General features: G+C 41.4%; 2 protein-coding genes across 3 annotated transcripts in view; one reads left to right on the top strand and one right to left on the bottom strand.

The window, feature by feature from the left end:
• The first annotated feature begins 93,546 nt into the window (after nt 1-93,546).
• lrrtm4l1 (leucine rich repeat transmembrane neuronal 4 like 1) lies at nt 93,547-215,375 on the top strand. 2 transcript variants are annotated; one of them, XR_009783500.1, is made up of 3 exons: nt 93,547-94,204; nt 136,722-138,416; nt 213,798-215,375. XR_009783500.1 is itself a non-coding variant. In XM_061734440.1 (3 exons), exons 1-3 carry the CDS (start codon nt 94,201-94,203, stop codon nt 213,861-213,863), a joined length of 1,701 nt encoding a protein of 566 aa, XP_061590424.1. In that variant the 5' UTR covers nt 93,547-94,200; the 3' UTR covers nt 213,864-215,375. The 2 variants fall into 2 exon arrangements, 1 of the variants encoding a protein (XP_061590424.1); XM_061734440.1 differs by having other exon boundaries at nt 136,722-138,352.
• Nucleotides 215,376-272,882: 57,507 nt separating this feature from the next.
• si:ch211-127i16.2 (probable flavin-containing monoamine oxidase A) overlaps nt 272,883-288,358 on the bottom strand; it is a 77,636-nt gene continuing 62,160 nt past the window's right edge. The window contains exons 11-12 of the mRNA XM_061734439.1: nt 287,438-287,538; nt 272,883-273,416 (exon numbers count right to left, since the gene is read on the bottom strand). Of these exons, the coding sequence (XP_061590423.1) occupies nt 273,077-273,416; nt 287,438-287,538 (441 nt within the window). The 3' untranslated portion in view covers nt 272,883-273,076. The remainder of the gene's footprint in view (nt 273,417-287,437; nt 287,539-288,358) is intronic.

The following is a 288,358-nucleotide window of genomic DNA, read 5'->3' as shown; positions in this document are numbered from 1 at the left end:
GTGTCATGTTGCCACGACAACAAAATAAGTAAAAAACAAAGGAATGGAAGGAGTGAAAGGAAGACAGGGGAGAAAAAAGGAGTGAAGAGTGTTAGGGGAAAAATGAACAGAAATGGAAATCACAAAAATTGGTGGAGAGACAGGAGATGCAAAAAGGTTGAGAATAAAGGACTGAAAACCAGAACAGTAAAGGACAACTGAGGTTCCAGCCAGGGTCACAGGTAGCCTGCGATAAGGAAATAAGGTGCTTTATATAATACAAATATGAAAAGTGGAAAGAGGAAAAAAAAAGTTGCAGTGCAGTGGCAGAATAAAGGAAAGTTAGACTTAACCCAGAGTTAAAATTTTGTACAAAAATTAAGATTGTTAAAAGTTCAATTTAGAATACCGTATTTACCGTATCAGTGTATTATGAAAAGGCGCAGTCTCATTTATGTGTGCCATTACTGTATTTAACACACACATACGGCGCACCGTACAAAAAGGCTCTGTCTACACACACATATGGTGCGCCGCCTTACAACAAGACACACACAAGCATACATCATTTTTAAATAATTAAATAATTTAAATAATTCAGTAAAAGACAGCTGTAAACAAATATGTTTTTAACTTTCATTTAAAAGGAACTAAGAGTTTCAGTCTACCTTCAGTTTTCTGGAAGTTCTAGTGAGTGTAAAAGCTAAATGCTGCTTCTCCATGTTTGGTTCTGATTCTGGGGACAAAGAGCAGACCTGAACCAGAAGGCCTGAGAGGGCTGGATGGTTGATATGGCAGCAACAAGTATTTGATGTATTTTGGTCCTAAACCATTCAGCGATTTATAAACTAATAAAAGTGTTTTAAACTCTATTCTCTGAGGCACAGGGAGCCAGTGTAAAGATGTCAGAACTGGAGTGATGTGATCCATTTTATTAGTTCTGGTGAGAACTCGGGCAGCAGCATTCTGGATTGGTGTTACAACCCTGAGGGCGTGCAACATACCAACAACCAAGGAATGAATACAACATGATATTAAGATGATTAAATTATATTTATTGACTGGTTTGGAATAAAGTATATTAACTGCTTTTACCTGTGGGGGAGAAAGGGACAAATGGTTGTACCAAAAAAATGAACTAAATATAACAAAACAAAGCTTAACTTCCCACTAACTACAAATAGTCAAATCAAATAAAACAAAAATCATCCCTTGCTTTGTTGAGTTGACACGATATGCATGCTACTTCATCGGCTGTGCTTTAGTCAAAGGCATGTCATGGGACACAACAGTAGTCTGTGATGGAACATTTCGATTCAGTTCAATTTTATTTATATAGCGTCTATTACAACAGAAGTTGTCTCTAGGCACTTTGCAGAGACCCATAACATGACCTCTGAGCAATTATTACAAAAACATAACATAAACAATAGCAGGTAAAAACTCCCCCAGTGGGAAAAAAACCTTAAGCCAAACAGTGGCAAGGAAAAACTCCGCTTTAGGAGGTAAGAAATCTTGAGCATTGCAAGGATGACTATATGAACAGATGTAGACAGCAGACACTGAGGTGGTCAGAGGGCGAGACTACAGGTCAGGATGTCAGCATGCATTTACCAGACATCCATACAGACAGGTGGAAGTGTGGCACCCCTGAGAGGGAATGGCCACATTAATATTATTTTGTATAAAACTTACGTGTGTATGAGACACATTTCATTAATATATTTATTTATTTTCATTTATTTTATTTAAAAATGGATGAACACTATGAAAGGGGTTATTTTATGTTGAAAAGCAGTGGGGCGGAACGTTGTGGTTGCTCCAGGTGTTCGGGGGGTACGGTAAAAGAGCCCGATCTCATGATGATGATGGTGGTGATGGTGATGGTGGTGATGAGGATGATGGTGATGGTGATGATGATGATGAAGGTGATGATGAAGGTGATGGTGAAGGTGATGGTGATGATGGTGATGATGATGATGAGGATGATGATGGTGATGATGATGAGGATCACATATCGGCCAATCAGCTACTAGTATCACTTCCTGTTTAGTGTTGAAGTTTGATGCGGTGCCACGGCCACGCCATTTCACGAAAAATCTCGATTTTGATAACTTTTCATGGTTAACGTCTTTTGTGTCTCCTGAGCAAGTTTTATGTAGAACGGACGATCCTGCTAGGAGGAGTTCGTTAAAGACACGTGAAAATGGCATAAATTGCGCCAAAATTACACGATTAGTTCAAAATGGCCGACTTCCTGTTCGGTTTCGGCCATGGCGCCAAGAGACTTTTTTTTAAGTTGCGACATGATACAAGTGTGTACCGATTTTCGTGCATCTACGTCAAACCGTATCGTGGGGCTTGAGGCACAAAGTTTTCTAGGGGGCGCTGTTGAGCCATTAGGCCACGCCCCCTTTTGACACTATTAGAATACGTAATTTTTCGCCACATGGGATGTGCGTGCCAAGTTTCACAACTTTCCGAGTAAGTTATGCGCCTCAAAAATGCAATTGTTTTCGGATAAAATAATAAGTCTTAATATTATTGCTTACACTGCACCCCTCCAAAATAAAACCACCACATACACTAAACGATCTGGCGAGTTGTCAAGCCAGAGATAATTCATTACCAAAAAAAAGGTTGACATTGTCCAGTGTCCAATATATTCTAAGGAACATATATGTATGGATAATTATTCATAGGTTGCATTTACGCAGCATAAAATTAATTAATTTAGTGATTGCCTTGTCAAATAAAAGGTATAATAAAAAAACAACATGCTTTTTTTTGGAGCGAGCAATAATTTCCGAGTTGTCTCACAAAAACACGGGGGTGCTGAAATTCAAAGAAGAAATGTGTGACCCTGGGGACACTAAAAGCCGTTTCATGTTGTTCTATGTTGAAATAATATCATCTAAAGTTATACAAAATATAATATCTTAACAGTTCACACAACTACCTAATATTAAAAGTAATTAAAATATCATATAAGCCACTTGGTTTCTGTGTTGTATGGATTACTGTGTAGGAACTCCATTACCCAGCATGCCCTAGGTGCTTAGCACATGCGCAGTAGCTTCAGCAGAGCGCCAGCTCAAAGCGTCAGTTGTTGTTGCCATCCAGGACATTTTCCAGGACATGTTAATTAAGGGTGCTCCTTTCCCTGTGGTCTCTGTGAGGATTTCACTTTGTTGACAATTACTTTTACTGGAAATTAATCGGGTTAAGTATACATGAAAAATCATTAATCTCTCTAGTTTCTTCTCCCATCTATCTGTGCACATACACAGTATTTTACAAAGGTTTTTTCCCACTTACTTTCTATTATCAGACAATAAAAAAGTGTGAAATACTCAATAAAGTGCAGCCCATTGAAGATTACCTGTTAACTGTAATTATCTCCCAGTCTGCTGAAATCAGAGTTGCCTCCACTGCACTCACCTCAGTAAACAACCCACCCAATACAGCTCTCCTCTGCCTGTCAGTCAACACAGCACAGGGAGGAGCTTGTGGCTTTGGGATATAAAAACCTCACATGTTGTCATCTGACAACACATTTCAACTTTCAGTCGCTAGTTTTGTCTCTAAGCGTTCAGTCCATAATGGCGTGTGAAAATTGGCTAAATCTAGCTACAGTCAAGTACAAGCATTGGGTTGGACCACCGTTCTAAGCAGAAGAGGAAGCAGACCCGGCCCTAACCAATTTGGCACCCTAGGCAAGATTTTAGGTGGCGCCCCTCTTGCATCGCAGTAAATTCCACTGTTGGTGTATATACTCACGAGAAACTGAATAGCTTTATCTTGGACATTCTTTTATTTAAAGAAAGCAATTGCTCAATCAAAATACTTTTAGAATTGTTGTAGACAGAGAACTGAGGCACTCATGAGGGTAAGATTAATAAAATGCCTTTATCGTTGCATGGCTAATCTATTAAAAGCGTGTCTACGCGTTTCAGCCAAACTGGCCTTCGTCAGGACAGAAGTGAAATGTTTGTCAGACAGCTCAATTCACAATTAAATAGGTAATTTCAAACAGCTGCTCAGTGGGAGCAGGTAGGAGGTCACATGACCTGAACAGCAAGACCTGCCAATGACAAGCAGAGGGTGAGAGACTCTGTACTGAAAGAAAAAAAAACAAAATCACAGTCAATAAATCAACATTGCCCATTTAAACATTGCCTATAGTCAATTCAATAAATCAAAAATGCATACAAAATAAGTATTGAGCCTAACAAGAGACTAAGGAACCGTCAGAGTCAATCTTAAAGGACAACAGAACACACTAATAGTCAAAGAATACAAAATACACTCACAGAAAAGGAGAAAAGTCAAGTTCTCCATTCAACCCTGGGTAATAAGTGGCCTTTAATGTGTATATCCAGAATGACTCTCTTTGCAGGAGTCTTTTGAGTCTATCTCCTCCCCTGATAGAGTCTTCAATATGCCGGATATTTTTAAGGAGTCACAACTACCGTGACTTACATCTTTGTAATGGACAGCCATGGGGTACTGTGGATTACCACTTCTAATGGCATGCTTATGTTCTGCCAATCTTGCCTTCAATGTATGCTTTGTTCTCCCAATGTAGAAGCGTCTACAAGGGCACTCAAGTCTGTAAACAACATAAGAGGTATTGCAATTAATAAATGTATTCATGTCAAATGTATGACCAGATGTCACATCAATAAAATAATTGGCATTTATCATATTGCTACAGTGATTGCATGTCCACGCCTGTGATTACCTTTTAAGGTTGAAAGCCAAGTTTTCTGTGATACAGGAGGGAGATGACTCTTAACAAGTTTGTCTTTCAGAGTAGGAGCTCTTATGAAGCTAATAGTCGGATAATCTGGAAGAGCTTCTCTAAGAAGACTATCACTTTTCAAAATGTCCCAATTGCTTTTGACAATTTGTTTAATTGCATTTGCATGATCACTGTATTGTATCACAAAATATACCTGATCAGAATTCTGTTGTTCTTTCTGTTTAGGGGCTAACAGTTGTTCTCTGTACTTTTAGAATTAGAAAGAAATACAAAAAAATATTAAATTAATATATGAAAAATACAATATAAATAGCTTACATAAAGTATAAGATTTAAATACCCACAAAATAAAGTGTAAACAAGTGACATAAAATAAAATATAAATACAATAAACAAATAAATAATATAATAAATAAATAAATAAGGCACTCCCACAAAAAGATATTAAAGAAACCAGTATTGTCAAAAAATTACAAGTATTTAAATAAAAAGGTGAAAAAAGGGGATCTTAGCAACCTCTTGTGGTGCTTTTTGGTCCTGCATTAACTTGAATGACTACACCACCACCTCCTCAACCTCACATCACCTGCTACAGCCTTACTCTCCTGGTCTTTCCTGCAGCAAAGTCATCTACAACATCATCATATGACAACTGATTTGAGACCACATGGTTTATGCTTATAATGGCAAGTCCACTGAGACGTTCTTGCATCATAGTAGATCTCAAGTAAGTTTTAATCAGTTTGAGCTTAGAGAAGCTTCTTTCAGCAGCAACCACTGTAACAGGAAGAGTGGCAGAGATTCTCAAAGCAACCCACATGTTGGGGTAAATTTCTGCCAGCTTCTTCTCATGCAGGAAGGTCAAGAGTTCCATGTTTGTTTCATTCATTGATGGCAATGGTGGAAAATTCTGCATTTCCTTTGCAAGTTCTGTGCCATAAATGTCCGGCTGGCTGTCATGGGTTAGAGCAGTACTAAGGGTTTGACACTGCTGTAGCAGGACTTCTTCTTCCAAGTTGGATATATTAAGGAGTACACCAAACTTGTTATTCACCTCTCAAAGATTCTGAAATATCTCATCAAGTGAAGAGATGGCAGTATCCACAACCACATTAAAAAATGTGGTTTTCATTTTTTGCAGTGCATCTTTTGCAGTGTATCGGCTCATCTGGGGACTCATAGCCAAAGTGCCTTTTTGTGGTTCTCAACCGCTTTTGTTTGAGTCCACATTCATCTCATCACACATCTTTCCCGTTGTCTGTGCATCAGAGAATCCAGTGTTTCTGTAACTGGTGAGGGAATCTCTGGTTTTCTTCAGCAGGTCGACAGCCACATCAAGCTGCATGGAAGGTGACTGCATCAGTTTACTGACATACTGGATCTTGCTGAGAATGTCATACCATATGGCTGTACAAATGCAGAAGCGATATGATCCAATCTCCTCAGCCAAAGACTGGGCTTCAACTTTCACCACAGGGTCTACAGTCGTTTCCCTCACCTCCAGAAGAGCCTCTCTGACTTGCCCAGCCTGAAACCTTACTGCCTCAATGCTTTTTATCCTGCTTTCCCATCTTGTCTCAGCCCATGATTTCAGACTGATTCTGACATATTTCAGGAGGACATCCCACCTATGGGTGGAGGCTGAGAAGAGCTTGAATAACTTTGTTAAATGCCCAAAGTAGCCAAGAGCATCTGGTGAGCTTTTTGCAGCATCAGCTACTACCAGATTTAAACTGTGGGCACCATACGGGACAAAAAAAGCTCTTGAGTTCAGCTGAAGCAACCTTGCCTGAACGTCTTTATTTTTTCCCTTCATGTTGGCACCGTTGTCATAGGACTGGCCTCTGCAGTCCTCAAATGGGATGTTAAGTTCCTCTAGCCTTTTTAGGATTAGAGATGATAAATGTTCTCCTGTTGACTCCTCTGCAACAACAAAAGCCCAATAAATGCTCTTTAACTTAAGGTATGTGACACCATTCTGACTATGACAGAGAGCTGTTCCTTATGACTCAGATCAGGGGTGCAATCTAAAATGATGGACAAATACTTAGATATTTTGATCTCTTTCACAATGTGTTCTATTGTTTTAGAACTGATGGAGTCTATCAGTTCATTTTGGATTGTTTTGCCAAGATAATGTACGTGACTGCCAGCTCCACTTTCCACCCTACTGACATGCTGCTTCATCACTGGATCAAATTTGGCCATAAGCTCCACCTCTTTCAGAAAATTTCCATTGTCTGGTTTATTTAATGTGTCTGTGGACCCCCGTAAAAGCCATGTTTCTTTCAGCTAAGGACTGAATTATTGCCACCAATCGATGTAGAACATCACGCCACCTTTTTCTCTCAGCCTCAGTGAGTGCCATCTCTTGTTTGTCTATTGTGAGCCCTTTCGCAAAACGGACTTCCAAGTCCTTCCATGTTGACATGTTAGCATTATGCTCCTCGCTATCCTCATGGACCTTGAGCAAGTGACCTTCCCTATTAGTCCTTCCCTATTCAGTTTATGATCTCTTTTGGAAAAGATTGTGCAGCAGAAGCAGTGCAAGCTGTCATTTTTTACAGAGTACATAAGCCAGCTTCTTCTGACTTTTTCTCCATTAACTAAGAGTCTGTTAAAATACTCATGTTGACACCTTTGACCGTCCTTTTGTTTAGGGAATGTGAAGCTGTTTTCAATTTGAAATGGACCTCTGTGAACCAACTCTGTTCGTACCTTATCAGCTAGAGGAGATGGCCAGTCAGCAGGGTCTATTGAAGCAGCAGAAGGAGCGCTTGATGCTGCTGCATCACTGGTGGGTTGTGCTGCTGAGGTGGAGGCGACAGGAGGAGCGCTTGGTTGTGCTGCTGAGGTGGAGGCGACAGGAGGAGCGCTTGGTTGTGCTGCTGAGGTGGAGGCGACAGGAGGAGCGCTTGGTTGTGCTGCAGGAATATATGCAGGTTGTGCTGCAGGAATATATGACACCAGTCTAATAATAAATATATGATACATAACATGATTTCAAGATTAAAATGAAATGAAATAATATAAATGAAAAATCTAAGAGATACATGCATGATGTTCACTATACTGTACATGTATAATATACAATGTACTTTTTCTGATATGCAAATTATATAAGATTCAATTTTATTGTCATTACAACGAAATGCTGATTAGCAGAATGCAAAGAAGTAGTAAACTGCAGTATAATACAGAATGTGGGAATGCTAATGCACGAAAATCGGTACACACCTGTATCATGTCACAACTTAAAGAAAAGTCTTTTGGCGCCATGGCCGAAACCGAACAAGAAGTCGGCCATTTTGAACATTTTGAATTAATTGTGTAATTTTGGCGCAATTTACGCCATGTCATTCGGCCGTTAATACCACCCGAACCGTAACGTCCACCTAGGTGTGCTATACATCAAAATGTGCGTGAACATGATACAGGTGTGTACCGATTTTCGTGCATGTACGTCAAACCATATTGTGGGGCTTGAGGCACAAAGTTTTCTAGGGGGCACTGTTGAGCCATTTTGCCACGACCATTAATGCAAACGATGAAATATCAAATTTTTCGCCAGGCCTGGCTTGCATGCAAAATTTGGTGATTTTTGGGGCACGTTTAGGGGAGGCAAAAAGGCCCTCCTTTTGTCAGAAGAAAGAGGAAAGAATTAAAAAAAAAAAAAATTCCTACAGATACAATAGGGCCTTCGCACTGTAAGTGCTCGGGCCCTAATAATAATGATGATACTTTCCTTTTGCCTTTGGTTTTTACCGGCATGGTATCAATCATTAATATGTGTGCAGACAAGGAAAAAAAAAGAAAAAGAATAGTGGAAGTTAATTTGTGGCGCCCCCTGGATGGACGGCGCCCTTAGCATTTGCCTATACTGCGTATGCCTCGGGCTGGCTCTGAGAGGAAGTTTGATTGGATGCGTCACGTGGGGAGCTGCGCCAGCTAGAAGCAGAGAAGCACTGTGCCTTCTACTCCATGGCGCAGCCTTTAGGGGCAAATAAACTTGCTGGTCAGAATGCGTACGCAAAAGCATCATGGCCATCACACATATCCTGCATTAATTTCGCACATCGGCATGCACATCTTCAAAAACACTGAACGCTTATGCGACCTGCAGTTCTCGCTTTGCCCGTGAGTGGCGCTGGTTGGAAATTTGTGGACTGTTTTGAAGAGAGGCTGGCTGAACAGGAGGTGTTATCCTCACATTTATGACAGCATGTGTCAAAACAGCGGGCTGTAAATCAACACAGTCCTGGGTGCAGATACAGAGTTGTGCTCGTTATGTCCGTGCTCGTCGGAAGATTCAGGGCAAACACAGCAGTGATAGTAGGCTGTTTTGTCCACCTATCTTCAAACGTCTGAGCTGGATACAGAGATTTGTCATCGCTCGACCGTCACCGACTTTGCTCCAGATATTTCAGTAAATTAATCTACTGACAACATGCGTGTGCACGCTCCAAGCATGTAGCTGGCTGCTACAGCTCAATAGCTCGTCCCCGTTGCCACGTAGTGCAGGATGACAGCCAGTCGCTCTGCTGCAGACACACCGTAAGTGGTCTTGTGCTGAATTAGTGGGACAATCTGATGTAACAAGTCGTCAAACAAAGCATGGGGCATTGGGAAATATTTCTGCCGCTTCTCATCATCAATTGACTGCATCGGCAAGACGAACGAGCTCTTCAGTCTCCCGACGACTTTGTCTGGATGGCCTGACAAACCAACTCTGATGGCGTTGTTTTCTTTACCGAGATCACAAGAAAAGCAATGTAGTGATCTCTTCTTCATCCCGTGTTGCTGTCTTGTTTATTTATCCGTTGTTTTACCAGCTCATTTATTATAATCCTACTAAATATTTTATTACTTTTTTAACTCTGGCTCTGCATAGTGCCCCCAAAAGGTTACCTCCGGTACGACACGCTCTTATCCCATGCTACGCGAGCGAGGTACGCTTACAACGCCACTGGTTGTGAACACAAACGGACGTGAACGCAGGCTCAAACAGCAAGTATATTTGCCACTTTAATGTTGCTGTGATAGGGTGACAACAGATCTATATACGCAAAACTTTTAACCCGGTTACATTGACTAACAAGGCAGGGGGGATATAATTTTCCAGGACATTTTACCTTTTTTTCCCATTTTCCATATGTTTTCCAGGACTGGAAAATTAGCCAATAATTTTCCAGGTTTTCAAGGATGCATGGGAACCCTGACTCACTATTACCAATTTAAGTAATACCAATCTAATAATGTATACTTCAAATTAAAAACATCAGTTATCTCATGACAAGTTTCCTATGGAGAGGAAATAGAGCTATACTCTTATTAAAATAAAATGAAATTAGAACTTCACAAACCTGAAACAGCACTTGGTTGTGGTGGTTCACTGCCTGATGCTACTGAAGATGGCCCAATGTCTGTACTGCAGGATGGCTGACCTACATTTCAAAATATACATTCTGTACACACCTACACACACACACACACACACACACACAGGCACACACATCGGCTCGTTCACCTGCATGCTCCCTCCGCAGTTTTGGGGGTTAGATAGTCGCTGTAACCTAGCCTAGCTGTGATTGGGTCCCGGTACCTGGGATAGTTGCTGCTCGTGTCTCTGCCTGTTCTTGTGTCTGTGTTTTTTTGTTTTTTTTTGTCTTGCAGATTTCCAGTGCTCGATGTGCACTTCCACGTGTGTTTTCGCGCCTTGGATTAGCAGCGGATGTCACCCCTCACCCCCCCCCATATATATATAGGTGTATATGAACCGAACTGAACTTACATTCTGCTAGAATTGTGTCACCGCGCGGCAAATATGATGGCGACAAGATGGCGGTAATTATGACGTCAGTCAAGGTTCATTCAATATATTCGGGGTTCATTCAATATATTCGGGATTTCATTCAATATATTCAAGGTTCATTCAATATATTCAGAGTTTCATTCAATATATTCAAGGTCCATTCAATATATTCGGGATTTCATTCAATATATTCAAGGTTCATTCAATATATTCGGAGTTCCATTCAATATATTCAAGGTTCATTAAATATATTTGGAGTTTCATTCAGTATATTCAAGGTTAATTCAATATATTCGGGGTTTCATTCAATATATTCAGGGTTTCATTCAATATATTCACGGTTGTTTCAATATATTCAGAGTTTCATTCAAGATATTCAAGGTTCAATCAATATATACGGCATGCCATATGTATGTGTGTGTGTGTATGTATATATATATATATATATATATATATATATATATATATATATATATATATTAGGGGTGTAACAATATACGTGTCGTGGAAGTGACAACCTGTATCGCGATATTGGGTTATTACAGTTTTTCTCAATTGGTTTGGTACATTTCTCACATCAGAATTGAAATTCTCAAAAGTTCTTGTTCAGTTTTCACATCATCATGCCATTTGTGCAGATGAAAAAGGCAGTTTCTCATTGCATTGAACAAATTGCAAATGCTTTTGTCCATCCATGCAAATGATTGTGTACAATTCTCAGTTTTTTCGTACATTATCAATTGCTTTTGTCATGCTAATCAAAATGCTTTGTTATAGGAATCTATCAAATAGTCTCTTTCCCCAAAACATTTAGGCCATAGTTCATCATATAAGTCTTCACATGCAAAATGATTTACCAAGCCATCATAACATGTCAAGCATATATACATTTCCATAAGACATTTGTCTGTAAATATGATCTAAATTGGTAAATTCCTCCCAGGTGAATCTAGACTTTCTCTAATGAAAAGAGTTGATCAACCAATGATCGACAGTTTTCTGAATGAGCTCAAGGAAGCATCTCATGAACAATCTACTGGGGAGTATATAGGTAACCAGAGCACAATAGAAAGTTACAATGTCTGACAATGGAAGGACAACTGCCAAGAAGAAGGAGAGGAAGAGGGGTGAGGCTGCGTGGTGGAGGAGTAGGAAGAGGAAGAGGCAGAAGAGGCGGACACATGCGTGTTCCTGATGAAATCAGAGCAACACTTGTAGACCATGTTTTGAATCATGGGCTGACTATGGCTGAAGCGGGGAGAAGGGTGCAGCCAAATGTTGGCAGAACAACTGTGTCCTCAATTATTCAAACTTTCCGCAGAGAGAACAGGTGTGTAATCTAACAGTATGTGCTGAATTACATGGAGTTTACTGTATTTACTTGTCAATACAGTAATGCCCCATACAAAATTACAGTAGCCTATTCCACTGATGCTCTATACAATGCCATTGTGTCTTCCTCAAATTTGTTTTGGTTTACATTTCTATTTCCCACATAGGACTGCAAGACAAGTACACAGGGGTGGTAGAGGGCGGATTTTCACACCACACCAGGAGATGGCTATCTGCAACATTGTTGTTGAAAACAACGCCATTACACTGAGAGAGATACAGACTACTATTTTGCAGGACAATGACACATTTGTAAACATCCAAACAGTCAGTATCTCTACCATTGACAGAGTGCTAAAAAAACAACACATGCGCATGAAACAGCTATACACTGTCCCATTTGAAAGAAATGGTGAGAGGGTGAAGGAGCTGCGCTACCACTTTGTCCAGGTACAACTTTTATTCCAAAACCATATATAGATATGTCCTCGTTTGTAAGTCTCTTTGGGTTTACAGTAAAAGGTGTCTGCCAAATGCAATGTAATGTAAAGATGTACACTACACTACTGTAAGTGTGGCATTTGCACATATGCTATGGCTGTAGAAAAGAAGATGCAATATGTCATATACGTTTGATCTAACTTCTTTTGCAAATGCATGTAATGCAGTAATTCCAAAAATAACATTTTGTCTTCTGTATTTAGCGCATGATGGAACTGGAAGCTAGTGATCCACCCTGTCACTTCATTTACATGGACGAGGCTGGCTTCAATCTGACAAAGCGCAGAAGACGGGGTCGAAACCTTATTGGACATCGGGCCACCATTGATGTGCCAGGCCAAAGGGGTGGCAACATAACTATGTGTGCCGCAATATCAGATAACGGTGTGCTGACACACATTCCACTGATGGGTCCATACAACTCTGAACGTCTAATAGCATTCCTAGACACTTTGTACAGGGATCATATCCTAGGTGGCCCAGCCGAGAATATGGCCCAGCCCAAATATGCCATAATATGGGACAATGTAAGCTTCCACAAGTCAAACCTAGTAAGGCAGTGGTACGCAAACCATAACAGAATGGTGATGGAGTTCTTACCACCATACTCCCCATTCCTCACCCCATTGAGGAATTTTTCTCAGCCTGGAGATGGAAGGTGTATGACCGAGAGCCACACACACAAGTGACCCTTCTGGCTGCAATGGATGCAGCATGCCAAGACATTACTGCAGATTCCTCTAGAGCATGGATTAGGCATGCAAGAAGATACTATCCACGCTGCCTTGCACGGGAGGACATCAGGTGTGACGTGGATGAGAATTTGTGGCCTAACAGACAGGAACGGGAAGAAGCTGAAGACCAGGATTGAGATTAGAATTTGGGGAGTTGTTCATATTTTTTTGTTTACCTACTGTATGACCTATGTTTATATTTTTGACCTATGTTTACACTTACGTATTGTATTTCACCTTTGTTATGTGCAGTGCTGTCTTTTTTTTTCTTTACGGACTGCAATGTCAATGTTTGCCAATGAAGAAGTCATTCTGTAAATGTGAATCTTGTCTTTTCCAATCAATCTTACACGTATACATTATATGAGGTCAAATGTACAACACTTGTCATCACACCTAAACCACATTTTACATCAACATGTCCCTTCAAAGTGCCTTCAATTGCCAACATGACTAATGAATTTGACTGTCTTATCTGTACACAATGACACAATGATTAAACATTCTGATGGCACTGACAAGTATATTGACACAAAAACTTGCTTTTGAGGGATGAACTAAGGATTTTGAGCAAGAGACTGGCTTTTGCAGGTGATCCACAGTGTTTTGCTATTTGTTCAAACTGTTTTGAGAAATGCACTTGATCTTCTGCAAATTGCAAGAATGATTGGAAAAATGTACCAAAGTGATTGGGAAAAACTGTAATATTAATCTATTGTGTTGACTAGTAACGCACATCCGACCGCGACCGCGGCTGCGGACCAAAATCTTACTCCGCTCAGAAGAAAGTAGTCCCGTTTTGCGGTCCTGTTTTGAGCTCTGAACCTTTACTTATTTAAGTCTGGTGTAGAGTTAAGCCTTACCTTATTAAATTAAACCTTTTTGGGGTCGTGAGTAGGATAAACACGGGACAACTTCTGCGTGAGTTTGCGTGTACTTCAATGTCCGCTCAACAGCGTAGGATTTCAGAACATCAACACAGCACCTAGTGCTGTATCACTCCGCCCCGCCATCTAAAACATACTAACAACTGATATACTGACTAGTGTAATTATAGTCCCTGATTTACAGAATATAAAGAATATATTTATAAAATAATGAACCCTGAATTACCAACCTACCTTCTTAACCTTCTTAACAAAAATAAATCTCCTCTTACACTTATAAGGTGAGCATGAATCAATCTGTTTTATGATGTAAAATTGTATGTATTTATTTACTTTTATTTATTTATTCAATTTTAGTTGTTAAATTTCTGGAAAAGAAAAAAAGTAAAATCATACATGAGAGAAACTATTCAGTTTGTGGGTAAATATTTTTACTTGTATGAAACTGAAGATGCATATTGCAAACCTGACATTTACTTTTAGTTCAGTTTGTGGAAAATGGTTGGCCTGGCTTTCTCTTTAAAACTTAAACAGTTATAAAGCATTACAAACTGTAACAATAGGGCAAACACACAGCATTGTTTTGTATTTTGTATCTTTCAAATAAAATACATTTTTTTCCAGTCATATGTTCCTCATTCAAGGTTGTTAAAAAAATACTGCTATAATATCGTATCGTTATCGTGACCTCAATATCGTGTATCGTACCGTATCGTGATATTAGTGTATCGTTACACCCCTAATATATATATATATTAATAAAATAAATATCACATGTATTTTATATCAAAAATGCACATGCTTTAGGTTCTTACCAACATGGTATTAACCATTAATATATGTGCAGACAAGGGAGAAAGGGAGAAAAAAAGGAAAGGTAAACGAGACACAGGTGCAGACGATCAGGGCAGATGGGAAACAGGAGGGCCAAGACAGAACTCCAACACAAAGACATGGGCTTTCAAAATAAACAAGAAAATAAGGGGGAGAGGGGGTTAGATAGATAGATAGATAGATAGATAGATAGATAGATAGATAGATAGATAGATAGATAGATAGATAGATAGATAGATAGATAGATAGATAGATAGATAGATAGATAGATAGATAGATACTTTATTGATTCTAGGATAACGTGAATGAATCATTTTCTGTATAGTCACCCATTGTTGCTGAAACAGTTTTGTCTACTTTTTTTTAAGTCATTGTTTCAGTTTTAGGTAGGTTTGTGAACATTTATTTCAGCAAAACTCTCTTGAGGTGCTGCAACCGTATTTGGCTGGGGTCCAGACTTGAATCTCTTCTTTTCAGCTTTTCATTTATAGATGTTTTTCATTTTCTAGGGATGAATGTCCTGTTCTACTTCTGCAAAGCGTTTTCATACAGATGGAATATAAAGGAGAGAGTTCAGTGTCGACTCACTTTTTTTGTGGAATGCAAGTTGTGAAGGTCCTGTGCCTACAAAATAATACAAATAATCCCAGGTCCGTCACTGCAGTTTGTTTATGGTTGTTAAAATAGACTGTTGGGGTTTTTTGTTAAACATGGATGTGTGACAATCAATCTAGTTGTTTTTTTCTATCTGAAAGACTTTTATCTTTTTTGAAATCCTTTGTTCAACTGCTCCTGGGAAAACCTTGGCCATCCTCATGCAACACAGCTCAACAAGCCATGTTGTACAATATTTTCTTCTTCTGTCGTGCATATTCTTCTTTCTGTGGTTTTATTCCTTTTAACATCAAGTACACAATTTGAAACAACTTTAAAGCAAAGGAGATGACCTATTCACAGAATATTTGATAATAAGAAGTAAACTACTTTTGCCATCTTCTTTCCACTCTATTGTATTTAAAAAAAAGATACATTTTCAAGTTTAAATTTTTTATTTATTTAACAAGTACAATAAGAAAATGTGTAAACATACTAGTCCTGGTTTAAATCAAACACTACCACCACACAGTTTGTATTTCATTGGCGCATCCTCCCTGTGCTCTAGAGAACATGAAATCATACAAAATGCAGTTTTGCACCATCTTGCCCCATAAGAGCTGGAAAAAACTTCACCTTGCCATGTTCCTGCAGGGATTGAGGGGGGCAACGAGCACACCAGCCCTGGAAATCTGTAAGAGAAAAAACAAACAGACACGAGAACAGGCAGAGACACAAGCAGCAACTGTCCCAGGTCCCCGGGACCCAATCAAAGCTAGGCTAGGATACAGCGACTATCTGACCCCCAAAACTGCGGAGCGAACATGCAGGTGAACGAGCAGATGTGTATGTCTGTGTAGCTGTGTGTGTGTGTGTGTGTGTGTGTGTGTGTGTGTGTGTGTGTGTGTGTGTGTGTGTGTGTGTGTGTGCGTGTGTGTGTGTGTCCAATCGATGCTCCACCTGAACTGTAACTTGGGTGGAGGAGAGAGGGTGTAACCCCGCCACCCGAGAGACCAGAGGCCGACAAAGAAGAACCCGGAACCCAGGCCACCAGCAACCCCACAGAGGGCGAGAAGAGGGCGGGAGGAAACCCACCGCCAGCGAGGCCCCCCCCAACCCCCAGGGGCAGCCGAGGGGACCCGCAGACGGGGCCCCTCGGCCCCATGACCACGGGAGGATGCAGCCAGGGATCCCACGGCGGCGGACCAGGACCCAGGCGAACTCCGACCACCCGGCATGGGCCGAACATGCGGCCAGGTGGCCCTCACCCCCCAGGCCAACGACCCCCACCCCACGAGAGGCCAGCCCGCCCAGAGAGACGGGGCCACCCCGACCGCCGACGCAGCGAAAGCGGCCCTCCAGGACCAAAGGTTGTATTTGCTAAGTACCAAGACCCACTGAGATCAGATGATTTCTATTATGTCATCACAAAAAAAGTAGATTAAAAGAAAGCCTTCTAATTTTTGAACATAATTGTATTTTGACATGTGAATGTAATAATAAACAAACTTTTATAATAATCTCTATGAAAGTAGATCTTTAAAATTGTGTTTATTCATCACAATTATCTTAAAAACCCTTTCTGCCTTTTTGACAACCTCTCAGAGTAGGCAAAACATAAAAATATCTTGTCCTTTTAGGTTTTTTGAATGCGTTAATAGAGCTGCAAAAAAAAAAAAAAACAGAAAAAAAAAAAAAATAAACCTTTTGGAATGCAAAAAAAGGTTTTTTGCTTGATTTGGAGATGGAAAATGCCTCATTAATTATCTTTGGTTCGTGATGAAAACAAAGAGAAAAAGACAGAGAACAGAAAAGAAAAGAAAAGAAAGGAGAACAACGAGAACAGAGCTCTGCTCTTAAAGCGATCATTCCACAGTCGCTGTGTCCACGGTTGTTTTGATTTAATGTTTCTAGGTTTTACAAAGCAGCAGAAATCTTTGGACCAGAATCAAAACAATGGATAGAAAAGACCCAGAGGGGCCACCAGGAAAAACAAAATAAAAAGATAAATAAAATAAGCAAAGGTTGAAACACAAGCACACAGGAAACAAACAAACAAAAACAAAACAACAAAATGTTAATTCCCAGCTGGTATTTTTAAAATCAAAAATATGAAACATGCCTTTGCATATATTAGTGTCAGCTGTGAAACAATAGTTCAACTAAATAAATTATTTACAAGGGACTGTAGCATCTCCCAGAGAGAACAGGAAATTAATATATGATGCAGATTCAACTCAAAACAGTATGGCTACACTTCTATTTGCATGTAGCCCGCTATAATCTATTACTTAACATACTGTACCACTTATGGTGAAGTCTTGAAGCTGTGAGTGATGTCTTTAAAAATAATTAGATGAAACTATGTGCTTTAAATAGCATTTTTTCATGTGTCTTTGTTCACAACACTAAATGTACCGGTATACTGCATATGTATCTGCAATGAAGGATTGTTAAATTGAGAGTTGTAAATTCATACGCTCTTAGTTTTAAAAACCTCACTTTGAAGTCTCAATAATCAATGTATCATTAAGTGCTTGCACTTAGACTTTCCACAGGTTTACTGCATCACAGTTTGATGTGAAAGACACTGGTGCTTGAAATGGAAATAGAGCAGTGCCTTAACCCACCAACAGCTCATGCCAACATGAAAATGGTAGAATAGTGTGTATACCCATTACGTTTGCCACACACAGCTTATAAAAGTGGGCCTCCTTGAGGTGCAAGGTTGCATAGTTGCAGTAACAGTAACAAATATAAATGTGCAAGTTTACAGAGATCTGGTTATGGATGCAAATCTATGTTCTAATATATCTTTAATTTTCATACCACAAAATGAAAAGTCCAGATGTAATACAGATGTTATAAATGATCCAGAGGGGACATGAAGTTGTGCAACAAATATCAAAGCAATCCATTCAACACTTTTTTTCAGTCTAATAAAAATATTAAACACACACATACACACAAACGTGTGCAGCATGGTAAACAAGGAGAATCAACACCAAACTATAAGAGAAAACGAACTGGTGGTTTGAAAAACAGTATGGTGAAAATTGACTAATGAAAATCAGACATACTGAAACTGGCCTGGACAAATTATTTAGTATTCCTAAAGAAGATAATTGGTCCATAGTGACATGTTAACTAAAATAAAAACTTAACTAAAACTACACTTGCCAGTTATCAATTTCTTGTTGATGCCAATTTATACTTAGCCAATCATGTTCAAACAATTAAATATATTTTAGCATGTAGGAATGGTTGCAAGGACTTCCTTTCAGTTTATCTTGGATCTCTTTGGAAATTGTGTTTGGATACCATTCGTTTCATCCGTCTCCTCTATTTGCCATCAATTTTCCTCTTGTGGCCACATACAGGAAGGCTAATTCACTGTATAAATAGTGGGACTGACTGAAGATTGAATACATTTGTGATGCTACAAGAAGCATTTTAGTTTTACCATGTCATCATGGTCAAATTATCTCTTTTAGGGTGGCCAACTAATTTTTACAGGCCAGTTTCAAGTTTTTTTTTTTTTTTTTTTTTATGATTCAGTTGAACCACAGTTCAAAAGCAATTTCTAATTTTCATCAGTGTTAAGTGGTCATCAGTCAGTTTTCACTAGTGATTGGAATTGATAGCATTTTTATAATTCCAATTCCATTTTCGATTCTGCTTAAGGAATCGGTTATTTATTGATTCCCTTATTGATTCTCAATTGGAAAAAGGGTTAGGGCTGCATGTTGTGTGAACAAATGTTTTTGCATGTTGCATGTAGTATTTCCTCCATTTGACGAAAATATCCACTTGGCAAGTATTGCAAGTAGCCCTTTTGTCGACTTTAGAGCGTTTGTATCACTCGGGCCCCATGATTACTATTTGACTGCTAGGCAACGTAAGCTACGCAACATGCGTCACAGTTTTGTTATTTTGGATTTTGTTTTTTGAACTCCTGACTCCTGGGGCCTTATGTACTAAGAGTGCGGCGCACAAAAAACGTGTGTTTGCCACTTTCAACGCTCACGGTTGGATGTACAAAGAATGACGTGAACGTAGAAAGCTGCGGTCCTTCATTCACACATCAAGGCTGTTGTACGCACTTTTCTGAGGTTTTGTCCGTTGGCGACACTCACTGGTGATGCAGTGAAGTGCAGAATATGAGGAAACTTAACGTCAACAATAAGTTCACGACCACGTGAAGGACACGACAGTCCCGACATCACCAGATAAGACACACAAGAGTGGAGCTGCAACAATCTCACAATCAACCACATGATCTGAACAAACAACTAAAGGAGCTCAACGATGGAACCAGCAAATCCTGATGGAGCTTTGGCTCCGTTAGAGGAACCTGCTGATGGCGGGATCAGGAGCGAGTCTTCAGGGACCAGACTGACCTGCTGGTCCAGGACTAAGACTGGACCATCAGCTGGTTTAGGTTCCAAGAGGATCCTCCTGGATCTCTGCCCTGAACTGGACCAGCTGCTCCGGTTCAGACCAACATGATGCTTTCAGCTGGAGCTGCTGACAGGTCGGACATCTCTGTCACCATGACGACCGTATGGGACGAGGACTGGAGATAAAAGCCAGATCCTAAAACATCCCATAACTGTGTCTGGACAGAAAAACATTAAAATGCATTTTGCAGTGAAAAACCCGGTTCTGTAAAGTTGTATTTAAAATAAAACTAAGATGTAACGGAAAGGTTGGTTGGTAGGAACTGATGTGACTCAGCAGTGATGAATAAAGTTTTTATTGAATGTTTAGGCAACTTTCATAGTCTGATATCGAGTCGGCTGCAGGTGCTGCAGGATCCAGAAAGAGTTTCTCCGGTGAAGGTGTCGTGCCAAAAAGTGATTGCCTGCCAGAATCTGATTTCTTCTGATTTCTGGCCGCGGGAGCGCGCACAGCAGCCCGTTGAACGACAGTGCTGAAACGTCAGATTTTCAGATTATGAAGCTCAAGATTGAGATCAAGTCATATTTAGGCAGAAACAACTTTTCATTAACTGTATTTGGCCTTCAATCAATTTTTGGCAGGTAAAACGACCCATTTTCAGGGGAGAAATCAGATTCTGGCAGGCAATCACTTTTTGGTACGACACCTTCACCGGTTTTAAATATGTTTTAAATATAAATGTATATTGTTCACATTTTTATACTTATGAGAGAGCTGATCGCGGACATCCACAATGTGTAAGACTCAATAAACGTGTAGATTTGTCTTAATCCGTCAGCATGACAATAAAGCGGAACGATGAGCCGTTTTTCATCCACAAACTTAAAGCAGCACAACGTAACTTTCAGCTTTTCTGAGTTTGGCGGCATCTTTTGGACAAAAGCGGTAGTGTTTTACCAGAAAGAACACTACGTTTCCCATGAGCACCAGCGCGTACTGCCGGAAAGATCCTGTCCCGTCGCTGCATTTGTTTTGAGAGAAGACGGGACGCTTTTCTGTTTCACCAAGTGAACAGATAGAACGCAAAAAAAAAGATGTTAAACTGCTGGAAAGGAACTGGAATTTACCGGGATACCTTAAACAAGGAAGCCAGGGAGCGGTATATGGAGAAAATAATGATTATTAATTATAATAATAATTAATCCCTACTGAAGAGCCATGTGTTTCAATAAATTTGTATAATAGTACAACATACAGTACATGTTTTGTATCCCTCTTACATCTCTTTTCTTTTTTTTTGACTGCTATATTATGCTGAAGAGGCTCCGAGGCGTGAGCAATATTTTTGTTTTCCTCGTGAGATTATTTTTTTCCTCTGCAGCTACAAATAAGAGTTAATATTTTTTCCCCAACAAACTAGTTTTATCTGAAGATTGGGGTTAATTGCACCGCAGAGAGCTGGCCAGCAACTGCGTTTAGCAGGAGAAGTGGGGAATAAAACCCGTGTTTTGATCCGACCCGGTCTGTGTGAGTGTTTGTGGTTTAAGGCTGATTTATGGTTCTGCGTTAAATCGACGCAGAGCCTACGGCGTAGGGTACGCGGCGACACGCACCGTACGTTGCGTGTCGCCACGTACCCTACGCCGTAGGTCTGCGTCGATTTAACGCAGAACCATAATTCAGGCTTTACTGTGTGGAAGCCGGTGTTTGGTCGTTACAGCCGCGATCCAAAGTGAGCCGACGACTCTTTCACTCTTTTACTTTGTTATATCAGATACTTGGCCTCCGTGGTTCTGCCTCCGAGCAGGAAACCGTTGAAAAGTGAAACCATTAGGATCTTTTCCCCACGTCTGTTGTGTGGAGCTGCTGCAGCAGCAACGGGTTACCAGCTTCTGCTGAGCTCTGCGCTCCACGCCCCGCCCATTTTCGTCTCGACTGCGAATCGGGAAGGAGGGGGAAGTGACGTATGCCGTAAAGCAGTCAAAGTCGTAACGATTTGTAGTTTTTTAGTGTGGCAGGGTTCCTACCATGCTCCTCAAAGTTACATAGTGCCAGTGAAGGTGATACAGACTCCCTCAGACCATGACAGAGGTTTCATTAAACCTGTTGGAAGTTGATGTACCATCACAATGACTCTGGAAATATTATATTAAGGTGGAAAAGTTACGTAGTGTCGCTTTAAGTTCTGGTGTCGGTTCTTAAATTACAAACAAGAAAAGCAGAGTGTAATTATGCACTAATGCTGCCCATAAACATTCACAAACCCGTACAATCATAATAAAACCAAAACTCTTCACGGAACGCAAAGCAAAGAACAGCATTACCCATAATGCAATGCGGCTTATATCGGGAGAAATGCCCCAAATTAATTATTTATTCCAGCTCAGAGCCGATGTTTTTTTTTAGTTGTTTTACCTGTTTTTGCACATTTCTTGTTAGGATGAGCGTTTTTTAATGGATAATTATCTTCATTATCATATTCAAACATGTATTTGAGGGAGGAGACAGGGCGGAGTGTTGTGCTCCCGCATGTGCGCTCAAATCCACCCTGATCAGGATGTACAGAGAAACCTGCGTGGATTTGGGAGAACGCACAGTTTTGTACATCTGAATTTTTGCGTTCTTGTTAATTCCACGCACGGATTCACGTTGAAATCCACGCACTCTTAGTACATAAGGCCCCTGGTCTCTTGCATCTGGGTCCTGTCCTCCACATCCATTGACAACATGTGTAAATTACGCAACGTGCATGATGATGTCATCCATGCCCAACACGGTTGGGCACGGAACAGGTTCTTGTTCAGAACCGGTTCTTGATTCTATCCCTAGTTTTCACTTTTTTTTTTTTTTCATTTTGTCAGTTTTCAAGTTATTTCAGTGACCACTGTTGATTTATCTTTCTTTAATGGGACAAAAGTGTTATAGGATTAAGGCAGGGGTAGGTACAGCCCAACCAGGTGTATGGAAATTATGCCATAAGGCCTTGAGTCTGCTATTCACAGAGCAGGTCTTAACAGCAGTTCATCCTGTCGGTAAATGCTGTGCAAGTCTGTCAGGGATTCTTTTAACCCAAACACCATAGATGGGTGAGAACATCTGAGATGAGAAATTTACATACCATCAAAAACAAATACAAATTCAGAATAAAGCTGCAAGAAGCGATGAACGGGCCCTTGCGCATGCAATTTCCACCAATAAAATTCAAGGACTCAAAACGAAGTCCGATGACACCACCCATGACTCTTTATGTCAAACCATTCAAAAGTTATTGCAGAAAATAGGAACTATCACATATCGACCACTCCGAAGAAGGGGCGGGGCTAATTCAGTCCAATGAAGGTCAAGTACCCAAAACCGAGTCAGATGACACCACCCACGACTCTTTATGTCAAACCATTCAAAAGTTATGGCAGATAGTAGGAACTATCAAATATGGACCAATCAGATGAAGGGGGGGCGCGCTTTTTGGCATCTATCGTCGCCACAGTAACGCTTTTGACTGAGAAAAGTGATGCCCATCGTCACAGGATCAAGACGCACATTTTGATGTATAACACACCTGGGTGCACGTTACGGTTCGGGACGCATTAATGGTCGAAAAAATGGCATAAATTGCGCCCAAATTACACGATTAACTAAAAATGGCCGACTTCCTGTTCGGTTTTGGCAGTGGCGCCAAGAGACTTTTCTTTAAGTTGCGACATGATACAGGTGTGTACCGATTTTCGTCCATGTATGTCAAACCGTATTGTGGGACTTGAGGCACGAAGTTTTGTAGGGGGCGCTGTTGAGCCATTAGGCCACGCCCATTAATGCAAACCATTAAATATCAAATTTTTCGCCAGGCCTGGCTTGCGTGCAAAATTTGGTGAATTTTGGGGCACGTTTAGGGGGGCAAAAAGGCCCTCATTTCGTCCTAAAGATACAATAGGGTCTTCGCACTGTCAGTGCTCGGGCCCTAATAAAACATCACAATGACAATAAAATACATTCAGTCTTTGTGTTGGTGCAGTGTAATCTCAACCTCACGAATATTCAATAACAAATACATATGAAGTGTATCCCATACCTGTAGTGACAATCTTCATAATAGGTATCAACAAATGCGTCCATGTCTTTTACACCCAACCAGCCCTACAGTTTACAGAGAATGGTCTAAAAAAGACATTTTCAATCAGTGTTTGTTCTCTGAGTGGCTATTTGATCACAGAGTTCAAAGTAGAATGACAAATCTGCTTTAGAATGATAGACAGGTGAACACAAACAAGTCTTTGGAAGCACAGCATGTCAAACCTTGAAGCATATGTGCTACAGCCAAAGACCTCACTGATTTACACAGTTTTTCTAAAATTGGACATAAAAGACAAAAAAGAAATTGTCTGGTCTGAGTCCTGAATTCTGCTGCTACAAAAGGGGAGTTTTGTGCAGACAACACAGAATTACAGTGTGGTGGACATTTTCTTGCCACGCTTTAGCTTCTTTAGTCATGTTTGAGCATGTTTAAATGCTACCATCTGCATGTATGTTCTTGTTGTACCAGTCTTCTGCTTGTTATTTCCAGCTTTAATAACTTACCTTGTCATTAAGATCAAATCATCCTAAATGAGGCATCTGTACTCAAAATTGTGTTCACAGTCACCAAATGTCAATAAAAAAAAGAAATAATCGATTGGCCTATGGTGGCTGGTGCTTGGCTGGGTCCTGGTCCGTCACCGTGGGTTTCCTGGCTGCTTCCTCCCTTGGTCTTGGGGGCTTTCCTCTGTCAACTGCTGGGAGGGGGGTTTCCTCCTGTCCCTCTTCTGCTCCTTCATGGGGCTACTTAGGACCTGGGTTCAGGTTTCTTCCTAGTCGGCTTCTTGTCTCTCAGAGAATGATTTTCCATGTCTTTGTCAGTGGGTGTATGTGTGTAAGGGTGTCCTGCGATGGAAGATGCACCAAACTTTGGGCCTCCATCAGCAGAAAGTCAAAATTAAAAAAAGAAAAATCATGGCATAGATTCTAACAGACCCCTGTGACCCGCTAAAGGAAGAAACGGATGGATGGATGGATGGATGGATGGATGGATGGATGGATGGATGGATGGATGGATGGATATATGGATGAATGGGTGTCCGTTGTCTAAGCCTGGGTCTGGGGCCATCTGCTGCCGGGCCTATCCGGGTGGCTCCATGTCGGGTGGTTCCCCGTGCTCCGTGCTCCCCCCCGCTGCCCTTGCAGCTGCGCGCGCCTTTGGCTGTGGGGTTCCCTCTTTCGTCAGGGCGGGTGCTGGTCTGCTGGCTTCGACGGTTGAGGTGGCCCCGTCCCTCCAGGCAGGCTGGCCCCTCGCCGGGTGGGGGTTGTGGGCCTGGAGAGTGTGGACCTCCTGGCTGCATGATTGGCCCATGCTGGGTGGCTGGTGCTCGGCTGGGTTCTGGTCCATCACCGTGGGTTTCCTGGCTGCCTCCTCCCATGGTCATGGCCCGCTGTCGCCTGCGGGGAGGGGGCGGGGCTTCCTGGCGGGGGGGTTTCCTCCCGCCCTCTTCTGGTCCTCCGTGGGGCTGTGGGTGGCCTGGGTTCAGGTTTCTTCCTTGTCAGCTTCTGGTCTCTCGGGTGGCGGGGTTGTGCCCTCCCTCCTCCACTATAGTTGCAGTTCAGGTAAAGCCTTGTTTTCACCTCGCACACACATTTACACAGACATACACACCTGCTCACTCACCTACATGCTCACCCCACAGTTTCAGGGACAAATAATCGCAGTAGACTAGTACTGATTTAGTTTTAGAGACCTGGGGCCTCATGTACAAAGCGTGCAGCGCACAAAAATATACGTACGCCACTTTACACTTTCTATTTCTAGTAATTAACATGAACACGGAACTGGATCTAAAAGATTTCTTGAAGGTTGATGTGTTGTTGTTCTCTAACATTATCCGTCATGTCTTTGTTCCCGTGAGGATCAACACTAAATGTGATTGTTATTCAAAGGGTCTGAAAAACAATTTCTTCTCACTGATTCGAGTGCCAGTCGTGGCTGTAGAGCTCTACCAATATTGTATATGTTGAAATTGAATTGTAGGCTTAAATACAGTGTGAATATTGTAACAAAAACAAAAAGTCTACAGAAAAAAAGAAGTTATGAGGGGTGAGGCATAAAATGTGTTATTCCAACTGAAAAGGAGAACCGGAGCAAATTCTGTTTCTAGTTCAGGAGTCACCGATTTTCACTGAATGAAGAGTCACCCACTGATGCCGTACGGCATCATAGCATTTTTCAAAAACAACTCATATTTATCTTGTATTCCTCTGCACTGCTCTGGTGACAGACACAAGAGAAATCTGTGAGGGAACCTGAAATAAACTTCAGCAAATGTCATTTATGATTGATAGATGCACACAGATGCACTATCCTGGAAATATGTCAAATGTTTCTGGATCTTCTACAGGTGTTGTTGAGCTCTCAGTTTTAGGTTTGTTTGTTTTTCAATTACATATTCTCCCTCAATGTACTGCCATTGCTTCAAGTTGTTCTTGCTTTGCTTTCCTTCCAGCCCTGTTGCCAGCCTGTTTTAGGACTTTATTCTTGGATTTCCTGTCATGCCCTCATCAATATCTTCTCAGCATTCACTGTCAGCTACATACTAATTACCTGCAGACTTGAATCACCTCCACCTCCTTCAGCTGCAGTCTTCCCTCTCTAAACCCTCTTTCCCCACTGTGTTGTACTGCAACTGGTATACGTTCATGACTTTACATTAAAGATACTTAAAAATATATCTTTTTTATGAACAAGGCTGATATTTTGCTTGTATTATTAACAACATAGGGATAATACAAATATAGTCAGTTGCAGGAACACTGAGGTTTGCTGGTTGCAGGTTGAGAAGTTTTCTTTTCTAATTTCCCCCTTCAGTTCTTCATAAATTCAGTCCCATTCTACAATGTTGTTGGGCCACAGTCCTATGTGAACAGGGGAGCCTTAATTTCAACTTTATGGCCCAGCTCTGAGGCCTCACACCGAGACCAGCCTCGATTTTATTACAGCATGGTTTTGGAACAATGCTGGTTGGAACAAAGGAATTAAGGAAAGACTCCAAAGCCCAGCGGGTATTTGTAGTTCATTGCCGGAGAGACCGACGGCCGTTACGTTTGTGTAACGTGTTCCCTCACTACCGAAGCGGTTCGTGCTCCTGTTTCCCGTCAAAAGCTTAGAGCGAGGGTGGTGGGTTCAACCCCAAATACTAGCTCAATAGTGGGAAACAGCAGAACAATAAAGGTACCGGTGGTGAGAGATCACGCCAGTTTCAAAAGTGGTTGGCGTGATTATGTCAGCATCGTGGGTTTTGCGTATTCCTGTGTAACGTGCCGACGGTCTCTGACCGGTGTTCGTTATGTGTGTATTATATTGTGAGCGTTTTCCTTCCCTTCTTACTAACCAACATGGACAAGTTAGTACCCCGACCATCAGGCCTCCGATACTTTCAGTATGTGGGTGGAGAAACCTTCCCCGTAGTTTTGAAAAGCGCGCGACTCAGCCACCAAGTGACTTTGTCAGCCATCTTTCCTTTTGCCTCACCACGTGTATGAACAGTCATCATGACGTTGTCCGCCATTTTGTTGTAGGTCCACGTGACGTGACGTTGTTTGTCATTTTGTTTTGATCCACGTGACATGACGTTGTTCTGACACACGCACACACACACACACACACACATACACATACGTGCTGACACCCACACACACGTAGATGATCTGAAGTTTGTCTTTAATGTTTAGTTAGTTGTTGTTCATGTGTAGTTTAGGCATCAGAATTTATGCTAAGTCTTGTTTTATTATGTTTTAACACTTGTGTAAATAAATTCTGATTAATTTGAATGAGAGAAGTTGTTTGTGTTTATTTTATACATATTTGTCACGGCTGCTAGTTGCAAAGGTCTGGTCTCGGACTTCTTCCTTCACCGTTATTCTGTATAAATAAATAAAAAAAATCTTGCGGGGCGGCAGGGGCCCGGGCCGGGGGGAGTAACGCCCCCCCTGTCCCCCTTGAAGCCCCGCGCATGGCTCCGCAATATTTGCAAGACCTGATAGTACCATATAATAATAATAATAATAATTCATTTTATTTAACGGCGCCTTTCATGTCACCCAAGGTCACCTTACAGAATATGTTCCTAACAGAGTTCTCCGTTCTCAGAGTGCAGGTTTACTCGTAGTTCCTAGAGTATCCAAATGTAGATTTGGAGGGCAGGCATTCTGCAATCAGGCACCGTTACTATGGATCCAATCTGGGTTAAGCACGCTGACACCACCTCCAAACCAAACTTAAAATGTTTCTGTTTAGTAAAGCCTATAGTTAGTGTTCAGTAAACCTCTAGTTAGTGTTAGTAAACCTCTAGTTAGTGTAAACTCTAGTGTGTTAGAGCCAATAGTCATAGGTACAGCTATAGAACAAGACTATAATAGTTAGTCTCTAACATAGCTTTGTTTTAGATATGCTGCTATAGGCCTATGCTGCAGGGGGGCACCGATATGATCCACTGGGCGGTGCCTCTCACCGTTCTCTTATCCTCTTCCATTTCTTATTAATTATAAGTATCCCACAGCCATCATTGTTGTCCATCGTTCTTGTAGTTTGTTGTGTTGGTCTGCAGTCACAGGCTGAACCGGAAAAAAGCAAACCAGAATTGTCCGAGAAAGACTGCCTTCATATCTGGGTAAACATTAAAATCACAAGATGTTGTTAAGCTTTCCAGACCCCAGGTATGCTAGAGACATTCTTGTTGTTTTTCCTGTATTTACTGTATATCCTGAATACCTACAATTTCAGTTGGGTGATTATACTTTTTGTGTGGTGTTATTTAAACAATGTATCATTTCAAAAAGAAGCAGCAACTTATTTCAGCTCTTCCAGTTGTGGGCCCTGTTGGGTCGGATCACTGTGTTCTGCATATTGATTTGGCATGTCCTTATTGACAAACAAGCAATATGTCACTTTGGGATGTTGCCTCTTCTGCCTGGCTATGCGCCTTTTCGTTTTAACCAGAAGAAAAAGCTAAACAGAAAAAAACAGGGCGATGAGAACATCCAGTGTTGCATTGTTTCTCTTCCTCTCCTTGGCAGACCCCCAGGCCTACACATGTCAGTACACATCGACTGCTCAATCAGCCAGCGCAGAGGTGGGCAACATTTCTTTTCCACACTGTGATATACAAGTAGACATAATAGCCAAAGGTTCACAAAATAACCGAGACACGGACATAGTTTGCCAGCTGCCTCTATCACAGAGCCTGTTATTCAGCTGCTCTCGCATCTAGGTAGATTGCTCGGGTAAGTATACTGATATTGGCCTTCTGTTGATATATAGTATCAGATACTAGAATCAGATTGTACCAATCAGCGTTTCCCAGTCTGCACCACGGGGAGGTTTCTATGTTAGTCCCACCTGCTGGACTGTTACGATGTCCCCCAATGCGGCTGGAACCGACCCCAACAGTAGTGACCTGAGCCTGAGTCAGAACGACATCTGAGATTGCAACGGACTGGAAAAGAATAAGAAGCTGCTCTGTAACACAAGTTTGTACAATAGTTATATCTTGCTGCAAATTTATAGAACCTTGATTACTTTCTAAAAATATTTTGCATGGAAATTAAGTTTATAGATTTTTCACAGCTTTTTCTTTCTTAAAAATAGTTACAGATGTTCTATGGTTAGCATACTTGTTAAAACATCATTAAGTACAGTACTTCTGGAACACAGCAAAACTCCTTCGTCAATATTAATGACAAAATAGGGAAAATATGGTACATATGTGACATTGAATCAATATTTGTTCTTTTTTGAAACATGTATTTAATTACTGATCCATTACTAGCAAAGAACATTTTTATTCCAACAGAGCAGCTTCAGTTTGTTTGCCTTCTTGATTGCACATTTGCACATGCCTGTTCAGTGCCGCCTTTAATTTTTTTTTTTTTTACTTTCTATTGAATTGGGGTCGGAGCTTTGTGATGACCAGTCCAACATGTGTCGTTCGGCCCCTGCCATATTGCAACTTATAACTTCTGTTCTTCTTTTTCCTGTCCTCTCATACCCCAACCAGTCGAGGCAGATTGCCGCTCTTCTTGAGTCTGGTTCTGTTAGAGCTTTTTTCCTGTTAAAAAGGGAGTTTTCCCTTTCCACAGTTGCCAATGCTTCCTCAGGATGGAGCATTGTATCAAAGAAAACATGAGCAGCTGGGAGAGGAAAATGTTTCCCTTTTTCCTCAAAAAATAACTATGATCACTATTGCCACAAAATTATATTCTGGTCTAGTCACATCGTCAAACATTTGTCTTTGTACCCATGTGCATCTGCAAATGACTGGCTTTGCCCTAATAGACTTAAGAACATACTGTAAGTGACAAATATGCAAGCGCCCCTCAGATAGGACTCCCTCAAGAGGTGAATTTAAATTTTACAACATATGCTGCCAATTTTTTTTTCATCCATTGTTGAATAATAGAATCAAAAAACGACCTCCTATTCATATTACAAAGACATAATTCTTCAATTATGAGAGTACTACTAGACTGGCCTGCCTGCAGACCTCATCTGTCACCAATAGAGAATGTGTGGAGAGTTTTGAAACAAATCCAAGTAATGCAGCAACCGCTGTTCACCTTAAGTGTATTTGAAGGAAGAATAAGACAAATCACACCTTAAATCATTTAAATGAATTATTATAAAACGTAGAGGAGGTTGTCCAGTTGTCCATGTGTTTCAGTTCAGTGTGAGTTGTGCCTCCCTGTCTGCCATTGCCATTGTGTTGTGTCTGGGTGGTGGATTGAGGGCGGTGGTCGTCTTAGCCCTTCAATTGGGAAGCTGCTGCTTCCACCTGCCTGCTGTGTGCTGCTGACGTTCCTGACTCCCCCAGTCTGGCCTTCGGCAGGAGGGTCCCCCCTTATGAGCCTGGTCCTGCCCAAGGTTTCTTCCCTCCTAAAGGGGAGTTTTTCCTTGCCACTGTTTGGCTTAAGGCTTTTCTCCCACTATGGGAGTTTTTACCTGCCATTGTTTATATAATAATTGCTCGGGGGTTTATGTTTATGTTTATGTTTATGTTCATGTTCTGGATCTCTGGAAAGCGTCTAGAGACAACATCTGTTGTATTAGACGCTATATAAATAAAATTGAATTGAATTGAATTGAATTGTTGATTACACCGTTCTGAGTGTTCATTCCTCCCTTCAGTCTTTCCTTGCCATTTTCTTCCCCTTTGTCTGATTGGCAACCGATGGGCGGCAGGAATGGCTACTGCCAGGCTGCTTTGGCGGGTTGTTTGCTCTTTGCGGTGCCATTGCTCTGAATGGGGGCGCGTTGGAGCTGGGCTGGAGGTGTGGCAGCTTTGTCACAATCCTGGTCTCCTGGGTTCTGCCCCAGGCTTCCGGTAGGTGTGGGTATGTCTTTTGTGGGGTTGGTGACCCCGGAGTTACAGATGCCTCCATTTAGTCCTGGTTGGTGGGGATGCAGCTGATGCTAACGTGTCTGTTCAATTAAGCTTAATTTATATAGCGCCAAATTATGACAAATGTCATCTCAAGGCAAATTTGAATGTAAGTTGCAGGCCTGATTTGCCCAAGGCTTACATTTATCAAAATAAATGAAGCAAAACATAAAACAGTGCCCAAACTCCTCTCATTCAGCCATGCCTTATAATATCTACATGAAGTTGTTTGGCTTTGTCTATCAGAAAAAAAGCATCGGCATGTATAGCAGCTGCAGCCTTTAAAAGCTAGAATAACATCTCAATGCTAGAACATCTTTTGTGGAACATGTCCTCAGAATAAATTGAAACATTAGCAAAAAATAAAAATAAAAAAGCAGAAAAGAAAAGATAATCATGCACTCATTGGTGTGCAAATCTTGCGAAAATACATTGTCAAAAACCTAATAGAGAGCTATTTAAATGTGGATAATTAACTAAAGTACTATCAGGGATGCTGTCATGGTTGATTATAACATGTAAACAATCATAGTAAGACAAACACATTTTTTTAAATACATCTAACATGCAATGGAAAATTAATTGTTCTTACAACAGCTTGTCACATCAGAGTCCAAAACACTTTCTGCTTTTGCGGACTGGTATGACACTCGTGTCATCTTCTTTCACCAACTAAGCTGCTCCATGTACACAGTTTAACCTCAACTTTAACAGCACTTGTCAAACAACACAAAGAGTAAACTACTAAATCATACAGATGTTCTTCAGAATTTCTGTATTTCATATCAGTGAAAGCATTCTGCTAATTAAAGGAGCATGAGGCAGGATTGAGGCAGGATTTATGAAAAAAATTCGTATACTTTTTAAGTTTTCTAGTAATAATGTCAGATGAAGGGTTCCAAACCAAAAAGAATGAGCCCTCTACCGTATCTCTCCGTTGCCTTGAACATGCTGTGTGCTGCAAAATGTGCTGCAATTGTGGGGCCGAATTTCACACGCTGTCCTGCGGATGTGACGTCAAATGACGCTGTATGCGCGTTCTCCCCGTTCTCCCGTGCCGGCTTCGCTGTTGGCTGCAGTACCCCCGACGGCCGTCGTGGCGAAGGGTGGCGCTAGAGAGTCTCATTTCTTAAAAGGAGCTCATGCTCCTTTAAGCATGTATTAAGGCTCAATCAGTGATAAAAGCTTAATCTGTTTATTAATTTGGCACAGGAGCAGAGCCACAGAGTTGTCCATAAATAATAATGGGGAGAAAAAGTAACTCACTGTTCACAGAAATATATTGATGAACTGCTGTGTTTTGTGAGGGTTGTTTTGTAAGATTAAGGCTGAAGAACCACAAAGGATGTAGTGTATAATGGGAATTAGAAACGGCAAAAGCCCAAAATATATCTGATACAGAAAAATAATTTTAAATAACAAAGCTGTTTAAGAGCTATGGGCTGTTGTTCAGATTGAATAATTAGCATAACAGAAGATAATAATCTTCAGAATATCAAAATGATAAAAAATCCTTGCTGTTTGCCGACACACTCAGGAATTGCAGTAAGCGAAAGTACACAGGGCTTGTTCTTATCAATATTCAGCAAGGCAGCAGTTAGAGATAAGATTTCTCAGAAAAAAATGTTCATGCCATGATGCAAATCTTTTTTCACCTATTCTTGTTAAAATGGATTATAAAAACAGTTCATAATGCTTGATTTGAAATTAGGGCTGTACTCCTACAGCATTTTATCAAGATATATGTAATTACAGGAGGCTGGTGTGCCCTCAGATCCTGTAATAGAAATCCATTTTGATTATATATGTGACAATGCGGCTAACACAGTCAATCATCAAGTCAGAACATCGCAACTAAACAAACTCAGAACTAAACGCTGCCAAGAAGCAGCATGCTCAGTTAAATGCTGGATCCTAAATGGCATATCTGCTGAAAAGCCAATCTGCCAGCGGCACAAATATTCCTAAGTGGCCTGGTAAATACATCAACCATATAACCAAGATTCAGCAATGGAGGCAGCTCAACTACAACATTTAATTAGAAGGCAGACCACTGCTTTTTATTTTCTTTTTCACTGCTTTTTATAATGTGTTTAAACCCAAAGGCGATCATCTGAATTCCATTAGCATTCGAGTTTTTATCTCACTCGGCTCACAGTGGAAGGGTCAGAAATTACAGATTATTTAGTACAGGAACAGTCATTATCACAATACTATTCTGATCATAGACCCCAGTTTTACATAAAACTAAAGGAGAAAAGGTAAACTGGAAATGCAAGTAATCATGTTGTTCATATGAGGAATATGAGGGAATATATTAATAATGATAACTGTAACTTGTAACCTATAATAATCTGGATCATTAACACCATAAATAAATATGTTAAATGTCATATTTATTATTCAAGGTCATGGAAAAAAGAATAGATGTGACTCAAGTGTACAAAAGCCCTATTCTTAAAAAAATGTCTTTGCACAATAAAAGCTGCAAGTCAAGACAAATTTGTTACAGTCTGAAAGATAACTTTGGCAAAAAATCTGTCATCTAAAACAGGAAGAAGTAAAAGACTTTTACAGCATCATTGTCAGGTTTTCTAGGTCAAAGAAAATATATCCTCAGACTGCCTGCATGCTCCAAAGGTTGTTTATTTACACTCTGTAACAGGCGAGCTGCTTGGTTGGGAAGCAGAGGGAACACTATCAGATAAATGCCATTCTTGGAATTTAAGCACATTGAGTCAAGAGATGTTTCAGCATTCCAGTTGGTTTTCCACTTTTACTTGAAACTACCCTGTTACTGACATAACAAGAAGTCCCAGCGGCAGATTTCTTAGAAAAGTCGTTTCATTCTCTCTTCTGTGACTTGCACAGTTTGAGAAGCATTGATGCAGGAATTTCATGATGGCTGCAGGCTCAAGTAAATTATGAAGCATGACATAGCGAAAGTGAAAAAAACATGGGTTTTTCAGCGAGGAAAGCTTACACACTGGAAATTATTTTCCTGAATAAAAGGAGGGATTTTCAGAGAACATTTATCAAGTAATGTATACATTAATCGATATCCCAGCATCCTCATTGAAAATCCTTTCCTGAGACACTCCACTATGATTTGTCTCTGCTTTGACTTTAACTGGTGTACCTGACTTCCTCAAGAAGAAAGCCCTGCATCCAGTCTATCCTCAACTGACAAATTCAGACTTCTGAGAAATTGTGGGACCAACCAGAATATTTAGTTGTACAGAAAAGTGCTTTTACTAACAGCCAACTGACTGATTGGGCTTAAATTGTACTTTTCTTCATAGCCTCGAGAGGCAGAGCAATTTTCCACTGAAAAAGAGAATTCATTAAGAATTATTACTGAATTTATTTGAAGATACAGAATAAATGTTCTGATTTCTGAGATCACAGCACCACCCACATAATCAAAAAAGTACCTGTAAACAATAAAAAAAGATTCTAAGTATTTCTTATAAACTACAGCAAATATCCTGCACACTTAAACTGTCAATGGCCCTTTTCTCAGAACCAGTATGTTCTGCCTTTGTATATCTGCTGTGTTAATGACACAGGGAGTGGAGCTTACCGCCTTGGGAGGTAGTGACAGAGGCATAACAGGGGAGTGTAAAATAAGTGCTGTGGAATTAGTATGCAGAAGTGGTGTGTGAATGTCAGTTTTTTTATTATCAGAGTTAAGACTGACTTTTAGGCTGTCAGCAACATTGCACTGCAACCGCAGGTCAGACAAGAGGAACCCAAAGCCAGGTTGCAAACCACAGTGCTGAGGGATCCACCGTTGCTGAAGAAAGGCAGGCAGAGGACGCAGGAGGGCCCTTGGTGGACACCATTGCCTCGGAGAGTGGCGCTGACTAAGACACACACGGAACACATAGCAACCCCAACATACAGGAGCAAAGCCGGAGAATAGGGAGGAAAGAACAGGGAAGGAGGCAACTGATCAAATGGCCTAAAGCAAACACAGTTGCAGTCTGGCAGAAGCTCGACAAGGACCTCAGCCTTATCCTGGAGCATTCACTGCATGGCCAGGTGGAAACCAAGCTGAACCGCTTTGGAGACATCCTGTATGCTGAATGCAGAGGCAGATTTGGAGAAACTGTTGGAATGCGGAAATCTCGCCAATGCAGAAGGGAAGGAGAGAGAGAGAGATCGAGCAGTTGGTGAAGAGGCGGTGTCAACTCCGAAAACAGTGGAGGAAGGCAAGCAAGGAGGAGAAGGAGGGCCTGAAGCCCTGTGGGATGAGGTGAGGAAAAATCTTGCCGGCCTACGGAGGGCAGAGCGCATTCGCAAAACGCAGAAGGCAGAAGGAGAAGGAGAGGAGTAATTTCTTCAAAAACCCCTTCAAGCATGCGAGACAGCTGCTAGAGGACAAGAGGAGCGGAAAACTGGACATTACCAAACCTGAGCTGGAGAACTACATCAAGGAGCAGTACAGTGACCCAGCGAAGTCAACTCCGCTGGGATCCCCTGCTTATGTTCCTCGCCCAGCTCCCCCAGCCGTCCTTTTTGATGCTGCCCTCCCAAAACTCAGTGAGATAGCAGAAGTGGTTCGGAAGGCAAGAGCAGCCTCAGCCCCAGGCCCCAATAGGATACCATACAAGCTGTACAAGTACTGCCCAGAGGTCCTGAGACACCTATGGAACCTGCTGAGAGTGGCTCTGAAGAACCAAGTCATCCCTTCAGAGTGGCAAAGAGCTGTCCCAGTGTTCATCCCGAAAGAGCCTCCTTGAACGGCTACCATGTCGTGGTGAAGGAGTTTGTGGGTCCGAATGATCCTTGGAGCTTTGTTTTCAGTGGCATTATGCCCCTGGTAGGGTAGGGTAGGGTCTTCCTGGTAGGGTCTTCCATGGCAAGCAGGTCCTAAGTGATAGGCCCGACTAAGAACAGTCCATAAGCCAATAATAAATAGTAAGCCAATAATAAATAGTAAAACCCAACAAGGACCTCTATGTCACCTGGATTGGCGTCACCAGGGCCCCACCCTGGAGCTAGGTCTGGGGTTGGGGCTTTGCCCATGAGACCTGGCCGGGATCAGCCCAAAACAGCTGGCTCACCACTTGCAGGAAGGGCCATGAGGGGCCGGTGCAATGTGGTTTGAGTGGGAGTCGTGGCACAGTGCCTCAATGACCCAATCCCTGGACTAAAACTATGTCAATAGGGACATGGAGTGTCTGGGGCAGAAGGAGCCAGAGCTTGTGCAAGACGTTGAGAGGTACCGTCTAAAGATATTCAGGCTCATCTCCACACATAGCTTGGGCTATGGAACTCAGCTCCTTGAGTGGACCTGGACCTACCACCACTCTTGCCCAGGGCGAGCAGGGGCGAGCTGGTGTGGGCTTGCTCATAGCTCCCCAGCTCAGCCAACATGTATTGGAGGTTACTCCGGTGACTGAGAGGGTTGCTTCCTAGTGTCTTCGGGTCGGAGAAAGGTCTCTTACTGGTGTTTATGCCTACAGCCTGAACAGCAATACAGAGTACCCAGCCTTCTTGGAGTCCCTGGGATAAGTACTTGATAGTGCTCTGTCTGGGGACTCCATTGTTCTACTGGGGCAATTCTATGCTCACAACAGTGATACTTGGAAGGGTGTGATTGTGAGAAAGGGCCTCCCCGATCTGAACCCAGATGGTGCTCTGTTGTTGGACTTCTGTGCTAGTCACAGCGTGTCCATAAAAAACACCATGTTCGAGCAAACATTTGTACATGGCACCAGGAGACCCTAGGCTGGAGGTTGATGATCGACTTTGTTGTTGTTTCATCTGATCTCTGGCCGTATGTCTTGGATTTATGCGGGTAAAGAGAGGGGCAGTGCTGTCAAATGATCACCAGTTGGTGGTGAACTGGATACGCTGGCAGAGGAGAAAGTTGGACAGACTGGGCAGACCAAAACGCATTGTGAGGGTCTGATAGGAATATCTGGCTGAGCCCTTTGTTAGGGAGGTTTTCAACCACATCTGGGAGAACTTGTCCCAGATTCCGAGGGAGGCTGGAGACATTGAGTCCGTGAGGATCATGCTCTCTGCTCTGATGTGTACCCGGTAGGACAGGCACTCAGTTTTATCAAGTTTCACACTTGAGAAAGCCGAAAGGTTTATCAACACACTGAAACAAGATTCATGACTCGTTTGCTTGGTTAACAATCTTTTTTTTTTTACCACGCTTAGCTCTTCTCGGCTTAGAGTGAGTCATGTTCACATACAGTCACGTTTGGATCACATTCAGTAAAATCAACACAATCCTACGGCTAGTGCACAAACAAGTCGTGAGCACAGGTACCAAAAAACTGGTGTTAAAAACACAGGTATTGAAAACTCGAACTACATAAATGGGCTTAGTAACCATGGGGGTTACATACCTTTAACAAAATATAAAGAACATATATCTAAAACAGAATTGTCTTTATAAGAGAATCGGTCTCCATGACAAGGACCTTCAGCATATATTTCAGCATATATTGGAAACTTTTTTATGTAATGTTTTCTTTAAACAGTGTATTTGTTTCCTTGTTGTCATTTTTTATTTTATTTTTTAATTTTTAATTCTGTGAAAGCTATTTTGATGTTTGTCTTATTAGGGCCCGAGCACTTGCAGTGCGAAGGCCCTATTGTATTTGCAGGAATTTTTATTATTATTAGGGCCCGAGCACTTGCAGTGCGAAGGCCCTATTGTATTTGCAGGAATTTTTATTATTATTTTTCTTCTGACAAAGTGATGGCCTTTTTGCCCCCCTTAACATGCCCAAAAAGTCACCAAATTTTGCACCCAAGTCAGGCCTGGCGAAAAATTTGATATTTCATGGTTTGCATTAATGGGCGTGGAAAAATGGCTCAACAGCGCCCCCTTGAAAACTTTGTGCCTCAAGCCCCACGATACGGTTTGACGTACATGCACGAAAATCGGTACACACCTGTATCATGGGACAACTTAAAGAAAAATCTCTTGGCGTCATGCCCGAAACCGGACAGGATGTCGGCCATTTTGAATTAGTCGTGTCATTTTGGCAAAATTTATGCCATTCCTTCGAAAGTTAATTCAGCCCGAACCGTAACGTGCACCCAGGTGTGTTATATATCAAAATGTGCGTCTCCATCCTGCGACAACACGCATTACTTTTCTCTTTCAAAAGCGTTACCGTGGCGGCGCTAGACGCCAAAAAGCGCGCCCACCCTTCATCTGATTGGTTCGACAGAAAAAACTTTGCGCCTCAAGCCCCATAATACGGTTTGACGTACTTGAACGAAAATCGGCACACACCTTTATCATGTCGCAACTTAAAGAAAAGTTTCTTGGCGCCATGGCCGAAACCGAACAGGAAGTCGGCCATTTTGAACATTCTGAATTAATCGCGTAATTTTGGAGCAATATATGCCATTCCTTCGAGAGTTAATTCAGCCCGAACCGTATCGTGAACCCAGATGTGTTATACATCAAAATGTGCGTCTCCATCCTGCGACTACACGCATTACTTTTCTCTTTCAAAAGTGTTACCGTGGCGACGCTAGACGCCAACAAGCGCACCCCCCCTTCATCTGATTGGTCCATATTTGATAGTTCCCCAAAAGTCACCAAATTTTGCATGCAAGCCAGGCATGGCGATAAATTTGATATTTCATGGTTTGCATTAATGGGCGTGGCAAAATGTCTCAACAGCGCCCCCCGGAAAACTTTGTGCCTCAAGCCCCACGATACGGTTTGACGTACATGCACGAAAATCGGTACACACCTGTATCATGGGACAACTTAAAGAAAAATCTCTTGGCGTCATGCCCGAAACCGGACAGGATGTCGGCCATTTTGAATTAGTCGTGTCATTTTGGCAAAATTTATGCCATTCCTTCGAAAGTTAATTCAGCCCGAACCGTAACGTGCACCCAGGTGTGTTATATATCAAAATGTGCGTCTCCATCCTGCGACAACACGCATTACTTTTCTCTTTCAAAAGCGTTACCGTGGCGGCGCTAGACGCCAAAAAGCGCGCCCACCCTTCATCTGATTGGTTCGACAGAAAAAACTTTGCGCCTCAAGCCCCATAATACGGTTTGACGTACTTGAACGAAAATCGGCACACACCTTTATCATGTCGCAACTTAAAGAAAAGTCTCTTGGCGCCATGGCCGAAACCGAACAGGAAGTCGGCCATTTTGAACATTCTGAATTAATCGCGTAATTTTGGAGCAATATATGCCATTCCTTCGAGAGTTAATTCAGCCCGAACCGTATCGTGAACCCAGATGTGTTATACATCAAAATGTGCGTCTCCATCCTGCGACTACACGCATTACTTTTCTCTTTCAAAAGTGTTACCGTGGCGACGCTAGACGCCAACAAGCGCACCCCCCCTTCATCTGATTGGTCCATATTTGATAGTTCCCCAAAAGTCACCAAATTTTGCATGCAAGCCAGGCATGGCGATAAATTTGATATTTCATGGTTTGCATTAATGGGCGTGGCAAAATGTCTCAACAGCGCCCCCCGGAAAACTTTGTGCCTCAAGCCCCACAATACGGTTTGACGTACATGCACGAAAATCGCTACACACCTGTATCATGGCACAACTTAAAGAAAAGTCTCTTGGAGCCATGGCCGAAACCGAACAGGATGTCGGCCATTTTGAATAAATTGTGTCATTTTGGCGAAATTTATGCCATTCCTTCGGCAGTTAATTCAGCCCGAACCGTAACGTTCACCCAGGTGTGTTATACATCAAAATGTGCGTCTTCATCCTGCGACACCACGCATTACTTTTCTCTTTCAAAAGTGTTACCGTGGCGACGCTAGACGCCAGAAGGCGCGCCCCCCCTTCATGTGATTGGTCCATATTTGATAGTTCTCCAAAAGTCACCAAATTTTGCATGCAAGCCAGGCCTGGTTATAAATTTGATATTTCATGGTTTGCATTAATGGGCGTGGCCTAACGGCTCAACAGCGCCCCCTAGAATACTTTTCTCTGCCATAACTTTTGAATGGTTTGACATAGAGTCGTGGGTGGTGTCATCAGATTCTTTATGGAGTCCTTGACCTTCATTGGCCTGAATTAGCCCCGCCCCTTCTTCGGATTGGTTGTCCCGATTTTCTGCTATAACTTTTGAATGGTTTGACATAGAGAGTCGTGGGTGGTGTCATCAGATTCTGTATGGAGCCCTTGACCTTCATTGGCCTGAATTAGCCCTGCCCCTTCTTCTGATTGGTTGTCCCTTTTTTCTGCTATATCTTTTGAATGGTTTGACATAGGAAGTCGTGGGTGGTGTCATTTCTGATATGCTTATGGGGGCTGTGGCCGTGAGTGCGAGGGCCCGTTCATCGCTGCTTGCAGCTTTAATTATTATTATTATTATTATTTTCCTGACAAAGTGAAGGCCTTTTTGCCCCCCTTAACATGCCCAAAAAGTCACCAAATTTTGCATGCAAGCCAGGCCTGGCGAAAAATTTGATATTTAATGGTTTGCATTAATGGGCGTGGCAAAATGGCTCAACAGCGCCCCCTTGAAAACTTTGTGCCTCAAGCCCCACGATACGGTTTGACGTACATGCACGAAAGTCGGTACACACCTGTATCATGGGACAACTTAAAGAAAAGTCTCTTGGCGTCATGCCCGAAACCGAACAGGAAGTCGGCCATTTTGAATTAGTCGTGTCATTTTGGCAAAATTTATGCCATTCCTTCGAAAGTTAATTCAGCCCGAACCGTAACGTGCACCCAGGTGTGTTATACATCAAAATGTGCGTCTCCCTCCTGCGACCACCCGCATTACTTTTCTCTTTCAAAAGCGTTACCGTGGCGACGCTAGACGCCAAAAAGCGCACCCACCCTTCATCTGGTTGGTTCAGACAGAAAAAACTTTGCACCTCAAGCCCCATAATACGGTTTGACGTACATGAACGAAAGTTGGCACACTCCTGTATCATGTCGCAACTAAAAGAAAAGTCTCTTGGCGCCATGGCCGAAACCGAACAGGAAGTCGGCCATTATGAACATTCTGAATTAATTGCGTAATTTTGGAGCAATATATGCCATTCCTTCGAGAGTTAATTCAGCTCGAACCGTATCGTGAACCCAGATGTGTTATACATCAAAATGTGCGTCTCCATCCTGCGACTACACGCATTACTTTTCTCTTTCCAAAGTGTTACCGTGGCGACGCTAGACGCCAACAAGCGCACCCCCCCTTCATCTGATTGGTCCATATTTGATAGTTCCCCAAAAGGCACCAAATTTTGCACCCAAGCCAGGCCTGGTGAAAAATTTGGTATTTAATGGTTTGCATTAATGGGCGTGGAAAAATGGCTCAACAGCGCCCCCTTGAAAACTTTGTGCCTCAAGCCCCACAATACGGTTTGACGTACATGCACGAAAATCGCTACACACCTGTATCATGGCACAACTTAAAGAAAAGTCTCTTGGCGCCATGGCCGAAACCGAACAGGAAGTCGGCCATTTTGAACATTCTGAATTAATTGCGTAATTTTGGAGCAATATATGCCATTCCTTCGAGAGTTAATTCAGCCCGAACCGTATCGTGAACCCAGATGTGTTATACATCAAAATGTGCGTCTCCATCCTGCGACTACACGCATTACTTTTCTCTTTCGAAAGTGTTACCGTGGCGATGCTAGACGCCAACAAGCGCACCCCCCCTTCATCTGATTGGTCCATATTTGATAGTTCCCCAAAAGGCACCAAATTTGGCATGCAAGCCAGGCCTGGCGATAAATTTGATATTTCATGGTTTGCATTAATGGGCGTGGCAAAATGGCTCAACAGCGCCCCCCGGAAAACTTTGTGCCTCAAGCCCCACAATACGGTTTGACGTACATGTACGAAAATCGGTACACACCTGTATCATGTCGCAACTTAAAGAAAAGTCTCTTGGAGCCATGGCCGAAACCGAACAGGAAGTCAGCCATTTTGAATTAATTGTGTAATTTTGGCACAATTTATGCCATTCCTTCGGCAGTTAATTCAGCCCGAACCGTAACGTGCACCCAGGTGTGTTATACACCAAAATGTGCGTCTCCATCGTGCGACACCACGCATTACTTTTCTCTTTCAAAAGTGTTACCGTGGCAACGCTAGACGCGAAAAAGCGCACCCACCCTTCATCTGATTGGTCCATATTTGATAGTTCTCCAAAAGTCACCAAAATTTGCATGCAAGCCAGGCCTAGCGATAAATGTGATATTTCATGGTTTGCATTAATGGGCGTGGCCTAACGGCTCAACAGCGCCCCCTAGAATACTTTTCTCTGCCATAACTTTTGAATGGTTTCACATAGAGAGTCGTGGGTGGTGTCATGGGACTCTGTAATGAGTCCTTAAGCTTCGTTGGCCTTAATTAGCCCCGCCCCTTCTTCTGATTGGTTGTCCCGATTTTCTGCTATAACTTTTGAATGGTTTGACATAGAGAGTCGTGGGTGGTGTCATCAGATTCTTTATGGAGTCCTTGAACTTCATTGGCCTGAATTAGCCCCGCCCCTTCTTCTGATTGGTTGTCCTTTTTTTATAATAAAATTGCCGCGAGCCGCCAGTCGCTCTCGCGCTGACTCCCGCTTCCTGATTCAAACGTCTGCCGGCCCCGCCCCCTGACCAATCAGTGGCGAGTAGGGTGATGGCGGCCCCGCCCCCCGACCAATCAGTGGCGAGTAGGGTGATGACGGCCCCGCCCCCCGACCAATCAGTGGCGAGTAGGGTGATGACGGCCCCGCCCCCCGACCAATCAGCTCCCTGTAATGTGGTGACTTCAGAAATATTCCCGGCTCAGCCCGGTTACAACCTTGGCAGAATGGTTACAGAAAAAGTAATAATTTAAATAGTAGGGTTTTACTAATATTTATAACTTACAAATATTTAAAAAATTAGGAAAAAAAAGTTCCAGACATTTTATCGCTATGTTGGTCTGTCCTAAGCCAGTAGGTCAAATAAGAGGAATAGCTGAGACTTAGCTCAGCCAGATTATTGCGGTCTTTGCTGCCAGAGGTCGAGAGTTCAAGCCTGGCTTGATATGCCAAAATTTTTGTCAGCAATTTTTGTGTTTTTTTTACATCAAAATGTTCGTCTCTGTCCTGTGACGACGCACATTACTTTTCTCTTTCCCCTTCTTCTGATTGGTTGTCCCGATTTTCTGCCATAACTTTTGAATTTGAGTGGAGTTTGCGCGCGCAGCTCCCGCGGGGGGAGGGGCTGATGTTCAGCGCGGCCGCCATCTTGGTCGAGGCGCCGCATTGACTGCCTGAGAACGTCGGGCGTGGCCGCCATCTTGGATCGGTATCGCTTTAACTCTAGAGCGTTCACTTCTATTGTGGAAGGAGGTGTCTGCATAAGTAAAATAACTATAACTCACTTGATTTTCAACCGATTTTCACGCGGTTTGCTTTGTTACAAACGGCAGACATGTAGCTATGATACAGGATGCTTGATGTACGTTAAATATGCAAGCTTTCATGCTAAAATACGTTCTGCAGGTAGTCACACTTCAGGTATACACACACACACACACACACACACATATATATATATATATATATATATATATATATATATATATATATATATATATATATATATATATATATATATGTATATATATATATATACACACACACACACACACACACACACACACACACACACACACACACACACACACACACACACACACAGACACAATATACACAATACAAAATACAGTATAGCATATTAATGAATGTATTAATATATTTGAATAACAGACATAACAAGCTTAAAAACAAAAAACATAACGGATGACAGCATAGAATTGTCATAATGGAGAAAAAAAAGAAACATTTGGAAGGAGTGTGTGTGTGAGGAATTGTATATTAGTGTTATAAATTGAAATTATATAATAATGCAATCGCTATGATATATAATTTTACAATATAATACAGTCAAAAATATATGAAATGAAGCAACATACAATGCAATAATACAATATGCTATATTACTGGGTACGCTAATATGAAATAACAACATGTAATATAATATGGTATAATAGATTAATATAATATCATACATTCTGGACCATGAGATACAGCTGTACTGTATGATCGTCGTTCATTTGAGTGATCTGATTTTTTTTTTCATGGTTTGCATTAATGGGCGTGTCCTCACGGCTCAACAGCGCCCCCTAGAATACTTTTTTCTGCCATAACTTTTGAAAGGTTTGACATAGAGAGTCGTGGGTGGTGTCATGGGACTCGGCATTGAGTCCTTGACCATAATTGGTGACAATTAGCCCAGTCCCTTTTTCTGATTGGTTGTCCCTATTTTCTGCTATAACTTTTGAATGTTTTGACATAGAGAGTCGTGGGTGGTGTCATGGGACTCTGTAATGAGTCCTTGATCTTCTTTGCCCTGAATTAGCCCCGCCCCTTCTTCTGACTGGTCGTCCCTTTTTTCTGCTATAACTTTTGAAGGGTTTGACATAGGAAGTCGTGGGTGGTGTCATTTCTGATATGCTTATGGGGGGCGGTTGACGTGAGTGCGAGGGCCCGTTCATTGCTGCTTGCAGCTTTAATTTTTTTTTTTATTTTTAACATTGGACAAAAATGTTAAATGAGACACTGCTCTGACATTGGAGTGGACTGTAAGATTAAGATTAGATTTTCTTTTACCAGAGGCCTCAGCACAGCTTGCTTGAAAATATAAATACTGATAATTTAAAGTGATACGTGGGGAAGCTGAGAGTTTATGCTGTGTCTGGAAAAAATATCAATCTAACTGTGCAGGGTGTGAAGCCATTATGGGGTTATTCTGGTGAGACAACAGCAACATTATTGTTGATTTTGTGAGTGTGCAAAAATCGCCTTTAGGAAAACATGAATGAATCTCATTTAGGATAATGCTATGGGGCAAAGCAACTTTAGGTGATGGCAGAATGTTGATCTGTTGTAACAGTGTTAAGTGAAACCATGTGTAATAGGAATTAACTGGGATTTCACAGCTGCACTATTTACCAGCCACTCACACAAAAGTAGGAACATTTAGAATAATGAGCATCATCTATGCACGCTGTCTTCCCTCTGGTTATAATCAGAAAGTCACTCGTGCCCCCTTCCACACAGAATATGATTTCAGTGAAGCATGAACTCTCAGTGTTTCACACAATTAACATCAGTGGTATCTGGACAACATCTCTGTAACCTTTGTGTTGTTTATCACCTTGCAGCACTTGTGTCTTTGTTTCATAAAGTAGTTCATTTTTATATACATAATATTAAAGATCTGAAGAGATGGTTTCAAAGATGACAATGAAGAAGTACAGGACTGTCTCAGAAAATTAGAATATTATAATAACGTTCTTTATTTTCTGTAATGCAATTAAAAAAACTAAAATGTTATACATTCTGGATTCATTACAAATCAACTGAAATATTGCAAGCCTTTTATTATTTTAATATTGCTGATTATGACTTACAGTTTAAGATTAAGATTCCCAGAATATTCTAATTTTCTGAGATAGGATATTTGAGTTTTCTTAAGCTGTAAGCCATGATCAGCAATATTAAAATAATAAAAGGCTTGCAATATTTCAGTTGATTTGTAATGAATCCAGAATGTATGACATTTTTGTTCTTGTAATTTTGTAAGTCCTGTATGCTTTGAAGAGGTTACAAGACATTAAAAGTCCAAGACAAAGTCAAATTCATCTTCAGTTCAGCTTCCTGACGGCTTGGGGATGAAGCTGTTCATCAGTTTAGTGGTGCTGGCTCAGAGGCTCCGGTATCGTCCCCCGAAGGCAAGGAGGCTGGAGAGTCCCTGTGATGGGTGGGTGGGGTCCCACACAACTCTAGATGCTTTGTGGGTGAGGTGGGTGTTGTAGACGTCCGTGAGGGAGGGGAGTGGGATGCCAATGATTTTCCCAGATGTGTTTACTATGAGTTGCAGGGTCTTGCAGTTGTGTGCGGTGCAGTTCCTGTACCACATAGTGATGCAGCCGTTCAGGCGCTCTCAGTAGTGCCCCGGAGAGGTCCTTGCTGATGTGCACCCCCAGAGATTTAGTGCTACTCACTCTCTCCACAGCAAAGCTATGGAGCTAGAACAGTCTCATAATTGACAAATGCACATGACAAGATTTACAAATGCACAGACCGATTTGCAAATACACACACCGTTTCACACGTGCACAGGACAAGTTTTACAAATACACAGACCGATTTGCAAATACACACACAGTTTCACACATGCACAGAACAATTCACACGTGCGTAGGACAAGATATACAAATGTATTTTTGATGCACACACAAATATAACCTGATTTACAAACGTTTTTTTGTCTGTGAGCTGCGCTGGATTTGTGTGTGACTTTTGAGACTCCTCTGACGTGACTCGATCCACAAATACGTTTTTTTTTAACACGGGACGATTTACCTGTAAACCAATCAGATTAAAGGGGCGGATACACCTGCTGTTTGAACTGCGTTAGCGCCGTTCGCTTAGAAAAGTGATTAGTATTTTGAGTTGGTGGAGTAAAGATAAATAAACAGCAACAGGAGATAAAAGATAAATAAACAGGATGGAGAGGAGATCACTGTTCTGATTTTCTTGTGATCTTGGTAAAGAAAACAGCGCGATCGGAGATGGTTTGTCGGGCTGTTCAACCAGAGCCGTCAGGAGACTGCACTCCAAGTCCTGCCGATGCAGCAACTGATGATGAAAAACAGCGGAGATTTTTCTGTATTTGAATTACAGGTGTCTTTCAGGAGAACGAGCCTGTTGACGCGTCAAATGACGGGGGTGAATATTGCTGCAGTCGCGTTCTGGCTCTGGCCGCGAGTGGCGCTGGTCCCGGTCAGACACCAGCTGACCACAGTGACCAGACGTGGAGGTCAGAAACAAGCAGCTGTTATCCTCACATTCATGATGTGACATTGCCACCACACATAGACAAACATGTGTCAAAACAGCGGCGGCAGATCAACACATTCCCGGCGCAGATAGAGTTGTGCTCATGGGAAGATGCAGATTCTGCTCCTGTCGTTACGTAACGACAGGAGCGATTTCCATAGGTCGGCCTCCGCTGCGTGAAACCACGCCCACAACTAACTCCGCCAGAGCGTCCGCCATTATTTGGAAGCGGTGGCTGTTTCAACAACGAGGGACAGTAAAAATTAGGTTTTGCATTGACACTTACCCTCATAAAAGGATCAGTGCCCACAGTACGGACCACGAGTCAGCGGTAAGTGACGTTATTTTTTTATGTTATTTATATTTATCTACAAGTAGGCTATGATCTTTGCACGGACTAAGTATTTAGCTTAGCTCCGCAGCACCGGGGGCACTCACCGGACCGGACCGGTGAGTGGCCCCGGTCGCTCCAGTGTTACCTAACGGAGTGTAGGTAACACCGGAGCTCTATTTGTAATACATTTTTCTTCTGTTTATGGTTTCAGATCTTCCAAGCAATGCACCTGAAGCTGTTCAACGACATCTTCAGAAGAAATGCACGGTCCTTCCTTGAGCCAGCAATCGTGCATACATGTTATTTATATACAACTTATGTTCTTTTATTTTTTTAATAATAAAGTTGTCAATTGTGAACATTCAGTGTTGTGATTTCTTTACAGTTAACATGATTCATTTGTCTTGTAACATAAGAAATGAAATGATGTTTCCTTGGAATCGGAGTAAATAACTGTGGTGTACCTTCCTGTGTGAAGATGAGGTGACCTTCAGGGAACTAAAGGCTGATTTATGGTTCTGCGTTACACCAACGCAGAGCCTACGGCGTAGGGTACGCGTCGATTTAACGCAGAACCGTAATTCAGTCGAGCTGCGTGACATCGGACGCTCTCTGTCCACACTGAAACTCGCGGCCAGTTAGGACAGTCCAATAGAAAATAAAGCAATGGAATTTATTTTGTCGCAGAAGCTCGCTCGCATGGGACACGCTTTGTGTACGCAGCTGCTGCTCTTCTGGCCGGAGCGAGGCTTTGTTCCCTCCCCTGCTACACGTCATTCAGGCAGCCAATCAGCACAGAGCCTCATTATCATATATCCTCCCCTCCCCTCAGAATCCCTCACAGTTAATGAGGTTAGAAGCGGTAAAACTAGAGACATGGCCCACAGGCTGAATTTCTGTTTTATGTAGAAAAAACAAGCTTTAGATTGTTTTTAAGATATTCAAGGCCTGTTTAAAATATACATTAAATGCCATAATAGGTCCCCTTTAAGGCAGGCCATGAGGTAGCAGGACCCTCTCTAACAGAATTGGGTGTCAAAGTGAATTTATTTGGGTCATGCTGGGGGGTGAGTCAGGAGAGGTTAGAGGCTATGAAGTTGATAAAGTTTGATGTGAGTTTCCTGGTTCCCTTATCGTTTGGGTGTTGTGTCAGATTTATAGAGATAATTTTAGTCCAGAATGAATCAAAATTACTGATAAAACCATAGCCTGTTGCTGTGCAGAAATACCACTGATGGAGGCCAAAGAGATGGCTGAAGCGCTCAGATCCAGGCGATAATGGGTGGGGGGCCAGATAGAATGCAGCGTTTTCCCAAACTCTCAATAGTTAAAGCCAGGGATTCAATGTCATGCTGCAGCTTGATTGATTGTCTGGAGGACATGACATCATTCACCCCGCAATGCAATACAACTGTATGGACCGAGGGGTGGAGGTCAATCAGTATTGGGGAGAGCTCAATTAAATCAGACGCTTTTCCACCAGAAAGACAGTAGGTAACAGCGCAAGGAAGTTTAACATATCTGACAATAGAGTCGCCTAAAACCAAGACTTCTGCTGTGTCAGTATATTCGGTGCTACTGTATTTGGCGAGCTTAGGAGGGAGCTGGCGATTAACCGGGCTAGCTGTGTTAGCTACGTTAGCACTGCGGGAGGAGGCGGCTTCACAGTCAGACAGAGGGGCGTTGGCTGTATCAGCGCAAACAGGTGCACAAGTGTTGTTTACCCTGGGACTACTGCACGCAGATACTGGAGCTAAAAGTCGGGGACGTTTAACAGTGGGAGAGCTATCTCGGGAATTGCAACTGAGAGGCGGCGTTTGGATGGAAGTTAAACTTTAGCATGAGGAAGAGAGGACGTTAAGTCGTCAGAGAGTTCAGCGAGAGGAGCTTGTTTTCATCTTCATTGGGATTGTAGAGGGGGAGAGAAAGCCTCCTTCTTCTTTTCACCACCGTTGACCAGGATGAGCAGCCGGGAGCGGAGGAGTCACAGTCCGGCGGTTCCAGCCTGGCCAACTGAGAGGAAAGCTCCTCTTGTCGGTGGAGAAGATCTCTGACGAGAAGTTCAATAGTTTGTGGCTCAGTTCTTATGTTTATGATAGCTGATGCCGATGTCACCGCCACCGCCATTCTTCAGTAGGATTATGGAGCATTGAGGAGACAGGATCGTGAAAGCAGGTAAGATGATTTCTTCAATATGTCCTTCTTGGCACGACAGCGTCACTGGGTCAGGCTGGTGGGATGATCCAAGCGAGGCCACCAACAGGCCCACGGGTAGGAGGACAGCAGTGCGGGTGGTAGGATGGTGGGCGCGAGGACTCCAGATGGAGTCCAAAGTGTTGAGATGGTAAAGACAACAGGTCAGACCCTATTACCCACTCATCAAAAGTCCAACCATCAGGTCACAAGTTTGAGGCAGTCTGTAGCTAGGCAAACATTGCCTCCCGAATGAAGGTTGACGGGTGCCTTTTATTTCCTGGGTCTGTGGATCTGGAGCGGTGACTGGATGGGCTGCAACCAATCTCCTCCAAGCAGTTGCAATCAGGGTGTCATCAAGGGAAACAAGAAGACAGCTGGGGTTATTAGAGGCACACATACAATTATTTAATCTTATTGTTTTATTCATTTAGTTTTTAGTTTTACATGCAGCCTTGAAAATGCCATTCAATAAATAGTTTGTAACAGTAAATTCTAAAGACAACTCATTTCTTTACACTGCAATGAGAGCCTGACCTCGCTGCTGAAAAAAATCCTAGAGGATACACTGTACTGATATGCAAATTTCGGAATAAGGATTGCACCAATTCAAGGATACGTACAATCTGATGCATGATTGTATATATAAAATGCTGGGTTGCCCTTTTTACAAAGAATGGATGAAAAAAGGTTTTTATAGATTGGATCCCGCTAATATCGCTCGATGATGAAGGGGTAACACGGGTGGGAAATATAAACGCAAGGCATGTTATTTGTCAGCTCGGGCCCGAAGATGAGTTGAGGGGAGGGAAGGCGAGTCGGGAGGCGTTAAACCGCAAAACAAAACGTAACCTATGTCGGCGTGTAGAATGATGTATTAACCCCACATCAGCAAGACTACAGGTGTAATTTTCAAAACGAGGATGGATGATTATCGGGATGAGCGTTTTTTTGGATAGGTTTTGCTTCTTTCAAGCCCCAGTTTGTCATTTTTGTGTCCACTTGTTCAAACAATGTACCATCCTTTGTGATTCTGGACATACGCCAGCTTATGGCGTCCTCGTCTCCGAGGCTGAGTAGCTTGCAGATCTTCTTGTCTCCCCAGTTACTCATCTTGCAAATAAAGGCCCTACCCATAACGTCCTGCTGCTGCTGTTACTCTCATCATCCTTATCTTATAAAATAATGATAAATAAATACATTTGAAAAAACTTCCCTGGTGGGTTGTACTCAGGTTACGTGATCACAAATCCCTCCCACGACCCGCCACCCCGCATTAGTACTGTTTACTGTTTAGACCTGACCTGCGGTCAAGACTACCCTCTGAGGAGAGTTATTCACGCGGCAGCTCGACACGCCACGCCGCATCGGTCAATGTAAAATGGGCACAAGACGCGCTAGAACCACGCGATAAACATGGGGTATTCGTCACTCTTAAAGGGACTTTAGATTTTGGGCATACAATTAACAAAATTAACCACAGAATTAAAACCAGATGTCTAAATTGTGTATTTTTCCCTTTGCTACCTAAACAATTCCAACCTGATGGAATACAAGAGCTGTTGGATTTGCTGCCACTTTATCCTATGTACCATGGCGATTGTGTAGTGAGTTGCAAGTTTACATTTCATTTTAAAGCTTTGGTGCTAACTTTAAGGTTTTTGCATTGCTTCACTTTGTTTCAGACCTGTTAGAGTCCTACTCTTTTTGTCAAACCCTCAAGTGATCGAGTCAGAGTCTGTCACACCCAGTCTATAACTTGGGATGATTATTTTAAAGAAGTAGCACCTCACTTTTTTAAGAGCTGAATACTTTTTTTTCAGTCATTTACTTAGTGAGGGTTTTTTTTGTAATGTTTTTTATGTCTTTTTATGCTTTGATCTTGCCTCTTATTTTATTGCTAAGCGCTTTGTGATTTTTATATAGATCTACTTTACTTCATCAGACTTGAAATTAGTTTTTAAATGTTAACTGAATCTTTATGCCACACAAAAGAAAACAGCTGTAAAAGAATAGAAAATATATTTAGAGGAAAGAAGGAAATACAATGAGAAATTCAAACTGCAAGCAGCGATGAACGGGCCCTCGCACCCTTGTGCACGTTCAAGCGTGTTGCAGTGGAAGCATTGTATGACTTGCATGTAGATGTCTTCAGGCCTGGACATTTAGCGGATGACTGTACCCACGACTCTCTATGTAAAACCTTCAAAAGTTATGGCAGAAAGTAGGAACTATCAGATATCGACCAATCAGATGAAGGGGCGGGGCTAATTTGTAGCAATTATGTTCAAGGACTCAAAACTCTTTAGACAAAGACAAAGTCTTTATGTCAAAGCATTCAAAAGTTATTGCAGAAAATCTGAACTATCACATATCGACCAATCAGAAGAAGGGGCGGGGCTAATTTGCACCAATTAAGGTGAATGAGTCAAAACAAGTCTGAGTCAAAGTCAGATGACACCACCCACGACTCCGTATGTCATACCATCCAAAGGTTATGGCAGAAAATAGGATCTATGAAATATCGACAAATCATAAAAAGGGGCGGGGCTAATTCATGCCAATGAAGGTCAAATACTCAAAACCGAGTTTGATGACACCACCCACGACTCTCTATGTCAAACCATTCAAAAGTTATAGTAGAAAATAGGGACTATCAAATATTGACCAATCAGAAGAATGGGCGGGGCTAATTAAGGCCAATGAAGGTCAAGTACTCAATACCGAGTCTGATGACACCACCCACAAATCTTTATTTCAAACCATTCAAAAGTTATGGCAGAGAATAGGGACTATCAAATATTGACCAATCAGAAGAAGCAGCGGGGCTAATTCGCACCAATTATGTTCAAGGACTCAAAACCAAGTCCGATGACACCACCCACCACTCTTTATATCACACCATTCAAAAGTTATGGCAGAAAGTAGGAACTATCAAATATGGACCAACCAGATGAAGGGGGTTGTGCTTTTTGGCATCTATTGTCACCACGGTAACGCTTTTGACTGAGAAAAGTAATGCGCATTGTCGCAAGATCAAGACGCACATTTTGATGTATAACACACCTGGGTGCACGTTACGGTTCGGGCCGCATTAACTGTTAAAGGAAGGGCATAAATTTCGCCAAAATTACACGATTAATTGAAAATGGCCGACTTCCTGTTCGGTTTTGGCCATGGCGCCAAGAGACTTGAGCCATTTTGCCACGCCCATTTATGCAAACCATGAAATATCAAATTTATCGCCAGGCCTGGCTTGCGTGCAAAATTTGGTGACTTTTGGAGAACTATCAAATATGGACCAATCAGATGAAGAGGGGGGGGGGGTGCGCTTTTTGGCATCTAGCGTCGCCACGGTAACGCTTTTGAAAGAGAAAAGTAATGTGCGTTGTCGTAGGATGGAGACGCATATTTTGATGTATAACACACCTGGGTGCATGTAACGGTTCGGGCCGTATTAACTGCCGAAGGAATGGCATAAATTGCGCCAAAATCACGCGATTAAGTCAAAATGTTCAAAATGGCCAACTTCCTGTTTAGTTTCGGCCATGGTGCCAAGAGACTTTTATTTAAGTTGCCGCATGATACAGGTGTGTAGCGATTTTCGTGCATGTACGTCAAACCGTATTGCTTGAGGCACAAAGTTTTTTCTACACTGAGCTCTGGGGTTCGTTTCACAAAGCAGGTTCAACAAACTCTGAGTCTAATCCTGAACTCTTAGTTGATCTACTCTGAGATCGGAAACTCTGAGTTTTCGGTTCCAGAACAGCGGTTTAGAGTTAATTTACTCAACTCTAAGTAGTTTCACCTGGAGTTAAGCGCGTGCACCACAATTATAAAAAGCCAGCATCAATGGAGCCCCGATTCGACGATTCACCATGACAACCGGTGACAACAAAAGAAACATTAGTTTGCATCTGAAGATCCACATACTTCACGCCAATGGAGTTAGAAGTGTTAATACGTGCGTATGGCGAGTATGAGAGCATATTTCACAAAAAAAAAAAACACAGCTGCAGCAGCAAAGGAGAGACAATTGGCGTGGGAGAAATTTGCTGCAGTCAATGTGTAAGTTTTTTTTTTTTTTTTACCTTGTCTGCACACATATTATTGATTGATACCATGACGGTAGAAATCAAAAGTGTATATGTGTGCATTATTACTATATTTAATATATATACATATATATACGCACACATATGCGTACACATACATAAATATACACATACAAACCCAGTGTTTTTTTTTTTTTTTTTTTTTTTTTGGGGGGGGGGGGGGGGGTGACGACCTCCACTGCCAATCCAGGAAGCAGGAACACACGGAGACACACGTCAAGCACTGGAAACCTGCAACAAAAAACCACAAACAAAGCACGAAACCGGCACGGAGCCAACCAAAACAATAACAGCAATCGACCTAAATCTTGAGATCTGATCGCAGTCTGAGCTAAGCTATCGCTACCGCTACCTAAACCCAAAAACTAGAGAGCCAGCATGCAGGTGAACAAGCCAGTGTGTATATCTATGTGTGTGTGTGTGTATGTATATGATCATGCGTGTGTGTGTGTGTGTGTGTGTGTGTGTGTGTGTGTGTGTGTGTGTGTGTGTAAATGCATGTGACTAAGTGACTATATGTGTGTGTGTGTGTGTGTATGTGTGTATGTGTGTGTGTGTGTGTGTGTGTGTGTGTGTGTGTGTGTAATACACCAAACAAAGCTCCACCTGAAGTGTATCTATAGTGGGGGAGGGGGGGGAGCAACCCCGCCACCCGCGAGACCAGAGGCCGACACGGAAGAGCCCGGAACCCAGGCCACCGGCAACCCCACAGAGGGGAGAAGTAGGAGGAGGCAACCCACCGCCTGCGAGGCCCCCCCCCCCCGGCGGCGGCCGAGGGGGCCCGCGGGCGGGGCCCCCACGGCGCGGGAAGAAGCAGCCAGGGATCCCGCGGCGGCGGACCGCGACCCAGGCAATCCCCGGCCACCCGGTCCGGGCCGGACCAGGAGGCCCTCACCCTTCAGGCCAACGACCCCCACCCGGCAGGGGGCCAGCCTGCCCGGAGAGACAGAGCCGCCCCGGCCGCCGACGCGGGCAGGCGCACCCGTCCCCCACGAAAGTGGCCCTCCAAGACCAGAGGGGCGCCCCAATGTGTAAGTTTGAATGCAGTATTCATATAACATTTAAGCACACTCTCTTATAATATTACAGATGAAAACAGTGGTGGAATGGTATTGAATTAAATTTTATTGTCATTTAGATCAGGGTCGTCAATTAGTACGGCAGCCGCCACACCTCAGCTTCAGGGGAAAATGTAAATGTTTTTTTTGTAAATACATTCATGGAATTACTCTGTGTCTATTTGTATTGATTAATTCTATTACTTAATACATATAAAATAACTACACATGCATATCAGAACAACATGATGGATTTCACTAGGTATTATCTTTCCCAACACTTGTACCCCCCCTCATATCTTGAAATGTGATGATGTCCCAGCGTCCCTGACGACAGTGGTCGCTATCAATCTCGTTTTTAGCGCGCTCTGCAGTGTTACTAACTTACAAAAATGAAAAGGAAGCAGACAACCACGCAATTTAAAAAAAAAAAAAAAAAGAAAGAAGGCAAGTGATGGGTCCAATGTTGCCCCAGCAGCAGAAAATATTAACGAGGCTGTTAGCCACTGGTGGATTAATTAAGCAAGTTCATCTTAAGGTAAGATATCAAATCACCCTACCCTCTTATAAATCTGAAATATAAATAATAATAAATATTTGACTTTTTTTTACTCTCTCTCTTTCTCTCTTCTGCTCCTCCCTTTCCTTTTTGCATTTGGACATCAACTGTTGAAGTTAAACTCGGATGTCCCTGTGATATTGTTGCACTGACATAGTGAATAAAGTGAACCGAATGAGTTCAATTGCGTTTGTCAGATACGCTTTTTCTGCTCTCTAACTCTGCCGCTTGCTGTCCGTGGTGCAGAAAACGGATGCGTATTGCGTAAAGGCCCATTGGCTTAATTGACGCCACTGAGGGAGGAGACAGAGAGAAACTCAGGGTTTATTGAAGAAAACCTGCTAGCGAGCAGGTTAGGTTCAGAGAGTCTGTTACTACGGTAACTGACTGAGAGCTTAAGTTATCTCTCTTTGTGAAACTCTGGTTTGAGTTACCTCCCTTTGTGAAACGGAAATCTCAGAGTTTCCCTCATTTCAGGGTTAACGGACTCAGAGTTTTCACTAAACCTGCTTTGTGAAACGGACCCCAGGTCTCCTTCTTAAGCTGAGGAGTGACGGACCGCTTCTTTTCACCAGACAGGGTGGGGCTTCTCTGGCCGGACGTAGTGCATGGAAGGATCACGTTATTCCGGCCAAATCCTCCCCACCCCATGTGGCGCCCCGGCTGGCCAGAGGGGCATGTACTGTATAGCCCAGGACTGTGTGCATGTTTTTGTGAGGGTACACAGGGAGAACATGCAAACTCCACACAGAAAGGCCCTTTCGCCTTCTAAAGAGAGGTTTTTGTCAATGAGGTGTTGTCAAATTACAATAGGATATTACGTCTGACTATGAGGTATCCTCCTCCAATGAGAATGAGACCCTCAGTTCTAATCCTCCAGTGTTCTTTCGAATATCAGCACACACAATACAGTACCTGCCTAAAATGTACAACTGTACTTTTTCTATTGTTTTTTTGTCATGTGTTCTTTCATAATGTTCTGGGGCCTCATTTATAAAAGAGTGCGCAGGATTCATACTAAAAGTGCACGTAAAGCCAAAAGCCGAAAATGGCGGGCGCAAATAAAAAATCTGGATTTATAAAATCACAGTCTGGAAGGTTGCGCAGGTGAATTCGCTTCATATCCCGTCCTCTACACGCCCACTTCATACCATAAATGGGCAATGCAAAGTAGTATTTGCATAGGAATGAGCCTGCTGAGCATGCGCAGTGGCTTCCTGCAGCCTGTTTGGGCATGAATGAGACGTGTCGAGCAACCGTGCCACTAAATTTCACGGAGACTGAGATCGAGATGTTGTGGATGAGGTGGAAGACAGGAAAACCACATTATTTGGTGGTCACAGTAAAAGTAGAAAAAGTATATACAGTGGGGAGAACAAGTATTTGATACACTGCCGATTTTGCAGGTTTTCCCACTTGAAAAGCATGTAGAAGTCTGTAATTTTAATCATAGGTACTTCAACTGTGAGTGATGGAATCTAAAAACAAATCCAGAAAAATCACATTGTATGATTTTTAAGTAATTAATTTGCATTTTATTGCATGACATAAGTATTAGATACATCAGAAAAACAGAACTTAATATTTGGTACAGAAACCTTTGTTTGCAATTACAGAGATCAGATGTTTCCTGTAGTTCTTGACCAGGTTTGCACACACTGCAGCAGGGATTTTGGCCCACTCCTCCATACAGATCTTCTCCAGATCCTTCAGGTTTCGGGGCTGTCGCTGGGCAATACGGACTTTCAGTTCCCTCCAAAGATTTTCTATTGGGTTCAGGTCTGGAGACTGGCTAGGCCACTCCAGGACCTTGAAATGCTTCTTACGGAGCCACTCCTTAGTTGCCCTGGCTGTGTGTTTCGGGTCGTTGTCATGCTGGAAGACCTAGCCACGACCCATCTTCAATGCTCTTACTGAGGGAAGGAAGTTGTTGGCCAAGATCTCGCGATACATGGCCCCATCCATCCTCCCCTCAATACGGTGCAGTCGTCCTGTCCCCTTTAAAGAAAAGCATCCCCAAAGAATGATGTTTCCACCTCCATGCTTCACGGTTGGGATGGTGTTCTTGGGGTTGTACTCATCCTTCTTCTTCCTCCAAACACGGCGAATGGAGTTTAGACCAAAAAGCTCTATTTTAGTCTCATCAGACCACATGACCTTCTCCCATTCCTCCTCTGGATCATCCAGATGGTCATTGGCAAACTTCAGACGGGCCTTGACATGCACTGGCTTGAGCAGGGGGACCTTGCGTGCGCTGCATGATTTTAATCCATGACGGCGTAGTGTGTTACTAATGGTTTTCTTTGAGACTGTGGTCCCAGCTCTCTTCAGGTCATTGACCAGGTCCTGCCATGTAGTTCTGGGCTGATCCCTCACCTTCCTCATGATCATTGATGCCCCACGAGGTGAGATTTTGCATGGAGCCCCAGACCGAGGGAGATTGACCGTCATCTCGAACTTCTTCCATTTTCTAATAATTGCGCCAACAGTTGTTGCCTTCTCACCAAGCTGCTTGCCTATTGTCCTGTAGCCCATCCCAGCCTTGTGCAGGTCTACAATTTTATCCCTGATGTCCTTACACAGCTCTCTGGTCTTGGCCATTGTGGAGAGGTTGGAGTTTGTTTGATTGAGTGTGTGGACAGGTGTCTTTTATACAGGTAACGAGTTCAAGCAGGTGCAGTTAATACAGGTAATGAGTGGAGAACAGGAGGGCTTCTTAAAGAAGAACTAACAGGTCTGTGAGAGCCGGAAGTCTTACTAGTTGACAGGTGATCAAATACTTATGTCATGTAATAAAATGCTAATTAATTACTTAAAAATCATACAATGTGATTTTCTGGATTTTTTTTTTAGATTCCATCACTCACAGTTGAAGAGTACCTACAGTAGGATAAAAATGACAGACTTCTACATGCTTTTCAAGTGGGAAAACCTGCAAAATCGGCAGTGTATCAAATACTTCTCCCCACTGTAAATAGTATAAAACAAAGCGAGTGAGTGGCAGCACGCCGTTGCTGCCCGTGAGTGCCAAAGCGCACTGGGGACAGGGGACATGTCCCCCCCACTTTTTTTAAAATCATGTATTTGTCTCCCCCACTTTTTACAGTTTAAAAACTAACGGTAGGCTCAGCCTGTAATTGCAAATCATCAAGACACCCTGTGCAAAGGCGATGCGAAAACGGCACAGAGCCCCGCTCCCCCTCCTCCCCTCCCCTCTCCCCTCAGTGCTGCTCAAGGCTGATTTATGGTTCCGCGTCACACCAACGCAGATCCTACGGCGTAGGTGCGCGTAGAAGGTGGCTTGCGCATCTTTCAAGCCCTGTTTTGTGCGCAAGCAAGCTTTATAAATGAGGCCCCTGGTGATTATTATTTTAGTTTTATTTAAAATGCTATTTAGTTTGTCACCAAACACACATAAAGTATTCAATTGACATATTAACCTGGGCAAACATTTTACTTGTGATAATTTTCTGGAGGTTAAAATTGATGGGGTCAAGTTGACTCCAAGGTTAAAGGATGTTCATAAATTTTAGCTAACAAGAGGGCTAAAAACATGTTTTAGTCACTCTAATGAGCACTAGGGACTGTCTCCCAAAACAAGTTAGTCTTTATTGAATCACTCAGTATGTTTACATGCACAGAGAGTCGAATTGTTGCCTTAATCCAACCGATATTGAATTTTTAAAAGCCATGTATACGTCTTAGCTGGGCTGTAGTTGAACCGAACTGAAGCTATTGAGATCAAGCTATCACTGCCAGATAATGCGGTTTCCGATTACGGAAGTGACGACACAGTGAAAGCCAGAATATCAACACAGTAGGAGAAGAAGACGAAACAACAAAGAACTAACCGGAAGAACACCAACGCAAAAGTGCATGTGGCGCCACCTAGCACCGCGGAGTCAAATATCGTCTATGATATATATATATATATATATACATATATATATATATATATATATATACACATATAATATTGTGAAAAATGTGGGAGCACATTTCTGGTTTTGCACATTCACAGTTTTACACATGAAATTATAAAGTTGCATCTGACCAAATCAACTTTGTTTTTGCTCTCCGGGCTCTGTCTATGGACGGGTCTGTACCATGGTACAAAATACACATCATCATCATTATGCACATCATAATCAACTAAAAAAGAAAAAAAACGATGTAATGAGACTGAGATGTCGCAAAGAAGGAAAAGCATACAGAAAGCAAATAACCAACTAAAATACAGGTGTGACAAATGTATACAGCGGGTATAAAATGAGCTGTTGTACCAACAACTAGAGCTGCAGCGACCTAAAATAACTCCATGAACAGTTGTCACTTGCAAAAAACTGAAAAACAGATGGGGAGTGCTCCAAATTTGACATTGAGGGTATCAAGGGAAATCATTGTCTCTGTGACAACTAAGAAGATATGAACCTCTTCCATGATCTGGCTATACAATTTTGCCCATAAAGTAAACCTTCATATTTAATATAATCAAACCAGAATTTTCGTGAATCAGTGTCCTTTGGACAATATTGAACCCCACATATGCCCATTAATGTGTGATTGTACAGATAAAAGCATTTACACATTGATTGCATATACTAATTAAAATAAATTTGTGATGAAAATAGTGTTAAAGCAAGACACTAAAGTGCGAAAAAAGGTGGGGATACTTACCATTATGTTAATGCAGAAGCAGAGGATATTGTGAAGGGGTTCACAAAATTTTAGAAGTTTCTTTTTAAACATGAAAACTGCATTTTTTTTTATAGGAACAAAAACAACTGATGCAGGAGGTTCACTTCACTTTTCTTTGATTGACACTTAAGGAGTTGCTTACTTCTGCTAAAAGGAACACAGCATGCGCTGTGGTTTAATGCACTCTCCTGTTAAAAGCACCAGTACGTTTCTTTACAAATGTTGTAATACCTGGTCAAATTGAAGTTTTCACAGTCAAATTATGTGGTAAAAGTAGATCACACAAAATGGACATGCAATGAGAATGTAACTAAAACTGAAAATGTTGTTTGATTCACCAGAAGGCAGTCCATTCATCCGCTTATTATCTATTCTATCCATACCGCAATCCATTATCTATACCTGCTTGCTCCTATTCAGGATGACAGAAGTCTGCTGGAGTCCATCCCAGTTTACATGGAAGTCCATACTTGTGGATTAAAGATGTTACATCTTTTAGCATTGTTTGATGCATGCTTTGACTCTTGGGAAAACTAAGATACTTAATATTAATCCAGATGAATGTCTGTTCTCTATTATACTGTGTTCTTTTTTTTTCAAATGCATCTGGAGCTTTTCCATTAGTTGGGGGTTCCAGATAGTTTTTCAGAGGCCGAATTCTTGATGCCGTCTCCATTACCAGGAAAAGAGGCCTTCAGGAACCTTTGGGGGGTTACAAATGTTCCTGTAGTACAGGTATTCAACTCAGCTTGGAGAAACTACTTGATGTAAGGTCTTTGCTGATTGGGCATTCCAAAGTACTTTCAGCCCTTTCATTAAACATAGTGTCTTCAGTCAGATGTTTCTTCTGAAACAACAACAACTGCAACCGCTAGAGAAGATCCTTCCTGCCCACAACAATAAACTTCCAATGACTCTTTAAAGAGACTTAAATGAAACATTTAATTTCCCTTTGGGGATAAATAAAGTACTTTTGTACTGGAATTTAAACAACTTAGGTTAGACACATTTTGTGCTGAGTTCATTTGATAAAGATAAAGATTACAAGAAAAAAGCAATCCGTGGACCAATGAGGAAGTTCAGGCCTTGTTTGCATATTGATCTCAAATGGTTTATGTTAAAAAACCGAAATCCAAGAAAAATCCCCTATATGTTTACTAGATTTTGCTGCATTCCTCTTCTTACATCTTCTTTTAGGCTGTTGGCAGTTTGCAAACAGCATAAAAAAAGTGCATTACCACCATCACATGGTCAGCAGTGTTATTTTTTCGGTCAGCGGTTCTTGTGTGGCACTACAGTGTAAAGGAGATACGCTGACCGAACGGGCTGAGGAGGGGGTCAGCCCTGATAGAGGTTCCTGTTTAGTGGGTTTACACAGGACTCCCGCTAATGGAAACGCATCTTTGATTCAAAATAAAACCACTTGTTTGTTTAAAAAACAGTAAATAAAAAGAAATCTGTTTTTTTTTGTTATGTTTACACTGACCTCTTAACACTGAACTGACCAAAAGACATAACAGAAAAGTAAAAAGGTCACAACTTGATAGCACAGATGGTGTGTTTGGAAAGAGTCTAAGACTCACTGTTAGAGTTTTTAATATTATCACATGAGCACAAGCTGTACTTTTCCACTTTTGCTTGTTAATCACACAGCCACGACCTTGACATTGAGCTGCACAAAGCTATCTCTGCAGAAAAAACCACAACCAGTTTGGATGCCATGGTGCAAACTATTTGCTTGCACAAAATCCCGTGTAACAACCCTGTCCTCGTATGAAATAAAACTAAGCTGCTGCAGAGGGACTTCAGAGTTGTCTGGTGCATTTTGAGCAGAGACACTCTCTTTTTGCAAAAGCTGAAAAAGGTAAAACTGTCTCACGTGTGGTTTTTTATTTTAAGGTAGAGGTTAAGTAACAAAAACCCTATCACTCACCTTTCCAAGAGGTCTCTGTGTACTTGTTTGCAGCACAGCGAGCTTTAGCTGTGGTTATGTGTGCTGCACCAACAAAGCAAACACAATTGAGTTTACTTCAATTGAACCAAACATGCTGAGTGTGACTTGTAATGGTCTCATTGCTTACAAATACCCATATCAATATATTGCTGATGAAAATACTGATTCAGAAATGTGCTTGTATGTAACATAAATGTGGCTCTAACCTATAGTTTGTTTCAACTACATGGATAATAATTAAATAATAGTGTTTGTATTGGGAAAAAAGAATACATCTCAACAAGTCTAGATACATATATTTGTATAAATCCTTTTGTTAGCTGTACACATTTTTTATAATGTTTTCACTGGTGGAAGGATTAATTCGACTCATTCAGCCTCTTTCATGCATCCTTTACTGTGTTTTATCTGTCCTGCACTCACTTAATCCTCAGCATAGTTGGCAAAACAGCTATACAGTTTGGTCAATAGCATTGTTTCGTTTAATGGGGGAGACAGGATGGTGACAGAGCCTGCTGCAGGAGGACAAAGTATGCAATTTTTGCTTGTTTTAACAATAGAAATAGTCTTTGAAGTATGCTGAAATGAGCAGCTACATTCGAGGAACAACCCAGATTGTTTCCTCCACATGGAGCACATGGTGGCCAAACACCTCATTTAAGCATTGTCTGATGGCCTGTTCTTACAGCTCTTATGTGACAGCATTGTTGTGCAATTTTCACAACCAGATATACCCATGGGGGGAAAAATATATCCTAAATCAGATTACTCTGAGTTCATGTTATTGTCAGTGGAGTGCAGCAATTGGCTGTCTGAGATACAAGATGTGAAAAGACCTGACATCTAACTAGGCAATGACAAAACATTGTTTGTATGTGAAACATATCCATTTAAAGATGTGAATAGTCAATTAAAAAAATCATAGTTGCTCAGCCTCTGGAAAAGCACAGCAGGAATTAACTGATCAATGAAATATGAAACATAAAAATCTTGCTAACAGTAAACTAGTCACTCGTCTGCTGTTAAATGTTTTGCATGCATAGGTGTAGGACTGTTGTGCCACAAAGGGGGTGCTGGTTCAGTTATCAAAGAGTTATTAATAATTGTCCTTTGATAATTATTAATAATTAATAAAGTAGATTATTTATCAAATTGAATTATCAAAATGAATAAATCAAAACGGGGCACCACCGGACATAATCAGGAAAATTATAACTGTATAACATACAGGTGGTGAGGAAAAAGAAAAGATGCCTGACAAAGTCAGGTGGTGACTGAGTCCCGCGTGATTCAAAATGGCGGACGAGATTTCGTCTTATCCAGTGAAATAAAACTCGGAGGCTATATGGCCAAGATAAGTGTGTGCGTGTGTGGGGGGTTAGTAGTAGAGGATGAGAGGGGAAAAGTAAAACCCAAGACACTAGAATAATTTTTCACTACCAGAAAACCAAGCCCTTCTGATGTTTCCCACACAGAGACGCACCAATGTGAAACTAACCTCACCTGTGCGCTCTGGTCATTCAACTGGGAAATGAGGAAGGGCTTTGTTTTCTGTTGTGGAGGAACATGTCATCAAGATCCAGCAACGTGGATGCAACAGTAGACAAACGATACAATAAACAAACACACTTAAACTAATAAACACAGTTATGACGTGATCAGCGGTCCGGCTCACAACGCAACTAAACTAGTTAAATGTCTTAACTATGTTTCTCTGCCCAGACACAAAACAGCTTGTTATGTGGATCTTTGTAGTTGAAGAAAAAGGTGGTTTGGTCTTGGTCAGCGTTCCTTGGTGAACAGCTGGATGGTTACGCTCCGCCGGTGATCCTGATAAAAAGCGTTTCTCTCTCTCTCCTGCTCTCCTCATCTCAGTGTGGATGAGGATGCAGCATGGGAACTGCGGCTGGGCCTCCTTCAGCTCCAGGTCGGTCCAAAGGCGTTCACGTCGAGGCATGCAAGGGTCCCTTGTTCGGCTCATCTGGGGCTCAGAACATTTGTGGGTCACTCGTTGCAGCGCTCCAGACAGACGCTTCTTCGTTCATGATCATGCAGGAGGCAGGCCCATAACTAGTAGCTCTCCATGCTAAAATAGGAATTGTGGCCTTCTTCTTAGCTCACAGAGAACTGGGACCGTGGACAGGTCCGAGGTAGCAGAGACCTGGAGGAAAAAGAAAAGGAGAAGAGATCGAGAGACCTTTAGGGTCTCTGGAAAGCGCCTAGAAACTAATCTGTATTGTAATAGAAAAAAATAAATAAATAAAATTTACTGTTACTTTCCTTGTATCTTCTCAAATTTTGGGGGTTTCTTTTTAAACCATGGTTTTTGGAAAAAAAATGTCCATGCTGGTTTGGGTTCTGTTCTGCTCGGAGGATAGGGGAAAGTTGTTTACAATCAAAAGATTGAGCTTTCTGAATATCAATTAATAATCAGAAAAAGTCCTAAAGACCTAAAGGCGGATGAGTTGAAGAGGAGAGGTCAAGGATGTACGGCAAAAAGGAAGAAGCTTTGAGATTTGTATTTCTCTTTCTTTTTTTTGCCCTTAAGCATCGTGGGGGGTGTGAGTTTCCTGGGCGATGTGATAGAGGAGCTTGTGAGAGTGGGAGTATCATGTTTTTTTAAGATGTGGTTGCAAGAGCATCTTCTGGACTCCAAAAAACACAACTCAAATTCATTGAGGCTGGTGTCTGGAGATTTCTACCATGTCTTTCCAGCACTTCCTGACCTCAGGCTTATTTCAGTTTGACTCACTTTACTTTTTCATACATTAGTAATTTAAAATACAATGAATTCCCTTTGGAGATTAATAAAGTATTATTCCATTAATTATATCAATACTGGAAGGCAGCAGTGTAAGGACTAAGTGAAAACACTACTGTTTAAATAGATACGAGCAACACATGGGGGTAATTTGCATTAACACCATGCCTTAAGCCTGTTTAATTTAAATGGGGGCAAATTAACTTTTGATGTTTTTGATAAAATAAAGATTTTGTGCAGCAGGACGGCAATAATTCAGTTTTACCTCTAATGTTTAGTTACATCTGAAAATAGTGCAGCATTGAACATTTTGTTTGCTTTTTATCTTTCTTTTTTGTCATTGTTTTGCTTTGTTTTTTCTAATATGAAGTTTATGTAAGTTAATGACATTCAAGTTATTACATGTTAACTACCACCCTTCAATGAAGCATCACATTTGAAAGCTATTACTTTTAACAACATGTACCATTATCATCCTATTTATGCATTGCCTTAAGCCACATATCTCTCCTTTGACTGTTTCTTGAAGAGGTAAACAAAGCTGCAAGCCAGGAATATTTTTGTTTTGTTTTTTTCACCCAAAAAGAGGCAAGAAATCATGCAAGATTCTGGTCGCTACGTGGGGGGGTAATGTAAAAAGGGACAGATTAAGTGAAAATCAGAAAAAGACTTTTAGACACTAACATTTTTTCCACCACTAGCTGATGGAGTAGACATTGGTTAGTTGTACTTAAATTTAAATTATGCATTCAGGATACGCTGAGTGTATTCCATTTACGGTGACAGTTATCACAACATTTTTGCAGAGCACTGCAAAATGGCAATCATGTAGCGGAGAATATGGTAAGTAGGCCAGAGGGGTGATTTCGGACACAGCCTCTGTTGTTGGTTTAATTCAGCATCCCTGAGTCTGCAACGTAGCAAATAAAGTTGGAGCTACTTGTTTCATATTATTGGCTGGACACTCACTTAGAGGCAGACTAAACTAAGCAAATTGAGGAATTGCTTTCTGCTGGGTTCCTTTTTTTACTATAAAAAGGAACAGTCAGAGTGAATGTGATCATGCAGCCTTTTCTTGGAAGTATTTTAACATGTTTAAAGCAGCACAACGTAACTTTCAGCTTTTCTGAGTTTGGCGGCATCTTTTGGACAAAAGCGGTAGTGCTTTACCAGAAAGAACACTACGTTTCCCATGAGCACCAGCGCGTACTGCCGGAAAACTCCTGTCCCGTCGCTGCATTTGTTTTGAGAGAAGACGGGACGCTTTTCTGTTTCACCAAGTGAACAGACAGAACGCAAAAAAAAAGATGTTAAACTGCTGGAAAGGAACTGGAATTTACCGGGATACCTTAAACAAGGAAGCCAGGGAGCGGTATATGGAGAAAATAATGATTATTAATTATTATTAATTATAATAATAATTAATCCCTACTGAAGAGCCATGTGTTTCAATAAATTTGTATAATAGTACAACATACAGTACATGTTTTGTATTACTCTTACTTTTCTTTTCTTTTTTTTGACTGCTATATTATGTTGAAGAGGCTCCGAGGCATGAGCAATATTTTTGTTTTCCTCGTGAGATTATTTTTTTCCTCTGCAGCTACAAATAAGAGTTAATATTTTTTCCTCAACAAACTAGTTTTATCTGAAGATTGGGGTTAATTGCACCGCAGAGAGCTGGCCAGCAACTGCGTTTAGCTGGCGAAGTGGGGAATAAAACCCGTGTTTTGATCCGACCCGTCTGTGTGAGTGTTTGTGGTTTAAGGCTGTTTATGGTTCTGCGTTAAATCGACGCAGAGCCTACGGCCGTAGGGTACGCGGCGACACGCACCGTACGTTGCGTGTCGCAACTTACCCTACGCCGTAGGTCTGCGTCGATCTAACGCAGAACCATAATTCAGGCTTTACTGTGTGGAAGGCGGTGTTTGGTCGTTACAGCCGCGATCCAAAGCGAGCCGACGACTCTTTCACTCTTTTACTTTGTTATGTCAGATACTTGGTCTCCGTGGTTCTGCCTCCGAGCAGGAAACCGTTGAAAAGTTAAACCATTAGGATCTTTTCCCCACGTCTGTTGTGTGGAGCTGCTGCAGCCACAACGCAGCAACAGCTTCTGCTGAGCTCTGAGCTCCACGCCCCGCCCATTTTCGTCTCGACAGCGAATCGGGAAGCAGGGGGAAGTGACGTATGCCGTAAAGCAGTCAAAGTCGTAACGATTTGTAGTTTTTTAGTGTGGCAGGGTTCCTACCATGCTCCTCAAAGTTACATAGTGCCAGTGAAGGCGATACAGACCCCTCAGACCATGACAGAGGTTCATTAAACCTGTTGGAAGTTGATGTACCATCACAATGACTCTGGAAATATGATATTAAGGTGGACAAGTTACGTAGTGTCGCTTTAAATGCTCAGGAACATCCACGCATTTCACTTTTAAAGGAGCATGAGGCAAGAATAAGAAATGAAACTCATTAGCGCCACGACGACCGTCGGGGTTACTGCAGCCAACAGCGAAGCCGGCACGGGAGCGTGCACGGACTCCTTACTTTTTTGCGGCTAACGCTACTTAGCACGTTAGGCCACTCCCACTCCTTGGTAATCTCATGTGATTTTCAAATCAAGCTCTAAATATGACTTACAATGTTATCTTACCTGGTCAGTAGGAAATGAGCCATGTCAGCATCTGTTTTCAGTCCCAATTCAAGTTGAAGCTGCCTCCATGACTCAAACGTGTATCCAATGTTTACTCGTGTGCCTGCCCGTTTTTGCAGTAATTTGTTTTCAACTCGCGACTTGTCTCTGATAAAGGCTTCGTTTTCTTCTTGGTAGCACTTTTTAGTGGGCTTTGAGTGGCGCTGGGTCGTTTGCTGGCTGTGGAAGAATCCATGTCTACCCAAACAGAAGTTTGGATCCACCGCGGTCGTCTTCTTCCTGTATCCAAGCCGAGCGCCGTCGGGAACGTTCATGCAGCGTCATTTGACGTCACATCCGCAGGACAGCGCGGGAAATTCGGGCCCAGAATTGCATCGCATTTTGCAGCACACAGCCTGTTCAAGGCAACGGAGAGATACCCCAGAGCAGGGGTTCTTAACCTTTCTGACCTTGCGTATGTATGTATGTATATATTCAAGTAACCTCATAGTTGTATCAACATCTGCATCTGACTGTAAAAAAAGTACATATTTGCCACTTACATTTTATTTTATTTTTCAAATGCTATTTTATTTTATTTCTCTACCAGCAGTTTGAATTTCCCCTTTTCTTTGTTAATTGTCTCAACACATTTTTATAATAAATGAATATAAACATTGTTGGGCCTGGAACGATATTTAGTTTTAATTATGTTCATTGTGGAGAAAGCTGTCTCACAGCTGTATCTGGACCCAAATATGGGCAGGATGTTTTAAGATGGTCAGTTTATTTTCTGTGACTTCAGTTCAGACTTGAGTGGATATGTTTGATGAAAAACTTTGTGTTTTGTTTCAGTGGCGTTTCCCTTTCGCACTTTGAACGCCACGGTCTCTGAACGTATGAGACACTGTTTTTGTCCTAGTGGGAAGACTGAACAACGATTAATCTGTCCATTCCTGGTTGAACTTTCCTTTCCACCTGTTACGCTTCTCATCTCTGTATATAGAGTCAAGCTAATTACCGTATTTTGACGACCATGCGGCGCCGTGTGGAAAGACGCACCCTCAGTTTTGTGTGTGTCATTTCTGTATTTAAAACACACACGGCGCGCCGTGTGGAAAGGCGCCGTCAACACACACGGAGCGCCGCCTTACAACAACACACACACAAGCATACAAGTGTGCATATTTAAAAATAGAGCGGGAACAAAACTTAGTTTGATTGTACTTTATTTAAGATTTATAATTACATTAATCAGTTGTCAGAGGACTCAGCGCGTCAGGTTTCATCCGAGCCTGATCAGCTGAGACGGGCACGAGCCCGCAACTCTCTGGCTGCGGAGCAGCCGAGTCTTTCCGATATTTTTGCGAAAGCCCGAACAACAGTCCAGTCCAGCAGACACATCAGCCCACGCATCTACATGTACAATCCTTCAGCAGTAACGACGGAGCCCGCAAGCCCGAGCGGCACCGACCTCCCCGGCCGCGGGGACGCGTCAGGATAAATGATCACGCCGCGCTTGCTCGCTCTGGGCGCAGACCCAAGTAATCGATCCCTGATCCTGGCGGATCTAAACCTACTCTGTGCAAAATGAAGGATTTACTCTGTAAATACACACCATTTCTCTTACTATTACACGTACAGCTAGCTGAGTGTCTTCTCCTCATTTGGTCGGGAGTTGCTATGCAGTCTCGCGGCCCCCGCAGCCAACATGTACAAAACTGAATTTTTTTTGCGGCCCACCAGGTGGCGCTCGCGGCCCAAGTGTGGGCCGCAGCCCTATGGTTAAGAATCACTGCGCTAGAGGGCTCATTCTTTTTGGTTTGGAACACTAATAGTAAGGTCATTTTATGGGATATTTGGCAAATCTGGGAACTAAATCGTTACCAAGAAATCTCTTCACCAATGTGTTTCTAAAGGTGTCTAATAACATGTCCTAAAAAGTTGAAATTCAACTCCTGGGGGAAACCTCATAAAAAACTGCACAAAGTCGGGGTACCAATAACCGATTTTCGAAAATTTGAAAATGCTTAATTTGGCCTTAAGTAACTTGCGATGGGTCAAACTAGGGGCTTTTCAATATTCTGAGTTCATTGCAAGTATTTATTTTTCACCAAGACCACTCCCTGGTGGAGAAACGGCCACACCCACTTTCCCAGGTCATCGTTCATCCCGGTGTGGTGCCAAAAAGTGATTGCCTGCCAGAATCTGATTTCTCCCCTGAAAATGGGTCTTTTTACCTGCCAAAAATTGATTGAAGGCCAAATACAGTTAATGAAAGGTTGTTCCTACCTAAATATGATTTGATCTCATTCTTGAGCTTCATAATATAAATACTAGAGCTCACAGGATTGCTTTTAACTCTTTTATAACACAAAATAGGCATTTTCACCTGCCAAAAATTGATTGAAGGCCAAATACAGTTAATGAAAAGTTGTTTCTGCCTAAATATGACTTGATTTCATTCTTGAGCTTCATAATCTGAAAATCTGACGTTTTAGCGCTATCGCTCAACGGGCTGCTGTGCCAGAAATCAGATTCTGGCAGGCAATCACTTTTTGGCACAACACTGGCAATGCCCCCCACTCACACATAGCATATGTAAAAAAAGAAAAAAAGATAATAGTTTATTCTTTATTATTTGGCATGATGAATAGGCCAAGTCAGTGTTTAGTGATGGGTGGGATACACTGAGTCTATAATTCAGAGACACAAAACTACAAATACTGCTACCTTAATGACAGGAACGGAGATGGCAACCCAGCTACATCTGGCACTCTTGATACCATTGTGGAAGAATTTGATGATCAGATCGATGATGAGGTTGCAGTAGATGCAGTAGCCTTGATGATATATCAATATAGATTTAAACATTGTCTCTATTCATGGAAACACTCCCTTTCATTCCATGGATTGGATCAAAGTAACCTCTCCGGCACCACCTTTGCCAGATCCGCGGACAACAGCACCTGTCCACAGGGTAAAATTGAAGGCCCTTGCCAAAGCTAAGCTCCTGAAGCAAGCTGAAGTGAATATTCTTCCATTCATGAACATGAAACAGAAGGGAATTGTAGCACGGCGAGTGCTACGGGGGCCGACTGACAGGACAGAGGACACAGGTTTCAGTGCAGAACTCTTTATTCACCAACCACCAACACGTGCTTCAGCTCCTTCACAGCAGACGAGCCCCTTTCTGCTGTGCAGCCATGCCTTATCAAGCCAGGCAGGGTGGAGAGGTTGATTGGGGCCACCTGTGCCCTAATCAACCTGAGTGGCTGCAGCTCCTCCACCCTGCCACAGGAATAAACTCCATCACGTTTCTTCCCATTGCTGAACTCTCCTCCTCTTTGATACATAGCCAGCCACTCCACACACCGGGTGATGTACTCTGGGCAGCAGGGTGGGTGATCAAAGCTCAGGATCGTGAGGATCCTAATGACCACAACACCATCTTCACCAATCTCAAAGAGTGCATCTGGCTCTCTGCAGGCAAGGTCACTATAGTGACGTTCGATCTTCCAATTTGGCTGAAGGCTGTGGATATTATTAAGCAGGCCAATCTACCAATCATTCCGAGGTTGGGCACGTTTCATCTGCTGAAGTCCTACCTTGGATCCATTGGTAACATCATGAAGGATTATGGTCTACTATAGCTGATCCAGCTGATTTATCCGGGGAGTACGACAGCCAGCCACATCCTGGATGGAGGATGAACCGGAGACTCTACCTCCAACAGAGGGTGCAGCAGCACAGCATTCGCTCCGTGCCTACCTACTGTACAGACTCGGGACTGGCTCCTTCTACAGAGCATGTCTCTGGACCCCAGTGACTATGGATGGACAATAGGTGTTCATGGTTATGAGCCAGTTCCAACTCTAGACCCCATGGCTCCTGAAGAGCTACTCCAGTTCACAAGCTGCAATTGCCATGGAGATTGCAGCAGCCGGCGATGCAGCTGCAAGAAGAATAGCGTCAAGTGCATTTCAGCTTGTGGAGTCTGTCAAGGCATTACCTGCAAGAATGCTATTCATGATGATGGCATTGATGAGGAATACTCAGACATTGCCTCATAAAGCATTCCACAAGGGGGATCACTGTTTGCTCTGACTAATGTGAAACGAATTGTAATAAATGCAATCTTATGTAAATGCAAAAAAAGGGTGTGGCAGTTTTTCCACTAAGGAATGGTTGTAGTGAAAAACAAATGCTATAAATGAACTCAGAATCATAAAAAAACCCTAGTTTGACCCCTCACAAGTTAATTAAGGCCAAATTAAGCATTTTCAATTTTTCAAAAATCGGTTATTGGTACCCCGACTTTGTGCAGTTTTTTACGAGGTTTCCCCCAGGAGTTGAATTTCAACTTTTTAGGACATGTTATTAGACACCTTTAGAAACACATTGGTGAAGAGATTTCTTGGTAACGATTTAGTTCCCAGATTTTCAGACGCTTCCCTTACTATAAGTATCATTTAGCTTTTTCCTCAGAAAGCAAAATATTTAAACGTGTTTTATTGCAGTAGGACAGCTGTTAAAAGCCCCCACTATAGATACACTTCAGGTGGAGCTTTGATAAGACTATTACACACACACACACACACACACACACACACACACACACACACACACACACACACACACACACACACACACACACACACACACACACACACACTCATACCCACACACATACATACACATAGCCACATAGACATATACACACTCACGTATACATATACAGATTCATACATTCATGCATGCACACATACACACATATAGCCACACATATGCATACACACACACAGACACATTTAGCCACACATACATATACACGCTCACACACACACACACACACACACACACACACACACACACACACACACACACACACACACACACACACACACACACACACATATAGCCACTCAGTCACATACGTATACACACACATACACAGCCACACAAACATATACATACACACACACACATACACACACACACAGCCACAAAGACATGTACACAAACACGCACGCATACACACACACACACACACATACACACACGCATGATCATATACATACACGCACACACACACACATAGACACACACACTGGCTTGTTCATCTGCATGCTTGCTCTGTAGTTTTTGCGGTTAGTTAGTGGTAGCTTAGCTCAGACTGTGATTTGGGTTGATTGCTGCTCGTGTTTTGGTCGGCTCCGTGTCGGTTTTGTGTTTTGTTTGTGGTTTTTGTTGCAGATTTCCAGTGCTTGACGTGTGCCTTGGCAGTGGATGTCACCCCCCCCCCCCCCCCCCAAAAAAAAAAAAAAAAAAAACATTGGGTTTGTATGTGTATATTTATGTATGTGTATGCATATGTATGCGTATATATATGTATATATATATTAAATATAGAAATAATGCACATATATATGTCTTTGGTTTTTACCTGCATGGTATCAATCATTAATATGTGTGCAGACAAGGTAATAAAAAAATATGTATATAGTTAATGTTTAGGATGTTAAAAAATATAAATAGTAATGCTTTGTTAAAAAAAATTACATTTGATGAGCGGTTAAAAAAAGGACGTTTATTTACATTTACCTTACCTTACCTTACAACCTTACTACGACTCTGTCTTCATTAACAACGGTTTAACTTGGTGTTTAGTCAGAGTTTCGACACACTGCACAAGAACAATACAGCTGCAGTGGTTAAATCTCCAACTCATGAACTACTTGTCAATTATGTGTTGTTGTTTTTTTAATATATCATCATTTCTGAGTTAATAACTATCACACAGCTGACAAGGTCGTTCCATGTAACTGTCACAGAAATCTGGAATAGATACTTACTTTATTCATCTCCAAGAGAAATTCACATTTGTCTTTGAGAAAAGTGATTGAATGAAAACACAGGAGCATGGGTTCAGGAAAACAAAAATCTTGCATTAAAAGTTATTTTGAGAAATTTAAGGTGTGTTTGTGGTAACTGATGTTATTGTAAATGTTTTGGTTTCTAGCAATATGTTCTGATATGATACTTTTTTTTCCTGAACCGTTTCAGCTATGGTGCCACAGCAGAAGTTTCCTCATGGCTCAGTGAATTCTAATCAGACAATGTTACAACATCACCACACATCAGGCCTGGTGGTCTCTTCAGGACCTGCAGCAGCCAATCCCTCTCAGCAACTGCAGTTTTATCAAAAAACCTATAGACCACATTATTGCACCAAAAGCATAATGTAAGCATAGTTATGAGACAGGTCCTCTTCCACACTTCCATAATCCAACTTTTTTTTAATCAATTTAATGAAATCTAGCTTTGTTGCTAAAAACATGAACAGAAGCTACTAATAGAAAACTGCGTCGTTGTGCTTGAACCACTTCCGAATATCCATCGTTACTTTGTGTTAACGGTGCAGCAGAGAGCAGCGTCTTGCTGGTGCAGGTAACGCGCTGGAATTAGATGAGTGACGTAAACTGGCTGATTTATGGTTCCGCGGTGCACCAACGCAGAGCTTACGGCGTAGGATACGCGGGGACGCGAATGTACGGTGCCCGTCGCCGCGTACCCTACGCCGTAGGCTACACCGTCGATTTAATGCGGAACCATAAATCAGACTTAACGAGTGCGCATTTGTCAGTTTTCTTTTCGTCTTTTCAACTGAGCTTGCAAACACATAAACTGAGGGTGCAATGCATGCTTATGCACCGTCGTAGAACTGGGCCTGGATCAGCCTTCATTAAATTGCAATAAATTCATCTTTAATTGCATAAGAAGAAAAGCGTCCTGACTCTTCCGTCACTGCCGGGGAACGTGGGCAGCAGCAGCCAAAAGCGCGTCGACCAGGTTACTCTAGGTCAAACATTCTCAGTAGCCAAAAAGCATTAGGCTTCAGTCCTGGTGCTAATGGACCTAAATGCTGCTTTCGATACAGTAGATCACCTCACTTTAGTAAATATACTCAGAAACCTGGCAGGCCTCTCTGGTACTATTAAACTGGTTCAGCTCCTACCTCAAAGACCAACAATTTTTTGTAAGTATGGAAGCATGCTCCTCAAGAACCTACAAAATCAAGTGTGGGGTACCCCAAGGTTCGATTTTAGGCCCAATACTTTTTAATTTATAAATGCTTCCGCTTGGAGACGTCATCAGGAGGCACGGCATGAGTTTTCATAGTTATGCTGACAATACACAGCTGTATATTGCCTTGTCTCCTGAAGACACAAAACCAATTGATACCCTTCTTAACTGTATTTTAAATATAAAGTCATGGATGGCAGAGAACTTTCTACAGCTCAACCAGGACAAAACAGAAGTTTTAATTATTGGTCCTGAAGCCAAGAGAGAGAAACTTTTAACAAAACTTCAAGATTATAAACCATCACATTGTGTAAAGAACCTGGGTGTTATTTTTGACTGTGAGCTGAATTGTATTCCTCATATCAAAAACACAACAAAAATAGGTTTTTATCACCTCAAGAACATAGCCAGAGTCCACCCATTTCTCTCTCGGGCAAACACGGAGGTGTTGATGCATGCTTTTATTTCCACTCGTATTGATTATTGTAATGCCATTGCAGCAAGCTCGTTGCCACTGGGGCCGACCGACAGGACAGATGACACAGGGATGACTGGCCATCGGCGTCGGGCCGACCGCCGAGAGGGCCGCTCTCGGGACTGGGCCCAGGGTGGCCTCGGGTCAGACAGCATCCGCGGCCCTGGCCGGGGTGCGCCCAGGACCACCCCCTCCCCGAAGCAGCACTGCTCCAGCAGCTGGTCCACCTCCGGTGCTGGCGCGTCCAGGACTGCCTCGGCGACCTCCGCCACGACACCTCCCCCTCGGCGACCTCCGCCACAGACGCCTCCGCCTCGGCGACCTCCGTCACCGACACCTCTGCTTCGGCGACCTCCGCCACCGACGTCTCCGCCTCGGCGACCTCCGCCTTCAGGACTGCCGTGACTAACCTCAGGCGTGGCGCCGGGGTGGGTCACGCTGCGGGTCCCGCCGTCGCTGGGACCGCCTCAGGAGCCGTCACTTGGCGGCCTGCAGCCTCCGCCTGATGGCCTGTCGGCTGCTGCACCACCAGCGCCTCCAGCGCTGCCGCGGCGAACCTCTGGCGTGGCGAACCTCTGGCGTGGCGTCGGGGTGGGTCACGCTGCGAGTCCCGCCGTCACTGGGGCCGCCTCAGGAGCCGTCGCTTGGCGGCCTGCAGCCTCTGCTTCCCAGCCTGTCGGCTGCTGCGCCACCAGTGCGGTCTCTGCTCCCACTGGCCCTGCAACGGGGCTGCCAGGTCTGCCAGCACCGGTGCAAGGGTCCGCTCCCCGCATCCCTCCCCCATCCTGTCGAGCCACACGTTGGGCGCCAGTGTAGCAAGCTCGTTGCCACTGGGGCCGACCGACAGGACAGAGGACACAGGGTTTAGTGCAGGAACTCCTTTATTCAATCACACCGCCACACGTGCACCAGCAGAACCTTCTCCCAGCAGACCTCTTGCTGGTGTGCAGCCACTTCTTATGTAGCCAGGCAGGGTGGAGAGGTTGATTGGGCACATGTGTGCCCAATCGACTGAGTGGCTGCTCCTCCACCCTGCCACAGCCATGCTTTCTGGTCTTCCAAAAAAAAGCATTTCTCATCTCCAATTACTACAAAACTCAGCTGCATGTGTGCTGATGAAGACCAGAAGGCGGGCTCACATTACCCCAGTTTTAGAATCACTGCATTGGCTCCCCCTGCGCTTCTGGGTCGATTTTAAGGTTCTCTTATTATTTTTTAAATCTAGTAACGTTTCAGGCCTTCTTATCTGTCTGATCTGCTTTTACCCTATAAACCCTGGCGGACTCTGAGGTCCTCCGGCACCGGCCTTTTAATCATTCCCAAAGTTAGACCAATAACCCACGGTGAGGCATCATTTTGTTACTACGGCCCACGTCTGTGGAATAGCCTGCCGGAGAACCTCAGGGTTCAGATGTCAGGGTTTGACACTTCCCCCCAGTGTTTGTAACTTTCAGTTCTGTCTTGCCCCGCCTGTGTCCCATCTGCCCTGATTGTGTCCACACCTGTGTCTCGTCTTGTCTCGTTATCCCCTCAGTATATCTTGTCTTGTCATTCCTTGGTTCCCTGTCGGTCCGTACTGGTTCTTCCCTCCATGTCTCCTCGTCGGTTTTCCCTGTTCCTGGTTTTTGTTTATCCTGCTCTGCAGCGCCTTGTGTTTTGCCTTTTTTGGATTAAATCCTTTTGTTTTTGAGAACTCCTGCCTCTGGCCTCCCTCTCTCTCCCTGCACTTGGGTCCTTTAAAAACCATACCACAACAGAACGGACCGACCAACATGGACCCAGCGGGAGAGTATATTACTCTTTTTGAGTTCTTCCGCAGAGAGGCAGAGAAAAATGGGGACCCCTTTCTGGGAACCTGCCAGGCTCGAGGCGGGCCCGGGGGTTCTCAGCCCCAGGGGAAGCGACGGCGTCAGCGCCAGCCCCAGCCTGTTCCGGTGGGGGCCCTGGACGCACCTCTTCCTGTTCCCGAGGTGGTCCTGGACGCATTCCAGCCTGTTCCCCCCTTCTGGGGAACACGCCTGGCTCGAGGCGGGCCCGGGGGTTCTCAGCCCCAGGGGAAGCGACGGCGCCAGCGCCAGCCCCAGCCTGTTCCTGCTCCAGCGGTGGTCCTGGACGAATCGCCCCCTGTTCCTGCTCCAGCGGTGGTCCTGGACGCATCGCCCCCTGTTCCTGCTCCAGCGGTGGTCCTGGACGCATCGCCCCCTGTTCCTGCTCCAGCGGTGGTCCTGGACGCATCGCCCCCTGTTCCTGCTCCAGCGGTGGTCCTGGATGCATCGCCCCCTGTTCCTGCTCCAGCGGTGGTCCTGGACGCATCGCCCCCTGTTCCTGCTCCAGCGGTGGTCCTGGACGCATCGCTCCCTGTTCCTGCTCTAGCGGTGGTCCTGGACGCATCGCCCCCTGTTCCTGCTCCAGCGGTGGCCCTGGACGCATCGCTCCCTGTTCCTGCTCTAGCGGTGGTCCTGGACGCATCGACCCCTGTTCCTGCTCCAGCTCCGAGGACCCGTGCCCCCCCTCAGCCAGCTCCGAGGACCCGTGCCCCCCCTCAGCCAGCTCCGAGGACCCGTGCCCCCCCTCAGCCAGCTCCGAGGACCCGTGCCCCCCCTCAGCCAGCTCCGAGGACCCGTGCCCCCCCTCAGCCAGCTCCGAGGACCCGTGCCTCCCCTCAGCCAGCTCCGAGGACCCGTGTTCCCCCCCAGCCCGCCCTGGATGTGGACTGTGGGGACATCTGGGATCTGTCCCTGGAGGGGGGGCCAGCGCCCCGGACCCGGGTACCCCCGCAGCCGGCACCTCGGACCCGGGTACCCCCGCAGCCGGCACCTCGGACCCGGGTACCCCCGCAGCCGGCACTTCGGACCCGGGTACCCCCGCAGCCAGCGCCACGGACCCGGGTCCCCACTCTGGCAGCTCCGGGGATCCTCTGCCCCCCGACGCCGGCTCCCCGCATCCTGTCTGCTCCTGTTCCGGTTCCCCGCATCCTGTCTGCTCCTGTTCCGGTTCTCCGCATCCTGTCTGCTCCTGTTCCGGTTCCCCGCATCCTGTCTGCTCCTGTTCCGGTTCCCCGCATCCTGTCTGCTCCTGTTCCGGTTCCCCGCATCCTGTCTGCTCCTGTTCCGGTTCCCCGCATCCTGTCTGCTCCTGTTCCGGTTCCCCGCCTCCTGTCAGCCCCTGTTCCGGTTCCCCGCCTCCTGTCAGCCCCGACTCCGGATCCTGAGGCGGTCCCGCAGCCCTCTGTGCCTGAGGCGGTCCCGCAGCCCTCTGTGCCTGAGGCGGTCCCGCAGCCCTCTGTGCCTGAGGCGGTCCCGCAGCCCTCTGTGCCTGAGGCGGTCCCGCAGCCCTCTGTGCCTGAGGCGGTCCCGCAGCCCTCTGTTCCTGAGGCGGTCCCGCAGCCCTCTGTTCCTGAGGCGGTCCCGCAGCCCTCGGTTCCTGAGGCGGTCCCGCAGCCCTCGGTTCCTGAGGCGGTCCCAGAGCCCCGTCATGTTCCCGAGCCCCGTCAGGTTCCCGAGCCCCGTCAGGTTCCCGAGCCCCGTCAGGTTCCCGAGCCACGCCAAGAATCCCCGTCACGCCCCCCGCCAAGACCCAGGCCTAGGCCTCGGGGACGCCCCCCCGAGCGGTCTCGCTGGTCTGCCCGGTCCCGAGGTCGGCCCCCGGAACTTTGGCCGTGTGTGGCCTGGGCCCTCCTCCAGGCCCCCTCCGCCCACCCTGGGTTAGGACTCTGGGGACATCTGGGATCTGTCCCTTGAGGGGGGGGTACTGTCAGGGTTTGACACTTCCCCCCAGTGTTTGTAACTTTCAGTTCTGTCTTGCCCCGCCTGTGTCCCATCTGCCCTGATTGTGTCCACACCTGTGTCTCGTCTTGTCTCGTTATCCCCTCAGTATATCTTGTCTTGTCATTCCTTGGTTCCCTGTCGGTCCGTACTGGTTCTTCCCTCCATGTCTCCTCGTCGGTTTTCCCTGTTCCTGGTTTTTGTTTATCCTGCTCTGCAGCGCCTTGTGTTTTGCCTTTTTTGGATTAAATCCTTTTGTTTTTGAGAACTCCTGCCTCTGGCCTCCCTCTCTCTCCCTGCACTTGGGTCCTTTAAAAACCATACCACAACATCAGAGACTGTTGATGCTTTTAAAAGCAGGCTCAAGACTCACCTTTTTAAATGGGCTTTTAGCTGATTCCTTTTAGTCTTTCTTGTATAGACCCTTTTTCTGTTTGTAAACAATGATGACGTAGAACGTATGCACGCGCATTTTGGCAACAGAAGATGGCGGAGATGAACAGTTTGTCAAGCTATGCCAGGGGATTATCAACTAAAGATCGCGAATGTTACCTTAACAAGTTGACTTTGACAAATGGTGTCCGACTTCCAGATCCGTGTTCTATTAATGAGTGAGTTGAAGACGTTAGCAAGTGGCCAAATGGGTTGTCGTCCCGGGGCGGTCCCTCCCCCCTCACCGCGGAGCCTTAAACCCGGACTGAGAGGGTCATGAGCGGCGAGCGGATCCCAGAGCTCCCGGAGGATCCGGAGCGGCTCCCGGAGAGCCTGCGGCGGCGGGCGGAGCGGATGTGCGGGGTCGGAGCGGTTGGAGTAGGACCCAGATACAGGAGACCAGAAGGCAGGAGTTCCAAAACCAGTGATTTAATTGTCAAAACAAAAAACAAAGCACTGCTGAGCAGGATAAAAAACCCAGAACATGAACAACAATCAAAAACCTTACGTGGAAAACACGGAGGGAGGAAACAGTACGGACCAGTGGCGTTTTTAGCTATGGGCTTCCGAGGCTGGAGCCCCGAATGTATTTCTTCTAGCCCCGAACCTAAAACACACCCCAAAAAAAAAAAAAAATGTTTTTTTTTTTGTTTTTTTTTTAAAAGGAGGGCTTAGGCGCTCAGGATTTATCATAGGCGGTGGGAAGATCGGCTTAGGCGGCCGCCCAAATTTTCTCCTTTAGCCACAGACCTGAGGAAAAAGACTCTTGATTGACGGTCATCACCCCACACTAAGTTACCCAATCACAGCACCCCAGACAAAGACACACCCACACAATGAACCTGTTACCCCCAATCAGTAACAAACACACCTGGGTTACTACTCCCTAATCAACTAGAGTGATTGCACCTGTATAACATCATGGACAAAGGCACGGCACTGTTGGATAGGGAAAGGTAGATAGACTAGACGGGATGTACCCAAAAAGTGAATGTAAGGAGCATTTATGGACAAGTCGGGAACCGGCCTACTTTACATATTTCAAGGGTGCTGAATCCAAAAAAAACGGTACCCGAGCAAAATTTTGAGTTTTTGACCTTCTAATTTGCATATCAAAATGGCCGCCAAACTGCCTGTCTTGCTCAGTCGTTGGACCATTTTCCCCAAGTTTTTTTGTAATTAGGCATTCAAAGATGATGAATTAAGTGTCTTGTCTAGGGTCAGAGCAAGGATATAGTGGAGGCTCAGTGCCTTTTTATGTATATATATATATATATATATATATATATATATATATATATATATATATATATATATATATATATATATATATATATATATATTTGCAAAATACCAACTTTTAAGGTGAAATTAAGCATTATTTGTGTCATTTTTAAGGCCGACATAAATATTCAGTCAATATCACTCTTAAATGTTCCCAGTGTGTATATGATATGTGATGTATTCCATATTACATAATAATTAAGAAAAACACCATTGCAAGTTGTCTGAGAATTAATTTTTTTTATGCAAACAAAGCATAATGCTCTTAATTCAAACATAGGTATAGGTGGCTGCAGGTGGCTATAGGTGGCTATAAGTGGGCTATAGGTGGCTGCAGGTGGCTACAGGTGGCTATAAGTGGCTATAGGTGGCTGCAGGTGGCTATAGGTGGCTGCAGGTGGCTGTAGGTGGCTGCAGGTGGTTATAGGTGGCTGCAGGTGGCTAGAGGTGGCTACAGTGGGCTGCAGGTGGCTACAGGGGGCTGCAGGTGGCTATAGGTGGCTGCAGGTGGCTATACGTAGCTGCAGGTGGCTATAGGTGGCTGCAGGTGGCTATAGGTGGCTGCAGGTGGCTGCAGGTGGCTATAGGTGGCTGCAGGTGGCTGCAGGTGGCTATAGGTGGCTGCAGGTGGCTGCAGGTGGCTATAGGTGGCTGCAGGTGGCTGCAGGTGGCTATAGGTGGCTGCAGGTGGCTGCAGGTGGCTGCAAGTGGCTATAGATGGCTGCAGGTGGCTATAGGTGGCTGCAGGTGGCTGGAGGTGGCTATAGGTGGCTGCAGGTGGCTATAGGTGGCTGCAGGTGGCTGCAGGTGGCTATAGGTGGCTGCAGGTGGCTGCAGGTGGCTGCAGGTGGCTATAGATGGCTGCAGGTGGCTATAGGTGGCTGCAGGTGGCTGGAGGTGGCTATAGGTGGCTGCAGGTGGCTATAGGTACCAAAGCCTGTGAAACTGTTATGATCCACTTTGCTGTTAATTCACCTCAGGCAAAGGGTCCTCAGCGATGGGACTGACCATGCTATGTACTGATCTAAATATTCAACTTGGTACGTTTCATGGTGGTCTCTTTTTGAATATTTTTTCCTATTTACCTGGGTTTTTAGAGAATTTAGAGAACAAATGCTGCGTTTTTAATCATAAAAAAGAGCAAAAAAATAATAATAATGCAGATGTTTTCAGCCCCTGATCATTTCTCATTAGCCCCTGATGTCTTTGGATCCTAAAAACGCCCCTGGTACGGACCAGCAATGTAATAATTGCTCGGGGGTCATGTTCTGTGTCTCTGCAAACCGCCTAGAGACAACTTCTGTTGTAATAGACGCTATATAAATAACATTGAATTGAATTGAATTGAATTGAATTTTGAAGAAATTAATTTAAGTTACTATTCTAAGCCATTTTATGGGAATCATTGACTCTTTTAAAAAACAGTGAGTGGGCCAACATTTGGTCCTCTGTGAAACAGTGCCTGTCAACACTGCGTGGAAACTGTTTTTTTTATCTTATTGATTTAATAATAACAGTCATTTTGAATGCTAAATTATTCAAAACAAATTTTAAGTGACACTTATAAAAATTACATTTTGAAATATTTTTCATGTAAAAGCAATTGCATCTATGATTTAACGTATTCTTCACTATCAATGTGTGTGTGTGTGTGTGTGTGTTATTATTCTGCAAAGGGCACTCCAATATCGACAGAAAAAATGACTATGGCTGTGAATGCAGTTAACAAGGACTTTAAAATGGGATAGTCTAGTAACTACACTCCAAGGTACTGGAAGTTAACTTTTAAACAGGAAAGTGACTTATCAACATCACTTCTATACTACAGGCCAAATTCACTCATCCACAGATATTCAAACAGCACTCTATTCAAACCTTTACAAAGTACTCTACTCAGTCGACTCAGTGCCCTTCTATCATACATAATAATAACATGCCCGATGAATGCATCAGAAAAAAAAAATTCTTCAAAAAAAGGGGCTGAAAAGTAAAGGAATAGTCAAGTGAATGGCAAAAGTTTTAGCCTTCTAAAATGAATTTTGAAGGATTTAAGTACAGGTCCTTGCATATGAAGGACCTGTGCATGGAAGAGAAGTCAGGAACATGAGCAAGCCAGTTTCAAAGACAGTGAGTTCTTTCTGCTGAAGGCAACAATCCTCCCATGGCTCTTAATCCATAGCATACATGTACGTGATGAAATATCCAAGCAAATATCGCTCCTGGTACCTGGACAAAAACAACACAAGAAATTACTTTAATAAAAAAATTTGGAGGGGGGAAATTTGCACTAAAATACTATTACGCTGGTGGTGTTGGTAATGCTTCTTTGAATTAGATGGGTTTTGGCATATTATGTTAATGTGATCGTATCTGCTTAATCAACCTTCTCTTATAACGTGGAAGAATTGAGTTACATGATAACAAATGATGTCATATTTACCATGCTCCATTTAGTCTCATTTGTAAACATATTAAGCCTTGAGCCTCAACTTTTATGTTCAAACTGATGACACACATGTCAAAACTTTCCAGAGGATTAGACAAAGCTAAATTTGAACACCAACATATTTTTTCTCTCAACCACAAATTGGAAAACGTGATGATGAAAATATACATTAAGAAAAGTAAGACATTGTAGCGAGTCTTTACCCATTTACTTTTTTTTCTTGATAACTTGGTACAGAAAACTGTTTCCATTATAGGTTGAGTTTTTTACACCTTTTCCACTAAACCGTTTCCAGGGCTGGTTCTGGGTCAGTGCTGAGTTTGGAACCGGGTTTTCTGTTCCCACTGACAAAAAGCTTGTTCTGGGCCAGAAAAAACGGTTCCAAGGTAGCACCAACTGGGCTGGGCTAGAGGAAAGAACCGCTTATGTAAGCAGAGGAGGCAGAGTTACTAAGACAAACAGCAATAGCAAGTCTGCGAGATGGCGCCATTTTCAAATAAGCGACAAACAATATGGATGCAGCAAAGCAGCAGTGGTCTGTGGAGGAGACAACCTGTTTCTTGGCGGTATGGTCGACAGAAGATGTCCAGGCAAAACTAATGGCTGCGGGTACAAGTGTACTGCGGAGCAGATATTACGCAAATTAAAGAAGCTAAAAAAGGACTACCGGGACCAAAAAAAAAACCTTGGTCGAAGAAGAAGAATCCATTTTATGACATACTGGACTCGGTCCGCAGCGATAGACCGGCAAATATCACCACTGGAGCATTGAATTCAAAAACGGCGATGTTGAAAATGTTTTTTCTGAAGAGATGTGATGCTTTTATGTTTTCACTAGTGATGTAAAGTTATTTTAACTGTGGAATAATAGTGTAATAAGCATAAGTAAAGCTAAAGAAAGAACTCAACAAGCTACCTTTTATGAGACAGATGTCATTTTATTTACAAAAAAACAAACAAATTACTCGTTAAAGTAGGCCTCTTATGTCAGCCCCTTCTTGACTGCCATGTTCAGGTAAGGCCTGAAGAGGAGACTGGAAGCTGGTATGTTAGGGGAAAAAAAAATAAGTAGAAATTAAAGCTGCAAGCAGCGATGAACAGGCCCTTGCGCTTGCAATTTTCACCAATAAAAGTCAAGGACTCAAGAATAAGTCCGATGACACCACCCATGACTTTATGTCAAACCATTCAAAAGTTATGGCACAAAGTAGGAACTATCAATTATGCACCAATCAGATGAAGGGGGGGCCTGCTTTTTGGCGTCTATCTGCCACGGTAACGCTTTTGACTGAGAAAAGTAATGTACATCATCGCAGGATCGAGACACACATTTTGATGTATAACACACGAAGCGGCCGAAGAAATGGCATAAATTGCGCCAAAATTACACGATTAATTCAAATGGCCGACTTACTGTTCGGTTTTGGCCATGGCGCCAAGAGACTTTTCTTTAAGTTGCGACATAATACAGGTGTGTTCCGTACACACCTGTATCATTTTCTTGCATGTACATCAAACTGTATTGTGGGGCTTGAGGCACAAAGTTTTCTAGGGGGCGCTGTTGAGCCCACGCCCATTAATGCAAACCATTAAATATCAAATTTTTCGCCAGGCCTGGCTTGCGTGCAAAATTTGTTGACTTTTGGGGCACGTTTAGGGGGGCAAAAAGGCCCTCATTTCATCAGAAAAATTTAAAATACTGAGGAAAAAAAAAACAGGGAAAAAAAATTCCTACAGATACAATAGGGCCTTCGCACTGTAAGTGCTCGGGCCCTAATAAGGAACAATTGTGTCCCACCAGTAGTGAGATCTCGGGTGTGCCTACACAACATGTGATCTTCGCCTTGTCATCAGTCCCAAAATTACCTAGATTATATGTAAATAAACATGTTGTGTGGAGTCATCAATACTCAAACAATTTTTATCATGGTATTTAACCCTTGTTCCTCTTTTCAACCTCAAATTAGAGTGGGATGTGCATTGTGAAATAAAGGTGCATGTTTTACACTTACTTGTGAAGATAATGTACAGCACATTTGTCATACTTTACATCTTATAACGTAACTGACGTTCGGAGCGACGTAACTGACGTTTGCAGTGGCGTAACGACGTGGCTCCCCTTAGCACCGGAGCTATGGAAAATCAGATCAGTTCTCAGCTGGTTCGCGAGTTGAACCAGTTGGGAACCAGCACCGCACTGGCCCAGAACCAGCCCTGGAACTGGTTTGGTGGAAAAGGTATTTGATGAGAAAATATTAGCAAATGATCTATACTCTGTCAACAAATACATGAGAACATGCATATTTATCCTTCAACAGTGCATAATATTATTAAAAGTTTGAACAAAGACACAAAAGCAGAAATGAATATAAAAGGAATTTATTTACAAAAGTGGAAGCTGGCTCTGAAAGACTGAAATAAAAGCTCTGCTGGGAAATAGCACGGGGGGGCTTTAGAAGAGCAAGGATGAGAGGTGACCCTCCAGATTATGTCATATTAGTCCAAAATATAGCAAAAAACAAAAGAACGGGATTTGCCTGAATAAGTAATCTTATGGAAACAACCAGAGGTGGCGATGCAGAGTGGCATACAGACAGGTGAGTACTTAAGACTGACTGAAGACTAGACAAATTTCTAATGATCTTCATGAAGAGTACCAAAGGGATAAAAATAATAATCCAGAAAAACAAGCAAACTAAACTAAACCCATGTCCACGGGTAAGCAGATGTGCTGACGCTCACTGGAGAGAAGACCCAGGGTCAATTAATAATAATAATTGGGGACTTCCGGTAAGATGGCGCCGTGAGAGGATCGCAAGTCCGCTGCTCCGATATACCTTTATACTTTTTGCCTTTTAATATATTAGTTCCTTGATAAAGTCACTGCTGCTGTAAGCTTAAGGTACGACTTACGCAGTGGACTCTCAACAATGACGAGTAGCCAATGCCGCCGAAAGAAAACCCCCGTAAGACTGAGTCAAGCTTGGGCCCAGACGCCACTGTTAGCTGTGCTAGCACTGTTAGCGCTGCTAGCGCAAAAGTCACCAAATTTTGCACGCAAGCCAGGCCTGGCGAAAAATTTGATATTTAATGGTTTGCATTAATGGCTCAACAGCGCCCCCTAGAAAACTTTGTTCCTCAAGCCCCACTATACAGTTTGACGTATATGCACGAAAATCCGTACACAAATCTATCATGTCGCAACTTAAAGAAAAGTCTCTTGGCGCCATGGCCGAAACCGAACAGGAATTAATTGAATTAATCATGTAATTTTGGCTCAATTTATGCCATTCCTTCTGAAGTTAATACGGCCTGAACCGTAACGTGCACCCAGGTGTGTTATACATCAAAATGTGCGTCTCCATCCTGCGACGACACTTACTTTTCTCATTCAAAAACGTTACCGTGGCGACGATAGATGCCAAAAAGTGTGCCCCCCCTTCATCTGATTGGTCCATATTTGATAGTTCCTACTTTCTGCCTTTGAATGGTTTGACATAAAGACTTGTGGGTGGTGTCATCGGACATGGTTTTGAGTCCTTGACCATAATTGGTGAAAATTGCACGTGCAAGGGCCCGTTCATCGCTGCTTGCAGCTTTAATTTTATTTTATTTTATTCACCCACACAGCCTTCTTCTCTATGATCCTGTTTTGTTATGACCAGGCCTTTTTACCCCATAGGGGGCTACCACTCCCCTATGTATGTCTAAATATACAAGATCTATCATGGCCATGGACAGTATAGGTGAGAACAACAAACACAAATTCCCACACACATCCATACTAAAGACTCTGGATAATGGACTCTGAAATGACACATGCAATAATGACAAGTCCCTACTTTTTCACACCTTCAACCATGTAAGAAAGCATGGTAAATCGGTGAACTCTTCCTTTTTACAACATCTTTTTATAGTGCCTTGCAGGCCTGAAATCCAAAAATATTGGTATGCTAAAAAGAAAGAAAAAAAGATATGAAATTGATGAGAATGCAAACGTGAAATATTTTAAGAGTCATTTTGCAGCATGGTGTGGGAACAGCCATCTAATCTTGAATGTGAAAAAGACAAAGGGGATACATTATACATTTTAGGAGGACCAAGAATATGCCAAATTTTATTTCCCCCCTGGGAGGATATACAGACTGCTTCAGGAGGTCATTTGTACCCATAGCTATAACCTTTCTCATTGACTCTTTACAGTTGCTTTATAATAATGTCCAACTGAACAATGTTTCTTACTGCAATTAAATCATTTCCCCTGATGATTAATAAAGTATTGTTGAAATAAAGTGAACTAAAATGAATTGAAAAGACTCTGCCATAGCTATTTGAATGTCATGCAGGATAAGAATACATTTTGTCCTGCCGTATTTATAACCATTAGTGCAGTTTATTCACATACTTCTAATGCGCAATCAAAATAACCTCAGAGGTATCTGTGTTATTTGCCAGAAAATTGTTTTGTTTATTTCAGCTGATGAAAGCTGCGGAATCAATGACTGTCAACAGAAGAGACCAAAAATGCGGGAGTAATGAAACAGACTGATGCAGACAGTACTTCTCTTTCTTTTATGGTGGGAGGTTTTCTTTCATTTCTAGCTTTGATTTTGCACTTTGGAATTATCAGCCTAGCAGGACAAAAAAGAATCCGCTTGTGTCTGCATTTCGAGGTTTTAATTGAAAACCACTGGTGTGAAGATCTAACACAGCAGTGTTTTTAAAGACCCAGTGATTATTCAAACTTTGGCATACATCAGCTGCTGAAAATGTAAAATGCAGCCCCACTCATTTGAGAAATTGGAGAGAAAGATATGTAAATTGGGAAAACAGTGACTTAAATGTCATTTAGTTTGTTAACAAGAATCTAACTTCTCTAACATTTTGTAAATGCACTTAATTAATTAATGTGAATTTGATTCATTCCTTTTTGTTTTAACCATGAACCAAATCAGTATCACACACATTATTTCTGTTTGATTAGTCTATACACAAACCACATTGTGAAAGTGATGATTCTATAGGCAGATAGTGGCTCTGACTATTCTTGGCAATTAACTGTTTTTATAAACTTGCTAGAGCCTTATTCCCAGAGTCAGTCATGTTTCCTGTAAATAATTCAGCAATGCGTTAACAAATAAAATAAATATATGAAAATAAAAAAATGAAAATAAAGAAACAGCCAACTGAGGCATTTGTTGATACAAAAAATATGTATAAAATTATTCAATTTTCAAAGCTTAATCAATTACTTTTTTCAATATTGTGACACTACATCCAGTAAACTTCTCACAGAAAACAAGACCAAGTTCAATTTTTTAGAAGACAAAAAAAAACAAAACGGGTGGAGAAAACAATTGCAGTCATTTTGTCAAATGTTATTCATCTATCTTTATCTTCTCCATCAGTTCAATGTTTTATTGCCTTATTTTAAAAATTGGAATAGATCTTTACACCTTTTTGTCTAAAATTACGAATCCTTCTGACTTCTGACTCCACCAGCCTTGAACACAAGAAGGGAAATTGATCTTCCTCAATCAATTCTGCATAATCAGTGCATTTTATTACTTTTCTCCTTACTAAAACAAGTGAAAATGCAAACATAACGTACAGTCGACAAAAAAGTTGGCTTGAAACTAAATTAATCCTGAAATCAGACAGTTATAAGGAAATTTAGACAAAAATGTGTTAATCATAACACACTTACTCACAAGCATACACAAAAGAAAGAAAAACAGAATCAAAGCAAAGGTCTTGTGTCGTTCAACAAAACGTTTTCCCCCAGCACAAATCAAACAGCATAAAAGATGGAAAATTAAATTATGGTATCAAACTATTCACCAGTCAATTCTGAGCTGAGTCCCAGAGATAACCTTTGGATGAAGTTCAAATCGACTGCTGCACAAAAGGACTACAAACTCAAGAGACTGAAGGCATAGCAGTTGAAGATTGGCACAAACAACCAGTAGACAGTCGCAGGAGGCCTTTAATTGGCTGCAACATTTTGAGGCTCTGGATGCTGCCAAATATTGTGCAATCAAATGGGAAAGGGTCTCAATAAATACATTTGTTTCACTTCATAATTATGTTTTTCTTTTGTGTCTTTTTGTCAATTTCTATAATAATGCATATACAGTTCTTACCATTTATACATAAATGATTCTTTGTGCAGGGGTGACAATGATTCTGACAAGAACTGTTTTTTTTCTACTGCATCCACAGCCTCTTATTTCTACTTATACTTCAATTATTGATTTCCAGCATTTTTGCTAGGAACTGCCATGGACTAGCTGTGTTCAATAGAAAGGTGGGAGAGTGGGAATATAAATACACCCAACAAGCCAGCTGGTTGGTGAACATGAAGGCATGGCAGTTATTACACCACATCTGATGGGTGCATGGAACTGTGGGCTCCTGATGCTCTCATCTTTGACTCTTGAACAAAGTATCTGTCCTTCATAGTTATTTAGAAATACATTGTTGGTTATCTGGTTGTAAGAAACTGACACAAAATTTCATGTCTGAACTTTTACTGAGCTGAATTCCTACAAATGGGTACAGTAAAGCTTTGCTAAACTGGACTGACATCATGTCAGCTCATCTACACTTTGTTTTCATTTGCAGTGAGCTTATAAAAATTGCAGTTTACATCACAATCTATTTCTGAGCATATTATCAGTGGTAAAAAATTTAAGTCAGGGTTGTGCATTAAAAATGAAAGTGACTCTTCTGCGTCTCCCCTTTCATAATGTTAATTGTCTCTTGATGATTTTCAGACACTAACAACAGCCAGGTGATGTGATGAAGAAAGATGGCTGCCTAGTTGAGGCATTTAACATTTGTTATTCATAGGGCAACATTTTTTTTTGTCCTAGATATGACAAAAGTTTTTTTACTATAGATTTAAACTTGTGGCTGATTCAACAGCAGAAAATGTGCAAACACTCTTAGCCTAATCACATCAGGAAAAATAGTACACCAGAAAATCTCACGCCATCATCAATCCATCCAGCAGCGACAGTGTTGTGAGAAAGGAAGTATAATCCTCTACCTCTAAGATTCTACATAATGTGGCATTATGCCCTTATTCCCTCATGCCCTGCCCTTAAAATCAGGTAAATAAAACCTGACATGAACAAAAACACATGATACATTACATCCAATCTGCAGGGAAAAAAAACTTAGCATAGCCAATTATTTAAAAGCTGGTAGAGCCTTATTTAGCAGCAGTAACTTGAACTTCCTCTACATTATTTTCTGAAAGTCATTTAGATGTGGAGGATTCATTTTTTCTTAACCATTCTTTAAAATGTTTGAGTTTTATTTAGATTTGCAGACAAGTTTAGTTTCTTAAGATCCTGCCTCAGCATTTTAAATTGGTTGAGGTCTGGAATTAAACTGGATCACTGCAACACACTGACCCCTTTCTTTTTGAGCCACTTAGTTGTAGATTTACATTTGGTTTGCTTTAGGATAGTTTTTGGTGTTGCATGTCTCAGTTTCAGCTTATCAGCTTATTACCTATGAGACAGATGACCTCACATTTGACTCTCTTTCATGTTCGCCACAATTCAGGCATAAAGACCAGGTTTGTATAGCTACAAAATAATCCCATGTCATCTACCCTTTACCAACATGCTTCATCATTGGTTTGAGGTATTTGTGCTGATATGCTTAATTAATTTCTTTCTTTCTTTATTTATTTATTTATTTATGTATTTATTCACTTTCCAACAGTTCCACTTTGGTCTGTTCCATGATAGCAAAATATGAATGAATCGCATTGAAATGTGTTGAGGCAGAAACACTGAATCCAGGTTGAAGCTTGGTCTGCAACAAACAGAATACGTTGATTCAACATTGATTACACATTGGCATTAGAATTGAATGATTGATTGATGGTTTGTCCACCATCAATCATCAACCTTAACCAAAAATCAAACTTTTTGACCATAATTCGACATTGATTCAATATCCTTTGCTATCTAAACTTCTTTTTATAACCCTTTTGACATTGAACTCAATAGCCGTGCTGCTGCACTCTAAGACCCATTCATTTCAGTGACTTGTGCCATGCAATAACAGTTTGTCGCTTGTTAAGTAAAACACACACACACACACAACACTTTCTTCAAAGATTTACCAAAAGGCCGTGGTCAAAGTTCAACGCAGGGGAATACACCCATCTTTCTAATTTCTGTACCTGCTTCAGTTTATTCAGTCATAGTAAAGGCTGAATTATGCTTCTGCGTCAAAATGACGCCGTGCCTACGGCGTGTGGTTTGGATCGACGCAGAGGACACGCCGTCACCTGCGCCGTCACTGACGTGCACCTCCTGAAAATTGTAACTACGCGTCGAGGAGACGCCGTCCACACGCAGACCGAGAGGGCTGTGATTGGTTCGTTTGAAAGCGAAGCATTTCCGGTTTCCGGTTTGAATCAGTAGTGAACTTCCAGGGCTCTTTTCTTCGTTTATGTGTGATTTTTTTTGTTTTTGTTTTTTGCACAATAGTTGTCCTTATCTCTTTGATTTACTGTGACTGGAAAAAGTCGGATAAACCATTCAGAAAAAGATCGCTAACTAGTGGCCTCGGGGGGTACTGCACCGCGACCAAATGAAGAGACGGAGAAGTCCGAAGGGTTCAGCACGGCGTCACGGCTGCGGCGTGTGCTCTGCGTTGGTGTGACGCAGAAGCATATTTCAGCCTTAAGACAAGGGCATATATTAGGTATCAGTGGGTGAGATGTAGATTACACCCTTAACGAGTCACCTCTCCTGTATGTTATGTAATTTTTCAATCTAAGACATATGGATGGCACTATATATATATATATATATATATATATATATATATATATATATATATATATATATATATATATATATATATATATATATATATATATATATATATGGGCAGCTTCTTCTGTGACATCCATCCATAAATGAAGAGTATCTGACTAGCTCACACCAGCCCGCACATTCAAAGGAGTTTTGACCATTAAAGATTACTGCGCTACTGTCAGTTCAGACATACAATGCCAGACTGCTGCAGATGTCTTGCCCCCAGCAGGAAAACAACTAATAAGGTTGGGAAACATGCAGTTTTTATCTCAGTTGATCAGTTTGTATTGAAATAGTTCCAGTTTCTTGTTATATGTCTGCTGCCTTTGAAGATTAGTTTAAAAAATATATAACTCACACAATGATATTTTAAAAACTTTATTCTTTAGAGCAACAACTTTAAGAACATTTGAAGCTCTTTAAGATATAGTTTGCATTTTAAACAGTCTGTCCTCTGGTAAGTAGCCTGTTTGTTGCACGGAAGAAAATGTAATTAAACAGGTACAAATAAAAATGGAAATTTATGGACAAAAACAAGCTGACAACCAAAGCTGTGATCTGATTTCAAAACAATGCTGCTGTGTGAACCCGAGAACTTTCTGTTTTCTTTTCTCAGTGTTACTGTAGTTCACTTTTTCTAAGGAAGATAAAGGAATAGTGCATAAAAAACAGATTTTGAGTCAAAGTTTTTAAAGATAAATCCGAGCCAAGTTCTAATTGTTGTGGAAATGACACATGAACAACATTTGAAACACATGTTTAGAATCTCCATGCATATGGTCTTATTACACTGAAAACTCTTAAACCTAAACAGAATGCAGTCTCAATAATATCATTGCAATCATCTGTTTTGCCTTGTTTCCTAAAAACCTGTGCTTAGGGCATGCTAAATACAAACTTTTGCCTATAGCTTCATTTTATTCTAAATATTATGCATTTTTTATTAGAGTACAAACAGTTATTCCAACAATGATGGCCAACCTTCAATTTGGTCAACCTTTAATATGCTGTAGGCTTTCTTGTGTGTGTGTGTGTGTGTGTGTGTGTGTGTGTGTGTGTGTGTGTGTGTGTGTGTGTGTGTGTGTGTGTGTGTGTGTGTGTGTGTGTGTGTGTGTGTGTGTGTGTGTGCGTACGTGTGTGTACATGTCTTTGTGGCTATGTGTGTGTGTGTGTATGTATATGTTTGTGTGGCTGTGTATGTGTGTGTATATGTATGTGACTGAGTGGCTATGTGTGTGTGTGTGTGTGTGTGTGTGTGTGTGTGTGTGTGTGTGTGTGTGTGTGTGTGTGTGTGTGTGTGTGTGCGTGTCGGATCTTAATAGAGACACTGGAAAAATAGCACTATGGTCATTAAAACTTTCATAACACGACAAGAAGACCAGAAATGCTTAAGACTTGCGTATGTCGCTGCTTGGAATATATCACAATATTATATTTGAATGTGTTCGTAAGAGCATTTTCAGCAGTCTGCTCTAACAAGCACGCTGCAATTGATACCTCCCATCTGCAATAATTATGCAACACGAGGTGGGATCATGCAGGCTTCCCACTCACGCTGTCATGATGACCACATGTAGCCCGCATCCTCCACAACACCTGCATAACAACATGAGCGACATGAGTCGGTGACGGCGGCCGCAGCAGCAGTTAATTTGCGTTGCAGGTGTTAAACATGGAAGAAGGGGAGCAACAAGAACATTTAAGCCAATGCCACATTTGAACATATCTGCCTGCAGTAGTAAAAGCCGCGCGTCGGATCGTGCGTTTTTGCTCTCTTTCTCCCTTTTCTAAACCCCGCACGCACGCACACGTCCCCCGGCTGTGCCAGGCGCGCACACGTCGCAGACCTGCTCGTCAGTGCACGGGATCCCCGACTGTGGCCGTGCCTGTCTCCGCTCCCCGCCTCGATCCCCCGCCGCTCCGCTGGATGTTTGCGCAGAGGACACTGAACCTCCACACACCCCTGCTGAACGCTGCAGCTCTCCTTCACCTCTCACATTGAGCAGTTTGTAATCGGTCCTGTTGATGCCTCTCGGTCAGACAGCATGGGTCTAACAGGCTGAGAGAACCTCGATCAGTCAGGGTGGTGACTTTCAAGTTGGAGCTTTGGTGGTTATTTATCGGCGACAAGGCTGGAAAGTTGCGCTGCGTCATGGGCCATGAGCGCAAACTTTAAAATCTTTTTATTGCGGGGAAACATTTGTCCCCCTCTTCTTTTTCTTTTTTTTTTTTTTTTGTATTTGACAATGAGGGCAGGTGGGTCACTCTTGGCGTGAAAAGCACACGGAGCTCCACGGACCCTCACGCATTGGCAGGAAAAGGCGACAGCGAGGAAGTCGTGATTTGTGCGACTGATTGCGCTGGTGAGGACGGAGGAAAAGGACCGATGAGACAACATGGGTAAGTCATGGAAATACTGTCATTTTGAAAAGATTGCTGCCACTTGAAGGTGTGCTGATGTGTAAAAATGATGTTTTTTTCCACAAATCTTTCTTGGGAAATCCATGCGAAACAAGCTGGCACCAGTTTATCAAAGCAAGAGTAGCCCACACTTTTACATTTTCATTTTTTTTTTTTTAGTTTACAGTTTAAATACGTTTTCCTTATTTGTGTTAAAACCATGACGCTCACATTCACATATGTACAGTACCCATAGCCTACAATTGGTAAAAAGCTGCACTAACAAGTTTATTGACTCTCTCTAAATCTGACCTTTAACGACAGTCAAAATAATTGAAATGTGATTGCTTAATTTGGCTTCACCATAATATCCTCCCTGACTCTTCCTCCAGAGCTCTGACATGTTTTGACTCCATCCCAAACCCCCCACATCCCCCCCCCTTCTCTTCCCCTGACAGCTCTGGGCACCTATCTCATCCCACACTACCGATCACCTCCTCCATTTTACTGACTGTTGGCGCTCCAAAGCTAAACTCACCGTTCAGCCTCACTAACCCACACATCTATTTTTTATTAATTTCTTTTTTCAGTTATTTGATGTTATTTTGTCAGTATCTGATCGGAGGGCTCAGAAGAATTGTGGCTGCTCAGAATCGCCTCTGAACCTGTGCGCTCAAATGATGCCGTCACTTTCAAGCAGCCTCGACTCTGTTCTCATAAAAAAAAAAAAAAAAGTCTCTCTAGACGTTTCTCGTACGCTTTCTGTCAAAGCGATCTTTGTGGTTGAAATTTGCTCTGAACGACTATGATTACGGGCACACAAACGTGGAAACGTCTAAAATAGTATGCGCTGCGCACAGGGGAAGAAACCGTTTGAGGTGTTTCCAATCTGCACCCATGCCACTCATTTTTGGTCCTCTTGATCACTTACTTATTCAATACATTCTGCTCCCCTTTCTTTCCGTCTTTTTTTTTTGTCTAAATCATTATTTCTCCCTATCTCTTGAAGACTGACTAGAAGGATGCATGCAGCCCACACATCTGTGCAGAATTGTGGCGTTTTCCCAAGTAATGAGCAGCTTGCTGCAGATAATGAGCACATGCTATTACAGCTTTAATTATGTGATGTAATTACTGTAACCCCTAATAAGTGGTTGCATTTGTCAGGATATGCACACTTCTGACTGAAGCTCTGAGACATTCATCCCATACACATCCTTGTTCCCCTCAATGGGATGATCAATCATAAGGACAGGTTGTCTAGCCTGAATTCATCAGTTAGATTGACATCATCAAGATTTATCATCTGTACAGTCCACTATCAGAAAAGAGTTCCATTTAGAAAATACAGCTGCCTTATGCATTGACAAATTAATTTAATTTGAGTGTGAATAGCATCTATTAAAAACTCAATTAGCTCAAACACTAATAATAGTAATAAGCAATGCAGCAAGATTATTATTTTTAATCTATAACATGCCAAATATTCACGTGTACTGTATAATCCCGATAGTGATGAATGTAACCACGTATTTGTGTGTTAAGCTGTGGAATTTCTATTCACTCCATCCTCCCACAATAACAAACAGCACAAAGAGCCCACAATTTCAGCTGGACATAAGTAAGAGCATAAATAATAGAGGATCCACAAAATGTTCCCCACTCTGACGGCGGGCACTCCTCTTCAGTAGTAGAGCTGCTCCGGCAAGCACAACAAAGCGATAAGCCATAAAGAAATTTTCAATTTATCAAATAATCCACTGATTTTCTACAGCAGACAGACACTAATTAGGCTGTGGAGACTTTTCCTTTAAACCTGAGCTCCAGTTCTTTCGAATAAGAACAGAAATTACCTGTGGTTATGGTTAGCTTCTCAACATCTCGGACTTATGTGGTCATTATCATACTTAAATTGCAAAGTTAAAGTAAGTTAATTTAATTGGATGTAGTGTATGGGCATCCCTGTAATCAAAGCCTCTATGTTTTACAAATGAAGCATTAGCACAACGTGTTGCTGTAAAGCAGGAACTGAAACCTTGGATGCATCTGCAGCTGCTTAATTTTAAAATAGCTTAACAAGTAAGGGTTATTCTTTCAGCGAGTGGCAGTTTTGTCTCACCCTGAGCATAACTCAAAGTCTCCATCAGCTGTGATTTGATAAAGTTTAATGTTATTTTCACTCTATCACAAACCATGCAATGAAAATGTCAAAAACGTAGCACTTCACTTCAGATTTGTTCTTCATACTGGTGGGTGACTGTAGTGATTCTCTTTTTTTTTTTCCTTTTTTCTTTTGGCCTCAATGGTCCTGTTGGTGTATTTCCCTCGAGGTGTTGAAGTGATAACAGAGCAGTGAATGACTTGCCCAAACAATGCACCCCTCACAGTGAATTCCATGCAGCTGAATATAGGGACTCAGACCTGAGGACAAAGCCTGACAGTAGGTGCTGGGAGCCGAGCTAGCATGACGAAAAGACTGCAACCACACTAAATAATGATATATTGTATACTTGATGTCAGTCAGGCTCACTGGACCCTGTATTTGTTTGCCTTTTCTTTCTTTTTTTGCTTGTCTTTACATTTGAAATAGTTTTGCAGCATTTTCTTCTATCTTAATAAATGAAATATGGATAACTTAGAAGTATTATGAAAATGACATTTCAATTTGGTGCTAATCTGCCATTTCAATTACATGGACGTGATGAAGGCAGAAACATTTTTAGCTTTTACAACAACAATCATTTTTCAGATGGCCACCAGAGGCCACTTATTTAAAAGAAAATTAAAAGGGTTGTATGAGCTACATGAAATTACTCTAATTTCTCTTAAAAAAAATAATTAAAACATATACAAATACACATGAGAAGTTCCCTTTAATTTCAACTGATACATTTAAATTAAAATGTTATGGTGGCCAGATTATATTTTTTTATCAGTGTACTGCGGCAGCAGAGTGGAGAGTCGCAAATACTTTCATATTCAGGTAATAAGTTAATTAATAACCCATTATTTATATAATTGTCCTTCGGGTGTTGGTATTTCTCTATTAAATTGAATAGAACTGAAGTGTTTTTCCAGCACCTACATAAAGCGACTCCTGTCAGCTAATTTAGGCAGACGAGGCGAGCTGCGTCTCAAGCTTGCTCTCAGCGCTCTACGTGGTTCATTCTAATTACTCCATCTTGCTTATATGTCTATTTGAGGAGCAAGGTGTTGTCATCTTTCACATGGCTTCTGATTTCTCTCGTCGGCCAAGCTCTTTCAAATCCTACCCCAAGTTCCACCTGAAGATCCTAGCTTTATGGAGGGACATACGCTATGTTCAGTGTCTCTGTATGCCTCAAAGGTGAGGATTTATTCAATTGAAGCCTATATGGCAAAGCTCATACATTAAGAAAGCCTTTAAAAGTTTTCATTGCAAGACTTTTAAACTCTGTGACTGATTTTACATGATCGTATCCACACTTGCATGTTCAGTAGATATTTTTAGGCACTTTCTTGGATGACGTGATATGAGGCCATATCAACTCCCCTTAGGGCTAAAAATAATTAGACATATGTATTTCTCTGATTTACCACTTCTTCCTGCCTCCAAAAACCTCATAACCCTTGTAGACTGTTGTTGAAATGTCAAACTTTATGGTATAAATAAATGCTTTTATTGCGGTACAATAGTAATGGTTGTGGTATCTCCATAGTATTTACTTTTCCTGTCATACTGAAATTGGGGGTGACTTTTTTGTGGGGTACAAAAAATGTTTTAACGTTCCTTTGCATCTGACTTAGGGAGCGTCAATAACGCTCTCTTCGTCAGGAGTGAAGCTATTTTCTGTCAGAGGAAACGATTCTGAGAGGACTCCTATGCGAGCAGAGTGCTGGTCCGTTCATCTGTCCAGTCTACCAGGTGGCACTGCTGTTTCTTGCATTAGATAAATAAATCCTCTAGTCTTCTCTGTTGTGTTGTGTCATGTTACTTTTGTGGAAGCAGCGCTTCCCTTGTGGTGTGTTTTTCAGCCTGATGTATATCAGTTGAAGCACAAACTTGTCAACCCAAATGAGCCAGATTTGTCTCCTTGAGAAGGAAATAGATGCCTTTGCAATTTGTTGCAAAATTTATAGAAGTAAATTGTCCACAAAGTAGAATCTTTGAAAATGGATTAAAACATTTTTTTGTGGAAAAAAAATCACAGTTCCACAGTTTTCTTTTTAAATGTGTGCACGTCTTTCATTACTCATATTCATTTAGAGGTTGACAGTGGCTGTGGTTGAAAAATGTTTAATTAAATCATCACTTGCACAATGTAATAACCTAAATGCTACATTGTTAAAGACACCGAGGACACTTGTTATTGAATAAATTGTGAAAGACTATTTATACAATACTGTTGGTTTTTTACTTGTCTTTGTTAAGGCATCTGAAAACGTCTGGGAACGCTCACATATATCAACGTCAATCTTTAGACTGACCTGAGTTAGTGGTGCTGCAGAGAGCTCTCACTGGCTGCTGCTGTTGATGCCCCATCTATGTGTTTCATCAGAAAACGTGATGGGGCACAGATCTTCTAAAAAATATCAACATTTTCTGGCAGGAGGACATTGTTAAATCTGCTATTTATCGCTGTAAACATGCTCCTTTGAATAAGAGGAATAGAACAGCATAACTGCAGCAGAAGAAGCCTGAGAAACGGACGGTACAAAAACCTTGATCAAAAATACCAGATTTTTGCAGTATTGTAGTATTGAAATTAGAGGTCAACAGCCTTTTGTTGTTTGTTTTTAGAGAAAAAAACGTTTTACATTTTTGTTTGTTTATTAGTTTATTTGAAATTCTTTTGAAACAAATCAATTAGCCAAAGGCCAATGCAGCACCGTTGAACAATGATAATTGTTATTGAATAAATGAGAATGATATATTAATCAAGCAGCACATTGGCTTAGTGCTTAGTACTGTTGCCTTACAGCAAGAAGGTTCCTGATGTGATTCCTGGCCCTTCAAGAGTCTTTCTGCGTGGACTTTGCGTGTCCTCCCTGTGCTTGCGTGTGTTTTCTCTGGGTACTCCAGCTTCCTCCAACAGTCCAAAAGCATGTATCTAGGTTGATTGATGATTCTAAATTGCTCGTAGGTGTGAGCGTGTATGCTTGACTGTCTATGTGTGGCCCTGTGATGGACTGCTGAACTGTCCAGGGTGTACTCCTGCATAGCCGGGATGGGCTCCAGCAGATCCCAGTGACCCTGTGTAGGATTAAGTGGGTATAGATCATGAATAAATATATAGTAGTCATTATTAGTTATTATTCAATGCATGTGGCATAACTTGAAAAGAGCTCTGAAGAGGTTGAAACAACCATACAGTAGTTGTGAGCTGTTACAACTCAAATGCACAAATCTATCTGGATGGATATCCTAGATTTAATAAACAGTAAATTTAGAATTTGACTGACCCACTTGATATAGAGTCACATAACAGACATTCATCTAGTTGAGGTTGCTCTAAAAGGTTGCACAGCTGGTGACTTTTTAAAGTTTTCTCAACTCTTCTTTTTTTAGAGTCTGATCTAGACAGACTTACATCTTTTTAAATTTCATATGTCCTGAGGGCTGTTTCACAAAAGCAGGATTAAGAAATCGAGGACAAGAGATAAATCCAGGTTTAACATAGTGCGATCAGTTAATCCTGGCTTCATCCGTTTCACAAAGGCCAAACCAGGCTAAGGATGTGCTTTGTCAAGCCTTTGTCAAGCCAGGTCTAAGTAATACAGGTAAATGCATGTCCACAGATTTCTTCAAAAGACCATGAGCTCGATCATAGATTCACTGATTCTACAACGCATAAATTGTGTCCGCCATACTTCTCATCTCATCTCTTTTGATGGAGGCTTATGAAGAAATGAAGCACACACGGAAGAAAGGAAACATTGCCATGGCACTGGCATGGCAAACAATAGTGGATCGCCTGAATGGGTACATAGCCTAAATACCTATACCCATTTCCTGTCCTTAACACCTTTAAAAAAAAAAAAATTCACGTTACTCTTTTTTGTTACACATCTTATCAATATTTATACAGTACAAAAATGACTGGACCACTGACTGTGTTCCCCCCATAGAAACGGCCCCTTTCATACATGGTACATTGTGTACCATGTATTGATGTTTGTGTTTTGATGTTCGTTTTTTCTTTATGTGGTGAAATGCCCACCTGTATTTGTTTTCTTGTCTTTTTTCTTTTTTTTTTTACATGTTCGAAATAAACTAAATAAACTAAACAAAATAAACTAATTCCACTACTGAATATGCAACATATTCACACATTTCTGTAGTATGATATGGACTGACTGACTGTATTATTTAAAGGCATATAGGTTATTGGCCCCTGTCCACACTAGGTTGATATGAATTTGGTTAATGGTGGAATGACTGAAATAAATGAGTCAATTCCAAAAAATGGGTGGGGAAGGTTATGGAGATGTGGACATATTCTTTCAATGCCAAATACACTCTTGTCAAATACACTTTTCTGATGGTGCGGCAAATAGTGGCTTTGCTAAGATTTTCAGCATCCCTGACTGCATGTAGGACCACTTTCAAAATATTTGGTCCACTCCCAACCTAGATCATCTGTGCAACGATGAGAGCGTGGCTCCGCTTGGTGCAGTGCTGAATTTTGGGACCCTGTAGTCTGCACAGGTAGCGGATGGCATCCTTAGAAATGCAGTAGTGCTCATGAAGGTAATTGTCGGGAAAAGCCAGCAGGTACATTAGGACCTATCCGGAAACACTCTTCGTCTGAAAGCCCTTCTCAATATAAGTGCTTCATCATCGACAAGGTCATCCAAAAATGGGCAAAATTTTGACTTTTTTTTTTTTAAGTCCAAAAGAGACAGATAAAAAAAAACGGAATCACAGACAAAACACCTTGGTTTCTTGTTGGCGCGATCGCTGACTGAACAGCTAAGGGACCAGGCTTAACTGAGCCTGGCTGTTAGCCTGGTCTAACAAGCCTGGATATATCGCCATGGTAATTTATGTGCTACTGCTTTTGTGAAACTGAATCCAGGCTTAATTCTGCTAGTATATCAGGAAAATCCCGGCTTAATCCGCTATCCTAGTTTTCTAAAGCATCCCTCTGGTTTGTTGTTGTTTGTTTCTTTGTTTGTTTGTTTTTATCCACTGTATTGCTCTATATAAACCTCTGAACGGTGACATCAGAATTCCCAGTGTGCACCACTCTAGAATGTAAACAAAACCACTGACACATGAGAGAAGCTCTCACTGAAATCCAGTCATGCAGTTGCAGTGGGCTCCAAGCAGAACACCACCCTTATGACCACTACCCATGTCTTCAGATGAAGGTCATTCCTAAAGATGTTTTTAAAAAGGCACCTGCATGATAACTATTAACATAGATATATGAAATTAATGCATGAGGTGGTGCCTTAAAATGAATCCGGCAAAAATCCACGCTAAAATTTGATTCTAATGACCACGCCGAATACATTAGTCTACGCTGACTGTTGGTGTTTTGCCTTTATTTAGCGTCTTTGTTAATTAAAGGAGCTTGAGGCTGCTTTTAAGAAATGAGACTCTCTAGCGCCACCCTTCACCACGACGGCCGTCGGGGGTACTGCAGCCAACAGTGAAGCCGGCACGGGAGAACGGGGAGAACGTGCATGCAACGTCATGTGACGTCACATCCGCAGCCCAGCGCGGGAAATTCGGGACCGAATTGCAGCACATTTTGCAGCACACAGCCTGTTCAAGGCAAAGGAGAGATACACTAGAGGGCTCATTCTTTTGGGTTTGGAACGCTTCATCTGACATTATTACTAGAAAACTTAAAATGTATACGGATTTTTTTCATAAATCTTGCCACAATCCGGCCTCAAGCTCCTTTAAATGAATGAAGTGCCACTTACACTTCCAGTAATGATACAATAATATTTTTGCTGACAGAGTTTGAATGTTGTTCACAAATCCAGGGCATAACGTTCCATTTATACCCCTCCAGACCTTAGTCATTTTTAAGAGAATTTCTGGAGTAGGATGAAGGAAATTTGATCAGAGAGTCGTAGATGTCGGGATATTGGAGGCCTGGCAGCCCCGTTGCAGTTTCAATGCTTTACTCCTGGAGCGTTGTAAGTGTCAGTAATAATGAGTCTTTCAAGTTTAGCAACATAGTTTTCTTTATTTTTTGGGCTTAATTGCGTGGTAAATTCACTCTGAAGTTCAGGATTACGGGGGTCCTGAGCTCTATTGGCTTCTACTAGTCCTTCTTGGTCAAAGTACAGGGCAACCCGATTAAAGGTCATGTATATACTCAACTTTCAGAATCTGTGTGTTAGTCTGACTATAAATTCGATATTATCAAAGTAAATCGGACTTTAGATGTTTACATGCATTTTAAAACTCTTATTTTAGTTTTAACTAACTTTTAAATATTTTTTTGTAAGATCATGTAAATGCACTTAACACCTTAAAAACATACCTATGCAATTGTTGCATAAAACACGAAAAGTCAATAAGAACACCAGTTAGACCAGTGAGCCTGCAGCCTGTTAGCCAAAATCTCATTGGTTTATGCAGATGCGCAGAATGATGGCAAACATCTACAAAAGCCCTCTGATGCCAGCTAAATTAAACGACTGTACAAAAGTAAAGCACTTATTTTGCAAAAAAAACTGGTACTTCCTGGACTAATTCTGTTTTTCTATCCTTTATGAAGAAACATTAGGAGTGTTGCTAGCCAATGATGGGTAGTTCATTTGCAACGTTATGTGCCTCAATAACAAGCCTTACTTTGACATGGTAGCTCTTGCAGACTGTTGCAAAAATTATTTCCAGGACTACTTGAATTTTAATTTGCCAGAGTGATGAGTGGTACCCCCATAGATGCAAAATTAGATTTGAAGGAATACCAAGCAGCTACTCTTAACAAGCATGTCAAATTAGATTTCTCTTCATAAAAAAAACAAGCTTTAAGACTTTCTGAAAGTGTTCTATACCTTGAAATCAGAATACCAGACTGTGCTCTACATTGTCACAACATAATTGGTGGAAAAACCTGTCAGTCAGTTTTACATGAATATCTCAGGTCATGTGAACTGATTCTTAAAGGGGAAGCAGTGCTGCATAACCTGCCAAAATGTAATTTGTCACACAAACATAATATTCCAACTGAACTCTGTTAAAGCAGTGAAGGAGAAGAAATATTGTGTTTCAAATAATTTGACCCTTTGCCAGTGTGTGGGGCAGTTAGTACAGCTATTGTCAGTTTATCTTTAGAATATGCTGCAGCCAAAACTCTAACAGACCCAGCCAGCCTGAATGATTTTGTGTCTATTTCATGTCAATTGAATTTTCACTGCCCCATGGGATTTGATGGATGAGAATAAACATAATGTTTTTCACCAAAAGTTCCAGTGGCAGGCCAATAAGAGGAGAGAACTGGTGCATTCAGAGCCCGGATAGAGACGGGATAATAATGTTAAATGATATGGGAAAAAGCGGCATCACGTGACACCAATGCTCTATGGCTAATGAATCTGAAAGCATCTCCCAGAACAGGAATCGGTGAAACTCAGAATGGCAGACATAAATAAGAATTTCGAGTATGACAAATTGGGCTTCTCCAGGAACAGGGACAACAAACCATATGACTTAAAAACAGAAAAAGGAAAAATAAAACAACTGTTGCCCTTCCTCACACCAAAAATAAACCAGCTGCTAATGGAGAAGACTGAGACGAAGTGGTCAATCAAGGGCTGGGGGCTGTTTTTAGCCGACCCTACCAATACCAACTCCCTACCAATAACCTGCCTCAGCACAACATGGAAGCTTGGAGAGTTGCTATACTACAATGCATCTTTTAAGTTATTGTAGTATTGCAACCAAAAAAATGCAAAGCTCAATACATGGGCAAAGCCCAGAAGGGGATTGGAAAGTAAACCAGAGGAGCCAAAGACCAACTACTGATAAACAAAAGAGCCTCTTGAGACTGTAAGATGAGGCAGACACATCAGGTAAATACTTGGATGCCCATGAATCATTGCTAATCATAGATAATATTGGGAAGTGGCCAACATCGTCAATAATTTACAAACCTTTATCAAACTCTTCACAACGACTCTATAGACCATTTGAAGGCCAGTTCCACAAGTTTCCATTAATTGCATCTGGTGGTCTTTACAAGCCTGAACCCCTTTAGCTTAATCACAGAGTGACTGTGTGATATTTAACCTGTTTAATCGCTTCTTCTCAACCATTGCAACATGAAATAACCCAATATTTTATCCAAATAATCTATTCTTTAGCTTTGAAACACCAGGTAGCTCAACTGGTGGAGCAGGCGTCTGTGTGAAGGCTACAGTTGTCATACAGTCAATTCAAGTCCTTCTGACTCTTCTCTGCATGTTAAAATTGTACCATAAAGTAAGGTTTTATATCACTGCATTAAAACACAAAAGAAATATTTTTCTGACATGATGTTAATCTGTCTAGAATGTTACTCCTAACACTACTTACCAAGGTTTCACCAATCTTAAAAGGGTTTATTACATTCCCTGATAATACTGTATACAGTATGTCAGCAGATTTAACTCTACCCTTTACACATCTGTTGGTATGAAATATTACTGAACAAATGTCACGTTTTCTTGAGGAACACAACTCCTGAAAGGATAATAGGTTGTCCCGGGGTGCTGACGCTTCTCATCATAAAAAAGCAGGATTAGTAAAGACAACATCAAATATTCAAGTGAAGTAAATGATCACAGTTTTCTTAATCTGCATTTTCTAATCTTCAAATGACTATCACTGAGTAGTGCAGTTAAGCCCTTTACACAGACGGTTCAACGAGCCTTAACATGTAGAACACATGTAGAAAAAGCCACTGGCATGATTCCAATTTTGAGCATGGACTGTGGCTCTTCTCCTCACTTTACTGACATGTTTGAGTAAACCCATGAAGAGCATGAATGCAAAAGTGACCAATAACTGGAAGCCTGAATACCATCCCTTCAATCAGAAAAAAGGAATCAGTATTACATGTTATATGTCTTAGACATGCTATGAGATTGCTTCCTTTTCTTTTATTCCATGATGACAAAAGTAAGAACCACTTTAAGTCAAACTGAAATGACAGTGATTATTTATAAATAACAGACTATCCTATGCAACAGATAAGGTTAAGATGATCCTGATCAAGATTTTAATCATTTCATTATTAGCATGTGATAAGAGTTTCTGCTTAACGAAAAATTTTAAGATTTTTTATAGAAATTACCCTGCTATCTTACCCCTACTGTTTGCTGATTACCAACACACAAGCGCATCCTACAATACTGTCATCCCCTCAGAGTTTAGAGCAGACTTGGATCACAGTGGTCGGCTTAAACAGTGCAGTTTGTGTTGATCCTTTGGCATCAGCACGCGTATTGATCAGCATGGCTCCCTGCCTCTCTGCACGCATTTGGAAACCAACTCTTGGTGTGTGTTTTGTGCACAGGAAAGGTGGTGTCTGTACAGTTCCTGCGATCTTTGATATTATGAGCTTGTGAAGATCTTCAGCTGTCACTTTTTGCCAGGTCGAGTCTGGTTGTGACGGGCTCTGTGTGCAGAAGTTGAAAACTTTTGATATGGTAGGCTTGTGTAGCATCGACCTGTATTGGCATGCTACACTATGATTTTGCTTTTGAAGTGGATTCTTTAAGCCAAAATTAAGACAACTATGAAATTTAAATGTTTAAAATATTAACCATTAATCTCGGTGGCTGTAACATTTAGAGCCACATAAAACATGTTTGGTATCAAAATGACATTCAAAATAAAAGATTAGACACTTTAGAATAAAAAGCCACTTTTCTCTGCACACAGGTGACTTATTTATGTATCTGAATTATACTAAATCCCCTCTGAAACAATATTTTTGACATTTCTCTAGTTGAGAAATATATGCTGTCTTGCAAGGAGAACATACTGTATTTCACACGTGGGCTTAGAGATTTAAAACTGTTTTCGTAATTGAAAGGCATTGATAGAAAATTGGCATTGAGCAATGGCTGAACAGCCTCCACCACCTCCTCATCACACACCTCCATCACCATTTTCATGCTAATTTTGTGCAGAAGCTCCTCACATCTAGAGTGTTAATCTTCCAAGCTGAAGATGAGTAGTTGGATCCTCTATGCCCACCACATGGCTTCCAGTCTTCTGTGGGGATAATGTTGGACTGCCATAGTGGCCGGTGAAACGCTTATAGACATGCAATTGTAGACAGAAAGTGCTCCAGCTATGGAGTACATACTTTACATAATAAGATGTGCTGTCTGAGTGTGTGTGAAGAGAAACAGATTGTAAGGCACTTTGTAGAATATAAGGATTTCAGGTCCTGTGTGAGTAACTCTGTTTCAAATCTCAATAAATAAAATATGTTCCTTTAGGTGTTTCTTTTTTGTGCCATTCAGTTTTACAGTAAACTGTTCCCTTTGTCTCAGTTTCCATGAGAAATGTTTCTGCCATAAAATTCTAAATAAGAAAATATTTTTCTATATTTTTTATTTGTTGTGTTTTACAGTTTATTCAGCATCCCAACATTGGAGCATTTGGGTGTAAATTAATAATGGTATTTAAGTTTGTGTATGAACTCAAAATGACAACAATAATTAGTCAAAAAAAGACAATTTTATTTGTCAGTAATCACCATCAGATGTAAACTGTTGGTTGAATTGATGATATAACTCGAAAAGAAATAATCTTAGCAAACATTTTCTCCAAGATGGATTTCCTGTCTCTAATCCGCTGGTAGTCTTATTGGTGTTTACAGATCAGTCGTGAACCAGACTGTATTTTTATAGCGCTCTTCTAGTTTTGTCAACCAAGTGCTATACAGCACATACCGCATTTCACTCGTTCACAAAGCAGTGTCTTAGAGATCCACATCCACATCCTTCTGCTTAGTCTATTCAGTACTATTCATACCACACACCAGAACACTTCAGAGAAAACATGGAGTTCAGTGCCTTGCCCAAGGTCACTTCAGAGTGGCAGACCTGAAAATTGGTCAATAGTTTTATATTAGAGATTGTCTGTGATCAGCTGAAAAAAGGATGTAATATGGAATTCCAAACAGTGTGAGTTGGGAACAAACTGCACAGCTGTGAGCCAATCAAACTACATGGATTGACAGTGATTTCAAAATAGATGTAATAAGTTTACTTCTGCGTGCCCGAGTTGCAGCGGCCCAAGCTTTTCCTTGGTCACCTACTCTAGTCACTCGGTAGGAGTACTGAGTTAAGTGACATATGTATTACTGCCAGCATTTCTTGAGTCTGCTACAGGGCCTCCTCCTGGTTGAACATCCCCGAAACACCTCCCTGGGGCATCCAGGAGCCATCCATACCAGACTCCTATGTGTCTGATGATGTGGAGGAGCAGCAACTATATTCTGAGTCCCTTCCAAATAGTGGAACTTCTCACTTTATCTTATAATAAGGTGTCCATCCTCTCTGCAGAGAAGGCTTATTTCAACCACTTGCATTTATGACCTTGTTCTTTCTGTCACTAGCCATAGTTACACATTAGTGAGGGTCAGGACACATATTGACAGGCAACAGACAGGCAAATGATCCACATTACTGTAGGTTCCACCCTGATCCACCTGTCAATCTCCTGCTCCATTCTTCCCTCACTCGTTAACAAGACAGTTCTCAGGAAAAAAACTAGAACCCAAGACGAATCCCCCATATGTATGTGAAAACATTCTAATTTTGATTCTTATTGAACATAGAACTCTACGTTTACATTTGTCCATCCATCCATCGTCCGCCGCTTATCCGTTCCAGGGTCGCGGCGGCAGCAGTGTCAACAGAGATTACCAGAGTTCCTTCACCCCAGACACTTCCTCCAGCTCTTCCTCCAGCTCTTCCTCCAGCTCTTCCGGGGGGAGTCCGAAGGCGTTCCCAGGCCAGCCGAGAGACATAGTCTCTCCAGCGTGTCCTGGGTCTTCCCCGGGGTCTCCTCCCGGAGGGACATGCCTGGAACACCTCCTTAGGGAGGCGTTCAGGAGGCATCCGGTACAGATGCCCAAGCCACTTCAGCTGACTCCTCTCAATGTGAAGGAGCAGCGGCTCGACTCCGAGCTCCTCCCGGGTGACCGTACTCCTCACCCTATCTCTAAGGGAGCGTCCAGCCACCCTGCGGAGGAAACTCATCTCGGCCGCTTGTATCCGCGATCTTGTCCTTTCGGTCACTACCCAAAGTTCATGACCATAGGTGAGGGTAGGTGCGTAGATTGACCGGTAAATCGAGAGCTTCGCCTTTCGACTCAGTTCCTTCTTCACCACAATGGTCCGGTACATCGACCGCATAACTGCTTACATTTGTATCATAACAATTCTGTCTCTCTTGATTCGGACATCCCTCCTCGTCTTTCATCAATCGCCAGCGAGTGAACGCCGGGCCAATGTTTATTCTTGTCCGGGCATTTTTTTTTTTTGTCCGGGCATTTAGCTTGTTACTCTCCCGCTTTCTTTTTTTTTTAGCCTCCTCTGATAAAACTATTATTTTCTTAGTTGCTTCGGCCATGATACCAGCTTCTGCTGAGCTCTGCGCTCCATGCCCCGCCCAGCTTTCGTCTCGATTATGAATGGGGAAGGAGGGGGAAGTGACGTATGCCGTAAAGCAGTCAAAGCCCTAAAAATGTGTAGTTTTTTATTGTGGAAGGGCTTGGCTTAAAGTTTTAAGCAAGAAAAGATTAAAAAAAATGTAAACTATTTAACATCCTTGAGCAGTGTGAATTATTATAAAAAAAGAACATGCAAAAGAAACCCACATTTCTTTGGACAAATGAACATGGAACTCCCTCTGCTAAGATGTTGGAGAGAGGGTTCACCATTCGATTTGTTCTGAGTTGACTTCCAAACAGAACCTGCATGGAAGAATGATCATTCCTCACCATCATTTTTGCTTTTTGATGCTCAAAACAAACTTACAACATAAATATACATATCTATGTGTGTCACTGCGTGTCTGCAGAGGTTCTGAGACCTTTCCTCATTCTCTTTTGCTTTTGCCTGTGGACATTCAGTTGGTGATGGTTACTACATCTTCCACTATTCCAGACAGAATAACAGAGGTAACAGAATTGACTTCTCATTTAATTTAAATTTTTAATGGATACTGCCCCATTTAAACCGTATTTCACCATTACTACGGCGATTAACCAGCCATGTCCCACTTTTCCCATATTGCTCCTCATGTAGAGCATAGTATGTACTGTACTTAGGACTCCTCCTGGGGGGAATGTGCAACCTTGGTCATAGTAAAATAAGCTTTTATCATAAATCAGATTTTTTATTTATTTATTTTGTACTGCTTTTGCTGTGAAGTAGAATAAAACTGACTCCAATTTGCAAATTAATGGATGGGAAAAAAAATACTTTTTGGTATGTAACAAGGTGTTTCATTTCTATGTTATAATGCCATAGAGGTTGTCCAATTAATCACTACTGCGTGATGACTGGTAATATTTCATGTTCCTATAAGCCCTGGAATTATTTTAGATTTTATATGCCTTAAATTTATGTGAGCACATTCAGTAATCTAATATATTACACTTGCTGTAGTGCCTGAGATTTTTGCTTACCTAAGCTGGATAGCACATAACACACTTATAAAAATCCTTGGGATCTGTATTAGAGAGGAGGGTAGTGATGGAAAAAAAGAGTAATAGGGAGCTGGATTTTAGCAGATGATGTTGGATGTGAAGTTTTATATTTTGTACATTTGCATAACATAAATTTATTCAAAGATTTAAGTTTCCTATAATCTGTTTCTACCAGCCATTTCTCATTTTTGTCAAATTCTCCAGACACTTGATTTCCAACTCTGGGATTAACAGAGTACACCACGTATGTATTTTTATGGAGAAGTGGTTAAATAAAGAAAAAGAAGAGAGGACAGTCATAGATTCACAAACATATAGTACTGTATACACAGTATGTCATGTGTTCGCCTGAGTGAAAAGGAACAAGGGGAGGAGAGACACTAAACCTTACAATCTGAAAAGTACATTTTAGTTTTCTGTGAGTCAATAACCTTTAAAAGCTTCTATGAGGCTTCACACTTTATAACCTGTGGTGCAGTAGCCCATGTTATAAGATATAGGAGGTATATTGTGTTTTCTTTCACACTTTTCATTTCTTTAAAGTGCTCCAGTGGATGGCCTTGGCACCGTTGGCACTGTGGGCCAACTCACTTGCGCACTCTGGGTAATAGCCTTTGCATCAGTGCTCAGAGCACTGTGCATTCAAATGAAATATCAACTTGTCGCATGGCCAAGGAAGATGACAGCTGACTCCACTGGGTCTACCAAAACCCACTCTGTCCTAGGGGGGGAGCAGTCTCACTTTTATGTGATTTCAGAAATTTTCAAAAAGAGATGTAACTGGGGAGAAGATATTTTTCAGGATGTTTGATGTTTGATGTATTTGTGAGTCCTCTTCAGTTGCAATTCCCCTTTTATTTAATGCAAATAAGATTTAAGCATCAATTGCTACACATAGTAAAAGGAAAAGACTCCAGTTTGCTTCAAATTACAACTACAGTCTATGTTTACCTCTTCATTAAGTGTACAGTTTTATTAGTAAAAGTTCCAACTTAAAAGCAGGCTTAAAAGGAAGTTTGGAAAAATGGTATTCATAACATTTTAAAGCAATTGAAGTCATTTCTGATTTTAGCACATGATTTTGATTAGGTTTTGGCCTCAATCCCAAATTTCAAAAACTTCCAACAACATCAGTCAAACGTTCTTTTTTTTGTTAACGTGTCTATTTTGCATTTCAGGATTGCTGCACAATCCAGAAAAATGACTGGAAAATAACGCTCTTACCACTTTTCAATGCTGCAATTTATTTTCTCAACACTCAAAGGTCATTTTAAGATTGAGGGTTCAGTGTGATTCAGTTGTTATTTTGTCCCATTCTTCCTCCAAGCACATCTTTTGTGATTTAGAGTTTGGGGTCTGTGGCAGGGTGTAGGATTGGGCGTGGTCTGCGGGGGTAGTAGCGCACAGGTGGCGTGGGTTTGATCAGCTGATTGGGCACAGGTGTGTCCAATCAATCTCGCTTTCCTGCCTGTGTTTTGGGCTGACCCTGGACCAGTGGCGTAGCCAGAAAAGAGACTTTGGGTGTGCACCAGCAAAGACTGGGTGTGCCACATTTTTTTTCAACAAAACTAGACGTTACACTTCCACAAACATTCAAAAGCATATATATCCAACATTATTAACAGTGCAAAACATATCCATATGTTGTGTGTGCTTTCAATATATAATTATAATAATATAATATAATAATAAGTAATATAATAACCACACTTTATGCATGTCCTAAAAAAAACCATCACAAAAACATAACCACTCACACACATAGCTGCCCAATGAAGCAAACATAGGGAAATATAACACTCATGCACTCAGAGCCATAACGTATCCACATTACGCATGATCAACAAAGCTATTTAACCAGAGGTAGAACACAACTATTTGGCTTAAGGTTGGCCTGATGGTTTTATTATAAAACCATCAGGCCAAATAGTCGCCTCAGTGGCAAGTTTCTTTCTGCAAGGAGCAGTCAATCACTCGATTCTTTCTCTCTCTTCCTCTCTTCTTTTTTTGCTCAAGGGGGCGCGCATTGGAGCTGCAGCTCATACTAGTGTGTGTCGGGGAGGAGAGAGGGGGGCGGGTGAAGGAGCAGAGGGGCGCCTATAATGACGTGCTGCTGTTATTAATCATATTACACACAAACGCTGTTAAATACAGAAAATGCACATTTCAAATATTTTTCAACATGAGCAACGAGAGGCTCCTCAGTCTCTCTGTGAGCGTCGTCGCTCTGACGGCTCTGGTCCTGTTGACGACTAAAAAAGGCTCCACGGAGCAACTTGTAACAGCCAATGCTATCAGAATACGATGCAAACAGTTAATCTTGGATAAAACATCTTTGTCCCAGGAGTCTAAGACTTCAATAATGGACAGGAACTCATGTCCGCCATCCACCTTCCGTTTGATGAGTTGTCTGAAGGCTGATTTATGGTTCCGCGTTACACCGACGCAGAGCCTATGGCGTAGGGTACGCGGCGACGCGCACCGTACGTTGTGCGTCGCCGCGTACCCTACGCCGTCGAATTAACGCAGAACCATAATTTAGGTTTAACAGTCCAGCTGCCGCGACACATCGCCTGACGGCATGTAAAAATAAGATTTTTTATTTTGAATTATTTTGAACATCATGATTACATACTAATAGCCTAGATTTAGAATACAACATGTTAGTAAGACTATACCAAAAAACAAAAAAAAAAAGCATCACATTTTTGGCTGTCTCTGGGTGGCACTGGCACACCCTGGCACACCCGTGGCTACGCCACTGCCCTGGACAGAGGAGGGTGATGACACAGAGCTGCCGGAGACTCTGAGGGCCTGATTTACTAAGTTCCTAAATAAAGAGTACTAAATTGCGTGTGCACTGAAAAAGTTTGCACGTGATTGTTGTGTGTTTTGCGGGTGATCAACTAAGAATGCGTGCGCAATTGATAACAGCCGCAAACCGCAGTATTTAAATGAGGTGTTGCGTGTCTTACGGTTTGCGCCATGGAGAGTCTGGATGGAAAGCAGGAGAAGCAGGAGAAGCAGGATAGTCGCAAGCGCACAATGAAATTTGACGAGTTGGAGTTAGAGATTTTAGTGGAAGAGGCAAATAAACACATTCATGAACTACAGCAAAGAAATTTAAACATTACCAAAAGAAACGCAATATGGGAGAAAATCTGCGATAGAATAAATGCAGTTGATAAGACAAAAAGAACGGCAGATGAGGTTAAAAGAAGGTGGCAAGATATAAGGCGAAGAACTAAAGAAAAAGTGGCCTTTAATAAAACTTCGGCAAACAAGACAGGTGGAGGGCCTGCGGAAGAGATGCCTCTAACCAGCATTGAGCAGCAGGTGCAGCTCACCTTCTGTGAGGAGCAGATAACTGGGATACCGGGGTATGACACGCTAGAGCCAACTGCAGAACAGGCGCACAATAAGAAACACTTTTTTCTCCATGAAAACACGTGATTTATTTATTATCACAAATAAAAAAATGAATGTGCCTCCTGTGGCAACCTTTTGCTGAATAATACTCGATTTAACATTCAAATAAAATATTTCTCCTTTTGCATGTGGAGAATCCTCACCACAAGTTGAGCCATCCCCACCCCAGTCCTCAAATCAGCCCTTAACTCATTCAACAGCTCCAAGATGGAATCGCTAGATAGTCGATATGTTTCAACTATCTGGTTTTCATTCATTCCAAACAAATTTACACGAGTCCGAAAGACTCTCTCTGTGTATTCTTTGATTTTGGCAATGTCGCCTCCTTGCCACAATAACAGCAGCCATCGGTGCGTAATGCTGGGCAGATTAGCACCTTCCTTTCGAACGTATTAAATACAGACGCAATCACAATCCCCGCAATTACTTTTAGGCTTGGTAAATCTCATTGCGTGTGGTAAATGAACCTATTTGCATTTTCCCCTCCCAGTATTTAGCACTTTCTGGCGGGTACGCCCCATATTGATTATTCATCAGGGCAAAAGTACTAAATGAATAGCGTGTGCTATTTTGCTCATTTGAGAGGCGCAGTCCTCTTTGCACGCTGTTAGTAGATCAGCTTGAACATTGGTTTGCGGGTGATGTCAAGTTTGCACACGTTTTTACGCACGCAAACCTTTAGTAAATCAGGCCCTGAGACGACGGCTGCTCCAGTGTGCATGTGTGTTTACGTGTCTGGTCACGAATAAAGGCGACCATTTCTCCGCTAAACCACGTCTCCTCATTCCTGTCTGGTGATCCCGGTAGCACGAGTGGGCTACAGGGTCATTGTGGTATTTCTTTTCTTTTCACATTATCTGTTGAGGACATATTAGGACTGCAGGTGGGCCAGTCTGGTACCTGTACCCTTTTTTTCAGCAATGTGTATGAATACAGAAACTATAAACTCACATTCTGCACACATTACATTGTGTTTTTTTTCACAGAAGTCTGGATTAACCTTTCCTTCACATATCTCGGCTTTTGAATTTGTTGCTGATCACAGTCCGGATGGTCCTTTTTGCTTAATATCCAAAACACAAAGGGCCTATTTCTTCCAAAAGAACAAAACAAAACGATAAGATTAGCCATACTGATTTTTCTGAGCACAATATATACCCAGATGTTTCCAGGACAAGAGATATTGATGCCTCTGTTGACATTGATTTAGGTCGATTTTTATTTTTTACACTTTGATAACCAAAACAATCATTTTGATTCCATTCACATGATGGTTGTTCTGCCTTTCTAGAGGCTTTTAGCCAGGTTTACCAGTGGCTACAAGTGGGGTTCTCAGCTGTGGGTGGGTTGGTAGAAAGGGCACTTATAATAATGGAGTACAAGAGACTGACTCTATTATATATACTATTAATTCACCCAGACTAGCAGGCAGGTCACTGAGCTGTAACATCATTCAAAGCCGATTCAGAGAACAACTAGAGATTTTAGCTTTTATAACTGCTGATGTGAATCTAAAACATGCTCAAATGATTTGAAAAAATTACCACACCTGCAGTTCGTAATTAAGAAACATCTAATCACTTGGATTATATACAGTGGGGCAAAAAAGTATTTAGTCAGACACCAGTTGTGCAAGTTCTCCCACTTAAAAAGATGAGAGGCCTGTCATTTTCATCACAGATATATCTCAACTATGAGAGGAAAAATAAATTAAAAAATCCATAAAAATCACATTGTATGATTTTTAAAGAATGTATTTGCAAATTATAGTGGAAAATAAGTATTTGGTCAATAACAAAAGTTCATCTCAATACTTTGTTATATACCCTTTGTTGGCAATGACAGAGGTCAAACATTTTCTGTAAGTCTTCACAAGGTTTTCACACACTGTTGCTGGTATTTTGGTCCGTTCCTCCATGCAGATCTTCTCTAGAGCGGTGATGTTTTGGGGCTGTCGCTGGGCAACACAGACTTTCAACTCTCACCAAAGATTTTCTATGGGGTTGAGATCTGGAGACTGGCTAGGCCACTCCAGGACCTTGAAATGTTTCTTATGAAGCCACTCATTCGTTGCCCGGGTGATGTGTTTGGGATCATTGAAATGCTGAAAGACCCGGCCACATTTCATCTTCAATGCCCTGATGATGGAAGGAGGTTTTCACTCAAAATCTCACAATACATGGCCCCATTCATTCTTTCCTTACATGGATCAGTCGTTCTGGTCCCTTTGCAAAACATCCCCAAATCCTGATGTTTCCTCCCCCATGCTTCACAGTAGGTATGGTGTTCTTTGGATGCAACTCAGCTTTCTTTCTCCTGCAAACACAAGTTGTGTTTCCACCAAAAAGTTCTATTTTGGTTTCATCTGACCATATATCATTCTCCCAATCATCTTCTGCATCATCCAAATGCTCTCTAGCACAATTCAGACGGGCCTGGACATATACTCGTTTGAGCAGGGGGAACGTCTGGCCCTGCAGGATCTGAGTCCCTGGCGACGTAGTGTGTTACTCATCGTAGCTTTTGTTACTTTGGTCCCAGCTCTCTCCAGGTCATTCACTAGGTCCCCGTGTGGTTGTGGGATTTTTACCCACTGTTCTTGTCATAATTTTTACCCCACGGGGTGAGATCCTGTGTGGAGCCCCAGATGGAGGGAGATTATCAGTGGTCTTGTATTCCATTTTCTAATAATTGCTCCCACAGTTGATTTCTTCACACAGAGCTGCTTACCTATTGCAGATTCAGTCTTGCCAGCCTGGTGCAGGTCTACAATTTTGTTTCTCACGTCCTTTGACAGTTCTTTGGTCTTGGCCATAGTGGAGTTTGGAGTGTGACTGTTTGAGGTTGTAGACAGGTGTCTTTTATACTAATAACCAGTTAAAACAGGTCCATTAATACAGGTAGAGAGTGGAGGACAGAGGAGCCTCTTAAAGAAGAAGTTACAGGTCTGTGAAAGCCAGAAATCTTGCTTGTTTGTAGGTGACCAAATACTTATTTTACCAAGGAATACCAATTGATTCGGTAAAAATCCTACACTATGATTTCCTGGATTCTTTCCCCCCATTCTGTCTCTCATAGTTTTTTTTTTTTTTTTTTCATGTTTCTTCATTGATGTCGATGTAATGCATATTACGGATTTTTGTTCTTCTCTTGGAAAGACCAGGGTCCATTTTGTCTTAGGTTACCTTAATTTTGTTTTATTTGTTTTTCCAGGAACAATATTTATTAAAGACCCTGTAATAGGGCCTATGAATGAAATAGTTATGGTTACTATTACATGTCCAAAAAGTTTAATATAAATTGATGATACCACCAGAAGGACATATAATGTCAGTTCAAGAGATAGTTATCCGCACTAATGACAAACATGTTAAGCAGTTATAGACCGCTAGGGGGTCGCAATCTTTTCCTGAATGGTTTGTCCGACTTTTCCGGTCACAGTGAATCAAAGAGATAAGGAAAACTATTGTGCAAAAAAACAAAAAAAAAATCACACATACGCGAAGAAAAGGGCGCTGAAAGTTCACGACTGCTTCAAACCGTAAATGCGTTGCTACCAAGCGAACCAATCACAGCCTTCTCCGTCTGCGTTTGTGTCAGGGTTTGACATTCCCCCCAGCCTTTCAGTTTCTGTTTTGCCCCGCCTGTGTCCCATCTGCCCTGATTGTGTCTGCACCTGTGTCTCGTCGTGTCTCGTTATCCCCTGTGTATATCTGGTCTTGTCATTCCCTTGTTCCCTGTCGGTCCGTACAGTTTAGTCCTCCATGTTTCCTGCCACGTTTTTCCTCCTCAAGTTTTTTGATCCCTGTTAAGTTTCTTCTGATCCTGCCAAGCAGCGCTTTGTTTTTGGTTTTCTGGAATAAATCCTGGTTTTTGCAACTCCTGCCTCCTGCTCTCCTGCGTTTGGGTCCACACCATACACCAGACGTGACAGTTTGGTCTGCATCGCCTCGACGCGTAGTTAACATTTTTGGGAGGTACGCCTCAGCGACGGCGTCAGCGACGTCAGCTCATGAATCTAAACAACCTCACTAATTAGGGCCCGAGCACAGACAGTGCGAAGGCCCTATTGTATCTATAGAAATTTTTTTTTTCTCGTTCTCGTTTTTCTTTTGACGAAAGGAAGGCCTTTTTGCCCTCCTAAACGTGCCCCAAAAGTCACCAAATTTTGCACGCAAGCCAGGCTTGGCGAAAAATCTGATATTTAATGGTTTGCATTAATGGGCGTGGCCTAATGGCTCAACAGCCCCCCCTAGAAAACTTTGCCCCACAAGCCCCACAATACGGTTTGACATACATGCACGGAAATCGGTACACACCTGTATCATGTTGCAACTTAAAGAAAAGTCTCTTGGCGCCATGGCCGAAACCGAACAGGAAGTCGGCCATTTTGAATCAATCGTGTAATTTTGGCACAATTTATGCCATTTCGTCGGCCGTTAATGCGGCCCGAACCATAACGTGCACCCAGGTGTGTTATACATCAAAATGTGCGTCTAGATCCTGCGACGATGGGTATTACTTTTCTCAGTCAAAAGCGTTACCGTGGCAACGATAGATGCCAAAAAGCGCTTCCCCCTTCATCTGATTGGTCCATATTTGATAGTTCCTACTTTCTGCCATAACCTTTGAAAGGTTTGACATAAAGAGTTTTGGGTGGTGTCATTGGATTTGGTTCAGAGTCCTTAACCTTCATTGGTCTAAATTGGCTCCGCCCTTTCTTGTGATTGGTCAATATTTGATAGTTCCTATTTTCTGCCATAACTTTTGAATGGTTTGACATAGAGAGTCGTGGATGGTGTCATTTCTGATATGCTTATGATGATAAGTGGAGTTTTATGTGAACAGCAAAGGCACTTTTCATAGTATTATTGACCTAGGAATGTGGGGTGAACCCGGGGGGGATAGGGGGTGGGGGGTGTTGGCCAGTGAGTGCGAGGGCCCGTTCATCGCTGCTTGCAGCTTTAATTTAAGTTAAAATATCTTTGAATATGTAAAAATAATTTCACATACTGACTGAGAACCTCAACTCAAACAAACTGCTGTTCATATTAACTTTAATAAGTGCTGAAAATATAATTGACCTTTAAGTAAGTTTACTTTCATGGTAATTGCAGGGATGTAAATATTTTGCTGCTGCTCTCCTCTGCTGCTGTTGTTCAAATCTCTCTTCAAAAGATTTAAGATCTCTGAAAGCTCCAGAACCCTCTGGCTCTGATTGGTCACGCTCTAGTAAGAAGAAGGGGCCAGGTAAACAGATGGGCCTAACTTAACACATGAGATCAAATCTGTTCTGAGGGAGAGGACAAGGGGGGGTGGGGTGCTGCGGCAGATTTGATAGCAACGTCTGACTGTAGTTGCAGAATTTCATTAACTGAGAGGGGTTTAAATCTTTTCCTGCCCGTTCTTGATATTTTTCTCAATATTTTTTTTCCCCACTCATTAATAATGATGTGAAGACCAGGAATCTTTTAATTCAGTTATGAAAAAATCCTTTTTGGTAATTCATTTTATAGGGTAAGCTTTTTTTTTGGCACAGAGTGCATCAATATGAATCTGATTCATGGAAGCAGTTGACAAAACCAAATTATGTTCCCACAACACGGCTTTCAATGATTTGGTAATCAATCTGTGTTGAGTAAATGTCTCCCTTCATTCTGTTCTGCGTCCAATCGGAAACCACTGTGCACATGTATAGTTGTTTCTTATTAGCTGGTCTAAATCCATACAAATCCAGTAAATGCTTATTAAATTTGGTATCATGTCGAGGTGCTTGTGTGCTGGTGGAGTTTCCTACCATCCTGAATCAGAAAATCCGTTGCAATCAGTTTTGTGAGGGTGTATGCATTCAATATCTCAGATGTAATTTTAATAGAATATCATGCTGAGCTTTGCCTAGGGGTTTAGGAAGAATCTATTGAATATTTGAATGTGTGCATCATTTTGGGAATACTGATGCCTGTGTGCAGAGCTGCATACTCTTGGTGTGCTCAGTGTATTTATTGAAGGTGATGGGAGGAGTGGTGAATCTGTTGCTTGGAGGATCTTATAGCACATGTGTTTACATTGTGTTCATCTTTGCCCATTCTCATGTACTTAGTATCACACCTCATTTCAACTCTTAATTCCTGCTCAACCTATTCATGTATGTATACCTGTGAAGAACTTTTGATTAACCTTTTGTTTTGTAAATAGCAGTTAATAATAATAATCAAAAATAATCAAAACTTGTAAAAATGTTCTCTGGACAGTTATGGAAAGATAGTGAAACATAAAAGGTATGTTCGACACAGAGTTCAAATAATCCATCTGGCCCTATTAAACATCTGTCATGATGAGTAACCATGCCAACTGGAGAGCTGTTAGTATTAGAAGCAGCTGATTAATCTGATTAATCGCTCCAAACTCCAAGTAATGTCCAGAATTAGACCCTGGACATGTTGAATGGGATATTGAAATAGAAGAAGAAATAGAAGAAATAGAGGGTTAGGATAGGCGGACTCCTGTCCGGCCCTCTGACCCTCAGTACTGGTGCCCCCCAGGGCTGTGTCCTCTCCCCCTGGCTCTTCTCCATCTACACCAACTTCCTCACATCTCACCACAGGACAGTCTCCATCTATAAGTATGCGGATGACACAACCATAACTGGACTCATCACCAACAACAACGAAACTCATTACAGAGAGCAGGTGGCCCAAGCTGTAACTTGGTGCCAGGACAACAACCTCCAACTTAACACTTCCAAAACCAAAGAACTCATAACAGATTTCAGACGCAAACCACCCCTCAAAACACCCCTCCTCATCTCTGGACAACCTATCACAATCACAGACTCCTACAAGTTCCTGGGCATTCATATCAGCAACACACTCAAATGGGACTATAACACAAGCCATATAATAAAAAAGGCCAACCAAAGACTATTCCACCTCAGGCAGCTCAAGAAATACAAAGTAAAACGCAATCTCCTCCTTCAGTTCTACACAGCCATCCTAGAAAGCATCCTCACAGCTTCCATCTCAGTCTGGTACGGCAGTCTGGACACCCACTAACGCAGCAAACTCCAACGTATCATAAAAAAAGCATCTCTAATTACAAACACCCCCCTCCCATCACTTGATTCACTTTACCATAAACGCACAACTCAAGAGCACATAAAATAATCTCTGATTAAACACACCCAGCTAAACGCCTGTTTCAACTGTTGCCCTCTGGCAGACGCTTTAGGTCCATTTCAATAAAAACAACCCGGTTCAAAAACAGCTTTTTTCCCACTGCCATCAGGCTACTGAACTCCACTCATCTCCATACTCCATTTGTGTTAAATGTATAGTCTGTATGTAAATGTCTGCTTTAATGTCGATGTCTGCTCATGCATGTACCCATATGTTAAATGTATAAACTGATGTCTGTTGCCACACAGTACTATGTGCTGGCACTATGCTGTGCCGAAAGCAAATTCTGCCGACTTGTTGTGCAGTCCTTAATACATGAATTGAATTGAATGTAGTTGCAGGAGCAAAACAGATGAGGAGGACAAACTCTTCTTTCCTCGGTTTATCTGTGGATTGTGTTATTAATTTCACACATAATGAATGAACCTGTCATATGTACAACGGACCTCTTTCTGACACTGACACAACATGTCTACTGGGAATCAATGTTCTCTCTGTGCTACACTTCCAACTTTCCAATACTTTACTGACAGATGTTACCAAATAATTTCCTCACAACCCAGTGTCATCTGCATAGTTATTATATATATATATATATATATATATATATATATATATATATATATATATATATATATATATATATATATATAGTGGGGCAAAAAAGTATAAAAGTATAACTGTGAGAGACAAAATGATAAAAAAAAACATCCAGAGAATCACACTGTCTTATTTTTAAAGAATGTATTTGCAAATTATGTTGGAAATATTTGTATTTAGTATTTGGTCAATAACAAAAAGTTAATCTCAATACTTTGTTATTTACCCATTGTTGACAATGACATTTTCTGAAAGTCTTCACAAGGTTTTCACACACCGTTGCTGGTATTTTGGCCCATTCCTCCATGCAGATCTCCTCTAGAGCAGTGATGTTTTGGGGCTGTTGCTGGGCAACACAGACTTTCTACTCCCTCCAAAGATTTTCTATGGGGTTGAGATCTGGCTAGGCCACTCCAGGACCTTGAAATGTTTTTTACGAAGCCACTCCTTCGTTGCCCGGGCGATGTGTTTGGGATAATTGTCATGCTGAAAGACCGAGCCACGTTTCATCTTCATTGCCCTTGCTGATGGAAGGAGGTTTTCACTCAAAATCTCACGATACATGGCCCCATTCATTCTTTCCCTTACACGGGATCAGTCGTCCTGGTCCCTTTGCAAAACATCCCCAAATCATGATGTTTCCACCCCCATGCTTCACAGTAGGGATGGTGTTCTTTGGATGCAACTCAGCTTTCTTTCTCCTGCAAACACGACAAGTTGTGTTTCTACCAAAAAGTTATATTTTGGTTTTATTTGACCATATAACATTCTCCCAATCCTCTTCTGCATCATCGGAAAGCTCTCTAGCACAATTCAGACGGGCCTGGACATGTACTGGCTTCAGCAGGGGGAACGTCTGGCTCTGCAGGATAGAGTCCCTGGTAGCGTAGTGTGTTACTGATGGTAGCTTTGTTACTTTGGTCCCAGCTCTCTGCAGGTCATTCACTAGGTCCCCGTGTGGTTCTGGGATTTTTAGTCACCGTTCTTGTGATCATTTTTACCCCACGGGGTGAGATCTTGTGTGGAGCCCCAGATGGAGGGAGATTATCAGTGTCTTGTATGTCTTCCATTTTCTAATAATTGCTCCCACAGTTGATTTCTTCACACCAAGCTTCTTACCTATTGCAGATTCAGTCTTCCCAGCCTGGTGCAGGTCTACAATTTTGTTTCTCACGTCCTTTGCCAGCTCTTTGGTCTTGGCCATAGTGGAGTTTGGAGTGTGACTGTTTGAGGTTATGGACAGTTTTATACTGATAACCAGTTAAAACAGGTGTCATTAATACAGGTGGAGGACAGAGGAGCCTCTTAAAGAAGAAGTTACAGGTCTGTGAAAGCCAGAAATGTTCCTTGTTTGTAGGTGACCAAATATTTATTTTACCGAGGAATTTACCAATTCAATCAGTAAAAATCCTACAATTTCCTGGATTCTTTCCCCCCATTCTGTCTCTCATAGTGAAGTTACCTATGATGAAAATTACAGGCCTTTCTCATAATTTAAAGGAGCATGAGGCAGGATTGAGGCAGGATTTATGAAAAAAATGTGTATACGTTTTAAGTTTTCTAGTAATAATGTCAGATGAAGCGTTCCAAACCAAAAAGAATGAGCCCTCTAGCGTATCTCTCCGTTGCCTTGAACAGGCTGTGTGCTGCAAAATGTGCTGCAATTCCGGGCCGGAATTTCCCGCGCTGTCCTGCGGATGTGACGTCAAATGACGCTGCATGTGCGTTCTCCTCGTTCTCCCGTGCCGGCTTCGCTGTTGGCGGTGTGTGTGTGTGTGTGTGTGTGTGTGTGTGTGTGTGTGTGTGTGTGTGTGTGTTTGTGTGTGTATGTATGTATGTATGTACAATTGTTTCTTGAGTAAATTAATGCACAAATATTTTTGACATAATGACATGCGTCAATGTAAACAAAACCAATCCTTGTCACTACTGTCCCCAATGAACGATCAGGTAAAGCCATTTAAAGTTGTAGCTGGTAAGTTTATTTTAGATATATTTGCTTCAATTACCACTATGTTTTGAATTTGAGAAACAAATCGTTTGGAACCAACCGCAGCTTGCAATGCAGTTTAAAAGTTTCCACGGCTCCCGTTGCAGCTTCTCCAATCACAGACAGGGAGCGTGCTGGCCAATTGTGAATCATAAGCTCCAAACAACCCCCATCACCTCGCCTCCAACTCCGTGTTTCATCCAAACATTCACATGCCACAGCTTGAGCAAAGCTAGATGTGAATCAGCTCTCAGAGGTTTATTGAAACATAGTTCCAGATTTCGTCTTTGGCAGTTACTGCTTGGAATGTTACTTTGTGGCAAGGAGGCGACATCCAAAATCAAAGAATACGCAGAGAGAGAGTCTTTATTCTGCTGCATGCTATTTTAAAAATGGTTGCACAAGTTTTATTAAAGGCCACTTTTTCTTTAGTTCTCCGCCTTATATCTTGCCACCTTCTTTTAATGTGCCCCCCTCCACTCGCCCACAAGCAGGCCAAGCCTTTGTGCCAAACTTTGTATTTTATTGATTACTTATCTTATTGAACCTGAAATCATCCTTCATAAATTACATTTAATTAAAACCCGTGCTTATTAATCACAAAACACAGGTTAAACATCATGACCAAATCCGCTCCAACCCGGTGTGTCAGTGATCAGCGCAGACAGACTGCAGCTTCCCCTTAATTATGGTTCTGCGTTAAATCGACGGCGTAGCCGACGGCGTAGTACTTACCGCTGACTCGTGTGCAGTTGCCGGGTCTGTACTGTGGACACTGATCCTTCTATGAGGGTCGATGCAAAACCTCATTTTTACTGTCCCCTCGTTGCTCAAACAGCCACCGCTTCTAAACAATGGCGGAGCTCCAGCCGGCGGAGCTGGTTGGGGGCGTGGTTTCAGCAGCGGAGGCCGACCTATGGAAATCTGCTCCTGTCACGTTACGTAAGGACAGGAGCAGATTCTGAACGGCTCGTAGAAGTCACATGACACTGGAAGATTCAGCCGGGCGGGGGTACAGACCTCGCCGATTTTCATGGGATTTCATCTTTCCTGTGTTGGCAGGGTGAGGAGAGACCACTTTATATATGTTAAAACAAGAAAAAACGTGTTTTTCATAATAGGTCCCCTTTAAGACAATTGTCGTCCCTGAATTATCTCTGTACTCTCCCGGTCCTGTTGATTCAATTCAATTCAATTCAATTCAATTTTATTTATATAGCGTCTAATACAACAGAGTTGTCTCTAGACGCTTTCCAGAGACCCATACCCAGAACATGACCCCCGAGCAGTTATTACATAAACAATGGCAGGTAAAAAACTCCCCTAGTGGGAGAAAAACCTTTAGCCAAACAGTGGCAAGGAAAAACTCCCCTTTAGGAGGGAAGAAACCTTGAGCAGGACCAGGCTCGTAAGGGGGGACCCTCCTGCCGAGGGCCAGACTGGTGGGTCAGGGACGGCAACAGCACAGCAGGCAGGTGGAAGCAGCAACGGGATGACCAGGGGTGGGGACCGCAGGCCAGCACGCAGCTCCCGAAGCTCCGGCCCAATCATCAAGTCCCAGGTTGGGGTGCAGGGTCGGGGAAGGGTTGAAAAGGGGCAGGGCCAGGGAGAGGAGTCTTGACGGACAAACCTTCTCCCCCGCCTGCCCGGGCTGTTACCCTGCCCCCCTCACTCCCACACTGCAGGCTCCGGTGTCCGGCAAAGGATGCTGCAACATGGACAAAAGAGAGAAAAGGGAGGAGAAGGGGGGGCCAGCACAAGAAACTACAGGAGCGACTCTGACACACTAAAGTTTACACTACCTAGAGATTTACCAACACCAGCTAGAGGTTTACTAAACACTAACTATAGGCTTTACTAAACAGAAAGGTTTTAAGTTTAGTTTTAAAGGTGGAGGTGGTGTCAGCCTCCTTAACCCAGATTGGAAGTTGGTTCCATAGTAGTGGTGCCTGATAGCAGAACGCCCGCCCTCCAAATCTACATTTGGATACTCTAGGAACTACGAGTAAACCTGCACTCTGAGAACAGAGAGCTCTGACAGGAACATAAGGCACTATCAGGTCTTGCAAATAATGCGGAGCTAAGCCGTTTTGGGCTTTATACGCAAGTAATAAAATTTTAAATTGGATTCTGAATTTTACGGGTAACCAATGGAGCGACGCTAACACTGGAGAGACGTGGTCTCTCCTGCTGATTCCTGTCAGCACTCGTGCTGCTGCATTCTGGATCAGCTGGAGCCTATTCAGCAAATTACTTGGACATCCTGCTAACAACACATTACAGTAATCTAGTCTAGAAGATACAAACGCATGAACTAGTTTTTCTGCATCACTCTGCGAGAGGATTTTCCTAATCTTTGCAATATTACGGAGATGGAAAAACGCTATTTTACAAACCTGATTAACATATGGTTTAAACGACAAATCCTGATCGAAAACAACACCAAGGTTTCTCACAGTTGCACTGGAAGCCATCGCAACACCATCTAATCCCATCCTAAGATGCTCTGGACCAAGAATGATAACCTCTGTTTTATCTGAATTTAGAAGCAAGAAATTTCTGGACATCCAGTCCTTGATGTCCCTAAGACATGCCTGAAGTTTAACTAACGGTTCTGTTTCATCCGGCTTCATAGACAAGTAGAGCTGCGTATCATCAGCATAACAATGAAAGTGTATGCCGTGATTCTGGATTATACTTCCCAATGGCTGCATGTATAAATTGAACAAGATTGGCCCTAGCACTGAACCCTGCGGAACACCATAACAGACCCTTGACTGTTCTGAAGAAACCTCATGTACATGAACAAACTGGAACCTGTCAGATAGGTATGATTTAAACCAACGTAGAGCTGTCCCTTTAATCCCAACAACATGCTCTAACCTGTGCAGTAAAATGCCATGATCTATAGTGTCAAAAGCAGCACTGAGGTCCAGTAGAACCAGTATGGAAACTAATCCCTTATCTGAGGCCATAAGGAGGTCATTCGTGACTCGAACCAGTGCTGTCTCTGTGCTATGATGCATTCTGAACCCTGACTGAAAGACTTCAAACAGATCATTTCTATACAAATAGTCACATAACTGGCTTGAAACTGCCTTTTCCAGAATTTTAGATACAAATGGAAGGTTGGAAATTGGTCTATAATTAGCTAAGGTGTCTGGGTCAAGAGAAGGTTTTTTAAGTAAAGGTTTAATTACTGCGACTTTGAAAACCTGCGGTACATATCCTAAGTTTAGGGATAGGTTAATTTGGTCCAGTATTGTCGTACCAATAAGAGAATCTCTATCTGCTAACAAGAATATGTTCATCGAAACCCATCAACTCTTAGACTCCAACCCAAAAGGACAAGGAGACTTTTTTTAATCAATATTTCCATATCTGATTAATTTGTCTTTATTGGCAGGTTATATAAGGGACTATTTGTGGGAAAATGACACAATCAAAGACTTTTGGGATGCCAGAAGGACAGAAGTAATATCCAGGCTGTAGTCGAAGGACAGGATTATTAGTTTTGGATGGGTATAGTCAATCTTTGCACACCTGGCAACTGTCTCTGCAATCTGTGATTGATAAATAATTGTCTAATCTGTTGTTGAACACAGCTGATGGTCGCATGGATAGTCCTGGCATCTGCGTTCAATACTGCACACACACACAGTCATGGAAAATGATACCAAATAAGTAATATTAATTGTCAACATTGACAAGCTGAAGACAAGGCGGAGCGCCGTGATCACAGAGAAAGAAGGGTTAATCAGAAGTTTTGACAAACCTCTGTCAGGAGGAAATTCAGGAGGAAACTCACTGGAGTATACCAGATATTTGCTCTCTTCAGTAAGTCTGACAATTATTTGGGCTGTTCAGCTTCTGTAGCTGTGGCTCTAACAACACTTTTGTTTCCATTTCAAACCTCCAGCAGCAACACTGCATACAAAACAATATTTCTGATATCAAAAAGTGGCACATGTGACATGGGTCAAAGGTCCTGACCAAGATCCACACTGTGTTTATAACTACTAAACACTTTGATGTTTGAAAATCTTTATGATGTCTTTGTGACTGTGACATTTAGTATTGTCTTAGTAACTAAGTAAGCCACATTAGAAAGTTCTCTTTTCAGTTTTTTTCTGGGATGAATTTCTCATGTTGGGTTCTGCTTCAGGACATTTGAATTGAATTGTGGCACCAAGTCATGGGAAGTTGTAAAAATGAGTCCCTTGGCTGAGGATTATGACATCTTAATGCTAACTCTAACTCAAAGGGGTCTTGTGATGCAATCCACGTTCATCAAAAATCAGACACTTCCATTCCAGGTATGATTGGAACCAGAAGACATAATAACAGTGAGAAAAAAGCTGGGAGGGTTCTTATTACTGCCTGCACACTGCAGAAACACTGCAGTCCAAGTGCACAGGCCAAACAGTGAACAAAGTGATTCAAGATTGTGGTTGAAATGCAAGTCAGCCTTAGGGCTTAGAAATTGGTGTTATCTTGACCTTGCTGGGTTCTCCCTGGAAACTGATAGGAAGCCACAGCTTGAATAAAAGCTGTTAGTTGTTAGGAGTCTCTAAAACTGGTAGACTGACGTGCCTTGTGTATTTCAGGTGGCAGGAGATAACTGGGGCAGCTGTGAGCTCTACTCAAGTGAAAAACATTGTGTGTGTGTTCTCACAATGAGCTTCATAACATCTTAGAACGGTAATTACCTCAAAGTAAAAGTTGTGTTGCCTTCAAGTTAATCCAAATGCTGACTTTATCATGGTCTATGCCAAAGTGAACTATTTAAACATCATTGCCAATAGCCAAAGAAACACCTACAAAATGTACTTTATTAGAAGTACCGTATTTTCTGGACTATAAGCCGATACTTTTTTCATAGGTTTTGAACCGTGCGGCTTATACAAAGGTTTCTATTCTGTGGATTTTTCTTCCACCGCTCGGGGCGCTCTAGCCGGAATTAGAATCAAAACTAAGACAAAATAAATGCAAAGAGGAATACACTACTTCTTCTTTAGCAGATAGAAGTAGGTAGAAGCAGATTTCAAACAGATAAATAGATAAATAAATACCGGTTATTTTCTCTTGGTTCTGTCCCGTTTTAATCAGCAAAGTTGCTGCCGTGTTAAAAGACACTGATAGGAAAGGATCTATTTAGGTACAAACATGTACATCATTTACAGTTCAAAATCCTTCTGTACATGTAGTAAATATCTAATCTAACAACATAAATATCTGCGGCTTGCATATCTTTTTTGTTTTTAAATAGAGCGGATGCGGCTTGTATATCTTTTTTTAATTATTTTTTAAAAAATAGAGCGGATGCGGCTTATATGCAGGTGCTGTTTATAGTCCAGAAAATACGGTATATAATCTTAGACTATATGTAACTATTTAAAAAGTCTTACATTTCAAGCTGGGAGGAAATGAAGAAAATATGTACAGTGTTTTACAGAACACAAAGTACTTTTGAAGTTTAGGTGACAGCACCTCTGCTCTTCTGGGAATGAAGCCCTTGCACTGTCCACAAGGATCAGGAAAACTGTCCCAACTTGAACCCACACAGCCACTTGGAATAACCACTCTGTGGCCAGGACCTATAGCCCCGCACAACAGCAGCAACAAACTGCCAGCATGCTTCATGTCTAAAGTGTCTGTTGTCTTCTCCGACATCAAGGAGGTCAGACACAGCACGAAGGTTGTTCCAGATTTGTCTATCTATATGCAAGCAGGTAATTGGTGGAGGACCTCAACGATCAGGCTGGAGTCCTGCACTAAAACTTGGTACTGACTAGGTTGTGTGATTATTAAATCTTATGCATTCAAATTTATCTGGCTAAATCCTGGACTTTTGCGAACTTCCAAACTGCAGCTTTAATGTAGACAACACCCTTGGGGTGTGGAACTTTGGTGTAGCGGTATAACAGCCAGCTTTTGAGTTAAGACTTTACCTTAGTTGAAGAGGCCATTGAACATGGGTTATTTTAAAGTTAAACCTTTACTTATGCTGATGCTCCACCCCAAACGTGTCCAAACTCCCTGTTGAATTATTCTGAATAACAATAAATATTTTTTTCCTAATTAAATGATTTTCCATCTATTAATAACAGTTGTCGGTCAAAAAGCTCATGTTACAGCAAAAGCAATGTGAACACAAATATACATAACATTATTTCACTCTCTGAACCTCGTGGGTACAGAAAGAAGCATTATATAATACAATAATCGTCACATCAGACCAACTCTTTTAACTGCACATATGAACAAGAAGCACACTGATTAGGTAATCAGCTAAGAGCAAAAACAACTCACTACATGAACCAGTTTTGTTGCTTTTCAATGCTTTTATTGTTTAATCAGTTGTCTCAAAAAAAATATTTGAAATGTAAATTTAAATAATTTTAATGATTTTAATATGAATACTTATAATGATGGTAATAACCTTAGAAAATGTATGTTTCAGGGGAAATGAGATTAACTTTGGAGGCGGTTGAACAAACCCAAAATGGGTGTCAATTCACCCCTTGCATGGACGACTTAAAAAATAAAAACACTGACTCCATGCTGTGGAAACAATGACCTTGAGCTTTCCTGTGGGATCGTTGCACTGGAGCAAAATAAAAACACAGGCCAAGTTTCTAATCATGCTGAGGACCTGCTGCCATTCTGTCTCCAAGCACAGAGTGGAAAGCTTTGCAGCTGCACAGTGCAGCTGACAAACCAGAAAAAAACCACCCTTCCTCCACAGCCATTTCAGCAGTCAGTGTTTAGTAGTGGTGGCCAATGCAGCATGTACCAACGCTGGTAGCTGTTGCACAAGAGGTTGCATAAGGGTGAAGTGGGGCTAATAATCACCCAAGGAATCAATCTAAACTAATACTGTTCAATTGGATTGCTATCACTGAATATTCTATCATCTGATCAATGGCATACGTACCGTCCCCATGCCAAGGATTTGATGCATTTTTTGAGACAGCAGGGTGAACAGGTCTGGTAAGCTGACGTTTTGTGACCACAGAGTTAAATCATTATGACCATCAATCTTCAAATTAAAGTTGACAGCCACCTTTTTATCCTTAGAGGCTCTTTTGATTCACATACTACATAATGCAGCACAAGCCAACTTGTTAAAAAATACATGGCTGTCCTAACACAGTCTGATGACACTATAAGGAGACAGATGCTGGACTAAGGCCTCTGCACCGACTCAGGACAATCATATCTCAGTGCAGATTGCGTGTGTGTGTATAAAGCACTTTGAATCACCCTGTTATTGAATTCTGCTGCATAAATACATTTGCCTCACCTAAAATACTTTATTACCTTAGTAGTTTCTTATATAACATGGGCTATTGCAGATAGGTCAGTTTTTAATCTCAACCATGGAGAACAGCTTCAACAGTGTCTTAGTAAAAAGTGTTTTCAGGGCTATATGTCTGTTTTCCTGTAAGAAAGATACCACAAAAGCCTGAAATTGGTTGATTGGTGGTGAAAAATAAAAACCTCCTAAGTTTTGATCAGCATCCAGATCACTTTTCCTAAAATGTCACACTAGGGCACATGCTTTGATGAAAAAATAAGCCCTGCTATGTTATACTTCATAATGTTTTTAGGAAATGACCAAATAGAGGTTATCAGGCCCTTGTGCTATCCCCTCTTACAAAGAATGTTTACTTAAGTTTAATTTTAGAATTGTAGTAACTGCACAAGCTTAAGGCTACCGTGCATGTGTTGAGCATATGCAATGAATACATTCACCTAAACATTTGTCATATTTTGTGTAAAAAAATGTCCCCTTGCAAATAATAAATTACCATAAAAGGAGTAATCCTTTACATTGGCATTTTTCTTTATTTATACAAAATTATGATCAAGCTAATTTCTGTTGAGACTGAAATATCTCATAAACTTGTGTTTTCGGGTACAGTTTCTTCCATGTGCATGGGGTCAGTTCATCATACAACAGCCATGTGCAGTGGAATAACAAGAGGGTAGCATTGCCAAGCATTTTATACATAAGAGAGAAAGTTACAAAGATGAGCTCAAAGCCGTTCAACGCCTTTAGCAATCTGCTTGTTGACTGCAACAGCTGAGCCATATTTTAAAGGGAATATAATCTGGAAAAAAAAAGATCTTGCTTTAAAGTCTTTATTTGGGTGTTTGAAGTGACTGCCAACTCAAAAACTCTGAGATAACATAACTCTCTCACTTTGTGTGATGTTGCGTAAGCCTGAAAATCAGACCAACCAGTCATTTAGTGGCAGGGTACTGTGACTTCACAGACCCAATTTAGAGTAGTTATCTAGGTTCACCATTTTTAACTAATTTTACATAATTCTGCATTTGCTGTACCCTAGAAGTGCACAGCACAAAGGTCTACCACCAATTTCATAGGAGACACGTGGTATTGAAGAAAGGATATTTTGACCAAAACATGTCACAAAGATTTTATTAATGTGTACTTTTACTATAATTGTGATTTATTAAATGAGGAACAACATCCTCTTTTTTAAATAAGCTGACACAATTTCCTTACACCAAGTTAAGTCATTAGACAGAAGAAATAAATGTAAGCACACCTGTTGAAGACATTGCCTTTGATTTTCAGAGATTAAACCTTTTTTAAATATCTTAAAAGTGCCTGACATCTCAACAGAAATCACTAAGGTGGCACAGGATCCAAACTAGCATAGAAACAAATAAATCTAACAGAAATGAATGGAAAAATAGTGAGGAAAGTAAAAAAAAAGACAAAACCTGATCAGAGATAATGCAACAGGTTTCCACTTCAAGGTTTTGTTCTACACACAATTACATTGCATTTGCAATGTAGGTTTTTAATCTCTGATTAACTTTAACTTCTACTATAGTTTGTGTTGAGTGAACGTACACAACATGTATCGGATTAATTAAAGAGATTATACTTTAACCTTTTTTTCACTGTCCACACACTCATATTTGGCCAGTGTTGCGCAAGTTCATACTGCTCATGAACTAGTTCAAAGTTCAGTTCACATAGTTTAAAAATCAACAGTTCACGTTCATAGTTCACTTTTTTCACTTTGAACTAGTTCAAATTCAGTTCATTTCAATATTTTTAGGTGAGAAGTACAAATGAAACTCCACCCTATCCTAAAACTGTTCACTGTACAATCATGTTTTGTCCTAGTGGCCTAGAAGGTGCAGCAGTGTGACTGGGATCGTTTGGGGCTGTTGTATCTTCTTGGTCTTTCCTGATGACTTTTTTTGATTGTCAAGGACTCGCAGATATTTTCTCACACTGGACGGATGCTTTAACTCCACATGACGTTTCAAATGTGAAGTTGATGAGGCAGATGCTCGAACTTGTTTTCTCAGCGCAGGTGGACATAATTTGTACAGAAAGGTGAGATTTTTTACCATCGGACTCTTTGGGAGACAAAGACTCCTCTCCCAGGCCCTGCCCCTTCTCAACCTTTCCCCGACCATGAACCTAACCTGGGGTTTGCTGATTGGGCCGGAGCTTCGGGAGCTGCGTGCTGGCCTGCGGTCCCCACCCCCGGTCATCCCGTTGCTGCTTCCACCTGCCTGCTGTGTGCTGTCCCCGACCCCCAGTCTGGCCCTCGGCAGGAGGGCCCCCCCTTATGATCCAGGTCCTGGTCCAGGTTTCGACCCTCCTAAAGGGGAGTTTTTCCTTGCCACTGTTTATGTAATAATTACTCGGGGGTCATGTTCTGGGTCTGTGGAAAGCGTCTGGAGACAACTTTTGTTGTATTAGACGCTATATAAATAAAATTGAATTGAAAATTGAATGTGTAAAGTTCCTGCTAATAATGATAAACGGATCATCATCTGACGGCTCGCTGACGCTGCGTCCACGTCTCTCTCTTCACTGGTCATTCGTAAAGACTGCACCGGGCTCGGGCTGCTGTTGCCATGTGAGCTGGTGCCCGTTGCTATGCTAATGTGCACTGCATTGTGGGTAATGTAGTGTGAAGTTGTTGTCTCGTCGAGTATTTTAAATGTGTGCGCCGCCCGCTGGTGAAATGTATTCCGTAATATTTGGACCCAAACAGTGAAGCTGAAACTCACATAATCTGAACAGTTCAAATTCCAGTTTTTGATCTGCAGAATGAACAAGTTCACATTCAAGTTCTTTATTTGCAAATATGTTGCGTTCAGTTCAACGTTCTCACAGAAATGAACGTGTGCAATGAACGCGTTCATTCAAACTCGTTCATGCACAACTTTGTATTTGGCAGCATGTGTCGTATAGGGCACGTTGTAATCCCAGAGAGAAAGACAAAGGAAAAGAGTTGGAGAGTGACTAAAGACAGAAAGTTGAGAGAAATGATGTTTCACAGACAATGCGCCTGTGAGTTAGATGCCAGGCCATGGCCTCAGCTGTGGAGAGTATGTGCTGTGGGGAACTTGATGCCTTCTGGGTCATGAAGATCATCTTCTCCTGAGCTAACATGCCTGACACTGCACCACGGCTTCAGGGGATGCTATGGCTGTGCTACAAATACAGTAACCTACATGTAGTTCATGCAGGAACATGCCTTTTCCAGGTCAGCAAACTTCTACATTTATGAAACAAAATATTTTATTCATCCTTTTTTTATAATGAAAAGAAAAGGTAAGTGGACCAGAGATAATGAAGTGTATTTCAATGAGAGCCCAGGATATACTGTATTTCAGAGCAGAAGCCACAGCTTTACAATCCTATTTGTCATCTTTTAGGTCGACTTTATTAATCTGAACTTAATAAGTTAATAATATGGTGAATGCATCTTATGTAGTCTCAATGCAACTGAAAAAAGGTACTTAAAAAAAGCATTACAAAAAAAGCTTTTATTATTACCAAAATAAAAAAAATTGAAATATTTTATCCCAAGCAGGGATTGGTATTGAAAGGTAAATTCTGCATTTGTACCGATTCCAAACTGGCCTGTTCTGAACTAACAATAAACTCAGCGACAAGCAAGAAATACTAATTAGGGCTGGGGTGTTGAAAATGATCAAAACCTCATAGTGACATTAATTCCATATTAGAAAACAGAATACATATTTTCTCTCAACTAAGCAAAAGGAAAGAACCCCAACACTTGCAGGCAAAGTGACATAAAGAGGCCCTGAAGGATCTGCAAAGATGGACAAATGCTGGACAACTTTAGGCCTTGTAAGTCACAATGATGGTCTTTCTGGAGATGTAGTGATTGTTCTAAGAAGAAAAAAAATCAGTCACACACAGAAATCCATCCATGCATTATAATGCAGTGTTCATGCTGTGATGGTGTTTTTCATTGGTAGGGCCTGGAAAATTGTTGAGAATTAAAGGAACAAAAGTGGTGATGAAGGGTAAATTTTTGAGGTTAACTTACCATTTAGGATGACAATGATGAAAGCATTACCAATAACCACTGATGAACTCACAATAGCTTGTTCCTGATATTACAGGATTATCCAGAAAACTTGTACGCAGTGCACTTGTATAGTTCGCCTCACCTTCATTGGTTCTACCTGTAATCTCCTTGATGATATTTTGACTGAGATCCCTTTCAAACAGAGGGAGAAATGCCTGCTATGTAGGCTGTGTGCCTCAGAGTGTCTAAAAATGACAAAAAAACTACTACCTGGGAACACTCCTAATATGATAAACAGCAGTGTGTTGGCTGTTTAAATAAGCAGACTGTTTGGTCTGCTGTGATGGTGTGGTTATTTTTTGGAAATGTAAATGATTACAAAATTGTTGTGAGACATATCATTTACACATAGTGCAATAATCATTCAGAGCAGTCATTCAGGAGCACTGCAAATGTGGAAAAAAAAAGACGAAACCGGAATGGCAGCTGAGGACAAAATTTCTCAGCAAATTAGCAATACTTTGCAGGATGCAGTCATGTGCTATACAAAATGTTTCCACGCTCTACATATGAGACATCTGCAGTAGCAAATAAGAAGTAATTAAAAAAATCTAAATTACCAAAAAAAAATTTGACATCAGTGTGATTAACAGTTTCAATATGGGATGAATTCAAGATATAGTTCACATGAAGAGCCAGATGAAGCCAGAATGAAGACGTGACTAAAAGTTCTCAAATATCTTGTTTGCTATAAAGAAGTTTGAATAGTACTTATTTTCAATGGTACTTAAAGGTCTGTCTGAAAAGTCATACTTTTTTATCTCCTGCTGTTTTCCAAACTGGCATATAAATTGGTCTGACAGCAGTGTGAGATGCAGCACGTCTGTGACAACCCTGCAGAAAAAAGATAATGATGAAAGACAGAAAAGAAAATTCAAAATGAAATACTATATAATTTTTTTTTTCCTTTTGGGTAGATTGCAAAGGCCACTAAGAATATTTACCAGCATACATGTTTATTTGCTACTTATTTGGATTCAGATACCTAAAGTAAAATGTAAGTGAAGAATATGGGGCTGGAACTGATCCTACATTTCTGGGGTTGAATTATTCTTTGTTTAAAAAAAAAAAGATTTAACATTAGCTCATTCTTTTTATCCATATCAATACCAGTATGGGTTGTGTCTGAATATTTTCTTAGCCAATTGGATTCCATAACCATGACAAATAAATCACCTGGTTCAACTCTCAGTTTAGAAAATCCTACCATGCTTTTGTGGAAAATAAGGAATTACGTGTTATGTTGAGAAGGTCTGAATGTCTGACATTGTCAAACATCCTCCTGTAGTCATCCTCCAGTAACTACACAGTCAGTTTAAGAGCAGTTAAGCTAACATGAACATGTATTATTTTTTATCATGTAGCTGAAACATTGACTCATCCATTGATTCATTGATTCATTGATTCATTGATTCATTCATTCATTCATTCATTCATTCATTCATTCATTCATTCATTCATTTTCCATTACTTCAATCATCTTGGGGAGACAGGAGAATCTGTATCTCTCTGAAGTCACTGGGGTACATTGTGGACAGGTTGCCAGTCCAGTACAAAGCCACACAGAGGCATACTTACTCTGATATGATTGTTTAGTTACTCTGAAGTTACATGAATATGTGACTCCAAATCTTTGACTGGTGCTGTATGTACAATATTGTGAATTACATTTATCTACCAATTGCATTGAAGACTGAGGATAAATAAGGCTTACTTCTGTGACTCCAAGGGCTCCTGACAGAATCCAATATAATTTTGTTAAGACTGAATCCTCACACTCCAACATGTCACTACTCTAAAAGCTGATTCCAGGAGTCCTCGAGGTCAACCAAATAGTGAATTTCAAACTTGTGTTATGTGTAGTGTGCTTTGAACAGGCATGCATAACCACAAACAACTGAGTTTTATTCATTTTGTTTGCTTGGTTTTAAAGTTACATAAGCAACTGTAAAGTTCTGGCATCTGTCAACCTGCACAAATTTCACAGACTCGATAGCAGTTTTGTTTCTTTTCCTGAGAGGAATATTGTGTACACAGTGTCCTGACAGTGTGCAGTTTATGCAGCCTGCAGAAGCTCAAATGATAAAGGGAATTAAAAAAACTAAAATAAAAACTCACTAAATCACAGCTATTGAGGAAAGGTTCACTCATTTATGTGCCAATTTTTTGTAACCAAAACAAAGTAATCAATTTCTTAATATGTAAGATGATAGGTAAGGTGATATTGACTTTATTTTATTTATATCCCCCTCACAGGTCCGTTGCTGTGTGATGGACGGCTGGCACACCTCCTCTTTCCTCTGCTCCTCCTCTTGCGAGCTCCCCTGTTATTCAGCTTTGGTGAGCGCACATGCCCCAATAACTGTCGCTGTGAGGGAAAAACTGTCCATTGTGACTCATCTGGATTTTTAGATGTGCCAGAAAACATCTCAGTAGGCTGTCAGGGCCTCTCTTTACGCTACAATGAACTGCATACCCTTCTGCCATATCAGTTTGCTCACCTCAGTCAACTTCTTTGGATATATCTGGACCATAATCAGATTTCAGCTGTTGACAGTCGAGCATTCCAGGGAGTCCGCAGGCTGAAAGAGCTGATACTTAGCTCCAACAGGATCACATCCCTCCACAATTCAACATTCCATGGCATTCCCAATCTTCGCAGTTTGGACTTGTCATACAATAAACTGGAAATCCTGCAACCTGGTCAATTTCACGGCTTACGCAAACTACAGAACCTTCACCTTCGCTCAAATGGTCTATCCAACATCCCAATTCGGGCATTTCTAGAATGCAGAAGTCTGGAGTTCCTGGATTTGGGCTACAATCGAATCAAGGCTCTTACCCGCACCACTTTCTTGGGTTTACAGAGGTTGATGGAGTTGCATCTAGAGCACAACCAGTTCTCACGGATCAACTTTTTTCTCTTTCCACGCTTAGCCAATCTGAGATCACTTTATCTGCAATGGAATCGCATTAGAGTGGTCAACCAGGGCCTTCCATGGACTTGGTACACACTACAGAAACTGGATCTGTCTGGAAATGAGATTCAAACAATGGACCCAGCTGTGTTTCACTGCTTACCCAACCTTCAAGTCCTAAACCTGGAATCCAATAAACTGTCTAATGTGTCCCAAGAGGCTGTGTCAGCATGGATCTCACTGACCTCCATAAGCCTTGCTGGCAACATGTGGGACTGTGGACCTGGAATTTGTCCTCTTGTTGCTTGGTTGAGGAACTTTCGTGGGAGTAAAGACACCACAATGATATGCAGCAGCCCAAAGATTCTCCAGGGTGAAAAAATCATGGACGCTACACGGAGCCATGGTATTTGTGAGGAAACTGATTACATTCTGACCGAAACACCGTCACCAATGTCAGAGCTAATTTCTGAAGCCACTGCTGAATCAACCTTTGCCACTACAACTGGCTCTCCTCCTATGCCACCAACCAGTACCTCTCGCCCTCTTCCACCAGTCAGGCCTCGACCTATTCCCCATCCAACCTTTCCGGGGCATATGAGCAAGGACCCAAGAGACTCAGCAGTACGCACTCGACCCACTCACATATCACCCCCAGAGATTGAGCACATGACTCTGCACAAAGTGGTGGTGGGCAGCGTGGCGCTCTTCTTCACCATGTCCCTAATCATGACAATTATCTATGTCCTGTGGAGGCGCTACCCAGGTGCAACCAGGTTGCTGCAGCAGCGATCAATGGTGGGGCGGAAGCGTCGCAAAAAGAGTCCTGAGCCAGAGCAAAACCTCAGCTCCCAGCTCCAAGAGTACTATATGAGTTACAACCCTGCTGCCACACCAGAGGCATTGGAGGTGCTAGGCAATGGCACTGGTTCCTGTACTTGCACAATTTCTGGCTCCAGGGAGTGTGAGGTATGATCCGTCGCATCAGCCTTAAAATAAAAAACTAAAACAAATTACAAGGCTCAACAGAGAGGTAAATACTTTATCAAGTATGATCTATAAAAAGACACATTTAACTTACTCTTAAACACCCTTGACTCCTTGTTCTTTTCACATTGACCTTAAATGTTAGACGTTTCCAATTATTCCAATTTCTACTGTTAAACAGAACTTTTGGAAAGTAGAAAGCTTTTTATGATCCTGAACTCGAGTTCAGACAGTTACTGTCACTATCTTAGCTGGGGCTTAAATATAAGCTGGAATGAAACCTCTACATGACTTAAGAAACAGTTTTTAGTGCATATTGATTTAATTAGCAGCTGAAGGCTATTAGGAAGGTTATGTTCAATTGCTGTTTCTGAAAAACATTCACACCAATAGATTTTGCTTATCTTCATGTTTGCCATGAGCAAATTTAACTAATTTTCTTAATTCTTATTTCATTTATGCCCATGGAGTCAAAAAATTTGCGAAAGGCAAACAGAAATGAAGAAATTCATTTCATGTTGACTCTACTGCATAAGCTAAAAATACAAAAAAGTGTAGAGTATGTTACCAAGCCTAAAGTTGGATTTCGAGTCATAGTTTTTTATTTGGCCATGGCCCTTTAGCCGGAATTAGAAAGCATGAATCAGAGGCATTATCAATTTCTGCGTACTCCGGTTTAGCAAAAGCTTTAATGCAGAACACTTGAACCCATGCTTCTCATAACACTGCAGCCATGTTCAACTTTAAGTATAGCTGCAGGTTAATCTCAAGATTGTTGCTGTTTAATGTAACAGCATTGTGTAGCAGTGCCGCTAAGTAAGCCACAGGCCAATTGACAGTGTTATTGCTTTCCTACAGTGTGTACACATGAATTATACAATCTCTGATTTTTCAATTCAAATTTGAACTTTTGATATTGTCGTTTAGATACTATGAATAATTGGACACTGTCTAACTGATTTGTACACAACCCCGTACAGCATTATGTCTTTTTGTTTGACTTGCGTGTTTCACTGTGTGTGTATTTTGTTGAAGGGTAAGGACTGTCACTTTGATGTCTGCCTCCAATATTTATTCTCTCTGGGAATAAATAGTAATTTCCCTAAATTATAGCAAAACCTTTCAACTTGCTTTCCAATGAAACATGTTTACCTGTAAGACCTTCCACCAGCTAAGTTGTTTGAAAACCTTTCATTTTAGCATTCAATTGCTCACTGCTGGTTTAACATTTGTCAGGGGTTGTCACATCAGTGTCAGTGGTTTGTTACTATACTATGTACTATATTTGATAAGCAAAGCTCACACTTTCCTCACTTAGGGAGACTCATGGTAATCTGCATAAAGGGAACCCAATACAGTCAGCCTATGATATGGCTTAAATCTTGATCTCACTGCTATGACAAGGAGTGTATTTATAATGTAGATTAATAACACTCAACGTCGCGTCATGAATATAACCGTGGTTGACGGTGCACATTCAAAGGTATACAAGTGCTTACTGTTGGTAAATGCTGGTAAATTGGTAAATGCTGCATTTTAAAGACGGTCCCTCATTACCTGAACATTCAAAGAAAAGAAAGGCAAACTGTAGTAACTCACAGAACAAAGGAAAAAATCAGAAAGATGAAGCTAAATTGACAAATGTTTTTATCATTAATTAGAATTTTCCTTGTTTTGTTTTTTTTTGTTTTATTTTTCCGACGAAAGGACGGCCTTTTTGCCCCCCTAAACGTGCCCCAAAAGTCAATTAAATTTTGCACGCAAGCCAGGCCTGGCGAAAAATTTGATATTTTATGGTTTGCATTAATGGGCGTGGCCTAATGGCTCAATGGCGCCCCTTAGAAAACTTTGTGCCTCAAGCCCCACAATACGGTTTGACGTACATGCACGAAAATCAGTACACACCTGTATCATCTCGCAACTTAAAGAAAAGTCTCATGGCACCATGGCCGAAACCGAACAGGAAGTTGGTCGTTTTGAATTAATCGTGTAATTTGGCGCAATTTATGCCACTTCTTTGGCCGTTAGTACGGCCCCAACCGTAACATGCACCCATGTGTGTTATACATCAAAATGTGCGTCTCCATCCTGCGACGACGCACATGACTTTTCTCAGTCAAAAGCGTTACCGTGGCGACGCTAGACGCCAAGAAGCGCGCCCCACCTTCATCTGATTGGTCCATACAGATAAAACTTCGTGCCTCAAGCCCAACTATACGGTTTGATGTACATGCACGAAAATCGGAAGACACCTGTATCATGTCGCAACTTAAAGAAAAGTCTCTTGGCGCCATGGCCGAAACCGAACAGGAAGTCGGCCATTTTGAACATTTTGAATTAATCGTGTAATTCTGGCGCAATTTATGCCATTTCTTCAGCCGTTAATACGGTCCTGCCACGATGCGCATTACTTTTCTCAGTCAAAAGCATTACCGTGGCGATGATAGATGCCAAAAAGCGTGCCCCCCCCTTCCTACTTTCTGCCATAACTTTTCAATGGTTTGACATACAGACTCGTGGGTGGTGTCATCGGACTCGGTTTTGAGTCCTTGAACAAAATTGGTGCGAATTAGCCCCGCCCCCTCTTCTGATTGGTCGATATTCGATAGTCCCTATTTTCTGCGATAACTTTTGAATGGATTGATATAGAGAGTCGTGGGTGGTGTCATCCGCTAAATGTCCAGGCCTGAAGACATCTACATGCAAGTCATACAAGCGCTTCCACTGCAGCACGCCTGAACGTGCACAAGGGTGTGAGGGCCTGTTCATCACTGCTTGCAGCTTTAATTGTGTTTTATACTCAATCACACTTTCACATAAACCAGTTAAGAGGTTTTATGAAGGTCCAAAGAGTTCTTGTGCGCATCTCTGTAGTATATAAACATAGAAACAGGCAATAGAGAGGAGACATAATGACAGCATCATTGCTATGCTTTTGTCTGACTTTCACTGATTTGTGTCTAGGGCGGTGGCTTAGTGGTAGCACTGTTGCCTCACAGCAAGGTTTCCTAGTTCAACTCCCGGGCCCAGCAGGGTCTTTCTGTGTGGAGTTTGCTGTTCTCCCCGTGCTTGCGTGGGTTCCCCCTAGGTACTCCGGCTTCCTCCCTCAGTCCAAAAACATGCATCGTAGGTTAATTGACGTTTCGAAATTGCCCGTAGGTGTGAGTGTGAGGTTGTCTGGTTGTCTGTTTATCTATGTGACCCTGCGATGGACTGGCGACCTGTCCAGGGTGAACCCCTGCCTCTCGCCTATAATTAGCTGGGGTAGGCTCCAGCAGACCCCCGTGACCCTCCAAAGGATAAAGCGGGTATAGAAAATGTATGATTCAATTACTTGTAGAATCATCTTTGCTAGCAATATCTGACGTCAGTGGTTTCTATATGGAAATGCGCTTTGTTAATTCATCTCAGAAGAATGGGCAGCAGCAATTACTCCTCTAAGAATACTGCTGATATTTTTCCTCCATGTAATTGTATTAGCACACCCCTGAATGCTTCATACCAGCACATTGACAACTCTTTTAAGGAGGAGCTCACAGTTAATCAATTACTCAAGAGTAATGATGATCATGATCAGCTTATCACTGCTTCTTATCCTCTTAATTCCCATGGAGCTAGTAAGAGTGTTCTTTGTTTCTCACACACTACGTCTGCATTCTGGTTTCGTTTTTGTTGAATACAAAATGATGCAATTTACAAATTAATATTTTGTTCCGATATGTAAACATTTTGAAGAAGGGAGGAATTTTTTATGCCTCCCTAACAGAAAGTTTACTTTTCCTCCATTGATTAACAAATGTCAGGGCCGTATATGACCTGGCCATATCACCGGAAACATCCTCTTGACACTTACATGAAAGGGGTATAATAGTGAGACTGCTGTGCATAAAGCCCTCATTATACGGACAAATTAAGATTTTAGTTCTTAGTGGTGCATAAACCATAGACACCAGTTGCTGTAATGCAAAATAAAAAGCAATGTGGTCAGCTGAATCATTTGTGAATATATTCCCAATAGAGTACACACATGCTGAGAAAGCTCGACTCCGACAGCGAGGGGATCCCGGAGGTTCTACTATACGTGGTTTAGGTCTACCATGCCAATAGGAGTTACTGTAAAACAACATAAAATTCTTCTTAATGATCACCCTAAACCGATGATAAACATCTTTATGGAAAAGCAAACGTTTTTTTCAAAGAGGGCAATGGTCCAATTAATATGACGTAAAGAGTCGCCGATTCAGTCATTCATTATATGAATCACAATGTCCTTTGGGGCCACCAGCCACTCTCCACCATCAATGTGGCAAAGAGAGCACATTACTGTAATATTACTATTTACACTAACGAGTACCATAGCTAAAGGTGTCAGTAATGTTATTTTTACAACAAAATGAAATAATCCAGCAAAATATTACTTTTGTTAAATTCTCTAGATTGTTTGCAAAACAGCAGCCTGCAAGTTAGCTAACAAGATGGAGACAGAAACGCTCGTAAGTTATCTGTCGGAGAAAAGGACTGCAATGACTATACAACACAATCAATATAAATGATTACTAAAGATCAATGAAAAAAAAAATCTCAAAAAACAATTTGTTTTTTACTGCTCTGAGAGAATGTTAATACTTTATTAAAATGCACCACAAAAATTGCAGGAGTGGCTCGCAAAGGACACATGAAAGGTTTCATGTGTCAGCTGTCGTTTCCTGGTAACATTATGGCAAGCCATGAAGAGGGTATAATAGAAGGAATCATGAATTAGTCAACTAGTGGTTAAAAATAATCAACAGAATAAGAAAATAGTCATCCTATTGGATATACAGTACGTCCATTACTTTACCTTTGTCAAGAAGAAAGAAGACCAAAATATTATTATCAAATGTAAACTGTGTCATGGTATTGATACTTTTTCCAGGGCCGTGTCTTCAAAAGCATTGATATCTTGACATGAAACATAAACACTGAAGTTTTCCTTGAAAGATGATTCAGAAGAAATATGACCTGTTCAAGGTCATGTTTTTGCAAAGGGAAAGCTGATGTGATGTGGAAATGCATCAGAAGGAGAAAAAAAAATCTTAGGATGTTGTTGGTGCAGAGCTAAAAATGATCTTTCAAACAAAGTTATAGCTACCCTTACTGATGATGTATCAAATTTGCTGTTGAAGGTGTTTGAAATGTACCCTGTTGATTCTGAGTTTGAGGACTAAGATGCTTCAGTGACTGAAGATGAGGAGGTGACATTTACAGGCAGTACAAATATCTTTTCCAGTAATTGTGATGATGATCACTGTTTTTTTTTTCCAGCTTAACACAGATGTGCTTCATGTACTGTTGGTAACATTTATACACTCATGGCTACAGAAAAAACAAAAAGGCCCATTCATCAGTATTAACCAATAGAAAAAGCTTTTTTGATAATGACATTTAAAAGAACTGTTCTTATAATAACAAAAAACACACGTGTGGAGCCGTGTAAAGCCGCGCCGAGCCGAGTCGTGCCAAGTAAGTCCTAGTGCGAAAGTGCCAAAAGGTGCATGTGCTGGTCTGAGGTTTGAGGATAAAGGATGCAATTGCCAAATATATATGACACAAGCCAAAGTAATATGAGTAACAAGTTGGCTTTAGTATGAAGTAGAAAATAAATAATGTTACTTTATAACAAGGCATATGTTGCTTTGTATAACAAGTCAAAGACTGACCACATTCAGCAAAACAGCAAATTTAGTCTAATCTTTTAAATGAAAGGTGTTTCCTCTCGCCAGAAGAGTTCTGCAGGCTTGAAAGATCAATGCCAGCATGGTGGCTCATCACCTTTCTGAGACTCCTTAGATGTTTAATGCCTAACATATGAAATAACACCCAAAATAAAATCCTTATTTTTATTTGAAGTGTTGATTATATATTGAAATGAAAAACACTTGTTAAACACTATTTAACAACTTTAACAACTTCTAAATGATTATTTTTCCTGTCAATTTGAAAACATTAGTTAAGTTAACTTATTTTTTTTTCTTTCCTTTTTTGATCATGGGGGTTGGTACAGTGGTCTTACAAACTCATGTAATCAAATATAACACATAACCTCTGTTGTCACCCGCACATGTTTTCTAATTATATATATATATTTTTTTATCAGTGATTGAGATCTTTGCAAAAACGCAGTTCAATAAAAATTATTGCAGCTAACATTAGAGCAATACAATTTAGCTCAAAAGCATTCCTGTCGATGTGAGTTTAATTAAGCATCTCTGATCTGATAAAGGGTTAGGTTCTTAAAAGGTTATTCAAATCTATGATATTTAAGCAAATTATTTCTATTATGACCTCAATGCCATTTTTTTTTATTATTCAGCAGTGATAATTAATTGTGATGCACAGCCTCTGTTTTTCAGTGGAGGGCGTCGGCATTATTGTGAGAAAGTCATCTGAAGAACTTCCGGTGCACCTCCATAATGGCAGCAGCGTAAAAAGTAAGCTCCCCGACTTTACATTTTAGATGCCCTTGTTACTCGTCAATAAGCAAGGGGCAAGAGAGTTAAGATAAACAAGGAAAGGCAAAGAAACATGCCGAAAGGAAAAAAGTCTCAAAAACCAGAGTTTATTGCCGGAGGAACCGACGAAGAAGATATGGTAGTATCAGAGCTAACAGAGTTAGCTTGCTCAAGAAAGGCGAGCCTAAGCGAACAAAAAGAAGAGACCCCGTCCGCTCAAAACATTGCAAACTTGGAGACAATACTTCGAGAGCTGCGAGAATTCCGTCGTGAAAATTCAGATACGAAATTAAGGAAGATATTAAAGCTGGAAATACTCAGATAGACGACGTGGAGGGGCGGATAGTTGAGGCTCAGGAGCGGCTGCATTGTGTGGAAGATGTTATACGTGAACTCCTAGAGGTAAAAGTTAGAACACAGGCTGGTGGATCAACAGGGGCGCCCAAGGAGAGAGAATATCACGATACATGGGGTGAAGGAGGGAGCGGAGGATAATGCCAGGTGAGAAAAACTGGAGCTGCCTCCATCTCTACACTTCCAAATTGAGAGAGCCCTCCGAGCGTTGGTATCACTCCCCCTCGCGGATGCCCCACCGAGGTCCATCGTGGTAAGATTCAGGAGCTCTAGAAGCAAAGATGAAATAATAAAGATTGCATGGCAACAAAGAAGATTTGAGTATAAAGAAAAGAGAGTGTATCCGGACCATGACTACGATCTGGAGGTGTTGAAAAGGTGGAAGGAGTGTGGAGAAGCAAAAAAAAGTATTGAGAGAGAGGAAAATTCATTTCCAAATACTGTTTCCTGCTAGGCTACGGGTACTTTATGAGGTAGAAACCTGTCTCTACAATTCAGAGGAAGAGGCGACTAAAGACATGGCAAAGAGAGGGCTTCAGGTGACGGTGGTGAAACCTTTGGAGAGCGGACTAGACAAGACCAGGGGTCCAACCTGTCAGCAGGTTAGTCGACGAAGGACAAATCACCCAAAGACAGAACCAGGATTTATACAAAAACTGCAAACTTTTAGGAGGAACTAGGAAAAGGTGGTTGGTCCTGGGATTTACAATTGAGGATTAAATGGCTTTAGTGAATTTGGTATGTGTTCCTCACAAGAGTAAGGGGAGAAATGAGCCCCTTTGTTTTTAAGTTGACTTTGAATATTGAACTTTGATCATTTCAAAAGGGATATCCTGTATATATTTTTTTAAATTCGGGGCTCCTTTTTCTTTTCTTTTTTACCTTTTTTTATTGGAACTGTTGGACACTTATTGACAAAACTGAAAAAGAAAATACTTTATTACAGAGGGCCCACTTCTCCTCGGAGGGAGGGAGCACCCCTCGGAGCAGACTTACCATTAGGGCTTATTTAGGGTCAATATGCAGACCTCATGGAAGGAAGTTCTCATGTTAAGTACTATGTTATCATTGAATGTTTTTTTTGTGTTAATACACTGTTCAGGGCAGTTGCCTATTTTGTTGCATAAAGGGCAAGTATAGAGAGGAGGAGGGACAAAAATAGTAAAAAGTATGGCAACCCAGAAAAAGTTAGTGAAGGTAGCTTCTCATAATGTGAATGGGACACTTAATCCAATTAAAAGGTCTAACATACTAGGTACAATGAGAAAAGTAGGAGTAGGGGTGGCTCTGCTGAAGAAGACCCACCTGTCAGAGACGGAGTATGAAAACCTAAAAAGAAATGGGTTTTATCAAATATTCTCTTGTCCATACAGAACAGGTCACAGGAGAGGTGTAGCAATTATAATATCGAGGAAAATTACATTTGAAAAGCTTTCAGAAGCATCGGACAAACAGGGAAGGTATATATTGATTAAAGGGAGATTAGAGGGAGAGTTGGTTACAATTCTTAATATACAGGTATATGCCCCTACAGGGTCAGAGTGGTTATTCTATGGGGAAATGTTTGATTTGATGGTATCACAGAGGGAAGGTATTCTAATATGTGGAGGTGATTTTAATCTCAGATTTAATCCACAACTCGACTGCTCAGCCAATGGGACACAGAAATCTGTAGTTGGCAAAAAATTAATTAGATTAATGGCAGAGTTGGGACTCTAAGTAAATCCGACAGGAAAAGAGTACACATATTTTTCATCACCTCATTCAGTATACTCAATGTTAGATTATTTCTTAATGTATAATAAGGACAGCTATAGGATTGAAAAATGTGAAATTGGAATAAGAGACCTATCAGAGCATAGTCCGGTATGTGTAACTTTAGCTATATCAAGAGAATTTCAATTTCATGGATAGAATAAGGTTGGCAAAATATAGTGAGATACTTTATATTATGCCAGCACAACAGAAATCTCAAGATACAAGATGTTGGAGACTATGTGGAGAAAATAAAGCCAGTCATTTTCATATCTTTTGGGAATGTCCCTCTATTATACCTTACTGGCAAGATTTACAGAAATGCATGAAGAAAATCTTGAAAGTGGAATTTCATTTTACTTTTATGAATTTGTACTTGGGAAAAGGGAACAAAGAAATTAAAAATTCAGGGTACAAATATATACTTAGAACGATGTTAATGGTGAGTCAAAAAGCCGTCACCAGGAAGTGGCTGAAAACAGTCACCTAAAAGGGAAGATTGGATGGATGTGATGCATAACATTTACAGTACATGATGGAAAAGTTGACTTTTTTGCTTAGATTAGAATTGGACAAATTTAAGAATTTCTGGAAGCACTGGGTTGAATTCGTGTCACCATTGAAACAGGACTAATGTCTGTCTTGTATCCCTTTTCAGACGCATTAGGTTATGCAACAATTGTGGGACAGAGGATGAGATGAGATAAATTGTGATATTTCTGTGAACGTATGGACCTTTGTGAAATCTTAATAAAAAGAGAAAATCATCTGAAAATAAAGACAGTGAAATAATTAGACAGCCATAACGTTCATCATGCCCTGTGCTACAAAAGGACCGACATCCAAAATCCAAACATCTAAACCTCATCTTAATCACACAAAAAAGAACATTGCCGTCTTCTACAAAAGTGTATAAAAGGATCATAGCTTTACTAAACAGATATATTGATCCATGAGTATTTAACCGCTAACCTATTTCTATATTAACAAAAATTAAGTTGTAGAGTTTCTAAGCAACAGTTGTGCAAGTGTGTTTTGTGGGAAAAAACAACCAACCTGTCATTGCATAGGTTGTCTGCGTGACTATCAAGTCAAAGATCTTGACATGACACAGCTCTTGTCACTTAGTATAAGGAAGCATGAGTCTAATACTTTTGTCATTGAGTGAGTTGTTCAGATTTGCAGACTTCTGTGACATCACAGACTCAGATCAGAAGACACTTATCTAGCCTTACTGTCTGTTTTCCTCCACGCAATTTCACATCACGCAACAGCAGCTGTCCTTTGGAAGTAGGGTACACGAAGCTAAAGCAGTAATATCAAAAGATGCACCTCTTGAAGGAGATGGATTAGTAAAGGCAAGTGGCTGACTCCACAACCAAAAAACTGTTTCTATGAATAAAATGTTGTAGAGATGGTTGGAAATGGTCTCTTGCATTGGATCCCTATGGTATTTGACTTTAAGAATGTCAAATGCATTTCATTTAGACTTTAAGACATTGTGTCTAGTACTGAAAAAATAAATTATATGCCCATTATATGCTTGATTTCATATATACTTTTACATTATATATACTTTGTTTTAATGATGGAGAGATGCTGCTATCACTTTGGATGTCAATAAAGGTTGATTTATGATTTCACGTCCAATCGACGCCATGCCTACGCCGTCACCGTGATGCCGTCATGAACCCTTCGGACTCCGTCATTCCATTTCGCCGCGGCGCAGTACCCCCCGCGGCCACTAGTTCGCGATCTTTTCCTGAATGGTTTATCCGACTTTTCCGGTCACAGTGAATGAAAGAGATAAGGACTATTAACTATTGTGCAAAAAACCAAAACAAAAAAAAATCACACATACACGAAGAAAAGAGCGCTGAAAGTTCACGACTTCTTCAAACCGGAAACCAGAACCGGAACCGGAATGCGTTGCTACCAAGCGAACCAATCACAGCCCTCTCGTCTGCGTTTGGTCTGCGTCGCGTCAACGCGTACTTACAATTTTTGGGAGGTATGCGTCAGTGACGGCGTCAGTGACGGCGTGTGGTACACGTCGACGCATCGTTTTGACGCAGAACCATAACTCAGCCTTAAGTAGGAACATGGCATTTCATGTCAAAAAGAAACTTGAGATTGCTGGCAATCTAGGAACCAAGAGCACACGGAAGCACACGTCGAGCACTTGAAAATCTGCAACAAAAGCCGACCAAAACACGAGCAGCAATCGACCCAAATCTCGAGATCTGATCACAGTCTGAGCTAAGCTAACTAACTAACCCCAAAAACTACAGAACAAGCATGCAGGTGAACAAGCCAGTGTGTGTGTCTATGTGTGTGTGTGCGTGTATGTATATGCCTGTGTGTGTGTGTGTGTGTGTGTGTGTGTGTGTGTGTGTGTGTGTGTGTGTGTGTGTGTGTGTGTGTGTGTGTGTGTGTGTGTACGTGCGTGTGTATGTACATGTATGTGTGGCTATGTGTGTGTGTCGATCCTGCAACGATGCACATTACTTTTCTCAGTCAAATGCGTTACCGTGGCGATGATAGACGCCAAAAAGCGTGCCATCCCTTCATCTGGTTGGTCCATATTTGATAGTTCCTACTTTCTGCCATAGCTTTTGAACGGGTTGTGATAAAGACATGTGGGTGGTGTCATCGGACTTGGTATTGAATACTTGACCGTCATTGGCCTGAATTAGCCCCACCCCTTCTTCTGATTGGTCAATATTTGATAATCCCTTTTTTCTGGCATAACTTTTGAATGGTTTGACGTAAAGAGTCGTGGGTGGTGTCATCAGACTCGGTATTGAGTACTTGACCTTCATTGGCCTGAATTAGCCCCGCCCCTTCTTCTGATTGGTACATATTTGATAGTCCCTATTTTCTGGCATAACTTCTGAACTGTTTGATATAGAGAGTCGTGGCTGGTGTCATCCACCTCCTACAAGCGCTTCCACTGCAGCACACTTCAACGTGCACAAGGGTACGAGGGCCCATTCATCGCTGCTTGCAGCTTTAATTGGAGTTTGTTATTCTGAACCTTCATTAGCTATCTATAGAATAAAAGCATTGTCATAATGAGTCAATCTCATCCTCCAATCTCATCCTCCATACCATTAGATTAGAAATTATAGAGGCTAATGTATTTTTAACAATGCCCCACAAAATTCAACAGTTAACGTGAATGTCTAGTTTTGCATTGTAACTTCTGCGCAGTATCACGGCCAACAAAGTCAGATCCAGCAGGCTGCTCTGCTAGCTCAGTTAAGTGACACTAAACAAAAAAATGAAGAAAAAGTCATGTGACAGCCAAACACTAGTCCAACATCAACATGTGACCACAACCAATACTTCAGGCTGATTCACAGTTGTGACTGGTGGTTTGGACCAGTGTCATGCAGCAGATCTCCCCCACTGCACTGAATTTCCTCCGTAGCCCATCAGGAACCCTCCAGCCCAGCCAGACCCCCCTACAGATACACACAAGCGTGGGCCACCGCTCCACAGGCAAGTGGAAAGCGGATCAGCCCAAGATCCACAGAGGTGTCATTTTTGAAGGTACGGTAAGGAATTACTTTCCAACCGACATTTAGTGAATCTCTCCTCAACAAACTTTGCTCCAGCCAGTGTGCCGGTCTGAATACTTTGGCCCAAGACATTTTCGACAAATTTCAGATACAAAAGGACCAGCTTTCACTGAGGAGCATTCGAATGGGACTAAACTATGCAATGTAGGGATGCATATAAAATCTAAAATTAGATACAGTTGGTAGGAGAGTGGTGGAGGTGAAGGTTTTCAGATCACAGTGCAACCAAGACACAACTTATCGTACTCTCCTTACAGATGACATCCAGGATTGACACTAAACATGCACTGCTGGGTAATATTAAATTAATATACTTCAAATTTGGGCATAACTTCAGATCTACTTCATGACATAACTTCACATCTATTGTAATACAGCAAGCAGTAAATCTGAAGTGATAGCACATAACTGCAAATCTGCTGTTAGCATTAGATCTAACTAGATCATTAGACCATTATTAGAAATGTGATACCACTAGCTAGCAACCTAGCTCCATTATTGGAAGTAAATTCATCGCTAACAGCGATTTAATGTGAGCTTATTTTGGTGTGAGCTAGCTGAATTGTCTGAGACAAAGACTGTGTTGCATTACAATAGTTAAAACTTTGTAGCTTTGATTTACCAGAGAACAAACCTAGACATCCTTGTTGATCTTCTGGAAGAGAATTCACTGCTTAATGCAAACCAGACACTAAACCCATTTTTTTTTTATTTAAGAAATATAATAAAAGAAAAGTTAATTTCCCCTAGAAATATCTGGACTCAGTATTACAAGTGACATTTTAATTCTTTTGGCATGAACTCCATAAAAAGATCATGATCTCCCAGTGCTTTTCTATGGGGCTAAAACGTGCAGATGTTCCCTGATCAACTGATATGCAACAGCCATTGGCTCATTGTTGTCTGTGTCTTACTCATAGGTCAGTTGTTATCTGACCCACTCATAATTCCTTTTTTGTTTTTTCTCTCCTTGATTTTAACTCCACCTTTTGGTGATTTCCTTTCAGTGTCATGTCACATCCCAAGAGTGGAGTTAGGGAGGGCAGCCCATAGGGAGGTCTTCTGTCCCACTGTCACTTCTGCGTTCTGTTATTGTCATTGCTGTAGTTTAGACTTGGGGCTCCAATATGGTCTGGGACTTTTGGGAATTTGCTAGCCTTGCCTGGTGGCATCTGGCACCTCAGTAGATCACTATCACAGTCCATCACACTGGTGAAAAGAGGTCCCCACTTGAAGACTGCAAAGATGAGTCAGTCATCACTGCTCACAGACTTATAAGGTCAAGTTGTGCTGTGGTCCTTTACTGAGTGCTAATCCTTCTCTGGAGCACAAGTCATTAGATAAGACTGGCTTGTACTGTCCAGAAGTGGCAGGGGCACTGCATGGTTAAATATTGAACTATGAGCTAAGTATAGATGAAGGAGATAAGTGCAGATGTTAAGAGTATCAGTTATATCAATATTTTTTTAAATAAAGAAAAAGAGTGACACTCTGTAGAAAAGCTTAACTTTTTTTCTAACCTGGTGCATGTGCAGCTGGTTGCTAGTTGTAAAGGCTCCTGTCTCTTTTACTCTTTTTTTTCTGACTTTTTGACTTTTATATTGCCTGTTTTTGTTTATATCTTGTATTTCTCTATATTCACACCATTTTCTTTTATTTCTTTCTTCTAACTAATATCCTAACAAGGTCTAGTCCATTGCTAAACGAGTTACTCAGTTTTACATGAATAATAGGCTGACTGGTATAATTTTGACTTTTATAAACAAATGGTTTATTGAGTCATCAATGGTAAATGGTTCCATTTAACAAACCATTTTGTTTTCATTGTTTGAGGTGAGTCCGTGCTTCTTCAGCAAAGTGAAAACAATAGTTTTACATCAGTTTTCTTCATATCTAAAGCAAATTTCAGATTTTCTTTTACACTGTCAGTATCTCTGTGGTGATCAGTGTAGTATAAACTCATCTCAGTGACATTGTTGCGTTTTAAACATAACTGATGGTTGTGACAGTCATTTATTCAGAAGTGTTCTACACTGTTGCTTTTTTTGAGGTTTTAAATAATTGAAAAGATGTGTCAGCCTGGTTTAGTTTGATGAAAGTGTTATCTTTCTGGTTGGCACAGCTGGTTGTGTGGCTTTTCATGATGGCGCCATGCAGCACCAGCTGTCCCTGTGGATGGCAATGTGGAGGAACAAAAGACAGCAGAACACATTTTCCCCCGCTGTGGCTACAACTCTGCGAGGTCTTGAAAAGGCTGACACAGAGTGTTGTATGAACACAGCAGGTGATTGTTCACTTCAATCCTAAAGATTTCCAGGCAGGAAACTCCAATCTTAAAAGCCTGTACGAATCCAGATATGTGCTGCTATTCTGAGTGTTTGCTGACATTACCAAAATTCTTCTGTCAATGGCTCATTCACATCATGTTGGACATAACAGGAATGTGAGGTGGGGTTTTGCTAGCAGTTGTGGGAATACGTAACTGCCACAATTTTTCACAGAGAGCTGGTAAGCTGCAAAGCCATTAGCTTTGGAAAATCCAATACTACCAGCAACACAATTAGCTAATTAAGGCAGCATATAATATGGTGAATGTGTATAGGAAAACGTAAATGTATCAAAAGTTAAAAAAAAATGGTATGTGAATATATGAATATATATATATATATATATATATATATATATATATATATATATATATATATATATATATATATATATATATATATGAGAGAGAGAGAGCTGCAATGTCGAATTTAACTGCTAGATTGGGCTATAATAATGCTTTTATGTTCAATTCTGTCAGTCAGTCAGTCTTGAAATGAAACTTCAAAGGCTTTCTTAACAATAAAATACTTGGGTTTTGGCATATCGTCTCGATCTAATAAATCCCTGCTTTTAAGGCATCAACAGAGAAAAAGGGGGTAATTAATATAACTTTATTCGCCTTTGACAGAATCAGAGCTTACAGGTGGAGGCTGCGCAGGAGGTTGGATGTTTAGAATCATAGTAAACTTAGTGGGCCAGAGACATCAGACATAAGAAAGTAATAGCTAAATGGAGTAATTGGAATAAAACATGTAGAGGGGTGAGAGCAAGCAAGCTGCCTGAAATAGCAATGAGGAGTAACCTTATTTTCCTTGTGAATTGATGCTATGAAAATAAACTGAATTTAACACAAAATCTTTAAAAAAAAGAATGGGCTTGTGGAGCTTCCTATGTCAGTTATAGTTTGCTGGTGATCGTGGTAGACAAACACTTTAGCCAAAAACAGTAGCCTCTCCTTTTATAAAACATTCTCCACCAAGGCATTTTCCAGATGTTTCTTTGCAACAGCCATCTAATGCATTATAGCTGCTTATAATTAAAGGAGCATGAGGCTCCTTTTAAGAAATGAGACTCTCTAGCGCCACCCTTCACCACGACGGCCGTCGGGGGTACTGCAGCCAACAGTGAAGCCGGCACGGGAGAACGGGGAGAACGTGCATGCAGCGTCATGTGACGTCACATCCGCAGCCCAGCACGGGAAATTCGGCCCCGAATTGCAGCACATTTTGCAGCACACAGCCTGTTCAAGGCAACGGAGAGATACACTAGAGGGCTCATTCGTTTTGATTTGGAACGCTTCATCTGACATTATTACTAGAAAACTTAAAACGTATACAAATTTTTTTCATAAATCCTGCCTCAATCCTGCCTCAAGCTCCTTTAAGGAATTATTAGATAGAGGTAAAATCTTTGGATTTGAAACACATTTATAGTCTGCTGGCCTCTATAATGCATCAATGCAGTTAAAAACAGGTACATGAATAACTTTTAAAACATTGTCCAATGTAGATGAGTTTGCTTGCCGACAGCTATGCAGCTGTCCAGTGAGTCTAATATTTCAATCTGAAATGAAAACATGTTCAAACTCAGCCGCAATTTCAAAAACATCAAAGTATGAAGTACATGCTACTCTACTCTCTATTACCCTTTGGTCTTATCAGGCATTTCCATTATATCAGTAATCAGATAATGAGATCAGTTTATGTGACTTCTCTGGAAAGAAAGGATCTAGGAAATTAACAGTGGTATGATTTTATTATAATTTTCATCTCTAAACACAAATACAGCCCTGTGATTTTCATCTTAATGTATCTTAACTTAACAAAAGCACAATGATGGCAGGCAAAATCACAATTCCTCATCAAATATTTTAGCCCTTTTTTCTTGGTTTCATTTTACGATTAAAGGCCTGTTCAAAATAAAAAAAGATAACTATTTCAAGCATGGCTTCTATTTTTTTGTTCCAGCTGAAGTACCAATTAAAAACTAGCCCAAATTCAAACCCTACTTGACTAAATGCCTCACTGTAACAACAAGCCATGTTCCTGTGTGTTCACCAACATCGCTGTCAGAAGAATGTCAGAAAAACATGGTCTGTTTACACCCACACGTTTGTTACAGGAAAAAATAAGTGAATGCGCTGATGTGGGTGGAATGTGCTTAGCTTTGTAATAATTCACAATTTGCACTCAGTGGTAGAGAATGGTTAAGCTTCAGGTCACACCACTCTGCTCACTAATTCTGCTGCTCTCTTGGAAAAACTGCTTTTTCTTCTTCACAAACAATTCGAGCCACATGTTTTATGAACTGATAAAATAAGTGTGCCGGTTTACTTTTGAGAAAAATTATGCAGTCTCAAACAAAATACTGCAAGTTTAAAGATGGTGGTAAAGATGAAATCTTGTGGTGGGGCATAAAATGTGTATATTTCTGCACAAATGTCACCAGACATCAGTAGATTGATGGAGAGATGATCTACAGTACAACATGTCTATCCCGGTTCAAAATATTTTCTTTATTGTTTGGTAGACTAACTTGGTACTTAAAGTCATTGAGTTGCTACATTTCCCTTCTCATCTAGAGACAGATGTCTTGGCAGGTCCTTCAGGATCCTAGTTTCACTTTAGGAGACAATGTTTGAATCCCTGCATTTCATTGTTTATCCTCTTTAAACAAAGCCATTCACAGGTTTTATTTTATTAGAGTGTGTGCTTGCTTGCTTGCAGCTCTGCCATGAATGCTACTGTTGTTCACTGTTTTCCTGATAGTAAACTCATAAACATAAGCCCATTTTAAAAATGCTTAAGAAATGTTCCCTTAATTGTCCTTTTTTTAAATTTAAGAACGCTCCACACATTCTCTCCTGGGTTCAGATCAGGACTGTCCCCTCTCTTGTCTCAGGTGTGCATTTAGTGTCTGTAGAATGTTATTTTGTATTCTGTCCCTATAAAAATCTTATGTCACACTAAAATCTTACTTTTCTTCATTAACAATCTTTTCAAAGATATTTAAACTTCTTTTGCAGATGGCACCAATACAACCCCATACCAGTGAGGTGGTGATCAGTCGTGCATTCTGGTAGCAAACTTATCATACAAACTTATCATTTCACATAGAGTAAACTCATGTTTTCCAGAAGAAACCCCTTGCAACAGGTCCAACATGATCTTTGCCTGAAAACAGCTTGGATAGGCTCCAGCCTTCCCCTGCAACCCTAATTACAAATAAATGGGTAGCTATATATGATGGATGGATTTTCTGTATGGCATTTTAAAAAGCTCGTCCCTAAGCATGGAGATATCCTGTACCCATACCCCTGCCCTCTTTTCCAGGCTGCTTTGAAGAGTGAATAATGTCACACAGCCAGGCACACTGCTCACTTGACACATCTCTTGACTAATTTTCCCTCTAGTCCTGTTCCACTTGACAGGCGTTCCTCCAAAAATCATTTAGAAGTATACTCATTTTCTGCCCCCCCCTCCCTTTCGCCTCATCAGAACTATTAGGAGATTAAGTGCAAGCAGGCATACACTGTGGAAAAAGATCTGAATGAATATACAGTAAGTCAAACTCAACCAGATTCCAGTTATTCGTTTGCTCTCCCTCTCTTTTTTCCCCAATTTTCCCTTGCAGGGATAGAAACAGCTTTTATTATGTGCATCATGAAATCCTCTCTGGTCATAAATTATTAGATTCATCATCTCTGTGATCAAGGAAGATAGAGGTTTAAAATGAATAATAAATGGGGTTTTACTGCCAATGGAAACCTCTTTCTGTCTGTTAAATGCAGTTTTTCGTCTTGCTGTTTCACACATGACATAGAGTGAGATTAAGATGCTTCTGTCAGTTAGCGACTGAACAGCTGTTAATGGTGCTGGAGGGTTAATGAGGGCACGATATGGTATATATTCCACCTCCTGGCCCAAGTGCATCTGTGCCTGACAAAATTAGGAAATATCATGACTCATCGTCGCTGAAAAGCACGGACGATTAGAACAGCCGCTTGGACGATAACGCCGCCAAAGCCCGTGGTGGGACCTATTTCCGCTTCTTCGAGGCTGCAGAGTCTCAGGGGAGCAATTTCACGCCCTCGTCTCTCAATTGCTGGGTCATCTTCAAAAAGAAATCCTGCTGAGAGCGTGCTTGGCGGATGATGATGATGATGCATGTACTCAAAAGTTGTGAACGTGACTTTTCACCCCAGGCGCTCCACCCTTGCTCACACGCGGAAACACAGTCATACACACTCAAGAAAAACCCCAGTGAGTTGTTTATTATTAGCAGCATCTGGAGCTTGCTTCGGCCCTGCAGCTAAGACAAATAGGGACCCTCTGTTTTACTGGATAACACAACAAAACCAGGGAAACAAGATCCTACAGTAGATCTTTGAAAGTGTGTGTTTGTGTCTCCAACAGAAAAGGGGGAAAACATCTCAGTGGCACATTATATGAAAGACCCACCTCCTCTTTTGTCCTAAATTGAATTTTCAAATCTGCTATGCCACCCCCAATTTTTTTCTCATGCCACAGGCTTTGGCAGTCGTTATATTCTTTGTCCTCAAATAACAGTAGTATCATCCCACCCACTCTCACTTGTTGTGTCGAAAAACACATAAGCATCTTATTCTGCCACAGTCTTAATAACTTCAAAGCACATGTACATCCATGCGCTGAAAATGCGTGGATGCAATACGAGTGAGTCCCAGTGTCATGACATTCAGTTCTCAGTATAATTAAAATGAGATGTAGACATGCCTACACACACTGAAATAAACTCTAAAAGTGCAATCCTGCCGCTGCGTACCTCAAATGCACTGAATATGTAATAGAGTGTGGATGAGACTTATTTATTAGGTAAGAGATTGAATAGATAGCAAAAGAAAGCAACAGTTTTCAACTCAAAAATGTAACATGAAGAATTGTTATTTGCTTATGATATAATTGATTCCAACTGTTTCTAAATGCATTGTTAATATGATTAGGAAGGCTCTTACTTCCATTCTACTCTGTGGGGAAAATAAGGAAAAATGAAATATTTAAGACAAGAAGACCAATGCCCTTAAAGGCCGATGTTGCCAACTCCTCAGCTAGCTATTGGCTGTCGTAAATGCCTAATTGCATATTTTTTCATTTGTATGTGATTGTAGTGGATTCTGTAAGAGTCAGGAAATAAGTGGTGGGAGAGGTAAAACTGAAGTAACAAAAGTAGTATGTGCTTATATTGTCTGAATAAATAGTGGCTTTTGGAGGAGGAATACCGTAGCGCCGTACAGTTTTGAAGGACGTAGGAAAATATCTATAAATATATCAACACAGTTTTAACCGCTGACGGAAAATAGTGTACATATGAATCTGTTGAAGCCTATTCCACCTCCCTGACCCATGGAAGCACTGGGAAAACATTCAAACGGCACACGGAAAGGCTCCAGCTGAGACTTTAACCATCTACGGTTGAAGGACCAAAGTCAACCAGCAAGTAACCTAATTAGCACAAAATACAGGAAAACTAAAATAAATCTAAAAAAAAAGAATTCCACAAATAAGCCACTGCATGTAAATGTTTTACTCCTAAAAACACACCCTAGTTAGTTTTATGTGCATCTTTCCCATCTACAAATTCATAAAACACAAGACATTCCACTTTCCATTATTATAGGAAGGAATAGGATTAGAAACTTTGAAGCGTTCAGAGAAAAACATCCTCATAGTTGAGAGCCATATCATTTACATTTAACTATCAGCTAAATGTCACATTGCAACCATCATTTGTTAAGATCTACATATGACACTGTCACATGTAGTTGCAAAACAAGCTGTAATTGTTCTATTGCACCCTCTGGCAAGTGTCAGAAGCCACTCCAGAGAGATAACAAGGACGATTACAATAATATTTCCTGCAGCTTTTTGGCAGCTCTTTTCTGTCAAGTCCTATTATGTCAGAAAGTCACAACTCATTTGAAATACACAAACACAATCTGCATCAGAAACTAAAGGCTACAACAGTTACATTCCTTGTACTTTAAATTAGTGTCCAAAGTCATTAAACTTGGCTTAATACTTATTTGTCTCCACAGCAACACAGTTTAATCTCAGATAATAGGTCAATCGAGCTAAAAAGAAGGGTAGAAATAAAATTTTGTACAAAATATTAGATTTTTTTGTACACAGGGGACTGTTTTTATGTTTTGTATGATTAATAAGATACATTCAAGTTTTAATAGTATGCATTCATGGAGAGGTTTTTGTCGTATTATTAAAATTTAAAGGTATTATTCAATCTGTCATTAATAAGATACATTCAAGTTTAAATAGTATACATTCACAGCGCGGTTTCTGTCGTATTATTAAAATTTAAAGGTATAATGTTTAAGCTTCATATTCAAGCCCAAGATCTGATGACAGATGATGTTTGGCACTGTAACAAAAATGTAATTGGGCATAAAACTAAGATAAGAAAGCCCCTGTGTAATATTAGATGTTAAATTAAATGTATTTTGGTTAAAAAAAAGAAGCATACTTTGAATAGATTTAACTCTAAAAATATTACACTGACAAACAAGTACCCAACATAGAACATTGTGTTATGAAAATCAATATACATGTGGTACACAATTTAGAATATGCATGAAGAAGGGAAATTGAGAACAACTTGGACTTTCAATTTACTGAATTTTGATTATGGTTGATTTGATTAGATGCTTGACTTTCAGTTTCAGAACTATTGGTTCTCTGCATCCTGACATGGGAATTCGTGTGAGTCCTTCCAGAGATACTGAAAACCTTTTCGGCAATTAAAATTGAATGTATACTGCTTCAGAATTGATCAGGAAGTCGAAGATGTGCCAGATTCTTTCAATATGAGCTATAGTTGTACTGCTGAATCGACAAAAACAAGTGAAGTGAACCTGGAGCTGGAGAAATGGTGAGGTTCAAGAGGGCTCAAACAGCCAAGTGTTAGAGTTAACTTGGAGACTAGCCATGTGCTCCCTCTTGCACTGATGAACTCAGCATGCTAGAAACCTGCAAGGCAACACAGCATAGTGTTAGACAGAAGAATAAAATACATGTAGCAGGCCCTGCTAAAGCAGGATTGTCCAGTTGTTTTTATTTAAAGTCCTAGAGAGTAGCCCTAAAATTGTCCCAGATTCTTCATTTTCTAAATCTATAGCAATGTACTCTAGCTCTCGTGCACAGCAAAATAATTGATATTAGCTGATCTTTGCAATCAAACCTTATGAAGCATCATTATTATTCTGACAAGCTCTGTCAATCTGGTGAATAAAAGAATGACTGATAAGACACTGTATGCATGGGTCAAAGGATGTTGCAGTACCTCATCTGTCAAATTGAAAGGGGTTCATCCATGACACGGACATGCTTTGGTCCTAATGAAACTGGCACACTGGCATTTTCTGAAGAAGGCAATGCTTACAGCAGTGACATAATTAATGCAGAGGTGTGTGCTCAGAATTCAGCCAAGTGCATCCACATCTTTTGGATAACATTTCAGCCTACAGCAAGACTGTATTTAAGGCAGATTTTCAGGTTGAAGAGGCAAAAAGGAACTGCAGCGAGACTACTAAGCTACTGTAGCTACTAAAGGGTTTAATCCAGTGCACAACGTGCAATAGCTGCTGTCCAAATAGTTGATTTAACAAATATTAATTTTAGAGGTTAAGAAAATGCATCCATCTGGTGGCAGCCGTGGTCTTCTGCTCCTCCTCCAGTCCCAGCTGGTTCTGCATAAACAGAGACAATTGATGAGAAGGCTGGACGCAGATGGTCCATTGTCTGCTGCTGCAATCATCTGATCCACTGCCTCACAGCTCCCCTTACAGCAGAGCCGAAATTGTGCGGTCTTTGCAAGCAGATATTGCGTACTTGCTTATTTGCATGGAAGGTGGTGGAGTGAGAAAAAATCACAAGCTCCCACTCAAGACACATGGAGACACATTTTAATACCAGGTGTGAACAGACAGGTGTGCTTAGCGGTGTTCCATTGTGATCGGTTAGGTCTGGATGGATATTCACGCCAGGTCTTAGCATGGTCTAAACCAGGGGTTGGCAACTCTGGTCGTAAAGAGCTGCCGCCCTGCGTGTATTAGATGTCTCCTTGCATTGACACACATGATTTTCATAAAACGTCAGATTTAGGTTGTTAGCCAGATCTGCCTGTTAAGTCTGTTAATGACACGGCTACCTTTCTCACGGTGGGATGAATCAGGGAAACATCTAATACACACAGGACAGTCACTCTCTAGGACCAGGGTTGCCGACCCGTGGTCTAAACATTCAACTGCAACTAAACTAAAAGCACTAACAAAGGTTAAAACAGTTACTTGAGTGTCATATGGCACGTGGTAGTTATCACCACATGCCATATGCCATGTTACATCAGCAAAGGTATTGAAAGTGCAGTTTCTGTTTTCACTTTAATTTACCTTATAAACTAAATTTGTAACCAAGGAAACACAATCTCTTGTATCACAAAGGCTCAAGATCTAAATGCTTTATGCAAGTCAAATTTTGGCAAGATGCCTAAGTGCAATCTCAAGGCAAGGTTAAATCAATTACGGAAGACACTGAATGCAGTATATGAAGACAGCAAGATTACATTATGGATAAAAGATGGTTTTGCCAGTAGCTTATATTTGATTGACCTTATATCAGCATCATTATTGCTGTTGCCAAACCCAAAGTGTTTGCAACACACACATACACACACACACACACACACACACACACACACACACACATATATATATATATATATATATATATATATATATATATATATATACACATATATATATATATATATATATAGTATATATATATATATATATATATATATATATATATATATATATATATATATATATATATATAGTATATATATATATATATATATATATATATATATATATATATATATATATATATATATATATATATATATATATAAATAAAACTTGAATACACCTTACGGTGATACTTGGACACGTCATCAGTGATTGACCACACAGTCACAGGGTGTTTCGGGTCTTTAACAATCATACACCCTCACCCGGGCGACCCAGCCAGGGGTGATCAATCCCCGGCTTGTGTCCAAGTAGCACACCACGGATCCCCCCATACGGATCCACAGCCACCGCAAGGCCTTTTCTGCGGCCTCGAGGATGTTCTTGGTGGCTCTCCTCAACTGCAGTCCTCAAACTCCAAGGATTGAATGTCCTGCGAAACCTCTGCACACGATTTCGACTGGCTCGCAGCGGCCTCTCCAGCCATTGCTCCGGCACTCTGTGGTGAGCTCAGAGTATTTGGCCCTCTTGCACTCATTGGCCTCATCAAACCGGTCCTCCCAGGCGACCGTCAGTTCCAGCAGGATCACTTGCTTTGTGGACTCTGATGTTAATACCATATCTGGGCGGAGTGAAGTGGCAGCCATGTTAGCTGGGAACTTGAGTTGCCTTCCCAGGTCAACTTGGAGCTGCCAGTCACGAGCGGTAGCAAGGAGTCCTCCTGCGGAGTTTGGCTGGTGTTTTGCCTTCTGCCCCGCTCTAACAAACGTGATTGACTGCTTTGGGGCGACCTGGGTCTTGCTGTTCTGTATCACTGTGCAGATGGAATCCGCCAAGGATTTTAAAACTTGGTCGTGGCGCCAGCAATACTGCCCCTCTCCTAACGCCTTTGGGCAGCAGCTCAGAATGTTCTCCATGGTGCCCCCTCCTTTGGCACAACTTGCACTCAGGCATATCTACCAGGTCCCAGGTGTGCAGGTTGGCCGGGCTTGGGAGGACGTCGTAGACTGATTGAATGAGGAACTTTGTGCGCAGAGGTTCAGCTCTCCAGAGCTCTGCCCAGGTGAGTTTGCGAGGTTCTGCATGCTCCCACCTTGCCGACCATCTTGCTGCAGTGTTCCTCCTCCACCTGAGCACGTATCTCCTCTTGGACCAGTTGGCGCTTCTCCTTTCCACGAGCGTGGTCGTAGCGTGGCTTGGGAAAGCTGCTAAGGCCTGCCATCCCCATTGCCACGGTTCCAACTAAGGTCAACGCTTCTTGAGCCTGCCACTTTCTCCCGGTCTTGACAAGAATTCCCGCCAAGGTCACCTTGACATCAGCTGAGTCCCTGTACATCATCACCTCTCTGGAGCCGGTGAATTTGAACTCCTCTGTTAGTCCACTGAACGGGAGGTGCAGCTTGGTGGAATGGCCATACAGGGCAATGCTGCTTAAGGACCGAGGGAGCCCCAGCCATCTCCTGAGAAACTGGCTGATGGTCTTCTCTAATGCCTCTACCGTTGTCATGGTTACCTCGTAGACTAACAGCGGCCAGAGTATTCTAGGCAGGACTTCGTGCTGGTACATCCAGGCCTTGAACTTTCCTGGGAGACCGGATTTGTCGATGGCTGTGAGCCAAGAAGACAAGTCGCTCCTGGTCTGCTGTACTCCCCTTCAGGGAGCTGTCAAACATTTTATCCAGGCTCTTGACAGGTTGGAATCTTGATCCCTCCCAATGTAAAGTGGAACTGATCGGCCACTTTACCTTTTTTCTGGACCAGAGACCTTGACTAGGCTGGCTTGAAGCTCATCTTCGCCCATGTGATAAGCTGTTAAAGCCCCTGAAGGAGCCACCTGCACCCAGGCACAGTTGTGGTCATCACTGTTAAGTCGTCCATAAAGGCTCTTATGGGCGGCTGCCGGGTACCAGATCTTGACTTAGGACCTCTGCATTCTACCTCTGCCGACTTAACAATCATGTTCATGGCCAAGGAGAAGAGTGACACAGAGATAGTACAGCCGGTGATTATGCCCTTCTCCAGGCGGTGCCAGGCAGATGTTACTTGGACTGAGGAGACTCTCTGTCGTTGTAATAGTCCATGATGAGATTGCAGATCTTCTCAGGGATGTGATGTTTTGTCAGTGCTGTTTCAACAAGTTTATATAGGATAGATCCGTAGGCATTGGTTAAGTCAAGCCAGAGGGTTGCCAAGTCTCCTTTGCATTCCCTTGCCTCCCGGATCAGCTGCGTCACTACTCCTGTATGCTCCAAGCACCCAGGCACTCCAGGAACTCCCCCCTTCTGGACAGAGGTGTCTATGTAGGCGTTCTTCAGGAGGAACTCTGTTAGTCGTTGAGACACAATCTTAAAGAAAATCTTGCTCTCAACGCTGAGCAGTGAAATTATGCAAAACTGCTCGATGTTGCTGGAGTTCTCTTCCTTTGGGATCCGGATGCCTTCGGCGTGCCCCCACTGGTCGGCAACTTTCCCTCTCCGCCAGACCACCTTTAAAATCTTCCACAGGCGTTTGAGAATCCATGGACACTGCTTGTAGACCCCGTAGGGTTCGCCACTGGGGCCGGGTACCGAACTAGATCTTGCAGCTTTGACAGCTTCTTTTACCTCTGCCAGGGTGGGCTCAGCACTGTTGAATTCGGTCACTGGTTCTGGAGGTGTCACCAGTGCCTTGCAAGGGCCAAGCTCATGATCTCTTGAAGTGTCACTGAAGGTGGTGTTGAGATGGTGGTTGATCTCTTCTACGGGGCAAGCCAGGTGGCCACTTTGCTTCTGGCCCAGTAGCATCTTAGTGGAAGCAAAGGGGTTTCCAATAAGGGCGCTTTGCTTCCGAGCCCTTTCTTTGCCCTTCCTTCGGTGCCACTCAGCCCTCCTCAACGTGATGAGTTTCTTCCTTATAATGTTAGTGAGTTCCGCTAGAGCAAGTTTCTCCTCTTCTTTGGCTGCCTTGAACTGGTGTCTCAAGGATTTCAGCTCTTGTCTCAGCTGACTTATCTTGACTTCCCGGCGGTTGAGCTTTGCTAGGTTACTTGCTCCTTGCTTTTGTACCACTCCAAAACGCTCAGGTCCTATACTCATTATGAGGGAGCACATGGTTTGGAGTTTCTGGTCAGCATTGCCCCTCGAGATGGCTTCTAAAGTCTTGTCTACATCCTCATCCAGCTTGGACCACTCCTTGCTGTTGGCGGCGGGGAGGGACTTGTGTTGCTTGGAGTTCTGGGTACTGTGGGGGGACCCGGCTCCTCCACCGTCTGACCAGTTTCTGCAGTCACCGCAACAAGGACTGTTGCGTCAGCTGCCAGTCCTGAGCGTCGCTTCACTTGTTCCCTCCTGAGGCAGGCCATCTTAGTCTGGTGGATCTTGAGACCTCTCAGGTTTTTTCAGACCTTGCCACATGTGCGGACTGCGTTCGTAATCCGTTGTCCATTTGCTTGGGTCATTACCAGTAAATCCGTCTGATTAGGATGGTCACCCGCCATTTGAGCAGACCTCAGGTCTACTGGAAGTTTGTTCCACAGGTGAGGAGCAGAATAACTGAACGCTGCCTCACCTTGCTTGGTTCTGGTTATTCGGACACACAACAAACCAGATCAAGATTAACTAAGTGGTCTGGGTGCTTCATATGAACTAACAGATCAAGCATGTATTTTGGTCCAAGACCATTCCGTGCTTTGTAGACCAGCAGTAAGATTTTAAACTCCATCCTTTGACTCACTGGAAGCCAGTGTAGCGATTTCATGACGGGTGTAATATGGTCCAGTTTCCTGGTGTTTAAGGACTCTGGCGACGCTGCCTGATTGATTTCTTGTTAAGGCCTGTAAAGATGCCATTGCAATAATCCAACCTACTGAAAATGAATGCATGAATACATTTTTACATGTCTTGTTTAGAGAGAACACCCTTAATTCTAGCAATGTTTTTCAGGTGGTAATAGGCAGATTTAGTAATAAACTTTAGATGGCTTTTTAAGTTCCATAATTGGTGCAAATTAGCCCCGCCCCTTTATCTGATTGTTCGATATCTGATAGTTACTACTTTAAGGGTTGTGATAAAAACATGTGGGTGGTGTCATCGGACTTGGTATTGAGTACTTGACCTTCATTGGCATGAATTAGCCCCGCCCCTTCTTCTGATTGGTCAATATGTGATTGTTCCTATTTTCTGCCATAACTTTTGAATGGTTTGACATAAAGAGTCGTGGGTGGTGTCATCGGACTCGGTTTGGAGTCCTTGAACATAATTGGTGGCCTGGGTTCCGGGTTCTTCCTTGTCGGCCTCTGGTCTCTCGGATGGCGGGGTTGTGCCCCCCCCCCCCCTCCTCCACTATAGATACACACACACACACACACACACACACACACACACACACACACACACACACACACACACACACACACACACACACACACACACAGCGACACAGACACAGATAGACACACACATACACACACAGCGACACAGACACAGATAGACACACACATACACACACGTAGCCACACACACACACACACACACACACACACACACACACACACACACACACACACACACACACACACACACACACACACACACAGCCACACAGACATATACACACACACATAGCCACACAGACAAATACACACACACACACACACACACACACACACACACACACACACACACACACACATATAGACATATACATCGGCCCATTCACCTGCATGCTTGCTCTGTCGTTTTGGGGGTTAGTTAATCGCGGTAGCTTAGCTTAGTTGTGATTGGGTCTCGGGACCTGGAACGGTTGCTGCTCGTGTTTCTGCTGGTTCCGTTCCTGCTTCGTGTCTGTTCTGTTTTTTTTCAGATTTCCAGTGCTCGATGTGCACCTCCATGTGTGTTCTCGCGTCCTGGATTAGCAGCGGATGTCAACCCCCCTAAATATATATATATATATATATATATATATATATATATATGGCGCTCACCATTAATATGTGTGTAGACATGTAGACATGTAATTAACCTCATGTGGAGGAAAATAAAAGGTTCATCCAGCGTTGTCTGCTTTTGATGAGTGGGGGGTGCGCTCTCTGCATCGGTCGTGTGTTTGGCGTGCAAGTGGTATTTGAGACTCGACGTACTTTGATTCATTTCAAATCGACAGTACATGCAAATAACTTTAGTCTTGTCCAGCGAACCCTCTGGCATCTTTTTGAAAGTGAACTTGCCGTTCAAAAGTCCCTTTTCATTCTCCATCTTTCATGCAGTAGTCCACCATACTTTTCCTCAAGCTACAGGTGCCGTCGACCGCCAAAAATTATATAATGCACGTTTTTTTTATATATATATATATATATATATATATATATATATATATATATATATACACACATACTTTTCTGTTGGATATTTTCATATATATATTTAATAAGCAATGGAATCCCCACCCCCATCCCCATCCCCCCCCACACACACACAAAATCCAGGGCACAGGGCAGAAAAAAAAAAAAAACACTTCATCAGCCTCAGAAATACCTTGGTAATATTAATAGGAATGAGCACAGGCTTGGAAGACACATAGCTGCACAGTTTTGCACCATATTACATGAAATCACAGACCAGATTGTTGGTTCCCTTGGGTGACTTTAGTAATGAGTTATTCATGCTCATAAAAAGTTGATTAATTAAACAGTCTCAGACCACAGAAGTACAACTGATGAACTTTAATTAAAGGGCGACTTTCTCCTCCCTTGGTAACGAATTATTTAATTTCAATATTATATTTCATACAGCAAGTCATTAAATTCCATCAATGATATTGATTTAATTCCCTATGCAAAAATAGAAGTCACGAGTAGAATAATAGAAAATAGAAATTCAAGTGAGGTGGTTTGGGGACTGGCAAACTTATTTTTATTTAAAATAAATAAATGAAAAAATGCATAAATAAGAGGATCTGCAGGGAGTCAACATGAACAAAACAGAACCTTTGTGTTGATCGTATTTCAACAGGGCCCCAGAAGACGAGGGAGAAAATACTTTTTGATGTGAGGGATGCAGAGTAATCTCAAAGTGTTTAGGCATTCATTATTCCACATTTTGCATATTTATTTCTAGACAATGTGAATGTAGAAATTACAACATACTGTATAAATAAGAACAGTTTGGAGTAAGTTTATTTTGTCACTGAGACTCGGTGGACCAGTCCACTTAAACCAAGAATGCTCATCTAAGCTTCGCCGAGGCTTTGTCAAACTGTGTTAGTGGATGCACAAGAGAACTTATTTACACTATTACCTAACTGTGGGGCTGATGGCAAAGTAAGCTAATTTAAAAAATGTTGACGTATCTCTTTAAGCTTGCCAAAGGGAAGCTAGCCAATCCAGAACACTATTAGAAAAATATCTTGTGGACTGATAAAATAGGAGAAGGCTCCTTTTTTTAGGGCTAAGTGGCAATGGATGGATGGATGGATGGATGGATGGATGGATGGATGGATGGATGGATGGATGGATGGAACAGCAGTTCAGAAAGAATAGATAGCACTAACTCAATTCAACTCAACCTTATTTATAAAGCACTTTAAAACAACCACAGCTGATACAAGGTGCTGTAGACAAATAAATAAAACAACAAAGGAACATAAGACAATTAACAAGAAATTAATACTAAAATAAGTGTTTATTGTTTTTAAAACTAATTAAAAACAATAACTAAAAACAAACCATAAAAACACTAAAACAGGAGCTAAAACACTATGGGCCCGATTTACTAAGATCCTAAATAAAGAGTACTAAATTGCGTGTGCACTGAAAAAGTTTGCACGTGCTGTTGTTGTGTGTTTTGCGGGTGATCAACTAAGATTGCGTGCGCAATTGATAACAGGTGCAAACAGCAGTATTTAAATGAGGTGTTGCGCGTCTTACGGTTTGCGGCGCAAACTTTGCGCCATGGAGAGTCTGGATGGAAAGCAGGATATAGTCGCAAGCGCAAAATGAAATTTGACGAGTTGGAGTTAGAGATATTAGTGGAAGAGGCAAATTGTTGTCCGTATTCAGCACCCCTGCCGTGAAAAGCACCCCCTCGTATATTCAATGATAAGTAGACCAAGAAAAAAAACAACACACTGACACTTCAATATATTTATATATACACACTCACACAAACACATACTTAGGAGTTTATATTATATATATTTACAAATATTATGGAAGACAACACAGTAAGCAGGCTATTAATTAATGACATCAATAACCATTTACCCGATTTTTGTTATCTGTGACTGTGATTGTGGGAAAGTATGACTATTGTGGAATCCATGAGCGCATTTAAACATGAATCATTAACACAAAACTGGACGCTAAACAGAACGTGACACGGAATGAGAATATCTTTGTCAGACGAGGGGGTGCTTTTCACGGCAGGGGTGCTGAATACGGCACAACACCGGGGTATGACTGCAGAACAAGTATAGGCGCACAATAAGAAACACTTTTTTCTCCATGAAAACACGTGATTTATTTATTATCACAAATAAAAAAATGAATGTGCCTCCTGTGGCAACCTTTTGCTGAATAATACTCGATTTCACATTCAAATAAAATATTTCTCCTTTTGCATGTGGAGATTAGCACCTTCCTTTCGAACGTATTAAATACAGACGCAATCACAATCCCCGCAAAAACTTTCAGGCTTGGTAAATCTCATTGCGCGTGGTAAATGGAGATATTTGCATTTTCCCCTCCCAGTATTTAGCGATTTCTGGCGGGTACGCCCCATATTGATTATTCATCAGGGCAAAAGTACTAAATGAATAGCGTGTGCTATTTTGCTCATTTGAGAGGCGCAGTCGTCTTTACACGCTGTTAGTAGATCAGCTTGCACTTTGGTTTGCGGGTGCTGTCAAGTTTGCACACGTTTTTACACACGCAAACCTTTAGTAAATCAGGCCCTATGAATATACTGTAGCTGAAAGGATCCAGCTTACAAACATCAAAATATCACAAAGTATGATATAGTCAAAATGATGATTTGGGGCGACTTTGTTACCTCAGGAGCTGGACTATTTGTCATCAAGGGGGGAAATGAATTCCAAAGTTTACAGAAAAAGCTTACAACATAATGTCCAGCTAAGGCTGAGCAGAAGTTTGGAGTTACAGTAAGACAATGACCCTAAGAATCGAAGAAACCTAAGGAAGTCAGTCTATTAGCTTTTGTTTCAGGTTCAGAAGAAATTAAATTAAAACTCAAATTGGAGTGGGTGATTCAGAGCCCAGATTTCATGCCCATGTAGTCACTTTGGAATGAACTCAAGAGAGATGTTTATGCCAGACATCTAACAAATCAACCTGAGCATTGTGCAGGTCTGATTTAGGGTAACTGAAAACAGTTGTTTGAAGTTATTGCTGGCAAAGGGGTTCAACCAGCTTTTAATTCCAAGCGTTCACTTACTTTTTCTTTGGGCTCTTCCTCTGGCACAGCAATGATTTAGGTGTGTTCAGTAAAATAAATAAATAAAATACAAAATACAAATGGTATATTTTAAGACAAATTGTGTACTGTATATCTAAACATAAAGATAAATATGTACTAGGAATGGGCAATATTTTACCGTTCACCGTCAAAAAACCGCCATCTCGCGGTAAAAACGATAAATTCCCGTTGATGACGTTTTTGTGTGAAGCTTATTTATGGTTCTGCATTAAATCGACGCAGAAGGATGGAAGGAAATGAGCCAGGAAGGAAGGAAGGAAGGAAGGAAGGAAGGAAGGAAGGAAGGAAGGAAGGAAGGAAGGAAGGAAGGAAGGAAGGAAGGAAGGAAGGAAGGAAGGAAGGAAGGAAGGAAGGAAGGAAGGAAGGAAGGAAGGAAGGAAGGAAGGAAGGAAGGAAGGAAGGAAGGAAAGAAAGAAAGATGGAGTTGAATTGGTATTTTTTTAATCGTCATTTTTATCGTTATCGGGATAAATGCCAGAAATGATCGTGATACATTTTTTAGTCCATACCACCCATCCCTAATATGTACTATATAAAATTAGAATGCAATGGCAGTAATGTGGTAGCACCAACTTCACTCAGCAGACCTGGAACAGATGGTCTGACCAGCAGTGCAGCAATGATGTGATCTCAGCATTATGGAGTCTGTCTGAGATCACATGAAAAGACAGATGCAGCTGAATACAGCTGAAAATCTCTGAAGAAACGGGAAAGTTCTTGAAGAGGCTTGGAACAACATATTTGTTCTCTACTTCATGTACCTTGAAAGACCTAATGCATATTTACCTGTAGAAAGTTAAGTATGTTCATTATTATTACTATTATTTTACTACACTTTGTTTATATTCATGGATTACTAAGGTCATAGTATTTATTTCATAATAATTATCCTTTTATTTTTTCAAATAATCATGAAAAGTTCAGTAGTTTTTAGATTAAAGCATTGCAATAATAATGAGTGTAAAATAATTATTATTCCATGGTGGTTACCTTTCTGTTGGCTCCCAGTTCAAACTACATTTTTAATTATGCGAGTCTGGTTGGAGCCATGGATTTAATGAATTCTGTAGGGTTTTTTTTACGAACACTGTGGGAGCGATATCTGTTTGTCAGGGAAGAGAAGTCACAGACTAGCTGTGTGTTCATGGATCTTTAATGAATGTTCGTCAGACTCTGTGTTTGACATGCTTTTTGAATTCCACTGTGGGAATTTTGATACACGATATTGAAAAAACATTTATGATGTTGAATGCAAAATGTGCCTAGTTGTCTTGTTAGGAACATTCCAGAGGAAAACAAAATATTTTATTGATTGTGAAGATGAATAAATCCTGTATTGGCATATTTGACAGTGGTAAAACTCGTTAAAGCTTGCTTTCACTGCAGTAATGTCTAATTCGGTTTTTTTTTAAAGGTATTATAAGCATTACAGTGCTCCTTATATGTGCAGCAGGATACTATCCCTTTTTTTGTCACAAGCATAAAAACGCTTGTACTTTTAATTCATGTTGACACTGTTTTTGTACAGATTGAGCTAATTTATTTCTTGCATTAGGCCATGATGTTCGGGATATATCTGGTTGCCCTCTGAGCAGAAGGTCACCAGATCAATCTCCAGACAATGAAGTGTCAGTTGCAATGATATGGTGGGGTTGTATCAGGACAATGTTCAATTTAAAAAAAATGCCAAGTCCACATGCAGAACATAATAATACACTGCAGTGACAGGCAAAGGGAAAAGTGAAAAGGAATAGTTTTTTAGGTAATTTCTCGTGTTCACTTGTGGAGCTACCTTTCTGTGGTATCTGGCACGATCATCACTATATATGTGTTTGTGTGAAATCATGCATTCACATTTTAAACCCTTCATAAATTCCTATCGCTGTATCTCAAATCACCAACTTTCAGAATACCCATGTATACTTGTACATAGGTGCCATTTTCAACCACCTCCACCAGCTCAAATATCCCAGCTGTATCCCACAATGAAGCCAAGTCTATGTCTACTAGACTTTGTCTAGTCTGACATTTACAAATTTGATACATCTGTAGAGCCAAATTCAGCACAGTTAATTTTAACTGTATTTATATATTGCCAATTCATCAAGTGAACTGGCAAACCTTAATTCAATGGACCTACCAGTAAACCCATCCCACAAAGGCAGATGAGCCACTGGCTGTGGAGTATCCAGTAAAGCAAGAAGGATGTATTAATTTATTCTGGGATAAATCAAAGCCACAATGTTTTTAACTCTGCTAATGTTGCTTAAAGTTAGTCACTTTCAGTCATAGGGATGGTAGTCTAGTGGATACAGAGGTGGGCTTGGGTCTGGAGGATCCAGGTTCAAGCCCTGGAATGGCAACCAAGATGAACCACCTTGGGCCCCTGAGTAAGGCCTTAACCCTATTTGCTCCTTGGTGTGTGTCTCAGATGTAAGTCGCTTTGGATAAAAGCGTCTGCTAAATGATAGTAATAGTAGTTGTCATGTACTGCCTTTGTTTTGGAGACGCTAGCTAGCCACTGCTAACTTTAGCTAAAGTAAATTACAACGAGTCTCGTGAGTTTACCTTGGATAATGGAGAACCAGATGTAACATAATAACGTAAGATCTGGTGGTAGGTAGCTTGCAGTACAAATATGTTCATAATTTAAAGGGGAACTATTATGGCATCTAATACCTATTTTAAACAGGCCTTGAATGTCTTAAAAACAAGCTTTTGATTGTTTTTGCCAAATAAATTAGAAATTCAGCCTCTAAACCATGTATTTTTCTTCCCATTCTCTAACCTCATTATCTATGCATGATTCTGATTGGGCGGGGCTATGATAATGAGGCTCTGTGCTGATTGGCTGCCTGAATGACCCTTTACACCACTACGAAAAAATGTCGGAAGCTCCGGCCGGCGGAGTTAGTTGTGGCCGTGGTTTCACGCATCGGAGGCCAACCTATGTAAATCGCGCCCGTCGTTACGTAACGAGCAGAATCTGAACGGCTCGTAGTTCAACATCACACTGGATGGCTCATCCGGGCGGCTGTACAGACACTGCAGAATTTGGTTGCTTTCCTCCTTCTTCAGGCTGAGGGGAGATCACTTTATATATTTTAAAGCAAGAGAAAACCTGTTTTTCATAATAGGTCCCCATAAGATCTAGTGCCGTGAGTATCTAAAGTTGTGTAGTGGTATAACTTCAGATCTATTAGTAGATATGTAGTGCTTGATGCCTTGGATGTTAAGCAGCCGTACACCTTGGAGACACCAGCCCTCTGCAGGGCCACATATAAACAAACAACCATAAACACATATACACACACACTATTTAAATCTCTAATTAAATTCACATACATGTTTTTGGACTGTGGGAGGAAGGTGAAGTGGCCAGATAAAACCCTGGGAGAACACGCAAACTCCACTAAGTAAGACCCCTGCTGAGAGTTGTTGCTGTGAGGCAACAACATTAACCACTGATCCACCATGTTGCCCTAAATTAAACAAATTACATTTAAATTAATTTAATCTTACCCTGCAGAATATGAACAGTGTTGATCCTGGATGTTGTCATCAGCGATTAGGACAAGAAAGATGGGGCTTCTCATCCTTGCACTGTGATGTACAAACCCTCTCTTCTACTGTAATAATGCCAATAGCTTGATGAAGTTAGCAGTAGTAGCTAAAGGGGATGCAGTGCTGCCAGGTGTATGATAATTATCATATTTGATAATCCCAAAGTAGCAGGCGCAGGCTCTGATCCCCACCGACAGATTGTTTGACAGTGATTTTACTTTAATTTAGTCAATTTTTTATGATCGGTTACAGCGAGAAGCAATGACAATGGGTGAGTCATTTAAATGAGGGAGCAACTGATTGAACTTTCAAATGATCACCTCAATAATAATAATTTGGTCGAGTTGAACAGGTGAGGTTGAGGAGAAAAAACTTTTTTTTTTTTCCGTTCATTGAAGTCAGTGGGAGGCTCGGGAGTCACCCATGTCCTGGCCTCCGCCTCTATGGATTTTTGACAAAATAAGCAGACAAAACACTCCGGATAGACCAACAGCTGTGCTTTTCTGTCCATGCTGCCACTTGAGTCAACTGTATTTCCTGTTCATGCCGCCAGTGACATCATCAAATCAGTACTTGCCGGGCTATAGGCAGAAAACAGTTGTATATCCACCATGATCTCTTGAGACTTGATCTAATTTCATTTCATTTCATTTCATTTTTATTTATTCTGGTCATGGATTTAATTGGTAACATATCTTTAAAGTAGTTTACACTGCAACAATATGATTTCAATTTTTAAATGGACAGATAATTATTCAGTTCATTTAAAAAAGAAAAAGGTAATGAATGAATAAACATGATTTTCTGGAACAATGCTTAGTGGAAGCATTTTTTTCAATTAATTAAACAATTACTTTACTTAAAAATATTGCTTATTCTTTATTTGACTCATGAAACTACAATATGTTTCTGTTAGTCCCTGTTTATCCGAGAGAGGAAAAGTTAGGTGGCTCATATCTCAGATGGAAAAAAATCCTCTTAATATCCTGTTGTACATGACACAAAACATGTTTTTTAAATTCGGGTTCTTGCAGCATGTGTGTATGATTTCAGACTTTATAATCACTAAGGAAGATGATGGCGTGGTGGGATTAAACCTACTTGAAAACTGGTTTAAACCTTTATTTTAAATCCAGTCACACTTGTCAAGTAGTATCAAATACTGGAAACACGGTTGCCAGGATTTTACTGTAAGTTTCAAAGTAGTCTCACTGTAATCAACTCCACAGTATGTAACCATAGTAAATGAAATCAGTGAATTACAGTGCACTGATGTGGTTTATTGGATTTACAACAGATTAGTGACTACTACGGGCTGATGGTATATACATTTTTCTACAGTGTCCTTAGTGTATATAATGCTAATGCTGTTCCAGTGTAATCTAATGAAATTCTCTATTAATTACACTTGATTACTGTGAATACGTCATTGTCTTCAGAGTTTTAACTGGAAATATAACTAATTCTGAGTTAATTAACAAACATGCAGCAACTATGCATGAATGAGACCTCAAAAAATGCAAGATTAATGATATGACACAGCATTTATTTAAAATACGAGGCACCCACCTAAAATGAAGCATACCTAAACTGAAGCATTTGTAGTTACGAATAAAATGTTTTTTTTACCATGTGGGATTAACACATCCGCACAAATTGTTGTGATATGGTAGTTGTTGGGACCCAGATGTAGGAGAGAGCAGGAGGCAGGAGTTCTCAAAAGCAAATATTTATTTAATTCAAACAAAAGGCGCTGCTTTGCAGGAAGGCAAAAACTCGGAACTAGGATCAAGAATACCAAACTCATGGGAAATATGGAGAGAGGAAACAATACGGACCAGCAGGGAGCAGGGGAAAGACAAGACTAGATATACACAAGGGATAACGAGACACAGGTGCAGACAATCAGGGCAGATGGGAAACAGGAAGGTCAAACCAGAACTTAAATACAAGGATACGGGCTTCAACATAAAACAGGAAGGGTGAAACCCTGACACAAATAACTATTGTCCAAATAAATTATACTTAATAAATCAGAAATATTTACATGAAATGATTTGCTTCTTTCCAAACAATGCTCTCAATTGCTAATTTAGTCTTTTTCAATAAAGTGTCAATTGTAAAATGAAAGCTATAATGCACCACAACAAATCTACTGGAAGACCTTAGTTTTAACCAACTGGAAAAATTATTAAAAAGGAAAAACATCACAAAATTAGATTGACTAAAGAAATAAATAAAAGAAATTCCAATACATTTTGCATTGGGAAGATTGATCAAACACTCTGCCAATCCGTTCAAACACAGCCAAACCTTGAGCAGTGATATTAAATATATATATATATATATATATATATATATATATATATATATATATATATATATATATATATATATATACATATATAGGAGAGAAGATAAGTCTATGTACAATTAAAAAAAAAAGACACGGGGGCTGACTGCAACTGACCTCTTCTAAAACACCTCCCTTGTTCTTTTGAAGGTGATATTGTTCCAGATGTCTTGGTCCTTCTCTCTGGCTTTTATTCCAATAAAGCAACAGAAAAAAACACCAGTGACCAAATATCACAGAGTTTGGATAGAAATAAATGCCTTTTTATAGCAGAAATATTATAAAGTCAGACTTTGAGATGCACCAATGGAAAAAAAGAGTGGGATAAAAAAAGCACAACTCCAGACTAACTTCTGTATTAGTGTACAGGCACTATAATATGAAGATTGAAGATGCATCTCACTGAAAACAGTACAACATGCCCTGCTGCAAAGGTTGGTTTAATGACCTGCTGACCAACTTGTGCAAGCATCTTTTTTTGAAAAAGAGAAAAAAACAAAAGGTGGGTTTATGAAACCCAAATAAATGTAAAAGCTAATTTTATGTGCATGTTAGAAAAGGACTGGATTAACTTTATTGCTCGCCCAAGGCGTTTGCGACATATGAAGCAGATAGCAACAAGACAATATACAGTACAACATTAGTATAAGGAAAGCAGCAGAGACCATGGCAAGTGCATGAGTACAGCACGCAACATACAGCATCATAAATAATAGATAATATACATCAAAGGGCATAAATGATGCTAGAAATATACAGCAATAAAATAAACTAGATACCAAAGTATGAAACCATAGCTGAAAAAACATCAACAACATCAACACAAGGTCAGCAGTTCTTGTTAAAAAGTCTAATTGCACCTCTTAAATATTTCTGTGGAGCAACTAGACAACAGGAGCCGCTGAATCCCAGTACTTCCTACAAAGAAGCTATACTAGGGGTGGTCTTCCCACATATAGCACATCTCAGCTAAGGCTGAAACCAGTGATGGAACCCACCTTGTTTTATGAGTTTGTTAATCCTGTTCCTTTCTTTCAGACAGACCACAAGCCTGATAAAAAAAGAGCAGCTACCCAAAACACCATGATGAAAAGTGGTAAAACTGACTTGCTGATATAAAAAAACCTGTTTCCTAAGGGAGAAAAAATCTGGCCTGGGCTCTCCTGAAGATGATGTATGATATAAAACACCAACATAAATCATAACTATCATAAATCTTAACACTGAAGTAGAGATAAGCATGCATGAGTATGCTGTCCAATACATATATACACAAACTGAGATATTTCATCAGGGATGTGCTCGGTTTGCTCCCAGCCACAACTCACTGGGTTAGATTTCCTCTGGGAGATTTCAGAGCGCTACCTTTAGACCACAGTTTTCATGTCTTTCTTAATGCATACACACAGAAAATTGCTCTCTTTTAAACTTCAAATGATGAGAGAGCAGCTTAGTCTCACTGGCCCACTTAGCTGGGGTTCAGTCTCACTCCTGCTCAAACACATTCTGTGGTTCTACAACCAAATAAGTAAGAAAAGACAGACCAACTCAGGATTCATTTTTATTTTTCCCTGATATGATATACATAATAACACTACAAACGGGTATCATCATATTATACACGTCCTATACAGTGGTTATTAAGATAAAACTTTGACCCATTTTAAATGCAAATCAGTCTGGCTGCAATTGAACAGGCTTACATTAAGACAACCGTTGTGCAGTCTTCAGTTTGCTGAACATACTCTTCCTTGTATATTCCTTGCAGAGTGAGCATTTTAACTTTAAAACGTACAGTGTGGCTGGAAGTGATGTGGTGCTCATGCTGTCAAGATTGTGTATTCATATATTCATGCTCTCAGCACAAATATTAATCTGGGTACATATTCATGCATTTAAAAAGAGATGCACAACCTGAGAAAAAGCATTGGGTACATTACATTGTATAATATTCTCAACGTTATCCTTCCAGATGTTTGTGGAAATAATCACATAGAGTCTTTAGTCACATTAAAATAGGCAAATAAGATAGACATATCACTTACCTATCATGTTGTGATATAAAATGAATACTCTGGAACCGCTTTTTTAATGGTGAAATTAACAACATTTATCTGATAATATTTTAGGCCTTAATGACAGGATTTTGTTACCACTACCAGGGAAGATGTTGCCTTAACCTTTGTTTTCAGTGATCTCTCTGTGTTACATTATCTATTTTTGAAAGGAAACAAATTACTCTAACTAACAATTTATTTGGACTAAAAAAACAAACAAACACAATTTGATGCTTAAGTAATAAAAGGACTGGACCTTTTTTGAGTTTCAAAGACAGAATCAGCAACAAAAAGACTCCATCTCCTCAGAAAGAAAGATCATTTGTAATTTCATTATTAGCCTAGCAACCTGCCAAGGGTCACCAGATGGGATAGAATGTACCCCCCCAAACCCTTATTGATGCTACAAATCGAGTGGCAGCATATATAAACTCTGATAGGGCGCAGTCATTTCCCTGTCCATTGTCTTTAATGTTTGTAGAGAGCATCACAAGTCCATAAAGAAGAGCTGAGTTCAGACACATACCTTGATTGGGTAATTATGTCAGCATGAGTACAGGCACTATTTTATTATGTCATTATTTGTGTCTTTGGGATTTTCTACAAAGTGTCTTGTGTAAAAACACTGATTTTGTGAACATTTTTCTATGCTGGTTATGATACTGTGCTGATTGGGGTGTTCTCCAATTCCTTTCACTGTGAGTAGCAGTTCACATCAAAATTAACCTGAAAGCACAAGTAAAAAATTAACCGCAGTACAATTTCATTCACTCATAATCCAATCATACTCTGATTAAATCCATGTTGTTGCAATTACATTTATCACCCAATTCAGCTCCATTTATAAACTGTTGCAAGCAGATCTGCAAGCAGATTGTATAGATATGGAGTCCTCACTTTGATTTAACAAACCTCACAGCACCATATGAACAGGAAACCTGAGGGTTGGTTCATAATGTACCAGGAGATCAGAGATGCATTTTGGTCCTAGACCATTCAGAGATTTATAAACCAACAGCATGATTTTAAAATCTATTTTGTGACAGACAGGAAGCCAGTGTAAAGATCTATGAACTGGAGTTATATGTTCCTCTCTCTTGGTCTCAGTGAAGACTCGGACAGCAGCATTCTGGACGAACTGCAGCTGTTTGATGGATTTTTTTGGGAGACCCGTGTGAACAGTGTTGCAGTAATCCAGTCTACTGAACATAAAGGTGGAGAGGAAACTGCGAATATCAGTGTCACTGTTGAGTTTGCTGTAAAACGTGATGCTGGAAGAGAAAGGGGCCAGTAAAGGTAGCTTTCAAGATTTTAGGCTGAACAGACCGAGCAAGACTGCTGGACAGAGGGCACAGACTATTGAGGGATGATCTCAGTGTAGCAAGAATGGTGTCTTGAGATGAGTGGGGGGGGTGCAGAAGACTAGGGAAGAAAAGTGGGTGGGAGCTAATTTGCAGAAATTGCAACAGAAGGAAATCATGCATGAGGGAGCAGAGAGAGCAGCTCAAGAAACATGTCTAGTGCAATTTTCTGTCTTATAGAAACCATTTTTTTTGTGAAAAAGTTATTTTCCAGCATTTTCAAGTATTGTAAGGATTAAGGTGATAGCACTATCAACAAGACAGTCAACCTCAGCAGTACTAAACTATTTTTGATGGCAGGTCTATTACTTTTTAACATCTGTGATGTTGGGAATGTTTTTTCCATGTCAGAGCAAATGATTTAATTTACCTAAATAGGAACATAATCTCGACTGCAACGTATTTACAAGCATTTCAGTCAACAGAGGCAGAACGAGACTGCAGACATGGAGGTATGAAGAGGAGGAGAGATTCTGTGCAACCTGATTTCTGGACATTTCAAAAACAAGTTTGTCTCTGCTTCTTTGTAACAGTTTTTCATATTTTATTTCATTTTTCTTATGTTATTTTTCATCAATAATTTATTTCCCTCTGCTTGGTGGCATTGGAAAAGGAAGGGCACTGGGCGTACACCTGGGCCGGATCAATGTACGGACTACGATTTGATGTGGCGACCACTCCAGGGAGGGATTAAGTGGAAATAGTTTTTTTTTTTAATATATTTTTTTCCCCATTTTATCACCCAGTGCTCCTACCTAACAGTCCTGGACATTGCCATCCTCTACCAACCCCGGGAGGCCCTGCACTGAGCTCAGGTCTTCTCCTTAACCTGAGGAGTGAGCAGGCCGCATCTTCTCACCAGACAGGGTGGGGTTTCTCCGGCCAGACGTAGCGCGTGGAAGGATCACGTTATTCCAGCCGGATCCTCCCCACCCCATCTGGCGCCCCGGCTGGCCAGAGGGGGCAGTGTAGAGCCCAGGACTGTTGCATGTTTTTGTGAGGGTAGCTCATATTAGCTACCCAAGGGAACGGGGAGAACATGCAAACTCCACACAGAAAGGCCCTTTCGCCAACCCCACCCAGGGTGTGGGCACTGAAGTCATGGGGGAACTTAACACGCATTCAGCGCCCACAGCGTCCCCCGGCAGGAATTGAACCCAGGACCTTCTTGCTGTGAGACGGCTGCACTACCAGCTGCGCCACCGTGCCCCTAAACTGGAAATAGTTGATGATTTTTGTTCATAATTATTGTCATGCCAAGTAGTGGCATGACCATATTACAATTGTCCAAAATGGCCCAATGGGCAATGTTGCTAGCATTTTGCTAATAAGCTAAAGTCGCAGAAATCCCCCTGCGCACCAGCAGGTGTACAGCATGACCCCTCCTGATATGTAAGAAAAAAATCCCCAAATAATAAAACACCCCGGAGAAAACCTGAAAAATGAAGGCGATATATTAGTATACAGAAAAGGTTTCCCTTTTCTTCTTCTTTTTCTTATTCAGCACACTTTTTTCGTCCGTTAATGCAGCCCAAACAGCAACGTGCATGGCATACATCGTTAGATGCGTCTCCATCGTGCCTCGATGGGCATTACTTTTCTTAGTCAAAAGTGTTACCCTTGCAAGCTAGATGCCAAAAAGCAAAAAAAAAATGGCGAAAATGGTGCTTTTTGCTCGGCCGAGCTTTATCGTGAAGACATCGTTCAAATTTTCAAACACTCGGCCCAATTAGCACTAAAGGACCGTACAACCTTATTAGGGCCTGAGCACTGACAGTGCGAAGGCCCTATTGTATCTGTAGGAATTTTTCGCCCCCTAGAAAACTTAATGCCTCAAGCCCCACAATACGGTTGGACGTAAATGAAACGAAAATCGGTACACACCTGTATCATGTTGCAACTTAAAGAAAAGTCTCTTGGCGCCATGGCTGAAACCGAACAGGAAGTTACTTATATAACTACTATATAACTTATATAAGCGCACTACACATATACATTTAAAACTACAACTGTTACATGAGACTTGTTTCGCAAAATGTTTTATTAGGGCCCGAGCACTTACAGTGCGAAGGCTCTATTATATCTGTAGGAATTATTTTTTTTTTTTTTCTTGTTTTTATTTTTCCGACGAAATAAGGGCCTTTTTGCCCCCCTAAACGTGCCCCGAAAGTCACCAAATTTTGCACGCAAGCCAGGCCTGGAGAAAAATTTGATATTTATTTAAAATAAAAAAAATCAAGTTTTAAAGTTTAATGGGTTGCATTAATGGGCGTGGCCTAATGGCTCAACAGCGCCCCCTAGAAAACTTTGTGCCTCAAGCCCCACAATACGGTTTGACGTACATGCACGAAAATTGGTACACACCCATATTATGTCGCAATTTAAAGAAAAGTCTCCTGGCGCCATGGCCGAAACCGAACAGGAAGTTGGCCATTTTGAATTAATCGTGTCATTTTGGCGCAATTTATGTAATTTCTTCAGCCGCTTCTTCGCCCGAACCGTAAACTGCACCCAGGTGTGTTATACATCAAAATGTGTGTCTCGATCCTGCGACGATGGGCATTACTCAGTCCAAAGCGTTACTGTGGCAACGATAGACACCAAAAAGCGCGCCCCCCCCTTCATCTGATTGGTCCATATTTGATAGTTCCTACTTTCTGCAATAACTTTTGAATGGTTTGACATAAAGAGTCGTGGGTGGTGTCATCGGACTCGGTTTTGACACCTTCACCTTAATTGGTGCAAATTAGCCCCGCCTCTTCTTCTTACTGGTCGATATTTGATAGTTCCTATTTTCTACCATAACTTTTGAATGGTTTGACATAAAGAGCCATGGGTAGTGTCATCGGACTTAGTTTTGAGTCCTTGACTTTTATTGGTGCGCGAGGGCCCGTTCATCGCTGCTTGCAGCTTTAATTATACTAATTATTACAGTTTTTGTGATATTTAACTTTCAATTAAAAAGAAATTTCCAATTGACTTTGGACGCCTGTTGCTACGCAATAGGTTGTCGTAGAGACATCGTACAAATGTTCCCTGACTCGGCATGCTGTGGACTTCAACATATTCAAATTTGACGAAGCTGTGATTTAAGGAAATTTTACGTCAAAATCCATGCCAAATGGCCCCATTCATTCGGATGAGGCTTTTTACCATGGTGAAAAAAAAACCTCTTTGTTAATGTAGCCTGAACCAGAACGTGCACCCACACATAGCATACATCAACACGTGGATCCATCGTGCCTCGAAGGGCAATACTTTTCTTAGTCAAAAGCGTTACCGTGGCTACAGTAGATGCCAAGAAGCGGAAAAAAGGTGAAAATTCAGACGCTTTTGAGATATTAAATTTACAATAAAAAAAAAAGTCAATTTGACTTTGGACGCCTGTTGCTCCAAACACCACAAACTGACATAGAACCACCCCGAACACAACCACTACAGCCCCAAACCAAAGCAGCAAGAGGGGACGAATGGGCAGTAGGGCATGCCCATATCAAAATTTCCTGAAATTTTCTAGTTTATTCTGCAATTATAATATGTCACTTTGTGGAGGGATTATTCAGTTTTAATGAAAAAATCAGTTCAGATAGCATTTCACTTATATCATTAGCAACAAGTGTTAGTTGTTAGTTGTTAGTCTGCACGTAATTCGTGGTCCCAGATTAAAGAAAGGGCATTTACGACTCCAACTCTTCACACAGACAGGGTGGGGAACTATAAAAGGGAAATTGGAGTGCTGAGTACAGGAAGGTGGTTTTGATCCCTTTGAGAGTGGCGGGCAGACGTGTCAGCGTTAGTTCCAGCTGTCTTGACTTAGAGTACGGTAATTACATCATGTCTGACATACTAATTAGTAGCCTAATTTAGAAAACATAAAGGTGTTGGTGGGGGTGGATGAGAATACTGAAAGCTTTGGATAAGTGACCTATGTTCTTGAATAGACCAAACTTGAAACCATACTTATTTCTCCTTTTGAATTCCTGTAGGCCATCTTTTATAATTATGCACCTCATGATTATTATGGGCATGCCAAGTAGTGGCATGACCATATTGCAATCGTCCAGAATGGCCCAAAGAACAATGTTGCTAGCATTTTGCTAATGGGGAGTGAGGATTGGGCGTGGTCTGCGGGGGAGCAGCACACAGGTGTACCTGGTTCTGCTGATTGGGCCCACCTGTGCCCAATAAACCTCCCCACCCTGCCTGGCTTCATAACCAGTGGCTGCATACCAGAAAGGGGGCTGCTGAGTGGAGGTAGCTTGCTGAGAGGCTATACTCAATGTGCCATTTTTTAGAATACTGATTTTGCCTTCGCCTGTATGTCTTTGTGCTTTTTTGCATACAATAAAAAGCCTTTTTTTTTGGCATTCCACGCTCTGCGGGGTCTCTCCTTTACAGCTCATCACCCAGGTCCAGTTTGCCTGATCCCCTTGTACGTGGGGAGGCCACTCTGGTGCCTCACTGTGTGTGTGTGTGTGTGTGTGTGTGTGTGTGTGTGTGTGTGTGTGTGTGTGTGTGTGTGTGTGTGTGTGTGTGTGTGTGTGTGTGTGTGTGTGTGTGTGTGTATATATATGTGTATATGTCTGTGTTGCTATGTGTGTGTGTGTATGTCTGTGTGGCTATGTGTGTGTGTGTGTGTGTAATAGTCCTATCAATGCTTCACCTGAACTGTAACTATAGTGGAGGAGGGGAGGGGGGGGACGGAAGAACCCGGAACCCAGGCCACCAGCCACCCCACAGAGGGCGAGAAGAGGGTAGATGGAAACCCACCGCCAGCGAGGCCCGCCCCCTCACAGCGGTGGCCGAGGGGACCCGTGGGTGGGGCCCCCATGACCACGGTAAGAGGCAGCCAGGGATCCCGCGGCGGCGGACCGGGACCCAGGCGAACCCCGACTACCCAGCGCGGGCCGGACATGCGGCCAGGAGGCCCACATCCCCCAGGCCAACGACCTCCACCTGGCGAGAGGCCATCCTGCCCGGAGAGACAGAGCCGCCGCCACCGTCGCAGGCAGGTGCACCCGCCCCTACGTCAGCCCCCCCCCCGGCCCAAATCCTCCATCGCAGGACCCTTTCATACCGTATTCTCACCGACAAGGACGCACATTCACGCACCGTTTCCCCCACCCCAGGCTGCACGGCGAGCCCCGCCCGCCCCAGGCTGACGAGGGAACGCGGATGATGTGGGCCCCTCTCCCTCCCCTGATGTTGAGTGCATGTGGCTAATGCAATAAAAACAGGGAAGAGGAGGTCAGGGTATCATATTTGACAATGACCTCCCCCTCCAAGACGCTAAGTATTCTTGTTAAGTGTATCTACTAAATGTTGAGTGTGCAATGTCTAAGATGGTATTAAAATCGTGGGGTACTGGGGCATGCAGGACAGTGTGCCCCACGCCCCGGGCCCCCCCGACCCCCCGACCCCTCGGACCTATGTGTGTGTGAGTCGTGTAGGGGGGGCAGGAGGTGGAGCGGAGGCCGAAGCCAGGAGGCAGGGCCAGCAGAGCTGGCCCTGGTAGGCACCCATGCTCCCCCGCCGGCTGTCCAGGTCGATGGGGGCCGGCCCACAGAGCTGGGCCAGGGCCCCACCGCACCTCCATGAGCACCCCCGGCGCCGCCGGAGCCCCCAGGCAGAGGGGGGAAATGGCTCAACATCCCTCCAGTCATACTGACGACATAAGACATAGACACCTGAGAATGACTCCATCCCGCCGCAGCGCCCGCCTGCGCACCCCCCGGCCAGGGGATTTTTTTTCACATGTGGTGTGTCTCACATTTTCTGTGTATTTTGTCACCTTTTGACTTGTTTCTGGGTGACTGACACGTGAGACAGCGCTGTACTGTGCTCTGAGGGAAATGGTGACTCATCATGATGTAGCATTGTAGAATTTTACAAAATCTACACAACAGAATGTACATGTGTATAGTATGGCATTGTACACAGGTGGGTGGGAAAGACCCCCCGACCATAAAAGTTGCCAAGTTTAACATGTGTACTTGCCAGCTTTTCATTACTCCCACTCTGGCTTAAGCTGCTGCAATTGTTACAAAGACAATCCGATTTAAATCTTGCTGCCATGGAAGCAGCACCAGCTCTTTTAAGCCTGTCACAGGCAAATGGAGGACGATTTTCTACACAATACGTAACAAATGTTTTAGTTTGAAAAGGTACAAGTGCCATCCATTTGCTCTGGTGAAAACAAAAATGTTGCAGAACCAAAAGCAAAAGCAGATAGTCTGACACTCCTTAGGTAATGTTGGCAGAAGCAAAGCCCACATCCTCAATGACTAGTCAAATGACCTCATAGCAGTATCAGTCAGTACCAGCATCCTACTTTTATTACAGACAAAATAACAATTTACTTTTAAACCTGGGACTGTTTATATTATGTCTGGGAACACATACATTCTTAGGCATCTGGTTTACCAGATGTAAAAAAGCAACATATGACTAAATGTAATTAAACAACTAATAACTTGTATGTGCAAAATAGTTGATGCACTAGTGAACCTCTAACACGAAGAAAATAATTAAAAAAAGTGCTCAGATGTCCAAGTAAGTGAGGTAGAAATCTGAGCTCTGTTGAAAAATGATGAATAATGGCATTAACATCCATGCAGCTATGTTATCTTGTAGGGAGTCAAAAAAAGTTTTTTACTGCCAAATAAAAATACAATTTCAGCAGGAACTCTTGTCCATAACAACAGTTTTACAACCCAAGATGGGAAATGTTGAGATGACAGTGTAACTTTTGCATGTTGTTTTCTGTATGTAGTCTCCATGTGTGATAGAAGCCGTAGCTCCAATGTTGAGATGCATGGAAATGTTGGACAGAAACATCCTCATGCAATGAGTCATTTGGAAACACACGTAGATGTACAGAAATGTTAAGCGTCATGCAGCTACACCTTGGGCAGGTTGCCAGTCCATTGCCAGCAATGGCAGCGTTTTGTGCTGTAAACTGATGGAGCAGTAGCATACTGTTTAATGACATCAAGTTGCGCATAAGAGCTGCATAACTGCTGGTCCTGTGAGACCGCTGACATACAAGGAGAGCACTCTGCACAAGCTGTTACTGAACAAGCCAGGGGAAGAGCAGCTCTGAAAAAAACAGAAGTGAAAGATGTGACTGGAATCAATGACTAATTGCTCCCATATTGCTGCATTTGACTACACGCTGGAAAGATTCAGGTGCTACAAAGCACAGCATACCCAATTTCATCTGATGAGTCAGATGATTTATATGTACATGCAATATATAAGGCTGTCAATACTAGCACAGATTGCATTACGAGTGGCAACAGGGTAAATTATGTCTAAAGTATTGATTTGACTGCGAAATGTCAGAAATTACAGGGTGAATGATGTTATATTTACTGCCTTCCTGATGGGAGGTTTTTTCTCTGTGAAAATGTGTGCTCCCAGAGCCTTCACAGATCTCTGTCCTTCAGCTTTTCAGTCTTTATTCTTTTGTTCATGTGTGCAAAGAAAGATAGATAGACAGACCGACAGGCACACAGTCATACAGACAGACAGCAAAGCAAGCAGACAAGCATAGAAAAAATACCGTACAGTGTGTGGTAATGGTGATGGTGGTGCTGCTGGTGGTTGGGAGTTGGTGCTATCCTTTCCCCCTTGGGAGCAGTTGAAGAGTGTATGGCGTGGGGGGGGGGCAACCTTCTCATTCTGGCCATGGAAGAGGACAGTGACAGCAGCCTGCCGCTGAAGCTGCTCCTCTGCCCTGAAATGATGCTGTGCAGTGGATGATGGGAATTGTCCATGATAGACAGGACCTTTCTCAGTGCCCATCGCCCTGCCACAGATGACTGCCCAGTTCCAAGCCCACAACAATACAGGTCTTCCTCACCAGATTGTCCAGACGTGGGGGATCCCGATATTTGATGCTGGGTTGTTGTTGTTTTTTTAACTTTTTACACTGTGTTGAAATTGTCTAAGGTCAAGCATTGCAAAAATACATGCACTCTATACTGCATTAAACAGTTCAGTTCCACTTAAGGCACTTTTACACTAGTACCTACTCAGCCCGACTCGACTCGGCATGTCTTGTCTCGACTCGACTCACCTTGCCCTCGTTTATTTTCAATACCCAGATGAGAAGTAGGAGGTTGGAGTGAAGCTGCTGTGACGTATTTGATTGTGTGATCTAAACAGAGAACACAACAACACTAAAGATGTAGAACATGGAGGAGATGATATATGTGCTGCTGGGTCTGTGACTGGTGTTGGATATCAAGTTAAAAATGAGAGTGAAAGAAGCTTCGAGAAGGTTCAAGAATTCACTTACCGTAGATGACCATTTAGTAGCCCGGGCGTTTAATATGCTAAATCCACTTGGACCCCAGGCGTTTATAAGAACCAGGCGGGTATTTGCACCAGGCTACAATTTATTTTTGCAATGAGCAGCACCAGACCATTACTTACAAAGAACATATGAGATCACCATAGTACCACTGGAACTAAAATTGTACACACTGTACACAACACAACACCTCACGACGAGCTCCCGATCACGAATCGTGAGGTCGCAAGAAAATCAAGCGTGTTTGAAATCCTGGTCGCTCCTCGTGAAGGAATCACAGTTGAAGCAGCTGCGACCCGATTAGCCTCATCTTTTCACAGAGAGCATGCACAATCTCTGATGTTACGTCAAAAACTATTATTTGTAGTTTAAGTTTTGCAAATTCACATTACAAATCATGTTTTAATAGCAAAAAAAAAGAGCGCATTTCCATACGGTGCGTGTCGCTGCGTACCCTGCACCGTAGGCTCTGCGTTGGTGTAACGCGGAACCATAAATCAGCCTTACGGCATACCCTGCACCGTAGGATCTGCGTTGGTGTAACGCGGAACCATAAATCAGCCTTACGGCGTACCCTGCACCGTAGGCTCTGCGTTGGTGTAACGCGGAACCATAAATCAGCCTTTAGTGTGTGCGCTGTCTGCTGAACTCTTTTTTCTCTTCTCATTTTGCTGGGACGCCGGGTTCCTCCGCCGAGACTTGAAATGATTTGCAGTGCACACACCCAATCAGAAACGGTACAGATATTTTGGGATTTTTATATATAAAAAAATTTAATTATAAATAATAAAGAAGGCGGAGCAGAGCGGTGACAACCTTTGTGAGCGAGGAGCGGAAATTCTCGCCGCTTCACTCCGCTTCACTCCGCTTCACTCCGCTCACATGCTCTGATATACAAAGACAGTTTGTCTGTGTAACGGCGACACACGGAGCTGATCAGAGCAGTATAAACGATACTGTACACAATACAATGCAAATACAGTGTTATTACCAGGTTATTACCGGTAGTCGCCCGGGCGTTTAATTGAACCGGCGTTTATTATGCCAAATGGGCTCGGACCCCGGCGGCTATTAGAGCACAGGCGCGTATTTGCGCGCGGGCGACTATTTGGTCATCTACGGTATACCTGCTGCCTGGTTCTCTCAAGTAGTTCATTGTGAGCGTGGTTTTTTTTTTCTTAGTTTGTCCTCGTGATCCGTTATGATCATATTGTACTATTGTTGTTCTGATCTTAACGATCCATCCATTGTGATTATTAGACTCATGATATGCATCAACCTCCAAAACCTTCCTTTACAGCACTGCTCGCATCTTAATATTTTAAATTCTCTACTTTCAAAACACTTCGCTTCGTAATGGGATGAACTTAAACAACTTGTAATACACACCACCTTTGACAAAGTAGGAGCATGGAGTCAGTTTAGTCTGTAGCCTGGAGTCCAAATCTAACAGCTGCATGGTGAGCAGATTCAGAAGCATTTTGATCGGCGAAGCTGTGAGTGTTTACCAGTGGTGGCCGGTGATAGAAATTTGTGGGCAGAATTTACCTTGGTATACATAGGGGTGTAACGGTTAACAGAAGTCACGGCTAGGTACAATCTTGGTACAATTGGGAAAAAAAAAAGGTAGAAAATAATATTTTGGTCCTTTAATTTTGAAAGACTTAAACAGCCAACAATGGCTTATTGGTCATAAGTTTTAGTGAAGCAGTTCAGTTATGCTGCAGTGGTAAAATAAAACTGTAAAGTAGGGGTTTAACATTTCAACAAATCCACTGTTATTATGGGCATGCCAAGTAATGGCATGACCATATTGCAATCGTCCAGAATGGCCCAAAAGGCAATGTTGCTAACAAGCTAAAGTCGCAAAAGTCCCACTGCGCACCAGCGGGTGTACAGCATGACCCCGCTCGGATGTGGAAAAAAAAAATCCCCAAAAACTAAAACACGGCCGGAAAAACGAGGAAAGACATGAAAATGAAGGCGATATATTAGTATCTAGAAAAGGTTTCCCTTTTCTTATTATTATTCCGCACTCTTTTTTCGTCCGTTAATACGGCCCGAACCGCAATGTGCACCCATGCATGGCATACATCGTTGGATGCGTCTCCATCGTGATTCGATGGGCATTACTTTTCTCAGTAATAGGGGTTACCGTGGCAACGCTAGTTGCCAAAAAGCAAAAAAAAAGGCGAAAATTGCCGCGCTTATTGCTCGGCCGAACTTTATCGTAGAGACATCGTTCAAACTTTCAAACACTCGGCCCGATTGTCCGTAACCGACCGTACAACCTTATTATGCCAAGTATTACAGTTTTTGTGATATTGACCTTTCATTTTATTTTTTTTTTCCGTTTGACTTTGGACGCTTGTTGCTAGGCAACAGGTTATCGTAGAGACATCGTACAAATGTTTCCCGACTCGGCACGCTGTGGAATTCAACATACTCAAATTTCATGAAGCTGGGATTTAAGGAAATTTTATGTCAAAATCCAGGCCACATGGCCCCATTCATTCGGATGGAGTTTTTTACCATGGTGAAAAAAAAACCTATCCGTTAACGTAGCCTGAACCGGAACATGCACCCATACATGGCATACATCGTTGGATGCGTCTCCATCGTTCCTCGATGGGCATTACTTTTCTCAGGAAAAAAGTGTTACCGTGGCAACGCTAGACGCCAAAAAGCAAAAAAAAAGGCAAAAATTCGGACGCTTATTGCTCGGCCGAACTTTATCGTAGAGACATCGTTGAAACTTTCAAACACTCGGCCCGATTGGCACTAACGGACCCTACAACCTCATTATGCTAATTACTACAGTTTTCGCGATATTGACCTTTCATTTTTTTTTATTTCTGTTTGAATTTGGAAGCTTGTTGCTAGGCAACAGGTTATCGTAGAGACATCGTACAAATGTCCCCTGACTCGGCACGCTGTGGTCTTCTGACTAAAGGGGAGTTTTTCCTTGCCACTGTTTGGCTTAAGGTTTTTCTCCCACTAGGGGAGTTTTTACCTGCCATTGTTTATGTAATAACTGCTCGGGGGTCATGTTCTGGGTATGGGTCTCTGTAAAGCGTCTAGAGACAACTCTGTTGTATTAGACGCTATATAAATAAAATTGAATTGAATTGAATTGAATTCAACATACTCAAATTTCATGAAGCTGGGATTTAAGGAAATTTTATGTCAAAATCCAGGCCAAATGGCCCCATTCATTCGGATGGGGTTTTGTACCACGGTGAAAAAAAAAACCTATCCGTTAACGTAGCCTGAACCGAAACATGCACCCATGCACGGCATACATCGTTAGATGCGTCTCCATCTTGCCTCGATGGGCATTACTATTCTCAGTCAAAAGCGTTACCGTGGCAACGCTAGATGCCAAAAAGCGCGCCCCATTAATAACTATTGGGAGCACAGGAATGAATGAAATACAAGCGTAAAAACACCTCAAACTGACATAGAGCCACCCTAAACACAACCACTACAGCCCCAAACCAAAGCAGCAAGAGGGGACGAATGGGCGGTAGGGCATGCCCATATCAAAATGTCCAGAAATTTTCTAGTTTTGTATAGTTTTTTTCTTCCTGGTTTGGGTTCAGTTTATTTTTGCACATTAGAGCAGAGGTTTTCAACTGGTTTTGTCCCAGGGACCACCATTTTAGCCAAGAAGCAACTTGGGGACCACTGCTTTTGGGGATGTTTGTTTTATTTTGCACCTTGATTTTAAATAAAAGTATGGGCCTATATAGGCTATTTATTAGCATCAGTGTATATTTTTATTTGCAACTTTTGCTATTAAAAAAAAACAGTCAATGAAAAATGAAGAATAGGAAGCCACGAGGGTTTATATTACAAAGTTCACTCTCACTCATACACATCATTTGGATGGGTAAATTATTCACAAAAATTAATAGTAAATGGAAAATAAATTGAGTCTAAAATAAAAAATTTTAATTATTGTTTTCCTTTTACAATTTCACGGACCACCTGCAATACCGCCACGGACCACCAGAGGGCCGCGGGCCACCGGTTGATTATCCCTGCATTAGAGAGAAGAAAAATATTAACATTTCCATTGTTCAGTCTGTTTATCTTTTCAATTTATATTTGAAAAGATAACGTTCCTTTCTTTCAGATATTTGATCAACAAATATTATTTCAAAAGCAAGTGTTATTTAATCTATTTAAAACAAACATTAAAATCTGTTTGATGTAGTTCAGTTAGATTTTCTAAAAAAGACGGGAATTAATTATCCAATCACATTAGATTAAAAACAACAACATACGAGTTAGTCACGATACTGATCGCGGATTCGTTGCTGATAACTGTGAGTTTCTGGGACGTACACGACTGCGTCCCTTTATGAATCTAATTCAAACCAATTAAAAGATCCTCAGGTCACGTGCTTATCAAATGTTCGAGAGCTTACACTAGATTCTGTTTGCCTGGCGCCCCTTACTTCCGGAAGTAAATAAAATAAAATGAAAAACATTTTGGAACCAAATAAATATTTAAACAACATTTAATTACTATTGTCAGTCACCCACAGACTGAAATAACACCTTCTTTTAATAATTATTTGCATCTTACATGTTTTCTATTTTATTTTTTATTTTTCATCTCTTGATTTGAAAGGAGGCCGCGCCCTAGCACCCTCTACTGAGCAGCCGCCACTGCTGCTTACCCTTTTTTTTGTTGTTGAAAACCATCCATAGGGAGCTCCTTCTCACTCATCAGAATGCATCTTTCAATTAAAGCTGCAAGCAGCGATGAACGGGCCCTCGCACTCACGGCCACCGCCCCCCATAAGCATATAAGAAATGACACCACCCACGACTTCCTATGTCAAACCATTCAAAAGTTATAGCAGAAAAAAGGGACAACCAATCAGAAGAAGGGGCCGGGCTAATTAAGGTCAAAGAAGCTCAAGGACTCATTACAGAATCCCATGACACCACCCACGACTCTCTATGTCAAACCATTCAAAAGTTATAGCAGAAAATCGGGACAACCAATCAGAAGAAAGGGCGGGGCTAATTAAGGTCAAAGAAGCTCAAGGACTCATTACAGAATCCCATGACACCACCCACGACTCTCTATGTCAAAACATTCAAATGTTATAGCAGGAAATAGGGACAACCAATCAGAAGAAGGGGCGGGGCTCATTTTCACCAATTATGGTCAAGGACTCAATACCTAGTCCCATGACACCACCCACGACTCTTTATGTCAAACCTTTCAAAAGTTATGGCAGAGAAAAGTATTCTAGTGGGCGCTGTTGAGCCGTTAGGCCACGCCCATTAATGCAAACCATGAAATATCAAATGTATCGACAGGCCTGGCTTTTCTTTAAGTTGCGACATGATACAGGTGTGTACCGATTTTTGTTCATGTACGTCAAACCGTATTATGGGGCTTGAGGCGCAAAGTTTTTTCTGTCTGAACCAATCAGATGAAGGGTGGGCGCGCTTTTTGCCGTCTAGCGTCGCCACGGTAACACTTTTGAAAGAGAAAAGTAATGCGTGGTGTCGGAGGATGGAGACGCACGTTTTGATGTATAACACACCTGGGTGCACGTTACGGTTCGGGCCGCATTAATGACCGAAGAAATGGCATAAATTGCGCCAAAATTACACGATTAATTCAAAATGTTCAAAATGGCCGACTTCCTGTTGGGTTTCGGCCATGGCGCCAAGAGACTTTTCTTTAAGTTGTTACATGATACAGGTGTGTACCGATTTTAGTGCATGTACGTCAAACCGTATTGTGGGGCTTGAGGCACAAAGTTTTCTAGGGGGCGCTGTTGAGCCATTAGGTCCCGCCCATTAATGCAAACCATTAAATATCACATTTTTCACCAGACCTGGCTCAGTGTTTCGAGAGGAGGTAGTAAAACGTTTTTACTTTTAAGTTTAACAGCACACTGGTTGGATGAAAGCTTCGTGCCACACAGTACAATTCTAAACACAACTTTTATCTTATTTCTAAAGATAAAGGAAGCTCTGAAAACCTTAAAAGGAACCCTGGCTATTAAGACATGTAGGTCTTAAAAGATAAATGTTGGTATCAATTATAACAATGTGATATAAAAAACCTTTTAGATGTCTTCGTTTTTATAAAATTTGAAAATATAATTTAACATGTAGCTCGCCATTGTTGTTTACATTCTGGGTAGTACGTCACACGGTGGCACCTGCTAGCCCCCGTCCACTGTTTTGACACCCAGAAACAGATGAAAACACAGCTAAACAGGTGACGGCGCACCAGAAACAGATCAAAACACAGCCAAACATTAAGGTGACGAAGCACCTACAAAAAAGTTAAAAAAAAAAAAAAATGTACAGCACCATAAAGCATGAACTATAAAAACACCATAAAACTCAGATAGACTAACAGACCACACGTTTCAACTAGCAGATAGCCGATGCTACAATAAAAACCCTAGCCAGATCTGGCATCATTAAATTAAATAAAGATGTTCTTGCCTATTTGAAGCGAAGTCTGCACCTCCCGTTTCATCAAAGTCCCGGGCCAGTCCCCTCAGCCTCTGGTCTGTCATCACCCAGCACCGAGGCCGGTTTTAGGGGGGGGCAGGGGTGGGCTATGCCCACCCAAACGTGCATCATGCCCACCGGCGTCTCCATCCCGGCCAGAGCGGAGAGCGCAGAGCGGTGGCGGTGCGCTGCAGGCTCTAAAGCCCCGGCTACGCCGTCTACGGCGTAGGCTACGCCGTCTACGGCGTAGGCTACGTAGCCTAATGCACTGGTAAGATGCGCACGACTTTGATCATTTTTGCAGATCTCCTGTGCATCACAGAACTTTGATCCAGTTTGCCTGAACCGAGACGTCTTATGGGCTCCCTCGTCAGCCTCCACGGCCGGGAGAGTGCTGCTCATCTATGTTTTAGATACCTGTCCCAGTTAAACTAATGGGGCTTATCTTCCCAGAGCCACCGCTCTACGTCATCGCCCCCAGAATGCATTGCGCAGGTAAAACATGGCGCCTCCCGCAGGTCAAAATATGTGATAAACATTGTAGATTTTTAAAGCAATTAGATTATTTTATGTGTTTCTAACAACATATTTTAGTATAAGAGAACAATTGTGGCTAATAAGGGACTACAAGTCTTAATAACCAGGGTTCCTTTTAACAAACCATGGTTTACTATAGAACTTAGGAAATCAGCTTTAAACAAAAACAAGCTTTATAAAAAGGCATTTTCAAAGTCCTAGTCCTTTAAATTGTGCTACATACAAAAATTATAGGAATAAATAAAACCATCTTATTAGAAATAAATAAATGATCTGGAAAATATTGAAAGAATTACTCAACAAGATAAAAAAATCATCTATTCCAGCCCAGTCTACATTTCAGGATGGCGCATAAGATAACAGAGCATACACAAATTGCTAATAAATTCAATGATTTCTTTATAAATGTGGGTCTACGTCTTGCAAAACATCTTTAAAATGTTCATGGTTCTTCTAACTATAAATGAAGGTTATCCCTCTTTAAAGGGGACCTATTATGAAAAACATAGGAACATACAACGACATAGTTATGCTGATTCTTTAATAAAATGTCTTTACATTTGACTCAAATCTTAACCCTCTTTATGAGGGTGACACTTCCATTATAGATAAAATGTATTTAAAAATGGTTTTCGAAAATGAAAGGACACATGAGTCTATCTTTCTTGAACAGTTAATTTAATTACTGATACTTATTAAAATATAAATTTTGTTAAGGAAATTATTAATTTTGAGATAAATAAGGGTCGCCCCCAATTACTTTTTTAAGGTCGTTGCCCTATTAATGTAGGTTTAAAAACACTAAAATACCTTTGTTTTAAGTTTTCACATATATGCACACTACATTCCAAATGTTTGGAAAATGGCCAAATATATCTTTATTTTAAGTATTTTAAGAAATAGGCCTTATACATCATTGACCCAGAACTGTAATTCAGGCTTAAAGGAGACATATTATGGCATTTAATGTATATTTTAAACAGGCCTTGAATGTCTTAAAAACAATCTAATCCAGGGGTTCTTAACCTTTCTGACCTCGAGGCCCAATTATTTCAGTACAGAGCGGCCCAGGGCCCAAGTAAAAACCTTGTCAAATAAAATGATCATCACGGACTTTTATGAAACATGTCAATGTTAACATGCACATGTCAAGCTTGATTTATACTAGGACAAATCAATCAGTTCAGGCTTATTAATAAAAAAAGATCAATAATTAGATTTTACTTAAATAAAAAAGGACAGAATAAAAAATATATATACATATAAATCAATCAATGGATGGCAGTAGAGCGGGTCGTCCAATGATCGGAAGGTCGGCAGTTCGAATCCCGCTCCGTCCCAGTGGCTGTCGTAGTGTCCTTGGGCAAGACACCTTACCCACCTTGCCCCGTGTGAATGTGTTTGAATGTTTGGTGGTGGTCGGAGGGGCCGACTGATGCTTCTGTCAGTCTGCAGGTCAGCTGTGGCTACAAACGTAGCTACCACCACCGGTGAGAATGTGTAGGAATGAATAATGGTCTCTGTAAAAAGCGCTCTGGGTGTCTTGAAGGGCGCTATATAAAACCAAGCCATTATTATTAATAAAAAGTAAAATAAATACATTCAAAATAATGTTTTTAAATTAAATAAACTGTAAATAAAATTGAAATAAAGTGCAAATTAAACTATATTTGTGCATAGCAGAACCAGAAGAATCTTTATTTTCTTTCATATACATATAAAAAAAAAATACAATTTCCTTTTTATCTGCAGCTCTTAATGAGACACTTGGGCCTCTGAGACACAATCAGGTCCAGTCTGGGTGGAATGGGGGAAAGGCTCACTCTCAGAGTAGCATGCAGCGTTGCTCTGAGTCTGTTTCGGGCTTTGGGCTTAGTTGTGGCCACGATGGAGAATATAAAAATAAAGGATCACGCCGCGCTCGCTCTCCCCGTTGCTGGGCGCAGACCAAGTAATCGATCCCTGATACTGGCAGATCCAAGCCGACTCTGAGCGCAGACCAAGTAAACGATCCCTTATCCTGGCGGATTTAAACCTATTTTGTGCAAAACAAAAGATTTTCTCCGTAAATACAGGCCTTAATAGTACACGTGCAGCTAGATGAGTGTCCGAGGTAAATGGAACGTGCTGCGGCATTATTCTCCTCTTTTATAGAGCTCCCCCGCTTCTTCCTCTTGGTTCCCTCCTCCACCGGCTGGCAGTCAGTAACAACTGACTAACGCATTAGCGCCACCACATGGTCGGGATGCAGTCCCGCGGCCCCCGCGGCCCAAACCTACAAAACAGAATTTTTTTCGCGGCCCACCAGGGGGCGCTCGCGGCCCAAGTGTGGGCCGCGGCCCTATGGTTAAGAATCACTGATCTAATCTAATCTGTGGCTCATTTTCAGGGCAGTGGGTATGGGGGTATTATTGTTCCAATATTATTTGTGTGTGCGTAAAAAAGATGTGTCCATGTTATAACGATTCGTATTCGTAATGATAAACATTTGTATGCAAATAAAAAAGTTATACCCAAAATTCTGCTGTCACACACATGAGTCTGATAAATTATTAGGGTTAGGATTGTTTTTATGTGAGTATGAATCTAAAAGCTGTGAGTGCAAAGTCTTGTGAATACAACTCTAATTTCTACGACTACGAGTCTTCACTGTGAACACGAATTCAAGTTTATGGGTACGAGTCGAAAAACTGTTGAATGACGTCACAGGCAGGTCACAGCATAGACATAAGAAAAATAGAGAAACATATTTTCTCATCAACAAAACATGTTATTTTATTGTCTGAAAAATGGCAAAAATAAGAACTTTATTGATCCTTCTTCTTATTCTTATTCTTGCCATTTTTTAGACAGAAAATAACATGTTTTGTTGATGAGAAAATATGTTTCTCTATTTTCTTATGTCTATGCTTTGACCTGTCTGTGACGTCATTCAACAGTTTTTCGACTCGTACCCATAAACTTGAATTCGTGTTCACAGTGAAGACTCGTAGTCGTAGAAATTAGAGTTGTATTCACAAGACTTTGCACTCACAGCTTTTAGATTCATACTCACATAAAAACAATCCTAACCCTAATAATTTATCACTCATGTGTGTGACAGCAGAAATTTGGGTACAACTTTTTTATTTACATACAAATGTTTATCATTACGAATACGAATCGTTTTAACATGGACACATCTTTTTTACGCACACACAAATAATATTGGAACAATAATACCCCCATAGGGGGGGGCTATGATAATGAGGCTCTGCTCTGATTGTCTGCTTGAATGACGTGTAGGAGGGGAGGAGACAAAGCGTCGCTCCGTAGCAAAGCGTGTCCACGGTTCTGCGTTAAATCGACGCGTACCCTACGCCGTAGGCTCCGGGGGAGAGCTGGCTCTCCCGGCTCTCCCCCGGAGCCTACGGGTTCGGATCCCCTCGACGGGCTGGTCCGTGAGCAGCTCCGGCAGCTCCGTACGCGGCGCCGGGGCTCCGGAGCTAAGCTAAATACTTAGCCCATGCAAAGATAATACTCATAGACAAATATAAATTACATTAAAAAAACCGGAACTTACCGCTGGCTCGTGTCAGTTCCCGGGTCCGTGCTGTGGGATCTGATCCTTTTATGAGGGTAAATGTCCATGCAAAACCTCATTTTAACTCTCCCTCGCTGTGGAAACAGCCCCTGCTTGTAACAATGGCGGAGCTCGAGCGGCCGGCTGAGCTGGTGGTGGGCGTGGTTTCAGCAGCGGAGGAGACCGAGGGCGTGGGTTGCATTTTGGTGACGTAAAGAAAATGCACCAATCCAAACGGCCCGTGAAAACCACATGACACCGTCACTGGGGGACTCTGTAAGGGTGGGGGCGAGCAGACCTTGCAGATTTTCATGGGATATCATCTTCTCTGTGTTGGCAGGCTGACGGGAGACCACTTTATATATGTTAAAACAAGAAAACACGTGTTTTTCATAATAGGTCCCCCTTTAAAGATCCCAGGGAGTCGTTTGCACCATGTCATAACTGCATGCGAGAGTCCGATTATCACGTTGAGCTGCGTGAGCTCCGGGAGCGCGCCCCCTCCCCTTTCTCTTCCCCAACTCAGAACTGCAGTTTGCACGTTCACGTGTCTGAGAGGCTGAGACAGGGTAGCAATGATTCATTCGACATAAATATTCATAGAAAATCCCATATTGGAAGGACTTTATTGCAATTCACACAATATTTTCACATTACAGTAAACAATATATGTACGAAGTCACATATTAATAAAATAATTTTATGGCAAAGTCATAGCTTTTTACGTTATTAGTTGGTATTTTCAAAAAAGAGAGTGGCAGAGTTCTTCAAAAATAATATGTTCCAGTGTATGATTTTTTCGTCATGCCAAAAGGTCTCTGAATCTGCCATTTAATTTTCCTTACACAAAATCTTTGATTTTTAATTAATATTTTTCCAGAAATACAGAGTGACATAAAAATGCCAATTCCTTTCAAGCAATGACCACGATAGGCGACACGGTCAACAAGGAACCTACTGAAAATCATATATGTCGATTGTATTAACATTGGATGAACGAAACAGCAATTGCAGCACATAATTTGATGAAAAATGTATACCTGACCAAAAGGTGGCGCTATGGAGTTCATCCAAGATTGTCATATCCACTTGTTCAGAATGGAAGCCTGATTACATGTATTGATTTTGGGTTAATTCTGACCAATTATGTTTAAGTTACAACAACTTTTATGTTCATGGCGAGACACCGAAATTTTACTACCTCTAACGGCCACGCCCTTCGATAAGAACGTACAGTTTTCTCTGTCACTCATCGTCAATGTCTTACCTATTAAAGTGACCAGCTTTGAGATCATTAATCTGATCTCGCTTGGAGCACAGATGCATACTAGAAGACATGACAATTCCTGGTGCCAACAGGTGGCGCTACAACCGATCCTGAATATTCCACCATAGATGTCTTCAGGCTCAGTCTACAATCATGCACATACGTTTTCGGCCACATAAAATAATGTATTGCTGAATTACAGCCAATTGATGTTTCATGGCGAGGCTTAAAAATGACCTCAAACTTCGCCGAATGACTACGGTCAAGCCCTCTGGGGAAAACTTAAAAGCTTCGCAATTTAGCGTCGGCCATGTGTCTAGATTGTACAAACCAAGTTGTGAGCCAATCAGATAAAATCTCTAGGAGGAGTTCGTTAAAGTACGAGGCCTGGAAATGATCAAAATTCATAAAAAATGACATTTTCTGTTCAAAATGCCGGACTTCCTGTGTAACTTAGAGCATGGGTCCAAGAGACTTTTTTGTAGGGCTTTGTCTGATATAATAGACACATAAAGGTCATTGCTGTAAGTCAAACCATATTATGGGGCTCGTCGAAAAACATAAAATAGGTGGCGCTATAGAGCCCATTCTTGTCGACCCATGCCTGTCGCCCATAAAATACGTAATTTTACACGACTCTGGAAGCGTGTGCAAAATTTGGTGAGTTTTTGAGCATTTTAAGGCCTCCAAAAAGGCAATTTATTTACGGCGAGAATAATAATAATAATAATTAAAGCTGCAAGCAGCGATGAACGGGCCCTCGCACTCACGGCCACCGCCCCCCATAAGCATATCAAAAATGATACCACCCACGACTTCCTATGTCAAACCATTCAAAAGTTATAGCAGAAAAAAGGGACAACCAATCAGAAGAAGGGGCGGGGCTAATTCAGGCCAATGAAGGTCAAGGACTCCATACAGAATGTGATGACCCCACCCACGACTCTCTATGTCAAACCATTCAAAAGTTATAGCAGAAAATCGGGACAACCAATCAGAAGAAGGGGCGGGGCTAATTTTCCCCAATTATGGTCAAGGACTCAATACCAAGTCCCATGATACCACCCACGACTCTTTATGTCAAACCTTTCAAAAGTTATGGCAGAGAAAAGTTTTCTAGTGGGCGCTGTTGAGCCGTTAGGCCACGCCCATTAATGCAAACCATGAAAAATCAAATTTATCGCCAGGCCTGGCTTGCATGCTAAATTTGGTGGCTTTTGGAGAACAATCAAATATGGACCAATCAGATGAAAGGGAGGCGCGCTTTTTGGCATCTTGCGTCGTCACGGTTACACTTTTGAAAGAGAAAAGTAATGCGCGTAGTCGCAGGATGGAGACGCAAATTTTGATGTATAACACATCTGGGTGCACGTTAAGGTTCGGGCTGTATTAATTGCGGAAGGAATGGCATAAATTGCGCCAAAATTACACAATTAATTAAAAATGGCCGACTTCCTGTTTGGTTTTGGCCATGGCGCAAATAGACTTTTCTTTAAGTTGCGACATGATACAGGTGTGTACCGATTTTCGTGCATGTACGTCAAACTGGATTGTGGGGCTTGAGGCACAAAGTTTTCCGGGGGGCGCTGTTGAGCCATTTTGCCACGCCCATTAATACAAACCATGAAATATCAAATTTATCGCCAGGCCTGGCTTGCATGCAAAATTTGGTGACTTTTGGGGAACTATCAAATATGGACCAATCAGATGAAGGGGGGCGCGCTTTTTGGCGTCTATTGCGCCACGGTAACACTTTTGAAAGAGAAAAGTAAAGTACGGTTCGGGCCGTATTAATTCTCGAAGGAATGGCTCATATTGCTCCAAAGGTCTGCTTATCATTGAACATAAACTCCTAAGTATATATTTACAAATATTATGGAAGACAACACAGTAAGCAGGCTATTAATTAATGACATCAATAACCATTTACCCGATTTTTGTTATCTGTGACTGTGATTGTGGGAAAGTATGACGAGGGGGGGCATTTCACGGCAGGGGGGCTGAATCTCTATGAAATTGTCCTGTTTGTGATAGTAAATAATTTAAAAAAAATATATATATATATTTATCAGATTTTCAATTGTCATCTGACGGGCCAGATATTATTGGAGACGGGCCAATTTTGGCCTGCAGGCCGCCAGTTGCCGACCACTGGTTTACAGCTTAAGAAAACTCAAATATCCTATCTCAAAAAAATTGAATATTCTGTGAATCTTAAACTGTAAACCATAATCAGCAATATTAAAATAATAAAAGGCTTGCTTATGTGTGTATACCTGAAGTGTGACTACCTGCAGAACGTATTTTAGCATGAAAGCTTGCATATTTAACGTACATCAAGCATACTGTATCATAGCTACATGTCTGCCGTTTGTAACAAAGCAAACCGCGTGAAAATCGGTTGAAAATTAAGCAAGTTATAGTTATTTTACTTATGCAGACACCTCCTTCCTCAATAGAAGTGAACAGACTACAGTCAAAGCGATACCGATCCAAGATGGCGGCCACGCCCGACGTTCTCAGGCAGTCAATGCGGCGCCTCGACCAAGATGGCGGCCGCGCTGAACATCAGCCCCTCCCCCCGCGGGAGCTGCGCGCGCAACGCCCCCCCTCCACCCCCCCAACCCCCTTCACCCCCCCCCCCCCACCACCACCCCTTCCCCCCCTCCCCCCGTCCTCCTGCGGGAGCTGCAGCCCTCCCCTCTCCTCTACTCTGCTGACAGAGAAGGATAGACTGTCAGATAGACTGATCGAACATAAATATTAAGGAAAAATCACCTGTCCGACACAATTTCATAGAATTAACTGTAGCTTTAAACAACACATTAAACAATATATTTAGGGAGTTACGGAGGTTGTAGGACATAAGAAAAAAAAATGTGATTTATTTTAAAATAAGTTCATATTTTGAAAAAAATAGAGTTACAAACTTTAAAAAAACCTATAGGTACCAGTGTATGATTTTTTAGTCATGTTGAAAGGTATATAAATCTGACATTTAATTGACATTTAACAAAACCTCTGATTTTAAATTATTATTTTACCAAAAAAGTCAGAGTGACGAAAAATGGCAATTCCATTCAAGCTTTGACCACAATAGGCTATGCAGTCAATAAGGAGACTTACAACAATAACATGTATTGATTTCATTGTGATTGGATGAACCAAACAGTAACTAAAGCACATAATTTGATGAAAAATGTATACCTGACCAAAAGGTGGCGCTATGGAGTTCATCCAAGATTGTCATATCCACTTGTTCAGAATGGAAGCCTAATTACATGAATTGATTTTGGGTTGATTCTGACCAATTATGTTTAAGTTACAACAACTTTTATGTTCATGGCGAGACACCGAAATTTGACAACCTCTGACAGCGACGCCCTTTGATAAGAACTTACAGTTTTCTCTGTCAGTCATCATCAATGTCTTACCTATTATCTGACCAACTTTGAGATCAATACACTCATCTCGCTTGGAGCACAGATGCAAACTAGAAGACATGACAATTCCTGGTGCCAACAGGTGGCGCTACAACGATCCTGAATATTCCACCATAGATGTCTTCAGGCTCAGCCTACAATCATGCACATACGTTTTCGGCCACATCAAATCATGTATTGCTGAATTACAGCCAATTGATGTTTGATGGCGAAGCTTAAAAATGACCTCAAACTTCGCCGGATCACTACGGTCACGCCCTCTGGCAGAAACTTAAAAGCTTCGCAATTTAGCGTCGGCCATGTGTCTAGATTGTACAAACCAAGTTGTGAGCCAATTCGATAAAATCTCTAGGAGGAGTTCGTTAAAGTACGAGGCCTAGAAATGATCAGAATTCATGAAAAATGACATTTTCTGTTCAAAATGCCGGACTTCCTGTGTAACTTAGACCATGGGTCCAAAAGACTTTTTTGTAGCTCTTTGTCTAATATAATACACACATAAAGGTCATTGCTGTAAGTCAAACCATATTGTGGGGCTCGTCAAAAAACATAAAATAGGTGGCGCTATAGAGCCCATTCTTGTGGACCCATGCCTGTCGCCCATAAAATACGTAATTTTACGCGACTCTGGAAGCGTGTGCAAAATTTGGTGAGTTTTCGAGCATTTTAAGGCCTCCAAAAAGGCAATTTATTTACGGCGAGAATAATAATAATAATAATAATAATAATTAAAGCTGCAAGCAGCGATGAACGGGCCCTCGCACTCACGGCCACCGCCCCCCATAAGTATCAGAAATGACACCACCCACGACTTCCTATGTCAAACCATTCAAAAGTTATAGCAGAAAAAAGGGACAACCAATCAGAAGAAGGGGCGGGGCTAATTGAGGCCAATGAAGGTCAAGGACTCCATACAGAATCTGATGACACCACCCACGACTCTCTATGTCAAACCATTCAAAAGTTATAGCAGAAAATCGGGACAATCAATCAGAAGAAAGGGCGGGGCTAATTAAGGCCAACGAAGGTCAAGGACTCATTACAGAATCCCATGACACCACCCACGACTCTCTATGTCAAAACATTCAAATGTTATAGCAGGAAATAGGGACAACCAATCAGAAGAAGGGGCGGGGCTCATTTTCGCCAATTATGGTCAAGGACTCAATACCTAGTCCCATGACACCACCCACGACTCTTTATGTCAAACCTTTCAAAAGTTATGGCAGAGAAAAGTATTCTAGTGGGCGCTGTTGAGCCGTTAGGCAACGCCCATTAATGCAAACCATGAAATATCAAATGTATCGACAGGCCTGGCTTTTCTTTAAGTTGCGACATGATACAGGTGTGTACCGATTTTCGTTCATGTACGTCAAACCGTATTATGGGGCTTGAGGCGCAAAGTTTTTTCTGTCTGAACCAATCAGATGAAGGGTGGGCGCGCTTTTTGCCGTCTAGCGTCGCCACGGTAATGCTTTTGAAAGAGAAAAGTAATGCGTGGTGTCGGAGGATGGAGACGCACGTTTTGATGTATAACACACCTGGGTGCACGTTACGGTTCGGGCCGCATTAATGACCGAAGAAATGGCATAAATTGCGCCAAAATTACACGATTAATTCAAAATGTTCAAAATGGCCGACTTCCTGTTGGGTTTCGGCCATGGCGCCAAGAGACTTTTCTTTAAATTGTTACATGATACAGGTGTGTACCGATAAAGGAAGATAAAGGAAGCTCTGAAAACCTCTGAAAAAAATTGTTAACCAAAATTGAATCATTATCCAGGTTAATCTATTCAGCATACTCTCTTGTAATCCCACCAAAGATTATAAAAGAAATGAATAGAATACATTTTAATTTCATATGGAAAAATAAACATCACTATTACGGATGCACCGATCCGATATTTGTATTTTTGTTTCGGGATCGATATTAAAAACAACTCTAGATCGGGTATCGGTAACAATGGGCCAATCCATAGGAGCAGATCTATTCAATTCTAATTCTATGTGTGCTCTGTGAGTGTTGTCACACGCTAGTCACGTAATGTCAGCACGCCGTGCGGAAGTCTACACTTTTCAAAATGGAGCGAGCTAAAGGATCTGCGATATAGAATTTTGTCACATTACCTCAGCCAGCACATGCGACTGCAACTTGCAATACTTGCAAAGTCAGTGTTTCGAGGAGGTAGTAAAACGTTTTTACTTTTAAGTTTAACAGCACACTGGATGGATGAAAGCTTCGTGCCACACAGTGCAATTCTAAACACAACCTTTATCTTATTTATAAAGATAAAAGAAGCTCTGAAAACCTTAACAAACCATATAGAACTTAGGAAATTCGCTATAAGGAAAAACAAGCTCTATAAATCAAGGTTATCCGTCTTTAAATCATTTTGAACCAATAAAGCCTTTGGAGGTACTTGATATTAAGAACCTTAAAACTTCTTCTGCTGGCCATGATGATATTACAGCCTATCTGATCAAAAAAGTTGATCAATTATTGATCAATTATTGTTCCTTTAATGTGTACTTTTTCTTTGTCACTTGAATCTGGTATTATCCCACAACATTTTTTTTGCTAATAATGAGAAGATAAATCTTGTCCCACTGGCAGATTTTTTTTTACTTATTTCAAGTTAAAATGTACTTGAAACAGGTGAAAATTGTCAAATAAGTTATTTTTCTGGTGTTATTTTTCTGGTGATGACTCTAAATCAGGGGTATTCAACTAAAACTTTAGGTCCAGTCAGAGAAAATGTACTTAAGCGGAGGTCCAGAACATCATAATACATCATAATAAATAAATAAAAAATCTATTGCAGTAGTTCAAACATTAAGAATATTGTGTACACATAAATTCATATAAAAAAGTTCTAATTGAGTTTTTTGTCAAGATGAATTGGCACTAGCCTTAAAAAGGGTAATGTGGTACAACCATGATTCATATTAAAATAAATTAATTTCCTTAACATCTTGACATCTTTTTTTTGTACAAGTTTTCAGTATTTTACAAAAATGGTTGTTTTTTTTTTAATGGTCGCGCCAGATGCCATGCCAGATTGAGCAGAAGATTGATTTAAATACATTAGTGATCTCAAAAAAAGTTTTCAAAACCAGAGTCCTGGTCGGACGGTCGCACCACATGACATTTTGACGCTTAAAACAACAACAAAATCCCAAGTAACTAGTATATTTTGTAAAATTCAAGTGAGTCCATATGTGGGACAGGTAGTTCATATATATGATATTTTTATATCCATTTAAACCTTTTTTGAATCGAAAAAAAAAAGTTTTTTTCAGAAAATATAGGCGTCACGTCATTGACCCAGTCACGCTGTTTACACAGATCTGATTGGCTGAGCAGCATCACGTGGGATGGCTTAACTCGTATGCAATTGGTCTGTAAGGTCTGCTGAACAAATGCCATAAAGTAACGCTGCGCTGGTTAAAATAGAAGTGCCTGGGTCCGCGGAGGACGGCGTCCGGACTGTTGAAATAGCAGTAAAACCACATTCATTGATGAAATGACATAAGGGATGGAAAGAGGGGATGACAGTTTTACTGGGGGGATGATTTGGACCGTTTTTATTTCAGGGGGGAGGCCATCCCCCCTCACCCCCCCTCAACTCGAGTAGTCCTACTGATTATATATCCCATTTGTTGCAAGAATAACTTTCAAAATCAGTAAATAATAATTATAATGAAGTGTCTTGTAAATCAGTCACTTTAAAATCTAAATCCTTATTTTAATTTCAAGTTAACTTACTTTATCTTTGGAACGAGCTCAGCTTCATGTCGAGCGCGTCTCCTCTCTGCTAAACACATACACACACGCACAGACGCACACACCTTCCTCCACGCTGGTTGATACGGGCTGTTGGGGCGGGTGTTAATCGGAACAAACCAATCATCTTGCCCTACTCACAAGCTGCTGGCCTAAGTGGCCTCTGATTGGCCTGGCCCGACTCTCTAACTTAGAAAAAAAGTCAGAGCCGACCAATACATCCATGGAGCCGACGCTGCAGGGAAAACTCAGCCCCGCCTCCCTCTCCAGTGTGAGAGCTGCACTTCTCACAGGGATGAAAACTCAGCTTTCAATTCAAACCAGAAAAAATCATTACAAATCGCCTGTTTGATCTAAACTGCTCAAATCGACATTGTTTTTATATCACAATAAATAACATATTTGCAAAGTTGGAAGTTGACTGGACATTGCATGACAAAATTATAATTTATTTGGAGATTAGTTCATATTTTGAAAAAAGTGAGTGAGTTCATCCAAGATTGTCATATCCACTTGTTCAGAATGGAAGCCTGATTAAATGTACGGATTTTGGGTCAATTTGGACCAAATATTTGAAAGTTAAAACAACTTTTATGTTCATGGCGAGACACCGAAATTTGACAACCTCTGACAGCGACGCCCTTTGATAAGAACTTACAGTTTTCTCTGTCAGTCATCGTCAATGTCTTACCTATTATCTGACCAACTTTGAGATCAATACACTCATCTCGCTTGGAGCACAGATGCATACTACAAGACATGACAATTCCTGGTGCCAACAGGTGGCGCTACAACTGATCCTGAATATTCCACCACAGATGTCTTCAGGCTCAACCTACAATCATGCACATACGTTTTCAACAACATCAAATCATGTATTGCTGAATTACAGCCAATTGATGTTTGATGGCGAGGCTTAAAAATGACCTCAAACTTCGGTGGATCACTACGGTCAAGCCCTCTGGCAGAAACTTAAAAGCTTCGCAATTTAGCGTCGGCCATGTGTCTAGATTGTACAAACCAAGTTGTGAACCAATCTGATAAAATCTCTAGGAGGAGTTCGTTAAAGTACGAGGCCTGGAAATGACCATAATTCATGAAAAATGACATTTTCTGTTCAAAATGACGGACTTCCTGTGTAACTTAGAGCATGGGTCCAAGAGACTTTTTTGTAGGGCTTTGTCTGATATAATAGACACATAAAGGACATTGCTGTAAGTCAAACCATATTATGGGGCTCTTCAAAAACATAAAATAGGTGGCGCTATAGAGCCTAATCCTTTTTGACCCATGCCTGTCGCCCATAAAATACGTAATTTTACGCGACTCTGGAAGCGTGTGCAAAATTTGGTGAGTTTTGGAGCATTTTAAGGCCTCCAAAAAGGCAATTTATTTACGGCGAGAATAATAATAATAATAATAATAATAATAATAATTAAAGCTGCAAGCAGCGATGAACGGGCCCTCGCACTCACGTCAACCGCCCCCCATAAGCATATCAGAAATGACACTTACGACTTCCTATGTCAAACCAATTGACCCTCGGGCCAATTTTTTTCGGAGCAACTGAATGGTAGAACATCACATCAATCAGGCGAAACGTGTTTTTTTTCTACTAAACAAAACTTTTTTTCCCTTTATCTATAGGCTACTAGTATTATTATACTATTATATCTTGTACAAAAAAGTAGTTTAAGAAAGTCATTAGTTTAAATAAAGTAACTTGAATTTGCTACAGACTGTTATTAGTGTGTTATTACAGCTTTAGCGCTACTCTGTGGCTCCGTTATGAAACCGCTTAAGTAACTTGGTGATAATAATATTATTTTCTGCCAAGCTACTAACAAATGCAGTCCTTCTTTAAAATACACAGAACGACATTAAACACATGAAAAACCCATGATATGAACAGTAGCACAGTAGTCAGTGCACATGGAGCAGCAGCTCTGTCTGCTGAAGCGAGTGAGAGGATATGCAAATGAGGCGGATTTTCCTAGTATTTTTACACATATAATGGACGTTTTACCATTTAAAAGACCAACAGCAAAACTCAAGGTAAGTTATCAGTTGTATTTTTCACAGTTTAAACCACAACAAATCACTTTAAAGCAAGCAAGTACGTCATACCATTTGAACAGCTCCAGGAGTTTTGTCGGGAGTCTGTGCCTACGTTACTCCTGAATATTTGTGTGCACCTCTAATTAAGGCCCCCCTATGCTACAGGTGACAGGGAACTATACACAATTGTGTGCGTCCGGAATCATGAAGATTCTACTTTTATTTTATTTTATCTTTTCTAAATAAAGGCTTCGAATTCTCTATGAAATTGTCGTGTTTGTGATAGTAAATAATTAAAAAAATATATATATATATATTTATCAGATTTTCAATTGTCATCTGACGGGCCAGATATTATTGGAGACGGGCCAATTTTGGCCTGCAGGCCGCCAGTTGCCGACCACTGGTTTACAGCTTAAGAAAACTCAAATATCCTATCTCAAAAAATTTGAATATTCTGTGAATCTTAAACTGTAAACCATAATCAGCAATATTAAAATAATAAAAAGGCTTGCTTATGTGTGTATACCTGAAGTGTGACTACCTGCAGAACGTATTTTAGCATGAAAGCTTTCATATTTAACGTACATCAAGCATCCTGTATCATAGCTACATGTCTGCCGTTTGTAACAAAGCAAACCGCGTGAAAATCGGTTGAAAATTAAGCAAGTTATAGTTATTTTACTTATGCAGACACCTCCTAGCGATACCGATCCAAGATGGCGGCCACGCCCGACGTTCTCAGGCAGTCAATGCGGCGCCTCGACCAAGATGGCGGCCGCGCTGAACATCAGCCCCTCCCCCCGCGGGAGCTGCGCGCGCAACGCCCCCCCCCCAAGCCCCTTCACCCCCCCACCACCCCTCCCCCCGTCCTCCTGCGGGAGCTGCAGCCCCTCCCCTCCCCTCTCCTCTACTCTGCTGACAGAGAAGGATCAGACCAGCCTGTCAGACAGACTGATCGAACATAAATATTATTTAAAAATAATAATGTTCGACACAATTTCATAGAATTAACTGTAGCTTTAAACAACACATTAAACAATATATTAAGGGAGTTACGGAGGTGAAAGGACATAAGAAAAAAAAAAGTGATTTATTTTAAAATAAGTTCATATTTTGAAAAAAATAGAGTTACAAACTTTAAAAAAACCTATAGGTACCAGTGTATGATTTTTTAGTCATGTTGAAAGGTATATAAATCTGACATTTAATTGACATTTAACAAAACCTCTGATTTTAAATTATTATTTTACCAAAAAATTCAGAGTGACGAAAAATGCCAATTCCTTTCAAGTTCTGACCATGATACGCGACACGGTCAATAAGGAACATACTGACAATCATATGTGTCGATTGCTTTAACATTGGATGAACGAAACAGCAATGACAGCACATAATTTGATGAAAAATGTATACCTGACCAAAAGGTGGCGCTATGGATTTCAATCCAAGATTGTCATATCCACTTGTTCAGAATGGAAGCCTGATTACATGTATTGATTTTGGGTTAATTCTGACCAATTATGTTTAAGTTACAACAACTTTTATGTTCATGGCGAGACACCAAAATTTGACACCCTCTAACGGCCACGCCCTTCGATAAGAACGTACAGTTTTCTCTGTCAGTCATCGTCAATGTCTTACCTATTAAAGTGACCAGCTTTGAGATCAATACACTCATCTCGCTTGGAGCACAGATGCATACTACAAGACATGACAATTCCTGGTGCCAACAGGTGGCGCTACAACCGATCCTGAATATTCCACCATAGATGTCTTCAGGCTCAGTCTACAATCATGCACATACGTTTTCGACCACATCAAATCATGTATTGCTGAATTACAGCCAATTGATGTTTCATGGCGAAGCTTAAAAATGACCTCAAACTTCGCCGAATCACTACGGTCAAGCCCTCTGCTGAAAACTTAAAAGCTTCGCAATTTAGCGTCGGCCATGTGTCTAGATTGTACAAACCAAGTTGTGAGCCAATTCGATAAAATCTCTAGGAGGAGTTCGTTAAAGTACGAGGCCTAGAAATGATCAGAATTCATGAAAAATGACATTTTCTGTTCAAAATGCCGGACTTCCTGTGTAACTTAGACCATGGGTCCAAAAGACTTTTTTGTAGCTCTTTGTCTAATATAATACTCACATAAAGGTCATTGCTGTAAGTCAAACCATATTGTGGGGCTCGTCAAAAAACATAAAATAGGTGGCGCTATAGAGCCCATTCTTGTGGACCCATGCCTGTCGCCCATAAAATACGTAATTTTACGCGACTCTGGAAGCGTGTGCAAAATTTGGTGAGTTTTCGAGCATTTTAAGGCCTCCAAAAAGGCAATTTATTTACGGCGAGAATAATAATAATAATAATAATAATAAACATCACAGATACAATAGGGTCCTCGCACTTTCAGTGCTCGGGCCCTAATAAACATCACAGATACAATAGGGTCCTCGCACTTTCAGTGCTCGGGCCCTAATAAACATCACAGATACAATAGGGTCCTCGCACTTTCAGTGCTCGGGCCCTAATAATAATAATAATAATAATAATAAACATCACAGATACAATAGGGTCCTCGCACTTTCAGTGCTCGGGCCCTAATAATAAACATCACAGATACAATAGGGTCCTCGCACTTTCAGTGCTCGGGCCCTAATAATAAACATCACAGATACAATAGGGTCCTCGCACTTTCAGTGCTCGGGCCCTAATAACAGGCTGATAACCTATACGGTGATAAAAGCATGACACGCAGCAATGACTATCATCAAACAAGCTTCTCTGTGGTTGCTTTGGTCATTTCTGTCTGACGGATCATATAATTACAACAAGAGACAGCTAGAATTGCTCCTATACAGTTTTCTGGTAGTGAAGGTGATCAATTTTGCCTATATAATTGGTTATCTGAAAAGTAGCAAAATCTGTGGCACCAACACTTTTATAAAAATGTTATTATGCAGCAACAAAAAAAAGAAAAAAAAGCTGAACTTAAGTGCAGATACCTGAGAACCCTGCAGGAAAGACAGGTAATTTTACTATGTTACTGCCATCTTCTATCTAGAGTCTGACAGTTTTTGGAGCACTTTCCTCTCCTCTTGCATCAGGAAGATATAGAGCTGAGTGACAAATTGTCAGCACATTTGATAACAAAGTTCTTCTGAAGGCACACATGTCTGAGACCTGCGCGACAGAGATCTGATCCAAGGTGTCGACGAAGTCAGAGTCAAAAATGAGCTGAGATAGTTTCAGCAGATTCAGAGAGCTTCAGAAAAAGCTTAGACAGGCACAACTCTGAATAATATTAAGCCTGTGTGCATTTAGCAGAGGCCATGTCACAAAAATAGATTCTTTTAAAGGTTAAGTTGAAAGAAAATATAAGGGTTTGGGGCCATGCTCACAGGTAACCTGAAAGAGAAGGCTGAGAGTGTCTCTTCTTCTTTCAGTGCGGACATCATTTCCATTGCCTTTTGCTCCTGAAAATGTCAACATCTCACACTAATTTTCAATATTTCTACAAACGTGACTTGACCTGTGGGAAACTGTGGCATTTTAAGGTTCCCGGGTTGTTTACCCACCGTGATAAAAAAAATCGACTGCCTGGAGAATCCAAAGTGCGACAGAAACAAGCCTGCTACTACAAAATACACAAGAAAAAATGGCCTTTACACTGTATTTATTTGATTGTTGAGATTTTTTCCAGGGTTTTGTTTACATAGTGAATTTATATTTAAATATTTATAATTACTGCTGATTGTATACTAATATAAGGTGAAAATATGAAATAATAACATATATTATATATATATGTATATATGTATATATCATATTATATATATAAGCTATATATATATATATATATATATATATATATATATATATATATATATATATATATATATATATATAAGCTATATATATATATATATATATATATATATATATATATATATATATATACACTATATATGTACATATATATTCAAAAACTCATATCACAACCCTGAAAACATGTCAATTCGAAAGCGGTGAAGGTTTGTTGGGTTCTGTGACATCACAAACCCAAGCCAAGTTTTCAGTCACCACACGTTTTCCTTCACAAACATGCTGCAGTCACTGTTTTTCTGAAGTGGCCTAAGTTTCAACAAATATTTCAAATTTGATACATACATATAGATGATACATACATATAGATGTCAGAGTTATGTATGTATCAGAGTCATTTGGCATGTTAACATGTCAGAGTTAGCATGTCTGAGATATTTCGAACAGACTTCAGGAATACTTGCAACCTTTAAAAACCAAAAAAAAGGTGAGATATGTTTCCTTTAGATTACCCTCAATGCAATGCTCAACTGTTCCTCATTTGCACCTGACAGCAACTAAAACAAGTTGAAAAACTGTCCACCTGCAGTACAGTATAGCCACTAGATGTATTTCAACAGAGTATTTGAAATTTCATTTGTTGCAAACAAAATATGACTAACATGACAATGTGTGATGTTACTCATATTTTAGCTTTAATGTATACTTTCAAAATGAATACCCTCACTCTTACAGGTCAGGGTTTCTATCAGTCTCTATGAAACAGTAAAAAATAATTACACTTCACACTACAAAAAAAATCTAAACACATGGGATTTCAACATCTGCATGAATGCCTACCCTAATTTACTTTAGTTGCACTGTCACAGCCCCACTAAACTGCTATTGCATTACTGAGCACTGCAATTAACTTCACATTGTATGCACCACTTGTATAATTATCTCACCTCAGATGATGAATAGTGTTAACTTCATTGTCTCATGTTTTTTTCTTTTGTTTGTTTTCATTCTTACAGAGTGATTACACATGTCCACGCCCCCTACCTGGTGCCTGGCTGGGAGATGTTCGCACTATCCATTAAGTTTCCAAAAGGATCTGTGAATGGAGCACGGACCATAATTAAGGACAGACACGTGCGACGTTCATCAGGATCTTTCTCCCATATTTAAGATTCAAAGATACGTTGAAATGGTATTCCATGGAGGGGAAACGATGGACCAGGAGAAGGAGGAAAAAAAATACTGTCTTTTTTCTGTTTTCTTAAGATTTTATAGTGCCTCCTTTTGTTCTTTCTTTCCTTTTTTGTTGCCTGCGGTCTTTGGTCCTCAGCTTTGATGCCATCCATCATGCTTCATCACCATGCAAATGACTCAGCAACCCAGGGATGGCTATGATGTAAATGGACCCTTTTTGTTAAGATTGGAGCGGTTTATTGTCTTATCGAGGACAATGCAGCATTGTACAAAAAAGTGTAAAAGCAGCAAATCACGAATGAAACTGCAAAATGAAAAGTTGCTCTGACTGCTCTGCTTACTATGTATAATTTAAAGTGTGTATGCATATTTTGATTCCAGGAGAAGCATTATTCTGTGATCTTTTAATACTCTTTGTAAGACAGGCAGCTGCTTTGCTATGATGGTGGATCACTGGAGCAGAAAAACCATGAAAGGAAGCACTTGGGCACCTGTCATTAAGGAATAATCACTTTATCTGGAGGACGTCAAGTTGGAGGCAGCTGGAAAACTGAATACTGATGACACTGTTTTCTCTCTTTTTTTCTAGATTGTTTCCAGTAAATAAAACTTTGTCTATCCAGTTTGATTTAGAGGACAGAGAAAGACACTTACACTTTCTGTAAGTTTGTGAGAACAGAGATAGGACAAGAGAAAGAAATATGGGGGGGGGGGATAAAAAGGCCCCATTAAGGGTAAATTGTATTTTTTTTTTCATGTTCTTATTCTAATGTGATTATTGTTGTACTTTATAATTATGTGTTTTTGCCAGTTTCAGCACCAAATACCAAAGAGCCGATGGATCTTTCTTGGCTTTTGGCTCACCCAAACATAGCTTGCTACGAATCTCTGAATAGCTCCCTTCAGACTAATCTGCGACAAATCAAAAGAAGCCTCAACTCTTTTCACGTTCCTGCAGTGTTCTGCTACCTAAGTGGCTTTTCTTTTCTATTCCACGTGCGTGAAGTGTGCGTCTTTTTGATCAAATGGTCCAAGAATGGCAGGAAGATCTTGTGTGCAACGTAACTTTGAGCACCGCTTTACATTGTATAAGTTCTGTTAAATACATGCCTCAATTCCCTTAAAATCCACACCCCCGACCATTGACTCCCAACCCCTCACTTCTGCTGTGCGTGGCTCTGCGTGTGCTTGTATTCGTTTTTAATTATCAGCCCACTTAGTTGTGGATTGTTTGTTTAAATATAATCTTTCTACACCTTTCAGCCCCCCCTGCTCCCCTCATGAATTTCTTGGTATTTAATGAGCAACTGTATTCTTTGTTCACTTTCGACAGTATGTTTTATAATGAAAAGTATGACTATACTGGTGAGCCATATTAACTGGTCAAATAAAAATATTTGTTAGTCATTTTTCCTCGTTCTAACTTGTGTGTATGTCCTCTGCTGTCCACTGTAATTTAATAAGCTTGCAGTGTCTTCCACGTCTCCTTTGACACCCGCTGAAATGTGTTGGATTCCCCACGGATCTACTGTGATGAAGCTGTCACACCATCTTTAGCCTCATTAATTTGGAGAGCACAACATTGATTGCTGTTGGACTGTTCACGGCGGGCTCCACCAGCCCCTTAATTATGCGTCCTGTGCGACGTGTTGCATACCGTGAAAGGGGACCAGACTTAATAAATTTGCTCCATGTTTTCTGCACTTTGAGTGCATCAAGCTGTCAGCTCAGAGGTCCAGATGGCTGCTCTGCCCAGCGATCGCCATGGTAAATTCACAAACCTCTCTCCATTTATCCCCTCTAGACTCCATTTCTCCTTCGTTTATTTCGTCTTCCTCTCCTCTCCAATGACTCAGTCACTCTGGGTTTCTCCCACCTATGATCTAACTCTTACCCCCTACCTCTCCCACACCTGTCTCAATTCACTCGTATCACGATGAAAGATCTCACTTTTCAGCCTCTTAGTTTTGGACTCCACTGCTTATAAAATAATAATACAAATTTCTTACCCTTCAGGAGAGAAGTAGTGTTGTTTTTGGCAGCCTGTTTCAATTTTAGTTTTAGGCCACGTTTACACGTATTTACAAAAACGGATATTTCCCCCCTACGTTTTCAAAAATATCCTCGTTTACACGGACCCGCATTAAAACGCTGTTAACGTCATGCCAGCCAATCAGAATCCTGGAAAAAACGTGTAACTTCCAGTTAAGGCTGATTTATGGTTCTGCGTTACACCAACGCAGAGCCTACGGCGTGGGGTACGCGGCGACGCACACCGTACGGCGAGTTTTTGAAAATCTCCACTTTGGCCGGAGTTTTCAGAAATTATCGTTTTTGGGGGCTTTGAGCTCCGTTTTCGTGTAAACGAACGGCCAAAACGCATGAAAACGCCTCCGTTTTTGCCCCGTGTAAACAGGGCCTTAGTCTAGTCTTTGGGTCAAGCTATCATTTTAGTTTTTATTAGTTTTAGTCATGTTCATCCTCCTTTTAGTCAGGTGAGGTTTCAGTCGACTAAAAGTCTGAGCACTTTTGTCTTATTTTAGTCAGAATTGTCCGTGACCATTTTAGTCTAGTTTTAGTCAAATATTGTATTTAGCCATACCCATTTTACAATTCAAACAAGGTTATCTTATTATTAGGGCCCGAGCACTGACAGTGCGAAGGCCCTATTGTATCTGTAGGAATTTTTTTTTTTTCCTTTTTCCGACGAAAGGAGGGCCTTTTTGCCCCCCTAAATGTGCCCGAAAACTCACCAAATTTTGCACGCAAGCAAGGCCTGTCGTAAAATTTGATATTTAATGGTTTGTATTAATGGGCGTGGCAAAATGGCTCAACAGCGCCCCCTAGAAAACTTTGTGCCTCAAGCCCCACAATACGGTTTGACGTACATCCACGAAAATCGCTACACACCTGTATCATGTCGCAACTTAAAGAAAAGTCTCTTGCCGCCATGGCCGAAACCGAACAGGAAGTCGGCCATTTTGAACATTTTGAATTAATCACGTCATTTTGGCACAATTTATACCATTGCTTCGGCAGTTAATATGGCCCAACCCGCAACGTGCACCCAGGTGTGTTATACATCAAAATGTGCATCTCCATCCTGCGACGATGCGTATTACTTTTTCTCAGTCAAAAGCGTTACCGTGGCGACGATAGATGCCAAAAAGCGCGCCCCCCCCTTCATCTGATTGGTCCATATCTGATAGTTCCTACTTTCTGCCATAACTTTTGAAGTGTTTGATATAGAGAGTCGTGGGTGGTGTTATCGGATTTGGTTTTGAGTCCTTGAACATAATTGGCATGAATTAGCCTCGCCCCTTCTTCTGATTGCTCGATATGTGATAGTTCCGATTTTCTGCAATAACTTTTGAAAGGTTTGACATAAAGACTCGTGGGTGGTGTCATCGAACTCGGTTTTGAGTCTTTGAACATAATTGCTGCAAATTAGCCCTGCCCCTTCATCTGATTGGTCGATATCTGATAGTTCCTACTTTCTGCCATAACTTTTGAATGGTTTTACATACAGAGTCATGGCTGGTCTCATCCGCTAAATGTCCAGGCCTGAAGAATCTACATGCAAGTCATACAAGCTTCCACTGCAGCACACTTGAACGTGCACAAGGGTGCGAGGGCCCGTTCATCGCTGCTTGCAGCTTTAATTATAGTTATTGTAACATAACCATTATTTTCGTTGCGTTTCATCTCATTTTCCTCAGGTGATAAAGGTTCATTGACGACGATATTTAGTCTTAATTTTCGTTGACAAAAGAAACTTTAGAGAGAAGGTCTTATTTTAAGGCTGCTGCATTAGACTGCAGTAGTTTCAGCTAAGAGGACCTAATAAAGTCAGCAGGGTTTTGTACACCTTGTGTAAGGTTGTGAGATATTATGCACGAACCATGATGTGATGAGAGAGGATGGAGCTGTTTTGCCTGTGACCGTGAGTGCTTTCAAAACAACATTTAGCTCAGATGACAATGCAGTGAAGTGTGGAGATTTTCCAGAATAACTAGTCTGCTGTTTCTGCAGCATTGCCCTTTATCAGATGTGATATTTGCATGCACAGGGTGGAGGAGAGAAAGGGTTTTCACAAAACTCTCTCCCGTAAAACTGAAACCACACTGCCCCCCTACCAAAATTGTTAGCCTATACTTTTTTTTTTAACTTTTATTGTTTCACTATATGATTGTTTCCTATAAGTGGTCTTTTGTCAATGATAAGAGGGTCAAACCACAGTGTAAAGTGTTGTCAAGCAATTCCTGAATATTCCACGTGGGGTCAAATCCAAGTGTACAGATGCTCATGCTCCCTGAACCTCTCTTTCACAGTTTGGCCCTGGTGAATGCTGAATGCATCATGGCCTTAGTCTCCACTAGGGCTGTTCGATTTTGCCCAAAAATAAAATCTCGATTTTTTTCTGTCTAAATCCGATTTTCGATTACGATTATGATTATTTTGTGAATTGACAAAAGGCAAAGAAATGATTTCAAATATGCTGTTTTTTATTGAACATTTGCCCCATTGGGCTTTAAGTGCAAACTTTGCTCTTATTAAACCAAAAATGAATGAATAAAGTGCAAAACTCTGTAAAATAAGTTGAAAAAAACTTTTAAAAAATATAATAAAATATAAAGTTTTATCTCTGAAAAATAAAAATCAGCAAATCAGCACTTGCAAACATACAGTAAGTTATATTTCCAATTAAATAAAACAAGACATTTTCTAATTAAACTAAACTGGGTCTTTGCATGCTAAATAATAATGCAACCCATGAAGGAGTGTAAGTGAAAAATCGATTTTACGATTTTCACGTTTTAACATCGTTCTAATTACATAATCGCGATTACGATTTAAAATCGATTAATCGAACAGCCCTAGTCTCCGCCCATAAGATCAAAGAGAAAGAGAGATAATCAGCTGATAGAAAATCCTGTTGATTGAATATCAATTTATCAGGTACCAGCTGACCTCAGCTGACCCACATGACTGCTGAATCAACACAGGCTTGCCCAGGAGGCTCTGGCCTCATCAGAGTACATAACCCTTTCCCCCCATCCCTGTCCGGTCACATGAGAATTATTTTTCACAGCTCGAGTGAAGCCATCTAGTCATCTGTGTCATCTATGTTTTTCTCTGTCTCCCTTGCCTCCATTCATCTGTATTTTCTCATCCTTCTCTGTTTCCTATGATCTCTGCAACTCCGTGTGCATGAGCGGCGGCAGCACGGACAGGGCTGTATGCCTGAGAGCAGGCGCCATGCATAATTCATGTGTCTCTGTTGACCCGAGTCCAAACAGTTGGCAGTCCACAGTCAGTCTTCCTGCACAGAAAGACCCCAGGAAGACAATGTTTAACTATGAGGAAAGTACACAGATGTAGGATTCATACGTGTTAAGATTCATCATGCGTGACCTTCTCAGACAAAGTGTGTGTTCAAACATTCAAAAAGCAAAAATGCATACAGCCGACAACATAATGGATTTCAATGTAAAGAACGCTGACAATGATCTGATGACAGAAAAAAACACTTTCACAGTATGATTTAATTTGGCAGACATTGTGGTACTGTGCAGAGAAGGTCACAGTAAATGAAAGAAGAAAACAAGTCTTTTGATTCACATGTCCCTCAGCCTCCTCTTAGTGTCCTCTATCAAACAAACGTTCCTCTGAGGACTTTGACAAACCTGATCGCAGCTGACATTCATCCAAGATAATTCAATTTTCTGAAGGCGTGAAAAGATGATGTCCACATTGTGAGATTCTGTAACGGAAATGTATCTCATTATCTAGGAATCGTTCAGTCTCATTCCCTCAAATAATCTCAAATTTAAGAGTGCAGACTCCCGATTTAATTAATACAGTTGTAGCAATTAAGTCAGTTACCGCCCAGGTACGGGTAGTTCAATGCTGCGATACTGTTAGGGAACAAATGCCTATTCTTTATGTGAATCATTTCAGTACAGTCACATGGCAGGGGTGGTGTTTAACAGATCGTCTGTTTCAGCCATCTGCTCATGACGGGAGAACTACAAGGTTCATGCACAGATCATCTCGGATACCATCACTGCCAACTGCTGGTCTGATGCTGTCTTCTGTTCTGTTCCTACCCCCTTTTTTCTTTCTCTTTTTTCCCATCTCTAAACAGGATTAGCAACTGTAACAGTGCCATGGAAACTAAAAAAAGTGTTTGCCTTTGGCTCACTAATCCTGAGAAAGCAGCCGAGAAACATGTAGCAGTCCTCGCCATTCATAAATTGCTAATCTGTTACCACACATGCACACACAGACACAGAGGAAGAGAGAGCTGCTTCCTCTGCCAAAACAACTTCCTCAACTGTGGTAACTTAAAACAATACCTCCTACCACAATGCATTTCAGATCAGTTCTACAATGAATATATTAACATGAATTAGAAATTAACTGTGCCGTTGCATTTAGCCAAATCCGACTCTGTGTGGCAGATTGTAGGAAAGAGGAACATGTGGTTTTAATATTATGTTACTAAAATCAGCAGTGGTAAAGCATCAGTCTAAACAATGCACCAGTGTCTGGAGTTAGAAAGGATATTTCTAAAGGTAACCTCCCACTTCATAATTTCAGAGAAACACAACTGATCTGCTGCAATAAAAGAATGACATACCGCAACTATTCATTTCAATGAAGTGCAGCACTTAAGTAAAAAGCTGAGGCAGCTGTGTTTACTTGATATTGTTTTCCTACTGACGATTCATTCTCATTTAGATCAGTGATATTTTTTCTTGAAAGCAGTAACCTTCTTTTTTGACAGTCACCATGTAGTAGTTGTTTTCTGATTATGCATGACATAAATTCAGTGAAACAGTCTTATATTTTAAACATTAATAGTAAATATTACGTGTGTGCGTGCGTGCGAGGTCCTGACAGTTTGGAGTTGCCCCGATACCGATACCAGTATCGGTATCGGGGCCGATACTGCCCTCATATACTCGTACTCGTACTCGCAAAAATTCCCTGATACCACGCACCGATACTTGTAGTTACTGGTTAGCGCCGCTAGGGGGAGATGTTGAGCCGCCCCGCGGCTCCCCGGGCCTGGCAGCCTGGCTAAGCTGCTGCTCTGTGGCTGTAGCCAGCTGTTCCATGTTTCAGTAAATTATATCTTCCTTAATTATACAAACAGGACAAACCTTACTCACAGGGAACTTTATTAAACACTCCACGTAACTCACAGTACGACATAAACAATACCATTGTTACATTCCGTTTAGCCAATTAGCTGCGTTAGCCGGTTAGCAGCGTTAGCCGCGCCGACAGAACTGCAGTCTGTCTTGCTTCTGTCGTCGTCCCTTACCCAACTTTAAGGAGCATACCGCCACCTACTGTACAAGAGCGTGTAACATCATTTCATTTAGCCTGTTTTTTAAATTCTATTTGATTGTTTATGTTGTTTCCAGAGGTGGGCAGAGTAGCCAAAAATTGTACTCAAGTAAAAGTACTGTTACATCAGAATAATAGGACTCAAGTAGAAGTAAAAAGTGTGAAAAAACTACTCAAGTACTGAGTAACTGTTGAGTAACGTCTGAAGTACAAAATAATCATCTTCAGGCAAATTAAATAAATATAATAAATAAATAAAAAATAGCTAAATTAAATTAATCTTAAAGTAAATTCAAGTAGTTTAATAATAAAATAATAACAGAATAAAAAAAAATAATTAAGCACAAGTAGCACAAAATTTCAAGCCTTTGTACTTTTCTTTTTTAACCAGGCAGAACTAGAACAAGCCCATGAACTCATAGAAACTCTGTGTGTGTTTGAGTCTGTGTAAATGTGACAAAACATGCAAAAACAAACATTTTTCCCAAAGAATCACCCAGTGATGTCATGAGATTGACGCGTACGTGGATAAAAGGGATAAAAGAAAAGTAACAGCTCAACGTAGCCTAATGTAGCGGAGTAAGAGTAACAGTTTCTTCTTCACAAATCTACTCAAGTAAAAGTAAATAGTATAGTGATTCAAAACTACTCCTAAAAGTACAAAATTTCCCAAAACTTACTCAAGTAACTGTAGCACCGCACATGCGCAGTTGATGTACCTGCGATGAGACTAAAGCGCGGAGGAAAGCCCCGCTGGCCGAGTTTTGTTTAAAATTGAATCTCTGTTGCAAATAAAACCTGTTTTCCAATTCATTGCATTTTTCATTGCATTTTTAGCCTAGTTATTTTTCTGGTAGAAGTATCGGATCGGTACTCGGTATCGGCGAGTACACAAATTAAAATACTCGTACTCGTACTCGGTGTGAAAAAAATGGTATCGGGACATCCCTAGTTTGGACCCTTCAAGGCTTGGGAGTCCTTTGATCTTGACTATAATGCTGAACCACATTCGGAAGACTGAAATAGAAGTGAGAAGAGGGTGTGAGTACTGGGCTGCCCTGTCCAAAATACCAAAAGTAAATGAAATTGAGAAAAAAAACAACAAAAAAATGTACCACACACTTTACAATATAATTGCAGAAAAGATGGCACAATATAACAGACTCACCGTCACGTGCCAGAATGCCTTTCAGGTGTTGGAACAGCAACATTACAAAGTTGTAATATTGTCATAACGTTTTTAAATGTTTTTATTTTAACTGTGTCATAGGTTTGAAATGTGCTGCTCAGTGTTATAAATCTAAACAAATCTATTTGATGAAGCGCGTCGGTGGCTGATAAGATATCTGCAATTCATGCCTCCAAGCAGATTGTCTCTTGTGAAATGAAGGCACTGCAGCACAAACAACCACCGGGATCTTGTTTCTCTTCATGCCCTACGAATCTGCAGTTGGATGGAACAGCAACACAATTTAAGACGGATTTATGGTATAAAGATGAGTAAAGCAAGCTAAATCAAAAATACTTTTTTTTCAGCTGTTATATTTTTGTAATACTTTAGGTGATGAAGAAGGGCTTTTGAGAAAACGCTAGTGTAGGTACCTTTCCATCTCTTCCCAAAATGATTATACAGACTAACAATCGTGTGCCAGATAACAGACTTATATTCTGTTAACGTTCCAGCCTGTGCTGAGCCTGAAGGAGAGAATAATCAGAGAGAATGAAATAACAATAATCAGCCATGTTTCCAAAGAAGCTGCTATCTTCATAACATGCTTATACAAACATATCAAAAAGTTTTGTAAAATGTAATTAAACATTTGTACCAAGACAACATATTAAATGGTAAAAATTGCAAGAAAACAACCCAACAAAAACTGCATAAGTGTTTTGGGTGTAATATTAGAAACGCATCGAGTTTCTAAACTCACTGGAGCATACATGCCTGTGTTTGAATGCCTACTCTATTCCTGAGCTCTGCTTTTGTCAATCACGTTGCGACAATGAAACAGAATTAAGAAGACAGGTCAATGCTTGATTTATAATTCCAGTTGCTCGACAACTTGTTGGCTCCTTTGTCCTATTTGTGCAACACCACTTCAGAAAACCCAGAGAATGGAGATTATCTGGATGACCGAAGTTCAATTGTGGTTGCCTTGATCCTTTGGACATTTGACAGCACTGCATTATTCTGTGATGGAAGTCATTGCATAGGGCTCAGGCGCACTTCCAGAAATCACTAAGTAATCAGTTCACTGTGCCATCCTCAAAAGCAGATTATAGTTCTTTCGTGCAAAGAAAAAGCCATACATGCACATTGTAAGAAGAAATGCCATATGTGCACATGATCCAGCCACCTTCTGTGGGCCATAGCTCTCTAGAAATGGACTGAGGCAGAGAAGAAAAAGGTGTTGTGGTCAGATGAATTGAAATCTGAATTTTTTTTGGAAATCCTGTATGACCCCTCATACAGATGAGACCCCTCTAAAGATGAGTGTTTACAAAAAAGTGTGGACAAAAAAAGACATAGTTGTATTGTGTTCATTATGTCTTCAGATTGATATTGGAACTTTGTCTGAAAAAGAGAAACCATAGGATACAAAAAAAGACATACCAAAAAGAAATGCATACTGCATTCATGACAAAACCACATGCACCAAACTGAAGGCTTGCAGGCTGATTTATACTGCCTCCTAATTCTATCTGCCGCAAGACAGCTCATATTAAAAGATTATATACTTATAGTTAAATTCTGTAGAGTCTTAAAGACATAAACATACCACAGCAGCATGTCAATGCATATTAATCTTCTTACCTGTGTTATGATAGAATCCACCCATTACATGGTGGTATCTCAATGTCATTTGCTTAGGATATTTTCCAGCTGAGTGATGAACAAAAATGCCAGAGAAAAGAAACTAATCATTCATTATTTATTCATTTTTCATTATTATTATTGAAAAATAACAATATGTCTTCTTACTGCATAACAGTGATGGTGCCCAAAGATTAGTTTACATTAGAGCTGTAATACCAAATACAGAGTTAAGTATGCTAATATGAGTCACCAAAATGTCCTGACTAAAATCAGACATTTTATCAAGGTCAGTTTTGTAAATTTAGCTCGCCTGGACATTTTTCCAAGAGATATAAAGGCAAGATATTGTCCGCCACTCTACTTTAAACATCATATGACTCTGGAAACTTACCAGGTCTGACTGGCAAACAGAAATAAAAAAAAAACATAAATAATTTTACATGTGTATATGTATTAGCCTGCCATGATTTTTCCTATACTTAGACTTCCAGGGATAATGGTTTATATCTATAAATAATAGTTAAACGCAAAAGCTACCATGTTAAATGATTGAAGAGTAGATGTATTTATAAATAAAATTGCCGTACAACTGGGCCAATGAGGGGCACCGTGATGCTAATGTGGCCCAGGATGAAATACAGTTTGACACCCCGGGTTTATGAATACCATTCAGTATTAATGGTGCCTTAGATTTGTGTGTGTTAAACATGTCATATGCACAAATGCATTCCCACCACAGATGCTTTCATTTTAACTGAGCACTGATAAGATGCCAGACGGTCCCGTTTTCTTTAACCCAAATGTTTTGATGACCAAGATTCCAGCAATTGAAAATTTCAACTGGACAGAAATGTCTACCTCTGCAGATCATCATCATCATCATCATCATCATCATCATCATCATCATCATCATCATCATCATCATCATCATCATTATCATCATCATCATCATCATCACCAGATATGTTTCATTTTTAAGTTGCTAAAGAGGTTAAATGAAAAGTGCAAAGTTATACATGAGGTATCATAGCATTGAAAAAGGCATTAAAGGTGCTGTATTTTGTAACCGTCTATAAACCAAACAAGGAGAATTAATTTCATTGATGAGCTTCAGTCACCTTCGGGACCACACGATGACCCAGTTCAGACTCCGATTAAAATAGTCAAAGGAAATCCAACAACATGTTGCCAACGTTACATCCCACATTTATTTCAGCTCCGATATCTGAGATCCGATGGCGGTCCTGGTCTGTTAGCACTTAGAGTTGTCACAGAATGAAGACTTCCTGCCACGAAAAACACCCTTTGTGTGAAATCCCAGCACATTGAATACACTCCTCTGCTTCCTTCTCACCACATGATTTTTAAGCCTGAATTGCTAGTTGCCAAGCTTACCAACAAAAACCCTCGACGGGATGAAAATCAGCGGGTGATTATTGCCTAATCAATATGTCTGGACAACTTACGAATGCATCACAGGGACGGACTGACATGCAACATATACATCTTCAATGGATCATATGTCAAATGGCTGCAGCTGTCTTTAACTCCACATCCGAGCTGGGGTAATGTCTTTGTGTGCAGCATTGAATCAAGGGACAATGACGAGAAAGAGCAGAAATATAATAACAAATCATGTACTGTAGTCTGAAGATTGGCATTCTTGCTATAAAACATCCTCTTAAACAACTTATTACATGTTCTTAAAACCTCAACATTCAATCTCCCAATCAATTCTTCTGAAAACTATCTTTAAAAAATTTCAATTTGTTGCATCTGACATAAATGTGATTACAGGGAGTCAACCGTCACTCCGAATGGATCTGCACCTCCTACTCATACCAACTTTCAGGTCACTCTTGGCACCGCAGAGGAAGAAGAGAAGCAGCCAAAATTAATTCAAGCATTCATTAAAATCCATCTATTTCTTCAAACACAAGAGCAAATACCTGATTTTAAGGAATCGTAAAGTGTAAAATAATTAGTCTCTCACCAACAACAAACGACAGAAATGTTTTTTTTTGTTTCTTGTCTTTGTATCTGACTAAGGACATAATTTCAGTATTGATTGAGAGTGTTGAGAGTGACAGTATAGTCTTCAATTATTGGCTGACTTCAACTGTTTTCTTTCAAATGATCACAAACCCCAGACTGTTCCACAATCATGCACTTGTTCCGGTCTCAACCTGCAACATTTTTCTCCAAACCTTCATCAGTCTGATAATTAGTTAACAGCTCCTGAAATTACACTCAGGAGCTTTATTGAATCTGGGGCCTCATTTATAAAGCTTGCGTGCGCACAAAACAGGGCTTGAAAGATGCGCACGCCACCTTCTACGCCAAGGTTGGGATTTAAAAAAAAAAAAAACGTAACGAGAAAATGTGTGTATCTTTACGCAAACTTTGATCCTAGCGCACGAACATTTTGAAGATATGGGGAACTGGCAACGCAGACATACTTTTAATGTCATCACATATCAGACTTATAAGATAATAGCGCTGATCGTGTCTCACTGTGTTTGAAGCACAGCGTCAGTCAGGACACGGACACTTCCAGGTGCCTTCCTTGGGACGCTCTGGTGCTGCTGCTACTGCAGCCGCGGTGCAGGACACGCCGTGCCGGGAACCTCCTCGTCACCCACCGCGACAATTGTAGAGTGGCTGAGGACATAACAAATAAGTGCTGGGCCACTCTATGGAGCCCCTAAAGGGACACAGATTTTTTTTATATATATAATGAGTTTTACGCGCCCGCGTAAAGGTTTCCCCTTCAAATCACACCGCTTCTTTTTTATTTCTGCCACAGATCTGTCCGTGGTACTCACGGCATTTACAGCAGCAACGACATGCTGCCACTCACTCGCTTTCTTTTTGTTAGTGATGCCACTACTGTGACCACCAAATAATGTAGTTTTCCTGGCCTCCACCTCATCCACAACATCTCGATCTCAGTCTCAGTGAAATTTAGTGGCACGGTTGCCTGGCTCGACACATTCAATTCAATTCAATTTTATTTATATAGCGTCTAATACAACAGAGTTGTCTCTAGACGCTTTCCAGAGACCCATACCCAGAACATGACCCCCGAGCAGTTATTACATAAACAATGGCAGGTAAAAACTCCCCTAGTGGGAGAAAAACCTTTAGCCAAACAGTGGCAAGGAAAAACTCCCCTTTAGGAGGGAAGAAACCTTGAGCAGGACCAGGCTCATAAGGGGGGACCCTCCTGCCGAGGGCCAGACTGGTGGGTCAGGGACGGCAACAGCACAGCAGGCAGGTGGAAGCAGCAACGGGATGACCAGGGGTGGGGACCGCAGGCCAGCACGCAGCTCCCGAAGCTCCGGCGTAATCAGCAAGTCCCAGGTTGGGGTGCAGGGTCAGAGAAAGACTTGTGCTCCGTAATGCAAGCTACAAGCCACCCACGACCACCTGCAGAGAGAGAAAAGGGAGGAGAAGGGGGGCCAGCAACGGGATGACCAGGGGTGGGGACCGCAGGCCAGCACGCAGCTCCCGAAGCTCCGGCCCAATCAGCAAGTCCCAGGTTGGGGTGCAGGGTCAGGGAAAGACTTGTGCTCCGTAATGCAAGCTACAAGCCACCCACGACCACCTGCAGAGAGAGAAAAGGGAGGAGAAGGGGGGCCAGCAAGGGGATGACCAGGGGTGGGGACCGCAGGCCAGCACGCAGCTCCCGAAGCTCCGGCCCAATCTGCAAGTCCCAGGTTGGGATGCAGGGTCAGGGAAAGACTTGTGCTCCGTAATGCAAGCTACAAGCCACCCACGACCACCTGCAGGTTCCGGTGTCCGGCAAAGGATGCTGCAACATGGACAAAAGAGAGAAAAGGGAGGAGAAGGGGGGGCCAGCACAAGAAACTACAGGAGCGACTCTGACACACTAAAGTTTACACTACCTAGAGATTTACCAACACCAGCTAGAGGTTTACTAAACACTAACTATAGGCTTTACTAAACAGAAATGTTTTAAGTTTAGTTTTAAAGGTGGAGGTGGTGTCAGCCTCCTTAACCCAGATTGGAAGTTGGTTCCATAGTAGTGGTGCCTGATAGCAGAACGCCCGCCCTCCAAATCTACATTTAGATACTCTAGGAACTACGAGTAAACCTGCACTCTGAGAACGGAGAGCTCTGACAGGAACATAAGGCACAAATCAGGTCTTGCAAATAATGCGGAGCTAAGCCGTTTTGGGCTTTATACGCAAGTAATAACATTTTAAATTGGATTCTGAATTTTACGGGTAACCAATGGAGCGACGCTAACACTGGAGAGACGTGGTCTCTCCTTCTAATTCCTGTCAGTACTCGTGCTGCTGCATTTTGGATCAGCTGGAGCCTATTCAGCAAATTACTTGGACATCCTGCTAACAACACATTACAGTAATCTAGTCTAGAAGATACAAACGCATGAACTAGTTTTTCTGCATCACTCTGCGAGAGGATTTTCCTAATCTTTGCAATATTACGGAGATGGAAAAAGGCTATTTTACAAACCTGATTGACATATGGTTTAAACGACAAATCCTGATCGAAAATAACACCAAGGTTTCTCACAGTTGCACTGGAAGCCATCGCAACACCATCTAATCCCTTCCTAAGATGCTCTGGACCAAGAATGATAACCTCTGTTTTATCTGAATTTAGAAGCAGGAAATTTCTGGACATCCAGTCCTTGATGTCCCTAAGACATGCCTGAAGTTTAACTAACGGTTCTATTTCATCCGGCTTCATAGACAAGTATAGCTGCGTATCATCAGCATAACAATGAAAGTGTATGCCGTGATTCTGGATTATACTTCCCAACGGCTGCATGTATAAACTGAACAAGATTGCCCCTAGCACTGAACCCTGCGGAACACCATAACAGACCCTTGACTGTTCTGAAGAAACCTCATGTACATGAACAAACTGGAACCTGTCAGATAGGTATGATTTAAACCAACATAGAGCTGTCCCTTTAATCCCAACAACATGCTCTAACCTGTGCAGTAAAATGCCATGATCTATAATGTCTCATTCATCCTGGCGCAAAACAGACTGCAGGAAGCCGCTGCGCATGCTCAGCAGGCTCAGCAGGCTCATTCATATGCAAATACTGTCATCAAGTAATTTGCATTGACCATTCATGGTTAAAAAGTGGGCGTGTAGAGGGTGGGATATGAGGAGTATTCACGTGCGCAACCTTCCAGCTGGACTGTGATTTATAAAGTGAACATTGCGTGCAAGTGTGCGTGCACACGGTTTTATAAATCACGCAACAACTGTGAGCTGTTATTGACATCGTGCCCTACATTCTCATAGATGAATACTGTGGATGGAAATGCTCCAAACTTTACTCCTACAGTAGGCCTACATATTTAACAGTGCCGTAGCCTCTCCTCATTCGAGCAATTGTTGCCTCTTTTTTTTTTTTTTTAAAGACACGTTGACCCAATTTAAACATATTCATTGGTACAAACTACGACAGCTTAAGAACAAAAACTAGGAAAACCAGACAGGTAATGGTGTTTCATAAATCTGAAAAATGCATAAACATGGTGTAGACAGAGGTAGAAGGGTAAACTATATACTGCTAATAGAGAACATTTCTGTGAAGAGCGATAGTGGAGCTGCAGAATGCATTCCTCCTGAGCTTAGCAGGTTGGATTTTTATTATGATTTAGTCCAATGATATTGTAAAAATAGAGAAAACCAATTTTTTAAAGACACGTTGACCCAATTTAAACATATTCATTGGTACAAACTACGACAGCTTAAGAACAAAAACTAGGAAAACCAGACAGGTAATGGTGTTTCATAAATCTGAAAAATGCATAAACATGGTGTAGACAGAGGTAGAAGGGTAAACTATATACTGCTGATAGAGAAAATTTCTGTGAAGAGCGATAGTGGAGCTGCAGAATGCATTCCTCCTGAGCTTAGCAGGTTGGATTTTTGTTATGATTTAGTCCAATGATATTGTAAAAATAGAGAAAACCAATATTGTATGTCCCTCAGCTGAAAGAAACTGTTTGTTGTATGTTTTAATCATTTTTATTTGCCTCTTCACTTTTTTCACTTTTAGTGCCAATTCTAATTAGCGCTAATTCAGTTAGCACTCATTTGTCTTTTTATTACTGAGCCTGTGCTCTTTTTACGTTCTCTAGTTGCGTTGAAAAGCACTTTAAATGGCATTTCTGCTTAAAGGGGAGCTATTATGAAACTTTTTCTCTTGCTTTAAAGGGATTGTGACATGAAAAACACATTTTTCTTGATTTTTTGTGTTTTGTTGGGTGTCTTGACATCAATTACACCCAAAAAACAACGAACTTTTAACATTCAGTGTATTGTGTGCTTTCTGGGATTTTCCGCATAACTGTGCAAAAACGGCGCATGTGGTTTGGTGGCGGGCCGTTACGTAACGGCCCGCTAAATCACCGCCCCCTCCACCCAGCTCCCTGTCTCCTCTCCTCTCCAGCGCACCATAAAGGATGATTTATGGTTCCGCGTTACACCGACGCAGGCCCTACGGCGTAGGGTTACGCGGCGACGCGCACCGTACGCTGAACCCTACGGCGTAGGGCTCTGCGTCGATTTAACGCGGAACCATAAATCAGGCTTAACACGGAGCTGATCAGAGCCTCTTTTGTTCTAATCACCGGAGGAAAACTGCTAAGAACACCCGCGGCCACTGACTGGACTTAAGATAAGGGGACAGTGCTGCTTGCATGTCTTTATTTTTATGATTGTTTGCTGTGGTTCGCCCTCCTGCTTTTCCGTGCATGCTTCGCCTGTCTCTCCGACGCCGCTGTGAGCGTATGGCTGGAGGAGGAGGAGGTTTGGAGGAGGAGCGGAGCAATGATTGACAGGAAAGGGGGGAAAGGAAGCATTTTTCACGGCGCAAAAAAACACTGTAATAAAAAGCCAGGAAAAGAGTACTGGAGTGAATATTTTCTTGTTACACTCTTTTAGACACATTTGAGGGATGTTGGCCAAGACTTTTAATAGTGTTAAAAGCATGTTAAAAATGATGTCACAATACCTTTAACATGTATAAAGTTGTCTCCCCTCAGCCTGCCAACTCAGAGAAGGAGGAAAGCAACCAACTTCTGCAGTGTCTGTCTTCTGTCCCAGCTCCAGAAGACCAGAGGAGGCTTTGGTTGAGTTTTATTTGTGATAGCAACGTGCCGGCTACGTTGCCTGCTAATTTGTTAGTGTGTGCTAATCACTTCACCTCGGGCTATTTCAACAACGAGGGACAGTAAGAATTATGTTTTGCATCAACACTTACCCTCATAAAAGGATCAGTACCAACAGTACGGACCTGGCAACTGCACACGAGTCAGCGGTAAGTGACGTTCATTTTTTATGTTATTTATATTTGTCTACAAGCAGGGGTTAATTTGTGCCGGATCCTGCCGGAACAAGATCCGGCACCTCTCGATTTTGGCCTCCCTGCGTTCCGGGACTTATTTGGGCAGATCCGGCACCTCTCGTATATATATAAAACAATAACAATATAAAAAAGCTTTTTTTTAATGTATAAAAAATAATAATATGCATAAATTCATTTACAGAACAAATCCCAAGCATTTCATGTTGTTTATAAAGATTTAACGTCATTTGAAAGAGTCGGAGATTTGTTGATGCAATGAAAAGATGGGCCAGCAAACCACGCCCCTGACCAAAAAACTTTGTTTGATCTGGGGAGCAAGCAGCGAGCAACGCAAACATGTAAAAAAGACAGTTTAATTTACTGTCTTTTTTCAAAAAGAAGGAAGAGTTGCATGATTCTTCAAAACGAATCAGAAAAGCAACAAGCGGCGATGAGGGCAGCTGCAGCACAATCAATGTGCTCCTTGCGCAGCGGACACATACACATGAATGGATTTGTGTCGGTTGCTGTGGATTATGTTCTCACTACAAATAAAAAAACGGGCTGAAGCCCCCCATAATTTGATCTCAGCCCCCCCAAAATTAAGAGGACATTTTTCCCTTTCTAACGATACCAATATTGTGTTTGTACAATTTAAAACGGCGTTATTTTGGGGTTGATGCAGCCGCGTCTCTGCCTACAGTCACTGCACTGTGTCCAGCAATGTCCCGCCCACAGCACCATCTGATTGGTTACACACAGAGACAGGCACGGGAAACAGCCAATCAGCGGTGAAGGCTGTGCACGCTCTGTTCTCACACAAACAGAGGAGCGGAGAATATTAGTTATTAATTATTTAGTTATTAATATTAGTTTAGCCGGGTAGAGAAGCTCCGGAGCTATGTTTCCAGGGTAAGTTAAGGCAGCAGACACCCTATTATTGTTATTCTAGCTTTCCAAAGTGCACCAGATTGATGCATTTAAATTAAATGACCCCCCCCCCCCCCCCCCCCCGGTACCCCCTCGATGTTCCGGGACCTCTTCATGGACAAATTAAGCATTGTCTACAAGTATGAGCTTTGCATGGGCTAACTATTTAGCTTAGCTCCGGTGTTACCCGTTAGGTAACACCGGAGCAACAGGTAACAACAGTTCATTTTAGAAATGTTTAGATGGAGGCTAACGTTACATAAACATTTTCAAAGCTATGGCGTCCAAGTTACAAACACACACAGCTTTCTCTAGCTGTTTTTAGGTGCTACTTGTTGTGTTGAGATGTGTTTCCCCCTATGTTTGACACCACACCAGCATTATGTTATGCCAAAGCCTCAGATTTACGCAACTAATATACTCTGGGTTCCCACGCGTCCTGGAAAACCTGGAAAATGATTGACCAATTTTACAGTCATGGAAAACACATGCAAAATGAGAGAAACAAGTCAAAACACTGAGTAAACACTGTGGTAGTATTTCCCATCTTTTCTGAGCAAGAGTTTTATGCCAAAAAAAGCAATAAAAATGTGAACCTAATAAACGTTGGCTGAATGTAAGTGATTAGTGCAAATAAACTTACAAAACTAAAATCACAAAACTGCTCAGTAAAGATGGGAAGTACTATCAAAGTGTTTACTCAAACAGTATGAATACTGTTTGAGTAAATACTGAAAATGAGGCTATAACATATAAATGCCAGAGCATATAGGGGGAAACTCGATGGGGGAACAGATTTCACACATCACTACCTGTTGCAAGTCAGTGAGGGATTTCATGAGGACTATTCTTTGTCACCCCAAGCTGAGTTCACACCCTGACTCACCCTGAGTCCATATGCATGAACTCTGTCCTCTCTGGGGGTCAGAGTTCATGCATATGAACTCAGGGTGTGTCGGGGTGTGAAGTCGTCATGGGGTGACAAAGAGTAGTCTTTCATGAAATGGCGAAGAGAACAATAAAAAATACCTAGTGTTGGCAAATTAGTCTAGGTATTGGCTTGCAGTATGTTGTTTAGTGTAACTGAATAGTCAAAAGTTTGTCAAGTTTGTCAAAAGCATGTTTAGAATCATGACATGTTATGAAAAGTCAACATTACTTTTAATCTCCTATTAGGCCAGTACATCGCAGACCAGTACTCCACAGACGGTCCAAGTGGTATACGTTGTCTGTCAGACACAGCCCCCAGCACCAATAAGGGTTGGCACACAGCTTTCTTTGAAAACTCTGCATCATTTTCTTGGAATGCTGTGCAGTTAAATAAGACACAATGCTCCCTCTAAATGTCTGTATTTGTTTTGAAGTATTTTTGTAATAATCAGAAATCCCCCACAGGCTCTACCTGGCTGCCATGCATTTCAACGAAAATATTTCAGTATATATATCAAGATTTATTTCACATATATAAACATAAACATAGCAAATGCAAAATCTACAAAAATAAAAATGAGTATAATTAAACACTAATATATTGTAAAAACATCTGTATAACAGATATGGACTGAAGTTTTTTCAGTCAGTACACAGTGGAACGTGAGACATGTAAATAAACAATTGTGTAACTGTGTGTTACCGGCCAGCCCTGTCCCTTTTAGGCGGTGTCTGTGTTCGGGTGTCTGTGTGTGTGTGTGTGTGTGTGTGTGTGTGTGTGTGACGTAGTGGGTGCAGCGGAGGAGAGAGAGAGAGAGATTCCGGTGTGAGCGTGTGGAAGACCGTTACAAGTTTTCAGTTATGGCCCTTTTCCACTAGTCCCGCTTCACCTCGGTTCCACGGCCCCGTTTTGCGCTTTTGCACTAGGGCTGAGACGGGTAGAGCCGCTCCAAGCCGATACTTTTTCTGTAACCATTCTAGCGAGGTTCTATCCGGGCTGAGCCGGGACTATTGCGTCATCACCCTCCACGCCACTGATTGGTCGGGGGCGGGGCCGTCAGACGTTTGAATCAGGAAGCGGGAGTCAGCGCGAGCGCGACTCGCGGCTCGTGGCTATTTTATTATAAAGCGCAAAACGTCTGTTTGGTGATCCAACTCTGAGGTGCAGATGTTCATAAACCTGGTGGCTGAGGAGAGAATTAAAAAAGGGATGTAGACGGGCTGTTTTACTCTCAACCGCTCGCGGCTCCAGCTGATTTCTGATCAGCGCCGACATGAACAAAGCGGTTGTGCAATCGAGTACGTCACCGCAGCTTCACCCCAACCCCCCCACTTATCACCTGGTGTGGAAAAACACACGGGGACAAAACGGGTAGAGGTGTGACGAGCCGAGTCGGGCCGAGTAAAGACTAGTGCAAAAGGGGCATTACTTTCAATGTCCACCGTTAGTGTTAAGTTGTCGGCCCTCAAGTATTTTGTTTGCTCTTTGCAAGTTTTTAATAAATGTGCGAGGTTGCACGGAAAGTATTTTTCCTTCGTCCCTTTTTCCTTCACTTTCCTCGGACTCCTAGGCGACGCCGGCTCTCCCAACTACGGTTCGCAGAATGGACTGGAAGATAAGAAAGGTAACATGTGTGTCTGTTTCTCTACAGAGTATGTTGATGAGCTGATGGACCTCGTCTTTGACCATGTCTTTTATGACAAGGAATCGTTCCAGAGTGACATTTTGAACATCCCCATCCCTGAAGATCTGTGTGCCATAATAGGGCCCCTTTAAGGTGTGCTGTATTATTAAAACTGAGTTGAGACAAATAAAATCCATAGAGAGATGGAAGGACACCCATTGACACCCACGACCCATTGATAAGTCAACAATGGTGACCGCAAACAGAGTCTATATATTCAGAGAGGATAGATACAGGTCTCACAGCAGAGTTAAAGCTCGAGAGAAAGACCGGACAAAATCCAATTCAAACTTGGAAAACTTCTGAAAGCTAATGAAAAAAACTTCAGTTTCTATTTTGTTCATTCGGTCGAACCTTTCTATACTAAAAGTACGGGATTTTCAGCATCTTCACTCACTTAAAAATAATCTACAATAGAATCAATTACAATACAATGCAATACAGTACAGATCAACTTAGCTGATAAAACACTTTCTTAATTCCCAGAGAGAAATTATAATGTTGCAGGCATTCATCCAGTAACCATCACTGCAACTCACTCAGATCTGACAATGTCCTGCTGAAGTAACCGTGAACATCTGAAAAAGAAAAAAGAAAATTAAGTTGATGGCAGACTATAGGAATAACCAATGGTAGTGAATTATTTGTTCTGGAAAAGAAAAACAATATATAAACAAAATCAAGATTAGTTTAAATATTCAGTTTACATTATGTTGCGGTCCCGAATATTTTTCACATTTACCACATTGTGACATTAACTGATTTCTGTATGATGGGATGATCGATGACCTAAATGAGTGGGTTTCTATTGTTTCAACTGTTGCAAATAACACTTAGGTTAAATTACCTCTAGGTTCCATCTAGGACACAGCTTTGAACTGCAACCATTTAGTGAAGATTTGGAGCAAAAAGTGCCACTAAAGTATGTTCTGAGGACTGATTTCATACAATTCTTATCCATAGTCTTTTATGTTTCTATAGACCCACATCGTCATAACATCCATTCAAATGTAGTTATAAATGTTTCCTAAAATGGCCATTTTTAAAATGATTTTACCTTTGAACTATCAGCCTCAGCAGATGAATTAATTAATAATTAGGGCCCGAGCACTGACAGTGTGAAGGCCCTATTGTATCTGTAGGAAATGTTCCTTTCTTTCTTTTTCTTCCGACGAAATGAGGGCCTTTTTGCCCCCCTAAATGTGCCCCAAAAGTCACCAAATTTTGCATGCAAGCCAGGCCTGGCGAAGAATTTGATATTTAATGGTTTGCATTAATGGGCGTGGCAAAATGGCTCAACAGCGCCCCCTAGAAAACTTTGTGCCTCAAGCGCCACAATACGGTTTGACGTACATGCACGAAATTCGGTACACACCTGTATCATGGCGCAACTTAAAGAAAAGGCGCCATGGCCGAAACCGAACAGGAAGTCGTCCATTTCGAATGAAACATGTAATTTTGGCGCAATTTTTGCCATTCCTTCGTCAGTTAATACGGCCCGAACCGTAACGTGCACCCAGGTGTGTTATACATCAAAATGTCGATTCTTCTGATTGGTCAATATTTGATAGTTCCTACTTTCTGCCATAACTTTTGAATGGTTTGACATAAAGACTTGTGGGTGGTGTCATCTGACTCGTTTTTGAGTCCTTGAACAAAATTGGTGCAAATTAGCCCCGCCCCTTCTTCTGATTGGTCGATATTTGATAGTCCCTATTTTCTGCCATAACCTTTGAATGGTTTGATATAGAGAGTCGTGGGTGGTGTCATCTGGCCTGGCCATCAGGCCTGAAGACATCTACATGCAAGTCATACAAGCACTTCCACTGCAGCACTCCTGAACGTGCACAAGGGTGCGAGGGCCCATTCATCGCTGCTTGCAGCTTTAATTTCAATTAAAACATGTTAAACATCAGCGGTGCTGTTACCGCAGCAAAGGTCAAGACAGCCACGAGCACACAACTAGCACACACAAAATCCAATGTAGGACACATATATATAAAATCATAAAGGTGCACCGCTCAGATAAATTACTGAAATTCAGGGTTATTTGCAAACGCTGAGACATTAACCAGCTTTTTCACAGAAGGTGCATATCCAACTAACTAAAAACAACATTTAGAGATGCCAGAAGTAGAAAGAAGGGAGTTTAGTCTGAAAATGAATTCCTCAGTTCTTCCACATGCTGCTTAGACTCTCTGCCTAAGAGCTGTTTGAAATCTGTTTTTGAACTCTAGGCTACAGATGTTCTTGAAGTTCTAATAATTACTGTCTGGGACATTCCTTAAATCTGAGGACAAATCTCCAAAAAATAAAAAGGACACTTTGTAATTACCACATCCCCAGTGAACCATTTCCCAGTAAAATCAAATATAGTTATAGTCAACTAACACAGTTTTTAATCCAGGGACTATTATCTTCATTTTGGTTTCCTTGCCAACCACAGCGCTGAAAAAGCCCTTTACTAAATCACATACATCTTAACTCTGATAACTGCAAGTGAACAGTTGTGGTGTTACCAGATCTCAATTCAGAATTTGGCATACTTGGTTATGAAACTTTACAATGCAGACTGGGCTCTGTTGCATTATCAGTTATGGTTATGAAATAATCTGTGTGATATGTACTGTATATGAGAGGAACTTCTGTTACGTTTAGCGTTGCTGCCATTGGAAACTGTTCCTCAACAAAGTGAGACCAAGTTATAGTCTCAATTACCAGCACTGAATTTCCTCCACCATTAAGAAAGGAATGTGACTACCATGAAAATGTGACATACTGTTTTTATTTACTGTACAATAAAAAACACACAGGAGATAGATTGTCTACAATAAAACTGTGGAACACAGAATATGAATGAAAAAGAACAGATTATCTAAAAATAACTAAAACCCACAAAGGAATTTAATCTTCCGGCCAACAGGAGAGTAGATCACTAAAACCAGAGGTGGAAAAAGTACAAAAATATTGTACTTAAGTAAAAGTGCAAATTTTCTGCTTGAAAATTACCTTAGTAAAAGTAAAAAGTACCCATTAAGAACATTACTTAAGTAAAAGTATAAAAGTACCTCAACTTAAATATAATAAAGTACCAAAAGTACATGGTGTAAAATGTACTTAAGTACAAAAGTAAAAAGTACAAAGTACAAAATTCAAAGTACAAAATTATTTTCAAAAGGATTGCAAAGAAATGAAGAATCCAAGGATTTGCTTACAACTCTAAATAATGATGATATTATTCTGACCCCTTTAGCGTTTGTTTCCATTACCCCATTTTAATTTCTCCCTTTGCTCATCACTGCTGCTGTACCCCATTGGCCCCGCTGACAGGTTCACCCCCAGCCTGTAGTATGCAGTGACAACATTAAGCAACCCCAGCTGATAAAGGATGAGACTTTTGAACTTTTTAATGCCAAAACCACTTTAGAAGGGGTGGAATCAAAGAATGGTGCGCACGGACACGCGTACCTTAGGCCGTAGGCTACAGCGTAGGGTGTGCGTCGCCGCGTACCCTACGCCGTAGCTCTGCGCCGGTGTAACGCGGAACCATAAATCAGCCCCCATTGTGCTGTTCTTTAATTTGTAGCGAGTAACGACGTTTCCAATTTTAAATATAGTGGATTAAAAGTACGATTTTTTCCTTGAAAATGTAACGAAGTAAAAGTAAAAGTGCAGAAAAATGAAAGTATCAATAAAAGTACAAATTCTCAAAAATCTTACTTAAGTACAATAACGAAGTACTTGTACTTCGTTACTTTACACCACTGACTAAAACTAACAAAAAAAAGCCAACGGGCAGGGGTAGTCTAGTCCCAAACACAGTCTGCTCCATCATCTCACCCTTCTTCTTCTGGCTCTCGGTGAAGGCGCTTTTCTGCTCCCTCTCCCTCCCTATCTGCCCTGCTGCTGCTTTTGTCTTGTCTTGTCTTAGAGCCTCTCTTTTTCACATCCTCCGAAACTCTCTACAATCATGGAATTGGTTAACTGGTCTCTCAGCACAATTGACCAAATTTTTGCGACGAGAAGTCAGGGGGTAAGGGAGCCCTCCTGCCCCGATGGGACATTTTTTGCCCGATACGTGATGGACTTCTGGAAGCACTGGAGGATCATGTGTCTGTCTTTTCTGTCGGTCGAGGATGTTGAAGATGCCTACATAATTGGATTAATGATAACAGGATTTCTGCTTTTTGGAGCTTGCGGTTTCCTGGCATATCAACTAACTCGTAAGTCGTCAACAGCTGTTATGGCCCTCTCAGAGCTGCTGGACGTGGCTAGAGGGATAAGCTGTGCGACTAACACTCAGACTTTAACGTTGGGGGAGCTAGCTTCGGTTTTGGAACTCATTGGCAAGATGGAAAAGACCTTGGAGAAGTTGGAAGCTCGGCTTGGTGGGAATTGACCACAAATTCGTCTGATTGGAGTCGCCATTGATTAACCAGAGACTTAAGGCTGATGGAAAATTACTGGAATCTGCCTGTCCAAAATACAATAGTTGATTCTACAATCTGACCTTGACAGAGCAGCTTGGCAGGCCGCTCCAGTCACAATCTCCCTGGAGGAATGAATAACAAGATGCTCTGCCTCCACTAGCCCTCCCCTTCCCAGGACATCTGTGGACCTGTATCAGAACTGTACCGGCCCGTCTGATAACATCAAGGACAATGGCTGAGGAGTAGCTCTGGGGCAAAGTTTACAGACTTACCGCTCACACACACTCACTTGCTGATAACCACACCTCCCTCATTTTCAAGGCCTTCCCCGGCTCCCCTCTTATCAGCCCCCCCAACACAGTCTCCAGGTTCGAGCGCCACGAAGGCTGCGGCGCTCACTTGGATGCACCGTGCCGGGATCCCCCCACCACCCCCCCATACCCACATGCAAGTCTTTGTGATGTGTATGTTGCTTTTATGTGCTGAAGTGTTTTTTGCACCTTGACACTGCGTATTTATACACAGTGTGAAGATGCCTTTTTTCCCTACTCTATCCCAGTGTCATCCTTTGAAAACAGGCGCATTATAACATCTATGTCGCCGACGGTGTATCCGAAGTCAAATTCCCTGTTTGATGTTTTCAAACCCTGTCATTAAAGTCTGATTCTGATTCTGATTTGTTGAAATTCGTATCTGGCTCTTAGGTTGTTCTAAATCAGTGATGTCTAAACCTGGTGTTTAAATTTGGGGCAGGGACCCTGGATAATTTAACATCCTCTCCCTCTTAGTTCCAGCTCCAGAGCCCTTGCTTCCTTACGGACACCCTTGAAAGCCATGCATTCGTCCTTCCTGATCTGACGGATTAAGTCCTGCTTTATGACCCTGTTTGTAGGCCCAGCATCAGCTGGTCAAGCATGAGGTCATCTCCTTTCTTGGTTCCTTCTTCATCCGGCTCTCGCCATCCGGAAAAGGTAGAAAGGCACAGTTTATTACAGGAGCTGTCTACAATTTAACTTAAAACTTACCCTTTAAGACCTTGTTAAACCTAGAAATTTGGTCAGCATGTGCTGATGTATCAAATTCTCTCTAAAACGCTGGTATAAGTCAACTATCAATGAATCAGAAAGGTATTTTGGCCCCAGACCATTCAGAGATTTGTAAACCAAGATTAAATTTTTTTCTGTGACAGACAGGAAGCCAGTGTAAAGATCTAAGAACTGGAGTTATATGCTTCACTCTCTTGGTCTTAGTAAGGGCCCGAGTAGCAGCGTTCTGAACTAACTGCAGCTGTTTGATTGATTTTTTGGGAGATCCGTGAGAACAGCGTTACAGTAGTCCAGTCTACTGAAGATAAAAGCATGGACAAGTTTTTTCTAAGTCCTGCTGAGACATCAGTCCTTTAATCCTCGATATGTTCTTTAGGTGATAATATGTTGACTTAACAATGGTCTTAATGTAGCTGTTAAAATTCAGGTCTGAGTCCAGAATTGCTGGCTTGGCTGTTGGGTTTTAGATTTACTGCTTGAAGATGAGTGCCGACTTTTAATGTTTCTTCCTTGGTTGCAGGTGCTATATTTCTATTTCGTCTTGATTTAACTGAAGAAAATTCTGGAACATTCCCTCTTTAATTGATCAATACATTTGATCAATTACATTTTATTTTTTTTCATATTTTAAGTGAGTGGGAAAATATAGATGTTGAACAACAAAGGCCACAAAATAAACCCTGTGTAATTTCTTTTTGTTAGCTATGATTTCTAGTTACCTAAACACAAAAACGAGTCGTTTTCCACCAAACCGGTTCCAGGGCTGGTTCTGGACCAGTGCTGGTGCTGGTTCACAACTCGTTGAACTTGAGAACTAGCTTAGAACCGGTTTGCTTTTTCAAAGCTTGAGGTGCTAAGGGGAGCCACGTCTTTACGTCATTGCAAATGTCAGTTACGTTCCTACAAACGTCAGTTACCTCGCTGCATTTGCATTGGCGCAAAAATTGAAGCAACAAAAACATACAGTATTTGCTCTAATACGGTATGTTTTAAAACAGACTTGCTCCGTGTAGCACCCTCCATGGGCCATATCGCTAAAAGACAGGTTGTCTCCTCCACAGAACACAGCTGCTTTGCTGTATCCATATTAATTCATTTGTAATTTGATAATGGATCCGTCTCGCAGTCCTGCTATTGCCATTGGTCTAAACAACCCCGCCCGTTCCGCTGACATAAGCAGTTCTTTCCTCTAGCCCAGCAAAGAGTTGGTGCTACCTTGGAACCATTTATTCTGGCCCGAAGCCAGTTCTTTGTCAGTGGGAACAGAAAGCCCCATTACAAACTCAGCACTGGCCCAGAACCAGCTCTGGAACCGGTTGGGTGGAAAAGGGGTAACTGTCCAACACTTTTAAAAGACCCTGTTGTCGAAGCAGCAAGTGGTGGGATTCAGATGATGTAAGATGTCATCCAGAACGTTTTTGGACAAAATTATGTAATCTTTTCTCTAAGTGGAGACTGAAGCGGCACATAGTTTGCGTTATGACTGAATTTTGCCAGTAAAGAAAGGCAAACTCATCATAGGTATGGTTGGAATGAAGTTCAGGGGCTTCTGGCACAGGGGGATTTTCATTAGCCTGTTAACAGTAAAGAACAAAGTACATTTATTATTGTTTTTTTTTAGTAATGATATCAGAGAAATATTGCATTCATCAGCTCTATATGAATTATTCTCAGTCTCTCTTTATACATGTCACCATGAACCTGTAAGTAGGTTTTCCACCACCTCTGTTCAGCATTCAACACACTCTTTTTTTCAGCACTGACCTGTGTGGCAATTCTCCAAAGAGATTTCTTTCGAGCAGTGATCACCTACAGCTTTGTGGGAGCAATGGTATTAAAGGTCACGTTTCCATTACACTTTTGTGCAAAAGAAAATCTAATCTCTGAAAGTTTGATAAAGGTAATGCTGCAGGGGCTCTGTGTTTCCAATGATTGCCGTTTTTTGAAAAGGCGCAATTCTCGTAATTCTCTGTAGTGAGACTTCTCTTCAATACAATGAAAAAGAAAACCTTTACGTTAAAAAAATTGACTAAAACATCTTTCGTCTTTGACAAATTATTGTGCTTGCCGCTATTGAGAAAATATCCAGATGATGAAGGCAGTGGATGATCATTCAAATGATTATTCAGAGGTAACATCCTTATGTAATGCAGTAATGATTAAGTAGTGTTACCGCACAACCTCAACATATTAATAAGGCTATAAACAGCTGGAATCTACATTTTGATTACTTTAGATTGACTGGCTACGTCACATCCAGCACTGTGAGAGACATGGAAATTTGCAAAAAGCATTTCCATTACACATTTGCAATAAACTAAATTATGGAATGGCCTGGAAAACCACCTCCTGGAAGCGAAAACAGGTTTATTTGATATTTGGGAGTTTTGTTTTTAATTAGTGCCATTTTCATTACAGGGTTTCTTTTTTGATATGTGGTTTTGGGCAAATCTGGGGGTAATGGAAATGCACCTAATAATCCTACTAAATTTACCATTCACTCAAACACCTCACTATGCTGGATGAGGAGGTGGTAAAAGCATAATGTCCAAAAAGTGTACTTTCACATCCATTCGTCCCATTGCTAACTCATCACTCGAATATCATACAGTAAAGCTGTCCAAACCCTTTACTACATACATTCTGGTCATATACCACCCTCGAGGAGGCAACATAAATGAGTTTGTCTCTGAGATGGACATGATTCTTTCTGACATTCCTGATGATGGCTCTCCACTAATTGTACTGGGAGACATGAACATTCACATTGGCAAAACACAGGCAAATGAGTTTCTGGCCCTCATCCATTCTTTCAATCTTACACTGGTCCAGACTCCTCCAACACACAAAGCTGGTAACATCCTTGACCTGGTGCTGACCAGAAACTGCACTACAGCTGACGTGTGTGTCACACCCAACCATACCCAACCATTTTATCAAAGAAAACTATCAAGTTATCAACAAAGCTACTGATATAGCCAATGAATGTAATCATTTCTTTGTTAATGTGTGCAGTAATCTTGCTAAGGAGATTGGGGAGCAGAGAAATGGAACTGGGACTCCAAAAATTAAAGATTAAATGCAAACCAATCTGAATTCAATCTTTATAAAGGATGTAGATGAAACTGAAATCATTGACATTGTGAGGAAAGTTAAGAATAAAAAGTCCACTGACTGGCTAGGGTAAGACATGGCCCTAGTTAAAAAACATAATATACTGTATAGCCAAACCTCTTGCTCACATTTGTAAACAATCTTTTCAAACAGGCACATTCCCTAATCAGATGAACATAGCCAAAGTCATCCCAATTTATAAAAACAGAGACAGACACTTATCTTTGGTTACTTATCCCGCTCCGTCCCAGTTTGCGGTCGTAGTGCCCTTGGGCAAGAGACCTTACCCACTTTGCCCTGTGTGAATGTGTTTGAATGTGTATGAATGTTTGGTGGTGGTCGGAGGGGCCGTTTGGCGCGATATGGCAGCCACGCTTCCATCAGTCTGCCCCAGGGCAGCTGTGGCTACAAATGTAGCTTACCACCACCGGAGAGAATGTGTATGAATGAATAATGGTCTAAGTGTAGCACTTTGAGATTCATTAAATGTAAAGTGCATTATAAGTTAAATTCATTATTATTATTATTATGGGCATGCCAAGTAATGGCATGACCATATTGCAATCGTCCAGAATGGCCCAAAGTGCAATGTTGCTAACAAGCTAAAGTCGCAAAAGTCCCACGTCACACCAGCGGGTGTACAGCATGACCCCGCTCGGATGTGGAAAAAAAAAATCCCCAAAAAATAAAACACGCCCGAAAAAATGAGGAAAAACATGAAAATGAAGGCGATATATTAGTATCTAGAAAAGGTTTCCCTTTTCTTATTATGGGCATGCCAAGTAGTGGCATGACCATATTGCAATCGTCCAGAATGGCCCAAAAGGCAATGTTGCTAGCATTTTGCTAACAAGCTAAAGTCCCAAAAGTCCCACTGCGCACCAGTGGGTGTACAGCATGACCCCGCACTGATGTGGAAAAAAAAAATCCCCAAAAAATGAAACACGGCCGAGAAAACCTGAAAAATGAAGGCGATATATTAGTATACAGAAAGGTTTCCCTTTTCTTATTATTATTATTCCGCACTCTTTTTTCGTCCGTTAATACGGCCCGAACCGCAACGTGCACCCATGCATGGCATACATCGTTGGATGCGTCTCCATCGTGATTCGATGGGTATTACTTTTCTCAGTAATAGGGGTTACCGTGGCAACGCTAGTTGCCAAAAAGCAAAAAAAAAGGCGAAAATTCCCGCGCTTATTGCTCGGCCGAACTTTATCGTAGAGACATCGCTCAAACTTTGAAACACTCGGCCCGATAGTCTTTAAAGGACCATACAACTTCATCATGCTAGTTATTACGGTTTTTGCGATATTTAACTTTCAATTTAAAAAAAAAATCACTTTTATTTTGGACGCTTGTTGCTAGGCAACGGTTTATCGTACAGACATCATTACAACATTGACCAACCCGGGATGCTTTGTACTGCAACATATTTTAGTCTCGTCATGCTTGCTATTACGGTTTTTGAGATATTCTACATTGTTCATTTTGATGCTAACGGAACTTCGGATGCTTGTTGCGCGGCAACGCGGTATCGCAGAGACTTGGTTCCAACGTTAAAAGACTCAGCTTCATGTGGACTACAACATACTGAGGTCTCATTACGCTGTCGTTTACAGCTTTTGAGATATTAAAGCCAAATTGTCCCATTCTATCCTATGGGGCTTGTTACCATGGCAACAAAAACCAATGCATTTGTATGGGGGACCATGTGAATAAACAATCTGTTAATGCTGCCCGAACCGGAACGTGCACCCATGCATGGCATATATCGTTGGATGCGTCTCGATCGTGCCTCGATGGGCATTACTTTTCTCAGTCAAAAGTGTTACCGTGGCAACGCTAGATGCCATAAAGCAAAAAAAAAGGCAAAAATTCAGACGCTTATTGCTCGGTCGAACTTTATCGTAGAGACAACGTTCAAACTTTCAAACACTCGGCCCGATTGGCACTAACGGGCCGTACAAGCTCATTATGCCAATTATTAAAATTTTTGCGATATTGACCTTTCATTTTTTTTTTTAATTTCCATTTGACTTTGGACGCTTGTTGCTAGGCGACAGATTATCGTAGAGACATCGTACAAATGTTCCCCGACTCGGCACGCTGTGGCCGTCAACATATTCAAATTTCATGAAGCTGGGATTTAAGGAAATTTTATGTCAAAATCCATGCCAAATGGCCCCATTCATTCGGATGGGATTTTTTACCACGGTGAAAAAAAAACCTATCCATTGTCATTGTCTATCATGTAGCCTGAACCGCAACGTGCACCCATGCATGGCATACATCGTTAGATGCGTCTCCATGTTGCCTCGATGGGCATTACTTTTTTCAGTCAAAAGTGTCACCGTGGGGGGCGCTAGACGCCAAAAAGCGCGCCCCATTTTTAACTATTGGGAGCACAGGAATGAATGCAATACAACCGTAAACACCTCAAACTGACATAGAACCACCCCAAACACAACCACTACAGCCCCAAACCAAAGCAGCAAGAGGGGTCGAATGGGCGGTAGGGCATGCCCATATCAAAATTTCATGAAATTTTCTAGTTATTATTCTTATTATTCCGCACTTTTTTTCGTCCGTTAATACGGCCCGAACCGCAACGTGCACCCATGCATGGCATACATCGTTGGATGCGTCTCCATCGTGATTCGATGGGTATTACTTTTCTCAGTAATAGGGGTTACCGTGGCAACGCTAGTTGCCAAAAAGCAAAAAAAAAGGCGAATATTCCCGCGCTTATTGCTCGGCCGAACTTTATCGTAGAGACATCGTTCAAACTTTGAAACACTCGGCCCGATTCTCCCTAATAGTACGTACAACCTCATTATGCCAAGTATTACAGTTTTTGCGATATTTACCTTTCAGGTTTTTTTTTATTTCTGTTTAACTTTGGACGCTTGTTGCTAGGCAACAGGTTATCGTAGAGACATCATACTAATGTTCCCCGACTCGGCACGCTGTGGACTTCAACATATTCAAATTTCATGAAACTGTGATTTAAGGAAATATTTTGTCAAAATCCAGGCCAAATGGCCCCATTCATTCGGATGGGTTTTTTTACCATCGTGAAAAAAAGACCTATCCGTTAATGTAGGCTGAACCGGAACGTGCACCCATGCATGGCATACATCGTTGGATGCGTCTCCATCGTGCCTCGATGGGCATTACTTTTCTCAGTATTAGGGGTTACCATGGCAACGCTAGTTGTCAAAAAGCAAAAAAAAAGGCGAAAATTCGGACGCCTATTGCTCGGTCGAACTTTATCGTAGAGACATCGTTCAAACTTTCAAACACTCGGCCCGATTGGCACTAACGGAACATACAAACTCATTATGCCATTTATTAAAGTTTTTGCGATACTGACCTTTTATTTTATTTTTTTATTTCCATTTGACTTTGGACGCTTGTTGCTAGGAAACAGATTATCATAGAGACATCATACAAATGTTCCCCGACTCGGCACGCTTGCGACTTCAACATATTCAAATTTCATGAAGCTGGGATTTAAGGAAATTTTATGTCAAAATCCATGCCAAATGGCCCCATTCATTCGGATGGGGTTTTGTACCATGATGAAAAAAAAAAACCTATCCATTAACGTAGCCTGAACCGCAACGTGCACCCATGCATGGCATACATCGTTAGATGCGTCTCCATGTTGCCTCGATGGGTATTACTTTTTTCAGTCAAAAGTGTCACCGTGGGGGGCGCTAGGCGCCAAAAAGCGCACCCCATTATTAACTATTGGGAGCACAGGAATGAATGCAATACAACCGTAAACACCTCAAACTGACATAGAACCACCCTAAACACAACCACTACAGCCCCAAACCAAAGCAGCGAGAGGGGTCGAATGGGCGGTAGGGCATGCCCATATCAAAATTTCCAGAAATTTTCTAGTTATTATTATTATTTGTCAGGGTTTGACACTTCCCCCCAGTTTGTGACTTTCAGTTTCTGTCTTGCCCCGCCTGTGTCCCATCTGCCCTGATTGTGTCTGCACCTGTGTCTCGTCATGTCTCGTTATCCCTTCAGTATATCTTGTCTTGTCATTCCTTGGTTCCCTGTCGGTCTGTACTGTTCCTCCCTCCATGTGCTCCTGGTCTTTGATCCCTGTTGGTTTTTGATCCTGCTCTGCAGCGCTTTGTTTTTACCTTTTGTTGGAATAAATCCTTTGTTTTTTGAGATCTCCTGCCTCTGGCCTCCCTCTCTCTCCTGCACTCGGGTCCTCAGCAAACCGAACCACAACAATTATTATTATTATTATTATTATTATTATTATTATTATTTACTAATTACAGACCCATTTCACTGCTCCCACAATTCTCCAAGATATTAGAAAAATTATTTGTGCTTAGACTTGACAACTACATCGAAAAATACAATCTTCTGTGTGACCAACAATTTGGCTTCAGAAAAAAACAGATCAACCCCAATGGCAGTGATGAGCTTAGTAGAGCAGGGGCCCGTTTCACAAAGCAGGTTTAGTGAAAACTCTGAGTCTGTTAACCCTGAAATGAGGGAAACTCTGAGTTTTCCGTTTCACAAAGGGAGGTAACTCAAACCAGAGAAAGAGAGGTAACTCTAGCCTGTTTCACAAAGAGAGGTAACTTAATCTCTCGGTCAGTTACCGTAGTAACAGACGCTCTGAACCTAACCTGGTCGGGACCAGGTTTATTTCAGCGAACCTGGAGTTTCTCTCTGTCTCCTCCCTCAGTGGCGTCAATTCAGCCAATGGGTCTTTACGCGATACGCATCCGTTTTCTGCACCACGGACAGCAAGCGGCAGAGTTAGAGAGCAGAAAAGGCTTATCTAACAAACGCAACGTATTTTATTCACTATGTCAGTGCAACAATATCACAGGGACATCCCAGTTTAACTTCAAACAGTTAAAGTCCAAATGCAAAAAGGAGAGGGAGAGTAAAAAAAAGTCAAATATTTCCCTTAAACAGATGTATAAGAGGATTTATATCTTACTTTGAGATGAACTTGCATAATTAATCCATCAGTGGCTAACAGCCTCGTTAATATATTCTGGACCCATCACTTGCCTTCTTTCTTTTTTTTTATTGCGTGGTTGTCTGCTTCATTTTAATTTTTGTAAGTTAGTAACACTGCAGAGCGCACTTTTTTTTAACTTTATTTAAAACTTTATTTAAAAGTTCCAATTACAGTCAGAACATTGACCGTGGACAGTCAGGCATCAAGGAATTAAATAAACAAATACAGTATGAGACATAAAGTGGATGAAGTGCATAAGTCATTACATAAGTAACATAAATATAATAAAATAAATCAATTTAAATAAAAAGAAAGAAAATGGCAGGACATATATTATATCTGCAGAGCGCACTAAAAACGAGATTGATAGCGACCACTGTCGTCAGGGACGCTGGGACATTTCAAGATATGAGGGGGGGGGGGTACAAGTGTTGGGATAGATAATACCTACTGAAATCCATCATGTTGTTCTGATATGCATTTGTAGTTATTTTATATGTATGAAGTAATAGAATACATCAATACAAATAGATACAGAGTAATTCCATAAATGTATTTAAAAAAAAAAACATTTACATTCTCCCCTGAAGCCGAGGTGTGGCAGCTGCCGTACCCAATTGACGGCCCTGATCTAATTGACAATAAAATTTCTTTTTTTTTTCAAAATATGCTCTCATACTCGCCATATGCACGTATTAACGCTTCTAACTCCAGTGGCGTGAAGTATGTGGATCTTCAGATGCAAACTAACGTTTCCTCAAAGGGATTTTGTAAATTGAAAAGATAAATTAAGTTAAAAAGAAAAAAAAGAAAATGTATGTCGCTCTTTTGTGTCGCCGGTTGCCATGGTGAATCCTTGTATCAGCGATCTACTGATGCTGGCTTTTTATTTCCCTCACGCTCGAGCTTAACTCCCGGTGAAACTACTTAGAGTTGAGTAAATTACCTCAAATCCGCTGTTCTGGAACCGAAAACTCAGAGTTTCCGATCTCAGAGTAGATCAACTAAGAGTTCAGGATTAAACTCAGTGTTTGTTGAACCTGCTTTGTGAAACGGACCCCTGGTCTCTACAGCCATTGACAACAACAAACTTGCTGCAGCTGTGTTCATTGACCTCAGTAAAGCGTTTGACAGTCACAGTTCCTTCACGACAACTGCCTGTATGATCCACATCAGTCTGGCTTTAGGCAGGGCCACTCAACTGAAACTGCTCTTCTGTCAGTTACTGAGTCACCACGGGCTGTCAGATCGGCTGGTCTATCATCAGTCTTCATACTGGGAGGACTATATCCTCAAATGTCCTCTGCATTTGAGGACAGGTACTCAAATGCAGAGGACAGATCAAGCCCACCTGTTCTCCACATTTTAAATGGTCAACCACCACATCCTCCTCTCCAAACTCTCAAAGCTTGGCATTTCAGGATCTGTCCTCTCTTACCTCGCAGGAAGATCCTTCAGAGTATTATGGCAAGGATGACTGTCCAGATCGCATGAGCTGACAACAGGGGTGCCACAGGGGTTTTCCCACTCACTCAAGGGTTCTCGCAGCTGTAAGTCACCTTTTAGAAAAAGTGGGTTAAATGACAGTAGTAGTGGTAGTAGTAGGTGTAATAGTAGTATAAACAGGTTGTAGCCATTTATTCAATTTGTTTGTCTATGCCTAGCCACCAAAAGTATAGCTTCTTGCAACCTCTTTCATCCTTACCACTGCAAATGGGTCTTTCAAATTGACAATGACCCTAATCATACTTCCAAAATAGTGGCTTGAGGACAACAAAGTCAATGTCTTGGAGTGGTGACCGACAAACCTAACTCCGTTACACCAGTTCTGTTAGGAAGAATGGGCCAGAATTCCAGCAGAGTACTGTCAGAAGCTTGTGGAAAGTTACCCAAAATGTTTGACCCAAGTCATGCAATTCAAACGCAATGCTACTAAATAATAAGGAAATGTATGTTTCCATACATTTCCTTATTATTTAGTAGTTTTGATCGTGAAGAAAGTAATATAGCATTAAGAAATTCTCTCTCTCATCATTGTGGCAATTATCAAAATTAAATAATTTAGGTAATCTTGACTGACCTGAAACAGAAGAGGTTTATTCTGATTGAACTTCAGACAAAAAATGTTTTGTGTCTTTTTGCACAGTGTAAGTAAACTTCTGGTTTTAATTGTATATCTAAGCCTAATGTCACACTATTCAAGGTGCAAACACCAGGGATTTTTCCAACTGAACTCTTAAAAAAAAAAGTAAGTCTCTGCATACATTAAATGTCTTGAACAATCCTGTGCCACTGGACCAATGTTGGAGGGTCTAGTTGCGACCACCTTCTTGTTATAGCTTTTTACCGAGATAAAGAATAACAAAAGAAAAATCTAAATCCACCACAATTATTTTATTTATCTCAGTTGGCACCTCCCTCCAAAATAACTGGATTTTCGAACAGGCCCAAAAGACATGAAAGGGGTTAGCCACAGTGGTTCCACATTGTCTCCATCAGAAGTCTCACCTCTAAGTGCCTCTTTGCAGTGCTGTTAATTTGGGAGTCATGAAAATTTCACTACATTTTTCCAGGCGAACTCTCTTAAAGACCTTGAAATTGCAGTTGTCGCTTGTGTCTCACATAATCCTTTCCAGGTGTGTCTGACTCCTTCTCCTGTTTTTGTTTAATGGATAACTTAGAGTGAGTTTTAGAGGCTTGTATACTTCCATAAATTCTTGAGACCAACTTTTTATGTACTTTACTTTATATACCTCATGAAATACAGAAATTAAGTTATATTCCTCCTCCACCTTGATTTGTAATTAGGGCCCGAGCACTGACAGTGCGAAGGCCCTCTTGTATCTGTAAGAATTGTTCTCGTTCTCGTTTTTATTCTCATTCTCGTTTTTATTTTTATTTTTCTGATGAAATGAGGGCCTTTTTTCCCCCCTAAACGTGCCCCAAACGTTGCCCCAAATTTTGGGGCAATAGACGCCAAAAAGCGCGCCCCCCCTTCATCTGATTGGTCCATATTTGATAGTTCCTATTTTCTGCCATAACTTTTGAATGGTTTGACATAAAGAGTCGTGGGTGGTGTCATCGGACTCGGTTTCGAGTCCTTGAACATAATTGCTGCAAATTAGCCCCGCCCCTTCTTCTGATTGGTCAACATTTGATAGTCCCTATTTTTTGCCATAACTTTTGATTGGTTTGATATAGAGAGTTGTGTTTTTGTTTCCTATTAGAATTTTTAACTGTGTAGTTTCCAAACATTTCAATTTAGATTTTTTTGAGGGCAACAGTATACTAAGGGTTTCAATTGTGCAACATAATAATAATAATGATTAAAGCTGCAAGCAGCAATGAACTGGCCCTCGCACCCTTGTGCATGTTCAGGCGTGCTGCAGTGGAAGCGCTTGTATGACTTGCATGTAGATGTCTTCGGTCAGATGACACTACCCACGACTCTCTATGTCAAACCATTCGAAAGTTATGGCAGAAAATAGGAACTATCAAATATCGACCAATCAGAAGAAGGGGCGTGGCTAATTTGCACCAATTATGTTCAAGGACTCAAAACCGAGTCCGAGGACACCACCCACGACTCTATGTCAAACCATTCAAAAGTTATAGCAGAAAATAGGGACTATCAAATATTGACCAACCAGATAAAGGTGGGGGGGGGCGCGCGCTTTTTGGCATCTCTTGTCCCCACCGTAACGCTTTTGACTGAGAAAAGTAATGCGCGTCGTCGCAGGATCTAGACGCACATTTTGATGTATAACACACCTGGGTGCACATTACGGTTCGGGCCGTATTAACGGCCGAAGAAATGGCATAAATTACACGATTCATTCAAAATGCCCGACTTCCTGTTCGGTTTCGGCCATGGCGCCAAGAGACTTTTCTTTAAGTTGCGACATGATACAGGTGTCTACCGATTTTCGTGCATGTACGTCAAACCGTATTGTGGGGCTTGAGGCACGAAGTTTTCTAGGGGCGCTGTTGAGCCATTAGGACACGCCCATTAGCGCAAACCGTTAAATATCAAATTTTTCTCCGGGCCTGGCTTGCGTGCCTTTGGTGACTTTTGGGGCATGTTTAGGGGGGCAAAAAGGCCCTCATTTCGTCGGAAGAAGGAAAATTAAAAAAACGTGAAAAACAAAAAAAAGCACTGTCAGTGCTCGGGCCCTAACAATTCCTACAGATACAATAATACCTTCGCACTGTCAGTGCTCGGGCCCTAATAATCCTGTACACATGGTAAAGCTCTTCTTCCCTTCTCTTTTTTCAGCTGCAGAGTCGTGAACTGAACCCTAGGTCTTCTATGTTTCCAAATGTACCTTGAGATCCAGGCATTACACTCATCAAATTGTTTTTCGGGAGCATGGTGGTGCAGCTGGTAGTGCAGCCACCTCACAGCTGGTCCTGGGTTAAATTCTTGCAGTGGATGCTGTGAGCGTTGAAGCGGTGTTCACTTCCCAATGTCATCAGCACTCATACCTGATTTCTCCTCAAGCAAAATAAGGAGGCTTGACCTCAGTGCAGGGTCCTCCTGGGGTTGCCAGAGGGAGAGCAATTCCCAGGACTGATACTTAGGTAGGAGCACTGGGTGATCAAATGGGGGAAAAAGATCAGGGGATACAAATTAACTGCTTTTGGGGACTGGAGATAATGAAGCCACAGCAATATGTTCATTTTAATGATTTCTATTCTTTTACTCATATCCAGTGGGAGGAAGGACCATCTAGCAATATCAGCATCTATGCTTGTCTAATATCCTGCAATTGGGTAGAACCCAGTTTCCTCACCTCTTGCCAGTTAAGGCGGAGCTTCTTCAGCCACAGACGTCCCATTATTACTGCAAAGCTTTTCTTTGTGACATACACAGAGAGCTTCATAGTTTGGTTGTCACACTGAACCAGTAATCTGTTATCCCCTTCATGTGTGTCCTGTATAAGCTCTGATGGAGTTTGATGGATGTAGATGGTGGTGCTTCAAGTATTTCCTATACATTTTAGAAGACACTACCATACCGTTTGATATAGTGTCTATTGGGTTGTCTTTCTGACGTTAACTATTGTCCATATTCATTACTTGCACCATATTAACTGTCATAGGCATCTCCTCTTCAGATTAATCATTGTTTGGCTCCTTTCTATATTTGACTGTATAAACATTCAGTTTCATTTTAAATGTTGTATTATTTGCATCTCCTTTACTTTCAGGCGTTGAGCCCTTGCCTTTGTTTCTTTTTTTTTCTGCAGGCTTGCTCCACACGCGCTTTTTTCCCACAGTTATGACAGTTCATCTCTTTACACCAGCATGTGGCAGCAAGATGACCAGATTTACGACAGCAGAAACATGGTCCTTGAGCATCTTGGCTGCTTTTACTGATTTTGTGTGCTTTCACTGTAGCATGTAGCTGCTGGGCCTCCTTAGATGCCATTTCCATTGTCACGCTTGTGTTGATGGCTCCTTCTAATGTTAAATCACTCTCAGTGAGTAGTTTCTCCTGTGCTGCCTCATTTCTTAGTCAAGCCTGTGTGTGGAGGTTTCTAATGTCACAATGTTTAGCCGGTTAACGTAAGGCCGCAACAAACATACGAACAGACTCACCCTCTTCTTGGGTGCATTTGTGGAACCTTTCAGCAATCACCGGAGACTTGAAGGGAAAATGGTTGGTCCACATTTTATTTATATGTTTTATTTAGTTTGTTTTATCCGTGTTTTCTGGTTGCTGGATATTTTTGGAGTAGTATGAAAGTTTTCGGTTCAATCACACTGGGCACAAATTTCTGATTTATTTCTGTTGTGCCACACAGTGGGTGTTCTGGTTCAGTAATCGAAGAGTTATTAATGATTGTCAAGGACAATCCTTAATAATTAATAAAATAGATTATTTATCAAATTGAATTATCAAAATGACTTAATCCAAACGGGGCACCACCTGATGTAATCAGGAAAATGATAACTAAACAGCAAAGATCAGTCTCAAGGTAAATTATTCTACAGAATAATAGTGAAGGAAGGAGTTCGAACACAGACCTTCTAACCCAGCGGTTATGACAAATATGCGTAAAATAAGCACAAACAACTTCTCTCATTCAAATCACATCAGAATTTATTTACACAAGTGTCAAGAAGATGGTAAACAACACCTCGGATAAATTCTGATGGCTAAACTACACAAAAACCACAACTAACTACATAAACACAAAACTTCAGATTACGTGTGTGTGTGTGTGTGTGTGTGTGTGTGTGTGTGTGTGTGTGTGTGTGTGTGTGTGTGGGTCTCAGAACAACGTCACGTCATGTGGACATATAGCCAAGATGGCGGACCACGTCACGTCACGTGAACCAAAGGGAAAACGGCGGACACGTTACTTAGACAAGAAGTAAAAGAGCACGACGCGAGCCTAACAAAGAAATGGCTAGATGACGTCACACCACCATACACGTGGCCTGATCACGTGGTGACTGGGTCGCGCGTTATTTAACCCCACCCGCCCAGGTTACTGATGGTGTGGAGCCTTGTGGTCTAAGCGGTAACGTGCCCGTGTGGGTTAGTGAGAAGGTAAAATACACACGTAACAGCCACCAGGCGGCGGGAGAGGCCGTCGGCGCGCCACACGAGAATAAACAAAACACTGCCGGTAATCATGCCGGCAGCTGTGAGGAATCACTTCACAGATGCAGCAACCGTCGGTCCGTATGAGACTAACTGCCTAGACACAAGCCTTGTGTTTCCTGGTTGTCTCCTGGTTCTGGATGTCGGCGGCGCCTTGAGGGTTCCGGATTTCTCGGTTCAGTTCAGGGCCACCGGATGCTGATTAACGTTCCTGCTGGTGGTCCAGTCTGAGTGGCCTCCCGGTTCCCCCTCTCCTTTCTGACTCTGAAACAAAGGAGATAATGCAGCATGCAGCGGCCGGGCGCCCCCCTGGTCTCGGAGCCTGGTCACGTCTCATGCGCGTGGGTCCCAGTTCACTTTGTCGGAACGTCGCTGGTTTTCACGCTGATCGGTCATCCTTGCGAAACGCCACGGTTCCTTGTGCAAAGAGAAACTTGAAGTGGGAGAGAAAGTCAGAAAGAGAGCAAAATCGGGAGCGCTGTGCGCGCTGCCGGTAACAGCTGACCTTAGGCTCCACAGGTAATCCTGGTCCAGAGCTGCCCTTTCCCCCCCGGCTCTGGAGCAAATGGAAGAGGCCTGAAGCAGAAAACCGAGCCGAAGAAAAGAGAGCGATTTCGGGAAGCCACTGTCTTTTCCTGTAGTCTTCCTGTAGTCCTTGTAGTCTTTTCCTTTATTCCCCAAACCAAGCGGCCAGTGAATGAAACTCGATGCTGGTCTCAGACTGAGGCTTTAAAGTTGAATTTCACATAATCACATAAGTTCATAATCACATAGGATTGTGGCCCAACATTTCATTTGCCTGTGACGAAGTAGTCAAAAAGTGTTTTTAGATTAGATCCCACTATTATTGGTGGACATTGAACATGTTTAACGCGCATGAGGTAATATATTAAAATATTTTTTATTGTTTTTTCATCATACAAAAAAAAAATAATCAAAAGACAATAACAGAACATGGACAACCCAGGGTTGAGCAATAACATTCCAGATTGTATATTTTCCACAGATGTTAAATTATGTGCAGGGCAAGTAAGGCAAATAAACCTCTGTAATAATAGTTTCAACATCTGATGTGATGTAATATCTCTCCCACCCTTCCATCCCTCAAAAACAAAAAATAAATAAATAAAATAGATAAGGCACGGTATCTAAAGAGTGGATCGCAGTGCATCACACAGAGTCAGATCTAGTTTTTATGCCAAGCGTACTACATCTGATTATGGATTAGATTGGGTGATGTGAAAGTAGCTTAAGAAAGATTCCCATGTCTCATAGAATTTTTTCTTTGAGCCGCTGACATAGAAACGTAACATCTCAAGTTTGAGTTAAGACAAAACATCCTGATTCCACAAGTTGGGCATGAGCAGGGCAGCACCTTTCCATTTCAGTAGGATTGCCCGTATGCCCAGAGGCAAGGAAAGACCGACCATACAGTGTTCTGCAGGAGCTTGGTGAGGGTTATCTCCACCCGCAACACCAAACAGGGCAAGCGTAAGGCTAAGGTTTATATTCTTCTTAAAGGGGACCTATTATGGCATCTAATACCTATTTTAAACAGGCCTTGAATGTCATAAAAACAAGCTTTTGATTGTTTTTGCTAAATAAATTAGAAATTCTGCCTCTGAGCCATGGGACTGGGAGCCTTTATCATCCCAGTCTCTAACCTCCTTATTTATGCAGGATTCTGAGTGGGCGGGGAGGCTATGATAATGAGGCACTGCGCTGATTGGCTGCCTGAATGACACGATACACCGCTTCGGAAAAATGGCAAAAGCTCTGGCCGGCGGAGTTATCGTGTATCAACTGCATGAGATGCGAGCGAGCGTCAGCGACAAAATCAATTCCATTTATCCATTTGCTTTATTTTCTATTGGATTGTCCTAACTGGTTGCGAGGGACGCAGCGCTGCGCAGCGCGCTGTTTTGAGCTGAACGTTTTTCGGACGCCCTGCTTCTATTTTCTTCCTGCCGCTTGCGTTGAAAGCTGATTGAAAGCGCTGTAGGGAACAGTCATGGATGAGGAACGGCTGATCCAGTTAGTTGAAATGAGAAGTTATCTCTATGATTCCTCCTCATTTCACTACAAAAACCTCAATAAAGTGGCAGCTGCTGGAGGGAGATGGACAGAGAGCGTCCGATGTCACACAGTGCGACGCGATAGTCGGATGCGCGCATGCAGTTAGGACCATACATGTCTATGGTTAGGACACAAGTTAGTTGTGGGCGTGGTTTGCATTTTGGTTACGTAACGGAAATCAGCAGAATCTGAATGGCCTGTAGAAGCCACATCACACTGGACGGCTCATCCGGGCGGCTGTACAGACACTGCAGAATTTGGTTGCTTTCCTCCTTCTCTGAATTGGCAGGCTGAGGGGAGACCACTTTATGTATGTTAAAGCAAGAAAAAACATGTTTTTCATAGTAGGTCCCCTTTAAATATTGTAGATAAAATATGGGATACATCGTGCCAAGATTTCTACAATTAGGGACACAAAGAAAACATGAAACCAGGTGGCATCACTGTGATTACATTTGTACATTTGCAAAGTCTCAACCCAAATTGAGGATTTATCTATTGATAAGAGAATAGAGTCCCATTGCTCATAAGGAATATATCCCAGGTCCTGCTCCCAGGCCGCCCTGATCTTGTCTATTGATGAGCGCCTTAGCATTGAAATTATACTATAAAGCTTAGACAGGGCACCTCTAGACAATGAATCGAAGGATAGGAAAGTATCAATTAGGTTAGTAATGGGTACTGAGGGGAAATCAAGCAAGTTTGATGGAACCTACTGTGACCTGTAAATAACAAAAGAAGTGTGTTTTGGGTAGACTGTATTTCTCAGTCAATTGATTAAAGGAGATAAAACAGCCATTCTGAAACATGCTCGCAAACAATTTGATACCCTTTTCAAGCCAACTCCGAAAAGTTGAGTCAGAGCGAGAGGGGGTGAAAAGGTGGTTAGCGGCAATTGGGCACAAAAAGGAAAGATGTTTCTATCCAAAGAATCTCAAAGCGAACATTACTAGAACTCAAAATATAATGTTGAATATTTGTTCTGATTGTATAAATATTGTTGTATAAATATTGTAAAAATATTCTTTCATAAAGCCTGTTTCTAAAGCATATAGTACTTGGTGTTTCATTTTCAGCAGGAGTTCTTTGGAAGCAGGAGTAACAATAGGCTTGGCAAAGAGATGCAGATGGAATATAACTAGTCCATTTCACAAACATAGCAAATCTGTTTGATAAAAATTGTGATCTGAGCATTGGAGGGCGTTTGCCCCTATAGGGCTCCATGTCTAGCAACGCCCCTGGATTACATGCAAATAGGTTCTGAAAGCTCAGAAGAAGGTGTGGGACAAAGTGGTGGGACCCAATGAGTTTTCCCAGAGTTCTGATGGCCTGTGGGGAACAACAAGCTGGTGTGTAAGCTGACATCTTCAATCTGTCATTATCCTAGACAGCAGTCCCCTGGGTCATTCCTACCATTCGGTGCCATTTGAGTCCCCATGACATAATGTGGTATATTTTGTGTAAAAATGGGCAAATACTTATTTTTAAAAGCTTCTCATACATGGTTAACCCCCCTCTACCATAGAAAACAATGATATGTACCCAGGATTAATTACATTTAAAATAATTATTCTTAAATTCTTAATTTTAGCACAAGTAAACTAAACTGCCTTGTCCCGAATCATGTTTGCTCAACTACAACCGGAAATATAAGTAATAGAAATCAAATACATTCTACAATTTTCATTATTGTTGTATAGCTTTATTCATAATATTCCTCACCATATGTTATTTTTTGTAATTAATAGATTTTTAATGCTTAGAATTCTTAAAATATGTTGTGTCCCTGAGCCGACTGTCCACCCTGTTACTCTGATGTAAATACCCCTCAAAACGCCCTCTACTATAACCCTCATCACATGACTCGGCAGGAATTGTGCATTTGTGGTGGGAAAATCATCTGCAAGAAGTACAGTAAGTATAACTCTTTTAATCAACCCTTTTTTCAGTGTTTTAGATCGCTTGATTTATGTGGTAAAGCATAACGTGTCCCCCCTGTCATTTTCAAATCCTCCACCATAATACCAGTTGATCAGTGGATGATGTGGTAGGCCCTAGTCCACACCCCGCAACACCTGGAAAGTAGCAGAACATATGCCAGGATGCTTGTCCTTGACTAAAGTTCTGCTTTCAATACCATTTGCCTGGGCAAGCTGATCAAGAAACTGACGGACTCAGGCATCGCAACTCCCACCTGCAATTATATTCTGGACTTGCTGAAAGAAGACTGCATGTGGTTAGAATGGGAGGACAGGCGCCTGCTGAACTCGCAGTCACCATAGGATCCCCACAGGGCTACTGCCTCAGCCCCAAACCCTTCGCACTGTACATGTATCACTGTACGTGGAGAACACCATCATTATTAAATTTGCTGATGACACCATTATCCTGGGGATCATCAATGGGGGAGGGGGTTACAGGACCCTGGAAAATGATATCTTGGTCTATGGAGAAAAATAGAAGAAGGACAGGACCAAATAATAATTCAAGGGACTGAGGTAGAGAGGGCTGACAGCTATAAATTCTCGGGACTGTGGGTCATGTCCTACCTGAGCTAGACACCACAGCCAGAGTGAAAAATTACCAGCAAAGGCTTTATTTCACTAGGCTGCTCAGTAAAGCTAGTCTGAACCGATGACCCCTTCACCCAGGCCTACAGAGGACTGGCAGACAGCATCCTTACTGCTGGCATCACTGTGGCAGAGAATAAAGCTCTGCGAAGAGTCAGAGAAACTGTGGAGAGGATCATAGGGATAAAACTTCCTTCCATGGACTCTATGTATGGAGAGCACCGTCAGAAAAGAGCAGAGGGAATCACCCCACTCAGCACGTTCTCTGTTCAGACACAAACACTGTTCGTACAATTTGAGCCCCGGCAGTCTGGACAACATCATCACTCATAGAACATTTTTTCAACAACTTCTTCCCTGCCACAGTCATTCTGATGGGGAAACAAAACTACTGAACATGTGCAATAATATCCCCACACTGCTTCACTTCAACTGGCATGTTAATGTAAATGTAGCATATTACCATCTGTGACAGGTTTATACATCATATACCGCTCTGACAAATATACAATACTCTTATCTGTGCAATCTTCTAACTGTGCATTATCCACCATTTGCCCTTTATCTTTGTCTAGTACTCATATTTATTTATTGTGTATATTTTATATCTTGTATATTTTTCATTTCATTGTTCTAATTTTATTATACTGTTCTTTTTTTCCAGTAGCTAAACTGTTTGACTTAGTCAGACCTCTGCACAAGAATTCCAATTCCAATTCCTTCCTGGACTGTAAGTCTTATGCACAAATAATAAATAACACCCTTGAACCTTTTTGAAATCAAGCTGTAAATATGTTTATTTCTGTTCTTAAATTAGACACTTTAACATGGGAATCAATGGAGATTGACTTGCTTTTGGAGCCAGCCTCAAGTGGCTGGAACTGCAACACATGAAGCATAGTTGTCATAAGACATTTGCTTACATTGAGGGGAGTCATTAAACAGAACAGCTACTCCTATCTTATTCTGTCTAGGTTTAATCATAAAGCTTTAGTTGGGTGGGGTTGTTTCTATGAGAACTACTGCATGATTATGATAAATCAACCATGTTTCTGTTAAAAACATAACATTTAGTTTGTGTTTAAAAATAAAATCAATGATTAAAAAATGAATATATTTACTGCCAAAGAACTTACATTTATTAAAGCTAAAACTATATCTAAAAGTTGTCTCTTAACTGGGCAATATTCTGTTTAGTAAATCAACCAAGTAGCTGGAATAGTGCATAGAAATATTTGAGTATAGGTTGTTCCAAAAATAGATTGACAAACTGGTGATGGCTAAGGAACTGGACATTTTGGTGGTCAAGAAAAAGGAATGCAAGAATCTGAAAAAATGCCAAGGCCAGCCAAAAGAAAAGATGTGGCAGTGTGCGGGAGTGGCTAAGTATTCCCCTCACTAGAGGCTAAAAGGTCAGATCATCAGCAATTGTTTTAAATGCACATTGTTTATTTTGTTTATGTGAGCATGATTTAACTCCTTTCTGTTTGAGATCTCCTTCCTAGGGGGTGGTTCATGGACACACATGACTGCAGCCAAGAAGCCCAGCTGGGGAAAATTCTCTGATGGCCATCATGCTGGGCTGGACCAAGTGGACTTAATGGGAGGGAAGGCATTGTTTTGGTTCGTTTTCTGGAGTTCAGTTTTGATTTGTATGTTAGTTCATGAGTTGTGTAATCACATGTTATACTCTTGATGGGTAGATGGGTTTTTGACTTATTGTTCCTAGTTTGTAAATATTGATGTGTAAGGCCTTGTATGTGGGATTTGTGGGGTATAATGGGGAGTAATTGTAACCTGTTGACAGGTGTGTTAGTGTGGGGTCAGGTTTGAGCTACCGCTAGTGCTCCACCAGTTCTGTCTGTGAACATGCAGTTGGTGTTATGTTTTTTGATTAAATATAATCAGAGCTCTAGAAAATTATTTGTCCGTGCCTGGCTTGACATGCTCTTCACCTTTGCTCACTCGCTCATCCTGGTCTAAGGGTTTATTGCATTATTGCAAACCTACAGGCAGGTAAAGGCAACAGTGGTGCAAGTGGTAATTGGAGCACCCGAAGCTGAGGCTCAATCCCCATTTCTTCCAGCAGATCTCGGGTACGATATCAGAAATCTGTTTTTCTTTTCTGTTTTCTTCCATTCGCGCCAAAAACAAATGTAATCTCTGAAAGTTCGACAAAGGTAATGCTGTAGGGGGTCTGTGTTTCCATTGATAGCTTATAACTGAAACTGTAATTAGGGGTTTCAAATTAGCACGTTAATTGCAATTAATTAATTACAGGCATATTTAGCGCATTATGGGCCAAATCCACAAAGAATAGATTGCGCCCGCAAATAGCGCTGTGAATTGCGCCGCATTTGCGCCCGCAATTTGCCCCGCTTTAAGGTCCTATTCACAAAAGATTTTGCTCTAATGATATGCCAGCGCAAACATGCCCATAAAGTTTTGGAGCTGAGTGCAATTTGCCCTTGTCTGAGTAAGTGAGCGGAGCTGTTTCCAGTGTTCTCCATATTTCAGCACACAGATTGGTCCATAATGAAAACTGCAGAAATAAAAAATAAAGCGAGTGAAAATAAAACGCTGTGAGGCGGAAGGGCGCAATTTCCACTGGGAACAGTGGTGACATGCCCCCCCACTTTTCAAACTCAGGCTTATGCCCCCCCCCCTTTTTTTTTTTTACAGAACTAACGGTAGGCTCAGCCTGTAAATCCTCAAGACACTGTGCGAAGACGGGACGGGAGCCCCGCTCCCCCTCCTCCATCCTCCCTCAGTGCTGTTCAAGGTTGATTTATGGTTCAGCATTAAATCGACGCAGAGCATACGGCGTAGGTTACGCGGCCCGCGCACCGTACAGTGCGCGTCGCCGCATCTTTCAGGCCCTTTTTGTGCGGAAGCAAGCTTTATAGATGAGGCCCCAGATCAGGATCTGACGGTAATTCAGGTTCTGTGTTTTGCTACACACACCTACAGGTCAGCTGTTAAACACACACATTCTAGATTTATATGTTTATATGGTGGAATTGTTTGTAATAAAGCAGCCCCTTATGTATGGATGAATCCTGAGCTCCGTCCTTTTATTTTCATTTTTAAATCCGAGATAAGTCCACAACCCCACTTGATCTGACTGTTTACAGTCATGTCTGACTGTAGATTTCACCCTTAATATCATTCAGTATCACACAGGCTTGAATGATATTGGAGAGAGAGAGAAACAGAGCCGCAGGGGGAGTGAGGAGTGAGTTTGCGCGCAGTTAATACACGCTTCGAAAAGACGGTATTTGCTCCACTATTTTTGCGTGTGGCAAATAGTGCTGGCCTTTGTGAATTAGACGGTTTTTGCAATGAGGCTTATTTGCATAGAAAGGGGGCAATTTTGCGCCGAATGTATGAATATTACCTAATTTACATGCATGCAAATGGCACAGGCGCAGCATGACACTATTTGCTTGGCAGCGCAGTTTGTGGAGCAATTCGCCCTTTGCGGGTGCTTTGTGAATTAGACGCTCTCTTTTTGTCTCATTTGCACCGGTTTAGCGGCCGCAAAAGCTGCGCAATCCTTTTGTGGATTTGGCCCTATGTTTTTTAATCGCTTTATTTGTCGCTTTATGTATGTAAACAAACAACGGTCAGTCACACCTTGAAGTGGACATTGATTGGCTGTCACTGTGTTTGGGCTTGTTTAGCTACGATGGTAGACTCCCATTGTAGCTGGGCAGGCATGGGGAGGAACAGTGAGTAGCTGAGAAGAAAAGTGAAAATGGAGGCGCATGTGATAGTTGTGATTTTTTCTAATCGCTTAATAGCACTAACTGTCGTAACTTTCTGTCCTGCAAAACTTCTCTTCAAAACAATGAAAAGAAATCTCAAAGTAGAAAATAAATTGAACAAAAATTCTCCTGGAGGCAGAGAAAGGTTTATTCGATATTCTGGAATTGGAACGCTGATTGGCCACGGGCGCAGAGAGCTGCGCCCGGAGGAGAATCTTCGAGTAACCAATTAGAGACCAGCATGAAGTCACATGGAAGAAAAGTTTAAGAACGTGCAATACTCATTTGGCCGGCGCCCCTCGCCATTGAATCCTATGTATTTCAGTCTGCACAATAAACAACTCTGAATAAAACCAGTATGGGATGGGAAGGCTTGAAAAATTAAGTCAGACACATTTTATGACGCACAGATGTAATAATTACTTTTTATTACGTAATTTATGTTTACTGTGTCTATATATATTTTTTTCCCTGTAATTTTAATGGGGGGCGGTGCCCTAGCGCCCCGTATTGACAAGCCGCCACTGGTATTGTTATGATTGTGTCACACTGGCAGAGCATTCTTTTCTCTTGCTAAGGTTCCTTCTTACTGCAAGTGTGCTAACAAGTGAGAAGATGCTATCTTCACAGTTCAGACATTCATCCGCCTTCAGCTATTAAGGGGGAAGTGAAGTTTATTTTTAACCGAAGGCTTTACTGTGCTTCAGTTCTGCTGTAGATTAATCTGTACATAGCCCACCTCACACACACCTGGCCTGCTTGCTTTCTTCTTTAACCCACAATGTCACTAGATAATAAGGTACTGTAGCTTGTATTGTTATGTAAATGCACAAGCACTTCATGTTCATGTTTTTGAATTATGTTGGTAATTTCTTCACACTGCAGCCTTGGAAGTACAGATGTATGCCTTGTTGATCATTGGTTGTATTATGTGAGTTGAAATCTTAGTTGTTTAATTTGTACTGGCAGTTACAATGTACGTTATACAAATGTATTGGATTCTTGGCTCTGACTCAGCCATGACTGGACTAAATGAAACAAGAGGAAGCTATGACATCAAGCTACTTTTTAGTTGGTGTGTGTGTGTGTGTGTGTGTGTGTGTGTGTGTGTGTGTGTGTGTGTGTGTGTGTGTGTGTGTGTGTGTGTGTGTGTGTGTGTGTGGGGGGGGGGGGGGGGGGGGGGGTGGGTTTGTTGGGGTGCATTGGAACAAAGTCAAAATCCAAAACTTGTGTAAAGGCAATTCATAAAAGTAAGTAATTTGCATCCAATTTTTACTTCAGTGCAATCCCCCTTCCTGAGCAAGCACAAGGCGACAGTGGAGAGGAAAAGAAGAAAAGAAGATAATAAACAGGAAGAGAACGGTGTAGCAGAACCAGCCTCAGGGAGGGTGGCCATCTGCCTTGGGCAGTCAAGGGTGAGAGAACAACAAACACAGAACGATTTGTCCAAGGAAATCTGTCTGGAAAACATGAAAGAGAGCAATGTTAAGCAACAACAATAGGTTTGTTGAAATGCGTATGGAAAAAAATACTTTGATTTATATTTCTTAATTTGTTAAAAATTTTAAGTAACTCCAAAACACCTCCAAATTCATTTCATTAATGGGACTGGTGTGGACAAACAACTAACTTAAATTGACTTTTGTTGAAGTGATTAGTCTATGGATACACTTTTTCCACCAGCACTTTGAATGTTTAATGGGTGTTTAAATAGACCCTTTTTCAGCCTACAGTACGTCACATAATGTTGCACGCCCATTTTGGCAACGGAAGTGGCGTTGTTATCCTGCAGTTCTGACTGAAACAACTGGTTAGCAGGCATTTAACAAACTGTTCCCAGCATCAACATGTCTGGTTGTTGCGTATACGATTGTACGAATCGCTATTCCACCGGCGGACTCAAGTTTTATAGGATTCCGACAGGATCACGACCATTTCAGAGCAACCGCTGCTCCTGCGGCGGCTCGTACCTTCAGGGACAGCGGGTCATCGAAGTCTCTGGCCCGCAGGAACTTGAGGAGGAAGCGGTCGGAGAAGCCGGCGGGGTTCCCGGACCCGGGGGGGTTCCCAGGGACCCCACACACCCGGCCGGAGCCGCTCCGGATCCTCCGGGAGCCGCTCTGGGTGCCGCTCGGGGAGCTCGGGGATCCGCTCCCGATCCTCCAGAACCTCCAGGAGCCGCTCCGGGAGCTCAGGGATCTGCTCCCGATCCTCCAGAACCTCCAGGAGCCGCTCCGGATCCTCCGGGAGCTCGGGGATCCGCTGGCCGCTCATGACCCTCTCAGTCCGGGTTGGAGGCTCCGCGGTGAGGGGGGAGGGACCGCCCCGGGACGACAACCCATTTGGCCACTTGCTAACGTCTTCAACCCACTCATTAATAGAACACGGATCTGGAAGTCGGACACCATTTGTCAGAGTCGACTTGTTAAGGTAAGATTCGTGATCTTTAGTTGATAATCCCCTTGCAGAGCTTGACACGCTGTTTATCTCCGCCGTACTTCCGTTGCCAAAATGCGCGCGCATACGTTTTACGTCATCATTGTTTACAAACACAAAAAGGGTCTATAAGACACAAGAAATTCTAGCTGCGTTTTATCCCAAGTCTAAAGAGAGGCTCATTGGTTGATCTTTAGAAGATATCAAAGCAACAGTTTTTTATTATCACTTATATTTACTTAAAGGATTCCTCTGAGAAAAAAAGTCCATTTACCATTGAAGACCTCACCTCTACTAACAGGATAGGAATTGCAGATGAGTCATAATTTGGTAAATTTAGGAAACAGATTATTTTTAATATGTCCATTTGATACGAATCACTAGTTTTAAACTATTCTCACATGTAATTTGGTACAGTTGTAGTTAAGGAGTTACTGAATTCATGCAGTGGTGTCTTTATGCATAGATGCATCGCTATCATGGTGTTTTCCACTGTGCAAACTAAAAAAAATTAGACGAGGATAAAAATGACATTTATTTTCTTTGGTTTATCACAATTTTCTCAGGCATGTGAACATTCACAATTTTTGACACTGGAAATGTATGCTGTGAGGTCTTAGCTATCCGTTGAGAATAAGATTCTGTATATTGCCCTTATAATTGTGGAGATATTTTTGATTTAATTTGGATAGGTCTGTTTAGGTAAAATTCACCTCCAAAATCCCTAGGGATTAACAGGTTAAGGAGAAAAGCCAGTATGAAGACAGACTGAGGGAATGAAAGGAGCAGGGGCCTCATTTATAAAAGAGTGTGTAGGATTCATACTAAAAGTGCACGTGCGCCCAAAAGCGGGCCCAAAAAGGGACGCACTTGTCACTCCTGTACCAGGATCTTGCTGCTGTGCGCATAACTTGCTGTCAGCGCTTCAAGTTTCTGCTGATACGTTAGTTGGGCTCAAAGAAGTAATCATTTTCAAAATGGAAATTATTCACATTTATTATTGAATGTGTGGAGAGGGCAAATATAGTTTGCTGATAGCACATTCATGTCTTAAAAGACAGCAGGCTTATTATCACCAAGTTACTATTATAAGCGGTTTCATAACGCAGCCACAGAGTAGCGCTAAAGCAGTAATAACACACTAATAACTAATAGTCTGTAGAAAATTCAAGTTACTTTATTTAAACAAATGACTTTATTAAATTACTTTTTTGTACAACATATAATAGTAACCTATAGATAAGGGGGAAAAGGTTTTGTTTTGTAGAAAAAAAACATGTTTCGCCTGATCGATGTGATGTTCTGGCCCACCATTCAGTTGCTCCGAAAAAAATTGGACCGGTGCCAAACTTACTTGCCGACCCCTGCTCTAGGGGCTCTGTAGAGTGGCCCGGCACTCATTTGTTCTGTCCTCAGACACTTTACAGTTGGAAACGGTGGGTGACGAGGAGGTTTCCGGCACGGCGTGTCCTGCACCGCGGCTGCAGCAGCAGCAGCACCAGAGCGAACCAAGCGCTGACGCTGTGCTTCAAACACAGAGGGACACGATCAGCGCTATTATATTATAAGTGTGATATGTGATGACATTAAAAGTATGACATGAATCTGGCTTCATTTCACCACCTCACTGCCTGCGTCGCCAGTTCCCCATTTCTTCAAAATGTTCGTGCGCAAGGGTCAGGGTTGGCGTAAAGATACGCACATTTTCCTGTTAGTTTTTTTTTTTAAATCCCAATCTTTGCATAAAAGGTGGCGTGCGCATCTTTCAAGCCCTGTTTTGTGCACACGCAAGCTTTATAAATGAGGCCCCAGAACAGTAGACAGCAGTGCCAGCCCAATATCTAGTGTTACAAAATAAAACCATACACTGTCTATCCAAGGAAATACTGATAGTTGCAAGGGAAAGAGCCAAACAGACAACCAAGAAAAGCTTTTGTACTTTGAAAAAACAACAGCATTCCACATACTGAGATGTGAGCTGGAACAACCCAGCAACAGGCCCTCTACCCAGTCTGATCACTATTCTGCTTTTATCAGCATCATAGCAATAAGCTTTAGAAACTAACAGATGTCCTTAACACAATGTCTCACGCCAAAGAAATAAGTGAAGGACATGGCTTTCTTTGACTTTCCTAATAGCTGCAGCATTGTGCAGACGCAGGAGTTAAGCTACCTTCACTTTGAGATGCCTTTTGTGTGTAAAAGCAGCATGCTGAAACAGACGTGCAGTTATGAATAGCCTACAAGGCTAAATAAAGTGCTTTGGAAACACACTTTCTCAGTAAAGTGCACGTATTTAAAGCTTCTGCAGTGAAAAATTGAAAACACAGGAGGAACACAGCACGTAATCAAGTGACTTCAATGGCATCACTATTATTTTTCTTTGCCAATATTAAACCACATTACAAGTGGGATTGTAGTTTATTGCAGCATTTAAGTAGTTTTTGTGTTATTACATTCTAAAATACCGTAGCAAAACAAGTTGTGTAAATAAAATGTAGCAATGAACTCCTGTACTGTACGTGTACCAAAAATATAGACCAACCTTAAAATAGATTATTATTTGTATAGCACATTTCAGCAACAAGGCAATTCAAGGTGCTTGAAAATAAAGGTAAACCTTCGATATCCTTTAAAATAAATCTAGATTTGTAAATTCTAAAATCAAAATAACATGCTACAGTTGCAAGAACATCCACTAAAAGAAACAAGCTAGCGTTTACTTCTGTGAAAAGTCTTGCTAACGGTCACAAACACTGATTACACTGAACCGCTAACTATGAATTTTTTAAGTTTGCTGCTACTGCCTGCAGGCAAACACGAACACAAGCGCTCTGACAGATGTTCACAGAGGCCAGAATTAGTACAGTGACATTACTTTGACTTTACTGGATATCTTTTATTGGACTTCAGAAGAAAAATCAAAACATAACCAAACACAGCCGTATGCACAAAAGAGTTTGATAACAGAACATGTAAAACTGTTTTGGGCTAATTTGTCATTGTTTTGATTGTTGTAACTGTAAAGGTCAGAACAAAAAGAAAAAAATTAAATAAAAAGCATTTTTTGGATTTTAACTTGTGAACATCAAAGTAACAAGAAAACATTTTTCTTGATGATTTGTTATAAGTTAAGCATTGTGTGTCTATATTTTTATGATTTGGGGCAAAACTAGCTTTATTGGAGTGTCTTTTTTCAAATGAATGAAAAGAGCAGAAAATAATCTGTTTGTAAGCAAATGTCAAAATGTATACATTTTAATAATGTACTGTACTCTGACCATCCTGTTCATTTATCAGAAAATGGATTGCATTTTTCCCCTCATATATATTTAAAGCAGATGGTACATGTTGAATCTGGTCTACAAAGCATTAATGCTCATGCTCATGCTGCTGGTACAATTTTTGCACACACTTTTTTGGCTGACATTTTTCCTTAAATCCTCACCATTTCATCACTCTAATTAGTCGTGGATTGTCTTAAAATATAAAAAAAAAAATAAACTGACAAAGCAAGCTGTCAGTACCCCAGATGGTGCGTTAGCCATATGTGTGCCTTAAGCATCCAAAGAAAAAACCTCCGAACAGGGCTTGAAAGGCCCTGAAACACTTCACTAATCCAATTTAACTCTTCCTCTTAGTAAAGATAAGTTTAAAAAAAGGCTGCTTATGTTCTTCATCGTATTTGCCTTGTTCATCTGCATGAGAACATTACTCATCAGACAAAATGATCAAAATCAGCCACCAAATATTGCAAAAACTCAAACATGTTCAGGGTGTGTTTTATAAATTGCACAAAGTAAAGTACAGATCCTTAAAAAAACTTCAACACCGGTGAGCTTGAGATTACCAAAATTTATTTTATTACGCATCAGGAGAGTCAGCGTGCAGCACGCAGGCTGGACGAGTTGAGTCTGAGGGCAACATGTTGTTTGTCTTCTTTTATATGGGAATGGGTAAGACCTGATAGACCACTGCAACAATGGTCATTCAATGCAAATTGTGGCCTCCTGCATCCGACACATAGGTGCTAGTTCTCTTAGAGAAAGGCATACAGTACAAAATAGATAACACCAACACCTTTCATCTGCATCCACATCCTCCATATCCCCCCGCTATCAGTTCCCCTCTCGAAGCTGACCCCCGTTAGTATTTTGCATTAAAACAGCTGTTGATCTTTTGTTAGAAAAAATACAATGTTTGAATTTTTCCATGACAAGGGATGCTGGCTTGCCAGGCTTGTCTGAGTCTGGATTGGCTGGAATGAAACCAGGAAGACCAAAAAGTTGATTCAGTGCAAGCTGGTGATAACAAAGACAAACAGCAAGCCATGGCACCGGTGGAGTGGCAGACGGGCATACAGGGATTAGTGAGCTTTTGAGGTACACTCCAGAGGAGACTACCAGAAAACCTCTAAATCAAATGTGCAATAAAGGGATATCGATGAAATTGCTTTCTCCAAGGAATTATCATTATGTGACTGGTCCATCCATCCTGCACTCACTCAGGGACTTGGCTGGTGGTTTTGCGGTTGCACAAACATACTTGTGGCAGCGTTCCAAACTTTTCAGGCAGGTTTTGTCTCGAACGGAGAAGCATCACAAGCCATACCAGACACACGAAGGCCTCGTTTTCCCATTAAATAACACATTCTGAGCCCGTGAGCTTACAAGCATGGGCTGCTTTTTTACTTTGCCTCTTTAAGATTATTAAAAGTTTAAACGCAAAGGGATGTTTTGTGACATCTGCAAGAAATGACCAACAAAAATTACAAAGGATTTCATTACCAAATCTTGCTGTTTAGATTGTCTTGACAAAATTGTATATATTTATATTTAGGGCCCGAGCACTTACAGTGCGATGGCCCTATTGTATCTGTAGGAATTTTTTTCCTCGTTTTTTTTTTTTTTTTTCCTTCTTCCAACGAAACGAGGGCCTTTTTGCCCCCCTAAACGTGCCCCAAAAGTCACCAAATTTTGCACGCAAGTCAGGCATGGTGAAAAATGTGATATTTAAGGGTTTGCATTAATGGGTGTGGCCTAATGGCTCAACAGCGCCCCCTAGAGAACTATGTGCCTCAAGCCCCACTATACGGTTTGACGTACATGTACGAAAATCGGTACACACCTGTATCATGTCGCAACTTAAAGAAAAGTCTCTTGCCGCCATGGCCGAAACCGAACAGGAAGTCGGCCATTTTGAATTAATCGTGTAATTGTGCCACAATTTATGCCATTTCTTCGGCTGTTTCTTCGCCCGAACAGTAAAGTGCCCCCAGGTGTGTTATACATCAAAATGTGCGTCTCCATCCTGCGACGATGCGCATTACTTTTCTCAGTCAAAAGCGTTACCGTGGCGACGCTATATGCCAAAAAGTTCGCCCCCCCCCCTTTATCTGATTGGTCCATATTTGATAGTTCCTACTTTCTGCCAGAACTTTTGAATGGTTTGATATAAAGACTCGTGGGTGGTGTCATCGGACTCGGTTTTGAGTCCTTGAACATAATTGGTGCAAATTAGCCCCGCCCCTTCTTCTGATTGGTCAATATTTGATAGTCCCTACTTTCTGCCATAACTTTTGAATGGTTTGACATAGAGTCGTGGGTGGTGTCATCTGAATCGGTTTTGAGTACTTGACCTTCATTGGCATGAATTAGCCCCGCCCCTTCTTCTGATTGGTCGATATCTGATAGTTTCTCTGATAGTAGAGTCGTGCGGTGTCATCCACTAAATGTCCAGGCCTGAAGACATCTACATGCAAGTCACACAAGCGCTTCCACTGCAGCACACCTGAACGTGCACAAGGGTGCGAGGGCCCGTTCATCGCTGCTTGCAGCTTCAATTTTATTTGCAATCGAGTGTTGGAAAAGGCAGGAGGAGGAACATGTTGGTCTCATACTACAGTTGTTCTATAAACTACAAGAGTTACTGGAGCTTTACACTCTTAAAAGATGAAAAGGTAGATGTTGGCAATCCAAATACTTGGTTCCTGTTGCTGGGTCATAATTTCAGTACGTTTCACCAAAAACCTTGCGTCAGAGATTTTGTCATTGGTTTGTTCATTGGTTTAAATATATGACTTGCAAGTAGCTTGATCCTTTTTAATATGCCACCATCTTTAACAAGAAAAAGACCTGATCAGACTTCCCTGGTCCTCTGCAACGGCGGATAATAAACATGGTATAAGTTGATAAAACCAGACTGAATTCAGACGCTCTCCTGTGTGTCTCTCCCTTTCCATCCATCCGTTTGTGTGAGAGTAAGTGTGTGTGTGTGTGTGTGTGTGTGTGTGTGTGTGTGTGTGTGTATGTGCTGGCAGGGCTTCAGGCTCGGTGGAAGCACTTCCGCTCAAGATACTTAATCAATACTGCAGCTTCATATCTTCAGTCCTGTCCACCACTCCTCACCAGTCGACTGATATCTCCTCTATGTCTTAAGAAACAAAAAATTGCTGAAGCATTTGTCCAAGGATACATTACTTGTTATTTTGCAGTTTGATTACTAATCTACTCTTTTCTTTTTTTGTTTGTTTCCCACCTCCAGATCCTGCTCATCCTGGTGTAAGCATCTGCTTTTTAGGTTACAGAAAGCAGCACTCATTTTCTTGTTTCTTTTTTGGATCTTTTTCCTCCCAAGTTTTGATGATGAATCATTTTTTGATGAGCCACTCTATGCTCACTTTATATCCTTCATTTCAATCTCCTTTATTCAGCAAAACAGATCCTACATTTTGATGTTATAAACTTTAGTCCCCACTAGGTAATGAGCATTTTTAATCATTTATTTATTTTGACATTCCATAGGTGCTATTATTAATGTAAAGAGGCTTTAAATAAATTAGTAGTTTTAACCTGAATTACACCTCTAATACATCATGTTATTGGTTGGTCTTTCTAAGCCACTGTTTAGCAGAATCAACACATTTGTTTGGAAAGCAGACGCAACCTAAATCAGTGTGTCAAGCCTCTAATCCCAGCAGTGTTTGTTAGGAAAGTTTTCATCTTTATCAATGCATTTTGGTTCTGAACTAGAAGCAGAAAAGCACCTGTCGCCAGTACTGCTGTAACCACAGATTTCTTTGTGAACAGATACACGAGCTTGGATGATGGTTTTTGGTTTGTGGGACTAGGGATAGTCTCATTTGGCTCCAGCGCTTCTTGCTCCTCCATCGTTAGGTCCATGTGGTAGACTTCAGCCAGAACTTCCAGCGCCGCTCGCTGTCCAGCTTGCACTGCCCCGCTCATGTAGCCACACCACTGCGTGGCCGTCTCTGTGCCTCCCCAGTGGATCCTGTAAATCCAGAACTTAGTTTTAGTTTAGTTTATTTATTTAGCAATATAAGACAAATATGAACAAAAAATGAAAAACAATGAAATAACATGCAAGGAAAGGAAGAAGCCTGTTGGCTTATATAGAATCCTTTCCATATATGAATAAAAAACAAAACAAAGCTACACAAGGGAGAGTAAAAAAAAAACAAAAAAACACAAGAAAATGTAACTCAGATCAAATAATGAACATTACAAAGATGAAACAATAAGAAAGTTCTTTAAATGTTTTTTGAATATTGGCAAGGATGGTGATGATTTAAGAGATTTATTGAGTGAATTCCACAAGTGGGGGCCTCTGTAAGTTATGAAAAATTGATGTTTCCATGTTCTACAAAACGGTAAATTAAAATCATCTTTGTGCCTTGTGGCATAAGAATGAATATGAAAACTCAGTGAGCCTTGTACCACACACTGAGATTAATGCTGATTTAGTGCATTTGCGTTCAGAATTATTCACATTCTAGATTTATAAGTGCTTATAAGTCTTCAGAAAAATAAATATTGTATCATAAGAAAATCACAAAATGCCCAGCATGCCCTGAGAAACTTTTAAAATGGCTATCATAGTTTGAATTAAAAACACAGAAGTGAAATGTACATTGGCTACAACTAGCAGAAGTGTTATGACGTTTTAAATTAGTTCCTCTTTAGCCAAATTTTAGCAATATGGCATGGCTCACCTGGGGTCATTAAAGTAAGTCTGGACTAAACTTACAACAGCAAGAGTATGACAACATACCTGCACAATGAAGGGCCGTCCATTAAAAAAAGGACAAGGTATTTTGTTTAACCTCAATTGCACAATTTATTATTAATTATTATAATTGTTAGTTTCTGCACTGCTGCAACATTAAAATATCAAGCACATTGTATTCTTTTCCCTTGGCATCATCAAAAACTTACAATGGCTAAAAGGGAGTTGCCAATAAAATTGAAAGAAACAAATTGCATTGTGTTTGTGAAGTCAAAACTCAAGTGTCCCTGACCTGGAAGGGAGGAGCTGTCTCCTCCTTCATCTTACTTTCCTTGGACCTGAAAGAACTACGTTTCCCAGAACACCAAGAGCAAGATGGCCGCCAATTGGCTGATTCAAGGCAGCTGTTAAGGACTGGAAGTCTCACTTCATTCACACCCAAGCAAATGAACAGAGTGGAAAGCAGCCAGAAAGAAAGAAGCTACAAGATCCATGTTTAAAAAGACTCCAATACACCAATGGTTAACAACCTGATTATCTGATTACTCTGATTACTATTGGAAGATCAACTGAAAAGAAACCAACCAAGCCCAAAGGTTGGATAAAAATAAAAGTTGATCAAATTGGAAATCCGAGTTGTCCTGGTGTCCTTTTCGGAGTCAACTGAGTGGAACTTGACAGTTGTTAACCACGGACCAGCCCTGGACGCAGAAGATTAAAGGCTTCAAGATCCAGGGAAGCTGTGGACGCCGGAGAAAAGGGGATAACGATGGCCGAAGAGGTAATGGGGAAGTCTGCCTTGATCCTCAAGCAGGAGAGGATGACAGCCAAGAGGAACCTGACCAGACTGGCCAACCTGATCTCCAGAGGAGCAGGCACCATGCTGCAATCCGAACTAAAAGAGGAGTTTGCAAAATTTGCCGACCGTTTCACATCCCTGCTGGATGCCAACGAGGACTTCAAGATTGGCCTGGAGGCTGACGTCAAGAAGGAAGACCCAGATGGGGAGCTCGAGGAACAGCAGGAGGATGACATCCAAGCAACTATAAAAGATGCCGAAGATAAGATGGAAGAAATCAAGGACATTGTCCAGACCAACCTGTGGGGAAGATACGGGAAAACTGAGCTGAAGGCTGCGATTTCTGAGGCAGAGGAGGCCATTCAAAGAGCTGGAAATGTAGCAGTTGAAAGCAACAACATGGAAGGCTATGACGTTCACCTCACCCTGCTGAATGAGACGATGAGTGTTACCATCCATACCATGGCCCATTGGGAGAAATGGATCCCTCTCCACTTGAAGGACGAGATGGACGACAGACTAACACAGCTAAAAGCAGCTCACTACAGGCTCAAGTTGAGGAAAGCCGAATTCGCCACATCCAGAAGGCTGGCTGATCACGGTGCAGGAGGACGGCCTGGCCAACCAACTCCTCCCATTGTGAGGATAAAACCTACATCCCTACCAGTCTTCCATGGGAGCAAAAGAGACTTTCACAGGTGGAAGAAGGATTGGGAGAGCCTTCAGAAACAAGGGGAGCCCACTGGATCACCAGAGGTAAAGAAGATCCAGCTGTTGGAGAGCGTCAGCGATTCCATTGCCAAGGAACTAAGACTGTCCACCTACTCCACAGCAACAGATATCTTCAGGGTCCTCAAACAGGTACGGCAACAAATCAACGATCACAGTCGAAATCTTGGAAGCGCTGGACGAGATGGCACAAGTCAAGGGGAACCAGCCCAGGAAGGTCATTGACCTAATACAAGCTGTGGAGAAGGCCCTGGCTGACCTGACGGAGCTAGGAAACTCAGGAGCCATCAGGAACCCCCTTGTCATCAAGTCGATTGAAAGCAAGTTACCAGATATCATAAAAAGAGACTGGCTAATGTATATGGTTGAGCCCACCAACCGTGTAACCCCAGACAACCACTTTGATATGCTCCTAAGGTTTCTAAAGAACCAGGAGGAAATACTGGAACGACTCGAACAACTGAAGGTGGTGGACAAAGTGGAAGAAGCAGACAGGAAGAAGCAAGAAAGAAGGTTTGCATCTACCAGGGCCACGAGTAAAGATGGTGACGAGGTCTGTGGCATTTGTGGTGGTGGTGGGCACACCAACAAGTTATACTTTTGCAAGAAGTTTAAAGGCTTGAAGCTACATGAGAAGAAAACAGCCCTGAAGAAGCTGGGAGCGTGCAGGAAGTGTCTTGGGTATCACGACGCAGATGGCTACTGCAGAGACACCTTCTTATGCGGAAACCCAGACTGCAAAAGAGCAAGCGGCACACCTGACCACCATTACTTCCTTTGCCCAACAGCAGAGGCCAGAAGAGAAGGTAGCAGAGGTGCAAAAAGAGGAAAAGGAAAATTCACAGAGGAACAGGAAGCCTTCTTGTCACAACTTGCCCCAGAACTGGCAGAGAAGGGCAGAAAGGCATTCTCAAACCGAGCCTCAGTGACACTCAAAGCGGCAGGCCAGTCTGAACTGCTGAAGGAGGCTGGGCTGACAGAGTTACCGGTGATGATGATGCTGATGATGGTCACAGCCAATGCAGGTCAGAAGATTGGCACACTTATAGACCTGGCATCCGACACAAATTACATCACTCACAAAGCTGCCGAAAGACTGGGCCTGAGAAGTGAAGCCATAACGCTGGTCGTGCATGGAGTTGGAGGCATGACGATGAAAGTCAGGACAAAAAGGTACCTCCTGAAAGTCCGAGTGAAAACTTCCATGGGGACTGAACGAGCACATCAACTGGTCTGCTATGGCCTGGAGCAAATTGCAAAGGTCCATCAAGCAACTGAACCTGAAAAGTTAAAAAGCTTCTTCCCAGATGTCCAGCTTGAGGAGTTAGAAAGACCAGAAGAAGTCGAACTTCTCATAAGCCATCGCGAGGGACGGCTCGCACCCCAAAGACTTAAAGTCATCGGCGACCTTGTCCTATGGGAGAGCCCCCTGGGCAAAACAGTCGGTGGAGCACACCCTGACTTGCTTGAAGAAGTGGAAGTGGCAGCATATGGGTCAAGAACCCACTTTGCCCGCTCCATGAGAACCGCTGCTGTCCGATACCAAGAAGTCACAGTTCCAGCGTCTGAGCCAGATTGGCTACAGCAAGAGGATGTGGCCCACGCAACTACATCTGCCGGTAACCGTGAGTTCCTTGATTGGTGGCACTGGGACAGCATTGGGGCTGCAGGTGAGCCGAAATGTGGAGGCTTCTTCCTCAAGCCATGGGTCCGGTCAGGGCAAAGTGGGAGGAAATGAAATGAAGCTGATGTCCTAAAACCAGAGCAAGGAAACACCTTAATTCTTCCAAATCAAATAAGGGAAGGAGAGAACAAAGCCCTGGGCATCGGCTACCAAGTGGACAAAGACAAACTGTACATGCTGACCGCAGGCAACTTTTCTAATAAAAAGAAAAAGATGAGAGTTGGCAAAGATCTTCTTGAAGAGGTGAGAGCTGAAACACCTAACCCACTGACGAGGAGAGCTCTCTTAAGCCAAGTTGCTGCACTGTATGACCCAATCGGCCTAGTTGCACCGGTCAAGCAGAAGGGAGCAATTCTCGTCCGCAAAGCATTACAAAAAGGAGGGGGTGGCAAGCTGACCCAAGAAGCCTGGGACCAACCTCTCTCAGGAAGACTCAGAAAAGAAGCCATACAACTCTTCGAGGAATATGCTCAGCTTGGACAGGTGAGATTCCACAGGAGCCTCACACCGCCCGACTGGAGGAAAAGAAAAAAAAAAAAAAAGACCCACTGATCACTCAGAAAAAGGAAAGTCCCTGTGAAGAGGCAAAACCTACTCTTCCAAGAAGAAAGCCCACTAGCTGGGTTAAACATGTTGGGGATGTAAAAAGGTTCAGTAGCGACCAAACTGATCAGAGTTGTTGCCTGGACACGACGAGCTGCCGAGCAGTGGCTGAAGAGGAAGTCAAACCCAGGACAACCAAAGTGGGAGGCAACACCCAAGCAGGCTGGGATGTCAGGTGCCTTGTCATTCTAATTCCCATTTAAGAACAAAGTAGTGAAGGACTTGTATGACCCCATTGGGTTTTACAACCCATGAGGCCAAAACAGCACTCTACCAATACATCACACAGTACAGTAAATTACAACAGAATCATGATGCTCCGTCATGCTGTGGACCGGCTTTTCTGTCTATGGTTCTTGAGGTATTGATCAAATCTGTAACGAAAGCAGCTTTGTACCAACTGAAAAACATCAACAGAATTAAAAGTTTTAATCCCCCAAAAAGAGCATTAAAAACTCAATTCTATGTGATCATCTCCAGTAGATTACTGTGACAGTCTTCTGACTGGACCTCCCAAAAGCAGCACCAAACATCTCCAGCTCGTCCAGAACGCTGCTGCTACAGTTTTAATCAGGTCTAAGAAAACAGATTACACCCGTTTTAAAATCTTTACACTGGCTTCCAGTCAGTCAGAGTGGATTTTAAAACCCATAGTGCTAGTTTACAAATCTCAGGATGGTTTAGGCCCAGAATACTGTGAGATGTTTAGAGCATGTAAAGCTAGTAGGGCTCCTAGATCCATGGGCTTAGGTCAGCTAGTCAAGACCAGAGTCCGAACTAAACATGGAGCAACAGAATTCTGCTGCCAAGCTGCAAACACGTAGAACAAACTGCCAGTCGTGTTTAAACTTTCACCACATGTTGACACTTAAATCCAGGTTAAAATGTTTTTCTTGTGTGACTATTTATGCATGAAATCCTCACTGCTTCTTTTATCCATCTAGAGTGCTTTATTTTTCTTTTAATCATTTCAATTTGGCTATTTTATGATTTTTTAATTTTAAAATCTTCCATTCCAGAGAGGACCGTGTGCTGAAAAGCAATTGTAAAGGTGGAAGCTATCAATGCTGTCAAAAGGTTGTTAAACCAAGTATTAGGGAATATAAGCAGGTGTTTTTCTCTTCTTCTTCTTCTTAGACATATAAAAGAACTCTATTAAAGGAAATTGGATCATTGCATTTTTTTCTCAATAATTTAGACGAGAGTTGTACGCGCTTATAATTCTGATCAAGACTCTGACCATGATGCGTCTCAAGCTGTGATCTTTCATTTGCTTTGCAGAGTACACATGTTGGTGTTTTCTGACAAGATCTTTCTTTCGTTTCATTCAAGGTTTGCATTCACTCTTTAATCATTTTCTGTTGGCTCATGCACACTGCTTGACCTGTCTTCTGCCGTAGACACGGTCAACCACCACATCCTCCTCTCCACACTCTCAACGCTTGGAATTTCCATGTCCTCCTGTGGTTCATGAGGAAAACCTTTGAGGAAAACTGTCAAGCTGTGTACAAAAAGGGACGCCAGCGCCTGTTTTGTTTGAGAAAACTGTCTTCTTTTAACATTTCCAGGACCATGCTGATCTTGTTTTATCGTGCTTTTATAGAATCAGTTTGATCTTTCTGTATTGCTTCATGGTTTGGGAATGCGTCCCTTAAAAACAAAAACTGTTTAAACCAAATTGTGAAATGGTCGAGCAAGCTGATTGGTGAGTCTCAGCTTCAGCCAGAATCCCTGTTTTCTAAACAGTTACAGAGGATAGCTGGCTCCATTTTAAAAGACAACTCCCACCCTCTTAAAGGTGAGTTTCAGCTGCTCCATCAGGTCGGAGGTTCAGGGTACCTGCTTGTAAAACCAAATGCTACAAAAATAGCTTTGTACCAGCAGCCATCAGTGCCATTAATAAGTGAGGGAACTGCAACATAACTTTGTATTTATGTTTTGTATTGTTTCCTTTATCTTGTTTTTATGGAAAGGCACATTTTTTATCCTTTTGCTTGGTTTTAATATTTTAGTGTTTTTATCTACGGATGTTTTAACTTATCTTTAACTTATCTATGGAATGCCCATTCCCATCTAATGACCAACTCATCCTCTCTGTCCACCTACAAAAGAAGTGTAATTAATAAATTAATTACCCAAGTAAGAAACTAAAGGAAAGAGATATACCATTGATATGATGATTATGCCTTACCTGTGTTGCTTTGCCAATCTTTTGTCTCGTTCTCTCTGTTTTAGTATTCACTTTTATTGTATTAGCATTTTAACATTCTGCAGTTATTTTTATTTACTGCTTGTTGATTGTTTTTTTCTTGTTTGTCTTCTTTTGCTGTTTATTTTGTTTTTGTTTCTGTTCTAGTTTTACTTTCTAATAATAAACAAGTCATGTAATGTCCTGTAAACGGCGAGGTCCTTGCATAAGCCCCCCTAGGGTTTCTGTCCTCACGTGCACAACCACTACCTGTTATCTTTCCTCTGGAAATGAATTATCATGTCATGTTTATGTATACATTCATGTTGTGCAAATTAAATTAAAAAAAATAAATAAATCTTGATTCTTATCTTGGGGCCGTCCTTCTTGTTCTTTGTTCTTTTAGCCAAAGCACTGTTGTCACTTTATATTATCCTGTGTTGTTGAGTGTATGGTTTTAGATTGTATTGTATGAGGAGGCACTCACTGTGAACCAAATTTACCCAAAGGTACTATAATAAATCAATCTATCTATCTATCTATCTATCTATCTATCTATCTATCTATCTATGTTTCACCTCGCAGGAAGATCCTTCAGAGTATCATGGCAGGAGTGTCCAGATCGCATGAGCTGGCAACAGGGGTGCCACAGGGTTCGGTGCTTGGCCCTCTTCTCACTAGACACCTTTTCACTAGGTGACATCATCAGTTTATGGGTCTTATGGCTGCTATGCTGATGACACCCAGCTCTATTTCTTTCCCACCTGGCGACACGGCCGTCCCAATGCTAATATCGGCGGGTATTACTTATGTCTCTGCGTGGATGAAGGACTGTCACCTTCAGCTAAATATTTCCATGACTGAGCTTATTGTGTGTCCAGCCAGTCATTCCTTACCTCCTCACATAAACGTGCAGCTGGATTCCACCACACTTGTGCACACGTCTTCTGCTAGGAATTGTGGTGTCATATTAGACAGCCAGCTGACCTTTAATGACTATGTTGCCTCGGTTTCCCAGTCGTGCCGATTCACTCTCTACAATAATAGGAAAATCATACCCTATGTGACCGAACATACAACACAGCTCTTGGTTCAGGCTTTGGTCATATCACAAATTGAATACTGTAATTCCTTGTTGGTCGGCCTTCCTGCATGCTCAATTAAACCTCTGCAGATGATCCAGAATGCATATCGTGGTATCGTTGGTATCATTATATATCAATATGCTTCACCTCATTTCCCAGTTGCCTCCAGGGAGAGCGGTTTTCCTTATAATTTGGCCTCTGCCAAAATTTCTTCCAGCTAAAAAGATTTTGGACAGTGAGTCTTGCCTTTATGGAATTAAGAAATCAACTTTTACTGAAAATCCATTATGTGTGAGACTGTAGACTAATTGGAAACCTGGGAATTTCCACATCCTGCTGATAGATGTGAAAAGCAATGGCTTATTTTTATGATAGTGAGGGATACTTTGCGTTAAGTTATGTTCCTCCATTTTCATTTCAAGTTAGTTTGAGTTAGCAAATAGAAGTGCTTCACAGACGTCCGTTAAAACTATTAAGCTTACAGCTCCATCTGAATATTGTATGTGAAATTACCTGCAAAAAAGATGACAAATCTAGTCAGTCTCTTAATATTAGTCTTCTGTTTGCCTTCAGGCATTTACATGCAAATGCAGCTGCTTACACATGATTTGTTCAGACAGACACTCTCTTATGACTACTTCCTTTATTTTTATAATGATAACTTTTCTATTACTTTTGAATAAAATATTTACTCCCTTATTAGCATAAATTCATCTCCCAAAAGAGAAGCAGATGAGTCAATCAGCTTCCTTGGGACTCACTTGGCACACTTGAAAAGCTGGAGCTATGTACCACCCCACCGTGAGCATACTGTATGTAGTGTTGCACCGTGGAAAGTCAGCATGATATGTGTAACTGCGCAGCATGTGTTAAAGAACCATGTTGTCTATTAATTATAGCAAACAAAAAAAGGCTCCGTCTTACCACCTTTGCACCGACCAGCTGCCTTGATGATTAATTTTTGTTATCTGAACACGAAAATAGAGATCTCAGAAGCAAACTATTTTTCTTACGGACCACATCCAGAAATCGATATATAGAAGAAGAAAGAAACAAAGCTGGTAGTGCAGCCGTCTTACAGCTAGAAGGTCCTGGGATCAGTTCCGATCGGGGACGCTGTGGGCACTGGACGTGTTAAGTTCACCCATGACTTCAGCACCCACACCCTGGGTGGGGTTGGCGAAAGGGCCTTTCTGTGTGGAGTTTGTATGTTCTTCCCATGTTCCCTTGGTAGCTAATGTGAGCTACCCTCACAAAAACATGCAGCAGTCCTGGGCTATACATGCCCTCTCTGGCCAGCCGGGGCACCAGATGGGGAGGGAGGATCTGGCCGGAATAACGTGATCCTTCCACGCGCTACGTCCGGCCGGAGAAACCCCACTGTCTGGTGAAAAGAAGCTGCTCACTCCTCAGGTTAAGGAGGAGACCTGAGCTCAGTGTAGGGCCCTCCCAAGGTTGGTAGAGAGGAGCAATGCCCAGGACTGACTTAGGTAGGAGCACTGGGTGATAAAATGGGGAAAAAAATCTGGATAAAAATATAAAAGCCAAATTAAATTAAAAACATCAACAGAATATTCAATACTTTGAATCCTGACCAAGATTCCCAGTAGTTTGATGTTAATAATGCTCTCTATTATGAGATGTAGAATGCATTTTAAATTAATTGGTGCAAATGCTGAGAAACAGAACCTCTTTCTGTCAGTTTTCATCATCTAACTAGTCTCTCATATTCTCAGCTCTTTCAGCCATTCAGGTATCAAAAATATCAGTTTCCTCAAGATTTGATTTTGATCACATTATATTCTGTACTCATATGAAACAAATGAAGAAATTAGTATATGTCAGGTGATGCTACTGCTTTCATTTAGTCCTGTAAATGCTTGCAAAATGTATATTTTTAGACATTTATACTATTTACAAAATGTATAAATTCACACAATTTCTTTCAGAGTTCATTTTCTTTTCTGTAAATCCTGCTAATTGTTATTTATTCAGCATGTTGCTCTTACATTTGGTTCTTGAAATCCACCTCCCTTTTTTCCACCATTAGGTCTTGCAAATATACCCTAATTGCATGCATACAGCCTCGTGTTGCATCCTTTTTAATTTTTGGAAATACTGCTTTAAACTGTTGGGTGAACATAAGATCGTTTACTCTGCCACATTTATAATAAGGGTGCTGTGTAGGTTAATTACACAGCAGTGATTTAGAGCACAGAAGTAAATGACAGAAATGAGAATGGGAAAAAAAAATTTAACAAATGCATCTACGTAAAGAATAGGAAATAGAAGAAGTCATGAAAAGAGAAAATAATGAACACATACATCACAAGAGCATTTATGGTGAGTGGCAGGGAAGAGTATAATGAGCTGCAGCATTGTGATACAAAAATAGAGTGCTTGTCAAACTAAGATGGCAACATTGCGACTGATTGGTGTCTTAACTAGCAGAATAAATCCAGAAAACAGCCAAGCAAAGATTTGTGGATTGTGATTATGCCGGTCGAGTGGCAACTGAAAATTTAAAAATCCTGAAAATGAAATGATTTTCAAAACAACCAAAATCCTAAAACCAGATGAAAAAAACTGTTAATTACATGAGAATATGTGATGAAATTAACCAAAACACCAAGGCTCTCGGCTTCCTTTTACACTCTGGTGAAATTAATCACAAATCAATACCACTTCAGGTCATGGGAGTTTTGAAGCCAAGTCAACTGATGCAGCACAAAAATATGTTACTAAAACCTGGAAGTGTCCTACTGAAAAACAAACAGTTCTGCAAACCAGATGGAATGACATGCCACTGAAAGCTGCTGCATTATATTTTATTCTACGTGTGCCTTTTTTACTTTGAAAAAGAATCAAGAGCATCAGTAGCAAAACAGCCCCATACCATCCCACCTCCCCTTCCATGCTTCACAGTGGGGACCACAAATGCACATACCATCTTTGTTGTTAATGCTTTGCACAAAATTAAAAAATAAAAAATCAATTGGGAATTGGAACAAGATATCTTAAAACTGAACGTGCAAATCCAAAGCGTTGACTTTTACTGGTTCAGTGTCAATCTAGTTCTTTTCAAATTGAACTCTTTTAATGTTTTAATGCCGTTAGTTTTTTGTTGTTTAGGAAATCCATACGAAAAACAATTGATTCATTAGAGTTGTCCCCTGATATTTACTTGTTGGCAACTTACAAGATATTCAATAACGAGATTCCTGAATGAGATATTCAAATAGAAACCTTTGTGGTGTGTCAGTTGATGCTTTCTCAGAGTGGTAACTCTAATGGACTCCTCTTGAGCAGATGTGTGAGTCTACATTTCTTTTTCGGATGATTCTCATGAAAATCCACTACTTGAGGATCAAGTGTCCTAAAGTTATGATATATGAGTCTTTATCAACATGGATAACTACATTTGCTGAATGTGATAAGGAGCTATTGTGTAGAGAACCACAGTAAATAAGCCTAGCATTTGTTAAAATGAGTTATGCTACTACTGAATGCAACTGTGCAATGTTATTGTCCTGCTGTGGGTGCATATTTCAATTTCATACTAGAAATGTGTAAAAGAAAGAAAATAAAAGATTCCATCTTATTTGCAATTCAAGTGTATAAACACTTGTGTATAAACAATGTTTTTTCACTACATAGATACAGAGCCGTCCATGTCTGCATCACTAAGCATTTCAGACATTAGAAATGACCAAAACTCCACAATCCACATGCTGGTGGCAACTTCAAAATAGTGGAACGTCATGCAAATCTACTTTCCAGGTCTTGACAGAGTCATGGCGAACACAAAAGTCAAAAGTTTGAAGAAGCACCGGCTTCATTTCGGTTTCGCTGTTGAATACAACGACGATGGAGTGAAAACATCTAACAGAACTTGTTACTGTCTGTAAACATTGCTTGAAACATGTCCCATACGCAAAAGGAAACACGAGCAATATGAGCGCTCATCTCCAGCGTCAACACCCTGATGTAACGCTTTCTGCAGTCGAGCGACTCGATAAGGCAATACAAGCGAAAAAACAACAACTGTCTATGGAGAATGCTTTCCAACAGACCGATAGTGCCACTTCAGATAAACACTAGAAAATAACCCGTGCAGTGGGAGCGTTCATTGCTAAAGATTTGCAGCCCTTTTCGGTGGTAGGAGATGTGGGCTTTCGTCACCTAATGAAAACAATCGACCCACATTGTGCCCTCCCGTACACATTTCAACAACGTTATCATATTTATACATATTTTATACTACTGTATAGTGTATACAGGCAGTCAAGGAATAAAAGGCAGTTTACCATCTAAAAGTATTGTGTTCAGTAACTGTTTTACATTTGAAAGAGTTTCTTAAAGATATGTTACACTACAGTATTGTATTTAGTATAGTGTGTACTGTACTAACTGTACTGAGTTGTCAAGATTAAGAGGCTGTTGACTTAAAAGAATCATAGTAATTTACATTTTGAAAAGTGACAAGCAAAATAAACAGAACATTTTGGAAAAAAAGCTCTTTATGCACATAACACGAACCGAAACGAACCATGCGCTACCTGAACCGTTGCAACCCCTAGTGAGCACACCGGTCAATCCTCCAAAGAGAGGCTACAGAAGAATAAAACATAGGGTTTTATAATAGGCCAGGATTAATACAATAAAGATGCTGTGAGAAGACCTAAAGTGAGCTGTGCACATAAGGAAACCAACTAAAATCCTACAACTGAAACTGGCCTCTACAGATGACTTCCTGCCCAGGACTGAACAGCTCTCACAGAAACATTTCGTAGCACTAACTACTTGCAAACAAGTGTTAACACCAACTACAACAAAGATACTGGATGTAAGCTACATGCTCACGTCATAAAAGCATAAATTAAGTTCAATATTTGCCTCTGTACTGGTTGTAAAGTAACTCAAAAAAAAGAAAAATGTAACTGCAAAAAGAATAAATATTCAACTAGGAGAGCAATTCACGCTGGCCAAAATTCATTTTGTACACAAAATCAGATTAAGTAGATTGTAGCTCACAAACTGATTAATTTAAAATGCCCAATTTTATATTTTGGATTTCATTTGGGGTCAAGGGGATGTCATTCTGCTGTTCAAGGTTGAGAGCTTGTTTTGCTAATCCTGAAATTGCTAAAGAAAATTCACTGTCCCAAATACGGAAGGCTTTTTAACCATAATGTGAAGCCTGGTGGAGAGTTATAGCTTCATTGTAACCAGTTACCATTCAAATGTCTTAAAAGAAAACAACAATACACAACCAACTTAAAGTATAGGAAAGAATGGCCCAAAACCCAAGGTCCGAACTACGCCAGGGATCCTTATACCACTAACGTAATGTTTCTCTTGTCTCACATCTTTATTCTAAAACCTTGGTTAAAGAATCTCCAATCAAATGCCACAATTTACCACCTTACATTTTTACAATTTACCTTACATTAAAACTTGCTGTGCAGTTAAACACAGTATGATCAAAACACCAGCTGTTTTGCTGATCTTCATTACATTTCCTGAATGTGTGTCAAGGTCACAGCGTGTCTTTGAGGAGCTATTTCCTATAAGGGGAAGGAATCTGAATAAGGGCTGCCATCTCCTTGCTGCTGTTTCTGTCATGTTGTGTAATGAGCTTCCGCTGCTCCCCAGGGAACTGGATATCATTATGGAATTGCATTACCTGAATCCCCTTACCTTTCACTCTCTCTCTCATTTGCTCAGCTTTGTGCATCTCTGAACAGGCCATTAGAAATGGATTATAGGGCATTTGCTTAATAGAACAAAAGCCCCGATGACCTCTTGCCATTTCTTTAGGACTACATCAATATGCAACCTTAAAGGGACAATCACTCCAGTCAAGTATCCAACGGCATTGGGTGCAAGTGAGAAAAAGCAATGTGACAGTGAGAGATAAAGATATTGTTTTTAAGAAATAAAAATAGAATAAACATCCAGTAAATATCCACTTGGTGTGTTTGAGCATGTCATCTAGAATCACACTATACATACAAGTAGAAGTTCCTTAATTTATCTCTTTAAAAAACACTTACATTTAGAACTACAAGAGTTAACAGGACTGTATCAGATCACAAGGGTTATTGTGATAAAAGTGCAGAAAAGGGGGATTGTTTTATTATTAATGGAGAGGAATAAAGGGATGTGATGTGTGTCTGTCAGCAGAAGGGTGATTACCTGCCACAGGGCTTCCTTAGGCTCGGGTGGTAATACGTTAGCAGACCTGGTGCCATGACATTGACAGGACAGCCACCACTGTAGTCTTCCTTAGCCCAGTCCTTTAAAGCAAAACAGACCAATCATTTGACACATTGTCATTTAAGTTATATTATTTATGTCTGCACAGATGCTTGGGGTTTCTTTACCTATTTGCCATGATGGGATTAAATTGAAGTATCAAGTGTTAATTTTTCACATTAGTAGGCTTATAGTTTGTGTGACAAGCCTCCAAGATGGACTGCTTTCCAGACCATTAGGAGAGTGAAGGGGGTCAGACGGGGGCGGGACAAGGTGCAGTGTGAGAGAGATGGATGGTGGAAGAAAGAGACAGTGAGGAGTTCATGCAAATGTAGAAAAAGTTTGCAGCGCGGACATTTCAACAGATACCAGGATCGTGTGCACTGTTGTACGAGCCCTGCAAACTTGGAGAAGGTTGACGAGTCTTGGTGTGAAGACAACTCGGGTCAGACTACTTATTGTGTCTGGGCTGACTGGGTTTAGCTGTGCTACACAGCTACAGAGAACTGCAGGTTATTTTGACTAAAGAGCACCAAACTCATTTTTACCCTTTTGCATGCAAAAGATAATTAAAGCTGTGGGCAGGGATGAACAGGCCCTCGCGCATGCAATTTTCACCGTTAAAGGTCAAGGACTCAAAACAGAGTCCGATGACACCACCCACGACTCTCTATGTCAAACCATTCAAGGGTTATGGCAGAAAATAGGAACTATCAAATATGGACCAATCAAATGAGAGGGGCGGGGGGGGGGGCACTTTTTGGCGTCTATCGTTACCACGGTAACGCTTTTGACTGAGAAAAGTAATGTGCGTCGTCGCAGCACACATTTTGATGTATAACACACCTGGGTGCACGTTAT

This window comes from Cololabis saira, chromosome 11 (genome assembly GCF_033807715.1).
Source record: "Cololabis saira isolate AMF1-May2022 chromosome 11, fColSai1.1, whole genome shotgun sequence".
In the NCBI taxonomy this organism is placed as follows: domain Eukaryota; kingdom Metazoa; phylum Chordata; class Actinopteri; order Beloniformes; family Belonidae; genus Cololabis; species Cololabis saira.
The sequence above is the reverse complement of the archived record's forward strand: the minus strand, read 5'-3'. Positions and strand labels throughout refer to the sequence as shown.

Excerpts from the sequence above, each read along its gene's own strand:
- lrrtm4l1 (XM_061734440.1), top strand. Across the intron at positions 138,353-213,797 it reads CTGGCTCCAGGGAGTGTGAG|AGTGATTACACATGTCCACG; the intron begins GTATGATCCGTC and ends TCATTCTTACAG.